This window comes from Vulpes lagopus, chromosome 21, assembly GCF_018345385.1.
Source record: "Vulpes lagopus strain Blue_001 chromosome 21, ASM1834538v1, whole genome shotgun sequence".
In the NCBI taxonomy this organism is placed as follows: Eukaryota; Metazoa; Chordata; class Mammalia; order Carnivora; family Canidae; genus Vulpes; species Vulpes lagopus.
Genome location: NC_054844.1, coordinates 20,566,585 through 20,854,942, shown reverse-complemented (window position 1 = coordinate 20,854,942; position 288,358 = coordinate 20,566,585). Strand labels below are relative to the sequence as shown.

Here is a 288,358-nt window from a genome sequence, read left to right as displayed (position 1 = left end):
CAAACTTGCTGAACTCTCTTATTCTCTGCACCAATATTGGTTATTTTGTTTCTTTTTTTTTTAAGAAGTAAGCTCCATGCAGGAGCTTGAACTCACTACCTTGAGATCAAGACCTGAGCTGAGATCAAGAGTCGGACACGTAACTGACTGACCACCCAGACATCCCAGTAGGAAACATTTCTAGAACCATAATTGCTGAGTGGAGGATGCATTCCTTAAATTTTTGGTAAATGTTATCAAAGAGAGAAAGAGCTGAGCATTTATTCATCTTGTTCTGTATATTATTTCAAGTTAACTAGAGACCCTTAGATGATGCGGGTAAATTGGTTTTATAGAATTCTAAATGAAAATATAGGTAAGACGGTAGCATTATAAATGCATCATTTTGTGACTTTCAAAGCAGTAATTGATTCAAACAGTGACCACTAATGAATTTCAAAATCTTGAAAAGTTGATAATTATAATAGAAGGATCATCAGCCACTGTCTGAATGTACTTGTTAATTTTAACATCGACACAGCCTAACAACCAGACTTTATGAAATACACAGAACAACACATGAAGTAGTCTCACAAAAAAGTCTCACAAAAAACCTGAATCTAGGCTTCTAATACCCAATTTCCAGTTTAATGGGAGATAGAGGGGAAGGGGAAAATTTAAGTAGCACCGAGAGGAAGCAATCAAACAAACCCTGAATGGGGGCACTCTACAGAAGAACCATCCTATTTTATTCACAAGTGGCATGAATATGAAGGGAAGAAGTGACTTCTAAATTAACAGAGCCTTAAAAAATGTAACATAGCAGTCAAATAGAATGTGTGGACCTTGTTTGGTTCCTGTTTCAAATGAATCTGCAAAGGTATTTTTAAGACAGTTGAAATATTAGTATAAACAAGGTATTAGATGATGCCACAAAATTACTAATTTTGTTACAAAAGAAAATAGAATTACAGTTATGTAAGAATAGATCCCTATATTTTAGTGGAACTTATGGAAAGTACCTATGTAGCATAAATAAATAATACCAAGGATTTTCTAAAAAATACTGTAGTACCACTTCTCAAAAAAAACACACTAAAACCAAAACCAAACCAAAAACAACCAAAAATTAAAAAAAAAAAAAAGGAAGACAGGAAGAAAAGAAAAAGGGTAGTTGAAACAAATATGGAAAAATGTTGATAATTGTTTAATCTGAGGAATATGCAGATCAAGTACACTGTTCCATGTGTGCTTTACAACTTTCAAGTTCTTTTAATTGTTACAAACTAGCTAAAGTCCACAGGATTTAAAATCTGAAACCAAATTATTTTGCTTTTGTCCATTATAAATACAAAAAAAATAATAATCCAATTTTCTTGATGTTTGAAACTCCAAAGAAATTATAATTCAATGGTCCTAAATTTCCCCCTTTCCCCTCAATTCTAATTTCCCAATCTCTTTTCTGCTCCGTCTCAGCCAGCTGACTCTCGCTCCAGTGCCTAGATAGATTCATGGATTCTTTAATATAGTGATTCTGAATCTTATGTCCAGACTCCTTGAGTTTCTGATTTCATTTGCTTGAGATGAGCTAAGGCAATGGTCCTCAAACTTTACTGTGCCTTAGAATCCCCATGAAGGTTCAATAAAACACAGATTGATGGACCCTACCTCCTAGTTTGCATTTCTAGCAAGTTTCCAGGTGACGTTGATGGTTTTGGTCATGGTCTAGGGAACCACACTCTGATAATCATTGTGCTATGGAATTCACAGATTTTAAAGGTTTAGAGTTGATTTTAATACCAGCCAATGCTGAAAATCACTGCTAGAAAAGCTGCAATAGCTACTATTTTTAATGGATATAGGCATGGTTCTTTTGGGGTCTGAGAAAGTTAAACATGCTTCATCTTTAAATAACAGGCTACTCAACACAATCACAGTTTCAGCCCCCCACACTTATCCCACCACCAAATTTATTTATTTTTATTTTTTATTTTTTTTTAATTTTTATTTATTTATGATAGTCACACACAGAGAGAGAGAGAGGCAGAGACACAGGCAGAGGGAGAAGCAGGCTCCATGCACCGGGAGCCCGACTGGGATTCGATCCCGGGTCTCCAGGATCGCGCCCTGGGCCAAAGGCAGGCGCCAAACCGCTGTGCCACCCTGGGATCCCCCACCACCAAATTTAAAAAGATAATATTCCCAAACTCCTAGAGAAGAGCTATCTGAAGAAAAATGACATTCCCAGAACATAGTACTTGGTAAACTCCAAAGATGGGAACTCTGGTGAGTCAAGGAGATAGATTGAAGAAAGAAAACTTTGACTTCATGTTCATCAGAATCTCTGTCCATCCAAGTGAGTTGTTTGGATTCCATGATCTGTGAATATCAATTCACCAGAGATAATTATGGTACTTTGTATTTGCATGGGGGGCGGGGAATCCACCTGTGGATACTAGAATCCAGACATTTCAATGATGGCAGACCCAGTTACCAGGTCTTTTGTGGATCTCTGTTTTTGCCTCAATTTCTTCATTTCCATTTACCCTTCGAGTGTAACATTCTTTGGCAGCAGCTACTATTCTTTTGTTAGCCCACAAATTCAGGTCATGCTACAGAAGCCACTTCAACTTCCTCCTACTAAGGAAGTACCTGTGAAATCTGCTTACTCTGGAAGATTTTCATATTATCTCCACTTATGTTCCAACTGGAGAATCAGCCTCAGCAAATTCTGAACTGAGTTTCTCCTTGTTGAATCCCAAGGTTTTAACTCTGGGAGTGTAAGATGGATGGATGCTTCTGTCATGTGCTCCTCAAGATATGTTTTCCTCAGCCTTTGTTTCAGGACTTGGAATGACATTTCTTACTCTTATATCTTTATTTTCCCAATTTTGGGATATATATCAAGTACTTCTTCCCCCTCTGCTCTTCATCTACTCCTTTCAGAAAGGCTCAGCTGAGTCTCTCACCTTTAAATTACTTTTAAAAATCAAAGCCTTTACTTTTCTACTGTAGAAAATTCAAAAAAATTCCATTTTTGTTTTTATTTTTTAATTTTTTCCATTTTTGTTTTTAAGTCTTCTTTCTTCCTAGCCTTACTGATTTTTTTCTCATGTACTCTTCCAGAGTTTGTTTTGTGTGGTCTCCCATTATAAGAGAAATGAGTCATTAAGAAATCTACCTACTAGAAGCATCAACTATTGAAACAAACTTCACCTATCTTCCCCTTTTAAAATTGGCTCATCTGACATACAAGGTATTTTTCCATCAACAAAAAATCTAATGCAGGCCTATACTTGATCTATTGTTATCTTACCTGGCTGGCTCCCTTTAATCTTGCCTCATTTTAGTTGTGTCTTTCCTTAAGAATCCCAAATTCCATGCATTTCTTGGCATGTCCCTACAGGGCATAGCTAATACTTTTACATTGTCCACTTACAATAAACTTTGTTTTACTTTGAAACTCACCCAATAATTCTTTGAATATTTTACTCTAGTCTTGGTCTTCCCCCTCAATCTGTCCAAAAATTTTATTTAGCAAGTTTTGTATACTTTTTCCAATGTTCAAAGGTAATTCCCCCAGTGGATCTTGCTATGGCCTTCCTGAACCTTTAACCCTGTCTCCAGTGGAGGACATGGGGGTGGGTCATTCCAGATGACTCTCTGAGACTTCATTTCTCTTCCTTTGTCAGATTTACTTGGGCTGCAGTCACCCTTTATGCTATAAAACTTGTATGTCTCTCTCTTTTCCAATATCTTTTTTCATTATATATATATCTATTCTGATCTCTAAAATCTCATTTTCCCTTTTGTGTCTCTCTAATTTGCCTTCTTTCCAACTTCTTAAAAAATATCTTTCTTCCTTCAGTTTAATCAACTTGTTGTTTTGTTTTGTTTTTGTTTTTTGTTATTGTTCTGAGAGTAAGTTAGACTACTGGTTTGAAATCTGTGTGTCATGTTTATGTTAAGGACATATCCATAAATCCTATTTTATTGAACTTTAATTAATTAAACTTTTTTTTTTTGAGATTTCACCCATCTATTTGACAGGGAGAGAGAAAAAGAGAGAGAGATAGACACAGAGAGAGAGCAGGTAGAGTGAGAGGAAGAAGCAGGCACATTGCTCTTTTTTTCAATTTAGTTATTCTTTTCAACTGCAGAATTTCTATTTGGTTCTTTTTCATAATTTTGTCTCTTTGTTGATATTCTCTCTTTAGTGAGACATTGTTTTCATATTCCCCCTTTAATTCTGTAGACATGGTTCTTTCATGACTTTGGAAATATTTATAATAGTTGGTGTAAAGTCTCTGTCAGGTACATCCAGTGTCTGAGAATACTCAGGGACCATTTCTATTGACTTTTCCCCCTTATATCTGGGCCATAGTTTCTTGTTTTTTTGCATGTCTCATAATTCTTTGTTTAAAACTGAATATTTAAAATAGTCAAATGTGTTAACTCAGAAACTATTCCTTTTCTCCCTCCTTAGGGTTAGCTGTTGCTGCTTGTTGATGTTGTTGTTGTAGCTGTTTGTTTAATAACTTTCCTGGACTAATTTAATAAATTTTGTATTCTTTGTTGTATGCGACCACTAAAATCTCTGTTCAGTTAATTTATTGGTCAGATAATGATTCAACAGATATTTCCTTAAATATATTTTTTAAGATTTTATTTATTTATTCATGAGAGACACACAGGGAGAGAGAGAGGCAGAGACACAGGCAGAGGGAGAAGCAGGCTCCATGCAGAGAGCCTGACATGGGACTCAATCCCAGGTCTCCAGGATCACACCCTGGGCTGAAGGTGGCACTAAACCACTGAGCCACCCGGGCTGCCCTATTTCCTTAAATGTCTTGAACCAGTAAGTATCCTAGTCTTCTCTGATGGACTTTGTGTGTGTGTTAGCACATATTTTCAATGCTACAGCAGGAAACTCATGACTCTGCCTTAATCTTCTCTTCTTGTTTGTACACAGCCTCAGAGTCTGTCAGGAGTGAGAGATTGGGGCTTTTTCAGGTCTTCCTGGGATGGAAGCTCTGAACATGTGTGTAGCCTTCTAGATTTTCTGGAATGTGTCAGAGCTATTCAATGCCCCTTATGGACATCTCCTTCTTTTTAATGTCTTGGTAAGCTTCTTGTTAGCCCATGTAGCTGTAACATTAAGCAACCACCACTGATTGTTTTTAAGAAACACCCTAGGATAGGATCGTTTGCACAGATCAAGTCCTGATTCAGGTAAAATGAAGACAAAATTTGAGAATGAAGCTTTTTCAGAGAACTGACAAATACTGATCATTCTCTGAGTATGGGGGTGTTTGGGGGGTTTCAAACCTATTCTGTTCCCCTCAGGGCCTCAAGAGTCCTGGTTTCACCACTATGACAGTTGTGAGGTTCTTGGTTTGCATGGCTACAGTGCAGATGAGAATAGAGAGTTAAAACATCACGAGGCTCACTACTGTTACTGTGATTCAGCCTTGAGTAAATGACCCATGGATTGTTACGACCCAGTGGTTAAATTCCAGAATACTGAAAAAGTTGACTTTGACAATATTTTCTTTTATGGAGGACCTGATTTTCAGAGGTCCTTATCCCACAATCCTGAAAGTACTTCTCTGCCTGCCATGTTTTAAAAATATTTTCAAAAAATGTTAAATTTATTTTTCTCATTGTGAATCTTTGATTTGTTGTAAAATTTCCCAATGAATTTTCCTCCTCTTCCTTCTTCTTTATAGTGCAGTTTGTTTCTTTTTCTTCTCTCTCTCTTTTTTTTTTATTAGTTTCAGGATCCCAATGAGTTTTCATTTCAAGAACCATGGTCCTCTGAGTCAATATTGCCTTAGATTGTAAGAAACCTTTCAATTTCAAGGAAGTATCAATGAAAAAATAAGTACTATTATCTTTATTAAATTCATTATTATGAATTATTATGAATTATTAGAAGTTCTGTTGGCACCCGTTACAAATCTGTGGGACCCTCATTATAGTTTTCTGATTCTTACAGATACTTAGACACTAGTTCTTTATGTTTTAAGCACAGTAATTATAGAATTATATTTCTGATAGTTTCCATATATTATCTCTTTTCATGCCTGTTTCTGCTGTTATTTCTGCTGGCTTTGCTCATTTGTTCCTGTTTCCAGTGATTTTGGTGTGGGATTGAAATTCTCTGATACCTGAGGTAAACATGAATTTTCACAGAAAGGATTCATGTTTGCATTTGCCAGTCTCCAGGGAATGCTGCAACCTGAGATAATTTTAAACTAAATTCTTAACTTAAGATGTTCTCACAATCCACGAAATATGAACATGATCTGATGATCCATGTGTACACTCATTTGTGTTTCTAGCTTTTCAGGCTCATTCTCATTGCTCTCCTTTCCTGTCAAACTGAGATGCTGTTCTTTGTGGATGTTTCTTAGGTTTGGGCCAGTAGAGAGGGTTGACATTGTTTTTACATATATGGGGCTTAGAATTTCTTCTTAGTCTCTGGAATTTGTCAACGTAATGACCACAAGCTACTATAGCCAAAATCCTGGTGGCTTACAAAAAATAAAAATGTATTATTTTGTTCACATCACAGTTAAATATAAGTTAGATGTCTCTCCTGGGTTTATTTCCTTCACAGTCTCTCAAGAAATCTTTCACTTTTAGATAAGGAAGCTGAGGATCTTATGGATTACCTTAAGTGCTAGGCCTGGAAGTGGTGTACAGAAGTTCCATTGTCCAAAACTAGACATGTGCCCTCAAAGAAACTATGAGTAGGAATAGGCACAGCCTTGTTCTTGTGGATTTGAGATGAAGAAAGAGGATATGTGAGCACATCTGCTCTATCTCTCCGTCTAGGACCATATATCTCTGGAAGCAATGAGAACAAAATCACAGGTTCTCTAGGTTGAGGAAATAGTCTCAGGCAAAAGTATTCTCCTTGCTTGGTTTCCCTCTTAGTTCCTACCTTCATCGACATTTAGGCCTTGGAATTGCTTATCATCTCCTCTTCTCATCAATGCTTTTAAGATGAGATGAAAACATGTAAATTATATTCAGCATTTATAGTTGTTTCAGCTGAAGTGATGGATCAGGTATCCAGCCAGCCTGTGTTTCAGAAATGGAAGTCATAACAACATTTTCCACTTTTTTTTTTTTAGGGATACCCCATTTATGTGATTCTGAGAAGCTTAATTACCCAAAATTAATTATTTATTTGGAGCTGATAATTACTAGATTCTTGTTTTGCAAATCTAAATAATATGTGTGTGAAGATAGAACAAATAACATTACTTAAGTTTTAAGTGATTTTACCTCTAAGCCTCATACTAGCAATTTTTGGAAGAGCCACTTTGTCTTTCTAAGTAAATGGAAAGACCCTTGCCCTACCCTCTATTACCTGGACCAAAGATGATCTGCTTTTTGAGGCTAATAAAAATTACAGATGGTTTCGACTTACAGTTAGGATTTTTTGACTTTATGATGATATGAAAGTGATACACATTTGGTAGAAATTGTACTTCAAGTTTTGAATTTGGATCTTTTCCCAGGCTAGCAATATGTGAATGAACCTCTCTGGTGATGCTGGGCATCAGCAGCAGCAGTCCCTGGCCAGACACATGATCACAAGGGTAAACAACCAGTATACTGACACCACTCTGTACCTGGACAACCATTCTGTTTTTTACTTTTACTATAGTACTCAAAAAATGGCATGAAATAGTCAACACTCTATTTTATTTTGTTTTTAAGATTTTATTTGAGAGAGAGAGAGAAAGAGAGAGCACAAGTGAGGGGGAAAGGGAGTGGGAGAAACAGACTCCCTGATGAGCAGGGAGCCTGATGTAGGGCTCAATCTCAGGACCCTGAGATCATGACCTGAGCCAAAGGCAGATCTTTAACCCACTGAACTACCCAGGTGCCCCAGCACTCTGTTTTAAAATAGGTGTTAGGTGATTTTGCCCAACTGTAGGCTGATGGTTCTGAGTATGTTTAAGGCTTAAGGTAGGCTATGCTAAGCTGTGATGTTTGGTAGGCTAGATGTATTAAATGCATTTTTGACTTATGATATTTTTACTTAGTGATGGGTTTATCAAGATGTAACCCCATCATAAGTAAAGGAGGAACTGTACCCATTCTAGATTGCATCTACCTTCTACTCTTGGGCAGTACTCTGTTTCTCCAATTTTTTTTTTTGATATTTTCTTTTTAAATTGGTTCTTTCACGTTGGCTGTGTCCAAGCTCTACATATGCAGGGATGGGGAAAACCTCTGTCTTGCTGGAGTTTGGATATCACACACCAGCTTTCAGTTTGAGGACCTTCTTATCTCTCACTTCTTTTTCCAGGTTCGTGGTACCCGAAATTCTGGTGCATTGACTAACTCTGATAACATATTTTTTTCTTTGGTTAACATCACCCGTTTCATATCTCTTTCCTTTTATGAAAGAAGGTAGGAAAAGAATAATTCAAACCTCAACTTCTTTGCTAAATAATTCAGAACCTTCAGAAACTGTGGCCTCCATGCAAGGTCTCAAACTAACCTAAGTCATATCATTTTTTTCCCCACTGCTTGAAATGTCAGCTCTGGATATGATGCTAGATTGTTTATATCATAGTTTATGAAGATCATCCTTAATAGAAAAGCAATAGAATATAAATATTTAAAATAATGACAGAGTAAAATAATAGACAATCTTAACACTCCAATTGCCTTTTTCAGGGCCATTTTCAAATTTAGTAGAATAGATCTCCCTGAAAATAGTGAAGCTTATATATGTCTCAAAGACATTTAATCTGAATAATATTCTATTTCGCTTGGCCTTGTACAAACAGGGTTTAAAAAGATATGATGTTATATATACTTTAGCAATGAATTTCCAGGAATCTATTGAATATCTAATTCAAATAAAGAGGGCAGCCCGGGGGGCTCAGTGGTTTAGCACTGCCTTCAGCCCAGGATGTGATCCTGGAGACCGGGGATTGAATCCCACATGGGGCTCCCTGCATGGAGCCTGCTTCTCTCTCTGTCTCTCTCTCTCTCTCTCTCTCACTCTCTCGAATAAATAAATAAAATCTTAAAAAAAAATCTCTAAGGTTGTCTTTAAAGAACAGATTTTTCTTTGAATCTAATTTGTTTGTATAAATCTCAGTGACTCAGGCCAGGGTTGTCACAAAGGAGAACAATTTTAATATTACACTTAAACAAAATTTGTTGAAAATATGAATTTATGAACCAGAATTGGAACTGAATTATTTCCCCCATAATTAGCCTTTTTTCATGATTCTCAAATGTATAATATGTTTTTTATCACTTCAAAATGGAAAGACTAGAGGCCATTTTCTTTTTTAAAAAAATATTTTATTTATTTATTCATGAGAGACACAGAGAGAGGCAGAGACTTAGGCAGAGGGAAAAGCAGGCTCCATGCAGCAGCAGGGAGTGCAATGTGGAACTTGATCTCGGGACTCCAGGATCACACCCTGAGCCAAAGGCAGATGCTCAACTGCTGAACCACACAGGCGTCCCTCCATATTCTTTATAGTAAGAGGCAATATGTCTCTTGGATACAGATTGTGTGGTGCGACCTGACCCTTTCCTCATCTGCCATGTGTACACCTTGGGTAGTCACTTAGCTTTCCTGTGCCTTGATTTTCTTGTCAACAAATTGGGTTAAAGAACAGTAATCCATTTTATAGTATTGATGTGAGTGTTAAGAGAGTTAGTATATGTAAAGCATTTAGAACAGCTTTATGCATAGTAATGTTAAATTGATGTTACCTGTTATGATGACTGACATAAGGAACATTTTATTAACCTCATTGTTCCATATAAGCAACTTATTATTACTTTAATAAAAGTAATTTAAAAATGTTGTGTTCCCAAACACAACATAGGCCTCAGACTTTTTGGTATAGTGCCACTACCCCTTCCAACTTGGGTAAGCTATTAAACCTCTCACTGTACTAGCTTTTCCATTCACAAAAATGAACATCACAGTAGTGTTCACTTAGAAGGTTGTTTGGAGGACCAGTCGAATGAGTATGTCAAGCTCCTAGAAGAGGGTCTGGTATATATTATGCATATATAACAAACATAAATCATCTCCACATCTTTGTCACCACCATTGTAAAAGTCCTTATGTCTCCTTTCATCTAAATCTTCTCTCTCTTGGATCTATGTGAGTACTAAACAGAAATCAGGGATATATCTTATGTTTTATTTTCAACCTTGTAAATTTTTTTTATTTGTAAAATGCACTAATATTACAGAAAATTTTACTAAAAGTAACTATGCATTTTTTTTCAGCATGGTGAAGTCAATGATAAATTTCGAAAATTTTTGGTCAGTATCCCTTCTGATTTTCAGGATTGCATCTCTAAAATGTAAAACAATCATTAACAATAGAGAAAAAAGAAGAAAAAAAGGTAAAGGGAAGGGATGCCTGGGTGGCTCAGCGGTTGAGCATCTGCCTTTGGCCCAGGGCATGATCCTGGAGTCTCAGGATCAAGTTCCACATCAGGCTTCCTGCATGGAGCCTTCTCCCTCTGCCTCTCTCTTTCTCTGTGTCTTTAATGAATAAATAAATAAAATCTTTTTTAAAAAAGGTGAAGGGGATTAAGGAGTGCACTTGTGATGAGCACTGGGTGAGGTATGGAAGTGCTGAATCACTATATTATACACCTAAAATGAATATTACAGTGTATGTTAACTAACTGGAATTTGAAAAAAAAAAAACTTTAAAACATTGAAAGAGAAATGTAGAACAACCAAAACAAAACCAAACCAACCAACAAAAACCCTCTACCTATTCTAGGGTATAGCAAAAAGGATTTTAGTATTTAGAGTAACATAATAATGTTATCCATATTTCACATATTATGCCAAACCCTTAAAAATATTGTCTCACTTAATCCTTATAGCAGCCTTATGGGGTAGGTTCTGTTGTTATTCCCATTTATTATATACTGAGTCAGAAAATGATTAAATAATTTAAATAATTTGCCCAAGGTGACACCACTATTAAATGGCTGAGTCACAGAAATTGAACCCCGGGAGTCTGGTGCCCAAACATGGACTCTTAAACAAAATGCTACGATTTAGAGGGAAGGATTTTATTTTAAAGAACTCACTGTTTTATATATGTATGTGTATATATATATATATATATATATATATATTAAAAAGGTTTTTTTTAATCTCTTCACCCAACATGGCACTTGAACTAACAACCCCAAGATCAAGAGTTATGTGCTCTACCAACTGAGTCACCCAGGCACTCTGGGAGAAGAATTTTATAATCCTACTTTGATTTTCTTGGACAATTGCTTTCTCTTTTCTTAGGACAATATAATCAGATAGACCTGAAGTAGAGCCAGACACAATGTGATATTTTGTAAAACAAGCGGTTTTCTGGAGGGCTTTGTATGTACGTAGAAGAACCCTCATTTTTTATTTGTTTGTCAATTAATGTCTGTTTAATCCTTAATACAGTTTTTTCCCCAAATATTCACATGTGCTTTACACAACTGTAAATAAAAACTTATTTATATAGCCAACTAAAATTTCCAAATATTTTAACATAGATTGTAATCCTATTTTCATAAGTCTAACATAGAAAACTTTTTTAAATGTTCTAAAGTCTTTTAAGAATAAACATAAAGCAAAGCAAGATTATAAACAAATTTTTTCTTTATTCTTATATGCAAACAAGGGTTTAAAAATTTTTTTAAAAAAATTTTATTTATTTATTCATGAGAGACAGAGAGAGAGAGAAAGAGGCAGAGACACGGGCAGAGGGAGAAGCAGGCTCCACGCAGAAGCCTGAAGGACTGGATCTGGGACTCTGGGGTCACACCCTGGGCTGAAGGCGGCGCTAAACCGCTGAGCCACCCAGGCTGCCCTGCTATTATTTTTAATAAGTGCCACAGGAATATTACTACTTTCCTATGGAGACCAGGTGTGCAATTCTCAGAACTGTGGAAGTTTCCATTGCAAGTCACAGGGTCTGTTCCTTTTCAGAGTTTATGTGGCTACATAGATCAGTGCTCTGCAGCTTGACAGAAACTGCAATGCTCAATATTACTAAAAACTTCTTTCTTGAGTCTCTGAAGAGTCTGTTAATGGAGCTTGTGGTCTCTTATACGAAACCAAGCATACTTATCAGAAAACCCAAAATATCAAAACTATAGAAACCCCAAATAAGGGATGCCTGGGTGGCTCAGCGCTTGGGCGTCTGCCTTCGGCTCAGGGCGTGATCCCAGGGTCCAGGGATTGAGTTCCGCGTGGGGCTCTCTGCAAGGAGTCTGCTTCTCCCTCTGCCTGTGTCTCTGACTCTTTCTGTGTTTCTCATGAATAAATAAATAAAATCTAAAAAAAGAAGAAAGAAGAAAGAAAGAAAGAAAGAAAGAAAGCAAGCAAGCCCAAATAAGTACTTGATACAAAAACAGGTACAGATAAGGATATGGATGTTAAGAGTTACAGATAACAGTTTCCTAACTTTGGCACTCTTGATATTTTGGACTGGATAATTCTTTGTTGTGCAGTCTTGTGCATTGTAGAATATTTAGCAGCATCCTGTGCCTGGCCTCTACCCATTAGATGCTAGTAACACCCTTCCCCCATTTATCACAGCCAAAAATGTTTCCATCCTAGCATTGTCAAGGGTCACCTGGAGAACAAAATCTTCTTGGTTGGAAACCCCTGATACATTATGTCATAATCCAAATGTATGCTGCTATACAGAGAATCAGACCCAAGTACAAGTTTTTTAAAAAGCTTCTCTTCCTTTGATATTGCTAACTAAAGACAGAGTAGAGGATTCTTAATACTCTTCTTGCCTCTTTCCCTACTTTTGTGGTTAACTACCACATCTACTGGCCCTTCACTTCTTAATTGCTTTTTTCTTAAATAGCTTGATTGCTTAATAGAGAAAACGACTAGCTGATAAATTTTATTAGCCCGGATGCCTTTCATTAGATTTGGCAAAATCCTAACTCAAATGGTCTAATAAACATAGTAAATTTACTCGCTCAAAAACTGAGTTCAAAGGTAGATCTACAGAAATAGATCCAGAGACTTGCATTAGGATACCGTTAGGATGCAGTCTCCACACACATTTCTAAGCTCTGCTTTCTCTGTGTTAGTTCTTTCTCAACTATGTCCATGTGGTAGTAAGATGGACACTAATATCTTTAGATGTACACTCTACTAGTTCAACTTTAGTACAAAAAATCTTCCATTCCCTAATAGGTAAAAAGGAATCCTAATATAGAATCTTATTAGCTCTCATTGGCCTGGGTTGGGTCAGATGCCTATTCCTGAATCAATCGCCGTAGTAAGGGAGCCACAGCATTCTGATTGCCCATGCTTAGTTCACAAGCCTAATCCTGGAGTGGGCTGGAGTCAACTTCACCTGAGTTACATGGACAAAGACTAAGGAAGGCTGGCTGTCACTGAGCTAGGACCAGAAGAAGGGGATTAGGGGCTGCAATAGAGAAAAAACCCTAAAATGTCTATTCTAAGTGTGCTCATTGGGAATACCAGGAAGAAGAGACTGCCATGTTTTGGTTCATAGGTTGAAAAATATGATGTATAGTTCAAGACTGTTCTTATCAGTTCGTCCCAATAAACAATGCAATTCGTGGAAATTCTCAGATTTTGATCTATTGTCTTCTCTTAGCTTTAATTTATAGTGTAGCTAGAAGTCTCTGAGTATTTTCATTGGCATTTTAATAAATATAATTTGATTGGAACTGTTTGGTGTTTTATTTTGATGAAATTTTCTTTATGCCGTGGAGATATCAATGCCACATATATTGTTGTAAATGTTAAAGCACCAAGTGGTTTATTGGTAACTTCATGGCAAATAACCTTTATCTGGCTGATAAAGTTGATTTCAGTGTTATTTCAAGCTTAATATCTATGGAGAAAGTAGTTTTTCTACATTTAAAGGATATGAGAACCAGTATTGGACATACTCAGAAGAAAGCATTTAGATAATTTCATTTTCTGACATAGTCGGTGATGTTTTATATGCAAGCTGTAAGGGGAAATAATTGACAATATTTTTGTAAGAAAGAAGACTTTAAAAAAGATCTGTTTCATTGTGTGAGAAAGTTACTTCGACTTGGTAAAAGGCAGTAACATTTAGTACCCAGTTGTATTTGTGTTTGCATTTATATCTACATTTCCAGAAAGAGAAAAAAATTTCATACACTCCATTTCTTCCATTGTATATTTTTCTCTCTTTATCTTGTCTTTTCTTTACAACTCTCTTTCCTCTCCCTTTTTGCACTATATTATTCTTTTATCTTGTGCCTTTTACTTTTCCTTTCTTTTCAATCTGGTCCCTTTGGGTTAGTTTCTTTAGCTCTTAATAGTTTATTGAACAACCTGTGAAGGTTTTACCTAGTTTCTATAGGGTGAGAAATTGCTACAATTCTTTAAATTCTATCACTTGAAAAATCTTAAGCTTCTCATCATTTCTTTGTATAGAAAAGTATTTTTGCTAGTGAATAATCCCATGCAGATTTAAAGTTTCTGTGGTGGAGACTAATGTTTATCTAGAAGAGTCTATTCTCTCCCTTGTAATAATTATTGCTGGATGCAAGGTTGAAGAGCTCTGGCATAATTAAAAGTACATGGACGCAGGATCTAAAGCAAGGTTTTATCTTAATTTATTTTAAAACTTATTTTTGTCATAAGATTTTAATTTTACATACAGTAAATTTTATACTTTTGGGTGTACAATTCTGAGTTGTGGAACACATGTAGAAACATATAATCACCACAGCCACAGTCAAGATACATAACATTTTCATCACCCAAAAAAAGTTTCTCATGTTACTCTTTTATCATCAACCCCTCCCTCTCCTGTCCCAACATCTTGCAACCACTTATATGTTCTCTATTCCTATAGTTCTGGCTTTCCAACAATGTCATAAATTTGGAATGGCTTGGTAAGTAGCTTCTTGAAACTTAGCTTTTTAAACTTAACGTAATACATTTGAGATATATTTCTGTTGTTGTATATCAATAGCTATTTTTTAAAAAATTGCTGAATGACATTTATTCATTTTAATTCATTATTTCTTTTTATAGATGTATCAGAATTTATCACTCACCAGTTAAAAGATACATGGATTGTTTCTAGTTTTTGGCAATTATAAATTAATGCTATAAACATTCAAGTACACATTTTTGAGTGAACATAAGTTTTTATTTTTCTTGAGTAAATATCTAGGAATGGGATTGCTGATTCCTATAGTGAGTGTATATTTAGCTTTATAAGAAATTGCAAACTACCTTCCCAAGTTACAGTACCATTTTGTGTTCCTCTGAGTCCTGTAAGAAAGTTTTAGTTTCTTAGCATACTTATCATCATTTAGGATTGTTAATGCCTTTTCAATTTAATTATACTATTTTAAGTGTTGTTTACTGATAGTCACTGTAGTTTTAAATAATTACTCATTATTTGTAATGAATAAAGATGAAAAGCATCTACTTAGGTGCTTATTTTTCATTTGTATATCTATTTTGTTAAAGTGTCCATTGAAATCTTTTGTTGTTGTTGTTGTTCTACTTCTTTTTACTGGGCTATTAATTTGCTTCTTGCTGAGCTTTGAAAGTAGTTTATTCTAGACACAAATCCTTTGTCAGTAATGTGATTTGTAAATATTTTCTCCAAGTCTGTGGCTTCTAATTTCATTCTCTTAACAATATCTTAAAGAGACCAAAATATCTTAAATTCAATGAAATCCAGTTCATCAACTTAAAAAAATTTTTTTTTATGGCTTGAGCTTTTGGTGTCATATATAAGAAATCTTTGCCTAACTTGAGGTCACAAAAATTTTCTACCATATTTTAAAAATTTTATGCTTTTATATTTTATATTTAGGCCTAATTTGAACTAGTTTTTGTTTTAGATGTAAAGTGTGTGTCAAGGTTTATTTTTCTTTTTCTTGCATATGGATGTCCAATGTTCCAGGACCATTTGTTGGAGCCACTGTTTTTGCTCTATTAAATTCCATTATACTTTTGTAAAAAGTTATTGTCTATATTTTTGTTGGTCTATTTATGGGCTCCCTATTCTCTTCCATTGATATATATGTCTATTTTTTTCATCCATACCACACAATTTTCATTACAGTAGCTTTATGTTAGATCTTGAAATCAGGTAATATGAATCCCTAATGTTGTTGTTGTTTTTTTTCAAAATTGTTTGACTACTATAGTTCCTTTGTCTTTCCATATACATTTTAGAATCTGTTTATATTAATACAAAACTCTCCTGGGTTTTTTTGGGGGGGAGATTACTTTAAATTTGTAGATAAATTTGGGGGGAATTAGCAATTTAATAATATTGATTCTTATACTCTATGGACATTGTGTATCTCTCCATTTATTTAGGTCTTTTTTGACTTCTTTCATCAACATTTAACATTTTTTCAGCATACTGATCCTGCACATGTCTTCTTAGGTTTATATTTACTTCATTTATTTTTTGATGTTATTCTAAATGGCACTTTTCCTTCTCAGTTTTGATTTCTAGTTGTTTATTGCTTGCATATAAAAGTATAATTAATGTTTGGATCTTGTATCTTATCACCTTGCTATACTCATTTATTGATTCTAGAAACTTTTCTATACTTTCCTTTGGATTTTCTACATAGATAGTACATGCTATCTGAAAACAGAGTTTTATTTGTCCTTTCCAATCTGTAGGCTACTTATTTTTTTCCCTTCCTTTATTACATTAGCTAGGATTTCTAGTATGATACTGAGTAGGAGGTGCAGAAGCAGACACTCTTGCCTTATTATTGATCTTAGCAGCAAAGTTTTCAGTCTTTTATTAGTAAGTCTTATGTAGGATGTAGGGTCTGGGGAGATATTTTTGTAGATTTAATTATCATGGGAAAAACATTTCATCTTTTTCTAGTTTGCTAAAGATTTGTATCATGAATAGCTATTGGATTTTGTAAATTCCTTTTTTCATCTGTAGAGATGACTATGTAGTTTTTCTTCTGTTAATATTGGGCAGTATATTAATTAATTCTATGTTGAAACAGACTGGAATTCCTAGAAAATACCTACTTGGTCATGATTAGTGTCCTTTTAACATGTTACAGATTCTATTTGCTCATATTTTGTTGAAAATAATTATGTTCATATTCATGAAGTTCCATAGTTTTTATTTCTTGTAATGTCTGTCTGGTATTGGTATTAGAGTAATGCTGGTCTCATAAAATAAGTTGAGAAATGTTCCTTTCTATTCTATTTTCCTGAAGAGATTATGTAGAATTGGTATTATTTCTTCTTTGAATGTTGGTAGAATGTTGGTAGGGCATGGAGTTTTAATTTTTCTGTTTCTTCTTGAGTGAATTTTGGTAGTTCCTTCAAAGAATTGGAATTAAGATTCCTTGGAAGAATTATTAATATTCTATTTTATCCACATTTTCGTATTATAGGCATGGAGAAATAGAAATAGAAATAGCATTCTCTTATGAACTTTTTGTTGTCTGTGTGGTCTGTAGTGATATCCCTTCTTTCTTTGAGATGTTAGTCTTCTCTTTTTTTATCCTGATCAATCTAGTGAGAGTTCTATTAATTTCATTAATCTATTCAAATAATTGGGTTTTGGTTTCATTTATTTTCTCCATTTTAAAAACTTAAATGTTATTGATTTTACTCTTTTGTTACTTCCTTCCTTTGACTTGCTTTGGTTTCGATTTGCTCTTCATTTTCTAGTTTCTTAAGGTGGAACCTTTTTTTAAAAAATTCTATTTAGTTAACATATAGTGTATTATTAATTTCAGGGGTAGAATTTAGTGATTGATCAGTTTCAAAGAACACCCAGTGCACATTACATCAAGTGGCATCCTTAATGCCCATCACACAATTACCCCATTCCTATACTCCCTCCCCTCCAGCAAGTCTCAGGTTTTTTTTTTTTTTTTTTTGCTACAGTGAAGAGTCTCTCTTAAGGTGGAATCTTAATTAAGATAATTTGCTTGATTTGAGACCTTTTTTTTTTTCTAATACAACCTTTTAATAATCTCTATGTACCTGTATCTGTATCTACCCATCTATCACCCCTAATCACTGATTTAGCTTCCTGCTACAAATTTTGACATATTACATTTTAATTTTTATTCAGTTTAAATAAGTTTCTAACTTTCCCACAACTTTCTGTTTACCCCATGTGGTATTTAAAAACAAGTTAATTTTCAGTTAATTGGATATCTTCCATTTATCTTTCTATTATTGACTTACAGTTTAATTCCATTATGGTCAGAGAAATAATTTGTACAATAGAACTTCTTGCAAGTATATTAAGGTTTGTTTTATGGCCAAATATATGGTTTGTCTTGGTGAATGTTCATGTAAAGTTGGAAGAAATGTGTACTCTACTTTTGGGGTAGAATATCTATAAATATCTATAAATGTCAACTAGGCCAAGTTTGTTCATAGTGTTGCTCAAATCTATATTCTTTTGGTTTGGCTGCCTTCTTGTTCTATCAATTACTAAAAGAGGACTCATCAAGTCTCCAGGTATAATTGTGGGTTTATTTATTTCTCTTTAAGGCATATAAGTGTTTGATCCACAGATTTTAAAATTCTACTATTAGGCGAACGAAAATTTAGGATTCTTACATATTTTTGGAGAACTAATCTTTTATAATTATGTAATGGCCCTCTTAATCCATACTTATCTTCTTTAATACAAAATAGCCTTTTTCTCATATTAATATAATAACTCTAGTTTTCTGTGTTTTTAAAAAAGATTTTATTTATTTATTCATTAGAGACACACACACACACACACACACACACACACACACACACAGAGGCAGAGACACAGGCAGAGGGAGAAGCAGGCTCCAGGGAACCCAATGTGGGACTCGATCCCCGGTCTCCAGGATCACGCCCTGGGCTGAAGCGGCGCTAAACCGCTGAGCCACCCGAGCTGCCCAAGTATTCTGTTGATTAATAATTGCATGGTATATTTTTTCCCCTCCTCTACTTGTAACATATCTATACTATTGTAGTTAAAGTGAATTTCTTGTAGACAGTATATAGTTGGGCCTCATTTTTTAAATCCAACCTGAAATTCTTTGTGGTTTTTTTTTTTTTTTTTTAAATTTTATTTTTTATTTATGATAGTCACACAGAGAGAAAGAGAGTGGCAGAGACACAGGCAGAGGGAGAAGCAGGCTCCATGCACCGGGAGCCCGACGTGGGATTCGATCCCGGGTCTCCAGGATCGCGCCCCGGGCCAAAGGCAGGCGCCAAACCGCTGCGCCACCCAGGGATCCCCAGAAATTCTTTGTGTTTTAACTAATGAGTTTAGTTTATTTATATTTTATACAAATATTAATCTGCTTATGATTCAGTATGCTATTTTATTATTTTTCCATTTTTCATTTTCTATCTTCTTTCAGATTGCTTAATTTTTAAAAAGACTTTATTTATTCATGAGAGACAGAGAGAGAGAGAGAGAGTCAAAGACACAGGCAGAGGGAGAAGCAGGCTCCATGCAGGGAGCCCAATGTGGGGCTTGATCCCAGGTCTGCAGGATCATGCCCTGGGCTGAAGGTGGCACTAAGGTGCTGAGCCACCCAGGCTACCCAAGGTGATTTTTTTTTAAGTCTTTCCATTCACTTCAAGAGTTTTTACCTTTGCTTCAGAGCATAGTCATAACATTAAAGTATTTTTCTGATAGTTTCAATATCTGAGTCATTTAATGTTGTCAACTCTCTATTGTCTTTCCTCTGAATAATTAGGCACATTTTTCTGGATTTTGGTATTTTGTTAATTTTAGATTGTATCCTGGACATTTTGAATAGAATGACATGAACACTGAGCTCTGTTAAAATTCTCTGCAGAAAGTTGATTATTTTGTTTGTTTGTTTTAAAGATTTTATTTATTTATTTGACAGAGAGTGAGGCAGCACACAAGCAGAGGCAGGGGCAGAGGCAGAGGGAGAACCAGGCTTTCTGTTTAGCAGGGAGCTTGATGCAGGGCTCTGTCCCAGGACCCTGGGTTCATGATCCAAGCTGAAAGCACATGCTTAACTGACTGAGCCACCTAGGCACCCAATTATTTTGTTTTAAAAGACAATTAGGGTTTCTCTGGTTGTAAGACAAGATGGAGTAGACAAACTTTTCCTTAGTCTTTCTAATAAGTACAAAATATATAAAGCAAACATAGAAGACTTTGGAAGGTAGAGAGAAGGCAGGAAGACTAGGGACATGGGGCATGCAGAAAATAGTCCCTCTTTGTTGATTTTACTGTTGTTAATGATTCATATACTCTGGACTGGATGCTGAAGAGGTGACCTGGAAACATTAATGGACATAGACAAACAAAACAAAACAAAACAAAACACCCTAGGGAAAACTGCCTCTTTCTAGCTAAAGTAACAGAAAAGTGGCAGATTATTAGGAAAGAAATCTTTTACATACTAACCACCAGAATGCAACCATTACAGCCCAGAATAAATAACGGTCACATCCTCACTGAGTAAAGGAGGCTAGACTTTCCCTTTGTCCAGCTGTGAGGTACAGTAGAGAACACCTGGGGAGCTTGGACTTCCATCCCCACCTGGGAGTAGTGGGTAGATGTATTTATTTGAAAGATAGAAAGAGAAAGAGAGAGCAAGGGAGAGGAGGGGCTGAGGCAGAGAATCCTCCAGCAGATTCCCTGCTGAGGGAGAAACCCCCATGCAGGGCTCAATACTGGGGTCTGGGGATTATGACCTGAGCCGAAATCAAGAGTGGGCTGCTTAATCAGCTGAGCCACCCAGATGCCCCTCCAACAAGGAATTTAAAGCAACCATCATAAAAAGCCTTCAACAGACTTACAAACATATTTGAAATAAATGAAAAAAAAATAGAAAGTTTCAGAGAAAATAGGTAATATAAATAAAAGCCTATTTTTCTAGTCTTTTGGCAAGAAAAAGAAGATTTCTCTTTGAGTTTTTGTTAACTGTGCCTCCTGTGCAGTGGGCCGCCCTTGGGTTAAAGCAGAGTGATAAAAGAGGGAAAAGATCAGAAAACCCACTGCATTGCTGGTCATTCAATGAAATTTTAATTTCTTTTCCTAATATACCTGCTATTATTTAATTATCAGAGCTCTCAGGTCGTTGCTTTTTGTATCATCCTAGTTGTAATTAGGTAATAGTAGACTTACTCCATCTTGGTCAGTATGGAAATCTAACGTTTTGAAGTTAGGGAGGTTGCCAACCCACCCTGGATTCAAGGTAAGGAAAGGTCTGTAACAGATTGCCAGGGGGCAATTCTTATCAATGGGATTTGGATGTTGAAATTGACTCTTAAAGAATTGGGATAATGCATGAAGGAGAAACAAAATGAGGAAGACACTGCCAGAAATATAACCCCCTGGCTCCAACAAACTGCTTTAGTAAAAGTTAAATCACTGATGGGGCGAGGGAAAAACAAAGTCAGACAACATAAAGTTAAAGCAGTATTTGGAAACAAAAGAAAAGCATGTCAACTTTGCACATTGCCAAGTTGCACAACATTGCTTGCTAGAAGGAAGAAAAACTTGCTTCAGCACAGATGAGCACCTTGCCGAAAGACTCTTGTTAAGTTCACTCTATGTACTCCAGCATGAATAAATTTAAATTCCGTAATATTGATGAAGAGTGGAAGAAGAATGTGTTAGAGCCGAGTTTACTCCATCTATTAAGGTGGTAAAAGAAAAGATGCTTGACTTGAATCCCAGAAGGATTTAAATGGTTAGCCTTGGGGTGATGGAATTATAGCACACTAGTGTGCAATGTTCTGCAATACCTGCTATATGGTCGTAGGAAAAATGTCAGGAAACCAAAAGCAAGTCTTTAGGGGTATGTCAAAATTGTGATGTTATGTACTAGGGTTATGGCAAACCCAGTGTTTGGAAAGTGAGAAAATAAACAACAATCACAACAAAGCTAATAAAAAAACCCTACATGCAAAAACTTGCAGTGGCATTCTCTATACCCAAGTGCACAAGTAGAATAAATGTGTTTGGGTATGGAGGGCTTTGCCATTGCTGGCAATTCTGTTTTTTGCTTGATTTCAATTTGTCGTATTAATTAAGAATGTTAAGATTTGCCTAAACCCTCCACCATCTCTGGCCTGTGAAAAAAAGTGGGCGACTCATGGAAATTAGCTGCTGTTTATTGGGCTTAGATCAAATAGTTCTACGGATAACTCCCAGCGTGTCAGACAAGGGGAAAGCTGTGCAGGAAACCCAATAGGCTAAGATGATTGAGATGCTGTGGCATTCCTGGCAAATGCTTTCTTTTCCATCCCAATTTTAGAAGCAAGTCAGGCAAAATTTCCTCTTCAATGAGAATGACTGATATACATTCAGCATCATTTTCTAAGGATAACTGAATTCTCCTGTGGATTTTGACAACCTGGCAAGGTGAGGTTTAGACTCAGTCACAGTCAAGTGCAAGTTAATATATGCATTAATGATATTTTTGTGGGGAATTTGGCTGTGGGGAACATCATACACTGTTTCTGGACATCTTGTTAACCCTAATACGTTGAGTAGCAAGAAAAATATATCTGAATTTGAATGATACACAAAACAAAACAACAACAAAAAAATAGGCTTTGAAAAACTTGCAGAGGACTATAGCCTGAACGGTATCATTTGGGTTGGCCTAATGCCCAAATTGTCTTGGAGGCTTTTACTCTAGAGATATGCAGACTGGAGTCTCTTGCAGAAGTCTTTAACGCTATCCTCTCTTCCCCAAACAGCGACTTATAGTTACACGAGGCCAAGAAGCGATATGGCCCTTTTGAGAAACATTATTGGCATCTTACTGGGATTTAGTGGAGGTTGCTCCCACTAATCAGGGATTTTAAATTACTCTGAGACCCAAAACACCCTTCTATCTTGGGTAATGTCAGATTCACTTCCCATAAGAAAGGAGCATCTCAGAAGAGCTCAGTGTTAAAATGGAATTGGTATATGGATATAGGAGCACCCCACTGGCCGTGGCCCTCGGGATTATAGTGTATCCGTAACTATATTGCCACCTTGCCTTTAGAACCACAAAAGGAACTTCCAAAAGTGGCAGCTTTCAGTGCTAGATGGTCTGAATCATGTTTCTCTCACTGGTTTTTAATTTCTTCTTCTTCATTTTTTTTAAGAGATTTTATTTAAATTGGGGCACCTGGGTGGCTCAGTTGTCTAAGCATCCGCCTTTGGCTCAGGTCATGATTGTCCCAGGGTCCTAGAATCAAGTCCTATATCAGGCTCTCTGCTCAGTGGGGAGTCTGCTTCTCCCTCTCACTCTGTCCTTCCCCCAACCCCACTTGTGTTCTCTCTCTCTCAAATAAATAAACAAAATATTTAAAAAAAAGAGTTAAAAAATTCAACTTAGTTAACATATAATGTATTATTACTTTTATGGATAGAATTTAATGATTCATCAGTTACATATAACACCCAGTGCTCATTACATCATCTACTCTCCTTAATGCCCAATTGCCCAATTACCTCAACCTTCTACTTACCTCCCCTCCCTCTAGCAAATCTCAGTTTGTTCCCAATTTTAGTGTATGTGCTGCTAAAGTGAGCACACTCAGTTTGTTCCCTATAGTTAAGAGTCTCTTATGGTTTGCTTCTTTGTTTTTACTTTATTTTTCCTTCCCTTCTCTATGTTCATCAATTTTGTTTCTTAAATTCTGCATATGATTGAAATAATACGGTATTTTTCTTTCTCTGATTGACTTATTTCTCTTAGAATAATACATTCTAGTTCTACATTCACGTTGTTGCAAGTGGCAAGATTTCATTTTTTTGATGGCTGAGTAATATTCCAATGTATACATACACACCAAGTCTTCTTTGCTTCTTTCATCAGTCAATGGACATCTGAGCTCTTTCCATAGTTTGGATATTGTGGACATTGCTGCTATAAGGTTTCTTTCCTTGTTAAAGCAAAGTAAATTTTCTGGTTTACTGATAAAAGTTCCCAAATTGAGAATGAAGCACAGTCTAGAAGTTTGTCTCATTTGATCCCTGAATCATAAAACCTTAGCTGAAGAAGCAAGGGTAATTTTGAATAATGGTCAAAATTTAGGGTGGTGCATACATAGTACTGTAAGAACTTGACCTTGCCAAGGTCCTGATGTATAGTCTGGCAATTCTTTATGGAGAATGCAATTATATAAATACCTGTAGGAATTCCAGGGGTGAATTGAAATGGGCTATGAAATGCCAACCAGAAAGGCCCAGCTGATGGCTCAGAAGGAGACCAGAATATAGAGGCTGTCCTTGTCCAGCCCCTGGACATAGCTACCCCATTACTTGAACTGAACAGCATAAAGATGCCCACGTTATGAAACACTGGATGGAAAAATGACAACTTCCTTTGCTTCCTGCCAAAGCTTTCTAATGAGGTCAAAGACTGTACAAATGTCAATAAGAAAAGAACCACCTGAAGAATGACTTTGGATAAGTCTCTCTGAAGAGCCAGCATTTAGCTGGCAAGTGAATACATAGGACTTTCAGTAGTAGTCCCAGCTGGTTTCAAATGGGTCCTGCCTGGAGTAAACATGTACTCTACTTTGGTACATGTTTACCCGGTGACCTAAGCAGTGGTTGAGAATACCATTCATGGTATGGAGCACCAGGTTGTACATTAATTGGCTCCTCAGATTTCATTGGATCGAGGCATGCATTTAGCAGCTGGCAATGTACAAAAATGGACTACAGTGAGTCATAATGAATGGATAGATATCATTGACTACACGCAAAGTAAAAGTTTAATTGAGAACTGGAATGAGCAATTAAAATACTTATTAGTAACATGGGGGATGATAAGGTAGGAAAAGATCCCTGACTCAGTTTGATGAATGTATCTTTCATCTGACTCTATGGGTAGTAAAGGGGAGACACTTTTGGACAGGTAAAAGTGGAAAGTGGAATTGGGACAAAAGGAGTGGGGTTTGAAACAATCACAACAATCCTGCATTCTTTCTACCTCATAAAATTTCTCTTTGTTTTTCTGTATCCATATTAAATGGCTCTGGGACTTCCCTTGTGTGTCTGCAAGAAAGAGATAGTATTCAGAACACTGTTTTAATTTCTCTGAATTTGACTCAGTGCTGTCTCACTGGTTAGTAGTAGAAATAGTCTCATCATCCATAATGTTTCTAACTCTAGTCCTGTTTCCTAGGCAAACTCTGGCAAGACTGTACCTACCACCTATGCTGTGGTTGGGCAGAGAGTCCCACTCAGGAAGGCTGAAACAAGGTAATAAATGGAAACTGTAGGAAAGGAGTCTGTAACTGGGTAATGATGCTAGGAAAGGGCACCATCACTTCTTTTTTTTTAAATTTTTTTATTATTTATTTACGATAGTCACAGAGAGAGAGAGAGAGAGAGAGAGGCAGAGACATAGGCAGAGGGAGAAGCAGGCTCCATGCACCGGGAGCCCCATGTGGGATTCGATCCCGGGTCTCCGGGATCGCACCCTGGGCCAAAGGCAGGCGCCGAACCGCTGCGCCACCCAGGGATCCCCTGGCACCATCACTTCTTGAGAGCAAAGCCCCCAGATTTGTTTTCTCCTGAAAAAGAGAACTGGATTAAAGCCATACTACAAGATTCACCCAAAGAATGTAATTGGAAAATTTAGAGAAAAGATATTAATCAGGATCTTATGATGACTCATTTGAATAAGAGAAGTTTGCAATTGCCATTATGCGGGTAATGTTATGTTGGTTGTGTTTATTGAACTGGGTCTTTTGCAGTTTCTAGGGAAGACTATCACTGAACTGGAGGATACATTGCAGATTTGGCACCTGCAGCTGATTTGGTGCCTTCCTGTGACCTGAGTTGACAGCATGTTAAGGCAATTGGGCATGATGAGAGATAATCTGAGGCCATCAATGCCTTCCTTGCATGTCAGGGTCTACTTTGCTCTTTTGAAAATAGATAATGTAGTTTTGGAATATAGGAGAGGTTTGAGGGGGTGAAGTCTGGAGCCAATGACCAATAAAGAATTCTTGAGACATCTTGGTGCAAGATGGTAGTTTTATTAAACTACCTTGGGACAGACCCAAGGGCAGAAAGAGCTGCTGCCCCCTGGGTTATGAGGGGTGGCTGATTATATACTTGGGAGTTGGGGAAGGGAAGGGAAAGAAAGATTTCAAAAGGATTTTCGTATGCTAAAGAAGACTCATAGGATAGTGGAGGCCTTGCCATTATCAATTAAGATTGGTTTTTCCTTCTAGCAAGGCATTCACATTAAGATAGTTGAGAGCTAAAACAAAACAAAACAAAACAAAAAAACAAAAAAAAGATAGTTGAGAGCTTTTTAGAAGAACATTTCCCTGTGCTTCAAGTTATCTGTCAATGGGCTGCAGGTTGTAAGGACATTGAATTGTATCTACATTTCCTTTTGGAAGATAGGTTATTAATAAAAATGCTTAAGGCAGCCAGGAGTGCCTGAGGAATGTCATACATATCCCACTTGGTGTGTGTGTGTTGTGTGGGGTGGTTGCAGGGTGTCAATTTCTGCTTTGTCCTCAGCTTGCCTTCTGTTCCTTCATCAATACCTTCATCACTTCTGTTCCTTCATCAATTCACAAAGATGTGAATGCAGACAGGATGTATACAAGTTTGTTTTGATGGAATCAGAATGGTGCCTCAAAAGGTGAATATTGGCTTGATAAGATTATCAGATATCACTGATAGTTCATTCCTGGAACTTCAAGAAGAAAAAATGCATACAGTGGCAACATCAACATTTGTTGTGCCTTAAAATATTGGCCATGATATACTAAGTGGGACTTGAGGGTTTTGGGAGTTGGACTTGGCATGTGGAGACAAGTGGAGACAGCTTTTGTGGAGGCTTATCATGATAGAAAAGACCTGTTAAGTCAGACAAGAATAAGCAGTGGGACTACTGCAGTCTTCGCAGTTGGTCTGAAAAGATGATGAAGCAATGTGAGAATGGACTTTACGTATTACTAAACTGATAAGAGGATCAGGCTTGCTAACATCTCTGTGGGAAGGCATGAACCTTGACATATTGCTTGAAATAGAATCTGATATACTTAAAAGGACCGTGCCCAGGTGTAATGAAGGCTCAGTCTGGAAGAGTCCATTTGTGAGAAAACTATGGCCAGTCTGAATTGGCAAGATATCACTAGTAAGTGTGATATTTATTTTGGTTCCATCACACCCAAAGTATCACCAATTAGAAAAGGTATTTTTATTGCCCATAGTTGGTTGGGTTTTGACAAATTAAGGATCGTTGCTTACCATGCACAACAGTCTAAATCTTCTGAATCAGAATCTACATTTTAAGAGACCCCTGGGTGAGTCACAAGTACATCAAAATTTAAGAAACAATGAAATAGGCTCTCTCTATCCTACTCATGTTCTAGGATTGCCTCTATTTCTTTCAGTAGCTCTGGAGGAGTAATGAGAGACCTTAACCAGTTTTGATATTTTCAAATATATTATCTTGCACAAGAGAGATTTTTTTCAAATGCCATATATTTACCCAGAACTGCTAGGCTAAGTTTTTGTTGTTCCATCTGCACCCAAACATTTCTATCACTAGGTGGTAGGGTGTTTATTTTAGTAAGTATAATAGGAATTACATCTAAATCCCCATTCTGGTGTATCCAACCTCACCTTTTCCAATCTCATTGGTATTTTACAACTTGTATTAGAGTTCTGTAAAACAGAACCAATTCTGTAAAACAGAACACAGACCCACATACATGTACACATATATATTTACTATGAAGAACTGACTCAAGTCATTGTGGAAACTGAGAAGTCTACTATCTGCAGGTTAGAGAGCTGGGAAAGCCAGTCCAAGCCTAAAGTCTTTAGAATGAAGGGAGCAGATGGTATAAATTCCAGTCTAAAGGCAGGAGAAGATCAATGTTTCAGTTTAAGCAGGCATACAGGAAGAAAAGGGGCAAAGTCTTTCTTCCTCCCTTTTTGTTCTATTCAGGCTCCAGGTGAATTGCATTATACTTACTCACATTGGGGAGAGCTATCGATTGAGTCCACCAGAAATGCTAATGTCATCTTGAAACACCATCACAGACACACTCACAAATAATGTTTAATTTGGGTACCTTGTGGTGCAGTCTTCAAGTTGACAAATAAAGTTAACTATTTTGCAACTAAATTTTTTTTCTCTGTTTCTTGTCCTTACTATTTTACCACTCTGATTACAAGTCTAGGTAATATGTATATAATTGTAGAATTCTATAACTGGAAAGACCCTCAAATTCTCAAGCATAATTCTTTGATTTTAGAAGAGAGAAACATGTGGCCCAGAAAGATTAGGTGACTTTGTGATAGCTGTGGGTAGAATTTGATATGGTGTATGTACATAATGACATTTAGAAAAAAAAAAAAGAATATATTATGCCAGATAACATGGGCCTTTTGTCTCCACTGGGTTCCATAAAATAGATTGCTTTACAAAGTGCACAAAGAATTTCTTTGAACATGGCCCTGTAGTAAGATACAAGATTGCTTCTGTATGTTTTTACAGAAAAGAACAAAGATATTCGGGTATGGAAGAGCTCAGAATTTCTTAGATTTGGACTTTGAGTTTGGGAATACAAACTTATCTTGATAAACGTTTTTTTTGTGTGTGTTCCATGGACACCGTATAATGTAAAAGTCTGTTTCATGATACACTAGTAGGAGTCGTGGGTAGGCACAGTCACCGAACACAGCTTTATCTCCACTAACACACAAACAACTGGCCAGTCCTGAAAACGGTGAGCCTGCAAACACTGTGTGAATCGGGACTGTCTGTGTATTTTCATAGCTTTATTTTTCTACCCACCTTAGTGGTTCAGCTGTAAAAGATGGCCTTTTATTTGTATTTGGTGCCTGCTCTTAAATGCTTTAAAATCTAATAAGAAGGCAAATCATATAAATCTAATAGGCAGATTAAAAAAAAAACAAGTGAAAATTCAAGCCAGCTTGTAATAGTTCTTGATGTATTGCTAAATGAAGTTTGTAGATACTGGCATAAAATCACAAAGGGAAAGATGACTGGCCTGGAATGTTGTGGAGAGAAAATAAACACTTATGAAAAGGATGGGATTGTGAAGATGGGCAAGATCTGGATAGGCAAAGGCAGTAACAGAATTTCAAACTGGTGAGGGAGCAGAAGGCCAGCTGAGGACAAAGCACAAGCTGACACCTGCAAACTCCTCCCACTCCAACTCCTGGGTGGGATATGTGTGACATTCCTCCAGGAAACTTCCAACTATCTTAATGTTAATGCTTTGCTAGAGGGAAAAGCAAGCTTCAGTTGATTATAGTAAGGCCTCCAGTATCCTGAGGGTCTTCTGTAACATAGGAAAATCCTTTTGGACACCTCCCTTTTTCCTTACCTCCCCCAACCCCATAGTATATAATCACATGCTTCTCACAACCCCAGAGCAGCTCTTCCTGCCCACAGGTCCCGTCCCTGTGCTTTAATAAAACTACCTTTTTGTACCAAATATGTCTCAAGAAATCTTTCTTGCTCTTGCCCACATTCAAAAACTACATCAAAAAGAAGGGGTTTACATGAATGAAGCAAGCACAAGAAAGGTAGGGGCAAAGAGTAGAATGATTTTCTGGAGGCATTTTTATGAGGATATAAGTCTGAGAATCAAGGTTGGTGAGACTGTGGTGCATCCTATTTGCTAGGCTATGGATTTTAGATAACACATAGATGTAACTAGGAGTCTTTTAAACTACGGATGATGCATTTAAAAGAGTTCTTATAGAGGTTAATAGGTCAGTGGTACACAAGTTGGATGAGTGAGTATTGCAGGCAAAGAGAATGATTAAAAAATCAGAAGCAGAATTGAGATAGTAGCAAAAACGGAAATTGGATTCTAAAGACACACAAACAAAGAAATGGGCAGGATTTAGTACTAATTAGATGGCATAAATTCACTAATGGTTCATTCTTTTCTACCTATAAGCTAGGATTTTCTTAACTTAAAGATGAATATTTACCATGTGTAAATTTAATAATTATTCTTTTCAGTGTAAAAATATTAACCCATTTTTTGGTAAGATCTTATTTATTTATTTAACAGAACAAGAGAGCAGAAGCAGGGAGAGTGGCAGGCAGAGGGAGGAGGAGTAGCAGTCTTCCCACTGAGCAGGGGACCCATATGGGACTCACTCCCAGGACCCTGGCATCACACACTGAGCCAAAGGCAGGCACTCAACCACTGAGCCACCCAGGCTTCTCATCACCTAAGCATTTTTTAAAAGTTCGTTAAGGTTTTTCTAGGCAGATCTTGAATATGAATAAAGTGATGTAAATTGTTTAACTTCTACATGCTTCAAATTGCTCCTTTGAAAATGGGAATAGAGGGAGGGGCAAGATGGTGGAAGAGTAGGGGTCCTTAACTCACCTGGCTCCACAAACTTACCTGGATAACTTTCAAAACATCCTGAACACGTACAAATTCGACTTGAGATTTAAAGAGAGAGCAGCTGGAATGCTACAGAGAGAAAAGTTTTCACTTCTAACAAGGTAGGAAGGCAAAAAATAAATAAATGAAAGAATAACATGGGGAAGGGGCACCAAGAGTAGCCAGGCTAAAGTGGAGTGGCAAGAGCCTCCAGGGCAGGAAAGCCCAGCCCTGGAGAAGTGGGAACTTTAAAAATCCCCACTGGAGTTTTCCCTGATGGAAAAGTGTTTAGCAGAGAAAATGAGCAGACTCGCAGGACAGGCAGTGAAACCTCAAGATTCCTGGAGTCACTTTAAGAGGAGGGGTGCCCTGGGGAAGCTCACTGCAAACCACGGTTCGATATATCGGTGAAGGGCTGAAGCGTCGCAGCCCTCCGGGGTATTTGGGAGAAGCCACTTGGTTAAGTGGGCCCGCTCCTGACACCATTCCCTTCGGGAGAGGCGGTGCTTGGGAGCGTGGGTCCAGCAGCACAGGGCTCTGGATCCCAAGGCGCCCAAGTGGACAAAGCCTGTGATCCTGCATTCCCCTGGGACAGGTGGGAGCAGGGAGGGCACAGGGCAGTGAGGACTCTCCTGCTACTGGGTGCTCCCAAGCAGTGCAGATCAGTGCACCCATACTGCCCTGAGAGCACCTAGGCCAGGGCAGACTGGGAGACTATGGTAGCTACTAGCAGGGAGCTGACTCCCGAGCTGGAGACCTGGCCGCCGCCACTGTGGTTGTTCCTCTTTGTTTCACCTTGTGCCTGGGAGAGGCGGGGCAGCCAGGGAACAGAGGCCTCACGGGTAAACAGCTCCCACTGAGCCCGGCACCCAGAGGGGGGCAGGGCATCTCCCCCAGGTGCTCACACCTGAGAATCAGTACAGCCCCTCCCCCAGAAGACCAGCTGGAAGGACAGGGGAAGAGCAAGTTCTTGACCAAGCAGCACTGGAGCTCCAGGACTGAGGGAAAATAGTATATAGAACTAGAAGGTCCCCCACCCCCCCTTTTTTCTATTATGACCCGTTTTTATATCAGACTAAAAATTCACAATATTTTTTCTCTTTTCCCATCTTAACTACAATATTTTACCAGCTCTTCATTTTTAAGTGTTTTCCTTTTTGACTTTCATATTTCTACAATTACATGTCTTAGATGTATTTTTCACTTCTGGATTCCCTTCAAAGTATTTAATTTAATTTTGAGACATGGGTGTTTTTTCTCTCTCATTTTGTTTTACAATGGTGGAGGTTATTACTTCTGAAACATGACCAACATACACCCAGACCCAAGTGGAACACCGTGTTGATTCATTCTGTGGGATTTTATTTCCTCTTCCTTCCCATTCTGCCCCCCTTTTTTGTCTTGTTTATGTTTTGGTGGTCAACGTTGGGGCTTTCTATAAGTATTGCTGGTTTATATAAATTTGGGATTGAGCGTCTTGTAACATACAGAACAAAATACATTCAGAACCAAGAGGATCACCTTCTAGGATGCCTCAGGTAGACTACATTCTCTCTCCACTACCACTTCTTCACCACCACCACTGCTTTTTTCTTTTTTTCCTCTTTTATTTATTTTTTTCTCTTTTTCTTTTTTCTTCTTTTTTGTTCTTGGCTTCTTATTTTTACTGCTTTGTTTTAAAATTTGTTTTTCACTTTAGTGGTCCTTTTATTTTGTTCTCTTCTTCTTTTTCTTTTATTTTCTGGTCTCTGACCTCTTTGGAATCATCTACGGTGTATTTTACTTAGGCCATGGTTGATATTTTTGACTCAGCCTGCTCATACAGCCACTCTGCACTGGACAAAATGACCAGAAGAAAGAATTCACCACAAAAGAAAGAACCAGAAACACTACTCTCTGCCACAGAGTTATAGAATTTGGATTTCAATTCACTGTCAGAAATTCAATTCAGAAGTACAATTATAAAGCTACTAGTGGCTCTGGAAAAAAGCATAAAGCACTCTAGAGACTTTGTTACTGCAGAATTGAGATCTAATCAGGCCAAAATTAAAAATAGATTAAATGAGATACAATCTAAACTGGATGTTCTAACTGCTAAGGTTAATGAGGTGTAAGAAAGAGTGAGTGACATAGAAGATAAGTTGATGGCAAGGAAGGAAGCTGAGGAAAATAGAGAAAAACAATTAAGAACCCATGAGGAAAGGCTTAGGGAAATAAATAATAGCTTGAGAAGGAAGAATATACGTCTAATTGGGATTCCAGAAGAGGCTGAGAGAGACAGAGGACCACAAAATATATTTGAACAAATCATAACTGAGAACTTCCCAAATCTGGGTAAGGAAACAAGCATTCAGATGCAAAAGACAGAGAGGACCCCCACCCCCCAAAAATCAATAAAAACCATTCAACACCTCTACATTTAATAGTTAAACTTGCAAATTTCAAAGATAAAGAGAAATTCTTAAGCAGCACAATACAAGAGATTCTTAACTTATATGGGGAGAAATATTAGATTAACAGCAGACCTCTCCACAGAGACCTGGCAGGCCAGAAAGGGCTGGCAGGATTTATTCAGGGTCCTAAATGAGAAGAACATGCAGCCAGGAATACTATATCCAGCAAGGCTCTCATTCAGAATAGAAGGAGAGATAAAGAGCTTCTAGGATAGGCAGAAACTGAAAGAATATGTGACCACAAAAGCAGCTCTGCAAGAAATATTAAGGGGAATCCTGTAAAAGAAAGAGGGAGTCCAAAGAAATAATCCACAAAAACAGGGACTGACTAGGTAATATGATGAACTAAATTCATATCTTTCAATAGTTACTCTGAACGTGAATGGGCTAAATGAATCCATCAAAAGATGCAGGTATCAGACTAGATAAAAAAGCAAGACCCATGTATTTTCTGTCTACAAGAGACTCATTTTAGACCTAAGGACACTTCCAGCCTGAAAATGAAGGGGTGGAGAACCATTTACCATTCAAATGGTCCTCAAAAGAAAGCTGGGGTAGCAACCCTCATATCAGATAAATTAAAGTTTATACCAAAGACTGTAGTAAGAGATGAAGAGGGAAAATATATCATATTAAAAGGTCTATCAAACAAGAAGACCTAACAATCATGAATATTTATACCTCTAATATGGGAGCAGCCAAGTATGTCAATCAATTAATAACCAAAGTAAAGAGATAGATAATAATACACTACTAGTAGGAGACTTCAACACAGCACTTTCTGCAATTACAGATATTCTAAGCAGAACATCACCAAAGAAACAAGGGCCTTAAATGATACACTGGACCAAATAGATTTCACAGATATATACAAAACTTTCCATCCTAATGCAATGGAATACATGTTCTTCTCAAGTGCACATGGAACTTTCTCCAGAATAGACCACATACTGGGTCACAAATTAGGTCTCATCTGATACCAGAAAATGGGGTTTACTCCTTGCATATTTTTCAGACTAAAATGCTTTGAAACTTGAACTCAATCACAAGAAGAAATTTGGAAGAACTCAAACACATGGAGGTTAAAGAGGATCTTACTAAAAGATGAATGGGTCAACCAGGAAATTAGCAAAGAATTAAAAAGATCCATGGAAACTAATGAAAATGAAGACACAACTGTTCAAAATCTCTGGATTACAGCAAAAGTGATCTTAAGAGGGCAATAGATTGCAGTACAAGCCTCCCTCAAAATAATTGCAAAAAACTCAAATACACAAGCTAACCTCACACCTAAAGGAACTGGAGAAAGAACAGCAAATAAATCCTACACCCAGCAGAAGAGAGATAATAAAGATTCGAGCAGAACTCAATGAAATAGAGACCAAAAGAACTATAGAACAGATCAACAAAACTAGGAGTTGGTTCTTTGAAAGAATTAATAAGATAGATAAATCCCTAGCCAGCCTTATTAAAAACAAAAGGGAAAATACTCAAATAAATAAAATCACAAATGAAAGAGGAATGATCACAACCAATTCCAAGGAAATACAAATGATTTTAAAAACATATTATGAGCAGCTATATGCCAACAAATTAGGCAATCTAGAAGAAATGGAGGCATTTCTGGAAAACCACAAATTACCAAAACTGGAGTAGGAAGAAATAGAAAGCCTGAACAGGCCAATAACCAGGAAGGAAATTGAAACAGTCATCAAAAACTTCCCAAGACACAAAAGTCTAGGGCCAGATGGCTTCCCAGGGGAATTCTATCAAATGTTTAAAGAAGAAATAATACCTATTCTACTAAAGCTGTTTCCAAGGATAGAAAGGACGGAATACTTCCAAACATGTTTTATGAGGCCAGCATTACCTTGATTCCAAAACCAGGGAAAGACCCTACCAAAAAAGAGAATTATAGACCAATATCCCTGATGAACATGGATGCAAAAATTCTCAACAAGGTACTAGCCAATAGGATCCAACAGTACATTAAGAAGATTATTCACCATGACCAAGTGGTATTTATACCCAGGATGCAAGGTTGGTTCAACACTTGTAAAACAATCAACATGATAGATCACATCAACAAGAGAAGAAACAAGAACCATATGATACTCTCAATAGATGCAGAGAAAGCATTTGACAAAATACAGCATCCATTCCTGATTAAAAGTCTTGAGTGTAGGGATAGAGGGAACATTCCTCAATATCTTAAAAGCCATTTATGAAAAGCGCACAGCAAATATCATTCTCAATCCGGAAAAACTGAGAGCCTTCCCCCTAAGATCAGGAAAACGACAGGAATGTCCACTCTCATCACTGTTATTCAACATAGTACTAGAAGTCCTAGCCTCAGCAATCAGACAACAAAATGAAATAAAAAGGATTCAAATTGGCAAAGAAGAAGTAAAACTCTCCCTCTTCACAGGTTCTCACCTGAGATGATACTGTATATAGAAAACCCAAAAGACTCCACCCCAAGATTACTAGAACTCATATAGCAATTCAGCAATGTGGCAGGATACAAAAATCAAAGAACAGAAACCAGTGGCATTTCTATACACTAACTATGAGACTTAAGAAAGAGAAATTAAGGAATCAATCCCACTTACGATTACATCCAAAACCATAAGATACCTAGGAATAAACCTAACCAAAGAGGTAAAAGATCTATACCCTAAAAACTATAGAACACTTCTGAAAGAAATTGAGGAAGACACAAAGAGATGGAAAAACATTCTATGCTCATGGATTGGAAGAATAAATATTGTGAAAATGTCAATGCTATCCAGGGCAATTTACATGTTCAATGCAATCTCTATCAAAATACCATGGACTTTCTTCATGGAGTTGGAATAAATAAACTTAAGATTTGTGTGGAATCAGAATATTGAAAAAGAAAACCAATGCCAGGGGCATCACAGCCAGATTTCAAGCTGTATTACAGAGCTGTCATCATCAAGACAGTGTGGTACTGGCACAAAAAACAGACACATAGATCAGTGGAACAGAATAGAGAACCCAGAAATGGGCCCTCGACTCTGTGGTCAACTAATATTCACAAAGCCGGAAAGAATGTCCACTGGAAAAAGGACAGTCTCTTCAATAAATGGTGCTGGGACAATTGGACAGCCACGTGCAGAAGAAGGAAACTAGACCATACACAAAGATAAACTCAAAATGGGTGAAAGATTTAAATGTGAGATAAGAATCAATCAAAATCCTAGAGGAGAACACAGGCAACACACTTTTTGAACTTGGCCACAGTTACTAATTGCAAGGTACATCTATGAACGCAAAAGAAACAAAAGGAAAAATGAACTATTGGGACTTAATCAGGATAAAAAGCTTCTGCACAGCAAAAGAAACAGCCAACAAGATTAAAAGACAACTACAGAATGGGAGAAGATATTTGCAAATGACATATCAGATGGAGGGCTCTTATCCAAGATCTATAATGATTTTACTAAAGTCAATACACAAGAAACCAAAATCCAGTTATGAAATGGGCAGAAGACATGAACAGCAATTTCACCAAAGAAGACCTACACATGGTCAGCAAGCACATGAGAAAATGCTCCACATCACTTGCCATCAGGGAAATACAAATCAAAACCACAATGAGATACCACCTCACACCAGTGAGAATGGCAAAAATTACCAAGACAGGAAATAACAAATGTTGGAGACGGTGTGGAGAAAGGGGAACCCTCTTACACTGTTGGTGGGAATGTGAACTAGTACAGCCACTCCAGAAAACTGTGTGGAGGTTCCTCAAAGAGTTAAAAATAGAACTACCCTATGACCCAGCAATTGCACTGCTGGGGATTTACCTCAACGACACATATGTAATGAAACACCAAGATACCTGCACCCCAATGTTTATAGCAGCAATGTCCACAATAGCCAAACTGTGGAAGGAGCCACAATGTCCTTTGATAAATGAATAAAGAAGATGTGGTCTATATGTACGATGGAATATTACTCAGCCATCAGAATAGATGAATACCCACATTTGCTTTGATGTGGATGGAACTGGAAGGTATTATGCTGAGTGAAGAAAGTCAATCAGAGAAGGACAATCATCATATAGTTTCACTCATATGGGTAATATAAGAAATAGTGAAAGGGATTATAAGGGAAAGGAGGGGAACTGAGTGGGAAAAATTAAGGTGACAAACCATGAGAGACTCCTAACTCTGGGAAACGAACAAAGGATTGTGGAAGGGCAGGTGGGTGGTGGATTGTGGTAACTGGGTGACAGGCACTGAGGAGGGCACTTGATAGGATGAGCACTGGGTGTTATACTATATGTTGGCAAATCGAACTTCAATAAGAACAAATGAAAATTTAAAAACATGGAAATAATACAATGTAGTAAATCAGAACTGTTGTAAAGATTAAGTGAATTAAAATATGTTTAAATGCCATACGTGGTATCTCAGTAAATGTTAGGTCCCCATCTCCTACTCTTTCTCCTCCTTATACTTAATGCATCTGAAATATCTTGTTTTGAAATCATGGAAACTATTGTATACCAACATGTCCATTTCTCTTCAAAACTCTCTCTCTCTCTAAATATATATATATTTAGATTGGTGTGGGGCAGGCCAAGGGAGAGGGAGAGAGAAATCTCATAATCCTGAGCCGAATTCAAGAGTCAGAAACTTAACCAACTGAGCCACCCAGGTGCCCCTAAAACTATATTTTTTAACTGATTAAATATCTACACTTGGAGTTTTGATATTCCAATCAGGCCATGATCAGTCCTTTTTGAATCACCTCTAAGATACATCCCATATGAAGGGAGATTTTTTTAAGATTGATTGATTGATTGATTTTGAAAGATTTTATTTATTTGAGAGAGAGAGAGAGAGAGAGAGAAAGAGTGAGAGGGAGGGACAAGGGGAGGAGAGAGAAAGTTTAGCAGACTCCTCCCTGAGCTCAGAGCTTGATGCTCAGGGCTCTGCTGAATCTCACTACCCTAAGATCATGACCCTGAGCCAAAACCAAGAGATGAATGCTTAACCGACTGCACCCAGAGGCCCTGAAGGGAGATACATTCTAAACACCAATGATTATGTCTTTATTCAATACTTTATTCCTTTGCCTTCTGTGACGGCATACTATGGATTTTCATTCCCCCTCTTGGGTCAAGCCTTTTCCAACTCTCTTACATACTCATTCTTTTCCATCTGCCCACCTGTAGTTGGGTATTCATAGCTCATTCCTAGGCACTGTTCTCTCTTTCCTGTGTTTTTATCCCCTAAGCAATTTTTTCTTTGTCACCATCTGTGACTTCCAAATATATATCATGCCCAAATCTCTCCACTGAGTTCTAGGTACAAATAGATAAATCCCTGCCTAGATGATATTTCTACATGGATGCCTCAAGGGCACCTCAAATCCACACATCTAAAAACAAAACTCAGGTCCTTAGACCGACATTGCTGGGCTTCTAGTGTCTGCTGTCTTTAAGAATAGCACTTTCTGTTATTTAGTCAGAACCTATGAGTTACCCTCAACACCCACATTTCCCTCTTGTCTTGTTTCAAATTCATCTCCAAATTCTGAAAATTTTATTCCCTCAGTGTTTCTTTTTTTAAAAAAAATATTTATTTATTCATGAGAAACACAGAGACGAGAGAGAGAGAGGCAGAGACATAGGCAGAGGGAGAAGCAGGCTCCACACAGGGAGCCTGACATGGGACTTGATCCCGGGTCTGCAGGATCAGGCCCTGGGCTGAAGGCAGCGCTAAACCACTGAGCCACCCGGGTTGCCCTCCCTCAGTGTTTCTTAAATCAACTTTCTTCTCTTTATCTCTATTCCAAGCACCCCAGCAGACTTAATGATTTTCCTGAATATCCTTTGGCTCCCTCCAATTTATTTTCTTTCTTTTTAAAATTTATTTTTCATTTTACAACATGAATAAACATATTTTGGAAAGTCAGATAATAGCTTAAAACAGTAAGTAAGGAAATAAATATGTAAATAAACAGACACAAAAATAGTCCTCACTGCTCCATCTCGTTTCCTATTCCACAGAGGCAGTCTCTTTCAGTTCATTTTTGTTGTTCCCTTAGGGAGTTACTCCATAAATCTAAATAATGTGCTTCTGTTGCCTTTTCTTGATCTTAAAAAAGTTATGTATTGTATTCTTTCTAATAAAATGAAAGTTTTATTATCTTATACCGCTATCTTACCCCACTCTTAAGCAATATCATTTATGTATGTTTTTTGTTAAATTAGAATCTACTATTTATTTTATTTTATTTTGTTTTTACTATTTATTTTATTAAGAATATGGATTTAATGTATTAAGATGTTTCTTTTCTTAAAAAAGATTTATTTATTTGTTTGAGAGAGAGAGCAAGTGAACATGTGCTTGCATGCAAGGGTGGGGGGAGAGAGAGAGGTAGAGAATCTCAGGCACACTCCACTGAGCACATGACCTGAGCTGAATTCAGGAGTCAGATGCTTAATGAACTGAGCCACCCAGGTGCCCCAAATGTCTCTTTTCTTACACAATGTTTTGTTTTATTCTGAGTTCATTAGTGCCTTTGTTTTACATTCTATAAATGTAAAAATTTACATTTACATTACATTCTTCTGAATACTTACTAATATTTCAGTCCCAAACTAACACAAGTATCTATTCTCAACACATTCAAACATTCTGGGCTGGTCTCTCAGTTTCATCCTGGGACAACTCCTTTCTCAGGTCTTCTATTTTCCTGCTCCAACATAGATCGGTTGCTCTCTTTTCCCCTCTTTTTCAGCAATTTATATGACTTCATTTTTTCCTCCTCCCTTAGCATACCAATTATACTTATTTCTAAACAATCTTTCGTGGCTACCCCAGAGATTGCAGTAACTGTTTTAGTCAGTTGAAGTCCACCTCCAAATAATGCTATACTGCTTCATATTTAGTGCAACGACCTTATAGTAGAATATTTCTTTTTTTTTTTAATTTTTCTTTATTTATGATAGTCACACAGAGAGAGAGGGAGAGAGGCAGAGACACAGGCAGAGGGAGAAGCAGGCTCCATGCACCGGGAGCCTGATGTGGGATTCGATCCCGGGTCTCCAGGATCGCGCCCTGGGCCAAAGGCAGGCGCCAAACCGCTGCGCCACCCAGGGATCCCTAGTAGAATATTTCTAATTCCTTCCTCCTGACCCTTATCACATTGCTGTCACTCATTTCACTTAACCATGTGCTATAATTACTCTATATTACTATGATATATCAATATTATCAATAATTTTTGGTATTTATCTTTCTTGGTGTTCCCTGAGCCTCCTGGATTTATAGTTTGGTGCCTGTCATTATTTTTGAAAAATTTTCAGCTGTTTCTACTATTTTTTCTTCCAAGATTTTATTTAAATTCAAGTTAGTTAACATATAGTGTAATATTAATTTCAGGAGTAGAATTTAGTGATTCATCACTTAAATATAATACCTAGTACTCATCACAACAAGTGCCCTCCTTAATGCCCATCACCCATTTAGCTCATCCCACCACTGCTCCCCTCCAGCAACCTTCAGTTTGTTCTCTATAGTCAAGAGTCAAGAGAATTTGCCTTCCTTTCTGTTTTTATCTTAATTTATTTTTATTTTTCCTTCCTTTCCTTTATGTTCATCTGTTTTGTTTCTTAAATTCCACATATGTGTGAAATCATATGGTATTTGTCTTTCTCAGACTTACTTATTTTGCTTAGCACAGTATCCTCTGGTTTCATCCACATCATGAATCTTGCAAATGGCAAGATTTCCTTTCTTTTGATGGCTGAGCAATATATATATTCATATTAGAGAGAGAGAGAGAGATGAGATATATATATCTCATTGTGATATCTATCTTATCTATCTATCTATCTATCTATCTATCTATCTATCTATCTATCTCCACCTCCTCTTATCCATTCATCAGTTAATGGACATTTGGGGTCTCCAGAATTTGGCTATAGTTGATATTCTGTTATAAACATTGGGGTGCATGTGTCCCTTCAAATAATTTTTTGAATCCTTTGGATAAATACCTAGTAGTGCAATTGCTGGGTCACAGGGTAGTTCTATTTTTAACTTTTTGAGGAACCTCCATATTATTTTCCAGAGTGGGTACACCAGTTTGCATTCCTACCAACAATGACAGAGGGTTCCCCTTTCTCCACATCCTTGCCAACATCGGTTGTTTCCTGTGTTGTTAATTTTAATCATTCTGACTTAGGTGAGGTGATATCTCATCATGGTTTTGATTTGTATTTCCCTGATGACTGACGTTGAGCATCTTTTCATGTATCTGTTAGCTATTTGTATGTCTTCTTTGGAGAAATGTCTGTTCATGTTCTTTGTCCATTTCTTAACTGGATTATGTATTTTGGGGGTGTTGAGTTTGGTAAGTTTTTTTTAAGGTTTTATTTATTTATTCATGACAGACACACACAGAGAGAGAGGCTGAGACACAGGCAGAGAAAGAAGCAGGTCCATGCAGGGAGCCTGATACGGGACTTGATCCCGGGTCTCCAGGATCACACCCTGGGCCGAAGGTGGTGCCAAACCACTGAGCCACCCAGGGATTCTCCGGTAAGTTCTTTATAGATTTTGGATACTAGCCCTTTATCTAATATATCATTTACAAATATCTTCTCCCATTCCATAGGTTGCCTTTTAGTTTTATTATTTTTTTTATTATTGGTTGTTTCCTCACTGTGCAAAAGCTTTTTATCTTGATGAAGTCCCAATGGTTCATTTTTGCTTTTGTTTCCCTTGCTTCCAGTGACATGTCTAGTAAGAAGTTGCTACGACTGATGTCAAAGAGGTCTCTGCCTGTATTTTCCTCTAGGATTTTGATAGATTTCTGTTTCATATTTGGATATGTTATCCATTTTGAATTTATTTTTGTGTATAGTGTAAGAAAATGGTTCAGTTTCATTCTTCTGTATGTTGCTGTCTAATTTTCCCAACACCATTTGTTGAGGAAACTCTCCTTTTTCCATTGGATATTCTTTCCTGCTTTGTCAAAGACTAGTTGACCATAGAGTTGTGGGTCCATTTCTAGGTTCTCTATTCTGTTCTGTTGATTTATGTGTCTGTTTTTGTGCTAATACCATATTGTCTTTGTACATATGATTACAACTTTGATTATAACTGTATTACAACTTTGTAATACAGCTTGAAGTCTAGAACTGTGATGCCTTCAGCTTTGGTTTTATTTTTCAACATTACTTTGGCTAATTCAGGGTCTTTTCTGGTTCCATACAAATTTTAGGATTATTTTTTCTAGCTGTGTGAAAAAAGCTGGTGTTATTTTGATAGGGATTACATTGAACTAGTAGATTGCTTTGTGTAACAGACATTTTAACAATATTTGTTCTTCCAATCCATGAGCATGGAATGTTTTCATTTCTTTGTGTCTTCTTCAATTTCTTTCATAAGTGTTCTGTAGTTTTCAGCTTTCAGAACTTTTATCTCTTTGGTTGGATTTATTTCTGGATATCTTATGGGTTTTGGTGCATTTGTAAATGGGATCCATTCATTGATTTTTTTTTTCTGCTGCTTCATTATCAATGTATAGAAATGTAACAGATTTCTGTATGTTCATTTTATATCCTGTGACTTTGCTGAATTCCTGTATCAATTTTTTGGTAGACTTTTGGGTTTTCTTTTTTTTTAAAGATTAATTTAATGTAATTTATTTGAGAGAGAGAGCATGAGTGGGGAAAAGGTGTAGAGGGAGAAGGAGAAGCAGACTCCCTGCTGAGCAGGGAGCCTGATGTGGGACTCAATTCCAGGATCCCAAGATCATGACCTAAGCCAAAGTCAGATGCTTAACTAACTGAGCCACTCCGGTATCCCTGGGTTTTCTATATAGAGTATTATATCATCTTTGAAGAGTGAAAGTTTGACTCCTTCCTTGCTAATTTGGATGTCTTTTGTTTCTTTTTGTTGTCTCATTGCTGAGGCTAGGACTTCCAGTACTATGTTGAATAACAGTGGTGAGAGTGGATATCCCTGTCATGTTCCTGACATGAAAAAACTGAGAGTTTTTTCCCTATTGGGGATATTATCAACTATCATTACTTTAAATATTTTTTCTGTTTCTTTCTCTCTTTATTTTACTTCTGATATTTCAATCACATGCATATTACACCTTTTGAAATTGTTCCACACTTTAATTTGGGGCATTTCTATTGACATATATTCAAGCTTGCTGATGTTTTTCTCAGCCATATCCAGTCGCTGATAAACTCTTCAAAGTAATTCATTTCCATTATAGTGATTTTTTTCCTAGTGCTTCAATTTGATATTTTATTAGAGCTTCCATCTCTCACCTTATTAGCAATCTGTTCTTGCATGTTGTCTGCTTTTTTCATTAAATCCTTTACAGCTTAATCAGAGTGATTTTAAATTCCCTGGTTAATAATTCCAACACTTGGGTCATATATTCTTTGCTATGTCTGATTCTAAAACTTACTTTGTCTCTTCAGCCTGTTTTTCCCCCTTTTGTCTTGTTGTATGTCTTATCAGTTTGTGTTGAAAGCCAGATGTGATGTATTGAATAATAGAAACAGAAGTAGGGAGGCCTTTAATATGCATTTGGCTGGGAGTTCAGCTGTATTTAATGTTTGCAGTATCTAAAAGTGCTGGAGGCTTCAAATTTCTCGAATGTTATTGTTTTTCTCTTATTATTGACTTTGGTCTTCCATAAATACTTCTCAGAGAGAATCTGTGCTTTGTAACTCATTTAGATGTTCTATTGGATTGCTGTTGGTGTGGTGGGAAGATGTGGGAAAGAAAAAATGTCCTATTATCTTATGAAATTTCAACCTTTCAATGGGCCTGTGTCCCTGGGATGTGCACCTCCACAAGTATATCATAGTTTTTTTTTTTTTTCCCCAGCTTAGGTGAGACAGGAAGGCTATTGGGGTTGAACTGAGAGAAATGCCTTTCCTTCAGGTAGAATAAGATTATGATAAGGTCTTTTCCCCTGGAAAATAGGAGAATTCTTTGGACATGTTTCACAATGGTTGCTGTTTTTCAATCCGTGTTACCAAGAGGATGATCTTTCTTAGTTTTTCATGCTGAAAACCTTGTGGGATTTTGGGAGATAAAACTCATAATAGTATGGAGGCCCATCTGACTCCCAGGAACTTCTCTTCCCTATGCTAGTTCACCCTCAGCTTCCAGCAATTCTACTTTTACAATTTCAAACTATCATGGAGCTGTTTCTACCAATTTATGGCTCCAGCATCTCTTGCTCCAGACAAACAGGTCTCAGCCCTCCCTGTGGATTTTCCTATCCCCAGACTGGAGCTGGTAGTTTGCTTTATGACCTCAATTCTTTGATAAGTACAAGAAAAGCTGTTGATTTTCAGTTTGTTCAGCTTTCTTGTAAGGATGGGAGTTACAACTTCCAAGTTTGTCTGAGTTGAAACTGAAAGTAATTAGTTGCTCTTTTGACCTGAGGCACAGCTGTCTCCTTATGAATTCCCTCTCTGCTGCATGAAAACCCTGAATTTCTGGATTCCTAGCTCCCTCTTTTTGGTAAAGCTATTATTTTATTGGAGTTCCCAGTATCTTCTCGGTGCATAGGAATAAACTTCTTCAGACTTTGCATTTAAACTTGTCTTATATTTTATGTTCACAATCAAATCATACTTGAGCTGAGTGTAGAATTCCAGTTTGGGAAAATTTTTTTGCTAAAAATTTTGATGATCTACCTCCATTTTCTTCTAGTTTCCAATATTGCTTTTGATGAGTCTTAAATCATTATTATTTCCACTTCTTTGTATATGTGTGTTTTTAAAAAAAAATCTTTCACCTTTTTTCTTTTCAAAAACTTCACTGTTATATACCTTGGTATGGGCCTTTTTAATTCATTTTATTGAACCCTTAATATACTCTTGAATTTTAGGATTTTTTTTAGTATGATTTTGAAAAGTTTCCACTTTCTGTTTTTCCCCCCTTTGGATTCTGTTAATTGGATGTTTATTTTTGTCTTTGAGTCTATAATTTATTATCTTAAAAAAAACCCTCTTTTATCATATTAGCCTACTTTCTGGGATACTTCGTCAATTTTGTATTTCAATTCTTCTATGAATTATGTATTTGCATGTTTCCCATATTTTTATATTAAAGGGCTTTATTTTTATTTATCTGAATATTCCTTTTGTTCTGTCTTCATGGATTGCCTCTTATTTTGCTGAAAGTATTAATCACAGCACTTACTGAAGATTCCTTTTGCTTTCTCTATTATCTTTCCCTCCTCTGGGTTTTCTTGTGTGTATTTCTTGTTTGTTTGTTGTTTTGTCTCTGTGTTCATGTTGGAGATTCTTTTCAAATATCTGGACATCCTGGCTCTCTACTCATATAGAAGAATGAAGCTCAAAAGAAAGGATAGAAACTCTATGTGAATAGCTCTTGTCTACTGGTGGTCTTTCCCGTAGAGTGTTGGTCACAGATACGGCTCTCTGATTGGAGAGCTGCATGTACCTTCTTACTAGTGCTGTTCAATGTCTCTAGAGAGGTAACCTTGTGTTTTAAACCAATTTGGGGGACAAGATCTAGAGGCTTCACTGCTCCTTTTAAAGATTTTCAAACAAACCTCTTATTTGGTTTCATCTATCACTTCCACCTCTGGGAGTACCAGATGTCTCTAATTTCTGAGCCTTTCAAGATGACTGTAATGCAAATTAGCTTGATTTTCCTTTACTTCTGTCTATACTCTCCCACTCTGTGCCAACAAACAGACAGACAGACAGACAGACACACACACACCATCACTTGAAGGCTCAGAGTTTTCTACATTTTGGTAAACCAGTTATCACTTGTTCAATTGCTTACCTGAGTGTAAATTTTTGGACATCATATGTCTTCTTTTGTATCTCTTCCTTTTCTTTTGTCCTTTTGAGTATATGCTTCTTTTTTTAAAATTTTTAAAAATTTATTTATGATAGTCACACACAGAGAGAGAGACAGAGAGGCAGAGACACAGGCAGAGGGAGAAGGAGGCTCCATGCACCGGGAGCCCGACGTGGGGATTCGATCCCGGGTCTCCAGGATCACGCCCTGGGCCAAAGGCAGGCGCTAAAACGCTGTGCCACGCAGGGATCCCTGAGTATATGCTTCTTTTATTCCTTTATTGTCCTTTTAGCAGACTCACAAGAGGGAGTGGAAATAAGCATTTATTCAGATAAACTATATTTATATCTCTTTTCATTCTACAAGCCTATTTGCTTTGGTGTTGTAACTGACTATGAAAAAAGCCATATTTTAATGCTTTTGTCTCTCCATTTTAAGCCATTTTGACAAGAAAACGAGAGGAGACTGAAGAAAGGATGCCTTTTAAATTTTTTATTTACCTCAAATCTTTTACAATTCTATTTAATCTTTTAATGAGAGGTTTCTATGTGACTATTAACATTTGTCTTCACACCCGTTAGCGTCCAAGTTGGCTTGTATATTGCTTGTGTCCCATTTACCCTGATCATCTTTCCACATCTTGGTCTCTCTAGATGAGACTTCTCAATGAGGGTTTCTCTTTTTCCTCTCTTCTCCATGGCTTCCAATCTGTGGTCCGTTGTACTGGCTTCCGCTACAATGCTGATGTCACAAAAGTGCCCCCATCAAGTTTACTTACAGCATAAAATCGCTTTGCACGTCTTGTTTACTGGTTCAGAAGACAAACATTTACAGAATTTTAGAACTTGTTTAGTTCCTGAGCAAACCCTATTGTGTACTCAGATTCAGACATAGAAAATAATACCTAAGCTGCCTACTAAAAGTCATTTAGATCAAAAGCCCAGGCTTGCTCTTTGATATACAAGACCAAATATTCTTACTGCCCAGTTGCTAAGAAAAAGTTACACATAAATGCTAGCAATACAACACATCTGAGTGTATTATTTGATGGAGCCAGCAAATACTATAGACATTCAGAGCAGGAGGTCAAAGGGAATAGGAGCATAAACCACAACATTCACTGAATTCCTATCCCATGAAGCCTATTTTAGGTGGTTTGGGAACTCAGTGAGGGAGAAATTTCTAGCCACTTGGGTTGGCCTTTAATGATGCATTGGATTTGTATGGAAATACATCCCATTCAAGAAGAAGGTGGACCCCAAAATACAGTGCCAAAAATGATGCCTGTGTGACTTGGAAAGGTGATGGCAAGGCCTGTCTACATTTGGTGTTCATGCTAAGGAAAAGCAGGGAATGAGGTTGGATTGTAGGGTGAAGGAAGAGCCAATAAAGGTAAGAGAACTTTAGTTTTCAGAATAAGGAAAAATAACACATTGCATCACACAAGTCTCTCAATGTAGGAAACGACTTTGATGCATTTCTATGTTAAATGAGGATACATTTACATAGCCCCTTCAGAACTGTAGTGTCTTATTTTTGTTTGTTGTTTATTTATTTGCTCTTCGAGTATCTCTTTTACTTGGGGAAGAAGAGAGAAATTGGTATGGTTTGTGTTCTATTCATATTGTAGGAAAAAGGACAGCAAGTGATTTATCCATAGCCCTGGCAACTAGATCCTTCGCCTTTCCGGACAGAAGAGGGTAGATTGGTTGCTTTGCAGGAGTCCAGCTGATCTTCATTTCAGACCGTCTTTACTAGACTCCAACATGCTAATACAGAACTTTGGAAATTCACAGTTTCCGTCCCTCATGGTTTACCTAAATAGAGGTTTCTGGGGCATGCCTGGTCATGAAGGACAGTGGGTCATTCTCCTACGAGGCCTTCGTTGTGTTGGGGTATTGAGCCTATGGTGGTCGTCGGGTCATTTTTGTTTGGTAAATAACTTTGCATCAACTTCTCAAGTTTCACCTCTCAGCGGAGAAAGATGCTGGAGAAAGACACCAGGCCTCTTAGCAGTCAGCAGAGACTGCGCTCGGGGCGCTGCAGCCTGGTCAGCTGAGCAAACGGAGCTATGGCCCTGGATTTTGGTTTCGTGATGACTAAGCTGACCCGGTTAGTAGGCGGCTGGGTTTCTTTGTCCCTGCACACTTTCTGCTTGATGAGATGCTTAAGCAAACGGAATAGGCAACCGCTAGGAGGTACCCGAGCTATGCGTAGACCGCCGGGGCGATTAGAAATGGCTAATGGTGTGGGTCCCTCACCCCGCGGGTACCGGCTGGTGGCCTTCTTCCAAGGTCGGGATTGCGATTACCTTGCGGACGGAGCGAGGCAGAGGTCTACGAACAAACGGCCCTTTAATGTACAAGGCGGAGGGGGTGAAAGGGCCTCCAAAGCATCATCACGTGCCAAGGGCTGCGCGCTTGGGCACCAGCTGGCTGCACATCTGGATGCAGCAGCGCCGTGCCCTGCAGGGCGGAGTCGAGGCGGAGGATCCCGGTGTGCACGCACCTCCCCGCGCGCGCGTGCGGGCCCGTGAGCCTCGGAGAGTGTGGATAAGGGTGTGGGAGCGCGCGCGCGCGCACGGGTGTCGGCCGGAGCCGCGGCTCGGGGATGGGGGATCGGGGATCCGGGAATGGGGAAGGGGTGGGGGCCCGGGAAGGAATAAATCTCTGCCGGCCTCCTCGAGCCTCCGCGGGTTAATGACCAGCCAGTTAGTGGGGAGACGAGGGTGACGGCGCAGGGCGCCGGCTGCGAGTCCAAGGGTCGGGCTATGTCAGCGGGTCCCCGCTCCCCTCCGATGTGTCCACACACTGGGGGCGGGGGGGGATTTTTTTATTGTTCGCCTCTATCTCGGGAGAACGAGGGCGGGAGGGAGAGGCGCGCGCTCCAGGCGGATCTGAGCGGGTCGAAGGAGGCAAATTTGCGGGTGGGGGAGGGAGGGGGAGACCTTGATTTCCACCAATCCCCGGGCGTTTGTCTGCGAAGTCCGGGGCGCAGCGGAAGGCTGCGGCGCGCCGCTGAATTAACTGATGAGAGCGAGTTCTTTTCTCCTCCGGGAGGGGTGGGGAGCGGGGGTCCTGGCCGGCAAGGCGGAGGAGCCCGGGGCGGGATAGCGGTCCCGGGCCGCGGTGGAAATTTCCAAGGACTTGGCGCGGCGCGGAGAGCGCGTCTGGGGGTGCCCCGCGGTGCAGCAGCGCGCGAGGCGGGGGGAGGCGGGGGGAGGCGGCGGAGGGCGCAGGAGCATCTCCCCGGCGGGGACGCCGCGGGCCGGTTGCCTGGAGGGAGCCCAGCCTCTCCCGGACCCGCGTAGGGCGACGGTGATGCTGCAGAACCGGCGGGAGCGCCTCGCCGCGGCCGCTCTCTGCGCTCTCGGAGACCCCGGCGCCCGCCTTCTGCAGGGGAAGCGACCATGACCGGAGCTCGTGACTCGCCCCCCGGCCGCTTCCCCTAGAAAGAAGCCCTTGAAAAAGTTGCATTTGAAAAAAAATCCTTGCGCTGACCTTTGGGGCCGTGGGGGCCCGAAGAAACGAGAAAGCGGAAGGTGTGTGTGTGTATGGGGGGGACCCTCCGCTGCCACTTTGCCTGACGCTGCGTTGAGCGCCCCCCGCCCCCCGCCCCCCGCCCGCGGGCCCCCGGGCTGCGATGAGCCCCTGCGGGCGGGCCCGGCGACACACGTCCAGAGGGGCCATGGCAATACTGGCGTGGAAGTTCCCGCGGACCCGGCTCCCGGTGGGAGCCAGTGCCCTTTGCGTTGTGGTCCTCTGTTGGCTCTACATCTTCCCGGTCTACCGGCTGCCCAACGAGAAGGAGATCGTCCAAGGGGTGCTGCAACAGGGCACAGCGTGGAGAAGGAACCAGACGGCGGCGAGCGTCTTCAGGTACCCCTCCCCTCGCGGCTCCGCCCGGCTCGGCTCGTGTCCTTTGCTCCCGGTGCGCTGGGGACAGGGTCACGGGCTAGCACCGCCTTGCAGAGGCATCTCTCCCCCAGTCCTTCCTTCTTGCCCTCCTCCCTTCCTTTGCCATTTCTAAACCTGAAGACTTTAGTCGGGGTTGGGGGGGGGCCTTCCCCACCCCTTACACCAAAGAGATGTGCAGACACCTGCTCTGCTCAGGTAAAACCTGTAAGCATTTCTTCCCCAGCCTGATCATAGTCAACATTCGCCCCCTAACTGGTGGGAAGGAGAATCCAGGCTAACTTTGTCCTTTGCACTTAATGAGAATTTATCTCTTGGGCTCTGTAGATGTTGGAAGCTATAGAGAACTAGAGGTGGGTAAGAGGCATCTCCCTGAGGCTAGGTGAGTGGTTGGTAACGTAAATCACTAATGAGAGAGTAATGGGCAAATCTTGGGCAGGAAAAACATGGACACCTAGCCAGGATCCTGCAGCTTTGTTCAGCGTGCCCACGACGAAACCCAGAGCACTTAACTGATCCCCCACCAAGAGCCGGGTACTGTGTGATTTTTATTGAAAAGTCAACAACTTTCTAATAACAGTATTATCCCCATCTTCCCAACCACAAACTGAGTCTTCAGAAGGAGGAGTTACTTCCCCAAGGTCATGTCATGTCCCTTTGAAGTGTGGGAACTGAAATTTTCAACACATAAAGCTCCTCAGCTCCCAGCTCTTTTTTGGGGGGGGGGTCGCTTAGACTGTGGATGCCTTCTGGAGAATGGGAGATGGACTTTAGGTAGGGACTTGGAATCAGAAAACAAAAAACCGAAGCCAGGTTGGAAATCAGAATGCTGAGGATCGCTCAGAGGTTGTAGTTTCCCTTCCTTTCTGGGAATTTCAGCTTAAGTGTCTAAAAATAAGTTCTTGGCAGCAGGGGTTGTGTCGGTTAGATTGGAGGGAAGGCAGTGCTGCTTCCCCTTCCTCTCCACCTTCCTGGGCATGTTCAGGGGACACACAAGGGCTTCTATGACTGCCAGGTGCCCCCTTCCCCTTCATTCCCTGGGGCTTGAAGATGCTGCAGTTGGCTTTCCTGAGATTGTAGTGGTCTAGGTGAGGAGTGCTTTCCTTTGCTCTTCTGCCTAGGATCTTTCCAGGCTGTCTATGGGCAGCTGAGAGCCAACTTAAACATTTTCACCAACAGTAGTTGGTTACAAATGTTCAGAAACATCTATAAATTTCAAAAAAAAACTTTTTAGACATATCGTTTCCTTCTCCTTCTGGGGCCTGCTCCTGGAAAGAAGGTCAAAGAGATAATAGCCAATTCTTTCAGGGGAAGACATGAAATCTTTAAACAGGGAGGGAAGACTTGCCTTCTCTCTTGTTCTCTAGAATTCAACTATCATTAAGTTTGAAAATAATGCTACACCCCTTAAAAGTAAATAAGGGCTAATTTTCTCTCGCCTTCACAATATTGATTGTTGGACTCAAAAGCACCCAAAAGGCATATAGCATCCAGCAATTCTTTTCTCTAAAGACAGGAAGCACTTTTACTCCAAGTGATATAAGGAAATGAATTAAGAACTTCCCATTGGTTCGTAATGAAAGAGTCCATTTTTTTTTGTATGGGAGGAAGAATAAGAAAGCTCTGTTGCTTCCTTAAATAAATTTCTTTGCAGGGAATAATCGAGTGGAAAATGCTTCATATTCTGAGAAATACATGCTTTTCATTTCTGAGACACACTTGCCCCTTGCTGTCTGTAGCCTGGGGTAATCTTTAGTGTGTTTGGCTGTCATCTGGTGTAGTCTCTATGTGAGAGAATTACTAATAGAATCCACACACTATAAAAAACTGCTTAAACACATATCCCTTAAAGTCAGTGTCTGTAAAAGTGTATAAGATGCACCATTGCCTGTTGAAAAGAGTTTGGGCTTTGGAGTAGAATTCTACACTAGTAGGATTCCTAGACTGAGGGTGCCATGACTAGGTAGATAAGCAGCAGAGTATCTTTGGTAAGCCGTTCTGTCTCTTTGAGTCTTAGTTTCCTTATTTATAAATGGGGATAAGAGCATTTACCTTGCAGGGTTGGTAGAGGTTTAAATAAAAAAATAAAAAACAACTACTGCAAGTGTTTGGCACATATATCCAGTCAATGGTGCTATTATAGTTGTCATGAATTATAATTCTCTGTATACATTACAACTTATATAAGGACTTCTGGCCAGCCCGTAAGAATTTGGAATGCTTTGGGCACCTGGGTGGCTCAATGGTTGAGCATCTGCCTTTGGCTCAGGTCGTGATCCCCCGGTCCTGTTATTGAGTCCTCCTCGGTCAGGCTCCCTGCAGGGGGAGCTTCTCTCTCTGCCTGTGTCTCTGCCTCTCTCTGTGTCTCTAATGAATAAAAGAATACAAAATCTTGAAAAAAAAAAAAGAATTTGGAATGCTTTGCCAGCCAAAGTTGCAGAGAAGCACTACTGGTCAATATTTTGCCCCCCCCCCCCGTTTCTTTACACTGAACCTAGTAAATTGGGACGAAGAATTTTAAAAGATAAAAGTATCGTGGTTTGCTAAGTCAAAAAATTTTTTGTACTCTGCATGTGTAATAAAATCTGTTTTTTTAAGCATATGGATTGTTAGTATGTGGGCAGTCGTGTATGTTTTTAAAATATTAGACAGGTCAGCCAGAGGCCCTTATTATGTTAAGAAAGAATAACTTTTGCAAACAGGTGTCTGTGTTTTCCAGTCTAAAATATCTTCCACACAACTAGAAATGGATATGAATGCACAGTTTGCACTTTTGTGTGGAGATACATGCATATTTATTCATAGATTGTGGAATGGTGTCATGTATATGTGTACATTTATACACATATTCATATATACACACATACAAATAATTGCAGTCAGTCAGTTGACTAGTATTTAATGAATGACTATAATACGCCAGATTTGAATTAGGCCCTGGGGGTTAGCAGTAGACGGGAAGGGCAGCTTGCTCTCTCTGAGATGGTTTGCCTCCTACAAGGGAGTGGCCGACAAAAACAAAGGGGTAAAGCAGTCAGTCGGATGATTTAAAGTACTGCTAAATGCTCTGAGAACAAAGGGGAGTGCTTCATTATGTTTATTAGCATTAGAGTTGCAGATTACGTTTCGCCCTCTGTGCTTTCATTTACTTCTGTGATTTTCTTCTCTTGGCTCAGACTTTAAGCACGACTACTCAGAGGGGAACCTTGGCAACTTGCAAAGGAGAAGGCAGCAAGAAAAGTCACAGAGCTGCAAGAGCTTTAAACTAGATAGGAGGTTGTCTAACATCCACATGGCGACCGAAGGATAAAGGAATCAATTGACCCTAACGTAGAAATATTGGAGAGTTTCTCTGCAACTCTTGTTGCTTCTGAATGAGTAGTCAAGTGGTGTGGGGAGATGTTGAACCAAAGTGGCATTTGTCTCTTCCATCAGGGCCTTACCCACTTCATTTGTTTCTCTGAAAGGAACTTCAGTTCACAATCTATGCTCAAGGCTTTATCCTTGGCATTGGACATAGTAATAATGACAACAAGAACAACAGCAAAACCGACAAATTACTAGGAGCCTATACTGTGCATGGCACTAGGCTGAGTGCTTTCAATGTACTGTCTCATTTAATTCTCCTAACAATCTTATATAAATGGATATGTTATCACCCACGTTTATAAAGAGGAACATGTCCACGTCCCTGCCAGGGATTTGCTGTACTCCCAGGGACAGGTATATGTGTTTATAATTAATTAACCAACTGGACATAGGGGCATCAAAGAGAGGCAGTATAGCAGAGAGAAAAACTTACGGATTTGGGAGCTGTCAGAACATGGTTGGAATCCCAGCTGTATCCCTTTCTGATTGTATGATCATTGGTAAGTTCAACCCTCAGAGCTTCAGTCTCCCCATTTGTAAAGTGGGATGTGTAATGATTTCTTACAGATTTGTGGTGCACGTTACATGGTGGCATAGAGGAAGCACCTAGAAAGATGCTTGCCACATACTTCTGTTTAATACATGGTCATTATAACAATAGAAACACAAGCAAAGTGCTGGGGAAGTTCACAAAACATGGCTGTTAATTCTGCTGGAAGGAGGGAAATCAGAGAGGAGGTGGTGTTTGCACTAAGCCTTGAAGGATGCTAAAGTTGGGTAGTAGTAAGAAGTGAGGGCAGAAGGATGTTCTAGGCAGGGAGAACAGCCAAGGCCAAAGCAGGGAAGTGTGGAAATTCTTGATGTGCTTCCTGTATGGAAAGGCATTAATTTTTCTCACGGAGAACATAGTAGGAAGGTAGACTCAGAGGTACACAGCGGCCAAGTCACACTCTCTGAATAGGCCTAAGGTGAGGTTTGTGAAAAATGAACCAACATCAAGCATCCAAGGGCACTGGTCATGTGTCAACTGTCAGCAGAGTTGGCACTTTGCTGTTACTGGTGGATTGCTGGATATAGGGTAACACTCCAAAGAGCTTTGAAAATTCTCTATATTCACTGAGTGCTAACCAGTACTCTAAGCCATGATGTTCCCCTTTCCTTTACCAAATTCTGAACGAAATATTGCTCTAAGCATTTTGAGCTTTATGTGCCTTCTTTTCTGTCCATAGTTTTGAATCTGTGGATCCCAGAAGCTTCAGATATTTCCACAGCTGTCCTGGTGGCTGCAGAAGGGCACCGGGGGTGGAGGGCTGAGAGGCAGGTGCAGCCCTCGGTATAGATGGGATTTAAGGTTTATGTTTGTTAAGGTAAAGATTTATGTGATGCCCTCTGAAAGGAGTTTAGGAAGAATATAGTTTATAGTAAATTTTGGTGTTTAAGAAAATAAGCTTCCATTATGTTGTGCATTTACAAATGAGAAAAAAATTAATTAGCAATAACCACAATAGCAAAAAGAAATCATTAACACTCATTGGCTGCATAAGATGACCCAGGCTAGGTTCCCAGTGCTTATATTTCTTAGCTTTTGTCCTCACAGCTATTTTACAGTAGATATTTATATGTTCTTTGTTTTATGGATGAGAAAATGGAAATTCAGAGAGACTCATTAACAAAATGATGGGTCGTGTTTCCAACACAGAGCTATTTGACTCTAGCCTTATTAGCTCGTTCCCTAATAATCTTAGATAAACGAGGCACTGCTGTCTATATCTCTTATGATGTGGCCATGAATACTTCTCCATCATTATCTTCATCAGCATTCCGCTTTTGGTATAGTAATACTGAAACAAGCCGGGCTGTGTTAGTTTTGTGTGTATCATTCCCTCTGCCTGAAATGCCTTTCCTTCAAGGCCACAACTCCTTGCCCTTTACCTGGCCAATTCTCACTCATCTCTTGACAGTGCATTTACTGGTTAAGAGCAAAGATCCTAAAAGTCAGTTGCGCTAAAATTCTGATTCTACCATTTGCTCTGTTCTGAGCAATTCAGCCTTTGCTGTCCGTTTCCTCATCTGTAAAATGTGACAGTGGTTGTTGCTGTGGTGGCGGTGGCAGTGGCTGCTGCTGCTGCTGCTTCTCCTCCTTCTCCTTTTTAAAATTATTTATTTATTTATCTATCTATCTATCTATCTATCATCTATCTATTTATTTATTTTCCCTTTAAAATTTTTTTTAAAAAATTTATTTAATTTATTTTTTTATTATTTATTTTTCTAAGAAATTTATTTTTTATTAGTGTTCAATTTGTCAACATACAGAATTACACCCAGTGCTCATCCTATCAAGTGCCCACCTCAGTGCCCACCACCCAGTCACCCCCACCCTCCTCTTCCACCACCCCTAGTTCGTTTCCCAGAGTTAGGAGTCTTTCATGTTCTGTCTCCCTTTCTGATATTTCCCACATATTTTTTCTCCTTTCCCCTTTATTCGCTTTCACTATTTTTTTATATTCCCCAAATGAACGAGACCATATAATGTTTGTCCTTCTCCGACTGACTTACTTCACTCAGCATAATACCCTCCAGTTCCATCCACATGGAAGCAAGCGGTGGGTATTTGTCGTTTCTAATGGCTGAGGAATATTCCATTGTATACATAAACCACATCTTCTTTATCCATTCATCTTTCGATGGACACCGAGGCTCCTTCCACAGTTTGGCTGTTGTGGACATTGCTGCTAGAAACATTGGGGTGCAGGTGTCCCGGCGTTTTACTGCATCTATATCTTTGGGGTAAATCCCCAACAGTGCAATTGCTGGGTCATAGGGCAGGTCTATTTTTAACTCTTTATGTGGGTCCTTGTAGTATTGTTGTGAGCATTAGAATAGACAATGTATTGAAAAATGCTTCTGGCATATTAGTGCTTAATCCATGTTATCTCTCTTCAAGGTAGCTTACCTTACTCTTTTCTTCTTCCCCAGGCTGTGTTAGAAGCCTCTCCTCTCTCTCTGTTTTATTTTTTTTATTGCCTTGTGCATATTATTGCATTTCTTTAATCATCAAAAAATATGTACTCCTCTGTGTCTACTAGTTTTATCATAGAAGATGCTAGAACTATAGCAGCTAACTTAAAATTTACTTTCTTGAAGTTTGTGGACTAATGAGGGAAGACATAATGATGGATAAATATGCAAGTGTCTGGTAGTGACAGGTGTATTTTTCATGATGCTGCATTAAAAGTACCAATTTATTTGTCTGCCTTTTCTGTTGGCTCGTTCATATTTGCATTCCCAGAGCTGAGTGCGATTTCTTTTTTTTTTTAAAGTTTTATTTATTTATTTTTATTTATGATAGACACAGAGAGAGAAAGAGGCAGAGACACAGGAGGAGGGAGAAGCAGGCTCCATGCCGGGAGCCCGATGTGGGATTCGATCCCGGGACTCCAGGATCGCGCCCTGGGCCAAAGGCAGGCGCCAAACCGCTGAGCCACCCAGGGATCCCCCTGAGTGCGATTTCTGATTTTTGTTGAGTTACTGTGTGATGAACGTGCCAGCAAGGTGTGAGACTGGATAGCTAATCGGTCAGTCAACAAATACTTAATGAGGTCCAATATTCTGGTTGGTCATGTGGAGATCAAAGGAGGAAATGGCATCTACTCTTTTGAAAGAGCTCTTACTGGAGAGCAGAGTTTTCAATCTCAACACTACCAACATTTTGGGCTGGAAGATTCTTTGTTGTGGAAGGCTGTCCTGTACATTGTAGAAGATTTAGCAATGTCCATGGCTCTGTCCACTAAATGAAACAAATCGATATGTCTCCAGATTTGAGAAAATGTCTCTTGGGGGGCAAAATTGCTCTCGGTGGAGAACCATTTTCTTTGGAGAAACAAAATCAACCAATTGACAAGATTTTTAAAAATCCCAGAAAATACACAATGAAGAACTACATCTGGAACCTACAAACCATAAATGCCTTGACTACGGGAAGGGAAGTGGATGAACTGTACTTTGGTGGCCAGCTCTTGGTTAAAGAAGGATAGCGAGAGGGCATACATTTTGGGAAATTTACTTAAAGCAGCTGTCTCTGTTGAAAGCTTGTGTGAGAGTTGCCCAGGGTTCTCACCAGTGCCCTGCTTAGACCCTGGCAAGAGGAGCAGGGTGGGGAGAGGGGGCTCACTCTGTTTCTCCTTTGGTCTCAGCTCTTTGCAAAGAGGAAGGCATCTCTGGGGCCTTTGTAGAACAGGAATTCCCTGCCCAAATGACCCAAGCTCCACTTCCACAGCCTGCTTGCCTGTGTGAGGAGTTCCCCATCACCCACCATCAGGGTGGCTTTTCCCATTGCTGTGAGCACTCCTCGGCCCAAGGGATGGCCAAGGAACAGTTCTTCGTGGGAGGCAGAGGCTGTGAAAAGAACTTGGAGATGGGAGTGGGGGTTTCAGGTGGACACATGGTGGTGGCTACCTGTGTCCCCATGTTCCAGTATCCAAATGCCTAGAGTTTGAGAAGCCTAAATTGAAATCTGGTCTCCCAGTTTGTTTACACAGGTATATTTGTTCAGGGAAAAGAATAGGGAGTTAGGACATATTTTTTTCATCCGTTTGTTGATTTGATTGTAACTTTTACATATTTAGATACATTTGTGCTTTTGTCCTCTGCCTTGCAAATTGAGGGGAGTTTTTGCACCTTGGAAGTCTATTAGTCTTCATTTTGGAGAACAGTATTTAGGGAGCTAGTTGGATCAATTGAATAATTTTATATGAGTGTAGAGTATGGCCGGATTTTCTTTTGACAGAGTTGTATTAGGAAGCCAGAACTGGTGAATAATGAACATACAGATTATAACCCACTGAATGAGATAGTACAAGCCACTCACGCAGGGGCAGGACGGTGGGGGTGGTAGTGGGGTAGGGGAGAGCAGATATTTCCCTCTGCATCTCAGTTCCCACTTTGGGGAAGAGAAATCCATATGGGTCATTTTGATTGAAGATGCAGCTTTCAATAAACCCCAAGGGAAGCAGTCACAAGATTGATCAGATTCTAGAATCCCGGGGGCTCAGTGAGCTGGAGGAAGGTCTTGAATGAGCAAGAGAATGAGAGGAGGGTAGCAAGCACCTAGGACTTTATAAGGTGATTGGAGCAGGGGTCACTAATGTTTTTTGGGCTTGACTCTAAGTGGTTATTTTATTTTATTATTTTATTTTGTTTTAATTTTTAAAAATATTTTATTTATTCATGAGGGAGAGAGAGAGAAAGAGAGAGAGAGAGAGAGGCAGAGGAAGAAGCAGGCTCCATGGAAGGAAGCCTGGCGTGGGACTCGATCCCGGATCTCCAGGATCACACCCTGGGCTGAAGGTGGCACTAAACCGCTGAGCCACCTGGGCTGCCCCTAAGCGGTTATTTTAAAAGGTTCCCCAAGAAAGGTAAAATGGGAACTTATGTCAGGAATCCTAAACTTAAGTTCTTATCTAAATGTCCAGACTGTGGGTGTGAGCAGGGTTATCACACTGTAAAATGTTTAGGCAGCAAATCCGGAAAACAAAAGTTTTTTTGCTTAAAAGTTGTTTTTCTCATCACAGTTATAAATCATCTTAGAAGTGATGCAGACTATGTATAATTAGCGCAATGTCTTTGGTGGAGTTGATAGATTTCTAGGAAAATACAGTACTTTTTAATCTTTTCATTCTATTTTTGCCTCTTTTGGGAGTTGACCTTGGGCAGGCTGCTAAACCTCTGTTCCTTTGTTTTGTTATCTGAAAAATGGTATATAATAGGCTAACCCAATTCCTAGGTTTATGATAAGAATTTAGATAGTTTGTGTAGAATCCATAGCCATCCTCACCTGGCTGCATGAGATTACAGGATGCTCCTTCCCACCTAGAAACAGTCTAGATCTCAGAGCCCCAGAGAATCAGTTTTTTTTTTTTTTTTGTAAGATTTATTTATTTGGGCAGCCCGGGTGGCTCAGTGGTTTAGCGCTGCCTTCAGTCCATGGCCTGATCCTGGGGACCGGGGATCGAGTCCTACGTCGGGCTCCCTGCATGGAGCCTGCATCTCCCTCTGCCTGTGTCTCTGCCACTCTCTTTCTCTCTTTCTCTGTCTCATGAATAAATAAATAAAACCTTTAAAAAATATTCATTTATTTATTCATGAGAGACACAGAGAAAGAGAGGCAGAGACACAGGCAGAGGGAGATGCAGGCTCCATGCAGGGAGCCCGACGTGGGACTCGATCCCCGGTCCCCAGGATCAGGCCATGGACTGAAGGCGGCGCTAAACCACTGAGCCACCCGGGCTGCCCGAGAATCAGGTTTTGATACTGGTTCTGTCATTTATTAACTTTGTGACCTTGAAAAAATTACCTGGCCTCTCTGAGCCTTAGCTGTGGGTGGCAGTACTTACCTTAAGAGGATTAAGTGTTGAATCATTGCTAATTATTAAGCCATAATGATGAGAAAAGCTGCTTCCTGGGACACAGCTTATGCCTATTACTGGTACTTTCAGTAATGGAATATCTAATGAAATGTGACCTTATTACACACTCTCTTCTTCAATAGCGTTAGTACTAAGGATGCTGTAAAACGGGCAGTAGAATTTTAAGGAAGAGAACAGAGTCCAGACATAAATCACTGGTTCATTCATTCATCCACATTGACTAAATGCCTGTTGTGCACCAGGTAGGGGCTGGGATACAGCGATGAAAGTTAAGACATGGTTCCTGATTTTATAAAATTTACAGTCTGGCCTAGTGACATTAGCTAAGTTAGTAAGAATTGAGTAATGTAGTGTTCCAAGGGCTACGGTTGATCCGTTTCAGATAATTTTGCTGAGTTTCGAAGTGATTGATTTTTTCCCCTTTCTTGGACTGTCTTCCAGCTATGGCATTGCATAGAGGGAAGCAGCCAAGACCAGAGGAGCTGTGTCACTCCTTTAATTAGGTGCCAGGAGGAAGCTGAAGTGAATTCAGAGCTACACATTCTCTATTATTCAAGGCCTAAGTAACAGTACACTACCAGAGATTTCCAAGTGAGTGTAATGAGAACAGGCTTTGGGAGGACAAATTACTTATCTCAATTATTGATACAACAAATATATACATGATCTTATGTCATAACCTCGTGCTTATTTAAAAAATAATTATTTAAAATAATGTTCATTATTTGTCTGATTTGGGAAGTAATAGATACTGTAGAAAAATTTTAAATGTTAGTGAAAAAGGAGGAAAAAAACCCCTCATAATTCCATCCCTCAGAAGTATTTCACTGTGAACACTGTTTCTTTTGCGCATATTTGTTTGCGTTTGTGTATTACTAAATTGTATATATTTATATATGTAGTTTTATGTTCTTTTTTATCCATTCAGTGTTACATCTTTAGCATTTTCTCATATAATTAAATAATTTTTAACTGCCAAGCTTGTGATAAGATAGCATTATGATTTTCATTTTGGAAAAAAATTATTTACTGTAAGTTTTTAAAAATGTTAACAATTTGGAACAAATTACTTTCTTCCAAAGAATCCTTATAAAGGATATCATATTTGCATGTTAGATTTTTTTTTTAGATTTTTCTTTAAATATTTTTTCATATAGATTTGGTAAATACTGAGCATGGGAAATCAAAAAGCCTCTTTAAAGAGTTTTGCTTTCTCAAAGTTGGCATTTAAATGACAAGAGCAACACTTTATAAAAGTAATTGACATTTAATCACCTAGAGACAAACATTGCTAATATTTTGGCATATAGTTTTCTAGAACATTCAGTGCTTCCTCTGTGTGTGTTTATCAAACAAAAATATAATGAATTTGACAGTATATTGTAGATTTTTTTAATGGCAATATATATAGATTTACATCATCCCTTTTTATTTTTTAAAAAATTCTTTATTTAAATTCAATGTAGTTAACATATACTGTGTTATTAGTTTCAGGGGTAGAATTTAGTGATTCATCAGTTGCATATAACACCCTGTGTTCATAACATTAAGTGCCCTCCTTAATGGCCATCACCCATTTAGCCCACCTTCCCCACCCACCTCCCCTCCAGCAATTCTCTGTTTCCTGGGGTTCGGAGTTTCTTACGGTTTGTCTTCCTCTCTGGTTTAATCCTATTTTTCCTTCCTTCCTGCTATGTTCATCAGTTTTGTTTCTTAAATTCCACGTATGAGTGAAATCATATGGTATTTGTCTTATTCTGACTTATTTCGCTTAGCATAACACACTCTAGCTCCATCCACAACATTGCAAATGGCATGATTTCATTCTTTCTGATGGCTGAGTAATGTTCCATTATAAATATATATGCCACTTCTTTGTCCATTCATCAGTTGATGGACATCTGGGCTCTTTCCATAGTTTGTCTGTTGTGGACATTGCTGTTATAAACATTGGGGCACAGGTGCCCCTTTGAATCATTATGTTTATATCCTTTGGATAAATACCTAGTAATGCAATTGCTGGTTCGTAGGGTACTTGTGTTTTTAACTTTTTGAGGAACCTCCATACTGTTTTCAGAATAGCTGCACCAGCTTGCATTCCCACCAACAGTGTAAGAAGGTTCCCCTTTCTCCATATCCTCACCAACATCTGTTGTTTCCTGAGTTGTTAATTTTAGCCATTATGGCTGGTGTGAGATGGTATCTCATTATGGTTTTGATTTGTATTTCCCTGATGCTGAGTTATTTTGAGCATCTTTTTGTGTGTCTTTTGGCCTTTCGTATATATCATCCCTTTTTAATGGCTGTAAGATTTTCCTTTGTTAGTATAGTTAATGATTTATTTAAGTAATCCACTATTATTGAATATTCATGTTGATGCAGTATCTCACCTTTGTAAATAATGCTGTGAAGAACATCTTTTTGTATACATCTTAAACATTTAATGTTTATTTTCTTAGTTTAAATTTCTAGAAGTAGTTTCTTGACAGTTTCTTTCCCCCTACCATCAGTTCTTATTACTGGCTTCTTTGGTTGTTTAGAGAAATTCTTCAACTTTGGCTAAGGGCAGATTTGAGTTTTCTTCCATTTCAATGTGGACAGTGATTGCATAAATAGAAAACATACAATGATTGTTGACATTAAATGATGAAATTCTCTTTTAGGAATTTTCAAGAGGCAGGGAAGCAACTGGTAAAGATACCCGCAGTGACCTCTGTATGAGGAATTGAGGACTGTGGTGACCTCTCTATGAGGAATTTATTTAGTGCACTGGAAGATGTGCCTTTGTTATGGCTATTCTCTTCATTACAGAACAATTGATAACTAGCTCAGTGTTTCATTTTTGTTTAAAAAGAAATGACTTTATGGGACCATTTGTACTATTTTCTAGGATTTAAGCAATTAAAAACCATAATTTAAAAAAGAAATATACCTTTTCCTAATGACAAGGTAGAGATTTCAAGGAAAAGGATTAATGTCTTAAATTAAAAAATAAAGCAATTATATGTTATGACTGTTTTTTAAAAACTCATTTTCCTATTCACTAAAATTGAAAATCTTGGGGGGCACCTAAGTGGCCCAGTTGGTTGACTGTCTGCGTTCTGCTCAGGTCATGGTTTCTGGGTCCTGGGAGTTGAGCCCCACATGAGCTCCTGGCTCATTCGGGAGTCTGCTTCTCCCTCTGGCCCTGCTCACTCCCCCTCACATCCACTTGTGCTCTCTCAAGTGGATGAATAAAATCTTTGAAAAAAAAATGGAAAATCTTGGACTTGAAATTAGAACAGATTATATCCACCTGCGAGGAGGGTAAGAGAATAGTAGAAAGGCACAAAAATCCCATGATGATATTTTGCTGGGTTGTTTTTTTGGAAGTTGAGTGTTAGTGATTGATTGTGTTGACACTGGACTAAATCATCTCTATCCTATGTTCTTGTCCTCCTTTGCACTTGTTTGAAACAGCTATACATAACAGTTTGCTTTGGTGCTTTAGGGTCAGACATTGAGTCTTGTTTATATTTGTCTGCCTCTGATCCTTCATCACAGTCTTACTAATTGCCTAACAAATACTTGTTTTATGAATGAAAACATTACATTTTCTACAAGGCCTGTAGATAGTTGTCTGAATATCTTTCAGTGGTAGTTCATTTATTGTCTAATATTGAGACTCTATGCTATCAGTATTCACTACTAATTCATTTGTTCACTCCTTCACTCATTCCTTTGTCCAATAATTAACTATTCAGTGCTTTCTGTGTGCCAGGTACTGGTACTAGGTGCTGAGAATCAAATAGTTAGCCAGGAAGACAAAGGCCTTCCTCTCATAGAATGGATAAGCACATAGTATACATTATAAAAAGAACAGTGATATTCTCCAAAAAAAAAAAAAAAAAAATCTCTCAACTCTTTTTTTTGTTGTTGTTTTTTTCAACTCTTTTTTATGGAAGAAAAACAAGCCCATGTTTAACTTCACTTTCAGCATTTAGCTGTGTCTGTATTTGTGCCAAAGTCCCTCCTCTGGTCCACTCTGTTTTTGGCCTGCACTGTGACTGTGAAGCCAGAAGTCTTTGTACAGTTTAGTGGTATATCTTTTGATTCTGTTTAACTTATGCAACATCTGAAATATTAAGAGAGGAAAAAGCCCTTTGAAAAATTGCTAAAAGATAAGTGAGTCCATGGGGGAAAGCAAAGCTTAGTTACCAGTAGAATAAAAGAGACCTAGAAGCAGGCTGGCTTGGATGGGGATTGTTTACTTTGTAAACAACTGGTCTTGACTCAACCAGCCACCCTGCCATAATATAGAAAAGGAGAGTATTTGACAGGAGCGGGTGGAAATAGAATGCTGTGAATTGAGGAGTCTCAATTGTGGTAAAAACAGTCATTTTTTAAAAAGATTTTATTTATTTATTCATGAGAGACAGAGAGTGAGAAAGGGAGAGAGAGAGAGAGAGAGAGAGAGAGAGAGGCAGAGACACAGGCAGAGGGAGAAGCAGGCTCCATGCAGGGAGCCTGATGTGGGACTCAATCCTGTGTCTCCAGGATCATGCCCTGGGCTGAAGGCGGCACTAAACGGCTGAGCCACCTGGGCTGCCCAAAACACACTCATTTTATTTTTTCCTAATAACTGCTCCAACCGTGCAATGGTAGACCTAACTCCTGACCTCCACTCCCCACCCCACTTAGCTGGCTCTAATGGGACTTTGGCTAATATTGCCAAATTTTATCAACTTTTATCTATCTTGATTATTGAGACAGTCTATTCTGGTGCTTAGCTCAGTTTTGTTGATTTTATTTACTTATTCTTTAAAGATTTACTTATTTGAGAGAGTGAGAAAGCGCGCATGAGCAGAAGGAGCAGAGGGAGAGGGAGAGAGAATCTCAAGCAGACCCCACGCTGAGTGTAGAGCCCCACATGGGGCTCTATCCCATGACCCTGAGGTCACAACCTCAGCTGAAACCCAGAGTTGGGCACACAACTAACTGTGCCACCCAGGTTCCCCTCAGTTTTAGTTTATTTTAAAACACAATGAACGCTCCCATGGCTACCATTTCTGTCTGCTTTGGCTCTACCTGAAATTCCAGCAGCATGTAGTAGCAGCGAGAAAGGTATTTGCTGGGGCAGATCCCTACTCCACCCACTTCTAGGAGCTATTTCTTCCCCATTGGACAGGGAGGACATGAATATTCACAGTCCCTTTCCTCTGTTGATGATTGTGGCTTCTCAGGTGAACCCTGAGAGGCTGCCCACCTTTTCTAAGGGCAAACTGGCCTGCGTTCCTTCACCTGGTGTGCAGCCTCGTAGGCGGAATACTGGTAAGCACTCCATCCACAGGCAGTTCCCCATTCTTGCCACCCCAAAAGGATTTTTACAGCCCACTGCCTCACCATCTCTTTCCACTTCTGTTTCTTCTCTCCAGCGTTGTCCTTAAAAATAAGAGTTATTTTACCAGCAAAAATGGGTTTATTTGGAAATAGTGTAGAATTGCAATTTGGAAAAAGCAAGGGATGCTCAAACTATCAAAGGAGGGAAACGTTGTTTCATGGAAAAGAAGGAGGAAGTTGAGAGGGGTTGTTCTGAAGGAAAGTCCATTGGAAAAGGCAAGAGTTCAGGACGATGATGGTTTCCCATTGGCTGGGTTGCAGGGGTAATTGATTTCTTGTAAGAGGTGCAATGTACATCTTTTCTTGTTGGGAATTGTAATTGATGATTCTTCCCTGTTGAAGATTCTTCTGTTGGTGGTGGTGGTGGGTGGGGTGGGGGGTGGGGATGGGGGTGTTCTGTAATTGATAATTCTTGAGGTAGAGTGTTACGATGTGAGGGCTCCCTCTTCTGGCCTCTCCACTCCATGGTAGTGAGGTTTTCCTTTGTTAATTTTGACAAGACATATAGCACAGGGCAGCACAGTGCAAGCGCAGCAAACAACCCAATCATAAAGTGCCTGTGTCTCCTTATTGCAGACCCTCATTGTCTTTACAAGTGATTCTTTTTGAACATCCCCCACCCCTCTTCCTTCTTCGTTGGCAGGGAGGGAAGGCACTTGTTCTACAGGGGTGGAGAGGGTAGCCTCCTGAAAAAACATGGCACTCGCAAGTCTGTGCCTTTCTCCTGGTCCTGCTCCAGTGTGAATCAGCTGTATGGCTTCTTGGTCTAGTGCCACTTAGAGAACCTGTAAGGAGGTGGCTAACTCCAACTTCTGGCAGCTTTCTGAACCTAACAAATAGTGTTATTAGCACATGTTGGTCTTAGTTTTGGTTTCTGACCATCATTCCCAGATAAGAGAAGAACCTCATATTTTATACTTGTTTCCTGCATAAGTTTTTGTACTCAAAAAATTCAGTCATACTATTTCTTAAAGGATCCCTGTGGGCCCCAGAAATAGGGAAATGCTCAACTGGGTCTGTTCACTTTCATATTGAGCAGGTGATCAAGGTGTTTGAACACAGACAAGGCATTCAAGATCCCCCAACCCCCGGTTTTGGGGGCTTATCACTAATGTCTCCAATTGTCACCATGCCATTTAGAGTCACTCTTCTACTGCCAGTTCTTCCTCATTTCCTTTTCTTTCTGCTCAGGAAGCTTGGGGGCACACCGCCAAGTATGCTGGCTAAGCAGACTCCAGCTGGGGAATATTATCCCCTTGGGCAGGCACTCCCAGTCTTGATTTTCTTAGGTGCTTCCTCCTCTTCAGGAAAGGGAAGAAGCCCCACTAGTCAACAGGTTCTTCTCACTCCTAATTTCCCTTTATGTTGACCAGGGTTGAGGGGGTAGTTGTGCGGTGGGGCTGGATTCAAATCACCACCACTCCCCAGTGCTGCTAGGGGGCTGGCCTTGTAACTAGTGGCCCTCTTGACTCAATGAAGGGTACTTAGCAGCTATGTCTCCAGCTTTGGACTTGAACCATGATTCCAGCATAAAATCCCACTGAATATCCTGTTACAAAAGGAAAGAACCAATAAAAAAGCCAGAAGATTGCTCCTAGAGTATCAAATTTCAAGATTTATAATTTTCAAGCATTCTGAAAAACTCTTTGGGCTTTTAGTAGAGATGAACTATGGAAACCTAAGTTCATATTTAATGAACATTTGTTGAGCACCACTTATGTGCAAGTACTGTGCTAGATGCTTTCATGTGCAAAGTATCAGTCCATCTAACTCTGGATCTTAAAATCAGCTCCATTTCTTAGGCAATAATGATATTTTTAGTAGAATAGTTGTTATTTATTTTGTATCTGCCATATGCCAGGCACTATTTTAAGCACTTTACACAGTGTTATCATTTAGCATTCACAAGTACTGTATGAGGGAGATATTATTATCCTTATTTTACAAAGAATCAGGCTGTGAGTAATTATTTCTTTAAGACCATTTAGATTGTAGGTGGTGCTGACAGCTGGCATTTAATGAGTGCTTACTATGTGTCAGACCCTCTTTTAAATACTTTATGTATATTAACATCAGGATAACGACCCTATAAGATAATCCTTTTCCCCCTCTGAAACCACACAAACTTATTATTTTATCTTTCTATAGGACAAAAGTTTAACATCAGTCTCAATGGGTTAAAATTAAAGTGTCAGCAAGCTATATGCCTTTCTGGAGGCTCTAGAAGAGGATCCATCTCCTTCCTCATCCGGGTTGTTGGCAAAATTCACTTCCTCGTGGTTGTACGACAGAGATGGTCATTTCCTGGTTGGCTGTGAATTGAAGGCTGACCTCAGTTTCTAGAGGCCACTTTCATTTCTTGGCTCATGAATCCTTTCCTCCTTAAAAGCCCCCAAGCACAATTTGAGTCTTTTTTTAATGACATAATTTTTCTAGGGCAATTTTAGGTTCACAGCAAAATTAAGAGGAAGGTTTGGGGATTTTCTGTATATCTCTGCTACACATATGCATAGCCACAGGCATTATCAACACCTTCCCCAGAAGGCTACCTCAATTGATAAACCTACATCCACACATTATAATCACCCAAAGTCTATAGTTCATCTTTTCATCGTTGGTGTTGTTCATTCTAAGGGCTTGGACAAATATATCATACAAAGTGTAACATACAAATATACAAATGTGACATTGTCCTTTACATATAAATGTAACATAGGAAGTGGTTGCATTGATCTAAAAATCCATTGTTCTCCACCTATTCATCCCTCCTTTCTCTCCCAACTCCGGGAAACCACTAATCTTTTTTAGTGTTTCCATAGTTTTGCCTTTTCTAGAGTCATATACTATGTAGCCTTTTCAGATTGGCTTTTTTTTCTCTTAGTAATAAGCATTTATGTTTCCTCTGTGTGTTTTCATGGCTTGATACCGCACTTCTTTTTAGCGTTGAATAGTATTGCATTGTATGTACCACACTTTTTTTTATCCATTTACCTACTGAAGGATGTCTTGATTGCTACCAAGGTTTGGCAGTTATGAATTACAAAAAAACACAAACTGTTTGGCCTCACAGACTTATGGCATTGGCATACTGACTCAATAAATGTTAAATAAGTGCATGCCCATCTAAGTGAATATATAGCATAATAAACTCCTTTAGGTAAATATCAAGGAACTTGATCATGATTGTATGATAACAGTATGTTGAAGTTTGTAAGCAACTGTCAAACTGTCTTCCAAAGTGCCTGTACCATTTTGCATTCCCACCAGCAATGAATGAGAGTTCCTGTTGCTCCATATCCTTGTCAGCATTTGGTGTACTCAGTGTTCTTGATTCCAGCCATTCCAAAGGATATATAGTGATATTTTATTGTTGTTTTAACTTGCATTTCCCTGATGACTTGTGATGTAGAACATCTTTTCACATGCTTGTTTGCCATCTGGTGAGGTGTCTGTTAGGGCCTTTAGTCTATTAAAAGAATTGAGATGTAGTTGGTATATAATGTTATATTATTTTCAGATGTACAACATAACGATTTGATATTTGTGTATCACAAAATAATCACTGCAGTAAGTCTAGGTAACACCCATCATGACACAGTTAGAAAATTTCCTTTTACTTGTAATAAGAACCTTTAGATTTACTTTTTTAGCAACTTTATTTTTTTTAAGATTTTTTTTATTCATGAGAGACACAGAGAGAGAGGCAGAGACACAGGCAGAGGGAGAAGCAGGCTCCCTACAGGGAGCCTGATGCGGGACTCTATCCCAGGACCCCTGGATCATGCCCTGAGCCAAGGGGAAATGCTCAACCACTGAGCCACCCAGGTGCCCCTCTTTTAGCAACTTTAAATATACACTGCAGTCCTATGAACTACGGTCACAGTGCTGTACATTACATCCATGGGACTTTATTTGTTTATTTATTTTGTTAAGGACTTATTTATTTTATAACTGGAAGTTTATACCTTTTGATCATCTCCACTCATTTGCATACCCTTCATTTCTGACAACCACTAATCTGTTCTCTGTATGTCTGAGTTTGGGGTTGTTTGTTTTCTTATTATTGAGTTTTAAGTGTTCTTTGTATATTTTGAATAACAATTCTTTATGAGCTGTGTCTTTGCAGATGTTTTCTCCCAATCTCTTGACATTGTCTTTCACAGAGCAGAAGTTTTAAATTTTACTGGAGTTCAGTTTAACAACTCTTTCTTTCTTGGATTGTGCCTTTAGTGTTGGTGTCTGAAATATCATTGCCATAGCCAAGGTCTTTTAGGTTTTCTCTTAAGTTATCTTTTAGGAGTTTTAGAGTTCTATATTTTAAATTTAGGTCTGTGGTCCATTTGAGTTAATTTTTGTGACGGTATCAGGTCTTGTCTGGATCATCATTATTTTTTGCATGTGGATGTCCAATTGTTTTAGCAGTATTTATTGGAAAGACTAAGATAGTCCTGTTTTATTGATGGAGAAATTGAAACAAAAAGAGCTTTAGGACTTCACTCAAGGTTATGCTGCTAGGAAGTGGTTTTACTGGCTCTGGGGCTCATGGGCTTTGGAGCTCTAGAGCCCCTTACTATGCCAGAGTGCCTCTTCGCAGTAAGATCCACATTGACATTCAGGGCTTTAGATTAAATCCTGACACATCCTTCTGTTGTGTCTTATGACCAGAATCTCAGACAGACAAAGGTGAATTAATTCTTGCTGTATTTGACTATTGTTAATATCCAAGACTGTTTTCTTTACTTACTCCTCCAGGATCCTGAAAATAAAGCAGTGGGCTACAGTCATGGACAAGGTGTCTCTTGCCTTTTTGTCTCTGCCCGATGTCGCTGATTCATGCCAGTGGCTTAATTTTAGAGGTTTTTTGGGGGCTCTCCTATTTAGTTGTCATAGCCCACTTGGTTATTTCCCATTATGTTTGTGAGATGGATGCCAAGAAATCCCACAAATTATGCCATGGTCAAGGGGATCAAAAGCTATGCAACTGTGAGAAACAGGAGTGGAACAGCCACTGTTTGGAGACTTTTTCTATGTTATAAAACAGGAAGTTGTTCTGTCTCTTCTCTCCATTGCTGAAATCCCCAGAAACTTTTCTTTCAAGCTGAATCACTGTCTCTGAAGTGGAATCTGTGTGACAATATTTTGAGCTATTCTGAAAGAATATGCAGAGGTCTAATTCTGTTAGAATTGCACTTTCTGTCTTTTGAAACTTTTCTGTAAGGTAATACATTTTTATTGTAAACATCAAAACTCTGTACAGGTGTAGATTAAACAAGCATAAAAATCTTCTCAATCTCATTCCCTAGAGGTAAACAATGTTCATGTTTTGATATTACTTTATCCCAGGCCAGAAGACATAAACTAGGACTATTTCAAACTAACGAGGATGTATAATTCCCCTACTATGTATGAGTTTTAAAAAATCTATAGAAACATCTGGTTGTAGTCTATATATATATATATAACATATATTGATAGCTTCTATTATGTCTCCTAATGAACTCCACCTCCTGGTATTCATGTATCATCCCTTCCATTTGAGTGTGGGCTAGATTTAGTGACTTACTTCTAGAATGCAATAGAATGCTGCAGAAGTGATGACATCTGAGATTAGACTTAGAAAGACAGTGACTTGCATTTTGCATGCTCTTTCACTCTTGGGTCATCTGTTCTGGGAGAAGCCAGCTGCCATGTTGTGAGGACACTCAGGCAACTTGGAGCTGATGTAAAGCACTGGTAGGGAACACGTGCTAAGAAATGAGGTGTTTGGTCAACAGCCAGCAAGGAACTGAGTGAGGCCACCAACAGTCACATGAATGAACTGAGAAGTGGATCCTCCAGCTTTAGTTGACTGTAGCTCCCAGCCAATAGCCTTACTGCAAGTTCACAAGAGACCGTGAGCCGGAACTATCTAGCTAAGAGACTCCTGACCTCTGAAACTGTGTTAGAAAGTAAATTTTTGTTGTTTGAAGATGCTGAATTTTGGAGCCATTTGTTACATAGTAATGGATAACTAACATATTTATTAAGTAGTATTTGAATCATGTGAAGATCGTTTTTGACAACATCCTCTTTTTTCTACCCATAGCATATGGGTCAGTGGGTGCCTCATTTAGTATGTGTAGCACAAAGCAACAGTTTCTCATTTTTTTAAAAAAAGGGTGGAAATAATATGAAATTCCATTTTAGGGTTGACCATGGTAATTTTCTTTTCTTTTCTTTTCTTTTCTTTTCTTTTCTTTTCTTCTTTTCTTTTTTTCTTTCTTTTCTTTTTTCTTTTCTTTCTTTTTTTCCTTTCTTTTTGTTTCTCTTTTCTTTTCTTTTCTTTCTTTCTTTTTTAAATGAGAAATGGCTTAGCAAACATTCTAGAATATGTTTTTCTGCTTCTGTAGTTATCTCTACAGGATAGCTTCTTAAGAGAAAATTTCAGGGTCATGAAACAACACATTTAATTTTAAATTGATATTTATGAATTGCTTTCTGATTGAAGTCATCTGTTTTGTGACCAAGAGTCTGTTGGTCTAATATTGAATGTAATTAACCTTAAAATGTTTTGCTAATGTATAGGTGAAAAATTATAATTTTAATTAATGAGATTGAGCTTCATTTTACTTTTTTATTATTATTATTCCCAAAGAGTTCTTCTCCTATGAAGGGCACTTATAGGTGTTTTGCCTTTTTTCTTCTTGAGTGTTTCATCTCTTCCTTTTTGAACCCAAAGTGTCCTTTGTTGAAGGACTGTAGCTCTTTGCCATATCTGTGGCACATATTTTTCCCAGTTTGTCTTTGGTTTACTTATGTTTATGTTTAAAGTATTTTTTGTGGGACGCCTGGGTGGCTCAGTGGTTGAGGGTCTGCCATCAGCTCAGGGCTTGATCCTGGCCAGGGTCGTGGGATGGAGTTGGGCATCCAGCTCCCTGCAGGGAGCCTGCTTCTCTCTCTGCCTATGTCTCTGCCTCTCTCTGTGTCTCTCATGAATAAATAAATAAAAATCTTAAAATGTATATTTTTTGTGAAGACTTTAAAAATAATCAGTAATCAAGTTCATCAGTTTTTTCTTTCATGGCTTTTGAACCTTTTTGTCAGGATTCCTGTAGCCCAAGATATTTTCATCTTGTATTTTTGTGATTTACTTTTTTTGCATTAAAATTTCTGACCTATCTGTGATTTATTTCAGTATAAAAAAAATAGAGATCCAATATTTTCCCTGTATCTTCTAGCATCATTACACAACAGCAGAAACAAAAATCTTACCCCCTTCCACTCATTTGAAATGCCAAGTTTATCCATGCTAGATAATCCTATCTGTGTGGGTCTATTTTGGAAGTCCCCCTTTTCTTCCATAGCTTTATCTGATTCTATTCTACAGCCATACTGTATCAATTACTATAGCTTTACGAGTATATTTTAATATCTCATAAGGCCAGTTATTGTGTTTTTGCCAGAATTTTCTTTGTAATTCTCTCATATTTTTCTCCTAGATACAATTGAGATTGCTTTTCAAGTTCAAATGATTTATGTTGACATTTTTATTTGAATTTCATTGATACGTTATTATAAAATTGAAACTTTCATCCAAGAATAAGATATATTTACTTATATATTCAATCCCTATTTCATTTCCCTAAGCATAGTATGTATATTTTTGCTTGTAAATCCTGCTCGTTTATTTATTTTTTTCTTAAAGATTTTATTTATTTATTCATTAGAGAAATAGAGAGAGAGGCAGAGACATAGGCAGAAGGAGAAGCAGGCTTCCTGCAGGGACTCGATTCAGGACTCGATCCCAGGACCCAAGGATCACGCCCTGAGCCAAAGGCAAATGCTCAACCACTCCAGATGCCTCCCAGGCATCTCCAATTCTGCTCATTTCTTACTGAGATCATTCCTAGATGTTTTGCTTTTGATGCTACTATTTTTAAAAAAGATATTTATTTATTTATTTATTTATTCATGAGAAAGAGAGAGAGAGAGAGAGAGAGGCAGAGACACAGGCAGAGGGCAAAGCAGCCTCCATGCAGGGAGCCTGATGTGGGACTTGATCCCCCGTCTCCAGGATCCCACCCTGGGCTGAAGGAGGCGCTAAACTGCTGAGCCACCGGGGCTGCCCTGATGCTACTACTTTTATAACAAGAAGTACCTTGTTTTCATAATTATTCCTTGACTACTGTTTATATGTAGGAAAGTTATTAATATTTATTTACAGGAAGGCACCTTTTTTAAGTTTCTTAATTTGTTTTTCTTTCAGTTTATCTCCTTGGGTTTTCTAGATATGCACTTCTATATTTATGTATCTTATACATAATGATAATCTGTTCTCTTTTCTAGTATTTACTTATTGTGTTTTGTGTCCTTTAATGGCCATGCTTTCAGCATTTCTTCAGCGAACTCAATGCTGGATTTCTTTAGTATTCCTCTTCAGTCTTTCTTTTGTGGAATCTTACTTCTCATCAGTTCCTAGCTTCGTGACTTGGGCAAATTACTGACGTGAAGAAAAGTGGAGCTTAGAGAAGTAGAGAGTGGCTGAGCCAGGATGAAAACTCAGGAGTCTCTTGACTTCAGGACTCACACTCATCTATATTCTTTGTTTATTTCATTCCTCCCTCTTTTCCCTTTCTTCCCCTCCCTTTCATCTCCCTTCTCTTCCTTTCCCTTCCTTTCCCTTCCTTTCCTTTCCTTTCCTTTCCTTTCCTTTCCTTTCCTTTCCCTTCCTCTCCTTTCCTTTCCTCTCCTTTCCTTTCCCCTCCCCTCCCCTCCTCTCCTCTCCTTTCCTTTCCCTTCTCTTCCTTTCCCTCCCTTTCTTTTCTTTCCATTCCCTTCCCTTCCATTCCCTTTCTTTCCTTTCTCTTCCTTTCCCTTCTTTTCCTTTCCTTTCCTTTCTTTTCCTTTCCTTTCCTTTCCTTTCCTTTCCTTTCCTTTCCTTTCCTTTCCTTTCCTTTCCTTTCCTTTCCTTCCCCTTCTCTTTCCTTTCCTTTCCCTCCTTCTCTCTTCCTTTCCTTTCCTTCTCCCCTCCTCTCTTCTCCTTGTCCTTCTCTGTCCCTCTTCCCCCTCCCTTCCTCTCCCTTCCTTCCCCTGCTTGTTATTTATGGATCCTCTAAATCTAGTTACCAAATCTCGTCCCAGAATGCATCCTGTTGTAGTAGTTGTGGTGGAAATCTGTGATTGACATACTAAGCATCTAGATACACCACTATGGCAATTGGAAGCAAAGGTATGATGAATGTCCGACTTCAAGAACAGTGGATTTCATCATAGTACACTGCCTATCAATGAGAGGGTTTATTTTTTGGAGGCTAGGGTCTTCCTGAATTGGTTTTTTTGGTTGCCCTAACCACGGTAATCTTTTCCAAATTGTTCAAACTTTGTAATTTCTTCACTACTTTAAGAATTCTTGCCGCATACTCTCTTGTCCTTCACTACTGTCAGGTCCTCAGTTTGACAGGAAACACAGCTCACTGTGAGAGGCTTAAATCAAAGGACTCTGGTTTCTGGAAATGTCATTACTTTAGAAAGGAGCACAGGAGGGAGGGAAGGAAAATAGTTTAGATTTTTGTGGAAAAAAAGGAAAGCAAAAGGCAAAATAGAAATTCTCTTCAGAAGAGAGGAAACAGTGATAGATAGGTTTAAAAAGTTGGTGTGTTTTAAATTTGCTTTATTTTCTCTGTATGAATCTTACTTCAGAGGAAGATTGGTTGCTCTAAACTAAGTCTTTTGTTAGTGGGGCACACGTCTCTCTTGGGTGGTTGGGTTGGGGATGGATAAGGAGTAGGATAAATGACAAAAATAGGAACCTCTTACTGGCAACTGATAAAATTTAAAACTGTGCTTAGCACATCTTTTTTTATTCACCAGATCATTCTTGAGTCGCTACTGTGATGATAGCTTTGAAGGGAGGATACAAAAAAAGGGGAAGGCATTGCCCCTGATCTCCACATGCTTTTAGCCAGTGGGTCAGATAACTAAGTAATGGTACTTGGGACTGGAGAAGAGTGCTGAATTTACTCCTGAAGGATGAAGGGTATTTGAATCAACAGAGAAATTGTAATGGCGCATTCTGAGCCTTGGAGAGACAGCATGAGAAATGGTTTTGTTTGTAAGTTAGTGCTGAATGGCTGGCTTCAGCAGAATTATGTGGGTGTGAGAATGAAAGAAAATCTTGAGCAGTTAGGATGAGGTTCAATAAAAGTTTATGAGCTACTGGAAGTTCTTTGGTATTAAAGGAATTCTATAACTGTGATTAGGAGCACAGATCTGGTAATGGCATGGGGCAGACTGGCAGAGGCAGAGACAGGAGTTCAGAGGCAGTCATGCCAAGAGCCCCATGCAGACAATGGGACTAGCATAGAATGGGCAGATCTAAGAGAATCAGCAGAAATCCCTGGAGATTAAAAAACGATTTAGTAGAGTTAATGGGAAAGAAGGAAGATACACACTAGGTATGGTTTGGGCTTCAAGTGCTACTGTTCAAAAGTGGACTGACTGGCAAACTTGATATTATCTACATACTCTCATCCTGAGTCATGGAATCTGGGCTAAAATAGCATTTTTTTTATGTGCCAGTTGAGCCAGTTGCCATTTTACTTTTTATCCTTAAAGTTTTTTCCAGTTGTTAGATGGGATTCTTGATGTGTTCTCATAATGCTTTTATCAGTTATGTGTTGAATTACCTTCAAGTGATCCTCCAGTAGATACTCCAGTGAGTAAAAAGCCAAAGCTATCACCATGATGGCATAAATAGAGGAAAAGGTTAAAAGCCTGTTAGAGGGGATCCCTGGGTGGTGCAGCGGTTTGGCGCCTACCTTTGGCCCAGGGCGCGATCCTGGAGACCCGGGATCAAATCCCACTTCGGGCTCTCGGTGCATGGAGCCTGCTTCTCCCCCTGCCTATGTCTCTGCGCCTCTCTCTCCCTCTGTGACTATCATAAATAAATAAAAATTAAAAAAAAGCCTGCTAGAGAACATACGGGCTGGCTTCCTTCTCTTCTTTAATAATATCTTCTTTAATAAACTGTATTGGAGGGTTTTTTGAGACTAAAGATCTATAATGAATGCTGGTACTAATGAGCATGGTGGAGGGAATGGAGGAGGGTGTAAGGCTAGGCTATTTTGTCAGTTCCTTTGTTTTAGCCCATTTTGCAGTGGATGTTTGTGCACCTGGTGGGAATGAGCTAGTAGGGATCTGGATAGATGAGAGAGGCATACTCCCTGACATACATACTCTGTTTCTTTGTTCTTTCTCAGATAAACCAACTCAATGCTTTCAGGATCACAAAGTGCTTATTCTGGATGCTCCCTCCCCGTAGCCCTGCAACACACTGAAACATACCCATACATGGAGCAAATACAACCAAAATATTTTTTCAATAGACAAACATTAAAAAAAATTCAAATCTCTAAATTTGCATTATGAGCAACTACCAAGGTGTAAATAGAGTCTATCTGCTTGTGCCAGGTATGTGACCACCAGCTGATCAGCCCATATGGCCTAAGGCACATTCCCACTGGCACCACATGCCTTTGGCTCCATGGACATCCCAGTATATTCTAGATATAAAAGCACTGTGTGAGAAGTTTAAAGTGTACTTACCATAAAAATTGTCAAATTGAGCCTATGTGTAAATGAATCAATTTTGGTACAATTTTGTTTATATTCCAATGATTCTATTTTGTTGTTGAACATCAGGGGTATTTGGCTTAGTTGTCTAGGTTCATTGAAATAGGGTGACATTTATGGACAAGTGGTTACCAAAACCCTTTGGTACAGGCTGGAATTCTCTTCTTATTTTCAGATCCCTTGGATATTATCCCATTTCTATCTCTGAAACTTTCTGTATAGAAATAACTCCTTCAGGATGTGTTCAGTGCTTTTCCTATTTTCTATTTTTATTTTCCTATTTCTTATTTGTTGGTAAACTCAAGTGTGTTTATTTGGTGTCTTTAATGCACTGAATTTCCTTGTCCTTCTATATCACCTAGTATTACTTTATGTTGAAAAATGAATTAAAATTATAATGACAATAATGACTAACTTTGAGCAATGTGACAGGTTCCATGCAAAGGGACTTAAATACATGATCTTATTTAGTTTACTCCGCTAATCTACGAGATAGATATTATTTTACTCTTATTTCCAGTTGAGAGAACTGAGGCTTACAGAGTTTATGAGAACATATCCAAGGTCTCTTATGTATTAAGAGATAGGACCAGAATTCAAATTCAGGTTAGCTTGTTCCAAAGCTTACTGACCATGGGCTATTATTATATCAATGCATTTATGAATGAGTCATATTTGAACTGTAATATAGGTAGGTCTCAAATTTTTCAAAAATTATAGCATAAAATATTGTCACATGAACGCTTATTTCTATATGCCAAAGGGTTAATCCAATAATGCACAAGAAAAAAAGTTGTTTGCTAGATTAACCAAAGTTCTGATTAAAACTTTTAGAGAACCTAAACATTGCAACGAATATGGGATGTTTGGTTTAGTAGGGTATTTTGAATTTGCTCATTTTGACTACAGTGTTTTTTAGAAATTCAAGTGTCAAGGATACCTGGGTGGCTCAGTTGGTTAAGCATCTGCCTTTGGCTCAAGTCATGATCCCAGGGTCCTGGGATTGAGCCCCTCATCAGGCTCTGTGCTCTGCTTCTCTCCCTCCCTCTGCCTGCCACTCACCCTGCTTGTACCCTCTCTTTCTGTCAAACAAGTAAATAAAATCTTTAAAAAAATCAAGTGTCGAATTATTTTTTAAAGTTTGTTCCCCCCCCCCCCCCATTTCCATGCTGCCCTTACTTGTTTGGCACACCAAATCCAAACATAGTCTGCCTTTTGGTTAATTCAACAATGACTAAGGTAATTTATATTTACAAACAAGCTCAGTAGCAATTGAAAATTACAGCCAATTCCCCACAACACTGATGATGCACTGATAAAACATGTCTTTTCTAACAATTGTGGGAATTTCAAAACTGCATGTGTCAGGCACAAAGGAAGCATTGTTACATAGCCAAGTGTTGCACAGCAGCCAGGCTTCTTTGTAGAATGTTGAATGACATCCTTGGTAAGCTCTAAAAATGTGATGATTCTAGTTCTTGAATACTAAATTTTAATGACTCTTAAAAAATTAACTTAGTGGATCATTAGTAGGTGCTCCTTTGTCACAAATAAAAATCAAAATCTAAGAGATGTGCCGTTCATCTATTATAACTCAAGAAGTGTCTGACTGTCTTCATCCCTTCATGTCCTGTTAGTAGGACCTGTTGGTCCAGTATCCTGGCCAGAAGCAATCAGGGAAATAGAGCAGGAGGGGAAATTTTTTTTAAAAAAGATTTTATTTATTCATTAGAGACAGAAAGAGAGGCAGAGACACAGGCAGAGAAAGAAGGAGGCTCCTCGCATGGAGCCCGATGCGGGACTTGATCCCAGGACTCCGGGATCACGCCCTGAGCCAAAGGCAGATGCTCAACCTCCTGAGCCACCCAGGAGTCCCAGAAGGGGAGATTTTAAAGTTCATTGGTTAATATATTTATTTAGAGAGAAGGGAGGATCTTATTAACATTAACCCATTATCTTTGGAGTATACATTATAATTTTTGGAGTGTTTCATCAGCTTATCTTGATTTTCATTTCAGTACTCAAAAGTAGGTGTAGGATATTTATTAGCATCAGCATTTTAAAACAGGCACCAGAGAAATAAAGTGAGTGACTTGCCCGGCATCATACTTGCTAATTCCTCACTTTTTTGAAAGTCACTCTGCCTTTTTTGCCTATAGGATAAAGTCTAAACTTCTCTTTCTCTCTCTCTCTCTTTTTATAGATTTTATTTATATATTTGAGAGAGGGAGAGAGAGATAGCACAAGCAGGGGGAGTAACAGAGACAGAAGAGAGAGACTCTTTGCTGAGCAGGGATCTGACTCAGGGCTAGATCTCAGGACCCCAGGATCATGACCTGAGCTGAAGAAGGCAGATGCTTAACCGACTAAGCCACTCAGGCACCCATAATGTCTAAACTTCTTAACTAGCCATATAAAGCTCTTCATAATCTGGTCCTTGCCTACTTTCCAAAGTTAATCTCCTATGTAAACTACGGCATATTTATTTGCATATTTATTCTGCCTTTCTAATCATGCCAGGTACTTGTGGCTCTGTTAATTGTGTTCAGGGTTTCCCAAATTTAGGATTTAATGGACTAGAAAATCATCAAATAAATTAATAAGTGGACAGTTCTGATCATTTTATATTTAGGCAAATAAGGAAATGATAAAATACCAACTTTTCATTAAAGACTCTACATGTTACTTCAAAAGGTAGAAAGCACATAATCTCAGAAAAAAAAACTGGCTGCTAATTAAAAGTTAAAATATAAAAGCCCCATTCATTGCCTATATTTTTCCTCATTTTGCCAGAGACCGTTGACAAAATTGTTCTGGACTGGAGTTTGGGAACTTTGTGCCTTTGTACATGCTGTTTTCTCTGTCAGGAATTCTCTACTTTTTCCCACGCCGCTAGCCTTTGGCCTGTCTGACTAAATCCTCTTAGGCCTTCAATTCTCAGTTTACATGTTGACCTTAGAAAATCTTTTCCCATCTCCCTCCACCTGTTCTGTCCCACCCTACCCACCCCTCTAGTTTTCTCTTCTCAGTGGCTGTTCTGTGCATCTTCTTCTATGCTCTGATAAACTGTGCTGGGGTTTATTTACTGCTCTTTTGCCACAAGATCTGAGATTCTAGAAGATAGAAACTGCATTTTATTCATCCCCTTTCCTAAAATTTAGCATGTAGTCTTTTGCATACATTCAGTATTAATGAATATTTAACAGATGAATTAATGAGTGAGCAAGTGAATGAATGAGTGATAACTGGGTACCCTTCATGCCTTTTGTTTGTGTTTTATAGAACTTCCGCGACCTTCAGTTGTAAGCACAGAGGATCCCTTCAAACAAACAAACACTCATTCAGTTGAATTAATTTATGGGTTTTGACCTCATCAGTTCTTTTATTTTTCTTTGTCAAGGAAAACTAATTATGTTCTCCATTATCAGAGTGTCTGGGAACAGTCCGCAGCTGCTGTCTGAATTATCTTCATGGGCATTAATGCTTCTTTTGGCCCTTCTGGTCAGGTTGTGTTTTTCTTTTCGTCTGTTCACTTTTGATTTACCATGTTGATGATCACATTTTAATTTATTATTATGGCAGAAGGAATGTTGTGTCATGCTGTAAAGTACCTACGGAGAATATTCAGCTTTTTTTATAGCTTGATCTTTCTAAATCTACAGAGGCTTAGATGCTTCACCTTTTTGTTATTCTTATTCTTTTTTAAAAAGTAATTTCTACATCCAGCATGAGGCTTGAACTCACAAACCTGAGATCAAGTGTCACATGCTCTATTGAATGAGCCAGCCAGGCAACATTTTGTTACTGTTCTTTGTAAAGAATTTTGTCAAAACAACTTATTTTTGCCTTTTTTAAAAAAGATTTATGTATTATTTTAGAAAAAGAGAGAGAGAGCAAGAGCACACAAGCAGGAAGGGCAGAGGGAGAGGGAGAGAATCTCAAGCAGATTCCACACTGAGCATCGAAACTGATGTGGGGCTCATTCTCATGATCCTGGGATCACAACTTGAACCAAAACCAAGAGTTCAACACTTAACCAACTGGGCCACCCAGATGCCCCACTTTTTTTTTTTTTTTTTGCCTTTAAAAAATTTTTGTCAAAGCAACTTATCCAGAAAAGCTAGCCATAGCCTCTCTTAAGATTCGGTAGTGGTACATACACTCTCATTTAGGGACAATATAAGCTACTGGGTTGAGCATTTTTCCATATCAAAAGATGATCGTGACTTGCATTTTTTTCACTGACTCTTAGTCACAGGGGAACTGTTTCTTTGCCTTTCTTAGACACATGCTTCCTATAGATAGGAAATTGCTGAGATCTCTTCTCTAAGGTTGTACAGCCATGAGAAGCCCAGGCTTCCATCTGGGCTTGGATCTGTACCTTGGAAGAAATATAACTTCTCTTCCCAAAACTCTCTCTTCCTTTGCCTTCCTTAGCATTCCCTTTTGTTATGAAAATAATTCATATATAAATTCCTAATAATAATAATCAAACTTCTTATGTGCAAGGTACTTTATACACCTTATTTACAATACAATAAAATGTCACCATTTTATAAATGAGAAGCTTGAAAAACAGAAGATTAAGTGGTTTGACTGAAGCCATGCAGCAGTAAGTGGCAGAGTTAAAGCTGTATACTCTGAAATCTCTATTTTTTCCATTATACGATGCTGCCATCCTTATCATGTGGCCTTGATCATAGCTGTGGTTTTTTGCTGCTGCCTAACTCCTGCAAAGAGAAATAAAATACCTGACTCATGGGACTGTTTTGAGAACTAAATGAGGTAGCAAATATATGAAAGGACCTGGGATAGTGTCTTGTGCATAGTAAGAACTTTTCTTAATTTCTTGATTTTCCTCTGTGTTGTCCTTCTCCACTGATTGAACTCTATATTCTCCAACCCCCAATTAGGTGTCTCATGATGGTCCATGCTACTCTATTCTTTTGTGTATTCCTCTAGGAGTTAATGATCTCTTGGGTTGAGTATAAGGCTGTGGCTGTGATTTAGTCTCTCCTTCTTATTAGAATAAAAAATGATGGGAATCGAGGTTTGAGCCTTGGGATATTCTCACATTTAGGTGAGGAGAAGAAGTGCTGTTTTTGTCAGGAAAGAGAGAAAAAGAAATAGGAGGTGGTTGAGTAGACTGATACAGTGCCATAGATATCTAGGGAGGAGAGGCTTCTTAGTAGAAAGGACTTGGTCAACAATCTGAAATGCCAGAGTGGTCAGGATGAATAAGAAGTAAGGAAAGGCGATTTGATTTGATTTGGTCACTTGGATATACTTGAAGACCTTGGAGAAGGCAATTTCAGGACTGATGATGTGCAAATGAAAAGGCTGATGAAGAAATAGAGGCAGTAGTGCTTTAATGTGTTTGATTTGTAAGAGTTCTCAGAGAGAATTTAACATATCTTAAAGAGGTAGCATATTAGAGGGGATTTTCCTTAACTTAGGACAAATATAAATATTTTTATGGACAGAAGTTAAGGATTTAGTTAAAAGAAGACTTTAGGACTCCCTCTCCTCTTCTGAGTCACTACTTTTAATAATTCACTTAAACTCCATCTCCGCTTCTAGGAGACTCAACTTAAGACAATTGATGCAAAAAGACCTTTCTCTTCATTATGATTTTTCAATTTTCCAAAATGGCAATGTAGGAACTTGCCATCTCTCATGGACACACCAAATCTACAGCTATGTATGGATCATTTCTTACTGAAAAAGATCTGAAAACAGATGAATTGTTTCTCCATAACAAAGGATAAAAAGACCGCATCAAGACAGTTCTTGACACCCCCTAAAAATGGGGACATATCAAGAATGTTGGCTGGTTTAGACAATCACAAAAGTTTGGGAGACAACCAAAGCTAAGGCAAGGTTGAGATAGTTCATCAGCTACCCAAGTCCACTTCAAGACTGAGAGTTCAAAATAATGAACTATCAGAGAAATCACTATTTCACTTAATATATAGAAACAAACACAGAGAGTCAAGCAAAACAGAAATATGTTCCCAGTGAAAGAACAAGATCAAAACTTCAGAAAAAGATGTTAATGATATGGAGATAAGTAATCTACCTGATAAAGAATTCAAAGTAATGGTCAAAAGGATGCTCACTGACCTCAGGAGAATAGATCAACACAGTGAAAAATTTAACAAATATAGAAAATATAAGAAAGTACCAAACAGAAGACATAGAGCTTAAGAATAAAGTAACAAAACTGAAAAATACACCTGAGGGGTTCAACAGCAAACTGGACAAGTAGAAGAATGGGTCAGTGATCTAGAAGACAAAGCAATGGAACTCATCCAGACAGAACAGCAAAAAAGAAAAAGAATTTTAATAATGAAGCTGACTTAAGGGACCTCAGGAATATCAAGTGAATTATACATTATAGGGATCCCTGAAGGAGAAGAAAGAGAAAAAGGAGCAGAAAACTTATTTGAAGAAATAATGGATGAAAACTTCTCTAACCTAGGAAAGGAAATAGACATCTAGATCCAGGAATACTAGAAAATGCCACAGAAGATGAACCCAAAGAAATCCACACAAAGACACATTATAATTAAAATGTCAAAAGTTAAAGATAAAAAGAGAATCTTAAAAGCAGCAAAAGAAAAATAAATTGTTACTTATAAGGGGAACTCTATAAGGCTATCAGCATATTATTCAGCAGAAATTTCACAGGCTAGAAGAAGGTGGCATAGCATAGTCAAAGTGCTGAAATGAAGAAACATCTAACCAAAAATACTCTACCCCCCCCCAAAAAAAGAAAAAAAAAACCCAAAAATACTCTACCCAGCAAAATTAACATTCAGAATCGAAGGAGAGGTAGAGTTTTTCTGACAGGCAAAAGCTAAAGGAATTCATAACTACTAAACCAGCCTTAGAAGAAATGTTGACACACCCACGCTAACATCATACTCAAAGGTGAAAAGCCAAAAGATTTCTCTAAGATTAAAAACAAGACTAGGGTGCCCATGTTTGCCCCTTTTATTCAACATAGTTTTGAGAGTCCTAGCCACAGCCATTAGGCAAGAAAAGAAAAAGGCAACAAAAAAGAAAAAGAATAAGGCATCCGATTTGGAAAGGAAGTAAAACTGTCACTATATATAGACAACCCTAAAGATTTCACCATAAAACCATTAGAATTCATAAATTAATTTTGGAAAGTCTCAGGATAAATACTTAATATACAGATATCTATTATATTTGTATATACAAATAATGAACTATCAGAGAAATCAAGAAAAAAACCATTTACAACCACTTAAAAAATAATAAAATGCCTAAGCATAAAATTTAACCAGGAGGTGAAAAATCTGTATATTGAAAACTCTAAGACATTGATGAAAGAAATTGAAGAAGGCACAAATCAATGAAAAGATATTTCATGTTCATGGACTGGAAGAATTACTTTATTAAAATGTCCATACTATTTAAAGCAAGCTACAGGGATCCCTGGGTGGCACAGCAGTTTAGAGCCTGCCTTTGGCCCAGGGCGCGATCCTGGAGATCCGGGATGGAATCCCATGTCGGGCTCCTGGTGCATGGAGCCTGCTTCTCCCTCTGCCTTTGTCTCTGCCTCTCTCTCTCTCACTGTGTGCCTATCATAAATAAATAAAAATTAAAAAAAAAGCAAGCTACAGACTCAGTGCAATCTCTATCAAAGTTCCAATGGCATTACTTTTTCACAGAAATTAGACAAATAATTCTGATATTTACATGGGACCACTAAAGACCTCAAATAGCCAAAAAAAAAAAAAAATTCTTGAGAAAGAAGAACAAAGCCAAAGATATCACGCTCCCTAATTTCAAACTATATTAGAAAGCTCTAATAATCAAAACAGTATGGCATGCTTGGGTGGTTAGTTGGTTAAGTGTCTGCCTTTGGCTTAGGTCATGATCCCAGAGTCCTGGAATCGAGCCCTGCGACAGTCTCCCTGCTCTGCAGGCTCTACAGGGAGCCTGCTTCTCCCTCTCCCTCTACTGCTCACCCTGCTTGCTCTCTCTTGCTCTCTTTGTTAAATAAATAAATAAAATATTAAAAACAGCATGTATTGGCATAAATACAGGCACATAAATCAATGGAACAGAATAGAGAATTCAGAAATAAACCACAGATTTTTGTTCAACTAAGTTTAAGACAAAGGAGCCAAGAATATAGAATGAGGAAAGGACAGTCTCTCCAATAAATGGTGCTGGGAAAACTGGATGGCTACATGCAAAGAATGAAACTGGGCTACTGTCTTGAAGCATACACTAAAATTAACTTAAAAAATGGATTAAAATTTTGGGTGTAAGACTATAAAATTCCTAGAAAAAAATAGTAAGCTCCTTGACCTCAGTCTTAGCAGTGCTCTTTGGGTCTGACTCCAAAGGCAAGGGAAATAAGTGCAAAAATAAGTAAATGGGACTACATCAAACAAAAAAGCTCCTGCACAGTGAAGAAAACCATCATCAAAATGAAGATATTTGGAAATCACATATCTAACAAGTGTGAGTATCCAAAATATATGACAAATGCATACAACTCAGTAAACAAAACAAAACAAAACAACCTGATTTTTAAAAGAGGTAGAGGACTTGAATAAACATTTTTCCAAAGAATATATACCAATGGGCAATGGGCACATGAAAATATGCTTAGTGGGATGCCTGGGTGGCTCAGCGATTGAGCGTCTGCCTTGGCTCAAATCATGATCCTGGAGTTCTGGGATTGAGTCGCACATTGGGCTCCCACAGGGAGCCTGCTTCTCCCTCTGTCCATGTCTCTACCTCTCTCTCTCTCTGTGTCTCATAAATAAATAAACACATCTTTAAAATAAAAAAAGAAAAGATGCTTAGTATCACTAATCATCAGGGAAATGCAAATCAAACTATAATGAGCTATGACCTTACATTTGTCAGAATGGCTATTGTCAAGAAGACAAGCAATAACAAGTGTTGGTGAGGATGTAGAGAAAAGGGAACCTTCATGCACTGTTAGTGGGAATGTAAATTGATGTAGACACTATGGAAAATGATCTGGAGGTTCCTTTAAAAATTAAAAATTGAACTATAATATGTTCTAGAAGTTTTACTACTGAGTATCTATTGGAAGAAATGAAAATGCTAATTCAAAATGCATTCCTTTGTGCATTGCAGCAGTATTCACAATAACCAAGATATGGAAATAACTTAAGTGTCCATTGGTGAATGAGTGGATAAAGAAGATGTGGTATATATTTACAATGGAATACAACTCAACCACAAAACATGAAATTTTGCCATTTGTGACAACCTGGTGGACCTTGAGGGTATATGCTAAGTGAAATAAGTCAGACACAGAAAAGTTGCACAATACTGCACAATATCACTTATATGTAGAAATAAAGAAACCAAGCCAAACCTAGACTTGTAGGTGCAGAGAATAGATTGGTGGTTGCCAGAGTGTAGGGTAGTTTGAGGTAGGATTGCAAAATAGGTGAAAGGGATCAAGAAGTACAAATTTATAGATAAAAAATAAATAAGCCATGGGGATATAATGTAGAGCATAGGGAATATAGTCAATAATATTGTATTAATTCTGTATGGTGACAGATGGTAACTAGGCTTACTATGTTGATCATTTCACAACATATATGAATCTCTAATTACTATGTTTTACAACTGAAACTAATAAAATATTGTATGTCAATTATACCTTTGTGAAAGAGAAGAAAAAGGAGACTTGAAGATGCTGGAGAGCAGAGATAATTAGCTGGTTAATCTATATAAATTTTGAAGAAATCCTGAGAATATAATGTCACAATCAGAGAGAAAAATCAAATTAATCATATTTTTCTCTATGTGGTTGTATTATTTTTTAACTTCTAATTTCTTCTTTACCCCTTTTTAACATATTCCAGATTTTCTTTACTGGTCATATTACTTTTTATTTTTAGTAACTCTTAAAAATCAGATTTAAAACGATAAGGTAATACAAATTCACAGCACTAAAAAGGTACAGAAACAAATAAGATGAAGAGTAAAAAAAAAAAAAAAAGAAAAGTAAAAGTCCCCACATATCCTAAAGCCCCATTTCCATTTCTTTAAAGCAACCACCATCAAAATTATTCTGATATCATGCATATGTTTTAAAATCAGAAAACATTATTGAAAAATCACAGTTAAAGAAGTTAAACTTGAAAGGATAATACTGCCTGGCTTCTGATTTCCTGACCCCTCTTGAAAGACTAATAAAATTATAAGAGAGGGATATAAATAGGAATAAACTTGTAAAAATGAAGAGAATGGAAGAGGAGACAATAGCAGAGAAAAGACATCAACAAAATTTTAGGAGATGAAAAGCAGATGGCTCAGTGATATCTGACCAGGAGAGTACAGAAATCTAAAACTTGAGTGCTTGCAGCTGGAGAAGCCAGCAAGAAGGAAGCCAGTTCATGTTGCAGAATTCTCAAAAGATTCAGCAATTAGAGGTGACTGCTGATGACACTAAAAATAGAAAGATTGGTTGGAAGTGCTCCAGATCTCCCCTTACCCAAAAACACAAGAAATTGCCCTTGCACATCTGCTAGAAGACTAGGAATGAAACAGACTCTAAGATGTGGGATATCAGATGAATACAGGGGAATTAAGAGGAAGAGAAAGGTTGTGTTATGCAGAGGCCTCAGTCTCACCTTCTCACTTAGCTCCCAGAATTATCAACTAGGCTTATATCTTATCAAGAAGTTGGGAAGTTCCTCTCTGGGGAGACTAACTAGTGTGAGAGAAGATGCTGTGGATACTGACATTTGGGGAAATCCCCATGAAATGTCTGGATCCCTGGTGGATCACGCTGATGAGGCCTAGGAGTTGGTAGTCACTACCCAAGGATAAAAACTTTCATATAGTTGTTTAGTACCTCATTCTTAAATGTAAACAAGCAGCTATGGATCTGTAAATATTTCTAGAAAGCCTCTAACATGAAAGAGAACAAATAGAAAAAAACATACACCAAACAGACAATGCAGGAAGCAAAAGAACACATAAAAAATGTTCTAGCTGTGACTCTCATACACACACACACAAAAATACATTGCATTCACAAACACTAGAAAGCTATGAAATAAAACTTTTTGAAGATAGAGAAGAACTTTTTCATATTAAAAATATGGTAGTGAGAATTAGAAAGTCAATAGATGGATTTGTAAGATAATGTTAAGGAAATCATTTCCATAAAAATAGAAAAGAAAAATAAAGAAGTAGAAAATAGAAAAAAAAGATGAGAAATCTGGAATATAGGAATTCCAGGAAGATAAATATATATAAAAAGAAGAGGGTAGAAGTTATTAAAGAAATAATAGAAAGCTGGTTCCAGATCAGAAGGACCTATTTCCTGGTTGGAAGGGACCACCAAGTGTCCAGCAAATGAATGCAAAAAGACCTATTAAAGCATATTATGGTGAAATTTCAAAATCCCTTGTTTAAGATCTTAAGAACTTCCAAGATGAAAAATGATTACAATAAAATGATTAGATGTGAGTGATGCTAGATTTCTCAGGTAAAACGCTGGAAACTAGGTGGCAATGGATAATAACCTTCAAGTCTGAAAAAAATTTGTTTCTGAACTAGGATTTTGTATCCAGCCAAACTAAGAAGTGTTTTCAATATTCAAGGGCTCACAAAATGTATTTTGTTTTCACCCTTTCTCAAGAAGTAACTAAAGTATATGTTATACCACAATAATGAAGTAACAACAAAGGGAAAAAATGGATAGAGGAGACTGGGTAATTCAAGGCAGCAGAGATGTGAAAGCAATTCCCAAAATGACAGGTATTTATCGAAGTTAGAGAGGAAACAGCCCAAATTAGAGTGGGACAGAGGCTCCAGAAGAGATGTTTCCCAGAAAAAAAAATGAGAGGATTGATTTCCTGATGTATTTGACCACATTGAGAAAATGTTAGAGTTCTTTGAAGAATTAGAAGGGGAGTTATTGAAAGGTACATAATATATGAAGCAAATGAAAAGAGTTAGGCAATAACTAACCCCAGGAAGAGCAAATTTTAAAAAACCCACAAGAGAGAATATAGAGTGATAGTATATACTGCCTGACTCAGCTCTTAAATTATACTTAGAGACCCTTACTAGTATAATAATATTGCTTTAACTAAATGTTTTTATGTAATTCTGTGGGGAGTATGAGGTGAAGAAAGACTGTGTATGTCTGTTTGGAGTAGGATTAGAAAGTGATATCTTCATCTTTCATAATAGTAAGTCAATAGTACAAAAAATTGGAAAATAAAACCATCAGTATTTGAATGATAATCAAAATGTGAAAACTATTGCCTTTTTGATCTAGACAGAGATAAGGAATATGAAAGAGAACTTTTATTTTTGTTGTTGTAGGGTACTTTAAACTCTGTATATTTTGCTTTGCTAAATATAAAAAATTTTAAAGATGGTATATCTTTTTTGAGGCAAGGGGACCCTAGAGTATATATCTTTTAATTCAGTAAATACTTTAAAAAATTTATCCCAGGAAAACAATCATGGGTGTATTCACAAATCTATGTTTATAATAGAGTTGTTTGTAGCATCAGTAAACTGTAAATAGATTAAGTTTTCGTTTTAAGAAAGCAAACACTGAGCTCATCTTGTTTAGTGCTGCTGTATCTTGTTTAGTATCTTGAATCTCTAGAATTGTATCTGACACATACTAGGTACTAAATAAATATTTGTTGAATATTTACTAACGGAATAGTTGAATTAATTCATAGGAAAAATGCATCTATTAACAGTGGTTATCTCTGTCTGGAGAGATTATCTGTGATAAATTATTTTTGCCTGTTTTTCTAATTTTATTTTTGAAAATTTCTAAAATTAATAGTTTAAAGTCATAAATTTCTAAAATTTAAAAAATGGTATACTAACATTTCAAAAGCAACCACTCATAAAGAGGAGAGAGATGGCAGTCCATGGAGGTGAGGCTTAGACAGTCTTATAACTATACAGTATTTACTTTTGAACTTTTTGATGACTCAGGCCAAAGTACTACTTAATGGGTCAAAATAACTCTCATTGTTTGCTAAAGTGGAAGCATACATTTTTATATAATTAGAAAATAATCTTCCTGACACTAAATTCAAGGAAGAAGTTATGTAGATAAACAAAACCACCGAAACATAATAGACATTACCTTCAACTTCAGTTTTATAGAAAATTAAATGCTATTCTTAATGTAGCTCTTTCTTACACTGACCTTCAAAAAAAGCATAACTTTGTAACTTGGTGAAGACATTTCTATAGGATGATTAGGATGATTCAGAGACTTCTCAATTTCTGCGTAGGCTATAATTCCAAAAGTGTAAGTTGAAAATTACCGATTTTTCACCTTTTTCCCCCAATACATTTCTACCAAATGGCATGTGGGTTTGTCCTTTTGCTTTTTGTTTTATAGCCAATTTGGTATATTTTCTCCAAATGGTTAGGTTTTGTATTCATTGAAGGATTTTGAGGCAACTAAGCCATTTCCTTCATGATCTCATGATTCCTTAGCAAGTCATCCCTCAACACTTGCCCTTGTCCTTAATGGGCACATTCAGGGTGGTCTTGAACATATGCAAGCATCCCTGGCTTGCAGCACATTTTCATCAGCAGTAGTTGAATCATTGCCTTTAAATTTTTTCAGAATGCCCTACCATTACCCTAAACTGTCATTGGGTTAATAGACATTTGGCATCTGTGCTTTTTCTTTGGCAATAAACTCAATCATTTCTGACTTCTCCAATTGTATGCGTCTTGTTAACTCCTAAGCCCTGAATATATCATAGTACATTTATCTGGTCTCTAATTTTCAGACTCTGCTTATCCTTTATCCACAAACTAAAAAAAAAAAATCCAGTTCATCTATTGTTTTCTTTCTTTTTTGCCAATTGTTTCTTTATTCACTCCTTTTCAAATGACTCATTTCATCTATACTTGTAATATCCTTTATTTTCTCAATGCTTTCAGTTTTAAAAAATTATCTGTTTCCATTTCCAAGCCTACACTTCTCCTGAATTGTTGTCGTCAACACTCTCAATACCTCTGTTCTTTTCTGTCATAATGGGGGTCAATGATAGTCACAAAACAATTCAAAGCTAAGTACCAATGTAATGAGCATACCAACAAGGTGAGAGATAATGGGTGGATGTGATGAAAATGCCTGCCTGATTGTTTTCACAGTATGTTGGTGGTAAGCTAAGTTGACACATTTGACCTGGAAAATATATCTGTCCCCATCTATGAAAGTTTATAGGGTGGATATTTGAAAATAGTTGCTTTATGTAACTTGAATAGCCGACTTACTCATCGCTTGACTTGATATAGAGAAAGAATCTAGCTCTAGTAGAAAATAACACATCCTATCATCTCTCCCAAATATCTGTTCCTTTAACCACACATTTAATGGGAACTAGATGACAGTCAAAGGTTGCTGACAACCTGAAATGCTGAAAAAATGCTGTTTATTTTGTGCTGAGTAAAGAGAGACCCATGTGTTTTAGAGGAGCAGGTGGCACAGTTAATATTCTGTTAAGAAAATTGAGAATCCCTGGTTCATGTTGTTACATGAACTTCCATCCTGTTGGAAATGGGTCACAGCACAAAGCCAATATTTTTTTTCAGAAAATTTGAATTTCTTCAAATACTGGACCAGTTACTCACAGGATTAATAGAAGTGTGTACCTTAACTCATAAAAGAGGCAATTATGGTCTGGAAAATTTTCAGGACAAATGGTGCAGTCCTGCAGGTGGTAGGAAGTAGAGCTGAGGTATGTTCAGGGAGCTTGACTCCTGAACTTCACCCTCTAGAATTTACCGCTCCCTTCACTATCTTAATGTTTGTCGATTCAGTTCCCCAACTTAGAAAAATCTGTATAATTTGGAAAACCCATAATGCAGTTTCTATTGCTCTTGCCTCTTCCTCTTCATTTGCTTTGCCTTCCTATAACGTCTGCTCATCTTTCACAGAAATAGTTTCAGACTTAGCTGTTATTAGAACAAGAAAAGATGTTTCTTTTTTTTTTAAAGATTTTATTTAGGGATCCCTGGGTGGCGCAGCGGTTTGGCGCCTGCCTTTGGCCCGGGGCGTGATCCTGGAGACCCGGGATCGAATCCCACGTCGGGCTCCCGGTGCATGGAGCCTGCTTCTCCCTCTGCCTATGTCTCTGCTTCTCTCTCTCTCACTGTGTGCCTATCATAAATAAATAAAATTTAAAAAAAAATAAAGATTTTATTTATTCATGAGAGACACAGAGAGAGACTGAGACATAGGCAGAGGGAAAAGCAGGTGCCCTCTGGGGAGCCTGATGTGAGACTTGATTCCAGGACCTTGATCACGACCTGAGCCAAAGGTAGACGCTCAACCACTGAGCCACGCAGGTGTCCTAGAAAAGATGTTTCTGAATAGAGTTCTTATATTTAATACACAACCTCTGGCTCCCTAGTACAGTTGAGGTGCACCGTTGACCATCGTTACATAAAGAAGTCCCTGCTGCATTCCATCCTGCTGTGTAAACCTGTACATTGGAGAAACAACCCAATTATAAATCAGCGTAATTTGTAATTTGGACAAGTTTATTATTTATTATTATATTATTTACATATAAATATTATTTATTATTATAATTAATATTAATGTTTATTTTTTTTTTAAGATTTAAGATTTTATTTATTTATTTGAGAGAGAGAGAGAGAGAGGGAGCACGAGTATTGGGGATGGGCAGAGGGAGAAGGACAGACTCCTGACTGAGGAGGGAATCTGAGGTGGGGCTCAGTCCCAGTACCCTAAGATCATGACCTGAGCTGAAGGCAGACGCTTAATCGACTGAGCCACCCAGGTGCCCCTAGTCGAGCAAGTTTAAAACTCAGTGGAGTATGGGAGTTTATGTCTGGACTGGTGGCTCTGATCTGAAGCTTATTTTGAGAACTCCATGTTCTCTTGGACAACTGCTCAGCTACCATCCTGAGTGGACCCACCTGCCCTTTCCTATGCTCCTACCCAAACCTGCAAAAATAAATTCATTGCATTTCTCCTTTTAGATTTCAGGCCACTGAAAAATACAGTCCAAATTTGGCACATATCCATTTACCTATTTTGCCATATCCTAATAGACTAAGAGATAAATAATTTTATTTTATTTTTTGTTTTTAAAAAAGATTTTATTTATTTATTCATGAGAGACACACACAGAGAGAGAGAGAGAGAGAAAGAGACAGAGAGAGAGAGAGAGAGGCAGAGACACAGACAGAGGGACAAGCAGGCTCCATGCAGGGAGCCCGATGTGGGACTCGATCCAGGGACTACAGGATCACACCGTGAGCTGAAAGCAGATGCTTAACTGCTCAGCCACCCAGATGTCCCGAAATAATTTTATTTATATGATTACATATATAGGAGGACATTTTTTTTGTCTTTCAAATTCCTACATTTTTCAAAAGGGGAAGAAACTCCAAAAAGAGTATGTATAATGGTTTTCTCATACTTAAGAATGACAGTAAGTGATTAGAAGGGAGTGAAAATTGGAGAGCCAGTGGGTGAAATTGCTCTGGATAAAAGAGAGATGTGATGTGGAGAGAGGACAGCTGGGGGCTGGTGAGAGGAAAGAAGAGGATTGTGTCTGGGGAGAGACAGGCATCCACTGGAAGATTTAGGAAGTTTCTGTGGTATGGTGACCCTGCCCTCTCCATTACAACTTCAGCAAAATCCTAATGTCTTTGTATGATTTTGGAATTGAATTTATTCTGGAGGATCTGTGCTTGATGCCACAAGGAGGTTGGTGGTGCAGGTAAAAACCACACGTACTCAACCCTATGTGATCCTCTCCCCCTGACATGCCTGCCCCATGCTCTCTTTATTAGAGCTTCACTGGTTTCCTCCATGCTTTTTGAACATATCAGGTAGACTCCTGCCAGAAGGCCTTTGCACTTGCCGTTGGCTCTACCTGAACACCCTTTTCCCAGATATCCTACGGCTTACATGCTTACCTCTCTGGTCTTTACTCAGTTGTCCATTTACACAGTCAGGATTTACTTAGCTCCCTGTTGAAAGCTGCGTCCCCTGCCCCAAAGCCACATATTTTATCTTGTTTGTCTGGCTTCTCCATTAGAATTTAAGAGAGCAGGGGCACCTCGGTGGCTCAGTGGTTGAGCATCTGCCTTCAGCTCAGGGAGTGCTCCCGGGGTCCTAGGATCAAGTCCTGCATTGGGCTCCTCACAGGGAGCCTGCTCCTCCTTCTGCCTGTGTTTTTGCCTCTCTCTCTGTGTCTCTCATGAATAAATAAGTAAAATCTTTAAGAAGAAAAAAAAGAATTTAAGAGGGCAAGATATGCCCTGTCCCCCTTCCCCAATCTGTCCCTAACACCTAGAATTACACTGGGCACAGAGAAAGTGCTCAATAAATATTTGTTGAGTGAATCAAGTAATGATTGCCATCCAAAGGAGCCCAGTTACTTCCTGTTACCAAAATAGCAAATAGGTGATTCTCAAAGGATAATAGAATCTTTCTAGTTATACAGACAAGTAAGCATGAATAGGAAGACTGAAGAAAAGGATTCATTGAAATCCTTCCTGGAAAAAGTTTACGTGTTTTAATTCAAATAATGATATTAAGTACATTATAAAACAGATATGTATTACCCTTGAAATATTTATGTTCCAAAAGTTCCTCCTTTAAGTCTATTCTTCCTATTTTAGAGAAATGTAAATTACACATGGCAGTAATCTACCTTTCTTTGGAACACTTTTCCTTTATTATGCAGTCATTTCAAATGTAAAGAATAAAATGCTGCTAAATAAAAGATTATTTGCTGTCTTAAGTGGTACACAAGAGCTGTTTTTCTGTTTTTGTCATCCTGGCAAATTATCTAGAAAATTAATCTCTGAAGAGACTTTTTATTGTATCTGTAGAAAACAGTATTTTAACCAGTAATCTAATGAAAGTATTTCTCCTCCACACAATTTAAGACAATTTTTCAGAACCATAAGATGAATACAAATCTCTACCCTCTACTGAGTGTGTACTTTGCATCTCTTAGGTCAATGATGTAAGCTACTACAGGGGTCCATACCGTGAACAGAAATTATTGCCTTTGTCCCAGAACGGGGGCTGTCACCATTTGCTTCCTTTTCTGCCACGGGCAGGGCTCTGCTGCTTGTTCAGAGCAACTGCTACAAATTCTTGTTCTATATCCTGGACACTCATCATGGTGACTCCTGACTTTTATTTTTTTATTATTTTTAAAAGATTTTACTTATTCATGAGAGAGAGAGAGAGAGAGGCAGAGACACAGGTAGAGGGAGAAGCAGGCTCGATTCAGGGAACCCGATGTGGGACTCGATCTCGGGACTCCAGGATCATGCCCTGGGCAGAAGGCAGGCGCTAAACCGCTGAGCCACCTGTGGATCCCCAAGTCCTGACTTTTAAACTTGCTTCAAAACTGATAATTTAAGATAAAGATTCCTTTAAGTTAACAGGAAAAATAACTATTATGGCTCCAGCCCTGTCTTCCATCATCTTTGTGAAATCTGCCATTTACTTACTTAGAATAAGAAATATCTCAGATTTCTCTGTAGGCCACCAGGTTTTTCACCTAAAGAAAAGCTCTCTTTTATTTGATGCTGTTAAGGCTCTTGTCTTAATAGAGTGAACATATAATTTAAAATCATCCAAATAGGGACATGTTTAGGAATGGAAGGGAGGTGACTATTAATAATTGGAGAGCAATCATAACTTAGGATTGTGTGAGGCAAGCCAAGTATTATAATTCCTAACTATGAGGCAGAGTGAAATCAATACTTGTTGAAACCATGATATGTGCTTAAGTGTGTTCTCTCCACCCCTCTCCCCTCCCTTCCTCCTTCCCTCCCTCTTTCTCTCTCTCTCTCTCTATATATATGTGTGTGTGTATAAATGTATATTTATATATACATATCTATATTTTTATATATACATATCTATATTTATATATAAAATCTCACTTTCAAAGCCATCCTCCGATGTGGAACTTGGGCACATTTTCAAACATGAATCTGAGGCTCTGTGACACTAACTCAAAGAGTTAGCATATAATAGTCTAACAGGAATTTTAGGAATTCGATTCAGGACAGTTTACAATAAGGACCATTGATTTAGCTGTCTGGAGGAAATGCATTAGATACATTTTTGGTCCAAAGCCAGACATTACAATCAATAATTGACTGAAGTAAGATATCACTAGAATGGAAAGAACTTTTTGAAGACCAGATTAAACCTGAAACCTTATCAAATGTTTTAAAAATCAAATTTTGAAGGTTTGTCTGTATGATGAAGGAAACAGATTTTATCAGCACCATCAAGTGGTGGGCTGTTCCTGTGGTCCCTATGCTGTGGTCCCCAAGGGAAACTTACTTCAATCAGACTAACGTTTAGTGCACAGTGTATGGAACTTGGGATTCACCACTCAGCAAATCTCAGAAATCTTGGACCTGTTATTACTGAGAAATGTTTACCAGTCTACAGCAATTATTTTGACAAGCTTTTGGTTTTTTGGTCTCCATAGACTAAAACCATAAGGAATTGACTTCAGTTTGAATTTTGGTTAGTGAGAACCAAATGTGCATTGAGATTCTCTTGTTTCCCTAACATTCTCTTCTTTTCTTCTTACTTGTTATTTATACATCCAATCAATATTTATTAAGGACCTGTTTAGTGTTATTAGCCATCATTTCAGGAGATGGGGTACAACAGTGACTCGAAGACAAAGTCTCTCTCCTCATGGAGTTTACATTCTGGGACTTGGGGAGACAAATAATAGACAAAACTTTAAACATACAGCATATAAATAGTGTCAAAGTGCTGTAGAGAAGAGGAAAGCAGGTCAGAGGGACATGAAGAATTCTAATATGACTGGGTCATGATGATTTCCCATGATGTTGGTTTTTGGAGTTTTTCTTTCTCATAGAATTTTTTGGGGGACAAATTTGACATTTAATTCCTCATGATAAGATACAAAGAGTTTCCAGCTAGGACTTTTTTTCTTGAATAATTCATTGTCTAAATGGGATTAAGTAACTGAAAATTACACATATTTCTTAAAAGTTAGCTTGTTTAATATTTTGAATGCTAGGGCAGCCCTGGTGGCGCAGCGGTTTAGCGCCGCCTGCAGCCCATGGTGTGATCTTGGAGACCTGGGATCAAGTCCCACTTCGGGGTCCCTGCATGGAGCCTGCTTCTCCCTCTGCCTGTGTCTCTGCCTCTCTCTCTCTCTCATTCTGTATCTCTCATGAGTAAATAAAATAAAATCTTAAAAAAAATATTTTGAATGCTAGCACATCAACTAATTCTATAAAGATTTGGATTATTATGTAATCTCAACCCTGCTATTCTGCTTTACATTATTATTTAAGATTTCATCAATATTTGTTGGCAGAAAAAAGGGCATAGTATTTTTCCTAAAGCTATCTTCCAAACATACTCTTCTCTTCACATATCATTTCACTGACAATTTGTTCTCCTATGTAGTCAATAATTCTTCATAATTCAAAAGTACATAAAATTAATACATTTCATGATAAACTTATTATCAGCATTTTCTTCTTACAAAGATACCTTTAAACTCATCTGGCTAATAGAATTTCAATATATAAGGCAGCTAAAGAGATTTTCACTCTGGTTACTTCTCTAAACTGCTCATCAGAATTTTATTTTGTTTTTGTTTTTTTTTACTTGAGAAGAGTTGACATACAATGTTACATTATATTAGTTTCGGGTGTACAAGATAGGGATTCAACAACTCTACATGTTATGCTGTGGCTATCACAAGTGTAGCTATCTTCTGTCACCATACAATGCCATTTATATTCCCTGTGCTGTACATCAGAATTTTGAGTTGCATATTTAGTTACAAACCATAAACTCCAGCAACACTCCTTGTGTGTGTTGCTTGCATTAATACCCTGTTTAGATATGATGGTGATGTAAATTTTTGCATGAGCACTTGTCACACACATATTCAGAGATGCAGAAATGGCATTGGATTAATGTTTGGCTACTTGACTTTTCAGCCTTCTAGTAGCTGAGTATAAAGCTGAGATAGAACAGCAGATTTTGCCCAAACATGAAACAGCAGTAGAACCTTCTTTCACCCCTACTTTCTCAAGTTTAGTCATTCCTTGGATGGGGCCCAATACAGGACAGTCATTGGAGTGACAGCCTCCCAATTCTCTTCATCTCTGGTGACCAAAGTGTGGAACATGGCATCTGAGAGAGTCTTAGAGCAAGGTTCATTTTGATACAGGGCATTATTACCTGAGTGGGTGGGTTTTCACCCTGATTTACCTGCTTAGTTTCCCCAGAACCTTAGTCTTCTTTGTTGATAGACACTAATCAGTGAAGGTGGTTCTCTTAGCTTAGTTGATATGCATGGCTTTCATTAGAAGGGGATGAGAACCTGAGTGAGTTTTTGGCTAGTGGCTCCCAGGCTTCATATTTACCTTCATGATGCAACTATAGCATCATTTGATATGAGTTCCGCTAAAGCTGGAATTGGAATAATAAAAAGCATTTACATTTTGGCTCCACTACTCAATTTGCACTACTCTGAAACTGAATAATATGCAAATTTAAACTTGAACATAGAAATAGATTTACTTTTGCTTTTATGACCCTGTGATTTTATTGTCTACTGCAAAACAGAAGCAAATAATACATAGTATCAGTGCAAAGCATGAGAAAGGGATTGGGGACCCAGTTGATTAAAAATGCTAAGAGCTGGTGTGCATCTTCTCTCTGGGATCACTGGCAGGTTGGATGGAGGCAAAATTCAATATTCAACTGTCAACTGTTTCTTAGATTACAGACTTAATATTTGTGTTGTGTACTCTGATGAAGGAATGCCTCTTGCTGTCTCATACCTCTGGAGGAGCAGCTTCCCTGCCTCAGATAACTTGCTTCCTTTTTCTTCCTCCCAGGGTGCAATTATCAGAGCAGGAAATCCTTCCTGGAACCTGGAGGGTGACCCCTGGAGGGTCCTCTTTCTGAGCAACCACAGCTGTCTGTGCACATCTGTAGCAGTGCTGGTCACATCCTCCTGCCTTCAGGAGTAGTGACTTGCTTGTTGGTTGCCCACCTCTTGAGCATATTTTCTGAAGACAGGTCTGGGTTTTAATTTAATTTTTAAAACATATTATATTTATTTATTCATGAGAGACACATCGAGAGAGAGAGAGAGAGAGAGAGAGAGAGAGAGAGAGAGAGAGAGGCAGAGACATAGGCAGAGGGAGAAGCAGGCTCCCTGCAGGGAGTCTGATGCAGAACTTGATCCTTTACCCTGGGATCACCCTGAGCCAAAGGCAGATGCTCAACTGCTCAGCCACCCAGGTGTCCCTTAATTTAATTTGTATCCCAAGTACTTAACACAGTGTTAGGTGAGAACTCTGTAAAAATCATGACGACTACTTCTGCTATGGCTACTGTTACTACTGCTGGCAGTGCTATTCCTACCACTGTTGTTGCTGTGGCTGCTCCTGCAGCCAGTGTTGCTGGTGAGCTAGTGGCACTCTCTTAGGCCTGGGAAGTGCACATACCTCACACTGTGATCCCTTTTTGGCCACCTTCCAGAGAGGGGCATGGCAAGGGATGATGGGGAGGCATTGTGGATGGAGGGAAAGATTTGAGAGTTCATGATAAGAAAACCATTCCCATATTGCAAACGGTGATATGATTCTTACAAATTTGCTATAGCTCTTGGATTTTTAAAAATATTTGTACACATGTGACACTTTCATTTTCTGTTGAATATTCCTGGGCACCTGGATGGATCAGTTGGTTGGGCATCTGCTTTTGGCTCGGGTCATGATTTCAGGGTCCTGGGATCTAGCCCCATATCGGCCTTCCTGCTCATCGGGGAGTCTGTTTCTCCTTCTCCCTCTGACCCTCCTCCCCACTTGTGCTTTCTCTGTCTGTCTCTTTCTGAGATAAATAAATAAAATCTTAAAACAAAATAGTTGTCCCACTAAAGATATGATTACTCCGACCATGGTGATGCTGTAGGAGATATAAATTTGAGTCCATGTAAGACACATTTCATTAATAATTAAGCAAATATTTATTAACCTAATGAACTTGAACAAGTCTCTTGGCCTGAGCTTCAGTTTCATTAGAAGTTTATGATAATGTAACTCTGTCTTAGTTTTTTTGAGGATGAAAAGAGAAAACCAATGTGAAAGGGATAAGGTGTCAGACTCTAGACAAAATGAGGTGTTATTATTATATGGCTGTGGCCAAATTTTCCTCTGAATTTCCAGTAGTACTTTGTACTGAATGGCAAGTTTAGCTTGGTTTGGAGGTGACAGCTATGGTCTAGTTGGAAGTACTAGACATGAGATTAAAAAAAATTCAAAAACTGAAAACTGGGAGCAAAGCCATGCCCTGCCACTTCACTAGTTATGTGACCCATGATAAGTTCCTGAAAAAAGAATCTTAAAGCTATTTAGCTCCAAGGTCATTCACTGTGAGGATGAAGTGGAAAAATATCTATAAAGGCACCAGGTACATTGCAAGTGCTTGGCTGTTGTTTACAAAGCATTCCTTCCAGGCAGAGAAAGGTAAAGGTGAGTCAGAAGGGTTCTGAATGGGCAACATACACTGGTAAAAGTGTAACTCGGACTGTTGTGAGCTGAGTAAGTCTTGTAATGACCATAATTCCATTTCCTCTGATATGAACAATAATAGTTTCCTTAATTATCTCTTAGGGTTATTGTAAAAATTAAAGTGATAAAATATCACTAGATCTGTAATAGGGGCTCAGAAATTTAATTTAGAGTCATGCCTATGATAATTCTCCTTATTTTCAAAGATAAGTCTTGAGCCATGTCTAATTATATGTTGACGGGATATGGTGTCCATCGTTACTCTTTTGACAAAATGTAGGCAAGTCACCATGCAACTTGATTGTCTCCATTTCAGGCCGTCTTTTGGGTGATGAAACATTGATAAGAATTAATGAAGACAGAGGAGGAGAGGAAAGAGGCACAGCTGGTGAGAAATGGAATGATGATGTCAGAGCAAGAAGTGACACAAATTCTAGTAACTTACTGTTATTTTTTTAAGTGAGCTCCATGCAGGGCTTTTGAACTCATGACCTTGGGATCAAGACCTGAGCTGAGATCACGAGTCAGATGCTAATCAACTGAACCATCCGGGTGCCCCACAAATTCTAGCAACTTTGATAAGATGAAGGCTTTCTTCCTGCCCCCCGCCCCCCATCCTTTCTGTGGAAACTCTTATAAAGAGGAAGCCAACCAAAGAGCACTGGAAATAGCAACATGTAGTGTGGAGAGTGCCAGAGGCCCCCCAGGCCTCCTCAGCCTGGGACATTGACTCAGCGTGTTCATTTCTACAGTGAAGTTAGGGCTGTGTAATAATGACATGTATTGAAATTGTACTGTGTGTGCCCCCTGGACTTTTTCGGTGAATTCTCAAAAACAATCTCTGAGGCTGGTTGTGGACCTGGGATGTTCCCCAGTTCTGGAGTTAGTAGGTGGCAGAGCCAGGATTTGAACCCAAGTACTCCACCTTACCTTCCTCTTTCAGCTCTAAGCTTCTGTACCGTGGTAGCCAAAGATGTCTGAGCAAGCCGGTCTGTGTGGAGGCACCACTCAGAAGTGGTTTATGTTAGCAGTTTGTTTTATTGGTCCTTCTAAAGGTAGAGCTGGGGAATAAGATCTTTTCCTCATGACAGGGCAGGGAGTAAACAGAGTTGGTTTCTGACAGGTTTTTAAATAGAGAAGAATGTAAATATTGGCTTGTAGAATAGTAACAGGGCTTCTTCCATTGGAGGGGCAAGCAGCCTGCGAACTGGCCCGGAAGAGTGAGGCAATAAGGAGACCCTGGTGTTCCTGATGCTAAAGGAGTGGGGATCCTTTCTCAAGGGTCAAGTTGCTGAACTGTGCCCAGCCAGTACTGCTAAGAGGTCAGACCAAACGAGAGCCAAAAAGGCCCATGGGATTTACCAGTTAGAAGGCAGATGGCTTTGCCAGTGTTTGAAATCACATCACTCATCTCATTCTGTTTCTATTTAAAAGGATTTTCCCCAGGCGTTGTTCTTTAATTTGTCCCCAATTTTGGGGAGTGTGCCTTCTTTTGGGCGACTCTGTGCATCCCCTACTTCATACAGCTCATGTAAAGTGCCTTGTCACTGAACCTAGCCCCTGACTGTTAAATCTCCAAAAGATACAGTTCTGCTGCAGCTGCATAGCTCAGCTGTCTCTGAAAGACCCTCCAGATCTTTTCTGGACCTGGATATTGAAGTCCATCAACAAATCTGCAGTTATAATCATCATTTTTGCCATCAGACATATTTTCGCTGCATCTGAGAGCTAATGTATTTTTTCTTAAACTTTTTTTTATTATGAAATATTCCAGTCATGCATTTTGATGGCTGGAAGAGTGAATTAATAGTAGTCTAATCACCCTGGAGACACAGATGCTTTTGTGAGCTGGCACTGAGGTAAGGCTGCACATCTCGGTGGGAATGACAAGTGAATGAGTCTGCCGCTCACTTAACCTGCTGTTCTTTTCTCTCTCTATTTTCTCTCCTAGGAAACAGATGGAAGACTGCTGTGACCCCGCCCATCTCTTTGCTATGACTAAATTGAATTCCCCCATGGGGAAGAGCATGTGGTATGATGGGGAGTTTTTATACTCATTCACCATTGACAATTCAACTTATTCTCTCTTCCCCCAGGTTAGTATAGTTTGTTGTTCCCTTTCAATATAGTTTCTTATATGTCTTAATACCATAGGGAAAAGATAATTGAGTTGGCCTAACTAATCAGATCTCTTTTTTTTTTTCATCTCCTTTCTTCTTTTCTTCATTATAAATGTTTTTTTGTGGTAGCTTTCACCATTTTTGGTGAAGAAATCACATAACATTTCCATGCAAGGGCAGAATTAGGCTGTTACAGAGTAATGGTTTTCCTAGCCCTTCTGATTTGAGTCATAAAAGACTAAAGGAAGCAAGCAGAGAAGGAAGCAAGGCCAGGAATTGTGGAATTCTAGTGTTTCAAGGTTGGCTGTGGAATGATCTTGCCTATTTGCAACACTGGAATGTTTTCTTAGAACTGGTCTTGCTCTCGAGGACTGGGGACCATATGGTCCAAAGTTTGCTTCTTAGAGCTGTTGGATCTTAACCCTGTGGTTAGACACTGTTCTGAAGTGGAGGAGTAGAGGATATGGAGAGAAAGAATTCCACCACTTTTGAAGTGGTCTAAATCAAGCCTTATTTACTTAAGGTTTTTCTTCTTGGTTTCCTGAGCATTGAAATCAAATGTTTAACTAAAATATATGCAGCAAAAAGGAAAAATAGAGAAATTGTTATTTCTAAGGAGCCCTAGTTGGAGAGGGGTTGGTTCTTAGGTGAAATTACCTTAGGGAGAAGTTGAGGAATGAGGCTTGGCCTCTCCAAGTCTTCCAGACACTCTTGGCTTGGCCAGATGATTATGCAGAAAGAGAATTCACAGTTAGAGTTGGAAAATAGAGCTGAACCTTTCATGTACCTATATTAATAGCAATGAGTCTTCAAAGGGAGAAATCCTATAAAGCAGAGGCACAGGCTTTACCAGATCCAAAGACACCCTCTAATAGCCCATCTCTGCTAGTTCATCTGTAGATGTTTTAGTTGAACTTAATGGCCTTAGTGTGTAATGATAAGTTAAAATTTTTTTTTTTAATTTTTAAAGTAGGAAAATAGAAGGTTGAATTCATGGCCATCATCCATGTGTTTTCCTATCTTCTTCATTTGCTCTTGAGAGGCTTCTCAGTGTCAGCAGGAATGACTAGAGTAATAAAATGTGAGATTGAATTTCTTCCTATTTCTTACGAACTAAATGCCTTGCGAAGTCACCTAAGTCTTCTGAGACTCAGCTTTTTCATCCGTACAGTGGAGAGAATAGTACGTGTCCTCCCACCTCACAGAGTTGTGGTCAGGATCAATGTAGATAATGCATGCCCATGTACTCTGAAACCACAAAGCATCATGTAAATGTCCTGGTTCATATATTGCATCTCTGGGTTGAGGAATGAAGGATATAATTGCATTAGTCAGGGTTTAAGGTAGAGAGCAGAAATCTTTCTAGGTATTTTTAGCAGAAAAATATTTCTCATGGGAAATTAGGTACTTAAAAAAGCATTAGAAGAATGGAGAAGTGAGAGTCGAGAGGTGGCTCCTGGAATTACTAAGTTCAGGAATTTACTGCCATACTGTGGTAAAGAGATTAGACAGCCCCAGCTGCGATTGCCATTAACATGGTCACCATTGTCTGCAACAGAAACAGGGCCAGGAAGATGGGTTCTAATTCATCTTCTCCTTCCACATTTCCCTCAAGCGCATCCAATGGGTAAGGTTAATTTGCATCTGGAACATTAGTTGCAGAGAAGTTCAAGAGAGGCAATTTTTAAAACAATCAAGCTTTAGCAGGAAGCTAGAAAAAAGATGGAATAGAGGGTGAACAAGCCAATCCACAGTATCCTTTATGTACAAAACCTGACATCAAGTTGCTATGAAGTGAAGAAGAGATAAGGAAGCAATCTTCTTTAAAGCTCATCAAATAGAAAAACTTTAAAAGAAATTCAAAATAGTCTTTTTATACACGAGGGCTTTCAGTCATCCCAACTGACTTCTAACTTTGTGCTAGAAAATAGATTTGAAGAAAAGAGATGATTAAGGAAGTGCAAACTAGCCTCCCATCTTATCTGTCTGTTGCAGCAGTAAGATAGCAGGAAACATTTCCTTTTTAAAGTGTGTGCACATGAATTCTGTGCTGCTTTGTGCTGGTTGCAAGACCAAGGAACCATCGTTGAATAATAAGGCAAATGCCTTTTCTTAGGAAGCAGAAGTCATTACATCATTGTGTGTGTGCACAGTCATGACAAAGGGCTAAGTCAATTCAACAAATAGATTTTTTTTAAAGTGATGCGTGTATTTTTCTACTGAGATTCTGAAATGACTAATTTATAGAAATCCTGGAAAATCAGTTTGCAACAATAAAAAAGATGGTATATATCACCTTGCCTTCTTCACTCCATTATTATGCCTTAGTGAAATATTCCTACTTTGGTATCAGGAAGCTAAGTTACCAGTTAATTGATCTGCTTCATTCATATTCCTGTGGGAAGAAAGTTGTGTGTGTTAGGCAGAAATGCAGCTGAGCAGGCTAGGCTCAATGTTGTTGGTTGAATGAAGCATCCCTTCTTTCCCTGAATTTCAGCAAAGTGATGCCAAATCACTTACTTTCTAACTCAGATGTGTAATTCCACATCACTTTTTAAATTATATACTTTAATATAATTTAACTTTTACTACACTTTTCCCCTAAATGCTCAATATGTTAGCTATCATCATTATTGTTACTCCATTGCCTTCCTTCATCCACTGTTTTTTTTTTTTCTTGCTTCTGTGGTTGTTGCCGAGATGCAATACAAGATCTTCTGTGTATTGTGCAGTTACCAGGTCCTGAATCAAGGCTAGAGGGTCCAAGGTGGATGCTAATAGAGAGCCAGTGTGCTTTGAGATGCCACATCAAATCTCCTTAATTACAATTCTTCCTTCCTTCCTTCCTTTCAATTAGTTGTTTCTTATTTGGAACTCCCTAACTTCCTATAGTGTTATTATCAAATTTTTTCAATTCTACTTCATATACAGTTATCTATATAACTACATATCTACATATTACAGTTTTCTGAAAGTCCTTATCTGCTGATCTCAATACCATCTTGTAAGCTTTTGAGGAACAAGAGTATTTTTTCAGTATTGAGCCTGGTGCCAGTTTCCCACTTGAGAGAGAGATTCATTTCCAGCTGCTCATGTTTGCATAGGCCTCCTTGTCTTTGTCCTGCCTGGGATGCCCTTGCTTGAACAATTGGAGACTAAGCAGGACATTTTGATGCAGCTACTTCCAAATGGCTCAATAAATATATTATGGTGAAGTATTGGTTGAATATTATTAGGCTTAAAGGGCTGAATTTTAACTCTTACATAGATTTTTCTAGAATATACAGTATGTATGTTATGTGTATGTGTACGTGTGTGTGTGTGTGTGTGTGTGTGTGTGTGTGTGGGTGTGTGTGTATTTGGAGGGGACATTGTGATGGTGTTTCCACTTTGAGAGTACTCCCATCCCCTGGGACCCCACTTCCTTTCTGCTTTGCCAAAGACTGTCCCTTTTAAGCATGCATAGTCCCATCTGTGTAGATATTACCTAAATAAATACTATTTTGACCTAAAACTTATTCATGCCCAGAAAGAGCATAAATTTCCTTGGAAATGAGTGAGGGAGCAGCAGGAATGTTAGAAACCACAACTGTGCAGTTATAATCTGAAAAATATTTCCTTTTGGTGTAATAAAAACACGGTCAGCTCACCATTCTTTTATAGTGTGCTGAATAGTCATGTGATATAAATCATAAACCAGACTAGCCATTTTTTTCTCAGAATAACCATCCAAAGCCATTTGCAAAGAATCACAAAGCATCATTAATGCACCCCAGACACACTCATTTCCAGCTCCTCTGGTTGCTATAAGCTCTCTGACGCGTTCCACTTGGCCTGGACCCGTATTGCCCTTGGCCTGTGGGAAACTCAGCAGGACATTCTGAAGTAGTTTTGTCTAAATGGCTGTATTAAAATGAAAATACACACTTTTTTTTTTTCCTTCACAGTCATCTGCTTAATAGAATCATCTGAGCCCCTGGATATCCCTGAGTCTCACAGCAATTTTTTTTCCTGCTAATGAAATTTGGGTTATATTATATAATCTACAGCATTTGGTAACTTGTTTTTTACTTATCAATATTGTTGTGATCAGTTTTCTAAACACCTTTATGTGTTTATTTAGGGGGCGGATGTTTGGTGGGCATAGATCTTTATCATGTGGTAAAGGCTTATGTGGTCAGGCTTAGTTTGCCTCCTTTATAACAGAAACTTGACACAGAGGCTTAATGGAGTAGATACTTATTTATCTCCAAAAATAAAGTATTAGCAGGTGGGTAGTTGAGGGTCAGATGATGGCTATATTGTGCCATCAAACTCCCAGGCTCCTACCTTGATGTTTGAATAGCCTTAGTTGATGGCCAAAGGACCTTCTAGTTTTGGTCCAGGATCCCAGTAGGGAGGAAGGAGGAAAGAGAAGAGGAAATATAGACATATTCTGCTGAGGTGTTAGTGATCAGGATTAAATCACATGGCCATGTCTAGCTGCAAGAGAAGCTGGTAATTTCAGTATTTCAGCTGTAGACAAATGCACTGCGTGTTAGCCTATCTTATCTGCCTCAGATTCTTCTCATGTTATCTCATGCTATGGTTACAGCAACTCCATATGGACATTCTTGTCTTCATGGATGAAATAGACTGAGAATGGTTAATAAACTTACTCAAGGTTCCAGAGCTGGCAGGGGAGGGGCTGGGATCTATATCCTGGACTGTCTGATTTCAAAGCTTCCATTGTTTATTGTCTTGCTTGTTTTTCTATTTTTTTTTAAAAAAACATTGGTTCTAGTGGATTAATTGTTCGTTCTTATCACTCAGTCACCTTGAAACCATTTAAAGGTATTTCACTTCCATTTTATGAATATTCTTAGAAGAGATGGAGAAATTTCTCTTGCAGATATATTTTTTCTTTTGCAGATATTTAGGAGAAAAATAATAAAGTGTAGATATGCAGGCCCTAAGATCCTGTACAGTACTGTAGCTTCCCTTTGAAACAAGTTTTCAGTATGGCACTTAGTTTCCCTTTGACTTTGAGTTCCCTAGTCATCCATAATGAAAGGAGAAATAAGACTAGTTACATTATTTTGGTTTCTGTTAAGTGGGTTCCTGGACCCAATTCCAACATGTGTATGTGGAGGCTTCCCCACTTTATCAAGCAATTCCGAGACACCAGCTGAGTGTCTGTCTCCCAATTCAACTCAATTCTGACACTATTACCCAGTGATAGCATCACGTTCCGTAGACAAAGTCTCAGTCCCAAAAGATCACCCTCTGCTTTAGAACCCAATTGATAAGTCTAAGTTGTTACCTGTGCTTTTGACCACATGGCTAGAGATCGGAAATCTACATGACCTCTCCTTGAGTTTGATTAATTTACTACAATAGCTCATAGAAGTCAGAAAATCCATTTACTCACTATATTACTGATTTAATGAAAAGGATATTACAGGGTAGGAATCAACTGCCAGATGAAGACAGGTGATATCCCAGACAAAAGAGCTTCCATTCTTGTGACTCTTGGAGCCCTGCATGGTGGCAGGTGGAAGTGTTCTAGTTCATCAACCTGAAAGCTCTCTGAACCCCATCCTTTTGGGTTTTTATGGAGGCTTCATTATATAGGCATGATGAAATGATTGACCATTGGTGATTCATCCAATCTTTAGCCACTTACCCTCCCCAGAAATCAGGATGTGGGACTGAAAGCTCCTGTCCTCTATTCATGGTTGGCTCTCTGGCAACCAGCCCTCACCCTTAGGTGCTTTCCAAAAGTCACCTCATTAACATAAGCCAAGTTGTAGTGGAAAAGAGCTGCTTATGAATAACAAGGCATCCATTTCATCTTCATAGTTCTGAAGGGATTGCAGGAATTGATGGCAAGAGGCCAAATATTATGATAATAAGTGCTACAGATGCTCTTACCACCAGGAGATTCCAAGGGTTTTGGGAGCTCTGAGCCAGGAACTGTGGATGAAGACTATATATATATATATATATAATGTTTTTTGGTCATCAGAAAGATGAAATATATGTATTTCTTATAAATCACCACATTGCATCTCTATAAGAGAGAAATCCAGGTTCTTAAAGGGAAACAAGTTATTCTTTGCCCATTGCTTCTTTATTATAGGAACCTAGAACATGATCCCACTACTATTAAATAATTCAGGTCATGCATGCTATTGCTCTTGGCTGAGTGCCAACATTAAATATCTAGGTAGGGAATGAAATTTAAAGATCTGGGTTCTAGACATGTCCTCAAATGATGACATTCATGATTCCAGACAAGTCATGTACCTGTTGTCAGTCTGAATTTTAATCAATTCAGGACTAACAATACCTGGTCTTCGTATTTCAGTGTTATGAGAAACACAGTTAAAATGAGATTATGGATGTAAAGTGCTTTGTAATGAAGGTGCTAAACGAACATGTAATAATGTTACTGTTATTACCTGTTAAAGCTTTTATGGCATGCAAGCATTTCCTTGGCATTTTGATAATACTAGAAACCAATGGGGGAAAAAACACTACTAGAAAAGGAGTCAAGTTAATTTTCCAGTCCATTGAGTAGTAAGAAGAGATAAATCTGTTGAGTTGGGGGTTTAGGGAAATATAAAGTAGTAATGGAGAATGTTATAGACTCTACCAGTTGTACGTTTGTATCATTATAGTTGGATAACAATTATGATAAGCTGAAAGTGCAGTATAAGTTATTAATTTTTAGTGAATTGAGATCATGTATCTAAACATAAATTCATATCCAGTATTCTTCAAATTGCTATGTAACTGAGGAGGTGAAGAGAGTGGATCATCACAGGATTTCCTTTTTTTTTTTTTTTAAAGATTTTATTTATTTATTCATGAGATACATAGAGAGAGAGGCAGAGACATATGCAGAGGGCGAAGCAGGCTCCATGCAGGGAGCCTGATGCGAGACTCCATCCCGGGACTCCAGGATCATGCCCTGGGCCAAAGGCAGGCACTAAACCGCTGAGCCACCCAGGGATCCCCCATCACAGGACTTCTAAATATCTATTACCTTTGTAAGAAAGGAAAACAAATTGTTCAAAGTGCGGTAGTACATGAAGTTGCCCCACAGTGTAGCTGAAGGTAAACTCTAATTTTCCTTGTTTTGCAATGTAGGAATAATTACAAATTAAGGCCTTTCTTTAGTGAACATTCACAGATTGTCTATGGTTGGGAACAAAATGAAAATTAAAGGTAAGGAATGGTCTATTGTTCCAAGGTACAGACCTTTCTAAAATATTTGACAGTGTGCAAAATTTAGTACAAAGATTGATTATGGCTCAGGCTTCTAGCTTCCTGGGAACAATTGAAAAGGATGCATGACACCAATTACCACTGAGTCAAATCTCATTCAGTAGGTCTGATGGGAGCGATAACTTTTTTCAGGAGGTGTTAACGTTCCTTATAACATTTTCTTCTTACAATTGGTGACATGACAGAGTTTTACTGTAGAAAAAGCTTGTATATCCTTCCCCCCCTGCAATTGGTTTTTTTCATCTTGATCCTTCTTATAGGCAAAGGTCCAGCTTTAGAAGGGAATTTCCACCCTGTTTTGATTTAGTTTTGAGTATTTGTATGCCAGTAGGCCTCTGTTTCATTCCTGCTATTGATTTATTTGTGCTTCTTAATTATATTAGACATCTCTTAAATACATGAAATATATTTGATTAACTTCTAGAGAGGTATCATGTCAACCCTGACTTTCTCTGGCTTAAACTAATTTGGTCAGGGAATGAAAAGATACCAGTGAGCACAGAGAACATTTTCTTGATGTTTGTGCTTGTTCAAATCAGTTCATCTCTCTTCTGCTAATTGGCCTGTGATTTTCACGGGGGAGATGGCACAATATGCTTATCATCCCTCATGGCCTGACTAGTGGTATCTTGTGATCTGCCGGGTTCTGAACTTCTGGGTTGACTTGCCCAACAGGATAGGGGAATTGGTAGGGTGGGAATAGCAACAGACTTCAAATTTCCACCCTCGAGGCTGGAGGTTTTAGTAACTGGCAGCTTCCAAGAGGTCACGGCCAGAAGAAGGCAGGACCCAACCTTCTAGAGGCTTGGGAACGGATCATTTAGTTAAGGCAGCCACTCAAGGAACAGGTTGGGGATCCCGAGCATTGGGCTCATAATTGGGGACTGTTTTTGAGAACAAACTGACACACAGTTCTGAGACTGGGCCCTGATAATCTGGAAGGGCACCCTAGGGCTGTGTTTGGAAAATAAAACAGAAGCCAAGTTCCCAGAGCCACACCTCAAAGTTCAGACGAGGAGACCATGAGCATAACTTGATGGTGATTTCCACAGCTGTGGCTGACCACCTGCCAAACCATTCCCCTAATGGCCGGGATTGATCCACATTTCCCTGCAATTAGGCTGATTCTGCAGTGGTGTAGGATGTATATGGCGGCTGAGGATGAAGCCTGATAAAGCAGAATTTTTCAGACAGAAACACTAGGTTCTCTCCTATGCCTAGTTCTGTGGAGACGGACAGAATGGAGGGAGCAGAAGCTAAGTAAAGGAGAGAATCTGAGCGGATTGTTAATTAAGACATTATATTGGCAGCTTGTCAGAAAAATAAGTGAGAGGATAAACGTGAGAAATGTAGGTGGTGGGAGGATGGGGGTGTGGGTCACTTCTGCCAACTATAAGGAGAACAGTGTGCTTTTGGGGGATAACCAACATTGCATATTCTGAAAAACCCCTTCTGAAAAAACTGATGAATAAAAATGATTTATTTATTAGTTTTAGAGAGAGAGCATGCATGAATGAGGGAGGGAAGAGGAAGAGAGAACTTCATGCAGATTCCCCACTGAATGTGGAGCTCCACCGGGGCTCAGTCTCATGACCCCAAGATCATGAGCTGAGCTGAAATCAAGAGCTGGATGCTTAACCCACTGAGCCACACCTAGGTGCCCCTATTTTGAAAACTCTTATGCATTGGAATTTTTCCCTAAATACTATTTTTTTCTATCTGCCCACCCTCAGAGTTTTAGCTCTTTCCTAAGAAAAAGGAAAAGGTATCGAGATAAAGGCAATCGCAAGTCAAATATATTTAATAATCTTTTTATCTGAGGTATTCTGCTACTAATGTGCTCGATAACAGCTTATTTTTTTTCTTTTTAAGATTTTATTTATTTATTTGAGATGGATAGAGATGGGGACTTTTGGAGGATTTCTTTAAATCCAAAAGCCCGTGTTATTAATGAACTCAAGAAAAAAAATATAGTGCTTCTATATGACCCATGAAATTTAGAACAAATCAATAATCTACAAAATAAAGTTAGACTTGAAACTAAATGTAAAATAAGGCTTTGATATCTCAGAAATTTCCTTTCACATTTGTTGGATTTACCACTTACATGAATATGCACTGCTGCCAGCAAAACTATGCTTTCCTAAAGTTTTGATGATCCAAATAAAATAAGTGTTCGATCAAGTATTTATTGAGCAACTAATACTGGGTGCCAGGTACTGTGCTAGTTCCTGGGTAAAATGGAGTAAAAACAGATTCAGTCCCTTCTTCCATTATTGGGTCCTATTTTCAGTGGCCCATAGGTGTTCCCTACCTTTTACATGTTCAGAATTCAACTCCTGCCCTCTCCATCTTACTTCTTTTCTCAATTCTCTGTCCCAGATAATGACCCATTCAATCACTTAAGCTGGACACCTGGATCTTAAGTTTGAATCCATCCTCTATACTGACCACTATCCAACTCCAGTTTTATTTTGAAAATATGTCTTGAATTTATCTCCTCTTTTCTTACCTCTCTACCACTCTGTCAGTTCAATGTTTATCAACATTATATGGACTAATTTAAGAACCATCTAATAGTTTCACTGTTTTTTTTAAATTTTTTTTAAGGATTTTATTTATTTATTCATGAGAGACACAGAGAGAGGCAGAGACACAGGCAGAGGGAGAAGCAGCTCCCTGCGGAGAGCCAGATGTGGGACTCGATCTCAGGATTCTGGGATTGTGACCTGAGCCAAAGGCAGACACTCAACTGCTGAGCCACCCAGGTGCCCCAATAGTTTCACTGTTGTGAACTTGCCTCCCTGCAAGCCGGTGTTGTTATTATAAAATGTAAATCCGTTTACTTGTCCTCACTGCCTACCATGGAAGCAAGAGGAAGTGGCCAAACAACACACTGACCAAGCCTACTGGAGCAGTTTTTACTGGAGGAATCTCATGGAGAAGGAAAAGTAGCAGCTAGCAGATCCCTGTTATCTTTTTTTTTTTTTTTTAAAGATTTTATTTATTTATTCATGATAGACATAGAGAGAGAGAGAGGCAGAGAAACAGGCAGAGGGAGAAGCAGGCTCCATGCAGGGAGCCCGATGTGGGACTCGATCCTGGGTCTCTAGTATCAGGCCCTGGGCTGAAGGTGGTACTAAACCACTGAGCCACCAGGGCTGCCCAGATCCCTGTTATCTGATACAGGAGATACTCTGTGCCCTTTTATGATTAGAAATGATGACATTCTCGATGTTCTGGACTCCAGAAAAGAGAGCCTGAAACTGAGCCAGGCTTTTTAGTTGTCTAATTAGGAATGGCTGCACTAACCCTTCCCTGGTGTGATTCAAAGACTGGTGACATACAATAGTACTAAGAGACGGCAGGCCCTTGGCTTTGGCCTGATTCATCAGCTCAGTGTTCATGGGTAATGGAAAGCCATCTGTAACCATGACTGGCAGCTAGGGGACAAACCTTGCAGATGCAGGTGACATGACAGTTCGACCAGAAGAGGATGTATCAATCAGCTCATGGTTGGACAACAGCTGTGCTCTTTCCTGGCATGATCAAAGTGCCGGGATCCCAGCCTTGCTATTGGCCAGGACTGTGGGCCCGCAGCACCCAGCCACTGCTGGTTTCCATGGAGCTTCAATGGAGGCCACTTCCTTCTTTGGACTGGAGCCAATCAGTTTTGGACAAGTTAGCTATTCTTGTTTACCCCCTATAGGATGAAGTTTAAACTTTTGTAGGATGGCACATACAGCCTTCACAATCTGAACTCTCTAGAATATAAGATAATAAAGCATATTACTTGTGACCACCTTCTTTCTCCTGCTCTTCATTGCTTTATACTCTGTAATTACCAAATGACTTGCATTTCCCAGGAAAAGTTGTGCTTTTTCATTTCCTTTTCACATATGCACATGCTGTTTCCCCTTCCTTTCCTTGTCTATCTGATGGATTCTTGTTTATCTTCTAAGATCCACTTTATGTCTATAAAACCTTCCCAGTTCCCTCTCCTAAATCTCTGTTGCCCTGCCATGTTGATTAAAAATCTTTTTTTTTTAAACCCTATACTTTGTATATATCTCTGTTACTGTACTGTTGAATAATAGTTATTTGTTCACATGCTTTCTGCTCAGCAGACTGTGAGCCCCTGGAGAGCAGGACCTTGACAGTGCCTGGCACATAGCATAGCAGGTGGTAAATGAAAATGTGCTGAGTGAATAGCGGAATGGGTATCTAATCTTTGAAAACCTTTGCATCCACATGCGTCAGCCTAATTCTTTTGGAAGGATGTGTTCCTCACTAAAATGACCCTGAATTAGTTCAGGGGTCACAGGCAACAGCATTAGAAGAAGGGGAGGGTCTGGTGATAACAGTAATGCAGAGTATTGGATAGCATGTCTGTAGTCACCCTGTTGGTGCTCAGAGCTTCATCATACTCTTGAGATGACAAGATCATACACTTTTAAAGTTAAGCCGCAGCTTCAGCCCTAGATATGTAGTCACTTTGCTTTTGTTTTGCTGATTCTTAATTCACTTTGAAAACATATTTATTTTTATTTTTATTTTATTTTATTTTTTTGATGAAGGTTTACTTATTTATTTATTATAGTTTCAGGTTGTTTTTTTAAAAATTATTTATTCATGAGAGACACACAGAGAGAGAGAGAGAGGCAGAGACATCGGCAGAGAGGGAAGCTGGCTCTGTGGGGAGCCAGACGTGGGACTTGATCCCGGGACTCCAGGATCAGGTCCTGGGCCAAAGGCAGACACTCAATCACTGAGCCACCCAGGCATCCCTATAGTTTCAAGTTTTTATTTAAATTCCAGTTAGTTAACATATAGTGTAATATTAGTTTCAGGAGTAGAATTTAGTGATTCATCACTTATATAACACCAGTACTCATCACATCAAGTGCCCTCCTTAACACCCATCACCCATTTAACCCATTCCCCCTGCCCACTTCCCTCCAGCAACCTTCAGTTTGTCCTTTATGGTTAAGTTTGTTTTATGGTTTGCCTCTCTCTCTTTTTTGTCTCCCTACGTTCATCTGTTTCATTTCTTGAATTCCACATATGAGTGAAATCATATGGTATTTGTCTTTCTCTGACTGATTTATTTTGCTGAGCATAATACACTCTAGCTCCATCTATGTCATTGCAAATGGCAAGATTTCTTTCACTTTTTTTTGTGACTGAGTAAAATTCCATTGTGTATATATATATACCATCTCTTTTTTACCACTCATTAGTCAATGAACATTTGGGCTCCTTTCATAGTTGGGCTATTGTTGGTAATGCTGTTTTAACATTGGAGTGCTTGTGTCCCTTCAAATCAGTATTTTTGTATCCTTTGAGTAAATACCTACTAGTGCAATTGCTGGATCATAGGGAAAACATATATTATTAAGGAATTGTTATTGAACAGAACTGAAGGGCATTTTGAATATAGAGAGACTTAGAGTGCATTTTGAAGTTTGTGAAGATCATTTCTTTCTCTTTCTCGAATCTATTTCTTATCCCCCCTACCCCCTTGCCTCTACCACCCTATTCCAGATGACATGACCCTTGCTTGGAATTTTGCAATAGTCTCTTATTGGCTTGCTTGTATCGAATCTGGCTTCCTCTCCAGTCCATTTCCACATTGTAGCCTGAGTTTTTGTTTTAAAATGCAAATCAGAAAATGACATCACTGTGCTTAAAATGCTTGATTAGCTTCCCATTGGTTTTAGAATAAGACTAACTCCTTACCACCCACAAGGCTCTTCTAGATCTGGTCCCTACCTGGGGCTCCAGCATGCAATTCCACAGGGTTCCCTCTCACTCTTCACACTTCGTCTTTCTTGCCTTCCTTCAGCTCCTCATAAACACTAGACTCTCTCATTCTCTAGAGCTTTTCAACACACTGTCTCTTTCTCACAAAACTCTTGTCTCCTCTTACCTGGTTCACTTACATTAATCCCTTAGATCCTATTTGAGTATCAGTTCCTTCCAGGGGCCTTCCTCCCAAGCACCAGGTATCTCTCTTTTGCAGCCTTGTATTCAGTTATTTAAACATTTGATTCAAGATTCTGTCTCTTTCTCTCACTAGCTGGGAAGCTCCCCAGAAACAGTGTTTAATCTGGGAAGATAGGAAGCTGTAGTATCTCAATTATTAACATAATACCTGGGACATACAAGTTTCAGTAAATTTTAGTGAAATGAATGAATGACTGGATGAAAGAATAGGGCTGCTTGATTTTGCTATATAAAATCTCTGGCTGTAATTCTGGTAGACCTCACAGCCTATGTTTTGGTATAAATATAGAGAGACTTAGAGTGCATTAACCTTTTGTGGGTGGAGGGGAAAGCTCCCATAGTGGAAGCAATTTTTTCTGGGAAACCTTAGGACTGTCTCAGACTGGGCCTTAAGAGAAGATTGTGGAGGTGGCCAAACAGGTTTATGGTGAGCCCCTTTTGTGACTGTGGCTGTGTTTTGCCCATGTGTGGTTATTTATCAATACAGGGACTCAGGTATTATAATGAAATCAATCATTTGAGACATTACAGTGGAGAAATTGCTACTCTGTCTGAAGATTTACAATCACTGTCAGACATGTCAACTTGGCCAGTCTTCTGTCCAATCAGAACTAAATGGTGGAAGCAGGGATGGAGCCAAGAGCGGGGGGGGGGGGGGGGGGCGACTCTTGGGTCTCTTCCCTGTCATAAGCTGGTGCCCCCAGGCCTCTGTGTTGAGGCCATGGTGCTCTCAGTTTTCCTCCGTCTTCAACCATCAGATATCCCTGCACCAATTTCCCCACAAAATGAATGTGTGGGATTTGTATTTTGAAATCATGGCTATTATAATACCACCATCTTTTAAATTAACATACTGCTCCCCTGCTTGTTTTCAAGTCATCTTGGCTCAGCTACTGAAAGAAAACATTTTTTAGCCTTCCTAGCGCTGTGAGCCAATAGGTTTAGGAAACAAGCCAATCAATATGGCTTCCAAACCACCTCTTGCCAGAGGCAGTAATAATTTTTTAACCTCTTGGAAATCTAGAGAGGAGGAAAAAAATTTCAGCCAGATTATAGACACGAGATTACTATGTAGTATATGCAGTTGGAACAATCATTCTTTGACTTAAAAACTTTGTGACTGTTCTAGAAATTGGTAAAGGACATAAATTAATCCTCTACCACTTATTTTTTTCCACAATTGTAGTCACATTTCATGGAAATGGCCTTGTAACAGAAGGAGTGAAATGCTCTGCAGTATTCAGAAGGAAGAATGGAATAGATCAAAAGTGTAAACTGTACGACAATCATTATATTCTTAATTTCATTGCTGGCCTTTTCTATAATGGACAAATCGAGGCAAGCAAAGGTTTAGAAGATGAAGATTTATGTTTAGGGAAATTAACAGTGGTAAGGATTTATAAGATGTGCGGTAGATAAAGTAAGGGCTAGGAAACTTTGTTGGAAAAAGGCAAACTATTATCATTTTAATAAAAATAGTGATGGAGTGCCTGGGTGGCTCAGTTGGTTAAGCATTTGCCTTTAACTCAGGTCATGATCTCAGGGTCCTGGGACTGAGCCCCACATTGGGCTCCCTGCTGAGCAGGGAGCCTGCTTTTCCTCTCCCTTTGCCCCCTCCCTGCTTGTTCCCCCCTCCCCCATCTCTTTCTCTCTCTCTGCTTCAAATAAATAAATAAAATCTTAAAAAAAAATAATGGCGGGATCCCTGGGTGGCTCGGCGGTTTAGCCCCTGCCTTTGGCCCAGGGCGCGATCCTGGAGTCCCGGGATCGAGTCCTGCGTCGGGCTCCCGGCATGGAGCCTGCTTCTCCCTCTGCCTGTGTCTCTGCCTCTCTCTCTCTCTCTGTGTCTATCACAAATAAATAAATATTTCTTAAAAAAGAATAATGGCAACAAAATGTCATAATGTCACATCCTTAAAAAGTGCCTGAAGGATACACAAATTTTGTCTTTTTGGTTGTATTATATCATGGGAATCTTGGTGAATCACGTTTCCAGATGAGTGAGACCAGCTGTAAGCAGAACAGTAGAAGGGAGTACCTAGTGAAGGGGGACTGGAGGGACAGATGTGGGGAAGAAGGCACTGAGAAAATTATAGAAAGCCAGAAAAGAGATCAGAGCAATATGGTGATTGGAGCTTTCATACTTTAAAGTTATTAATAGCTAGTATTTATTCTGTGATTTCTAAGTGCTAGGCTTGGCACTTTTTATAATTATCCCTTATTTAATTCTCTTAATGCCTCCACGGAGGTAGTTTCTTTTATTTACCCTTATTTATTTTATTTTATTTTTTTTCCTTTTTAAATTTTTAAGAAAAGATTTGATTTATTCATGAGAGACACAGATAGAGAGGCAGAGACATTGGCATAGGGAGAAGCAGGCTCCCTGCAGGGAGCCTGATGTGGGACTTGATCCCAGGACCCCAGGATCACACCCTGAGCCAAAGGCAGCCACTAAACCACTGAGCCACTCAGGTGTTTCTATACTTTATTTTTTAAAAGATTTTATTTATTTATTTGACAGAGAGAGTGAGAGCCAAAGAGCATAAGTGGGAGGGGAAGAGGGAGAGTCAGAGGGAGAAAGAGAAGCAGGCTCCCCACTGAGCAAGGACCCTGGGATCATGACATGAGCCAAAGGCAGGGGCTTAACTGACTGAGCATTCCAGGTGCCCCATTTAACTTCATTTTAAAAGATGAGAAAGCTGAGGCTAAGAGAGGTTCAGTAACTTTTTTTTTTTTAAGATTTTATTTATTTATTCATGAGAGACACAGAGAGAGAGAGAGAGAGGCAGAGATGCAGACATAGGGAGAAGCAGGCTCCTCACAGGGAGCCCTATGTGGGACTAGATCCCTCTACTGGGATCACGCTCTGAGCTATAGGCAGATGCTCAACCACTGTGCCACCCAGGCATCTTGGTTCAGTAACTGTCTTAAGGTCACATGGTTAGTAAGCAGCAGAGTCTCTAACTATATAATTTTTATGTATAGCCATCATGTCCTCAATGACTTGAGAGCTATTTGCATGACCTGGGCACTTAGGAGATGATGGACAAATGATTTGCTGTATTATGTTATGTGTATAAATATGGAGTCTATATTGTTATTGTTCCATCTGCAAAGTGTTCTTCAATTAAGATGTGCTTAAGAAGTGCTGAGGATTAGATTGGCCAACCCCGAACTTTCTATTGCCAGTGCTTCCTTGGGGCTTGGCATTAAGTTTAGTACACTTGAAAGGAAATCATTCTAGCCTTGAAAATCACCCTGTGAATGTACATTTTTTTCTTCACTGAGTCAATTATGGGATATGTGAGCCAAATGGTCCATCAAAGCCACTGCTGTCAGAACAATGAAAGCTTCATTTCCTTGAGAATCCTACTGGTAAGTGCAAAAAAGAAAAAGGAAATCTATGTATGTGTGGGAAAATGTAGACACCATGGACTTACCCCGTAGTTTGTGAAAGGCTGCCAAAATGCTAAGGACAGGGTGGCTACAAAGAATGTATGCAAGTGAATATGGCCAAATAAATAGAAAAATGATGTTTAAAATTTTTTTATTAAGTTTTAAATTTTAATTCCAGTATAATTAATATACAGTGTTATATTAGTCTCAGGTGTTCAATATAGTGATTCAACAATTCTATACATTACTCCGTGCTCATCATAGTAAGTGTGCTCTCAATCCCCTTCACCTATTTTATCCATCCCTCTAACCATCTCCCCTTTGGTAACCATCTGTTTGTTCTCTATAATCAAGTCAGTTTGGGGGTTTGTTCCTTTTTTACTTTTCTTCCCTTTGTTCCTTTGGTTTGTTTCTTAAATTCCACATATGAGTGAAATTATATGGTATTTGTCTTTTTCTCTGACTGGCTGATATCACTTGACATTTTACTCTCCAGCTCCAATCATGTTGTTACAATTGGCAAGATTTCATTCTTTTTGATGGCTGAATAATATCCCATTGTGTATATACACCATATCTTTATCCATTCATCTATTGATGGACACTTGGGCTGCTTCCATAATTTGGCTACTGTAAATAATCCTATGAAAAACATAGGGGGGCATATATCCTGTCAAATTAGTGTTTTTGTATTCTTTGGTAAATACCATGTAAGTGCAATTACTGGATTTAGGGTAGTTCTATTTTTATTTTTTTTGGGGGGGGGGGGAACCTCCATACTATTTTCCAGTATGGCTGCACCAGTTTGCATTCCCACCAACAGTGAACGAGGGTTCCTTTTGCTCCACATCCTCCTTGTCAACATTTGTTGTTTCTTGTGTTGTTGATTTTAACCATTCTGACAGGGGCAAGATGATATCTCACTGTAGTTATGATTTGCATTTCCCTGATGATGAGTGATGAGTGATGTTGAACATCTATCTTTTCATATGTCTGTTAGCCATCTGTATGTCTTCTCTGGAAATATGTCTATTCATGTCTTCTGCCCATTTTTCAATTGGGTTATTTCTTTTTTAGTGTTGAGTTGTATAGGTTCCTGATATATTTTGGATACCGACCCTTTCTTGGATATGCCATTTGCAAATATTTTCTCCTATTCAGTAGGTTGTCTTTAGTTTTCTCCTTCCCTTCATTCTGTAGAAGCTTCCTATTTTGATGTAGTCCCAATAATTTATTTTTGCTTTTATTTCCTTGCCTCAGGAGATGTATTTAGAGGAATGTTGCTATGGCTGATGTCAGAGAAATTACTGCCTGTCCTCTCTGCTAAGATTTTTATGGCTTCAGGCCTCACATTTTAGGTCCTTAATCCATTTCGAGTTTATTTTTATGTATGGTGTCAGAAAGTGGTCAAGTTTTATTCTTTTGCATATAGCTGCCCTGTTTTCCCAACACCATTTGTTGAAGAAACTGTCTTTTTTCCATTGCATATTCCTGCCTCTTTTGTCAAAGGAAAAAAGATATTTTAATGACCTTTTGAAGATGTTTCAATTCACTATTATCCTATGAGAAGCACACATACAAATACAGCAATAAATACAAACGGATTAAAACTATTATGCAAAGCAAAATAAGTCAGAGAAAGACAAATGCCATATGATTTCACTCACATGGAATTCAAGAAACAAAATGTTTTAATTTTGAATTAGAAATAATAAAGTTTGTTTGAGTTTCTAAATATGTAACATTTTAGGTAAAGTGTCTAAGCAATATTAATGAAAAATCAAATATATTAGAGAAAATCAAATATTAAAGAGCAGGTTCATTAAATTTTTATAATTTGATGAGGTTTTGTGGGTACACTCCAAAGGTATAGTTTGCTGAGAACTTAAAATGTGCCAGGCTTTTTGTTATATGTTTTGTATGTATTATCATATAAGGCTTTTATATCATTGTCTCCATTTTACATGTAGAAACTGAAGTTGAGACGTGGTAAGTGACCTGTTCACATCTCCTAGCTAGCAACTGGTCCAAGCTGAGTTAGAATTTGCATTCAGACCTGTTGAAGCCAAACTGTGAATTTACCCACTTAAGCTGTACTGCCTTTCCTCTCAGATTAAGAAATACCCCCTAGAATGATAACAACGCAGTTAAGTTTCTTCCCTGGTCTGCCTTGAAATAGCTGTCGTAGTCCATACGGAGATTCCCATTATATTTTATTTATGGGAATGGATGAATGTGTAGTCAGCTGCTAACTTATCGCTAGGACCGAAGTTGTGTCAAGGCAGCCAGATACAGAAGGTGAAACATCCATGCTCTTAGGCACAGCGGTGCCAGGGAACCTGGTACAGTTTTTCTGGTGAGCAATTTAGCAATGTGCATGCACCAAAGGCCTTAAAAGTGTGCTTATCATCTGGCCCAGCAATTTTACATCTAAAGATTTATTTTAAGGATAAAACTGGCCAACTGCTCAAGAATACGTGGGTCGGGTCAGTGCCAGTATGAGGAATCCTATGTGGTTGGGTTAGGCACAGCAGTCTTGTGGAGAGGTGGTCTTTTTTTTTTTTTAATTTTTATTTATTCATGATAGTCACCAGAGAGAGAGAGAGAGAGAGAGAGAGGCAGAGACAGAGGGAGAAGCAGGCTCCATGCACCTGGAGCCCAACGTGGGATTCGATCCCGGGTCTCCAGGATCGTGCCCTGGGCCAAAGGCAGGCGCCAAACCGCTGCGCCACCCAGGGATCCCTGGAGAGGTGGTCTTGAAGAGGTTCTTGCCTGGTGCTTTACATAAAATTAAGAAAGCCTTATGGTCCAAGACTGAACAAAAAAATAGAGTGGGTTGGTCCTTCTTTCCCTGTGCACTCTCCTGGATTTGCCACAATTCAAAGATGTTTATAGCACCATTGTTTAATGCAGTGAAAAATTGGGAACAACCTAAAATATTTACAGTAAGGAATTGGTTAAATTTGAATCACCTATCCAGTGAAATCATACTCTGATATTAAAATAATGATGGTAAGATGTCCATAATATCTTGTTAAACAGCATGAGTAAGATCCCATTTTGGTTAGAAAACGAACAACTGTTTAAGATGATGAGAGGTCTCAGTCATGGAGGGCTGAGAACTAACTGTGGGTAATATCCAAGTATCACTTAATGTTATTTTGAACTGAGATTAGGGAGATTTCAAAAACCCTGTGGTCTGCATTCTGTCTCTTAGGATCTTGAATTTTCACAAACTGCCTTTAAAAAGGACATATTATTTCTTTTGGGCTTGGCAAGAAGAGAATCTTTTCCCATCTCTGGCTAACAGTTCCTTAAAACATGTATTTTTCTACATCTTTCTGAATAAGATTTGTACTCATCTCTAACCTCCCACCCTGAATAAACATAAAATGACTAGGATCCTGCCTGGTTCTAGAGTTTAAAAATGCAAACTGGCTACCAGCAAGCCAATGTAGCTTTCAAATGTATTTTGTTCAGCCTTAACGGTTTAAAAAAATGTATTTGAAGTATATTGCCAACGTTAAAAACTGGGTGATTTCACATAGAATTTAGTGTCACTCAGGGAAAAAAAAAATAGGATATCTGGCAGCACTGGGTCCTATGGCCCATCAATAGGGTATGAGCAGTTCCTGATCTTTTTGGTTTTGTCATGTGTCCTTTGTTTACCACAGCCCTTAGCACTCCCTATTGCCTTCCTTCCACTCCTCTTAGACTCTTTGCCTGGATTCTGTGGGCATTTGATTTTGGAACTCCTGTGTGCTAGACTGTATTAGCTTAGCTGTGTATCCTAAACCTTATAACCAGTGGTCTGAAATTGTTAACAGATTTGCTTCATTTGCTTACATCCCTGGCATTTCTAGATAAATCAATCTATTAATCAAAACATCTGTGTACTTACTGTGGCCAGTATGTAATGTCAGAGGTTAAGATTTATGAGACACGATTAATTTATATCCATGAGTGGCTTACTCTCCACTTGTGAGGGATGAATGTATACACAAAATGGGTAGCAAATTGTACTAAATGCTAAGTGTCTAGAGTATCAGTTAAAGGGAATGATGTAGGGTTCTTTATTGTGACAGTGGGTGGGACTGTAGATGCTGATCCCAGAAGATAAGATTGGCCAGGGAAAATTCTAGAGAAGGAATATATTGGGTTGTATTTGAAAATTGGTAGAATCTGGTGGCTCACAGACTTTATTGTGCCCATGAATCATGTAGGGGAACTTCAACTTCCCAAGCTCTACCCAGAGCTGAAGTGGGACCAAGAATATGCACCTTTACTATGCATTTTAGGGTGTTTCTGATATACATGGGCCACACTATAAAAAAAGGAGAGAAGATGATTCAAGCAGATAGGGTAAAATAAGCAGAAGTAAGAGTGTGAGTGGAGAATTTAGAGGCTACAAAATTCAGCTGTTTGGAAGCTTATATAGGTGAGTCCTGGGAGATAATTAAGGGAGCGATGCCAGGAAGAAAAGAATGCTCTAGAAACAACTTCTTTTCTTTTTTCTCACAAAAAAGAATGACACATACTTTTTTTGAGAGGGAGGGAGAGAGAGCACACCCAATGCAGGCTCAGTCTCACAACCCTGAGATCATGACCTGTGCCAAAATCAAAAGTCCTTTCAGGACCCTGAGATTGTGACTTGTGCTGAAATCAAGAGTCAGACGCTTGATGGACTGAGCCACCCAGGCGCCTTAACAGATGCTTTTTTATAAAGTTGGGGAGAGGGGAGAAAGCAGAAAGAGCCAGTTATTTTCAAAGAAAATATTCCCTGCGTGATTTCTTCATTTTTCCACAAAAACAGTTATCTATGACACAATACTAGATTTGCTTTTTTTAAAAAAAATAATTTAATAGTTAATTAGCCAGCAATTGATCCTGATCCTGTTGTTCAGGTGCTTAATCAGTTAAATTGGATCAACAGTTTAACAATCTGCTATTACTGAGTAATTGCATACTCTTTATGGTTGGAAACAAAATAGATGTCTTAATTCACACCACATTTTAGTGCAACAAACAGTAAGGTGGGTTTTGTCCCACTACTTCATATAGGGCCTGGTATATGGTTGGTTGGAACTCAGTAAATACTTGCCAAATATCCTTAACTGAAATGTGCTTGATATTTGTAGTTCTTAATTTGGGGGGAGAAGGGAGTTTGATTAGATTAGTCATTTTCTGCACCAATTCCTTGGGGCGTCTAAGTATCACTTTCAGAAATAAGACAGAGACCAAGAGAGGTGCCCACCTGCGCCTCAAACAGCATCTTCTCTTTTGTTTTTCTATTTTTGCTTTTTAATGGAGATTTTCTGCATAAGATCTTATTTGAAAAACAACAGAAGACTTCCACTGTGAAACAAAATAACAACATCAACAATAATAAGTTTGAAAGTCTCTGAAGTATTGAAGAAATGATTTGATTCAATTTCAAATACATTTACAAGCTGTTGTGTAGTGCTTTAACACATAATTCTCATGACTCATTGAGCATAAATGAATTCTAATGTTCCTCTGAGTTGTTTCAATTTTTGAGCAATCCTTGAACTTGTAGGGGGTCTTATTGGACATAATACCTGCAGACACTTCATGGGTGTTAAGGGTGAAAAATGACTTGGTAGGTAGATAATAGGGTAGGGAGAGAGGGGGGAGAGGGGAGAAAGCGGGGAGACCTTGTAGCAGCCTCAGTGGAAGAAAAACTAGTATGTGAGAGTGAAGGATAGATGGTGGGCAAGAACTAGAAGCCAACTAATTAATAGTAATAAGCCATTAAAAAAATTGCAGTGAGGTGGGGCGCCTGGGGGGCTCATTCAGTTAGGCATCTGACTCTTGGTTTCGGCTCAGATCATGATCTCATGGGTCATGGGATAGCACCCCACATTGGGCTCTGAGCCCAGCGGGAAGTCTGCTTGAAGCTTCCCTCCCTCTGCTCCTGCCCCCATGCACACACACGTTCTCTCAGTGTCTCTCTCAAATAAAATAAATCTTTAAAAAAGTTTGCAGTGAGAACGGGGCCACGGATCCAGGATAGTCAGAGGTGACAATATGTTGAAAGACTCAGAGTCTCAGTGAATTTTATTCTGGGGGACAGGGGGATCGAGACTTGGACTCAAACTAGATTTGGGCTCTTTTATTAAGAGAGCTAGCAGATTGGCTATAGGAATGCTTAACTTTGGAAGCAGAGAAAAACATGTTTACTTCAAAAGGTAAAAGAATAGGCTGCTGACTCAAGGAGCAGGGAGCAGAGGAGCTGTATCTGGAGAACAGTGTAGTCACAGCTAGTTCCCCACAGGATGGAAAGAGTAGAAGAACCTCTGCAGAGGTAGGTGATAGGGTGATATTGAGAGAAAATGAGTCCAGGATTTCTAGGCTGTGTTGCTGAGAAAATGTCAGTCCATTAAAAATAAGATAACAGTATCGATCACTTACTTTGTGCCAGACGGAACTCATTTAATCCTCACAACTGTCTGAGGTGGGGACCATTATTACTAATGAGGATGTGAAAGCATTGAGGTTAAATAAGGTGCCAGTGGTCATAGACTTAGATACAGTCAGGCGGGGCTCAAGGGCAGTGGTCCTCAATGGGAAGATGCACCATATTTGCAGAGAAAGATTCTTGCAGTGGTACTTCCACCTCGGGAGTTGAGAATGCAAGGTCTAGCAATGAATGGCATGAAGCTTGGTTCCTGCTGCTGCTGCATTTTGTGCTCTACTACTAACAATCCCTAGATGCTACCTTTGAAATACTGTGCATGCCCTTCATAGTCCTTTCCTTTCCACCATGAAAAATCTCCCAAGTTTGAGAGCTTCTGAAATGTGGCCAACTTCTGGCCTAAAGCAGAGGTATGTCCTTCCTTACTGCTTTGGCATTCATGAGCCAGAAACAACCTCAGTAACAAATATCAGTTAACTGGGAATTGTTTATGAAACATTTAATAAATCTGCTCAGTGGACCCATGAATTGATGTAATATTTGGCTTCTAGGGGTTGTGTACTGACCATAGATTATATGTGAAAAAATACATAATACTCCCTGGAATGCTTATGTATTGTTTTTTATAATGGATTGAATCAAACATTTTAATGGAGAAGTAGTATCCAGAACTAAATACATCACATCATTCAATTTCCAGAGATGCATTCTGTGGAAAGAATATTAACACTGAGTTTATCTCTTTTAAATCACAATTTTATTAGTGGAATGGGGAATGCAAATCTTAGCAGCAGCTCTCTGGAAATTCACTTTCATGTAATTGAAGGACAATGAAACTTGTTTGAATGGTATGGATGTGCAAATATCCTATAATTAGTACTTATATGTCCCCAGGCAAAGTTTTGGGTAATGTTTTTTAAGGGTTCAATAATTAAGTATCTGTAATGAGAAGCATTAGTCTCTGAAATAAATTAACTAATTACTAGATAGTTCATCGTAGAAATGCTTACACGTACAAAGTAAGAAAACAGCAGAAACTTTCATTTGGATTTCCAAGGGGCTAGTTAAATGACTGAAAAAGCAAATACATATTTGCTTGTTTACCGGGAAGGACCAAAGCTGATTTTGATTCAGCTGCATCTTGTTAGCTGGATGCCATGATTACTTGGAGTTTGCTTGTGGGAAGTTGTCCATCCTTAGTTGAAATAATAAAGTGGGGTAGAGATAAAGAGATGTGCATCTGAAGAATATTGTTGGAGGGTTGGGGGCTTAATTGGTGCACTGGTTAGAATGTAATCAGGTCCTTGAGCGGGCAGTGCAATTAAATATGTCAAGGAGGGGATAATTAGATGGGTGGCTGAATGGTGTAATTACATTCATAAGGGGGGGGGGCTGTAATTAGATGTAAGACAGGGGTTGTATTTAGATGCCTAAGTTGAGGATATAATTAACATATGGGTGAGAAATTAAATTATGTGTGTGGGTGAAGCATAATTATATGTGGGAGTCCATGTGGATATGTGGGTAAGGGTACTTAGAAATGAGTGGGTTGGACTATAATTAGAAGTGCAAGTTCATATTCTTATGGACAAAAACTTGAGATTTTCCTCAATAAGAGCGAGCATATGTTTTGACATCATGAGTAATAGCAGCTGGCATATAGTGACAGCCTTTCAAGCCCCTTCAAGGGTTGCAGATCAAAATTTCTGCTTTTCTATTAAGAGTTGAGACCCACATCTAACATTGACAGTAATTCCTTTTCTTAATAGTGGCACTTGCTGGTGTTCTGAATACTGAATGGTTTGGTAATTTCTCTAACTTTAAAACACAACTGCATGACACAGAAGAATTGCTTCCCCTTCCTATCAAAGAGAAGAATTTGGAGGGAGTAGTGGTGTGAAACAAACAGACAAAAATTTTCCTTTGAATTGTGAAGTGTGAAAATAAAAGTCTAACCCTTTTCACTAAAAGAGTATCAGCATAAAGTTACATGTGTAACAAAATAAGCAAAATTTAGCTTGATAGCTTCACTTATTTTTTTAGTTATAAAATAATATTCAGAAATATTTATGGCATTATCTCCTCCTTCCCCCCACCCGCTCAAATATGAAAGCATCCTTGCAAGGAATGTAGCTTACAGGTGAAACAGGAACAGAAGTGGTAGAAGAATGCTAGAGAAAGAAGAATCTAGAGCAAGGCAGGTGCAAAAGTTATTTGATGCATCTGGAAACTTACATTGAAGTAGTGAGAGTTTTATTGTTGTCGTTAACACTGAGTTTGTCTTTTTTATCTGATATATTGGATTTATCCTGTATCAAATTTAAAACAATGGACTATTTTGTTGCCATCTTCAAAAGCAAGGGAGTATTTATTTATTTATTTATTTATTTATTTTAAGATTTTTTTTTAATTCATGAGAGACACAGAGAGAGAGGCAGAGACATAGGCAGAGAGAGAAGCGGGCGCTCTGTGGGGAACCTGATGGAGGACTTGATCCCAGAACCCCAGGATCACCACCTGAGCCAAAGACAGATGCTCAAACACTGAGCCACCCAGGCATCCCAAGAGGAGTGGTTTTGAATGAAAGTTCATTGGAGGAAATCAAAAGTTCAGGGTTGTGGTGACTTCTCATTGACTAAGATACGGCTGTTCTCATTGGCTGAGCTATTGCTGGATTAGGACAAAATCTTTTCTCCTGAGTAGTAAAATATGCTTCCTCTTGCCCAGGTACGTAGAGTAAGCTGAAGGTAGTGGTACAGGTTTAAAGCTCCTTCTTTGGGACCTCTCAACTCCATTTTGAATGAGGTTTTCCTTTACTCATTTGCACAGAATCCAAGTGGGTTACCTCTGGGATTTTAAACTTTTTGGCTTCCTGGTGCTGCCAAGGTGCTGCCAAATACAACTAACTTTATATTTTATAACTTGGATGTAGGGACATTACAGCCTGCTCCCAATATCTGGTTTTGCCCTACAGTAGTTCTATAGAACATTTTTTATTCTTCGATTTTTATTTCACATCGATGCAGTGATGCTAATTATTTACATTGTAGACATGCTGCCTCACAGATAGCCTCTCTCAAAGACTATTGTAAATTAATTTGTATCAGAGGTGTTTTTACTAAAATGTTGTGTATTCCTATAAAAATAGTTATCCCAGCAGTGATTTACATTTTTTTCTCCATGTACCTCCCCCCCCCCCACAAGACAAGCCCTAAGACAGTGACTGATGGTGGTTAACTCACTTCCTCATAGAGATAGTGTAATTATCATTCAAGACATCTAGTTATGTCTATGGCATAGAAGATGCATAGGCACAGAGTGTCCTCATGTTCGTAACTGAAGTCACTGGTCCTTAGTGCTTTGTGGTCTTGTGTGATTGCACATGAAGAGGAAGTAGTAAGGCATCTTGCTTTGGAAATGACTTTGGTAAATAATGCTTCATTCACTTAATTATAAAAACCATTCTGGGATGCTCTAGAGCTATTTACATAAGGCACAAAAAAACATGGCTTAAATTCTTCAGATTTTAATAGCATTCTTCCAGAAGTCATATTGTAAGCCAGGAATAATTTATCAGATGGCATTTGTAATTTGCTTCTGAATAAGTCTTCTAGCCTGTAACAAGTCCCTTCACCTTCACTTATGTTATAAAACATTAAAGACCCCAATTTTTGTCCTTTTTTTCTTTTAACTTTCCTAAGATGATCTAATAGACCAGAAATTTCCATTACTTTTCTGATTCCTAATAACTTTGGATCTCAGGTCTCAGGGCCACTTCCTCATAAAGATGTCCTATAACTAACTGTATAGCACTCTGGACTTTCCTATCACATTTGTTAAATTCCATTTTTCCTGTTAGCATGTTAGCTCCATGAATGGGGTACATGTGTTTTGTCCACCACACATTCTCAACATATACAGCAGCTTCTGGTCCATCAGAGGTGCTCAACAAATAGATCTTGTATTCTATTCGATTTCACAGAAATAGAATAGTTGGTTGGACTATTCTAGTCAAGAAAGTCAAGTTGGACATTCGGCTATTTAAGAAGAGGCCCAGGCGATGGAGACCATGAGCCATGATAAAGATAAGAGATAACTCAAAAAACAAAATTGGGTATAGCTTTATTCATTGGCTCTTATTTAGAGAGTGGTAGGGCTCATGTTTGTTGTTGAAGTTTGGAGATTACATTATATATCCACTATGATGTTAAGGAAATTCTGCTTTAGGTAAGGTACTGGTGAAAATAGATGTTCAACAAAAATCTGATTAAATAATTAGCATATTAAACAAATTGTTGATTATCTGCTCTGTGCTTACCTTGGATGTAGAGTGTTGAGCAAAAAAGATAGGCCCCCTTCGGTGTCCATCGAAAGATGAATGGATAAAGAAGATGTGGTCTATGTAAACAATGGAATATTACTCAGACATTAGAAACGGCAAATACCCACCATTTGCTTCGACGTGGATAGAACTGGAGGGTGTTATGCTGAGTGAAATAAGTCAATCAGAGAAGGAAAAACATTATATGGTCTCATTCATTTGGGCAATATAAATAATAGTGAAAGAGAATAAAGGGGAAAGGAGAGAAAATGAGTGGGAAATATCAGAGAGGGAAACAGAACATGAGAGACTCCTAACTCTGGGAAATGAACAAGGGGTGGTGGAAAGGGAGGTGGGCGGGGGGTTGGGGTGACTGGGTGACAGGCACTGAGGGGGGCACTTGATGGGACGAGCACTGGGTGTTAGGCTATATGTTGGCAAATTGAACTCCAATAAAAAAAAAAAAGATAGGCTCCTTGCAATGATTCACACACACACAAAAAATACATTTAAAAATTCATTGATTGTTAGAAGTAGTAAATATATCCTCAAAGTCCAAAGATAAAAACTATTTTGTTCAAGACCTATATAATTCTTTGAAGCTGAAAGTATCTCTAAAATCTTCTTTAAAAAGGGAAGGGGTGCCTGGGTGGCTCAGTTGGTTAAGTGTCTGCCTTCAGCTCAGGTCATGATCCTAGTGTCCTGGGACGGAGCCCCATGTCCATAAGGCTCCTTGCTCAGTGGAGAGTCTGCTTCTCCTTCTCTCTGCCTGCTGCTGACCCTTCTTGTATGACCTCCATCTCTCTCTCTTTCTCTCTCTCACTCTTTCTCTCTCCCCCTCTCCCTCTCTCAAATAAATTACATAAATGAATGAATGAATGAATGAATGAATAAATAAATAAATAAAATCTTTTTTAAAAATTAAAAAGTATCTCACACAAAGATAAACTACATATTATAGTAGTCTAGCAATATAATGATACATTTTTTCCTAGGGAATTAAATTTTTTAGTGTACAGTAATGTAGTAATGCCATATATAGGACTTCAGAGTTTCTGATGATGTTCAATGCCTCACCTTATTTTAATTCTCATAATCTGGGAGACAGATGGGATAGTTATTATCATGCTTGACTTCCAGCAAGGCACTGAGAGTTTGAGGGGACTGGGAATCCAGAATCTGAATTCCAGATGGTTAATATAATAAAGTCATTAAGAAGATAACCATTAATAGATGGAACAGTGAGAGGCAAAAAAATCTGGACAAAGATCCATCAGGTGAATTAGTGGTCCAGCAATATTTTGAGCTCATCTGTATGGTTGATCTGCCTAATTTATCCTTTCATTTACAGTAGTATTTTTTTGTTGTTTATTTTATTAATTCAAGTACAGCTGACACAGTGTTATACTAGTTTCAGGTGCACAACATAGTGATCTCACAAGTCTATACATTATGCTACATGCTCACCACTAGTATAGCTACCATCTATCTGTCCCTGCACAACACTATTACAGTACCATTGATTATATTCCCTATCTTGTATTGTTTACTCCCATGCCTTATTCATTCCATAACTGGGAGCCTGTATCTCCTACTCCCCTTCACCCATTTTACTTATCCCCCCCAGCACCCTTCCCTCTGGCAACCATCAGTTTGTTCTGTGTACTTATGGATCTGTTTCTGCTTTTTGTTTTTTTAATTCTTTTGTTTTGTTTTGTTTTTTTAGATTTCACATATGAATAAAATCATATAGTATTTGTCTTTCTCTGACTTATTTTCACTTAGCATAATACCCTCTAGGCCCATCCACAAATGGCCAGATTGCTTTCTTTCTTTCTTTTTTTAATGGCTGAGTAATATTCCAGTGTGTTTATATGTGTGTGTGTGTGTGTGTACATATATATACCACGACTTCTTTATCCATTCATATATTGATGGGCATAAAGTTTTTTAAAGTTAGCAGGAAGAATTTTATATTATATTATATTCTCAGATTCAGTAGACATTTTCTGGCAGGGATACCAGGAGATACACTTGAAAAGAAAGGATGCAATGCCTTAATTAAAAAAAAATACTCTGTGCCAAAATAGTAATATTCATGTGGAAATGGATTACTAAAAGTTCTTTCTACATACTGTACCCCAAAAGGAGGATATTGTGTTCATATATCTTTCTGGTAGGACTGACCATTGCCAAGTTGAGATATTCTATATTTAACATAGCACCATGATAGTATTATCTCAATTAGTTAAAATTCCAGTGTTTTCTGAAGTACGTTTTTCCTTTCTGTAAAGCTTTGGTGAGCTGTTACTGTGCCTTTAAGAGAATGCAAGTAGGTACTTGAGAAATATTTATTGAAATGAAATTGCTTGTGTGAGGGCCAGCAGTCAACCAACTGGAAGAGTAGCAAGCAAATATTAACAGAAAAAAAGAAATGGCTCCCCTATCCCTGGCCTTTTGTTCAAGAGCTTTTAAAAACCTTTTATAGTATGTGAATATAATAGTTACATTTTACCATTGTTAAGATGAAGTTACATAAATCACTATTTTATCATGTTCCCTAAACCTATGGAATCTCAGTATTTTGTGGCTTCAAGTCAGTGAACTGTGCTAGGAGGAAAAGGATGAAAGAAGAAGGGAAGGAAGATGAATGGGTCATCACACCAGGAGTTTGACGAGATGCTGGGTGTACATCATCTCATATAATCTCGTATAAACCTGTGCAACGTTAGCCCTCTTTAGAGATAGGAACACTGAGGGGTCCTACAACCCACAGTCCCACAGCCTGGAAATTAGGAGGTAGGAGGCACCCAGCTTTTTTTTTTTAATATTTATTTATTTATTTATTTATTTATTTATTTATTTATTTATTTATTTATTTAAGAGGGAGAGAGAGAGTGAATACAAGTGAAGGGAGAGGCAGAGAAGGAGAGAGAGAATCTCAAGCCTGACTCTGGTCTCGATCTCATGACGCAGTAGTCATGACCTGAAACCAAGAGCTGGTCGGCCAACTGACTGAGTCGCCCAGGCTTTATGTTGCTGCTGCTACTACTGTTGCTTCCCAGATAATGCTGCTTCTGGGCCCAGATTCTTGCCTGGGGGCCTGGGATTGCCAGTCAAGAACTCTCTTTAACAACCTGTGGGGCAGGAATTTTAAGTTGGCTTTTACAAGGCAAACTAAATGTTGTTATTCTTATTTTTTAATTAAATTAATTAAGTTTTAAAGATTTTATTTATTTACGAGAGAGAGAGAGAGAGAGAGAGAGAGAGAGAGAGAGACAGGCAAATGGAGAAGCAGGCTCCTCACAGGGAACCTGATGTGGGACTTGATTCTGAGACCCCAGGATCATGACCTGAGCCAAAGGCATATGCTCAACCACTGAGCCACCCAAGTGCCCCCATGCAGGGAATTCCTAATTGTCTACTGGCAAACACTTCGACTTTATAGTTTAAGTACTGTAACTTTATTAACTATACTTTCATAGCACTAGGTGTTCCTTTTACATACTAGAAATAGAGGACGTAAAAATTTTTCTTGTGCTGCATTAAGTGCCTACCTCAGCTACTAGTGATCTCACACTCTTTATTTATTTATTTATTTTAAAGATTTTACTTATCCATTCATGAGAGACACATACAGAGAGAGAGAGGCAGAGACACAGGCAGAGGGAGAAGCAGGCTCCATGCAGGGAGCCTGACGTGGGACTTGATCCTGGGTCTCCAGGATCACACCCTGGGCTGAAGGCGGCGCCAAACTGCTGAGCCACGGGGGCTGCCCCTCACAGACTCTTGGAATTTTATTTTTCTGGTTTAATTTCTTTGTGCCTCCATGAAGCCCTTACAGTATATATTCATGTATTCCATTTATTCTTTTGGTATAATCCATCCTTGCTTCAAATTCATGCAGAATGGCCTACTTAGTATCAGAATAGTTATTTTATGTACCAGTTATGTAGATGTAAGGTCTTCCCCCAAAGAACTGCTGCCAATAGGCATTGTTTGAGCTAGTGGGAGATCCCATACCTGGTGGTTCTTGCTGAGCCAGCTAAAAGACACTGAATGACACATTTCACTTTCAGGGGCAATTGGTAGGTTTTGAGAGTTCTGGGTACTATAAATAGCACTCCAGGGAACACTCAGGTACACTGAACATTTTCTTTGCAGTCCAGTTCAATGTTTGCAGAAAGAAAGTCACATGCTGTCTGGCTTGCACAAGTCACTTGCCCTGTAGCACCTCCTGAGTTCTAGACAGACCCACCCGGAGTGTACATTTTCTCATAAACACAGCATTTGCTTTCAGCGTACTTTGCGCCTTTGTTTATACTGTGTTCTCTGCCCCGGCAAAATCCTATTCATCCTTTAAGATTCATCTCGAATGAGGAAGCTTTCCCTGAGTTGGCTTGGCAGAAATCTGCCCTGTCTTCTTGTGTGGGATTCTCCGCAGCACTTAGAGCATACGTCCTCTACGACCTTTGCTTTAGAGGCTGTTGTATAAGTGTCTGTGTTCACAGTCTCCCCACAACCCCAATGGGGAATCCTCAGGCCTGTGACTTTTTGTATCTTTTTGTATTTTACCCTCCACCCCAACAATCAGCATAGGAAACAGCCACATTTGTTGAGTGAATTGCAGATTGTATGAATGAGTGAAATTGCATTCAGATGGGGGATAGAACTCATTGGTGCTTGTTCCCAGTTGAATGCCTTGAGAACCAATCCTATGTTTAGTATGGATTTTTCCTCTTTGCCCTAGCAGCCACTCTCTATAATGTACACGGTCAATTTGATACAATATATGTTATATTTAAATACACTTAAGGGAATTAATTTTTATTTTTATTTTATTTTATTTTATTTTATTTTATTTTATTTTATTTTATTTTATTTTATTTTATTTTATTTTTTTAGTTTCAAAGGAACAGGCCAACTTATTCCTTACAAACTTCTTGGCATCTTCCTTTCTCCATGCTCTTTTGGTCTGCCCAGTCTTCAATCAAATTCCTCCAACGGGTCTGCTATAAACAATGATTTTGTGAGCGGTTGTGTGTTCTCTGCAGTGAAAACCCGCCTTGTTTTCTGTTGCTAGGCAACCCCATTCCAGCTGCCCTTGAAGAAATGCGCGGTGGTGGGAAATGGTGGGATTCTGAAGAAGAGTGGCTGTGGCCGTCAAATAGATGAAGCAAATTTTGTCATGCGGTAAGAGAGAGCACCCACCGCGCGGCCTCTGCCTTCTCTCCTCTTCCCCACCCCCTCCCACAAGCTCTGGGGCCTTTCAAAACTAGTCACTTGTGATTAATCAATTGTAACTGCTCTTTAGCTTCCCTTCAAGTTCATTCACATACAAGTGAATTTAGGAGAGGGCCTCAGGAGCGAGGGAAATGCTCCAAGAAAGTACAAAGCCAAGAAGGGCTCAGACATCATGGGGAGACCCCAAAGCAGAAACACTTAGATTTTGTTTTAGATTTGAAAATTGTCTATAAACAAATATTTTCACTTATTCATTTCACTCTACACCCTTTACTTTTTTGTTTTTCACAAAAGCATTTTGGAGTAGCAAGTGGGATTTGAAGATAGATCTGATCTGTGTATGGCTGGGAGGAGGAAGGGGCCATAACTTTTGAGCAGCTAGGAAGCTTGGTTAAGGTACTGAGCAGAGGGGTGAGATGTCTGTCACTTGGAGGGGATAACAGGATGCTTCTGCAGGGATGTGTAAAAAACTGCTAAGATGCATCCAGTCAGGGGTAGAGACCATATACCTGTAGTGGCACCAGCCTGCACTGTTGGGTGATTTTGACCCGAAGTGAAGATAGCAAATGATTGGATTGACATGGGTTTGGGGTTGTCCGGGTGAGAGGGAAAGAAGGAGCTGAGTGACATCATGGAGGATCCTGGCTAGAGAGAGCGTAGGGTGACATACCTTGAAGTCTGACCTATATAGGAAGTGGGCACTGAGAGGCATAAACAAGAGAGGAAAGACATCAATAGGGTCAAAGAACAGGGTCACTCAGAACCTGGAGGGAGTGGGTGATGGGACAGATGGGATAATAAGAACTAATGTCAAAGTGTGGCCCACTGGAGTGTATGATTTCAGAACTCAGTTTGTTGAGGGGATGACCAATCTGTGGCAGAAAAAGAAGACATTTGTAATTGAAGAAGCATAGGAGCTTTGAAGCTATGTTGTGGAGGATTCTTTCAGGTGGGCCCCAAAGTCTCACTGACATGGGAATGACCATGACCCAGGTGCCAGAGGCTCCAGGGTCAGAAGGCTAAAGCCTGCAGTAACACAGAGGGAAGAAAGCTGAGCCAAGGAGGGGGGTGGCAGCATGGGATTTGGATTTTGTGATCATTTTTAAGGACAAATAGAGAATAGTTAAGAAGTGGTCCAACATGGCTAAGAGAACACTAAGCCACCTCTGAGTTTTGAGCTCAGTGGAGCAGGCAAGGGTGAAGACATTAGTTGACAGTGTTTCAGTGGAAGCCATATACTTGGGGGAGGGCCAAGTTCCCACTCAGAGAATGGGAGTTGGGCTTCTTAAAAGACTTTTTATCTCACTGGTGAAGCCTGTAGAGAGTGGAGAGGTCTTTTTGTATCTTTCCTTCAAGGAAGTGCCCTGCCATGGTTTTTCCAGTGTAGGAATGTGTTTTCCTCTCCATTACAATTGTTATTATTGCAATATAAACGATAGGAAAATGTAGAAAATAAAAATGTAGTTCTTGTAAGTAAGTCAATAAGTCAATCTGTTTATTGAGCTCCTACTAGATATTAGGTGTTAGCTGAGTATAGAAATGGTATGTTAAATAATTGGGTCTTGCTTGTAGAACCTGGAGATGTGCTAGTGCTCTGATAGGGGTAATTCAAAGATAGATGGTGAGGGATCAAGGAACTTCTGAGAAGTGGTATGTGGAGTGTGAATCCTATCTCCACTTCAGTCTGAACACAGGAAGAGTCTCTCTGAGGCTCTAATGTTGGAAAGACACCAAGTGCTGCCACAGTGCAGTGAGATGAGGATGGGGAGATATTTTAGCTATGGGAGTGGCCACAATCACCTGGAGAGTTTAGATAGATGAAAAGAGCAAAGGCCCCCGGCCAAATTCAGGCACCCACTCCAATATACTGGTATTACATAGAGGCTGAGGAGCCAGTGAACAACACAGAGGGAAGGGGACAGCCCTTGTCACAAACTAGCACTGTGACCTATGGCATATCATTTTACCCTTGCTGGGTCTCAGCATATAAGGGAGTGGGAGCAGAAAATTCCTCAAGCCTTTCCTTTGTAGAAACCGGTTCTATCTGTGATTATATGAATACTATGTCATTGTAACAGTTCACGTAGTCTAGTTTATATTTTCAGCTTGCTCTCAAGTATGTTTATTTGCTCTTTCCAAAAACACTGTAAGGAACAAGGAGGAGTGGTTATTATACTCACAGATTCAGGGAACTTAAGTGATTTCAGGAGGTCTTAATATAGTCTGTCGGGAGGCAGTAAAATAAACATATTTTTATATTATTCCTCAGTGGTATATGTGTGTGTCACTATATTTAGGAAGATGCATATTTTAAACTTAACATGTCAAAGACCAAGCCTAAGCTTTTAAGGAGTTATATTCACTTTTTGCAAATAAACAAGACTAAATTTGCATTCTATAAAATCAACAATTCAGAATTGATGAGTGTGCGTGCTTAGGGTGCACAGCACAGTATTAAGCATAATGTTCATAGAATAATGAGAGAGGGGAAGATTGAGAATTCAAAGAATTAGAGCTATGTGTACATGCACCTCTGATTTAATTTCCAGAATAGACCATTTTCTTTTTTTTTAAATTGAACTGTAATTAACATATAACATTATATTAGTTTACTCTTACTCCCACCCCATCCCTTCTAGGAACCACCACTCTGTTCTCTCCACTTCTGAATTTTGTTTTGTTTTGTTTGTTTCGTGTTTTAGATTCCACATATAAGTGAAATCACACTATTTATGTTTCTCTGTGGATTATTTCACTTACTATAATATCTTCAGAGTCCATTTCCGTTGTGGCAAATAGTGACATTTCATTCTTTCTTATGACTGAGTAGTATTCCATTGCATATAGACTTCATCTTCTTTATTCATCCATTGATGAACACTCTATGTCTTTTGTTTGAAGAATTAGTCCACTTATGTTTAAGGTAATTATGGATAGGTATGTACTTTTGGCATTTAGTTCATTGTTTTCTGGCTGTTTTATAGTTGTTCCTTGTTTCTTCTTACTTTGCTCTCTTCCCTTAGGGTTTTATGTCTTTCTTCAGTACCTAGTTTAGATTCCATTCTCATAATTTTTTTGTGTATCTCCTCTAGGTTTTTGCTTTGTGGTTACCATGAGGCTTACAGGTCTCAGCCTATTATACCCACTAGTCTATTTTAAGTCGATGTCAAGTTAAGTTTGAACATGTACTAAAACCCTACATTTTTACTCCTCCATCCATGTTTTGTTTTTGATGTCATGTTTTACATACTTTAATTTCGTGTATCTTCCAACTAATTATTGTAATTATAGTTATTTTTACTATTTTTATATTTTAACCTTCATGATAACTTTATTATATATTTTCCTTTACCAGTGACATTTTTAGTTTTATATGTTTCCTTGTTCCTAATAGGTGCCCTTTCCCTTATGTACTTACTTATTTTTTAAAGATTTTATTTATTTATTCATGAGGAACACAGAGAGAGAGGCAGAGACATAGGCAGAAAGAGAAGTAGGCTCCCTGTGGAAAGCCCAACAGGGGACTTCGATCCCAGGAACCCGGGATCATACCCTGAGCTGAAGGCAGATGCTCAACCACTGAGCCACCCAGGCGTCTCTCCCTTCAGTTTAAAGAAGTCCCTTTAACATTGCTTTCAAGGCCAGTTTAGTGGTGGCCTTTTTTTGCTTGTCTGGAAAACTATGTCTCCTACAGTTGAATGATGACCTTGCCAGGTAAAATCTTGATTGCCAGTTTTTGCTTTAGCACTTTGAATGCATCCTACCACTCCCTCTGATCTGCAAGGTTTCTGTTGAAAATCTGCATGTAGTCTTATGGGCATTCCCTTATACATAACACTTTTTTTTTTCTCTTGCTGCTTTAAGATTCTGTAAGGTTCCATCTTTAATTTTTGACATTTTAATTATAATGTGTTCTGATGTGGGTCTCTTTAGGTGGGCTTTCTAAATCTGAATGTCAGTTTCCTCCTTCCCCAGGTTAGGGAAGTTTTCAGCAATTATTTCTTTAAATAAGTTTTCTATCTCTTTCTCTTTTCCTTCTGGTACCCCTATTATGCGTATGTTGATCTGTTTGATATTGTCTCAGAGGTTCCTTAAGCTATCTTCACTTGAGGTTTGTTTTGTGTGTTTTTGCTTTTTTTTTTTTTTTTTTTTTTTGGTCTTCCTGTTGCTCTGTTTTGATGAGCACTGTCTTGTCTTTCAGGGCACTGATCCTTCCTTCTGTTTAATCTCATCTTCTGTTGAACACCTTTACTGTATTTTTCAGTTTAGTTAGTGTATTCTTCAGCTCTGTGACTTCTGTCTGGTACTTTCTTATATTTTATATATCCCTGTGTTGAAGTCTTTCTGTGTTCATCCATACGCCTGAGATTGGTGAGCATCTTTGTGATCATTACTTTGAACATTATCATTTAATGAAGGTATTTTTCTGGGGTTTTATCTTGTTCTTTCCACTGGAGAATGTATCTCTTTTCCTCATTTTGCTTTACTCTCTGTGTCTGTTTCTATGTATAATGTCAAACAGTGTGTCTCCCAGTCTTGAAGGAATGGTCATAGGAAGATGGGGGTGTGTCTTAGTCTGCTGTCTATATCTGACCAGGGAGTGGTAGCCTGCCAGGAACTGTTTCTCTAATTGTTTCAAACCTGTGGGGCCCAGATATACAAGTTCCCCTTGGCTCAGAGACATATGTTTAAGGGGCATCACTTGTGTGTTCTGAATGCACCTGCTGGCTTTGGTGACATAGGTCCACAGGAGAGTGCCAGACTGGGGCATGTCTTTCCACAGGCTTTGGGAGGGCAAATGAGTGCTGAGATACTGGCAAACACACTTGCTAAGTTTGGCATTTTGCATCTTTTAAAGGGGAGAATGGGAGCACCATTCTAGGGGAAGCAGCACCAGCAAGGTAGGAGAGTGCAAAAATGCCACATAGCAGCATCTCCATTCCTGGAGAGAGTTCCAGCAGACGCCTGCCCTTCTGGCGGTGCTTTAAGATTAGCCAATTAATTTCTTTCACATATGGTCTAGGTGCTTTTCAACTTGCTGTTTTTGTACAGGTACCCAGAGCAAGTGACCTGCACATGAGCCCTTTAAAGATGAAAGTCTCAGCTTCTCACAGTACTTTGGGTCTTCTAGGTGTAAGTCATGGTGGTTTTCTTCTTTCTTTCTTTCTTTCTTTCTTTCTTTCTTTCTTTCTTTCTTTCTTTCTTTCTTTCTTTTTCTTTCTTTCTTTCTTCTTTCTTCTTCCTTTCTTTCTTTTTTAAAGATTTTGTTTATTTATTAATGAGAGACACAGAGAGAGAGAGGCAGAGACATAGGCACGGGGAGAAACAGGCTCCCTCCAGGGAGCCTGATGCAAGACTCAGTCCCAGGACTCCATGATCATGACCTGAGCCAAAGGCAGATGCTCAACCACTGAGCCACCCAGGTGTCCCCATGCTGGTTTTCAAAGCCAGATGTTTTGGGGCCTTGTCTCTCTGGTGCAGGTCCCAAGGGTTGGGGTGCATGATATGAGGATCAAATACTTTGCTCCTTAGGGATATAATCTGTATTTGTGAGATCCATCCCTGCCATGCCAGTAGTGGGGTTTTTGATGAGACCATGTCTCTGCCTCTTCTACCTTTCTTGATTTGGCCCTTTTATCTTTTTGTTGTGGAGTTGCTATTCAGCTTATTTTGAGATCTTTTCCAGGGAGAATTATTCTAGAGATAGCCGTAGATTTGGTGTATCAATGGAAGGAGGTCAGTTCAGGGTCTTCATATGCCACCATCTTGAATTTCTGCAAAGAATAGGGCCATTTTCATAACATATTTGAATTTTTAAAAAGCCTCGTTTATGGTTTACAATATGGGAGTAATTGTTATAAATTGTTTATAAACTATTCTCATTTGACCATTTTGGATATACTTTTTTTTTTTTTAAAGATTTTATTTATTCATGAGAGACACAGAGAGAGAGGCAGAGATACAGGCAGAGGGAGAAGCAGGCTCCATGCTGGGAGCCCAATGTGGGACTCGATTCCAGGTCTCCAGGATCACACCCCAGGCTGCAGGCAGCACTAAACTGCTGCGCCACCAGGCTGCCCCATTTATGGATATACTTATAAATGATTGCTTCATACACATTTCGGGGGGCACCTTGAGAAAATTGAGGTAGTTTCATACATTTGAAATTAAACATTTAATGAGTACATATGATTAGAAAGCTGGTAGTACGTCTGCTCTTAGACTATAGGGTGCATGGAGAGTTACAGTGAGAGAACAGATAGAAAGATAGCCTTACCAGCACATAGTGATACATTACATTACAGTTCAAAATGTTTTTCAGTATTAGGATATAACAGTATTGTAATTTTCTTTGCCTAGACATTTTCAAGTACATTTTCTAATGTTAAAAATCTATTTCTTGTTTTTCAAGGTAAACATTTGCTCTATAATGCAAAATAATATTCTAAAAATAATATTGTTTTTAAAATAATATTAAATTTAAAATAAAATTTACCTGGAAGGATTGTAAGACAGAGGTAACATGATTGCATCCTGAAGATGATTTGGGTGGCTCAGGGATACAAGTGAGGGCAACATAATTTTGGTGCCTTGCAATTATGCTCAAATGTGTGTTTTGCATACTTAAATATGTATAACACGTTAAAGTTTTTATTTAAATTCCAGTTAGTTATCATAAAGTGTAATGCTAGTTTTAGATGTATAATACAGTGATTCGGCACTTCCACAAACACCTGGTGCTCATCATAACAAGTGCCCCTTTCAGTCTTCATCATCTATTCAACCCATCCCCCTACCTGCCTCCCCTCTGGCAACCATCTGTTGGTTCTCTACAGTTAAGAGTCTGATTCCTGGTTTGCCCGCCACCTTTTTCCCTTTGCTCATTTGTTTTGTCTTCTGAATTCCACATATGAGTGAAATCATATGGTATTTCTCCTCTGACTGATTTATTTCACCTAGCACAATCCTTTCTAGCTCTATCCATGTCACTGCAAATGGCAAGATTTCATTCTTTTTGATGACTGAGTAATATTCCATTGTGTCTGTGTGTGTGTGTGCACACGCACATATCACTTCTTTATCCATTCATCAATTATGGACACGTGGGCTGTTTTCATGTTTTGGCTATTATAAGTAATGCTACTATAAACATTGGGGTGCATGTATCCCTTTGAATTTGTGCTTTTGTATTCTTGGGGTAAATACCTAGTTAGTATAATTGCTGAGTCATAGGGTAGCTCTATTTTTAACTTTATGAGGAACCTCCACACTGTTTTCCAGAGTGGCTGCACTAGTTTGTATTCCTACCAACTTTGCGAGGGGGTTCCCCTTTCTCTGCATCTTCACCAACACCTGTTGTTTCTTGTGTTGATTTTAGTCCTTCTGACAGTATGAGGTCATATCTCATTGTAGTTTTGATTTGTAGTTCCCTGATGATGAATTATATGCATAACATTTTAAAAGTAATTTTATGATTTTTTTCTATTTGAAGATTCCTCTTCACCAAGCCCATTCCCCCACCTCTATGTGCCAATTCAAAGAATAGTCATCTCTCATCAATTCTGTGATCACATCTTTTTGGATCATGAGCACAGTTACTAAGACACATTAGCCATTAATATCTGTTAATTGTACCAATAAGGTGATAATGCAAAGTTTGAAACACTTTTACACAATTATGCCTTATTAGAAACAATCTTTTATTAAATTTGCCTTTTATGTAAACCTATGTAGTTATCAACTTATGAATCAAGGAGCTAAAATTGCAGTGTACTTTTTCTAAAAAAAGAGCTACAAGGAAATGTCACAGATATTTGCACTTGAAGAACTTAAGATAGATATTTACACCAAAATAGAGTGTCATTATTTCCCAGAAATGTATTTATGAAATGTTATCGTGATTGTTTTAACATTTCCCTGTGTTGTAGGATTTGATCATCAGTATCCAGAAGTTTTTCTTGAGCTTTTATTGTGAGGTAGAAGGTATGAAGGAACTCAGACATATAAGCCAACTTACAAAGAACACATAGAAAAACAAAGTATTTATTCATTAAAACTGACCATTTCATTAATAATGACAAAACAGGTTGATTGCATTCCTCAGCAGTATTTGGAGGTTACGGTTTTGATATAATGTGTTTGATTCTTGAATGTTATGAAGGACCATCAAGATCAAAGCTTCCTTAAGACATAAATGTCCAAATTTTACCTTATGTAAAAGGTCACCATCCTGGAAGTCACCATCGTCTTTGCAAAGATCAGTTAAATCACAAGACCATAGTCAGCACCACTGCCGGATGAGCCTGGCTGGTAATGCTTAAGTGCACTCCCTCACGGGGTCCTCAGAAACCACGCAGGATATGGTATGACCGTTAGACTATAGACACCTCATGAGGAGGCCCTGTGACTTCGATTCCGCCCCAGCACCTACAATGACCATTGTGTTTTTCTCACTGGGCACCAGCAAATGTCAACAACTGGCTGAGTAATCTGTGAGTAGCTGCCTGAAGAGCCAGTATCTCTTTACCATAGAGCAGATGAAAGGAAGATTCCAAATCAACTGAGACAAATTCCACTCAAGATCCCCTGATGTGGTAGGAGTCACAGGGCAAATACAAGATAACATCAAGGAACTTGAGCTGAAGCTGAGTGGGTGCATGGAAAATTCCATGTCCTGGGGAAATTTGTAGGGTAAATTTAACAGTTGGAGGAATAGCAGATACCTCAATATTTGTATCTCTTTACCTACAAATAAATGGCATTTTGCTTTGCTAAAGTCGTCAAGAGTTAGAGATGCCCTGATGTGGTAGGAGTCAAGTTAGAGCTAGGGGTGGAGGGGAGAAATTAGGACAGAATAATAAAAGAAAACATAATGCAAACTACAGACTCATTTAGGGTCTTCATAAAAAGGATATATTTAATTTTAAATATATTTCTGATATATGATGTTTTTGAGTTTTTACTATGTGTGAGGTATCAAGGTAGGGACATTTTATACATTTCTTACTGTAATCTTTACAACAACCTCATTAGAGAGGAAAAGTCATTATCCTCATTTTGTATAATGAGAAAATCAAGGCCAGACAGATGAATTAACTTGCCTAATGTTCCACTGGCAGAAAGCCATGGGATTTGGATTTGCAGTTGCCATATTTTCCATTGTAAACATTCATAAGACATTGTGGCCAAGGAAAGCAACCAGGGCTGAGGTGGTGTGTGTGTGGGGGGGGGGGGCAGTTATTTTTGTCACCAGGAGAACATCACCTGTACTCTTTGCCTTGGCTGAACTGGGACTGTGGAGAATCACTGCATTTATTTAGATAACAAATCACTGTGTTTCACCAGTAGTAAACCTGTACACTTGTCATGAGTTGGATTTAGGTGACAGAGTTTGCTCTGAATATACTATTATAATTTAGAATTTGGGAACTGAAAGAAAACCATAGCAAATACAATTCTTCCCTGTGTCTTGAGGTTTCTGGGTATGCAGAGAACACAGCAGGCCCTGTGTCCTTAGAGTACCACACCCTCCTGAGCTCTAGTTTCAAGCCTAATACTTCCTGTCTTACCACACCAGAAATATTTTGAATGGAATAAATTCATTCTCGTTAATGTCTCCTTTTAAATAGATTGCTTAACTCTTTAGTTGACGTTTTCTTTCTTCTAAAGCAGGACTCGTTTTTATGACTGCGTTTTAAAGATAGTTATAGATGATCATGTAATGACTGTCAAAAGGGAGGAGTGATGAAAGTGATTATCTGTGAATTGAGCTAGATCTAGTAAAATTCCTATTGGTCTTGATAACAGACTTGATTTAAAAGTTTGCAAATCATTCTAAAATGTTATGTTTCTCCAGATGCAATCTTCCTCCTTTGTCAAGTGAATACACTAAAGATGTTGGATCTAAAAGTCATTTAGTGACAGCTAACCCCAGCATAATCCGGCAAAGGTAAGAGTTTATGACTTCTGTTTGTGAGGAACTAAAGAGGAAGGCCTTTGAAGTATTTAACATCTTAAGGCAGTGAACATAATTTAGTTTGAGAAACAAAGAAGAAAACCATCTGGACAGGCAGGAAGGATGAAGGAGGGAATTGTAAATAAACGAAGGAGGATTGTGGGAATCTAAACACTATTTTATGCTTCTTCTGGGATTCTGTTTCTTGCCTTTAGAAATGGTATAAATAACATGAGAATCGATTGTTTTGCTCATAGAAGCAATATAAGAGCTTGCTTACTCATTCTTACTACTGTGTCACTTATTGGCGTTAGTCCCAACTCATTGATTGGCATTGATTGGTGAACTGAACTAATATTAATGTTTTGTTAAAGAATAAAAACAAGAAATGATCCATCTACTGCATATGTATGCGGGACAATAGCGAAATTATCAGACTATACGGGAATGTATAATCATATGATGATATTACATTACATTATATTGCATTCAATAAGGTTTGGGAAAGCAGATGGAAAATTCTTGCTCCCAAATGAATTCTGGAGATCTTAGACAGCTGCTGTGGAAGCTTTTGGGGGTTGGACTCCAGTTGACAAAGCCCATCAGTAAACTATTGGCTGTTTCTCCAAGGATTGTTCATTGTAGAGAATGACTCAATCTCTGTGAAAAGAGGAGTCAAACATCGCCTTATGCTCTCCTGCATAGCTAGCAATTAGCACTGAAATACCCAGATGTTCTAGGCTTAGGCACTTGTCATCTAGGGGAGTCTTAACCAAGTGACTAGCACATGTGTGTCACTTTATAAGCAATGCTGCATTGCTTGTTTTGGTTCACAAGTAAGCATTCCCATATAATAGATGTCTAGAAATGCAACCAAACCATTTTTAATTTTGATAGATACTGTGAAATCACCTTTCCAAAATGTACCATTTACTTTCTTTTTTGTAAAGGATAAGACTGCCTATTTCCCAATACTAAAAACAACATCATGTACTATTAATCTTTTAAATTTTTGGCAATTTGTTGGGTGAGAGATGATATATTATTTTTTACTTAATACACATTTTTTTGCTGAAAATAGCAAGGGCTATTTTCTCTGTGAATTGTCTGCTTGTATTTTTTGTTCATTTGTGCAATTTTTCTTTTTCTTAAGATTTTATTTATTTGAGAGAGAGAGCAGGAGCAGGGATGGAGGGGGGTGCAGAGGGAGAAGGAAAAGCAGACTTACTGCTAAGCAGGGAGCCCAATGTGGGATTCTATCTTAGGACCCTGAGATCATGACCTGAGCCCAAGGCAGGCACTTGACCCACTGTGCCATCCACATGCCCCATGCTATTTTTCTTCTTAAATACTTTCTAAAAAGTATTTTCCTGTTGATTTATAGGAACTGTTTATGTTATAGGTGTTAACTGTTTATATTATAGATATATTTGCTATATATGTAGCAAGTATTTTCTTCTAGCCTATCATAGATCTTTTAACTTAGACCCTTTCAAAATGTAATATATTTTATGAAATGAAATTTGTGGTCTTTTCCTTTATGGCTTCTTTAAAAGAAAACCAACTCTTTCTATGGATGATCTTCCTTACCCACATCCCTTCCATTGAAAAAATATTGTCCTATATGTTTCTAGTGCATTTATAGTTTCATTTTTTTATTTAAGAAATTTAATCCATGTAAATATTTCTTTTTAAAACAATAGCTTTATTGTTTTCAACAAAAATAAATATATATAGGAGGCACACATAATTATAGTAGCAAAAATAAGGTTTTGAGAAATTAACGTTTATCAGTATATTTAAAAGAGATTCTCAGCAAGGAGCTTTGCTATAGCCTTTGCTAGGCTATATGTTTAGAGTGCATTCTTTAAAAAAAATACAGCTTTATTGAGGTATAATTAAATTACAAAAACCCGTATGTTTAATGTATATATAGTTTGGTAAGTTTGGGCATATACAGACACCATGATACTACTACCACCTTGAGTAGGTATCTCTATCACCTCCAACAGTTTCCCTGTTTGTGTGTGTGTGTGTGTGTGTGTGTGTGTAGTAAGAATGTGTAACATGAGATCTGCCTTCTTTACAAATTGTTCAGTGGATATAATAAGTGCATTCTTTTCGACAGCACGCAGAACAGACATTATTTAGGGTGAAACACACAGTTAGAAAGGGCTTTGCAGGAAGTCACACTTATCTTCTGATTGCGTTTTTATGGGCTAGGAAAAGAGAGGCTGTTCTAAGATGGCAGGAGAGTATACTGAGTCTTCAAACCCATTGCTATTGTTCTCTTCCTTTCTTGGCTGGGTTTTGGATGCGGGTAGCCGCAAAGATCTATCTGTTCATGGGGTTATCCTTAATCATCATACTGCCTCTGTTGGCCCTCAAACATTTTTGTTCAAATACCCTTTAAAAATATTTTTAAAATCTGGGGCCCCTGGATGGATCAGTCAGTTGAGCATCCAACTCTTGATTTTGGCTCAGGTCATGATCCCAGGGTCATGAGATCAAGCTCCACATCGGGCTCCGGGTTCAGTGTGGAGTCTCTCTCCCTCTGCCTCTGCCCCATCCCCTGCTTGCACACTCTCTTTCTCCCTAAATAAATAAAAAAAATCTTTTTTAAAAAAGGTATTTTAAAAATCCATCATTATTTCCTTGATCATTTTTAAGTTATCTAATTTTTTTGGCATAAGCTTCAATTGTTACCAGGTATGTACTTTCAGTGTATTTTATATTGTGCATATGCTTTAAATAAGTATTGCCAAAATCTCAGAAGTGCAGATTTAGCTCTCTGGTTGTTATATAGCCTCATAACGAAGTCAGTGTTGTTTGTCAAAGTAATTCATAAGTTGAGCTGACTTTCTGTAAGAAAAAGGCTAACCACCTTTTAATTTGAGTAAGTGTTGAAATGTAACCCATATAATCATCTTACTTCTGAATTCTAATTATTTAATGTATAAATAGGGTATGGGAGCTGCCATGAGTTTATCCCTGGATAAAATGAGGTATAACCTCTTTGTATTTCTTTTTTTTTTTAAAGTTCTTTTTTTTTTTTTAAATTTTTATTTATTTATTTATGATAGTCACACACAGAGAGAGAGAGAGAGAGAGAGGCAGAGACACAGGCAGAGGGAGAAACAGACTCCATGCACGGGGAGCCTGACGTGGGATTCGATCCCGGGTCTCCAGGATCGCACCCTGGGCCAAAGGCAGGCGCCAAACCGCTGCGCCACCCAGGGATCCCCCTCTTTGTATTTCTTATAAGGATCTTTTTGCTTTTTCTCAAGGGATACTTTCTCAGAAACTGTATCTTGGAAATGTTTCTTTGCTGGCCTGCATTGTTTTTACTCTCTGGGAAAATGGGTTGCTGTAACAGTTGAGTTGATAGGAGGTGGAGGAGAGAAAATTAGGAAAGTAGAGTCTGGAAAAGAGAGAGTTGCCTAGACTGTCAAATTAGTCTTGAGCAAGTAAGTTTTAGAAAAGTATATAAGTGGAAATTGAGGATTTGGAAGTTTTTGGGGGAAGAGGAAGATAACATAAGAACTTCATAAGAACAATGTTCCCAAGGTGCTCATTCAGCAAATACTTTTTGAAATCTGCTCTGGGACAGGGAATACTAACTTGAATGAGAGGTGACTAAAGATCACACCCTGAGGTTGCACACACAGTAAGCAGATATTCCCGTGGTCTTATTGAATGGTCTGTATTGGGATCTTAGGGGTTTCCTGAACCACTTCTGAAATTTATACAAAAATTTCTTGTATGTGCACATATTTTTTTTATCAGATTTTCCATGGGTTCTATTAACTCACAAATGTTTAAAATTTACTGACTGAGCCTGAGTCATTCTACAGTAGCATGGTGTAAAAATAGAGATGAGAGTTCTCCAAGCTTGTTTTAAAAGAGTTTTTCAGTAGAAGAGTTGAAAACTCAATGAGCCATTTGCCCATAACAGAAGTTCAGTATATATTGGAGCAAATGATTGTTAAAGATAAAAACTGAAACTTAATCGATTGTCCTGTTATGATATTAATAGTTCATTTTTAAACTTTGAAGCTCCAACTTGGGAAGTGATTATTTGCTGCCACTAGCAAAAAGCAGCAAGATTCTGAGTATGTGTGTGTTTGCATGTAAGCATATTAGAGGTGATAGTATAGGTGTGAGCAGCTGGAGGTCAAGAATGTTTCATATGTGCTCTTGAGACTGCAGCATGTTGTTTGGCATATAAGACATGCAGACTAAATGTTTATGGAATGAATGAATAAGTGGATATATATATTTCAAAATCTTCTTTAAATCAAATTTTACAAACCAAATTTTGAATATCATTTGAATTGTCTTATAAAAGGAGTTTTGGGTTTTTTTTTTGGTGTCAGTTAAAAATATTTATGACCTTAAGATGAGAAGATGAATTTTTTAGTAACAGATATTTTTAAATAGTATTAGTTGAATACTTAGCTGGGAAGACTTATTTACTCTTTTTAATTTTTTATTTATTCTTATTTTCATTTTTTTCTAAGATTTCATTTAGTTATTCATGAGTATGAATGTAGGACTCAATCCCGGGACTGTGGGATCATGCCCTAAGCTGAAGGCAGATGCTCAACAGCTGAGCTACCCAGGTACCCAGGTATCCCTTTTTTTTTTTTAGTTGACATGAATTAGGAAACAAAAACATTTTCAGAACAAATGGAGTATAAATCAATGATGGAGTTAACATTTTAAAATTTGTAATGCATAACATTTAATTAATTAGGAGGACTTGATACGAAACTCCAGGATTTATGTTGAGATTCTTAATATCAAATAAGGCCTGAGTAATCTCTGCCTCTGCAAATGGAAGAGACTTCATCCAATGGTTATTTCCTCTGATTCTGCTAAAGGCAATTTGGAGTGTAGTGATATTAGCAGAGAGGACAATTATTTATTTTATTTATGTACTTTAAAAGAATAATTTGAGCATTGAGGAAAATAACTTTGATCTAAAGAAGATTATAGCAGTTTCTCTTTAAAATTTTATATGACTCATGTCTCAGACTGTGTTCCTAAAACTTCCATATCTGTTCTGTTGGATGACTTCTTTTTTCTTTTCTCTCCAAACTCAGAGCAGCTTATCAGTGTTTGCATCAAGGCTTGGCAGTCACTGATAACCATTCAGTCTAACGTCTGTCATGATATAAGAGAATTAAAAAGCAGATACTAAAACTGGAACTAGAGAGAGCAAGTAGAAGATAGAGAAGAGATGCCTCTAAAAAGATACAGATCTTCATGAAATTTGTGACTGAGAGGCGATATTACACAGTAGTGAAGAACACAAGTTTGGCTTTAAACAGATTTGTGTTCAAATTCTGGTGCCAGTACTAATGGGTGCTTCTGCTTACTGGCTATGTAATGTTAGTTTCTTAACCTCCCATCTGTCAAGTGAGAAAAAAATTGTCTTGAGGATTGCTGAGAGATATAAATGAGATAATATAACTATGTCCAGTAGAAACTGTTCTGACTAATATCTAGCAGAGCTACGCAAGAGGACTCTCTTGTTGAAATGCATTTTCTTGGATAAAACATATTTTCAAATGTATTATTGGGCTCATGAAATTTAAGGAATCTCCAAGAGTATCTGCACTTGGTATCTGCACAAGGGTATCTGCACATTTCTCCCCAAACAAAAACTCCTACAAAACACAAAATCAGGGAACTAGAATCAATTAGGAGATATAAAACTCTGATCTCAATGCTAAGAGCTGAAGACCAAGCCCAGGACCTATCTTACTAAAAATGTGTGTCCATATTAAGCCCTGATATGGGACCTAATGTCCTATGTCATTAGCATCCCCTGGTTTCCAACAGAAGCACAAACTTCTTCTGGAGGAAAATTCTCAGAATTCCTCTATATCACTTTCAAACAAATAAAAGCTCGTAAGCAAAAACTGAAATGCAAACAAACCACTAACATCGAGAGTCCTTAGAGACAAAAAGCAAATGAAAAATTACAGATTTTTCATCCTGGCATCCACAAATGCCTGAAGATATTCTGGAATTGTCAGATGCAGTATATAACCAAGTATGAAATCTTTATAGAAAAAAATAAGTCAATAAGAGAATATCAAAATTAACTAGGTAACATTGAGCAAGAACTGAGTAGAGCTTTTACAAATGGAAAATGATTGTTGAAATGAACACACATCAGATTAGATCTAGCCAAAGGAGAACTGGTGAGCTAGAGTAGAGGATATAGAAAATATGGAGGCAGGATAACAAAACATGGAGGATAGAATGAGAAGAATTACATTAGAGTAGAATTGTGAAATTATAAAATAGAGGTAAAGGTTGAGATCTTTTAAACTTAAATAATAACATGATCCATAAATATAGGAAACATGAAGCATCAAAGTCAATTAAATTTAAAAAAATGCAAACCTAAACCATTTTAGTGAAACTAAAGATAAGCTATAAGAAGCGGCCAGGGAAAAGACAGATCTGTCTGAGAAAAGACAAATAACCTGCAAAAGAATGATAATTAATTAAAAAGCAGACTTCTTCCAACAGTAAAAATGGAAATCAGAAAGCAGTGGAAAAGTACCTTCTAAGTCCTGAGAGAAGAAATGATTGACATAGAGATGTATACTCAGCAAGTTATTTTTCAAAATAAAAAACATTTTCTGAAAAACAGACATGGAGAGTATTCATCACCAATAGACTTTCACTGAAAGGAATTCTAAAGAATGTATCTTAGGAAAAAAGAATGTTACTTCAGAAGGGAAAGCTGGGATGCAAAGAACTTGGTAGGTGTATAAACAAATCTAAACATACCTCATGTGCATAAAATAATAATACATTACCTTTATGCATGATTTTGATTTGTAGTGTCTAAACCAAAAGCACAACTAAAGTCCTGAAAAATTACATCACCTAAATTGAGAGGGGGAGATCAGAGTTGCAGTGTTTTAAAACTCTTATTTCAGTTATTCATTGCACAATAACACACCCAACAACAATTATTTCTGTGTTTCACAGTTTTTGTGGGTCAGAAGTTCAGGAAGAACTAGGCTGAGCAGATCTGGCTCATGACCTCTCACCCTGTGGCTGGAGTTGAAATGGCAAAGTATTGGAGCAGTGAGGGTCTATCTCCTTCCCCATGTGCTCTTAGGGCCCTCTATGTGGTCTCTCCCTGTGGGCTAGTTTGGGCACTTTCACAGATGGACTCTTTACCTGGTATCTGGCTTCCCCCAAAGCTAGTATCCGAAGAGAGAACAAAGTGGAAGTGCGTGGCATTTTTATAACCTCACATTGGAAGTGACTTTATATTTCCTTCATACTCGGTGTGTGAGTTCCATCATATTTTGTTGTTTCAAGCAATCACACAGGCCCACTACAGGTTCAAGGACAAAGAGTTCTAGCATAGATCCACGTCTTGTTAGGAAGAGTATCAAAGTCACATTGTTAGAAGAGTAGTATGTATGACAGGAGATATGGTCATGGTCATCTTTAGAAAATGTAATCTGCCACAGTCTGCCCTTAGGCCAAACAATTCATCTCCCTTGAACTTTCAAAATAAACTCAGCTGCTCCCTGAAGATCCTCCAGGACTTATCCCATGACAGCATCGACTTAAAGTCCCCGGATCTCCATAAAGTTGAAATAGCAACAACAGCAAAAAAACAGAAAAACATAACCTAAAACCAAAAATACAACAGAGGGGATTTAAAAAGCCAGCTTTGATTTTTTTTTAAATGTTTAAGTGGATTCTTTGAAAAGGTGGTAAATAAAAATTATTTTAAAATAGGCTTTTCATTATTTTCCTACAAACCTGCTCTAAAAACAAAGTAAATACTCCTAGTGTATACAAATATATGTATTGTGTAATGGAGAATTTGAAAACAATGACACTCTTAAAACATATAAAAATATATCTGTCATTTTGTAACTTATAATATGTCTGTACTGATGGAATAGTATGTAAAGATACTTTGAAGTAAAGTTCATGAATAATTTTAATAAATGGCAAAATGCTCATGTTATAGTATTAAGTGAAAAAATAAGTACATAAATGTGTATGCTTCAATCATAAATATAAAATTATTTACATAGAAAACCTCTAAGGAAATAAATCAACATTTTCCAAATTTGCTGCAAAATTTTATAATAGGAGAAAATCATCAAAAAAACAAGCTTTGTTATTTGATATTTTCTCCTAATAAGAGCTCTTTTTGACAATACAGCAGCCCTGTGAATTAGAGAGGCAGACTACATGTATAAAACCCCATTTGTGTGTGTGTGTGTTTTCCTGTCCCTCCAGATCTAAGTGAGATTAGCTTAGACCTCACATTTTGTGTTCTGAATTTAGAAGGTCACCATATTCTCTGATCTTTCTAGTGATATTGTTCTGGGAGCAATGGAGGTGAGTGTGGCACCAGCAACCCTGACACAAAATGGTTATTATATCAGTGTCCATTTATTTCCTTTCCCCCTTTTTCCCCTGCATCATCTTCTAATCCTTAGCATTAAATAGCAGGTCAGAGCAAATATTACTCTAAAAGCATTAGTTCATAATTAGTAAATAGATATTGGGGTAGTCTAAATTCTCCTGGTAATTTCATGCAGATCCATTGAGAATGGGTTGCATCCCAGTGATAAAACATTAGGGGGTGGACTCAGTAAGAATACCGGTTTAAGAGTCTTTACCCGGGATTTATGGTAACAGCACCATAACAAAAATTTGTACCTGCTCCTCCTCAACCTTCTTTTTAATATGTACTTTAGTTGCATATTTTTCATAATCAGCAGAATGTCAGTGAGTTCCAGTTAGAGTGGAAGGAAAGGAAAAAGTAAAGGCAGATTTCTGGAAACCAATAGGATGGCATTGGTTGTGTGATCTAAGATAAATTTCTCAACCATTCTGCATATAGCATGGCAGGAAAAATGTTAACAGTTGGCACCAGAATTTTGTTTAGCAAGTGTGCTGTCTGTGTATGGAACTCTTTCTTGCTAATTTCAGCTAGGGAGACACTCAAGGGCATGGTGTTGATTCCAGAGTTGAATGTGAGTAGTAGAAAAGTATAGAAGCATTGGGATGAGCCAAAAAAGAGGAGATAAGCAATAAAGAAGAGCTAGAGAAGGGAGAGGTGGTGAAGGAGCAGGAGAGAAATCTTCGGGAACCTTAGCCAGGTTGGCTAGAAAAGAACTGAAATATCTAAAATCAGTTGTAAACGGTTTTTCTGGAACCTGTGTGTTCTGATATTATTTCCCTGTGACCTCCCTCTCACCTTCTCTTACTCTTCACAGTTCTAATATATCCAGGCATTTTTATATATGATATCTCTGTGTGTGTGTGTGTGTGTGTGTGTGTGTGTGTGTGTGTGTGGTGGAGGGATTGTTTAATCTGGGATCCGTATGGTCTGGTCTCTTAGGAGCAGCATAATGGCACTTAGGAGCAGGAGGGCCTTGAAAATGTAATTCTACCAGGACTATTCAGATTGAAATCCTGGGTGTGCTGCACTTGGGCTGATTGCATGGCCCTTTTGGAATGTGGAGACACCCTCTCGACTCACAAAGATATTTCATTAGAGCTAAGGCATTTGTACCCCAGCTTAACTGTGGGAGGCAACCTTAAATGTAAAGTCTGAAACTGGCTAATTATCTTACCAATCTGTATGTGCTAAGAGCTTCTTTGGGCAAGATGATGGGGGTCCATCTGTGAATGATTGCATTTCATAGAGTTCATTCTGTGTGCAGTGATTTCAGATTGTTCAGCTATTAATGAACTTCACTGATATCTTCACCAAAAAGGGTAAGATAGTAGTAATTATTAGTATGTATATGAACATTTCTGTAGTCTCTGAAAATTATTTTATCATTAAACTTTTATTTGTAATTAATTTTACTGGAGCATATGAACTATGTGGATTAAAAAGAATATAGTTTTAGAAATTATTAATTATAACTGTATTTGATTATATCTTGGTTAAAATCATGTTATATGTTCTTATTGAAAAAATTTGCTTTTCAACTTAAATTATGTGTCTCTAGAAGTTTCTATGACTAAATCAGTTTAATTAATTAATTAATTTATTTATTAAAGATTTTATTTATTTATTCATGAGAGACACGGGGGGGGGGGGAGGCAGAGACACAGGCAGAAGGAGAAGCAAGCTCCATGCAGGGAGCCCAGTGTGGGACTTGATCCCAGGACTCCAGGATCATGCCCTGGACCAAAGGCAGGCACTAAGCCACTGAGCCACCCAGGGATCCCCTAAATCACTTTAATATAATAGAAGGATTATGTTTTTAATCAAAGCTTTGGTGTTTGGCTGATCTATAAATCATGATATGCATTTTGACTTTAGTTTCCATTATTAGCTCTCATATCTGGAGCTCTGTGTGACACAGTGACACACACCTGCACACATAGCAATAACCAAGGAGGAAAGCATCTTAAAAATCAGAGTTGGTATAAATTATGGACAAGGGCAGAATATAAATTGATAGGACAGATGGCATATTTGATAAATTACTATTGCAAGTCCTAATGAAGGGGATGTAGAAGGTAGGATTGCCCATAAAACAAAATAATGTAATTTATTGATTATGAGATGTACAATTTTTTATATTTTAGTATCTGTGAGATGTAGCTGCCTTTTGTAGCCTCTGTTACCAGTAGAGGCTGAAGCATAGTTGAAACCGCCTGAGCAGAGAGGACCTTGGTCAAAGCTCCTCCTGTCCTGTCATCTTCATTGATGTTTGTGCATCATTGGTACTGCACATACTGACTTTGATTGGCATTTATTTATTTTTATTCTTTTTAAAGATTTTATTTATTTATTCATGAGAGGCATAGAGAGAGAGGCAGAGACATAGGCAGAGGGAGAGGCAGATTCCTCGTGGGGAGCCCAATGTGGGAATTCATCCCAGGACTCCAGGACCACACTCTCTGAGCCAAAGGCAGACGCTCAGCCGCTGAGCCACCCAGGTGTCCCTTTGATTGGCATTTAAAATATCTTTGAAAAGATGGAATATCTATTGTTTATTTTTTAAAAAATAGAAACTCCTTGATTTGTAAGCAAATTATTATTTCAGAGAAGTGACGGAAATAATTCTGTATTTTCTTGCAAAGCAGCAAAATAAGAGGGAAAAAAATTCCCACAAGTAGGTGCAACTGTGTTAGAAAGTAGTTACTAAGCCAGATGCAAAATGATTCTGTATATCACATGCCAAAGGGTGCAAGGGAAAGCAGAAAAAAAAAATCTCTCAGTTCCCCCGAATGGAGGAAACAGGTCCAAACGAATAGAAGATACTGCAGGATGATCCATAGCACTGTAGTAAAAACATGCAGTCCTAGTTTCTTTGGCTGTGCTCTTCTTTTCTGTATTATTGGAAAATAATATGATGGCATCTTATATGTGATAAAATATAATGTCCTTTAAATAAATGATACTTTCCAGTTACTTGGAAATTCAAATGAGTAGAGAGGAGAGAAAAGAACCACCCTTTGGAGAGAGTGAGCCACGTAAAAAAGAAGATATGAAGCCGTGCAAAACCGTGAGGCACGTAAACCGGCCCAAGGAGAGGCAGTGGGGAGGTATTCACGTTGTCCTGATCTTTCAGCGAGAACATTTGTGACAGATAACTTAAAAGATGTGCTTCAGTCAGAGATGAAGTCACAGACTTGCCCTGAATCTAGGTCTTTGGACTCTTTTCTTGGGAAGTAGTTGGAGATACCACCTATAGGGGTTTATAGTTGGAATCACAGCTTAGAGAGTTCTGAATAGGAGAAGAGAAAAACTCTTAAGAGGCCCATAAATGACTTTACCATTTATTAAAAGGGAAAGGGAGGATTTATTGATTTAGAAATAATTGGGTGAAACTCCTGGTGAGGAAAAAAAAAAGTAATTTCTGACTTCCTAACACTGTATCACAGAGCTTCTGCCGGCAACAGGAGGTATAAAAGAGTAACAGAATACATGTTCAATAAATGTTAAAAAAAAAAAAAAACCCACCACAGGAAGCCACAAGATTACTACTTAAACATGATGAACCAGCAGGAAAAAAGACCACAGGCCACTACAAGTTAATATAGGAAGCCTTTTTATGAAGACGTAATTCACAGTACCTCCTATTTCCAGTTGTTTTTTGGAGTTGTGGAACACAGAGGCAGCCCATCACAAAATAATTGCTTGTAGTAGCAGCTCTAACTAACCTCCAACCATTTCCCATCCAGATAAAAGGCAACTCCTTGTTTCCCGGATAAATTGTGATTACCCCTTACCGGGTTCTCTGCTTCTGTTATCCTCTACGCATTTATAGTAAGTCTCACAGCTAAATTATCTTGGGACATCTTTAGGTTCTTCAAATTACTTTCCTTCAGATGAGGCTAAGTCATTGTCCTCTCTTTCAAGCCACCTCTCCAAAGCCATGGGGCTCCTTCCCTTTTCTAGAATTTTCTAGAATGGCTTGTGCCATTTCTTCACTGGTGTGAACCTCCACGCTAAGATTCTTGGTGACCACATGAGGCTTGTGAGCCACACTCTCTGCTTGGTGTCCTTTTTTCTTCATATTGGAATAGTTTCTGCTCTCTACTACTGCCATCTCCTCTTGTTAGATGTGTTTACAATGCAAAGAGAGGGCAGTTGGCGAGTTCGTCCATATACCACCAAGAATTGCCCACCAGTGGATGAGCAGCCCCACAGCATTTCTCAGGTCCATCCAGTTGCCCACTTCCAGATGACTGTATCATATCTTCCCCTTTGTCAAACCCTCAACACCTCCTCCTCATCCATCTCCTCCGGGTAATAACCTTGCTTTCTACTTCCCTCAGAAAACAGAAGTGATAACAAAGATAACAAAGGTGGCCTGCTCTCACCCCAGAATCCCAGTTTGCCTTGTGAATACAAGTACTTGTCTTGTTTCTTTTTTCCCTGTTAAATGTGCCTCTTTGTAGTAAAACTTTCCAAATCTTAGCCCATTGTTTAAATGGCATTCAGCCGTATCAACAATAAATTTCAGTCCTGGAATCTTATATGTTCTAATATTTACCTGATGCAAGATTGTTAACCTAGAATCTTTTTTTACCATCATTTTAAGAATTCTCTTCACCTTTTACCTATATTGGATGTCCTAATTCACATAACCTCTATCGTGTTTCTTGGATTATTTTTTCATTTTGGTGGTGCCCATTCTCCCATAGCTTCCCAGGGAAAGGTACAAGGGAACTGAAAGTTTTGGCACCTTGCATGTCTGAAATTATCTTTATTCTACTCTCATACTTGATTGGTATTTTTGCTAGGATTTTATTTCAGTTTGGAAATCTTTTTTTTTTAAAGATTTTTAAAAAAAGATTTTATTTATTTATTCATAGAGACACAGAGAAAGAGGCAGAGGCATAGGCAGAGGGAGAAGCAGGCTCCCTGTGGGGATCCCAATGTGGGCCTTGATCTGGGACCTGGGATCACACCCTGAGCTGAAGGCAAATGTTCAACCATTGAGCCACCCAGACGTCCTTGGAAATCCTTTTAGCATTTTTGAGTCAGTGTTTTCTAGATCCCAGTGTTGTTTTGGGAAAATGGATGTCATTCTGATTTCTGATCTTTTGTGTATGACTTGGATTTCTACTTGTCCCTGCATTCCAAACTGGTCCCTTCACACCCACTCCCATATCCCCTCAGCCCCTTACATCAGTATTTTGAAATTTCCTAACAATGTACATCATTATTGGCCTGATTTATTCATTGTTTTGGTATTCAGTGGATCTTTTCAATCTGCAAGTTCATGTCCTCTCACTTTGGAAAAAGTACTTAAGCTATTCCCTGAACTTCACATTGTCAACGGCTGTGGTCAATTGTCAGTTCTCACCTTACTTTGCCTGTTAGCATCACATGATATATTTGATCTTTCTCCCTTTCTGAATTCACATTTCTCACTTAGCAAGTTAATACTTTTGATTCTCCTGCTAATTCACAAACCACTGCGTCTTGGTAGATTTGCTGGCTTCTTCTCATCTCTTAACCCTATAAACATTGGCCCTATAAACATTGGAGTAAAGGAATTGATCCTCCAACTTCTCTTTTTCTCTGTTTATTCATTCCCTTCAGGATTTCTTCCAGTCTCGTGGTTTTAAATGGACTCTGATGACTCCTAAATTTGTACTGTGTCTAGGATCTGGTTCTTGATCTCTGGACTCATATACCCAGCTCCCAGCTTGACAAACCTATATGGATATCTAATATGAATATCTTTGAGTACAGAACCTCTACTGATTTCCCCAATCTAATCTAAAGCCCATGTGTTCTACCATTTTCCCCATCCCAAAAAATGGAAACTCGACTTTTCCAGTTGCTCAGTTCAAAAACCTTGGAGTTCTCCTTGGCTTATGTCTTTCTCTCACACCTCACATTTGATTAAATCCAAGGCCAAATTATGAGGAACCTACTCTCAAATGTTGTAACTATTTCTCACTTTCTCCACTGCCACAACCCTGGCCTCCATGGTTTCTCTCCTGAATTATTGCAACAGTCTCCTGACAAATTTTTATGCTTCCACCCTTACTACTTATTATTATAAGCTATTTCTCAGCTACAACCCACTTTCCCATACCCTGTTTTGTGAGGCTAGACCCAAGACTCTGCACATCACATTTTTCCTTTGCCAGCTGATTCCCTGTGAGGCTTTCCGATAGGGAGCACTAGATAGGGAGTAGAGAAGTAAGAGAGGCATCCTGTGGGTTTCCTGTCTTCTTGTGGTTCTGGTAAGTATCACCGTAGCAGAACTCCTTTCCATAGCAGTAGCTGATTCCAACTGGCAGTTTTTTTTCCAGCACTTTCAAACCAGTCAACACAGATGAAAGATTCTTATTCTTGACTCTTAATCATTGGCATTTGTAATACCAGAACAACCCAGTCTGAACAATGTAGCCTGTTACATTAGCATAAAGTAGAAGAATTAGTTTGTATGTGGCCATCCCAAATTCTTATGCTTCTTTCCTTTATTTTCAGGCATTTTCTTCTTACATAGGCTTGTTTTTCTGCCTTGAATTTTTGTTTCAGTCTGTAACAACTATTTTTTGGTGATGCTCTTCAGCTCAGGGGAAAAAAATGATTTGATCAGTTAACTAATTTGATCAGTTGTTTACCTCTTTCCTGTCCAGGTGTGAAGGTGTTAGTGCAGTGGTGGTGATGGTGGAGCAGTTGGAATGTCAGGTCAGGATCCCTAGCAGGGTATGGAGTCTTTGGAAAAGCATATGCAGTATTATCATCTAATTATATATTTAAATATTTATATTTGGAAATTTTAAGAAATTTCCCTGTTACTTTCACAATTTAAATTATAGGAAGCCAAGCTCAGCAAGCATTTATTTATTTATTTATTTATTTATTTATTTATTTTGGGGTTCTTTGGGATTTATAGAAGATCTGTGATTCTTAGGAGAGGTCACACTCACCTTAGGAAGAACATCAGAATCTGGAAAGGCAGTGACCCAGAGATTTTAGTGCTTATTAAAGAGGAATTTGAGTTTAAAAAAAAAAAAAAAGTCTGAGAAATTCTGCTTTACCCTCGCCCTTTCTCCCATTTTGGTACCATTCCTCCAGTTTGGGGTGATGTGGTGTACCTTGGTGCCAAGAATCCTGTCCCCAAGGACCCCTGTGATTCAGATCTTCTCAATGCCCAATCTTTATCTTTTCTTCTTAAGATGATAGCAAGTCATTTGATGATTTGTTCTTAAGGTATTAATGGTTGATAGTGTGTTAATGTGCCCCACTCCCCACAGTGGTTTTACTGGTACTACCTGGAGGAAACTAAGTGCTTTAGTAATTTAGAATAATTCTCTACCTAAGGAAATGCAGACACCCTGACTATCTTGGGGGTGCTGGTTGTTGGGGAGGCATTTTAGGCAAAGGATTAGAAAGGAATCTTTGGTGTTGTTTCTGTCATACCATTTGTATCGCTAGTTATTCCTCACTGCTACAAGATTAATGACAGCTTTTGGAAAACTAATGGGAAACAGACTCTATTTTTCTGAATTACAAAGCCCCATCTACTTCTGTCCTCTAAGACCAGAGGCTCTTAGAATGTTGTTTCCTTCTGGGGTTCTGTCTCAGCTCATCATTGCAGCAAATTCTGTGAAACAAAAAACCTGCATTTTTCAAATACTTGCTAGATAATACCTGTGCTTGATAGCAGTACAAAGCCCAGAAGGCAGAGGTTTCAAAATACAATTTCTCATTAGATGAAAAAGTTTTCTGATTAGAAGCATTGTGTTACCCTGCAAGAGCTTTTGGTTATTAGTTGCTTGAACATAATTCTTCTTATTAAATAAGTGTTTGCAGATAGAGACTTAGCCCTAGATGATTGAAACTCATGGTTATTAGTATTTATATTACTTGACCTCTGCTGGACTTAACACTCTTGTTTCAGCCTTCTTGAAATTCTTTTCTCTCTTGTGTCCCAACATACCTCTTTTTCCTCTTTTTTGTTAGCTCCCTTTGCTGGTTTTCCTTTCATCTATCCCTTTAATGTTGGTGTTCCCCACTGTTCCCCTCACCTCTCTTTTTTCTCTCTCCCATTGGCCTTCCCTTGGGGGAAAATAAGCATGGTTTTTTGGCATTTGTAATACCATAACAACCCAATCTGAACAGTGTACCCTGTTATATTAGCATAACAAAGAAGAATTAGTTTCTTCGGGGCCATCCCAAACTCTTATGCTTCACCCTCAGCCATAAGCACTTGCTAGTGCATATCTATCCCAGGCCTGAGTCTTCTGTGCTTCACACAGCTGTTTGTCTACAGGCTGGGCTGTCTTCATTTAGAAGCTCCTCACATTCGATATGTCCCCAAACAAGTTAATTACCTTTCCCATTGAATCTTCCCTGTCCCTGTAGCAGAGATTAGCACCAACCATCCAGTCAGAGGCGACTGACCTTTAAGTCCCCTCACTCCATCATCCATATCTACTCAGCTGCCACTATTACTTTCATGTTATTCATGAACTCTGTCCTGCCCCATTATTTCCACTGTCATCCCCCTAGTGCAGGCCCTAATATAACAGTTCCTTGCCAGAGCTCAAATGATGTCCTAATATCTTCCTTCAGTCCATTTTTTCCCCTGCCGTACAGGTTTGTCTTCTAGAATCCAAAATCAAAATTTTGCCTGGCTCCCCATTACTTTCTAAATAAGTCTCAGCTCATCACCCTCCCTCCCATTTGCCTCAAACTCCACCATCACCCATCACTCCCAAAGACCATGCTCACCAGTACATCTGCACACATATGATGCCTTCTGCCTAAATTGTCCTCTTCATGGTCCTTTATAAGGCTTGGCTCTCAAAAGGCTGGTCTCTGCCTTTTTTTTTTTAAATCTTTTTGTTTGACACAGAGTTAGTCTACAGCAAGTAACTGGGTTATTATGTACCACTCTGGTGAAATGCTCTATTCCAACTTTTAAATTAAATCATCATAAATTTTTTTTAAAAGACCAAAAATCATAAGAGAACTGAAAAATAAGGATAAGAGAAAATCAGATGCTAGAATCTGCAGGGAATTTCCACTAACTGCAACGAGGAGGTAGTTGAGTCGAGAGTCATAATCCTAAACTAAGACAGCTGAACCAGAATAGCACAGAAATCTGGGAAGAAGATGGGAAAAGACTATGAGTCAACTTCAGTCTATCCACTGGCAGAGAAACACAGAAAATCCCAAAGCCATGTGAACTCTTCTTAGCTTGATAGTGTCATGCCCTTTCTTCTCCCCAGCAGTTCTTCTCTTTCTTCATCCACTTGGGAATCATACTTCACAATATATACAACTGTCATGGGTAGAGAGTGACAGGGAGAGGCAATGGTACTTTGCACACTGTGATGTATAAGAACTTCAGGAAGATATTCAAGGAGGAAAGATGTGAGGAAAAGGTCTAAGAATAGTCTAGCTGGAAGTGCAATTTTTACCTCTATCACTGGAGAAGAACTGAAGCCTATATATGACTCCCTAGCAGTCAGACCAGTTGGAGTAAAAGATCCTCTCTTGATCCAGCAGAAACATGAGATAAAGGCTTGAAAGACACTGGAAACTGGCTCAGAGCTTAACACTTTACTGTTCTCTGTAGGTCTAGATCCAAGAGAGAAAATGTAGAAACATCTAAATGGTCAGTAACTGCAGGATACAGGATACCATGTATATCCATTCTGTAGTCTAAATTCTGGATCAGGTTTTATGAATTTATCTCTTTCTCTCTGTGTGTTTACTATTTAAGAAAATTATTTAAGAAAATTATTTATAAATATTTATAAATTCATAAATTATTTGAGAAAAGTAATTTTAAAAATTTGGTATTGACCCCCCCCCCCCAACATTCTGCAAACACAAGGGAAAGCAATTTAAAGACCCAGAGGGAAAACACAAATAAGAATTATTTTCTAGAGGAAATGAAAGAAAAAACTTCCAAAGCTTTAGCTTGATATATTCAATATGATTGACCTACTCAGGACAAGGAGCATTTAGGAGAACAGAGAATGAGCTGAAAGTAGAGATAAAAAGGGAGATGGCTGGAACCAGGCAGAACTGCAAAGAAAGCAATAAATTTCACACTGGACATAGGAAAGAGCAGGGTTAAAGTGCAGAAAGTAAAGTTTGTAATATTTCAACTTCAAGAATGTAGAGGAAAAAAAAAACCCAGTGATGACTATAACAAGACATAAAATGGAGGAAAAGAAAGAAGACCCAACATACAGGTTATAGGTTTTCTGAAGGAAAATCAAGAAAGAATAAAATTAAGCCATCACCAGACCCAATTTATTTGTTTATATATATATATATTTTGTTTTGTTTTGTTTTGTTTATATATTTTTAAAAGGTTTTGTTTATTTATTTGAGAGAGAGGGAGAGAATATGAGCAGGGGGGAGGGGCAAAGGGAGAAGAAGAAGCAGACTCCTGGCTGAGCAGGGAGCTCGATGCTGGGGGGTGGGGAGGGGGTGGGGGGGTGGGATAGTGGTTTGATTTGATCCCTGGGCCCTGGGATCATGATCTAAGCTGAAGGCAGATGCTTACCCAGCTGAGCCACTCAGGCACCCCTGTAAACAACCATCTTGAATTACTTCGATATTAACGTTATATGTGTATCTCTACTACAGCTAAGAAGAAACTACATGAGAATAAGAAATTTTCAGCATAAGGTACTAATAATTCAAAAAGCAATTGAAAATGGAGAAACTCAAATAGTTATGTACGGTAAATGTTTTAAAACTAGCCCTAGGGGTATTGAGGAAAGACCTGATTTGTAGTTTGACGATTTCTGTGGTATAAGTACTTCCATCATGGCTGATTTCAAGCTACCAATGTGATGTCAGTGGGCAGATGGAAAGAAATGTGCACAATTGACTCTCACATGCTTTTAGGAGCTGGCTTCAGTTGGACTAGTTTGTTCACAATTTGGAGAAAAAAACTTAAATTTCTTCTCAGACCATATACCAAAATCAATTATATACTGATCGTATTAGCTTCTTAGGGCTACCACAACAAATTACCAGAAACTGGGTGGCTTAAACCAAGAGAAATCTACTCTCTTACAGCTCTGGAGGCTAGTAGGTGGGAATCAAGGCTAAGCCATGCTCTTTCTGTGTCTCGAGGGAAGGGTCCTTCCTTGCCTCTTCTAGCATCTAGTGGTGGCCAGCAGTCCTTGGCATTTCTTGGTTTGTAGACTTATCACTCTAGTCTCTACTTCCGTTGTTATGTTAGCATTTTCCCTGTGTGTGTCTATATGTGTCTGTTTTCTCTTCTTATAAGGATACCAGTTATTGGATTAGGCCACATCCTAATCTGCTATGATCTAATTTCAGTTTAACTAATTACATTGCAAATAACCTATTTCCAACTAAGGTCACTTTCTGAGGTTGTGGGTAGACATGGATCTGGGGGTGGGAGCAACACTATTCAACCCAGTATAAAGATTAACGTAAAATGTAAGAAACAAACCAAACAAAAACTAACATTGATGTGAATAATAATTTTTTTTTTCTGAGGATGCATGCAATACATTTTTCTGCTAGAAGAATTCATAGGAGGATGTTTTATATATTTGAATTCAAATTTTAAAATTTCTTCTTGTCAAAAGCATGAACAAAACTGAAAATCTGACAATAATTTGGGAAAAAAACGCTCATCAAGATGTAAAACTAAAAAGGGTAAATCTCTTTCATACATGAAGATAGTGTATAAATAGATATAAAAAGCAGTCTTAGGAGATAATGGATATAAAGGTGGAAAAGTCACAAAGGAGTAAATACAGATAGATGGCTCATGAAATTAATGTGTTCAGCCATATTAATAATTAAATACATTCACATTAAAACAGCAGCATGCTATCTATTTTTAACTATTGAAGCAGCAAAAAATAAAGAGAAAAGATAACAGTGATGGTGTATATTCTCATGGGAGAAAAATGGGAGAATGAATTAGTGCAACCTTTCTTGTAGAAAACAAAAGAATTGACAGGTATCAAGAATGTTAATAATGTTCCTACCTTTTGAATTCGTAATAAGACTTCTAAAAGTCAATCCTAAAGTAATCATCTTCAAATGTATAAAGCATAAAGAAGTAGAAATAAAAAAAAAGTATTAAAGAATTAAGTGTTATCTTGAGCAATTAGAAGTGCTCTTTTGTTGAGGATTTATTACAGAGAATGTAATCCATGCTAGTTTAAGCATAAAGGGATTTATTTCAATAGGTTTTTGAGTTGTGGGGAGGGTCATGAAACTCAAAGCAGTGGAGAATGGAGACCAACTCCAAAGCCCCAGTGTAGGGTTGTAGAACCTGCCACATTCAAGAGAGTGCAGAATCAGGAAGCCTCCTGCCACACTGCGAAGCCCCAGCTTCAGCAGCTGGCTCCAGACTCCTGCTACTTTAGCTGGAATCTGACTTTAAAAATGGACCCTATCTCTCTCCTGTCATTGAAGTCAGTTCAGAATTCAAGGCACACAGGTATCTATTGTGTGTCTTGAGGCGGAACCTACATCACAGCTAGCTATAAAGAAGTCTGGGAAATGCAGTTATAGCTTTCCAGCTTCTGAGTAGAGGAGGGTACAGAAGGAAGCTGGAATGGATATTATATGATCCAATCCATATATTTGCCACACTCTAAACACCCAAAATATTGGAAATACATTCAGTGGCTTTAAATGACTTAGGAAATACTTCTACATATTTTTTTTAAATTAAAAGCATGAAATAGTAGCATATATCATGTATGATCTCAATTATATAAAAAATATTTGAGGACAAAGCACTTTAGGAAAATATGCCAATGTGTTAAAACCAGCATGAGACTATGGGAGAGTTCTCTTACTTTAAGTATATCTTTTACTTTTTCTACAGTGATCATAAAGTAATTTTACAATCCTCATCCTTCATTAAACAAATGTTTGTTAACTAAATACAGGAGTTAGTGACATAAATGGACAGAAAGTAAATATCCATTTTTATTTATCATGTGGTTTTAAGGTTTAAAGAAATCCTTTAAAAGGATTTTTACTTTCCCTTTAAATGTGGGTTTTTTTTTACAGCAGTCATAGTTGTGGTGCTGGTAGAAAAGTGCAAATAGCACTTTAGCCATTTAGATATAAATTTAGGTGTGTATATATTTGTGTTATGTAATAAATAAGTAAATAGATAATATATTTTATATACAATATTTAAGTATTTATGTTCAAGTACATAATTTTTGTATTTGGGTTCTTTAAAGAAACAACCAATTGGGAAGATATATATGTCTCTATATATTTATAAATTTTTATATGAAGAGATTTGTTTATTCATTTATTTATTTTGAAAGGTTTTTGTTTATTTGAGAGAGGGAGAGACCATGAGCAGGGAAAGGGGGTGGGGGAGGGGCAGAGGGAGAAGCAGACTCTCCCCTTAAGCAGGGAGCCAGTTTGAGGCTCAATCCCAAGACCCTGGGATCATGACCTGAGCCAAAAACAGATGCTTAACCTCCTGAGCCACCCAGGCACCCCAATATGAAGAGATTTATTATAAAAATTAGCTCTTATAATTATGGGAGGTGGGAAGTCCCAGCATTTGCTGTCTGCAAGCTGGAGACCCAGGAAACTGGTGGTGTAGTTCCAGTCAGAGTCTGAAGGACTAAGAACCAGGAAAACTAATGGTATAAGAACAAATCCAAATCCGAAGACCTGAGAACTGATGGTGTAAATCCCAGTCTGAAATCAGAAGACTGATGTCTTTGCACAAGTAGGCAGAGCGATACTCTCCCTTCCTCTGCCTTTTGGTTCTATTCAGGCCCTCAGCGGGTGGATGACACCCACTCACATTGGGGTTGGCAACCTGCTTTACTTAGTCTACCATTTCAGATGTCAATCTCATCTGGAAACACCCTCACAGTCACACCCAGAAATAATATTTAAACAAATATCTGGGCACCCTGTGACCCAGTCAATTGATGGTTTAAACCATCACAGCTATATATAATCTTTTTTTCTTTTCTTTTTTTTTTTAATCTTTTTTTCCTATTAAAATATAAACTAATTTTATTTATCAATAATAAATAAATCACTAAGTATAATAATTGTTTACAAAAAAGAAGACTCAGACAAACAGTACATCCATGTACTTTTCCTAGATAACTAGCAATAGTATTACTTTTCTTTCACATAAGGCTACTTTTAATTAAAATTCCATTGGTATTTTGAATGAATAAATTTTTGCTGTTTATCAACTGTAACAAAAAAATCATTTAAGTTCTTCAGTATCCTTTTTTCCTCTTCCTTAAATATTAGAGGTTTTGTTTTTGGTGAATTAAAGCTTTTCTAATGTAAATCAGCTCCTGAAATAAAACTACCCAAGTAGAACAAAGGAGTTTTTTTTGTACAATTCTCCCTTGTGAGGAAGCTTCTCTTCCGAAATATCTTTCTGGACCCTGCTTTCCAGCTCAGCATATGACCTAGCACAAGACTTTCCTCAGTTTCTGACTTAACTGCCTCCTCTTGTTACAGGAGACCTCTTTCAGGGTGATGCTAAAAGGTATAGACTAACATGAAAATAAAATTAACCCAATAATAAGTATAAATTAAACTAACTTTTTCTTCTAAATTCGCCTTAATATAAATATATTTGGTCTCTTATCCTAACAGATTGTGATTATAGGGACTGCTGTTAATGATTCCAATTTATGCATTACTTTGTTTTTTGTTTTGTTTTTTTTTTACTTTCCTTCTCGTTTTTGAACAGTGGGTGAAGAATGGTGGTATTAGCTATATTTTAGAGACATAGGAGAACAACTGCTAACATTTGTTACTCAAAATACTTTAACATAGGCAGTGACTAAAGACAGAAAAGGAATAAATTGCTATTTGTCCTGCATCTAATATAGGTGTAAGTAGGAAAAATGGTTTACTTTAAAAGCTGATGAAAAAAAAAAAAAAAGCTGATGTAATTCACTAACACGTGAATCACAACACGAAATGAAAATAGATGTTCTCTTTTCAACAACTTATAATAAAATTAACTCTTAGGCTCTGTTTTTACCTAACCATAGAATCAACTGTTTTTGCAGTTTACTGAGGTTTTGTTTGGGGCTGTTTGCAGTTCATGACTGGAAAGAATTGGAAGTGAGATGAAATGAGTGTATAATTAGTTCTTGCAGTTGAAGAGAGCATGTGAGACACACCTTCTCACCTCCTCTTCTTTGTTATTTTCTTCACCTTGCTATTTCTCTCTTCATCTTTGTTCAACATGGCAGAGAATAATGGGATCAATACTAGGGAGGGAAGTGATTTTTGTTCCTTTTCTCTTTTTGCATATCAAACTCTTGTCACACTAACTCTTGGTTGTGTGATCTTATCTTTCCATTTGTTTTTGGCAATATTTTTTATTCCCCTCCTCTTCTTGTTGTCTTTTTGCTTCTCATTCTTCTGTTCACTGTCTTTTTTCCCTTTGTTCCCCATCCCTCTCTCCTCCTCTTCTCTTTTCCCGGATACATTTTAGAGGGTCATAATAGCATGGATGAGCAGGGCGTGTGTCTGAAAGGACTGTGTGCTTCTCCAGGAAAACTGGCACCCTGAGTGGAGTCCAGCTAATGCTGGGAGATAAATTTAAAATGGCTGACCCTAGTTGTGCCTGCATGTGGTATTTTGGGAATAATGCCATGTCCATATTTCCAGTAGGAAGATACAAAAATACTAAAGTTACTAAGAGAAGAAGGGACCCAAGGTTGGGAAGAGGCTAGTATGGATTACTGGGACACCAGAAGGAACCACAGACTTGAGTAGTGGTGACCAGCTGGGTGTCCAAAAGAACCAGAAGTACCAGGCACACCTCACAGACACCAGTGCTGGACCCCAAGGACCAGGCAAAGATCAACCACACCAACTTAGAGACAGCCAAAGGATCCACCACTTCTGTGAGGATCCAGAAGGGAGAGGCTTTCTGGGAGGAAAGAAGAAATTGCTATTTGTTCTGCATCTAATATAGGTGTCAGTAGGAAAAATGATTTACTTTAAAAGCTGATGAAATTTCTCCAGCTTTTGAAGGAATTTTGCATTTTAAATAGATGGAATATTTCCCCCAAAGACTGTTTTACTTCCAAATACACTTAATTACTTTGAAATGATAAATCTAAGGTTTTCTCTTGTCATTAGTAAGAATTGGAGCCTCAGAACTCAGAAGATAAAGCCAAGGGGGAGGGTGGGAAGCTAGACTTTCTGAATTGTGTGCAAATTTCCATCCTGTTTTAGAGGTATATGTGAAAGACAGAAATGATTATATTAATAGAGGTCAACTCTGAATGGTGAAATGGTTGTGTGATTATCATTTTTTTTCCTTCTCTATCTCTGTCATTCAACATCTATTTATTGAACATTTACTTTATGTCAAACATACTGCTCATCTTTGCGTTCATCTGTATTTCCTAATTTATCTACAATTATACAATTACCATGTTTTGCTTTTGCAAAGAGGAAAAAATAATTTAATACTATTGCAAAGTAAGTCTATCCGATTCACCCATTGTAGTATTTGAATGATACATGTACCACCATGTGAATTGTAAACCAGGTCTTGGAATGACTCCTCTATTTCTGAATATGTGCTTTGAGGTTTGGTTAGTTATAAATTCCAAGCTTTTCAAGACTCCTTTTGTAGAGCTTATACAGAGCTTAATTCCCATGCAAACCTTTCAGTCACAATTTTAGACCTACCATGTTGTGATTATGTACAAATCAGCATTCTGTTTTGATCTTGAGAGGTAGAACACGTTTGTGAGTATCATGATACCCTAGTACTCAAATGATCATACCCAAAATGGATTAGAAGCATTCATGTGAAAGCCAAGTCTGGTAGTTGATCCTATTTTTGAGATAATAAGCTCTCTATATAGGACGGATATTTACCACACCAAAAACAATGGGTGTTCTTTGCAGATGTTTCTTGGACATCTTGACAAGGTTCTGGCAGCCTATAAAAGTAACATTTACAAGGTACAAATGGCACATAATAGTGAGATATTTCCATTTGCTTTCCCGGAGCTATCAAATATACTCTCTAGTGGTTCTTGGGATTTGTTAATTATTAGTTAATCATGATTTCATTTTAAAAAATTCTCATTAAGAAGACTCCCCAGATTAGTTGCACTTTTTGGCTTGTAGTAGCCAAGCATTCAATCTGCCAAGTCACCCAACTAAAGGCTGGGTGGGTGAAACATTAAGTCTTCTTTTGTTCCTTTTTTTTTTTTCTTTTGTTTCTTCAGATTTAGTCATGGCTACACAGTGATATCAAATGCCCTTGCCCTCAACTGTCCTGGTTGGCTGTTAAGGGTAGCTGACCACCCCCTAGATACTGAGGGGAGAAGGATCTCCACCTTCACATCCTTCTTGCATTTTTTATTGAGTTGAGTTTATGTCACAAAAGAGAAATTCAACTTATTTTCTAACGTTTGAATTGAGAAATAAAGAAATAGATGCTAACTCTAGAAATACAATAAAATTAAAATACTACATAATTTAGATTTATGACAAAGGTTTTATTGGCAAAATTTTTTAATTAAAAATAATTGAATAATGGAATCTATAATTAATTAAATGTGATAGCTAGAACAAATGTGCAGTATATTAAAAATGTTCATGCAGGGGATCCCTGGGTGGCTCAGCAGTTTAGTGCCTGCCTTCAGCCCAGGGTGTGATCTTGGAGTACCGGGATCGAGTTCTACATTGGCTCCCTGCATGGAGCCTGCTTCTCCCTCTGCCTGTGTCTCTGCTTCTCTCTCTCTCTCTCTCTCTCTGTGTCTCTCATGAATAAATAAATAAAATCTTTAAAAAATGTCCATGCAAATGCAAATAAATCCATTAATTGCTTTAAAAATTACATTAGGGAAGACATAAATTCTTTATGATAAAATAGAGATGGTGCATTTTATATTTTCGAGAGATCTCATTCTCTTATATTTAATTTTTCTCTTTATGAATATAGAAAAGATTCTTTTATATTCTTTCACTCTAAATAAATCTCTGATAAACTATATGAAATTGACCATTTCACTGACCCCCCACTTACTCTTTCCTTATTTCTGTGTGTTCACTGACAGTTTGAAATATCAGTAATGTATTTAGATTTTTGACAAAATAATGACAAGTGAACACACAGTTACGTGTACCTCAGTATTTCAAAAATGTTATGTAAATACATTTAGGCATCACCTGCCTAGCAAGTGGCTAATTGCTTCCTTGGAGGTGGTGTTCATTTTTCTAGAGTTTTTTAGGAACTGGTTTCTCATTACTTGTTCTTGCAAAGAGAAGAGGAAGAATGGTGGTTATATGATGTTGGTGTTGATGGTGATGATGATAATGATGGTGATGGTGGTGTTGGTCATGATGATGGTGGTAGTGATTGTGATGATGATGGTGATAATGATGTTGCTAATGATGACAAAGATGATGATGGTATTGATGGTGATAATGATGGTGACAGTGGTGATGGGGTGATGATGATGATGATGATGATGAAAGCTAAATATTATAAGAATTTTTATGTGTCAGATATTATTCTAAGTGCATCACGCATATGAACTCACATAGTCCTTACAGTGACCTTGTAACTAAGTGCTCATATTATGTCCATTTTTTTAGGATGAGAAAATTGAGGCATAAACAGATGAAGTAACTTGCTTAAGATTGCACAGTTTACCTGTGGAAGAGGCTGAACATACAGTCTTCTCAAAGTACCTTCTTTATAATTGGAAGTCACATTTGAGATTATCATCTGTATCAGAAATTTTTGTAAGATACAATTATAGCAAAATCAGTGGGCTTCTAAAATCCAATCTGTTTTTTTAAATACAAGATTATTACTTTGTGCCAACATTGCCACAATTTTATTTTACTTAAATGGTGATATTCCACAAATTAGAATATAACTCATTTAATTTTATATATTTCAAAATGAATCAATATCTGTTTTTAAAGTTCAGTGTGACTTTAACTTTATATTGAAATTTAGAGAAATAAATACAATTGCTATTATAAGAACTACAAAAGGGAGAAATCATTAAAGAACAGTTATGGTCAGAAAAACAAGCATAATTTTATTTTTCTGGAAAAAATGAGATTTTTTCTAAATGATTCCTGGGATTAAAAATGATCATATGATTTTTGGAGGGTTGATGTTTGTCAGAAATTACCATATTCTCTTTACAAGAAAATGAACTAGTGTCTAGTGAGAGATGTGTAGTTAAGAAGGCTATTCAGTTCCTAATTATCCATTTTCTGATTTAAGGCAAGGGAATAGTTTGCATAAAAACCAGTGAAAGAAAATGTTGACGAATATGAATGCAATCAAAAGTATCTTTTATCTTAGTATTCTTTTTTTAAGTCTTAGTATTCCTGAAAGAAAAAGCATTTTGTGGTTTTTTTTCTATAGCATATTTTGAAGTGAATTAAATGCATTTTGTGACAAAGATGGCAAAATCCTTAGAGATTCATTTGTTCCTGTATGTATTTATTCATTAAACAATGAATGTCTACCCTCAGTCAGGCATAATATTAGGGAACAGAAAAATAAAGGACATTAGCCTTTTCTGAAAGAATTCTGGAAAAAAGCCATGAAAATTAAAGAGATAACTACATGACAAGGTGATAAGTACCTTGATAAAAATGAAGTGCTAAAAGAATACAAGTTAGGGACCTGATCCAAGCTTGGTCCCTTGGAAAACTTTCTATAGCAGATGCCATGAGTTGAGTCCTGAATTAGCAGGGTCAAGGGGGTATTCACATCAGACATAAGAAGTAGTGTGCAATGGCTTAGAAGCATGACCCGTTTGAGGAACATCAAGTAATTAGGTGGGGCAAGGGTAGAGAGTCCTGGTCAGCAATAGAAAGAAGAGAGACAAAAAAAATAATAATAAATAAAAAGAAAGAAGAGAGACTGTGGTTGTAGGCCAGGATTGTGTCACAAAAGGTTTTGAATATCCAAACTGCTTAGACAACTTGAGGAGAGGCCATTGAAGAACTGGTTCTTGATGGGTAGCGACATGATCAAATTGGGGATTGAAACAGTTATGTGGGTGCCTTGAGAAGAATGTTTTGGAGATTGAGAGATCAGTTTGGATGCTGTTGCTATGATATAGAGGAAGGTTGATGATGTGAAATAAAACTATGGCACTGAAGATATGCATTAGGATGGGCTAACTGCTCTAACAAACTACCACCAACCATGAAGTATTCTCACTCAAGTACAGTGAGGGTGTATGGGGAACTGGAAGAGTTTTGCTCCATGCTGTCATTTATGAACCCAAACTTCTTCCATCCTGTGGTTCCACCATTCTTCTAGGACCATAGGATCCTTGACTGTACCTTCTTTATTCTGCATTGCTGTCAGAGGAATGACTAGAGTAAATATTGGATTTTGGTGAGAGTTTGCAGGGTCGAGACTAGAAGTGTTCTACAGCAGTTTTGTCCAGAACTTAGTCAAATGGCTCTACCTAACCACAAGGGAGTCTGGGAAGTAGTCCTTCTGCATGCCCTGGAAGAAAATAAACCGGGTTTGGTAAGCGCATGCCAATATTTAACTGTTTCTGACCTTAGAATGGTCACTTCATATAGCTTAATCTATAAGTAATAGGAGAAATGGGAAAGTAGACTCAAGATGTTTTATAAAAGGGGAGCTTAGTAACAAACTGGGTATAGAAACAAGAGAGGAAAGACTCATAGCTCGGTTGAGTCATTGGTGGATGATTGTCCTATTTGTTCAGATAAGGAATATGTTTGTTACAAAAGATACTGGAGGGAAGATGCTGAGTTTGAGATGCTTCCCACAGTGCTTCACAGAACTTGCTCCCTTGTTTTCATAAGACATCTGCTAAAATGTAACTCTAAGAGGCAATATCCCCACCTTCTTGTTTCCTTTTACTCTATTTCTTCATGGCATTCCCCACATATTGTCCTTTTTTGTTTTTTGTTTATTGGTTCTCTCTTCTCACCCAAATAAAACTTAAGTTGTATGTAGTCAGTTTCCTTATCTGTAAAATAGAGATATTAGTTGTATCTAGTTCATGGCAATGTTTTATTACATGAATACTTGAAAAGTATTCAAGGGCCACCTGGGTGGTGCAGTTGGTTAAACCTGTAACTCTTGGTTTTGGCTCAGGTCGTGATCTCAGGGTTGTGAGATCAAGTCCCAAGGAAGGCTCCACTCTCAGGGCAGAGTCTGCTTCGGATTCCCTCTCCCTCTCCCTGTGTCCCTCTCTACCAATGCTCTCTCTCTCTTTCTTTCTCTCAAATAAAAAAATAAATCTTTGTTTTAAAAAAGTATTTAGAATAGTATCTGTCCTATTGCAAGCACTCAATAAATATTAACACTTATTACAACCAATAGACTGCTGGCCATTTCCATTTTGATTCATTTACACAGTCAACAACTATTTACTGAGTACCTGTTATGTGTCAGGCACTGTTCTACACACTATGGGATATAGCAGTGAACAATACAGACAAAGTCTGTACTCTCTTATAACTTTTATTTGGGTGAGAAGAGAGAACCTTCCACATAAGTAGTTAACAGGAATTTGAGGACAGGGAGAATGAAAGGGCGGATGAAGGGAGAAGAAGAGAAAAAAATGAGGAGTAAGGACATCCTGGGAGGTTAGAAACTAGACAGATCACAAGTGGGACATTCTCAGTGATGGGGTGGTGAAATCACTTTTAAGAACAGAGATGCTTGATGTGCATTTTTATGTTCTTTGCTTGATAGTTTTTTAGTCAGTCCCCTCCACCTCAAACCTTCTGCAAATTTTGCTACATACACATAATGCCTTTAGAAATTGGTATTCTAGAAAAATCAAGGAAAGGGACTTTTAATCCATGTCTGCCTTGATGTGGAGCAGAGAAGGGGGAACAATCACAGGAGACGAGATGAGGAGACAAGTAATTTGAAGGCAATTTGAGGAAACAGGTAATAGAAATAAACAATGATCATGTAAATTTAAGCTAATGGAAATTCCCAAAAGATTGTAAAGAATATTGAACTCTATGGCAGATACAGTATAAAAGTTCCAGGGATGCATGGGTGGCTCAGTGGTTGAGCATCTGCCTTTGGCTCAAGGCGTGATCCTGGAGTCCAGGATCGAGTCCCACATTGGGCTCCCTGTAGGGAGCCTGCTTCTCCCTCTGCTATGTCTCTGCCTCTTTCTGTGTGTGTGTGTGTGTGTGTGTGTGTGTGTGTGTGTGTCTCATAAATAAATAAATAAAATCTTTATATAAAAAAAAGAGTTCCAAGTCAGTTTAAAAAAATAACAAAGGAGAGGCTAACCTCTATTCACATCTAAATTCATTCTGATAGCTTCCTCATCTTTACATCCAGCCTACCTGTTTAACTTTCCAAAATTACATGGCAGAAAAGCACCATGGTTAAAACTGAAGCCTTACCACCTTGATTTGAATCTCATCTTTAATATTTACTAATGTGAGTTTGATCAAGTTTCTTAAGTTGTATGTAGTCAGTTTAAGTTGTATGTAGTTGTATGTAGTCATTATCATGTGGGTCCTAGTTAGGGAATGAAAATGAACAAATATCCCGGAAATTATAGGACTCTTAAGAAGAATTCATCTATGAATGGAAAGAAAGAGATCAAGAAGTATCTATAGAAAGATGTACTTTTGAGGAAATTTTTGTTTGTTGTTAGTTTTTTTGTTTCTGGTTAAAGAAACTTGGGCAAGAGCCCATGTTGGGGAAAGAGCCAGTGAAAAGGAGTGATGAAGGTAAAGGCAATAAAAGAAGAAGAATGTGACCAGATTTCTGAGAAGGTATGAAAGGTTGGCACCCAGATCACAGGTAAATCAATTTATGCAAAACAAGGGAGATCTGTCTTCCCCTCAGACTAAACAGTGTAACTGAAAGAGCATTGAATCGTCGAAGTCAGATTGAGCTGAGCTGGAATCTACAATTCTACACTGTCGCTGTGAAACTTCGCTAGAGCACATAACCACTCTTATCCTCAGCTTCCTCAACAGCAGAAAAGGGATAATGTCCTCTTCACAGAGTTACTACAGGCTTAAGTAGTGAGGCTTAACCTGTGTTAAGCAAGAACCTTAGAATTTATTGACTAGTTCTGTAATTTGACTATCGGTCTTCTGGTCCTTATCCCATACTATCACTAAAGTCATAAATAAACAAATCCACAACATATGTTTTTATCTGCTTCAAAGGGATTTGTGATTCTATGGTCTAATCTTCATTTGGAGTTTTGAATAAGTTTTGAGAGTTGACATCAAACTTGTTGCCAACAGGCCAAACCTGGCCGTCATAATTGTTTTGCTTGGCTATTCCTTTTTTTTTTTTTCTTTCTTTTTCCTCTAAGTCCTTTAGATGAGACGTGTACATTCCCTTTTCAAATCCACACTCTTATGTTTTATGCCTGGCGCCTTTACATATTTTCCTAATCTGTTTGACCCCTGTACACAACTGAGTTTTGATTTGGATTGATTTCTACCGAGGTAGCACATGCCACAGAAAACTAACATGTTCCTAAATGTTCCAGGTAGCATCTTCTATCTCTACTTTACTTGCTCTCTCCTCAGCATTTACCACTGTTGATAAACTTTTGTAACTCTACTCCTTCTGTTATTGAAGATTCTTCTAGTTTCCTCTCACCTCTCTGCCAACCTACCCTTTGCTACAACTCTCCCTCCTTTGCCCACCATTTAAATCCTATAATTTGTCAGTGTTTTGCATGTTGGCACATGAGTCTTCTGGGCGATCTCACGTCTGTGGTTTAACATGTCCAAAATTGTGTAATAATATTTTCCTTCAAATTACCTTCTATTGTGTTACACATCATCCTGAAATGAGCCACCAAGAAGTCCTAGCCACCCAAGCCCCCAAACTCAAATCACTCTCACACTAGATGGGATACATATTTAACCCTGGTACAGAATTCACACCAAACCAGAATGGACACTGCCCAATATTCCTCACCATTGTTTTTCAGCTGAAGATAAGCCTTGCTTGTTGCAGTCACCAGAGTCAGCTTTTCCTTCCTCCCCAATAGCCTGAGTGGTGAGACCCTCCCTTACTTTCCCCCCCATGAACTAATGAATGTTAATTAGTGTCCCTTTTTCCCTATGGGTAAGATCTCAACCTTGATTGGCAGAAGGTCATTCTTTATTCTGTCCTGTACCTCATCTCTAGCTATTCTCAAGGCCCTATAGCTTCACTATGTTAAATTGTTTGCATTTCCCTGAATACTACTTTTCCCACCTCTGTGCCTTTGCCCACCTGACTCTGTCAGACAAGCATACTTTCCCCTGACAGCTGTTTACATAGTTAACTTCTACTCATTCTTCAAAATTCACCTCAGATATATCCATCTCAGAAAGGTCTGTCCTAAATTTCTCTCCTCTTAGCAATGTCCCAGTCTAGGTTTGGAATTGCCACTCTGCAAATATTTTAAAAGTTTTCATTCTTAAGACATATTGTAATATGTGCTAGGTATGGATGGGAGAGCTTAGTATGATATGTTGTGTGCAATCTGGTAAAATATTTTCCTGTGGAAGAGCCACCACCATAGGATAAGAAGGTACAGAGAAGAGAAGTATTGTGGAGCAACACGAATTTAATTTTCATTGACAAAGGAAAAGGAAGCAACGGCTGGGTAAACAAACAGCTGCACGAAGAGAGAAAAATGACAGTGAGTGACCGTGAACATGACCAGTGGTCCAAAATATTAGAAAAGCAAGTAAATAATATGCGGAAATGAGTTAATCTACTGGAAAATTGCTGAAGCATTTGAACAGGAAGTAAATAATAAGGAAAGTGTTCAAATAAAACATATAGAGAAAAACATTGGAACAAATATTCTATATAAAAGAAGTGAACTTTTAATGAATTAAACTAAGAGAAATTAACTTGAATATTTGTGACTTTTTTATAAAGATGTTTTATACTGCAAAGAGAACATTATAATAATATTAAAGACTTAATGAATAAAATTACCACACTCTTTGTTGCATTGAAAAGAATGAACCAGAAATTTACGATTGTTTTACTTTGTATTTATGTGATCACTAAGGAGACCAACTTTTAAACAGAAATATTTAATAACACAAGGAACAACATAAATATATCACCTTCTAAAGAATAAGAACATTCCAGATAAGGCTACGTTTTTCTTTGACCCTCTACCTGCAACCCCCATACCCACTGCTCTCCCTAGAGATAACCATTGTTTTCAGCTTAGTGTGTATCCTTCCAACATCCTCCCATGCATTTACACACATATGTTTAAGTATAGAAAATATATATCTTTACCTTGTGTGATAATACACTCTATTATTACAGTAGTAATTCTGAAACTTTTTTGTTTTTTTATATAACATTTTGCTTTGGAAATATTTCCATAGCAATACAAATGGAGCTGTGTCATTAAAAGAATTGCCATTATTATTATAGTATAGATATAACATTATTTGTGATGGACATTTAAGTTGTTTTTAATTTTCTGCATACTTCAGCAAACATTCATGAATATTTACTTAGTGTCATATGCCAGGCACCACTCTTGATGTTGTGGATTTATCAAGAAACAAAACAAGGAAAAAAAAAAAAAAAAAGAAACAAAACAAGGTCTTCCTTGTGGACATTCAAGAAGATATAAATGGTAAAAAAAAAAAAAAAAGACATCCATTGATGATAAATGTCATGTAATGATAGGTAGGATGAAGAAATGCAACAAAGGTGAGAGATGAAATCATCAAGAAAGGCTTCTCTGAGGTGCAATTATCAGCCATGATCTAAGAGAAGTGAGAGATTATTTTGCAAATATCCAAGGCACCAGCTGAGAAATGGAAGTGCTGAGTCAATCGGAGTTCATATTGAAAATGCCAGAACATCTGAACTGTTTGAATAATTCCTGCTCCCATTTGAAGCATGAAAGTATCTATTTCTCATACTCTACTATTTATTATCATGTTCCTTAATTTTAACAAATAGGATATGTGGAAAACTGTAATTTTCTGTAGCTCTAATTGGTATAATTTAAAAATTGGTAGAAATTTATAATTTTAAGGCTGGTCAGAATGTATGCATTTTAATATGTACTTTGAATTTCTTTATCTCAGACTTGACAGCTCTATGTCATTGTCTATTTTTCTCTTTTCTTATTTGAATATTATTAATTCTTTGCTTTAATCATGCTAGAAAATAGAGTCAAGGGACTAGTACTTAATAACCACCTCTCTTTTGTGTGTTTGTGTGTATTTTAGACATAATTGACTTTATTTTTTCTCAAAATCTTCCTTCCTTCCTTCCTTCCTTCCTTCCTTCCTTCCTTCCTTCCTTCCTTCCCTCCTTCCCTCCCTCCTTCCCTCCTTTCTTTTTCTTTCTTCTTTCTTTCTTTCTTTCTTTCTTTCTTTCTTTCTTTCTTTCTTTCTTTCTTTCTTTTCTTCTTTCTTTCTTTCTTTCTTTCTTTCTTTCTTTCTTTCTTTTTCTTTTCTTTTCTTTCTTTCTTTCTTTTCTTTCTTTCTTTTCTTCTCTTCTACTTTTGTCAAAATTTTTAATTTAAATTACAATTAGTCAACATACAGCATAACATCTGTTTCTGGTGTAGCATTTAGTGATTTATCACTTATGAACAACACTTGGTGCTCATCACTAGTGCCCTCCTTAATTCTCATCACCTATTTTACCCATCACCCACTTGCCTCCCCTTCCTACTTTATCAGTACCTACTTTACGTTGGTTGTAAGACATAGGCATATGTTCTCTAAATGTTACTTTCCTCGCATTCACTCTATTCTTTTCTTTCTTTTTTTAAAAAAATATTTTATTTATTTATTCATGAGAGACACAGAGAAAGGCAGAGACATAGCAGAGGGAGAAACAGGCTCTCCACCAGGAGCCTGATGTGGGACTCGATTCCTGGACTCTAGGATCAGGACCTGAGCCAAAGGAAAATGCTCAACCACTGAGCCACCGAGGCATCCCCATTCTATTCTTTTCTTTGGGGACTCTTACTATACACATGTTGGATCTTTTCATTCTGTATTCTCTGTCTCTTAATCTCTCTTGTATTTTCTCTCCAGATGTCATTCTGGGTAGTGTTTTCAGATTTATCTTTCAATGCATTAATTCTTTTTGATTCTATCAAATCTATTTAAACTTTTGATGAAACGTTTATTTTCAAAGGCTATCTTTTTCAGTGTCAGAATTTCCACTTGACTCTTTATCAAATCTACCTGGTCTTTTTGTATAATGTTTTGATTTATGATTTTTATTTATGTTGTCAATCTTGAAAATTTATTATTAAATTTATTTAAACTAAAAACAAACAAACCATTTCTTCCATCCCTGACCCCTCACCTCTAGCAACCACCAATCTATTCTCTGTATCTATGAGCTTGGGTTTTTTGTTTTTCTTAGATTCTACATAAAAGATCATATGATAGTTGTCCTTCTCTGTCTGACTTATTTCACTTAGTGTAATGCCCTTGGGTCTCTCCATGTTGTTTCAAATAGTAAGATTTTATCTTTTTATGGCTGAATTATGTATATATTATTATATATAATATGGTTACACAATTACTTTATCCCTTTATCCATTGACGAACACTTAGGTTGTTTTCATAGTTTGGCTACTGTAAATAATCTTGCAATGGATATGGGGATGCATATATCTTTTTGATAGTTTGGTAGTTTGGTTATTTTTTTTTTTTAAGGAAAACTCCAAATAGTCTTCCATAGTAGTTTCACCAATTTATACTGCTATGAACAGTGCACAAGAATTTTATTTACTCCACATTCTCATCAACACATCTTATTTCTTGTCTTTTTTGATAATGGCTATTCCAACAAATGTGAAGTGACATCTCATTCTTGTTTTGATTTCATTTCTCTGATGATTAATGATGTTGAGCATCTTTTCATGTATGTACCTGTTAGCCATCTGTAAGTCTACTCTGGAAAATGTATGTTCAGATCTTCTATACATTTTTAAATCAAATTTTGTGTTTTTCTATTGAGTTTATAAGTTCTTTATATATTTTGGATATCAGCCTTATCTCAGGTAAATTTGGAGATATTCTCTCCCATTCTGTAGGTTGCTTTTCTTTTTATTGATGACTTCCTTTGTTGTGCAGAAGCTTCTTAGGTTGATGTAGTCCTGCTAGTTTATTTTTGCTTTTGTTGCTTTTGCTTTAGGTGACAGATTAAAAAAATTACCACCAAGACCTATGTCAAGGAGCTTATTTCCTGTTTTTTGTTTTGTTTTGTTTTCTAACGGTTTCATGGTGTCATGTTTTAAGTTCAAGTCTTTAACTTCATTACCTGTTAATTTTATGCCTGGTGGAAGATAGTGGTCCAGCTTTATTCTTTTGCATGTAGCTGTCCAATTTTGCAGCACCATTTATTGAGAAGACTGTTCTTTCCCCCCATTATATATTCTTAATTCCTTTGTTGTAAATTAATTGACCTTCTTGTGGGCCTATAAGGTGAATGGATAGGCCTGGGCTTATTTTTGCACTCTTTATTCTGTTTCATTGTCTTTGTTTATGTTTTTATGCCAGTACTATACTGTTTTAATTACTGTAGCCTTTCTTTGAAATTAGAGCATGATGCATCCAGCCTTGTTCTTCTTTCTTAAGATTGCCTTGGCTATTTGGGATCTTTGATGCTTCTGTACAAATTTTAAGATTACATGTTCTATTCCTGTGAAAAATACCATTGGATTTTGACAGGGTTGCATTGAATCTGTATATTGTTTTAGGTAGTATGAACATTTTAACATTAATTCTTTCAATCCATGAGCATAGAATATTTTTCCAGTTATTTGTACCTTCTTCAGTTTCTTTCATAAATGTCCTGTAATTTTCAATAGATGTAGACCTTTCAAAAGGTCTTTCACCTTTTTGATTAAATTTATTCCTAGATATTTTTTTTCTTTTGATGCAGTTGTAAATAGGATTGTTTTTAATATTTTTCTGATAGTTTATTTTTAGTGTAAAGCAATGTAACAGATTTTTGTATATGGATTTTATATCCTGTAACTTTACTGAATTTATTTATTTGATGGAGTCAAATAACAGTTATTTGATGGAGTCTTTAGGGCTTATATAATATAATGTCACCTGCAAATAGTGATAGATTTTTGTCTTTCTTTCCAATTTTGATACCTTTAATTTCTTTTTCTTACCTAATTACTTTGCCCAGGACTTCCAATACTAAGTTGAATAAGATGTAAGATTTGGCATTCTGTCTTGTTCCTTATCTTAGATATCAGGATTATCAGATGATTGAGAATGATACCAGTTGTGGACTTCTCATATATGGCCTTTATTATGTTGAAGTATGTTTCCTCTATACCTGTTTTGTTGAGAGATTTTATTATAAATGAATGCTGAATTTTGTCAACTGCCTTTTCTGCATCTATTGAGAATCATATGGTTTTTATTCTTCATTTTGTTAATGTGGTATAGCACATTGATTGACTTGCAGATGTTGAACCATCCTTGCTTCTTCCACTCAGTGATATGTACTTAATTCATAAGTCATTTCTTTTTAGTGCTGAATAATATTCTATTATATGGATATAATACAGTTTCTTTATCCGTTCACCTTAGCAATTCATCTTGATTGCTTCCAAGTTTTTGCAGTTATGAATAAAGCTGCTATAAACATGCTTATGCAGGTTTCTGTGTGGACCTAAGTTTTCAGTGCCTTTGAGAAAATACAAAGGAGCATGATTGCTGGATCACATAAGAGTGTTTGATTTTGTAATACACCACTAAACTGTCTTCCATAGTGGCTGTGCCCATTTTGCATTCCCACCAGCAATGAATGAGAATTTCAATTGCTCCCCATACTTATAGGCATTCAGTGTTGGTAGGGTTCTGGATTCTGGCCATTCTCATAGATGTCTAGTAATGGTACCTCATTGCTATTTTAATTTGCATTTCCCTGATGATATACAATGTGAAGTATCTTTTCATATGCTTATTTGCCATCTGGTGAGGTGTCTGTTGAAGTCTTTGGCCCATTTTTTACTTGAGTTGTTTTCTTATTATTGAATTTAAAGAGTTCTTTGCATAGTTTGGATAATAGTTCTTTAACAGCTGTGTCTTTTGGGCACATATTTCTCCCATGATGCAGTTTGTCTTCTCATTCTCTTGACACTGTCTTTCACAGAGATGCTTTTAATTTTTTTTAAGGTTTTATTTATTTATTCATGAGAGAGAGACACACACACAGAGAGAGAGAGAGAGAGAGAGAGGCAGAAGCATAAGCAAGAGGGAGAAGCAAATTCCCTGCAGGGGGCCTGTTGCAGGCAGGACTCAATTCCAGGACCGCAGGATCATGACATGAGAGGCAGCTGCTCAACCACTGAGCCACCCAGGTACCTTGAGATATTTTTAGTTTTAATAAATTCTAGTTTATTGATTATAGCTTTCATGGACCATGCCTTTGATTTGGTACCTAAACTGTTATTGCTGTAGCCAAGGTCACCTAGGTTTTCTCATTATTTATCTTACAGTTTTATAATTTTGCATTTTACATTTATGATCCATTTTGAGTTAATTTTTGTGAAGATTATGAAGTCTTTGTCTAGATTCAACTTTTTCCATGTGGAAATCCATTTGTTTTAGTACCCATTTGTTGAAAACCATCTTTGTTTCATTGTATTGCTTTTGCTCCTTTGTCAAAGATCAGTTGACTGTATTTATGTGGGTCTATTTCTGAATTTCCTGTTCTGTTCCACTGAACTGTCTATTCTTTTGCCAATACCACATTATCTTGATTACTGTAGCTTTATAGTAAATCTTGACATTGCATAGTGCCAGTCCTCCAAGTTTGTTCTTCTCCTTCGATATTGCATTGGCTATTCTACATCTTTTGCTTCTCCATGTAAATTTTAGAATTACTTTGTTGACATACACAAAATAACCTGCTGCTATTTTGATTGGGGTTGCATTGTATCTACAGATCATATTGGGAAGAACTAACATCTTGACAATATTGAGCCTTTCTATCCATGAACCTGTAGTATTTCTCATGTAATATCTCATTTATTTAGTTCCTTAATTTTGTTCATCAGAATTTCCTAGTGTTCCTCACATAGGTCTTGTACATGTTTTGTTAGATTTATTTTTTTAAAATTTTTATTTATTTATGATAGTCACAGAGAGAGAGAGAGAGAGAGAGAGAGAGAGAGAGGCAGAGACACAGGCCGAGGGAGAAGCAGGCTCCATGCACCGGGAGCCCGACGTGGGATTCAATCCCGGGTCTCCAGGATTGCGTCCTGGGCCAAAGGCAGGCTCTAAACTGCTGCGCCACACAGGGATCCCATGTTTTGTTAGATTTATACAAAAGTATTTCATATTTGGGTAGTGCTAATATAAATTACGCTGTATTTTTTATTTTTATTTCAAATTTTACTTGTTTATTGCTCATATTTAGGAAAGCAATCGACTTGGTATATTAATTTTGTATCCTCCAACCTTGCTGTAACTTACTAGTTCCAGTTTAAAATTCTTTCAAATTTTCTACATGATGATTGTGTGAAGATGACTGTGTCTGTAAAGACAGTGTTATATATTCCTTTCCAATCTGTATATCTTTATTTCATTTTCTTGTCTAGTTGTATTAGCAATGACTTCTAGTATAATGTCGGACAGTTGTGGGAGTTAACCTCCGTAACATATTACCAATAATAATGGGAAAGTCACATTTCTCACCATAAATTATGATGCTAGGTGTAGATTTTTTGTAGCTATTCTTTATCAAGTTGAGGAAGTTCTCTTCTATACCTGGCTTAGCTATGGATTTTAAAAACCATGCTTTTCTAAGTCTTTATTAGTTCTAGTAAATCATTTTCCAGTTGGTTCTCTTATATATATTCTAGATAGCTAATTATATCATATGCAAATATTGACAGATTCTCCCTTAAAAACATACTTGAAATGTGTTTTTAAAGTTTTTCTTCAGTACAGTATGTGAATCTTTCTGTTGCTGGCTCTTCATTTTAGATCAGATGTTACAACATACAAGATGATAATTGTTTTAACATATATATATATATGTATATATATATATATATAATATATTTTCTTTTGTGATGTGTAGTCCTTGTTAGAAATTGTTAATTTTTAATTGAAGTTTCTATGATAATGGATTTGTGAATATCTAAATTTTAATCAGTTTTTGCTATATACACTTTGAAACTCTTGTTAGGTGGATAAAGTTTCTTGACTACTATATTCCTTCAGCAGTATTATTCATGTTATCAATATAAATTGCTTTATCTTTTTTATGATTAAAAAATTCAATTTCCATTTTTAACCAAAATTATACATGTACATAATTTTAAAAATCAGATAGTATGGCAAGAAGCAAATTCTTGTCTCACATTCCCCCAAGTAATGTTCCAAGATGTTGAAATTCTCTAGTTGATTTTTCTCTTGTTGCATTTTAAAGCAGCATGCTTAATTACAATATTAAACTTTTCAGTTTATCTCTTGATTTCTTGCAGAAAAATAAAGGTTTTTATCTGTTAAAGTGCGACTCACAGCACTCCTCTATACACATACTTTCCCAACTTCTCAATTGAGATATATCACAATTAAATTAAGTCATTACTTACCTTAGTGTCTACATAATTACTGTTCACATCTGAGAAAAAGTCAATTTTATGTAGTATTTGATATCTTGTTCAACTTTTAATTTTTTTCCTGTTAATTTCCCCCCAGAGCAAATAAATAAAGGCTTTCCATGCAATGTCACTAAATCATCTCCAGACTCTCATCTGAGCTGCAAATCTTCTTTCATTACTGTTAACATCTATCAGATGAGTCTATCAGAGGCAGTTTTTATTGTTGTTGAGGCATCTCTCCAGGAAGTGTCTTTTTCCTTTAACTAGAATCCAGTTGATAGGTTTCTAGGCCTATTTTGTAGCTATTTTCCTAGAGATTTCCTTTCCAGAACCCATCAATTATCTTTTTAAATTGCCAATAGCTGTTTTTTATTACCTAAGTGTTCTTTTGCTTTTTATAGCATCCTAGTCTTCCTTAATGCATACAGTAAGCTATTAACATTTCTAAACAAATAAATTATGTATTTCAAGGTTTTCTTCTGCCCCTTGAATAATATTGATTTCTTCTGAGTTCTTCCATTTTGTTCTCTGACTCCCATGGTGGCGATTTTCCTTCAGTATTTTCTGATCTTGGGTGTCTGTTCTTGTTCAGCAACTGGAAGCTCTGTACATACTAGATCTGTCACAGGTAGGCTTTACTCTTGATTGAGAAGGTAGCAAGGTGGCTTTCTTTTGGGTGACTCTCAAATGTTGTTATCTACAGAGTGTCTTATCTTGGGCCAGTGTCAGTATTCTACTTGGGAACTATAAGCTTGGCTGCCAATTGTACAAGTTGAAAAGAATCCTCAGTTTCCCCTTGCCTGGGCCAGCTCTGGGCACACAGTCACTGTTTCTCCATAGAGGCTGATATTCTCTCCCTGGTACCCACAGTGATAATTGACTGGTGCATGATTTTAGGGTTCAATCCACTTAAATGTCTCTCCTGTCCCATACTGTAAACAATTACCTTATTGATTGTTGGAAGACACTCCATTTCTTAGTATCTTCTGCCTCTAGGCATGGGGCACTGCTACATTTATAGCAATGCTCAGCAAATTAGCTTATGTTCTGGCTTTCTGTAAGCATTCTGTTTTTCAGAGGTAACTTAGCTTTGGGGATTCATTGAGAGTTTCCCTTTTTTCAGGGTGGATATAGATCTTTAAAAATATTTTTTCTTTCACTTCTGGAAATCAGGGGAGAACTGGACCCTTACCTTTATTTTTTTCAGTGTGCATCTTAATTGGCATTCTGAAGGACATTCTGAACATTTAACAGTTTTTATTATAATTCCTTGTAGATTATTTGTCTGTGTTTTTGTCTATTTTCATATCAATATATTTAGACTCTATAAGGTGATCAATAGTGAGCTTTTTTAATTTTTATATTTGTGGAAAATGCTTTTCAGAGTCATTCCCTTTTTATTTAGTTATCTTATTTTCACGGTAATTTGGCATCTTGGTGTAATCAATTTTGCCAACATTTTCCTTTATAGATTATTTGCAAGTAGCTGATATATTTACAATTGTTTTCTTTAGTTTTTCTTGTAATATAGGCTTTAAATATTCTTACTTATCTTGAAATTATTTTGAGATTTTCTTGTCAAATATGAGTCTACTCCCCCTCAAATTTTCAAATTGTTAAATAGTTGGCTTGATAGTAACTGTATCAAATATCAGTGATTTTCTCTTTATTGTCATGTATGAAATTGATTTGTAAAGTATGCTATATTTCTGTGCTTTCTGCTATTTTTGTTCATATATTTATTTGTTTCATGCCCATATTCATTATATATTAATCATTTCTATTTTTAATAATTCATTGGCTGATCTCACTTCATTTTCTTCTTTTTTCAATTTAATACTTTTCCTTTTATATAGTATACAACTGTTCTGAGCTAAGTTTGTAAAAATTAAAGGATAAATAAAACTTGTCTCTTGTCTTCAAGGAGTACACAGTCTTGTAGGGCAGAGTCAGTTCATACTGCGAAGTTCCAAGAAAACTCATTTGAAAGCTTAAGTTGAAAAGAAGGAATATGCTTTAGAAGGAGAAGCTTAAATCTCAATGTTTAGGCAGAACTTCACCAGGGCAATGAGTGGATAAGCCAAAAGGAAACTACCAATGCACAAAGATGAGGATAGATGCACAAACAAGAATGGCTGTAGCATAGAGTGAGAGTATAGAGAGTATTGAGAATGAGGCTGGATAGTTGAGTTGGAGCACTACTACTGTTTTATAATTCTAATTGAATTTTGTAATAGTTTAGTAAAATTCAAAACACCTCTATTAGGTCCTCTTGATCAGGGTCACATTAAATATATTATGTGTTCCATAAATAAGTATTGAGTTGAATTGAGTTCTAAATATGTTGTTTGTTGAAAAATGGGGTAGGTAAAAATAATAAAATGTTATATATAGGCTGGTTCTTTAACAGTATCAAAAACCTAAGGCTATATAGTAAATTCAAGATGTGGTGTTCCTTTTCAAAGATAAAACTCACAGAAGAAAGATTACCCTCTTCAAGAATAATTAGCCAGCTTTAAGACAGGGAACATAAAATCAATTTCCCTGATTTTGCTGAAGCTTTCTCTGTAATTCTCATTAGTATGTGGTCCACTACAAAAATAAGGATTAGTTCCGTTAACCAGCAGAGCTCTATGGAAAAGGAGCCATTCTGCACAGCAATAAGGAGGAAATGGAAGCAAGAAAGATAACAGATAGAAGTAGACTAATTGCTCTAGAACATTGATAATGCAATGAAAAAATTAGAATGTAGCCTGGGAAATGATATGGGCATATGAAGAATTGCCTCATACTAAGTCCTAACTGTGCTTAGAAGACAAAAGGGAATAATTCAGGAGAGATGGGGAGGTTAAATGCTTTAAAGAAGGGAGATCCACTTTAGAACATGAGTTTTTAAGAAAATATGAAATGGTTTGTTCCAAAACACAGAGGGGAAGAGGGAGCACTTCTTCCTGATAGAATGGCAGCAAGGATAAAATTAGAAGATGTAAAGAAAGAGAAAGAAAGAGATGCTGAGGAATAGATGGCAGAGAGCCACACAACTTTCATGGATGGCTTTGACCTTCTAAATAAGTCTATCCACAGGACATCTGCACCAGAATCACCAGGGAGTGCTGCATATAAATTCAGCACCCTGGATAACTCTCATTGGAACCCAGGAAGCTGTACTATCAGGATATTCTATCTAAAGTTTGAGAACCATGGTTCAAAAGAAGTAAAAGGTTATCTGCAGGATACGGTTACATGATTGGGAAAGCATTCATGTTTTAGAAAGACAGTGAAAGATGTGGGTGGGCAACAGAGAGAATTGAACTATTAAGCACGGGCTAGTGGAGTTGAGAGGTAGGAATTTGTGTTGGTGAGACTGGTTCAGCCCCAGAGTATGGTTAAATGTGCTTCCATGGCTTCTTTTAGGATAAAGTGTTTCCACTTACAAACTCTGTTACCACTTTTTTAAATTTGTCAGGGCCCAGAGAAAATTGCTAAAACAGGCTGCTGAATCAAGGACATGAAGAAAACTTGAGCAATTTTCCTTCTTTGGGGCTTAAAGAACACCCCTTTCTTGGCAGGCAGAGTTAATGACACTGATTGCTACATAAAATCCTGTGGATTTGTTTATTCAGAATTTTAGTTTCACATATTTATGATGAACTCTGCCAACATGTCAGGCCAGACTTCCCTCTGCTGGTTGTGGCTCCATTCCATTAGATGCTTCTGCTCTACCTGCATATAACCCAAGACAGGTGACTGCCCCTGTGTGAAAGAAAACAAAAGTTATAAGAACGTAGTGTAGGTCATTGTCTTTTTTCTCTTTTTATACACAATCTGTATCAGCAACCTCCTAACTGGTCTCCAGGCTACCAGCCTCTTCCTTCCCCAGATCATCAGTGAACCTTTTTTGACACAGACTGACAACTAAACAAACGATGAAATATTTGTGATACAAATGGTAAGTGCTGTGAGTACTCATGGCTGTAAAGTTTCCCCATCACCACAGACTGAAGTCCACAAACAAATTAGAGATGCATGAGTTTTTTTGCAATGTGTCTTATCTTCAACCACTGCCTCCCACCATTCCTGCCTCCCATGTCCCAGGGAAACAACCATCATGCTTGTGTCTGTACGCTATGCACCGTTGCCTGTGACTAAAGTGTTTTCTTCTAGTTTAGTTGCTCTGCTTCCTGTTGCCTCCCCACAGGAGATGTACTTAAATGTCATCCCTTCTCTGAAGCTCTCAGGGTCTACTACTCTAAGGCAGGATTAATTGTTTTTTCCTCTGGATTGCACAGTACTTTATACAAATATCAACTGCTACATTTAGAGCATTACGTTGTCCTCATTTATCTTTTTGTTTTCACAATTGGACCTGAATTTCTTAAGAACAAAATGGGGTCATTAAATGTTAAATTGCCCGGTGTCTGACACATTGGATGTATGCCACCAATTTTAGTTGAATACACTTGAACCAGAGATCCTCTTTTTTATGGAATCCAAACTGAAAGAACATAGGAAAGTAGAGTTCTTTGGAGCAAGCAGTGTAGACAACTCTGTCGGCATCATTTTATAATAGTAACAAGTATTTCTTTTTCCATGTAATATTGTAGTTATAGTATCAGTTAATCTGAATACTTCTAGGATCATAGAATTTCAATGGGAAGAAGTATCTTTCAGGTGGTTCCTTTGATTTGCAGATGAAGAAACCAGTCCTGTGCTTATATTACTGCACAAATAGTTTTTTTAAAAAGATTTTATTTGTTTATTCATGAGAGACACATTGAGAGAGGGGCAGAGACAGGCAGAGGGAGAAGCAGGCTCCATGCAAGAAGCCTGTGGAATCCCAGGAATCTGGGATCATGTCCTGAGCCAAAGGCAGATGCTCAACCCGCTGAGCCACCCAGGCATCCCTGCACAAATAGTTTTTATCAAAATCTTATCCAGTGGGGTGCCTGGGTCATTTGGTCAGTTAAGTGTCTGCCTCCAACTCAGGTCATGATCCCAGGGTCCTGGGATTGAGCCCCACATCGGGGCTCCCTGCTCAGCAGGGAGTCTGCTTTTCCCTTTCCCTCAGTCCCTCCCCATTCTTGGGCTCTCGCTCACTCTCTCTCTCTCTCAAATGAATAAATTAAAAAAATTCTTAAATTAAAAAAATTCTTATTCAACAACCTTTGTGAATTCATAAGTATTAAACCATTTTTACATTCCAGGCAAATTATTCTGGGAGAACAAAATGTACAGCACATTTTAGTTTAGAAGGAGTTCCATTAAGGAATCTTAACCTGAATTTAAGATTGTTGGGGTTAGGGAAAGCCAAGCTCCTTGATGAGAAATAATTGGTAAGTTCAAAGAAGATTTTAAATATAAGTGAAGCATTTTTCATGCTCCCCCCTCCCCCGATAATGTGAAGTATCAGGACCATCAGAAGAACAATAAAGTGGTTGGAGGAGTTCCTTTTCTCAAGGTTTAATTGAGCCTCTTCTTTTTCTTTAATAGGTTTCAGAATCTACTGTGGTCCAGAAAGACATTTGTGGACAACATGAAAATCTATAACCACAGTTATATCTACATGCCTGCCTTTTCTATGAAGACAGGAACAGAGCCATCTCTCCGGGTTTATTATACACTCTCAGATGTTGGTGCCAATCAAACAGTGCTCTTCGCCAACCCCAATTTTCTGCGTAGCATTGGAAAGTTCTGGAAAAGTAGGGGAATCCATGCTAAGCGCTTGTCCACAGGACTCTTTCTGGTGAGTGCAGCTCTGGGCCTCTGTGAAGAGGTAGCTATTTATGGGTTCTGGCCCTTCTCTGTGAATATGCATGAGCAGCCCATCAGCCACCACTACTATGATAACGTCTTGCCCTTTTCTGGCTTCCATGCCATGCCAGAGGAATTTCTCCAGCTCTGGTATCTTCATAAAATCGGTGCACTGAGGATGCAGCTAGACCCATGTGAAGACACTTCACTTCAGCCCACTTCCTAGGGACCATGGAAAAAGAAAGAACTGAGCCCAGGGTATTTTTGTTAGGTTTTCTACATGACTCCAAAAGGAATGGTCAAGTCATTTCATGGATACACATGGGCCACATGGAAAAACAAAATAAAACAACTACAAAAAACCAAGAGAAACTCCACTTTGGATGTTGGCTTGGAGGACAAATAAGAAATGAAACATCCTGTGAAATATTTTGTAGCACATTGTGGATTTGCAACTAGTAACATGCTGGTGAAATGCTGTTGGTAAAGCACGTTTACATGGTTCAAAGCTAGAAGACGTAGTTCGCAAGACAGAACTCCAGTTGTTGAAGCTGAAGAATTAATCAAGGTAGAATAAAGGAAATGCTGGACAAAGTGTTATGGATTATCAACACAATCTGGCTTTAGAGAAAAACCTATCTTATATCTTAGAACCATAGGTTTTTAAAAAATTATTATTTATTTTTGCCCTATTTAGGGGCAGTGAGTGGGTGATGAGGTAGATAAAAAGAAAATTCCTTACTGAGTAATAAAGATAACAAAACACTACAGCTAGTTCTTGTGATTTGTTGAACCAAGTCTATGTTAACTCTAGTTTCCCTCCATTTAAAAAATGTTGAATAAGAATTGCTTCCTCCCCTTTTGTCAAGTCTACTTAGAGGATGCGAAGCATTGTTGAATTTAGACTGTGTTGATTCATAGTCTGATTAACATGAGCCACTTTCCCTCCTTCTCAGAATTGAGGGCATAAACTCAATTTTAGGTCTGCATTATTTAAGCCTGTTCATATTATTATGTTATTTTAGTGCAGAAAGACTGCAAATGTGAGTGCGTTATTTATTTGCAAATTGGCATAATTGTCTTCTTAATTTAATTATCAGAGATAAAGCACAATGATGTAAAGTTTAGTCTGGAAACAGGACTGGAAAGCACATCCCTTTTCTATCTACTATGGTATATTCACTCCAAGATACACGCACACAAGTAAAACATGTGTATTTATGTACGCACACTCACACATACACACAGTTAAACAAAGCTCATCCCCATGCAGCTAAGAAAGTTGAACCCACATGACTTAGGATGGCAAAAGTCTGTAACCATTGTTGGAGAGCTACATACAGATGTATATTGTGTACTACACATCACTACACCTTGATATAAGACAAACCAGCTGACAGGTTGCTGCTCATAATGCTTACACTAGCATGACCCCCAAATGCTTACCCAAAATGAGCAGAATTGTTTTACTCATTCTGACTCTCCCTAACATCTCACACATCATGAATGAACCATGTATTGAGCATGGTCACACATGCGTGGTTCATACAAGCAAAGGGATGTGAATTCATAGATGTTGATTCCCTTGGTAGTAGCAGGTAAGGCTACTTAGAAAACTTTTTACATAAGCTTTGACAAACTGCAAACAAACTCTACTAACAGATTATAGGCAGTTAAATATGTTTACATGTATGAGGAAGGTAAAGGGAGCCTCTTATTGTCTTTGTGCTTTGGAATGCCTTAATCTAAAAGGAGACACTAGAAATCACTCTTTTTATTCTTTTCAATGTACCAAAATATAGATAAGTTATGCTAAACATTCTACTTCATTTTTAATGGTAGAAACTTAGTTTACCATATAAATTAAAACAGGTGGCAGGTTTTGGTGGGTTAATTTAAAAGACATTGAGAAAACAAAGCCCTTGGGAAAATTCTGTTTCACCACCAGAATAGATGGTTTCGAAGTAAGATTAAATTTTGAGGTTATCATAGAAATCAGTTAAAAAAATGACTGCTTGACATAACAGATTATATTGATGCTTAGAAAGTTAAGAATTTGAGAATATTGATTCTGTACAGAACTGATTTGTTATTTTAATCCTATATGCCAGCAAAAATGTAATGAGAATTACTGTGAGTAAGCTGTGTTAAATACTCACTGGATGTGAAACCTTAAACCTATTTCCTTTTTAGAGCCATTGTTATTATTTAATAATTACCTTAATAAGGAATACATTTTTACCTATACATGTCATCAAAGATATAAAAGGGCTAATGAAAAACACATGCCACACAAATTAGTACTTTAACTGATAGAATTGTTCAAATGTGAGTAAAGAGCTCCATAAAGCCTATGCGTCACAGTTCCACTGAAGCTATTTGGAAATTGTACATCTTGTTACGATTTCTGTGATAGATTTACACAATAAGTTATGCAATTTTTAGACTGTGAATTTGTGGCTTCTGAAAGGCAGAACAGAAATGGCCCAAGATGATAATGTTCAATTAGACCAGTACTTCTCAACTGGGGTGTTTCCCCTCCCCCATCTGGTGACTTTCAGCAGTGTATAAAGACATTTTTGATTGTCATGATTTGGAGGGTGCTACTGGCATCTAGTGGACAGAAGCCAGGAATCCTGCTAAACATCCTACAGTGCAGAGGTCAGCTCCCCCACCCCCAGCAAAGAATTACCCAGTCTAAAATATTAACAGTGTCAAGGTTGAGAAACCCTGAATTAGACCAAAAGAATACTTTGCTCCAAACTGTCTTCACTTAAGGATATATATACACACTGACATCATTTGAAATATGACTACAGTTAAATGAGAATGTGTTCTTAGAGTAGATTGCAGTTGGTATTATTTTATACTAACAACTCATAGGTATGCCATACATATTGCCTTTTTCATGATTAGATGTATCTAGACAAGGAGTGTGACTGTGCTTGTGTGTGTGTACACATATGTATTGTGGCATAAAGTTATGCGTATCTATCCTTACTGAAATATATGTGTTCCTAAGTGAAGATCTTTCCAGAATTATCTGGCAGAGTAGTCTGGAATACTCTATTACTATTAAGAAGTTGAAATCTAAGCACCTATTATTTTATTTTGTTTATCTGGAATTGGGCCTCATACTTTGACGAATTTGGTCAATTATGTTTTAATACTACTGACCCTTAACATTAGCTCAGAAGATACTCAGGTTATGGGAGACACAGTCAGTAAGAAAATATTTCATTACTTTCAATGCATCTGCCTAGAGAGGATGTCACCCTCTAATTTTTTTTAAAAGGTTTTATTTATTTATTCATGAGAGACACAGAGAAAGAGGCAGAGACATGGTCCGCAGGGGCCCTGAAGCAAGACTCAATCCCAGGACCCCAGGATCATGACCTGAGCCAAAGTCAGATACTCTGAGCCATCCAGGTGTCCCATGGGTCTAATTTTTAAATTTGCTTTTTATTGACAAAAATTAGGCTGCTCCATGGGGGCAGTAGAAGATATGAGGAAACTGAAAATGGATACCTGATAGGATTTTTACCTTTTATCAGTCCCAATTTAAGAATTGCATTGATGCTAAGGATCATGAATAAGGTGACCTCTGTTTAATTTTAATTACACTTCAGTAAAATTAAGATGAGTGAAGGATGAAATCATTCTCTAAGCTAGAAAAGTGATTTTTTTTATATGAAAGATTTTTATATGGAAGAAGAAAATGGATGCCTATGCTTTATGTAGAGTCTGACCAACAGTTTATTTTCTTTACTTTTACTTTTTAGATTTTTAAAATTTATTTGAGAGAGCGAGAGTATGAGTGAGAGAGACAGAGAAGGAGCAGAGGGAGAGAGAAAGGGAGAAGCAGCCTCCCCACTGAGCAGGGAGCCTGATGTTGGGTTTGATCCTGGGACTCTGGGATCATGAGCAGAAATAGATGGTCATGAGCAGAAAGCAGACACCTAATGGACTAAACTACCCAGGTGCCTCTGACCAACAGTTTATACAGCACTGTGCATCTAAACTACAATCAATACATGAAGTTAAGTAGTGCCATGGAATTTTATTCCTATATAGTTCACTTTTGTTTTAACAAAATAAATATTCCAAAATAATAGAAATGACCCCAAATGGTAGATATTCAGACAATACCTGTTTGGTTTTGCAATGTCTCATGTCCTACAAACCTTTTTAGATTATATGTAAGTTGTACCTGGAGCAATGGACAGCACAGCCTCACAATCTACATGGAAATTAATGCAAGAAATCCCAGGGGTCCAAATTGGACAAAAATATTCTTAGATTAGTCAGAAGCTTTACAGAAGTGGTATATATGAGTCCCAAATAGAAAACATATCAAGCACATTTCTTCTGGTCAGCAACTATTCCAGTTTTCTAGTTTATTATATGAAGCTTTCTATTTCTTTGAAAAAAATCAGCCGTCTATCATTTTGAGTTTCATGTTTCAAAATATTGGCCTCGTTAAATTTTTAACTGACAAATCTTTATCAGGAGGGACTTACAAGGAAAAACACGCCACAGTCCACCAACGCCTTTAGGGAATTCTTAATGTGTTGTACAAAACCGTTCCCACCAGAACCAGGTAATAATATCTGCTCTGTTTCTAGAGTGCCAGGGATCAAGGGCTGGAAAGACTTTTGTGAGAACCTGAGGACAAATATGTGGAGGAATAAGGACTGAGAGTAATGTTGTGCTTTTTACTTCCCCCTTCTCAGGCTAGAGGTCTACTCTCAGATTAAGACTTTTTGATGAGCACACGTCAGGAAGTGGTAAACAAGTACAAGGCACCTGAAACTTCGGCCAAACCTCTAGCAAATTCTGTAGTAACTATAGGTAACTATGACCAGCGATTTGGGTCTGGGTGCCGGGAAGAGGAGGAGGCAAGTGGAAAGGAGGAGAAAACTGTACTCCCAAACTCTCAGAGTACCTAAGGATAAGTCTCTGTGCTTGACCTTGACTTTCCAGCACCATCTATTTCTATCCACTACCAGGGAAAATGGCCTGACAGTTGGGTCAAGCTAGTAGCCTTGTGACTGGAGAGTTGGTGTAGAAATTTGCTGAGAAGCTTAAAATTTTATACTGCCTTAAACAGTTTTTTTCCTTAAATTTGTGCTCTCTAAATTTGGATGTCCTGTGAGTGAATTCTGGTCACCCTGACCTAATTATGGCCCTGTCAGTGATGATTAAAAATGGAGCTTTTTTTCCCACTCAGATGAATTTTCTGAATTCTTGAAGCTAGGGAGATAGCAAATATAGTTGACCCTTGAATGACACAGGTGAGAACTACACAGGTCTGTTATACACAGATTTTTTTTTGATAAATATAGTGCAGTACTGTATATGTATTTTCCTTATGATTTTATAAATAACATTTTATTTTCTCTAGCTTACTTCATTGTAAGAATATAGTATATTGTACAAAATATGTGTTAATCAACTGTTTATGTTATTGATAAGGCTTCCAGGCAATAATAGGCATAATAGTTATGGAGTAGTTATGTTTTGGGGGAGTCAAAAGTTATATGCAGATTTTTGACTGTATGGCGGGGTTGAGCCTTAGATCCCTGCATTGTTCAGGAGTCAACTATGTTCTATAGTTCTTACATAGTCTCTTTGAAAGCTGAGGAGACTGGTCCAAAAGAATCCTGGAGCCTAGAATGTTTGTTTGTGACCCCGAAAGATGAGGACAGAATATTTAGGTTGAACACTGTAAGATTCCTATTTTGTAAGTGGAAAGAGATTTAGATGAAGCTACAATTGCTGTAGACTTTTTTCTTCCTATCATAAGAAAATGGTTTCTGTTGGCTTTATCCACAGCCTAGGCATGTCTCTTGAATTATTTACATACCTACTAGAGGTGAGAGATTGAACCAAGTGCTTGAAAGGAAAGCTCATTCAAACATAAGACAACCTCTGCTCATCATCACAATAAAGAAAAAGTATGTTTCTGTTTCCTTCTGATTTTCTTCTTTCTGATGCCAACATTTCTGATTTCTTCCCCCTAACAAGGAATAAATAACATTATAAATTGACGTATAATATCTGTGAACATTTGTGTGATAACCAAAGCCCACAACTATAACTTTTTTAAAGCACAAGAGAGGAATTATCTTTTGTTCATGGTCATTTATTTGCCTCCCTCCTCTGTGTTCTTATTGATCTCTGCATTGTGATAAAGTCCTTTCTAATTTTGCGTTCCTATTAAAGCTGTCAGATATAATCAATGATGCAAAGCTGCCTGGGACTTTTATAGAATAATATTCAAATCTATTGATCATGTCTCTTTCTGCTTCTATATAATTAGATTTTCTCGAGTTATTTGTCATTTTAAAAGCATATGTGTTGCGTGATACCAATAAACATCTAAGAGATAAGAGTTTATCCAGGGCAGAGAAAATTTGGAGTCAGATATGTCTGTTTTTCTCTGCATCATAAGTGAAATGGAAAATTGTGATTAAAAAAGGGTTTAACCAAAAAGAAAAAGAGAAAGATAAAAATCAGGATTTTAATTGTGAAGGACCCCTGGGAGGGATCTTAGTATGAATCTAAGCTCAGAGTGCAGAGGCTGTTAGTCTTTGGGAGTGCAGTCCCAAGAATAGAACCTTTCAAAACATTTTAAGGAAATGTTAAGGAAACTTTAACATTTTAAAGGAAATATATTGTTATGCAGTTGTTATGGCTCATGATGAAAAGATGCTAGAGGAAGCAGCGTGAGAGCCAGATTGTGAGACACATAGGGAAGACAATGGAGGAGTGGCACCAGTTTACCTACTTGGGCCCTCCTGCCCATCTCTGAGTCGTGCTTTCCTTGGTGTCGAAGCTAGGATATGTAAACACTGCCATTCTCATAGCCCCTTTTTATCTCCACTTTGACACATACACAAGATTATTATTTAGCTCTCCTGTCATGATGAGGCAGCGATAGTAGAAGGTGTCACTTTGAACATCACCCTTTGAAACATGGCCACCATATGCTATGCATGGTGACAGTTGTAAAGATTTAGATGTGTTTTCTCCCCTCTGTTCTAGTGTAAACACACACAGATACACAGACATAGACACACACACACACACACACACACACACACACACCCTTGCATTATTTATTCCCATTGAAAAGAGAAAAATGGCTGATGAGGGTGGGGGTGGCAGAGGGTGCCTTAACTTTGTCTGGCTTGGCTCCCTCTTCCTTCTGTATTTCCTTCCTGTCCCCCTGTCACTTTAAAGGTAGCCATGTGTATTCCAAGTTGTACCTTTACCATCAGCAAGAATTCTTATAAATGTAGTGAAATGTGACTATTTTATATAAATGCACAATAGTATATAGGCCTTGGAGACGTCTGATAATGGTATGTAAATATCCTTTGTTGAACTAGTAGAACCTTCTCATAGAGAGCTCCTTAGGTGATAGCTACAGGAAAACTAAAAATGATTAGATTAAAAATGTTTGTTTCTCCAGCAAACACTAGCATTCATGGAAGCAAAGAAACAGTTTGTTTCTGTTTCTCATTTGCTCTTAAGCACCAATTCTTTGGGCTTTCTTATCCATAAGTTACTATAGACATCCCTCCCATAATATACACGATTCACCATTTGTGGTGATCGATGGTCACAGGGGTACATCAGAGTCAGAGACACTAGAGGGAAGGGGAGAGAACAGACAAGGAAAGCTCCATTGAAAAGCTTATGTAATTTTTAAAAAGTCTAGAACATTATTAGAACTCTAGTGACCACAGTACAGTTGGCCTGAAAAGCTTTGAAAGAGAAACGTTTCTCACTGGTCTCTTTAATTGGATTATTGCACCCTATATAACATTCCGCATGTGTGCAGGCTCTTTTTCAGCAAATTTGCAGACTGGAGGTAAGAGAAAGATAGAAAAATTATTCTTTCTCGTACAATGTGGTTTGACTACCAGGCCATGGATGCAATAATTCTGGAAAAGATTTTTTAGATTAGACTATAAAATTGAACTCACTTTTGAAGTATAGATGAAATTACTTTTTCCTAATAAGACCAAATTCCATTGGCAGGAGGTATGCGGGAAATCAGTGCTCTTCATTTCTTCTTCTTTTTAAAAGTTTCATATAAAAGGTAGCAGGTAAGAAAAAAACTTTAATTGGCACTTTTTATAGTGTGACTTGAAAAAACAGTATCTATCTTGGTTGGTTCTGCTGAGTGGTTTCTACAAAATCTAAATGCGATGTCATAGGAGGAGGTTTGCTGTAAAAACATGTCTTTTTCTTTAGTGTGTTCATTGTAATTATGGCTGGTAGTGAGAAGGTTCAGTAAGTCTCAATTTCTCTACCTCCCTTACTTGGAGAAAATTTGGAAATGTACCCTGTGAATAAAATGATTTTTTTATAGCTTGTGAAGTCTTTTTATTTCCCAGAAGCGTATGGGTAATTCTATTTCCTTTTCTATTCCTCTGTTTTGTATCCATATCAGCTACACTGATTTTTTTCCTTCTGGATGAAACCTCATGCTGCTTGGTGAGAAAATTATTTTAGAAGTACAGAACTCTAAATGCTATGAATAGATTATATGAACAGTGTTGTTACCCTTATGCAGGTAAAAGGCATTATCTATTGGGTGACGTAGAATGAAAATTGAGCGCTTACTTAATGTGAAATATGTACATGAACCTATTTTTTTCCAGCGATAAAATTTTCCCTTTATGTAATGAGTCAGTGGCATCAGTATGTGTGTCCTAGAGATACTTTAATAAATTCCTAACAAGATTCAAAATATTTAGATTCCCCTTCTGCTCATATGGATGACTTTGACAAGCCCGAGTGTGCCTTCTTGTCTATGTTATTTAGATAATTGCTTCAAACTCCCATTTCCCTTGCATTCTAGTGGCCCAGTTATGCCAGGCACTGTCTCAACAGGAGCGACATCAGGAAAAGTGACCTTGATCTATCCTTTATCATACATTTCACCTCCGAAATTGATCAAGGTGCTTTGTACGGATCTCCTTATTAATTCTCTGAGTTCACTCTCACAAAACAGCCTTTTGGGTTACAGCTATTTTAAGAAGGTCATTTCATTACCTAATGGTAAAACTTCATGGTGTTTAGCTGAATCATTCAAGGGTAAAAAAGACAGACTTCTAGTATAAATGTGGGTTACCCTAACCTATTCTCAGACCATATGAGGAAAACAGATTTAACTTGTTTTTACCAACTATCATTAAGTAAAAAAGAAATCTAGATATTACTGAGTTCAAGAACATTCAAAAACAGATATTAAGAATCCAAAAGCATTAATTACTCAAGAATCTCTAAACTTAAGAAGAGGGTAATTACAAGTCACAGACTAGAGTTTTGCTTGAAAACTTATTATTTTGGATATACAGATTCTTGATGATATGAAGAACTAAAGACATAGGATTATTGAATTGAATTTTGTGGGGTTCATTGTGAATGATCTGGAGAACATGGGATGAAGTCAAGGCCATATCTGATTATGCTTAACATGTATAAGATGTCATCTAGTTTCTAGGATTTTGAAAAATACGGGAAAACAAAAGTCCTTGTGTTTTCTCTTATAGAGATAGAATTAAAGTTATTTCTTAGCCGCACAAGAGTCATGGTTTCCAGGCATGAATTTAAAAAAAATCAGTATTTGGGAACTTTCTTATGATAATGTAATCAGAAGTTAGATTATGAGGCAATCAAGAGTTCAATGGTGTCAAGATCTGGAAGATTCCAACTTCTGCTGGTGGAGGAAGAGTGAAAAGTAAGAATAGGAGTGGTTATTTGGTGGGTCACTTTCATCAACATCCCACCAGATGGATTAATGATCTCCTGGGAAATGATTTTCTATTGAGTGTTCAACATTGGCTTTGCTATTACCAGAGGGGCACTCAACAGTGGTAGAAGCCAGGTTACTTGATTCCATGCATAATCTCTGTACCTGGTACCAAAGCTTCTTTGGGTAGAAGGCCATTGACAAAGTAGTGGGGTACTTGAGGAAAGAGATGAACTGGTATCCATTTAACATCCTGTTTTGTCTGGACCTCTTATAAAGACAGGGTGGTTGATTCATTAATCCAGGCTATTGCCTGGAAAGGCCAAGAGTGATTACCAGCACTTTCCATCATGGGGCATGAAGCAATTTGTTCTCACTGAAATAAACATTTATTTTGGATTTGCCTTTCCTGTCCTCAATACTTGTGCCAGTACCACCATCTACCAATCTATGTAATGGATTATGTACCATATAAAGTATATATACAACATGCAACATCCTTTTGGCCAAAAACCACATTTTTTTATAGCAAACAGAAAGGAGCTTATGCCTATGGAATTAACAAGTATTATTCTTTACCATATTTAGTAGAACATTCATTGTCAGTGGGAGTAATATTGTCTCCACAAGAGGCAAAAGTTGGTTCTAAGGAGCAAAAAAACCTTAGATCTTACAATGATTCGGGGGGAGAAAAATCTTAAAAGTTCTCTTGAGGGTAAGACAAGGAGGTAAAGAAAAAGGTTAGAGAAATGCTGATCTAGAAGCAGTTGCCTTACAGAACGCTGGCAGGGCCTAATAGAGGCTCATTTTAAGAACCATTTGAGAGACAATATCTTAAGGGGTTGTGGTACCATCTTATAAGACGTGGTGTGTGTTTTGGATAGTGACTAGTTTTTCTCATATTTAGATACTTGGATAACGTTTAGAATATTTGGATCTGGGCACTAAGGGATGGAAGCAGGAGAGACTCCTACAAATTGTAATATGTTGTGCATCTGTAATGGCTTAATTCAAAATACTTCCCAATTATTTTGTGATTCTTCTTTCACCCATGTGCTTTTGGAAGTATATATTCTAATTTCCAAATATATGGAGAGGGAGGGGTTAGTAGTATCTTTTGTTATCTTTTTTAACCTTAATAATTTTGTCATGATCAAAGAATACACTGTATGCGATTATAACCTTTTGAAGTTTATCAAGACTTGTTTTATGGCTCAGCTTCCATGACTACTTCAAAAGTAGATACGTTCTGCAGTTGCTGTCAGGAGTATACTAAAAAGGTTTATTAGGTTAAGTGCATCTTCACTGACATTTTATCTATTTGCTCTATCGATTACAGAAAAAAGAAGCATTAAATTCTCCAAACATGATATGCCCACTTCTCCTTTAGTTCTATAAATTTTAGCTTTTTATGCTTTGCTATTCTGCTATAAACTACATAAAGTGAGGAATGTGACTCCAGGCCAAACAACCATGCTGATCCTTCGTATGCAATTATTAGGCTTTGCCCAGCAGGCCTCCTGGGGAGAAGCTGTGTTGCCCACCCCATCTGTGTATACAGCCAATGCATTGGTCTTCTGGATAAATTGCAGTCGAGGACTCCGGGCCCCTGGGACAGCTACTGCCATATGCAAGTCTGCATTCCTAGCCTACCACTTCGATTTGAAGGCCCCATCAGGTGTCTACACTAAGGAATTTTTCTCCGCTTTGACTCCATACTTTTCCACTCCTAGTTCTTTCCTCTCTCCCTTCTGGCCCTCAGGTTCATAGGGAAAATCATTTCATTTAGGGTTCCTTTGCAGTGAGACAATTCCCCCACGTGCAATCCATCTCCCGACTCCTTCCTAGTGCTATTTCACAAGGAAAAATGAAAACCTTAGGAACTAGTGCCTGTTTTTGCCTCCCGTTTGCAATGTCACACTAAGTGAATAAAGACTTGATTATTACTTTTAATTTGGCTCATTGTCCTAATTGACCACCTCAATACCTGATTACTTGAAAGATGCATTTATGATTCTTAAATTCTCTTCACAAATTGACCCTTTATTGATGACATAAATTTATGATATATATATGATAAATAAATATCAAGATAAATATATAAAATTTCTTTCATGGCTTCAGGTAATACTCCTTGTTTTGAAGTCTACTTTAATATTAAGAAAGCCTTATAAGATTTCTTATGCTTAATGTTTTTATAACACATCTCTTCCTATCCTTTTACTTTCAATCTAGTTTATTTCTTTTTCTCTATTTATTTATTTATTTGACAGAGAAAGAGCAAGAAAGCATGAGCAGGTGGGAACAGGGAGGGAGGGAGAAGGAGAAGGAGAAGTAGGTTCCCCACTGAGCAGGGAGCCTGATACAGGACTTTATCCCAGAACCCTGGGACCATGACCTGAGCTGAAGGCAGACGCTTAATCAACTGAACCACCAGGTGCTCCCATCCTAGTGTATTTTTAAAATGCATCTCTTGTAAACACATATAGTTGGGTCTTGGTTAGCTTGGTATCTGCTTTGTCTCTCCCCTTTAACTGAGAACAGTCTAACCCCGTTATATTTAACACAGTTGCTAATATGGTTGGGTTTAAGTATATCATTTTGCTATTTGTTTTATTTTTATTCACTGTGTTCCTTTTTCCATTCATGCTGCTGTCTTACTTTCTTTTACATTAATCATCTGTTTCATTAGTATCTTATTTCATCTCCTCTATTAGCTCTTACCCTATGCTTTTATTGCAGTTCTTGCTCTTGGGATTATAATATGCATTTTTAATCTCAATATAACTTGAAGTAATATTTACCACCTCACATAAAATAAGTTTACAACAGGATAAGCCACTTTGCTCTGGCCCTCCTGTTTTTTTCTCCTACTGTCACATATATGGACTGAATATTTGTGGCCCTTGCCCCCATGTTCATATGTTGAGGCCCTAATCCCCAATGTGATGGTAAAGTGGGGGTGATGGGAAAGTGAGAGAATTAGGAGTAGATGAGGGCCATGAAGATGGAAGCCTCATGAATGCGTTGAGTACCCTTATGAGTGACAAGAGAGCTTGCTTCCTCTTTCTTCTCTCATCCTTGGGAGGATACAAGAAGTTGGAAGTTTGAAACCTGGAAGAGAGTTTTCACCAGACTTGACCATGCTGGTACCCTGATCTCCGACTTACAACCTACAGAAAGGTGGGAAATAAATTTCTGTTGTTTATAAGCCGCTTTGTTTATGGAATTTTGCTGTAGCTGCCCAAACTGACGTGTATTTTATAAACCTCATGATATAACGTTGTTTTTGTTTTAAGTAGGCAGGTAGCTTACAAAAATTATGATATTAAAATATACTTTTTCATATTTACCCCTCATAATAATTTCATGCTTTATAATCCTGTAGAACTGGTATCATTTCTTGACAGCCTGATGAAATTCCTCCAGTTTCCTTGTAGTGCTGATAGTAAATTCTCTCGGGTTTTGCTTGTCTGAAAATTTATATAACTCATCTTTATTTTTGAAGTATATTTTACTGGATATAGATTTCTAGCTTAACAGTTTTTACTGTTAGCATTTTAAATATGTCATTTCATTCTTTTCTGGTTTGCTTTGTGTTTGATGAGAATTTTGCTAAAATTATCATTGTATTATATGTTATATTTGTTTTTCACTCTCTAATTTCCTTTAGGATTTTTTTTTTCTTTATCTTGGCTTTCAGCACTTTGACAGAAGTTTCACCTTTGGATTTAGCAGTAGCAGAGTCACTAGTTCTAGGTAGCATCAGAATGTGTAAAACTATGTGAGTTCTTGTGTTTTTCAAGTCCAGACTTACTAACCTTTTCATATCAAAATCGTTTTTGGTGGTGGTTTAGTAGAGAGGGGAATGTCAGCCCACATAAATTACTATTGCACATGAGGATTTTTCCAATCCTTTCTGCTCCCATTGACAATAGCTTGACTGGTTGATTATTATTAGTGTTATTTAATAAACAAGTTACCCAATATTTGTGTGGGACATGAACATTACACTTTTTAGTTAAAATGGGGTTGGGAAGTTAATACATTTTTAACAATTTTATTTAGGAATAGTTTATGTACCATACAATTTACCCATTGTAAATGTACAGTTTGATTATTTTGAGTAAAATTTATGGTTGTGAATCCATTACTGGAGTCCAGTTTTATAACTGTTCTATCATCCCCCCCACCACCAAATTCCTTAGTTCCACTTTATGGTCAAATCCCTGCTCTCAGCCCAACAATCCTGGATCTGCTTTTGGTCTCTATAGTTTTGTTTTTTTCCGGAAACTTTATGTAATTGGAATAATATAATATATAGTCATTTGCCTCTGACTTCTTTCATTTAACAAATGTTTTTGAGGTTCATCTATGTCATTACATGTGTCAGTAGTTTGTTCCTTTTAATTGGTGAATAGTATTCCATTGTATGCACTTAACACACTTAGCTTATTAATTCAACAGCTAATGGATTTATTTAAGTGATTCCTATTTTGAATAATGCTTTAAACATTTGTGTGCAGATTGCTGATTCACATGGTAAGATTTTCCTTTTAAGAAACTACTAAATTGTTCTGCAAAAGAAGCAATACCATTTTATACCATCCAATGTAAATGTACGTTTGTTTCTTCACATCCTCAACAACAACACTTGGTATTGTTGGTCTTTTTAAAAAAAATAACATTTCAGAGAGTATGTCATGATGTCTCTTAGTAGACTTAATGTTCACTTCCTTAATGACTAATGATGCTGAATATGTTTGTGGTGCTTATTAGCCATTTATATCTCTCTTTTGGTGAAATATCTATTAAAATCTTTTGCATTACACATTTGGGAAGGTTCTTATTGAGTTCTTAGATTTAAAAAATACATTTTATACACATATCTTTTCTCAAGTATAATATTAGCAAATATTTTTCCTTGTCTATGAATTGTTTCTTAATTTTCTTAATGGCTTCTCTTGAAAATCAGGAGTTTTTCATTTTGATGAAGTTAATTTTATGTTTTTCCAAGAAGATAGTGCTTTTGATGTTATCTGAAAATAAAGACACAGGTATTTCTTTCTTTTAAATAAGTATCCCTTTCACTTCTTTTTTTTCCCCCTTTCACTTCTTATTCTTACCTTACTACACCAGCTAAAACTGCAAACACAATGTTAAATAGAAATGCTGAGAATGGACATCTTTGCCTTGTTCCTAATCTCAAGTAAAAATATGTTATCTTTCTGGATCTGTATAATGCTAGCTGTAGTTATTTTTGTATATGCCCTTTCCCCAAATAGGAAATTTAATTTCTATTCCTGGTTTCTTGAGGGTTAAATTTATTGAGATGATCATTTTTAGTTCTTTAATCTGTTAGTGTCATGTATTAAAATAATCAATTTTAAGATGTTAAATCAACCTTGCATTGTTGTAATAAACTCTGCTTTCCCATGTTTAAAGTCTTTATGTGTTTCAGGATTTGGTATGCTAATATTTTAGTAAAGATTTTGTGTCTGTGCTCATGAAGGATTTTGGTCTGTTTGCTTTCCTTGTGATATCTTTCTTTGGCTTTGGTAATAGGGTAATAGTGACTTCATAAAATAGACTAAGATGTGTTTTCTTCTCTACATTTTAAGAGTCTGAGATTCATATTATTTCTTTACCAAATTTTTGACAGAATTGACTAGTAAAACCATCTGGGCCTTAGTGTTTTGTTTGTTTGTTTGTTTTTTATGGGAGGAATTTAAATTAGTCTTCAAATTTTTTCCCTTAAAATAGGTATTCTGAATTTCCACAAGTCTGTTTTGTTAACTTGGGTAATTTGTCTAATTCCTTGCCATAAACTTCTATATGATAGTCTATTATTATCCTTTTAATTTCTCTAAGGTCTAGAGTGGTATCTCCACTTTTACTTATACATGTATAGTTTATGTCTTTCTTTTTTCTCCATGGTTAGTGTAGCTAAATTTTAGCAATTATTTTTATCTTTGCAAAAAAATAAATTTTGGCTTCATACATTCTTTTTCTAAAATTTCATTTCATTGGGTTTTTTGCTTCAAGCTATATTATATCTTTCTACTCTTCCTCAGTTTGATTTGTTCCTGGAGGAATAAAGATAATGTGCTATAGTAAACAACAATTACTTCTCGCTCTTAACTCTGGGAATCATTGAAGAGAGAGTAGATTTCAGGCTGGATCTTGAAGAGGAATAGTGCATTGTGATTATGTGTAAATACAAAAAAAAATAAGAGCCGATGGAGAAAGACATTCCAGGAAGATGGAATAACACAAGGAATCCAGGCAAGTGCAAAATATAGAGGAAACAATGGATAGTTCATTTTGTGAAATATACCAAAAAGACCATATATAACCACTATAACAATTAATTTAAATGTACTAAAGTCTCCAGCTAAAAGACAAATGTCTCACTTTTGTGTTGGATTTGTCAAATTGGAGTATTGTTTAATTTGTCTAATTTTGTTTCATATATCTTAAAGCTATGTTATTAGGTACAGTTTTAGAACTCTTATATCTTTCTGGTGATTGAATATGTTGAGTTTATTCCAGAATACAAGGAGACTTTAATATTAGATAATAATATAATGAATCACATTAACTTGATTTTAATCATGAAATGTCATGATTGTATCAGTACATTGAGAAAAATCATGAGAAAAAAACAATCATTCCTGATTTTTAAAAATGTTTTTTAAGATTAAGAATAGAAGATATGGGACACCTGGTTGGCTCAGTCGATTAAGCATCTGACTCTTGATTTTGGCTTAGGTCATGATCTCAGGGTTGTGAGATGGAGCTCCACATCGGGCTACATGCTGGGTGTGGAGCCTGCTTAAGATTCTTCTCTCTTCCTCTGCACCTTCCCCTCCTTTATCCCTCCCCCCCCCAAAAATAATAGAAGATAATTTTCTTACCTTTATAATGGTATCTACCTTTAAAAAGCATAGCAAAAGGCATTCTTAGTGGTGAAACATTAGAAACCTTCTTTTAAAATAAAGAGTAAGAGAAGGATGACATATTATTCAACATTGTCCTTGAGGATCTAGATGGCACAATAAGAAAGTAAAAAGAAATAAACAAAAATTTGAAAGGGAAATGCAAAACTCTTTTTATGAAAATGATAGGAAACTCAAAATTATCATCTAATTCACCTATCAAAATTTGACAAATTTGTAAAATTAATGCACAAGTTTATCAAGGTTACCAGACATAAGATAAACATATGAAAGTCAATTTCACTTTCTATCACCAGTAATAAAGAGTTATAAAATACAATTTGAAAAAATTAAATTATTTACCATAGCAACAAAAATAATGAAATGTCAATCCATAATAAACACAACAAAAGATGCACAGATCTTTTATGGAGTAATTATAAAATGTATTGAAAGAGAGTAAAAAAGACGCATGTTAATGGAGGAATGCACTATATTCGTGAACAGAAATTCTTAAAGTTGTTATTGCTCTTAACATTGATCTGGGCCTATAAAGTTTGTTGTATAACTTAACTTGTAACTTATGTGGAAAAGGAAAAAGTCAAGAATAGCCAAGACACGCCAAGTTACTATAGTTGCAGTGAGCTTCTCCTTTACTCTTAAGGTACATTGCTAAGGTACAGTGTTAAGGTACATTGAAAATCAAATTACAATGTGGGTTATGTGAAGCTGTAGGACACCAATTCCAAGTGACTTTTTGCCAGTCTATCATTAGCTCATCCATGACCATCCAAATATTTTCCTGTTTACATACAGTGACATTTTAATTTTTTTTGTTTATTTTATTTTTATTTTATTTTATTTTTTATTTATTTAATAGTCACACAGAGAAAGAGAGAGAGAGGCAGAGACACAGGCAGAGGGAGAAGCAGGCTCCATGCACCGGGAGCCCGACGTGGGATTCGATCCCGAGTCTCCAGGATCGCGCCCTGGGCCAAAGGCAGGCGCCAAACAGCTGCGCCACCCAGGGATCCCTAGTGACATTTTTAAAGACGGTCTCATTCTTAGATTTCATGTTGTAGCTTAAAATTAAATATATAGGGATAATTTTCAGTCATCAGGATTATGTATATTATAGTGATAAGCTAATTTTTATCACTAGTGCTTACTATCTTGATCTCTTTAACACCATTAATATTGTCAATATAAATTTGGGAAATGTTTCTACCTTAATGGTTTCATAAGGATTTAAATTTACCATTATTACCATTTCTACTTTCTCCTCAAATGAATCCTGTAGCATTGCAAGTAAACAGCTTCTGTTCCAAATTATCCTGAGGGTACTGACAACTTAAACCTTATAGATAGTCTTGTACAATGCATGAATAGAACACACTATTCTCTCATTACGTTACAGTTTTTGTTATCTATTCAGGGATGCACCTGCAAATTTTCCCATCTCTGGTTGCATTTCTTGGTACATGATAAGCAATCTTCTTGAATGAATCTCAGTAATAGAATAGAATATAGCTCCATTGACCTTCTCAGGTCTCATAGAAAACTTAGTTGTTGTTTTACAGCACAATCTGGAAATATCATTCTTCCCCCAAAAATTCAATTTACACTTAATCAACGCATAATTTACCTGCCTTTTTGTATTCATGAGTAGCTGTCTGTTTTTATGCCAAATTATGGTGCTCTCTTTATATATGTGTATATATGTAATTGTTAGTGTATGTTCATATATATCTTTTTAAAGTATTGAAATTGCAGTTAAATTTAACAAAAATGTGGACAAGCAAAGCCTGTAATTCAGCTGATGTAGAACTGAGAAGTGCTATGACTGAGTTTGCACCTGTGTGGGCAATGACGATGTCATGAGGACCACATAGCAAAGGGTGATAGGGAGAGGCATCAAGTGTAAGACACAGTTCGATTTCAGAAATGTTAAAATGTGAAAAGGTGTATCTTGAAATCAACCAATTTATTCTGTTCCTGGGATGAAAGACAAAGGCAATTTGGAAGGAGGTGAATGCACAAGTCAGTGCTGCAGAGCGGAGAATTAATGCGTTGTCATATGCTACAACTGGTCTTTCCCCTCAGAAAAATAAGTTAGGGAAATAAGAAAAGGACCGTGAATTAAAGGAGTGAGTGAGAGACCATACCCTTGAATTTGTTCAGTGAAATTCCTATTCCTCTGGGCTCCATCAGACAGCTCTTTGCACACTAGGGGGCTCTAGCACACAACAGGTCAAATGAAAATACTGGTAGCCTGTTTTTAGAAACTTTAGCAATTATTTACTGAGCATGAATTGTTAGGCTAAAAGTGAGGAAAATAAAAATGAGTATGTTCTGTATTCAGCCGATAGGAGATTTACAATTTGGTAAAGGAAATAAAGCATGTATAAAAGTTAAAGGGAGGCATGAGACAATGTTGGAAAACAAAAACAAGGAATTACAAGCTGGCAAAAGAGTAGAGAATCCTTCCTTAGGTCAGTTTAAATTCCTTTGATTTGGTAAAACATTTAAACATCTCTCTAATGAAGTGGCCAGACCCTGTATCTCCAGGGACCCTCCTGACTGGTATTTGGGGGGGTGGGGGTGGGGGTAAGAGCAGAGGCAGCCGACCCTGGCAAGTGCCCTGGAGGGGGCGCGCTTGTTCACACCACGGGCACTGGTTCTTCTATGTCTTCCTCCCCATCCTTTACCTTTTCTTCAAAGACATCCCTTCTTTCTTCGTCTTCTTTCTTGGAAGATTTCAGACTATAATGACCTGGCATCGACTCTAATATATAGCCTTTATCTTGCAGGCAAGGCAAATTCTAGGATATCTTTTGTCCCCGGAAAACTTTGCAGCCATCAAGACCCTTTATTAATATTACTGCATTTTTCTAATGTTGCCAAAATTGCAATCGGATGTTCGTAGCCCTCTGAATTAGGGAGGCGAATTAGTGGAGCAGGAGTAGAAACGGGGCTGCAGAAATACTGACCTCCAACCTTTACCATCACACATACACATTTTTGCCCACTTCCTAGCCAGGCTTCTTTTCTTGTCTCACTTTCTGAATTCCTAGACCACCCAAAGTTACAGTCTTGGGGACATTTTGAAATTTCTTTAACACTCTGAGAGGTCTATTCTGTTCTAGAGCCTGGGGCAAAAAAATTATTTGCTTTCTCATTTTGGCTTAGTTTCTTAATGGAAAAACAAGTCTTTGGAGATTTATCTTATTTATTCAAAATTTTTAACTTAAAAGCACCATCAGGGGCCCATGATGGCTCAGTTGGTTAACAGTCCAGCTTCGACTCAGGTCAAGATCTCAGGATCCTGGGATCCAGCCCCCTGTCGGGCTCCTGGTTCAGTGGGAAGTGTGCTTTTCATACTCTTCTCCCTCTGTGCACCCTCTCTCTTTCAAATAAATAAATAAAATTAAGAAAGAATTTTTAAAAACCCATCAAACTTTAAAAGTTGTAAAAATTGTAATCCCATATAACCTTTACTCAGTGCCAACAATCATTAATATTTTGCCATATTTGCTTTATGTTTCTAATCATCATCATCATCACCATCATTATTGCTGAGACATTTGAGAGTATAAGTTGCAGACCCACCACAATCTTTTACTCTTTAAAAAAATTTTTTTTTTAAATTTATTTGAAAGAGGGAGAGGGAGAAAGAATCTGAAGCAGACTTGCACTACACACAGAGCTGGATGCAGGGCTCGGTCCCACAACCCCAGATCATGACCTGAGCCGAAACCAAGGGTCCAAGGTTTAACTGACTGAGCCCTCCAGGTGCCCCAATCCTTTCCTCTTAAATACTTCAAGATTCATCTCCTAACAGCAATGACATTTTCCTACATACCCGTAATACAAAAATAATTTCAGAAATTTGATGTTGATATAGTAGTACAATTTAATCTAAGTTCATATTCAAATTTTACCAGTTGTCCCAGAAATGTCCTATATACCTATATTTTTTCCTGTTCTGAGATCCCATCCAGGATCACATATTGTATTTAATTGTTCTGTCTCTTTAGCCTCCTTCAGCCTGGAACTATTCCTCTGCCTTTCTTTCTTTAACATTGAAATTTTTTAAGTGTTCAGATCAATTGAATATCTCTGAATTTGGATTTTTGTCTGATATATTCACATGAGTAGATTTTATTAACGGGGGATGTCTGGGTGGCTCAGTGGTTAAGTGTCTGCCTTCTGCAGAGGGCATGATCCTGGAGTCCTGGGATCGAGTCCCACATCAGGCTCCCTGCATGGAGCCTGCTTCTCCCTCTGCCTATGTCTCTGCCTCTCTCTCTCTGTGTGTGTGTGTCTTTCATGAATAAATAAATAAAATCTTTTTAAAAAATTTAGATTTGATTAATGGATTTTTGTCAGGGATGCTACATATTCTGAGATATTATATCAAAAGACATAAGTTTCCTCTCCTTAGGGATTGAATTACTTTTAATCCTCAAGCAATATAAGTGGGCATTTCCCCCACTGCCTGCCCAACAGAGTGTGTTATCAAGCTTTTAAATTTGTTATCAATGTGATAAGTGTAAATGGTATCTTAATTTAATTTTAAAAAATGATGTTCATTAAAGTATTAAAGTTTATTAAAGTAGAATTCACAAGGAACAACATGAATCCTTTTTAGATGCACAGTGTGATGAATTTTGATAAACTATGTAAGATCTAGACTATGCCTGTGGCTCTAAAGAGTTTCTTGTCCCCCTTTTCAGTAAATCTCCTCAAATCCTAGCTCCAGGCAACTGCTGATCTGCTTCCTGACACACTATATTAGGTTTTTGTACTTTAGAATTTCATATAAGTGGAATCACATAATGTGTACACATTTCTGTCTGGAGGGAAGAGGATACTTGTGGTATTTTTATGATAGATTAGACAAAGGAAATGAGATTTATTATTTTTAATATAGACCCATTTGTATATATAGGCCAAGTGGTCTGTGCATACAAATAGATTATAAATTTAGATTATAAGCAAAGCTAAGTTCCTCTAATTTAAATAAAATACAGTCTCTATTCTAAATTTTTTCTTACTATGTCAACATACTGAGCCCAGAAAGAATGATAGAAATATAGTGTCTGTGGAAATCCCAAGAGATCATTTTTATAAGTTCTAACTTTATTATTAAATAACTTTTTATAAACCTCAGTGACAATGATTCTATATCTTCCAAAGGAGTTACTCTCCATTTTAGAGAAAACTTCTTTCTCCTTGGCAAACTATAGTGGAATCAATGGTTAATTCTTAACTTTTCCCTATGTTATAGATATCTCTTCCAAGACTCATGAAAAGAAAAATTACATCTTTGAAGCTTTATTTTTTGCTGACTTTACTTGGTGTCAGTGCTGCTTTTAGCAAATTTTGAGAGTACATGTGTGAGCATGGTGCACAAAGTGCACTGATAAAACAAAGCAAGATCTATTTGATTCACACATTTAATAACCCCTCCCAGATCAACCTCTACAGTACTTCATATTCATAGCTAAGCTTCTTGGTAATGATAATCAATACATGTGTGGCGTTCAAAAGGAGAAGAGCAATTAATCTTCAGGACTTCAGAGAAACACCCACAGTGTGGGTATAAAATAGCTTCCAAAACAACTTCGTCTGCATAAAGTATGTCTCTAAATCAATAGCTATGTGAGAAAATAAAGCCCTGAGTTTTAAAGTCAGTAATACTTTGGTTCAGTTTGCCTTTTGATAAGACAGATTTGGGAATTGATAGGAAATGACATACTGAGAGGATGTGGGGTGGATGTGACAGTGGCAGGCAGTGAGGGTGGAGAAAATGATGGTATGTTTTGCCACCAAAACAATAAATGTGCTAAACAAATGACCTTAGCTAGAAAGACTCAAACATGATTACACGATATTTCCAATACGGTTTTTAAAAGATTTATTTATTTTATTAAAAAAATTTTTAAGGTTTTTTTATTTATGAGAGAGAAAGAACACATGAGTGGGGTGAGGGGAGAAGCAAAGGGAGAGGGAGAAGCAGGCTCCCTGCTGAGCAGGGAGCTACCAGGGGTAGGGGGGTGGTTCTAGGATCTTATGTCATGACCTGAGCCAAAGGCAGACGCCTAACCTATTGAGCCACCAGGTGCCCCTAAAATTGTTTTGAAGATTTCTTTCTTTCTTTCCTTCTTTTTCTTTCTTCTTTCTTTCTTTCTTTCTTTCTTTCTTTCTTTCTTTCTTTCTTTCTTTTTCTTTCTTCTTTCTTTCTTTCCTTCTTTCTTTCTTTCTTTCTTTCATCTTTCTTTCTTTCTTTCTTTCTTTCTTTCTTTCTTTCTTTCTTAGAGAGAGAGATTGGGGGGAGGGACAGTTGGAGAGAGAGAGAGAGAAAGAGAGGGAGAGAATCTTAAGCAGGCTCCTTGCTGAGTATGGAGCCCAGGGAGGGGCTCAATCTCACAACCCTGAGGTCATAATCTGAGCTGAAACCAAGAGTTGGATGCTTAACTGACAGAGCCATACAGGTACCCAGGTATTTCCAATAGTTTTTACATTATTAAATGAAAAACCACAAGGGCACCTGGGTGGCTCCATTGGTTAAGATTCTGTCTTAGGCTCAGGCTCAGGTCATGATCCTGGGGTCCTGGGATCAAACTGTCCACTCCCCCCTGCTCTGGCCCCTCAGGCTCCATGCTCAGCAGGGAGCTTGCTTCTCTCTCTCCCTCTGCTAGTGCTCTCTCTTTCTCTCTCTCTCTCTTACTCTCTCTCTCAAAGAAATAAATAAACTCTTAAAAAAGAAAGTAAAATTATAAATTGACTTGCTGATTAAAAAGACTACTAACAATTTATACAGATAAGTGATTTATCAGATAATTTCAGTAGCAATGTTCAAACCCACCCTATATTGAACATACACACACAGTAAGTAGCAAAGCGTATGCAGGCATCTCTGATTGTCAGGTTCTGGATACTGAAATAATTTCCTCAATAATTTTAACAGCTTCATTGAGATATGTATGGTATACAAGCAACGGTACATATTTAAAGTATACAGTTGGTGTATGGACACACCTGTAAAGTCATCACCATAGTCAACATAATGAGCACATCAATCACGCCCAAAAGCTTCCTTGTGCCCCTTCAAAGTTCTCCTTCCTGCCCCTCCCCACCTTCTCCTGAACCTCAGGCAACCACTGATGATATTGTGTCATCATAGACATATTTACACTGTTCAGAATTTTATATAAATTACACAGTATAACTCTTTGTTTTCTGCTTTCTTATCTAGCAAAACTATTTTGAGATGCATGCATGTGGTGGAGTGTTCACTACATATTTTTGAATAGGGCTATGTCACCTGAATGTATCATAAATTGTTTATCCATTTACCTGCTGATGGACATTTGTTGTTGTTGCCTTCACTTTTTGGCTCTCCAAATCAAAATTGCCATGAGCTGTTGCTTTTCTTTTTCTTTTCTTTTCTTTTCTTTTCTTTTCTTTTCTTTTCTTTTCTTTTCTTTTCTTTTCTTTCTTTTCTTTTCTTTTCTTTTCTTTTCTTTCTTTTTTCTTCTTCTTTTCTTTTCTTTTCCTTTCTTTTCTTTTTAAAGATTTTATTTATTCATGAGAGACACAGACAGAGAGGCAGAGACAGGCAGAGGGAGAAGGACGCGCCCCTTCTTGGGGGGTTGGGTTCCCCCCCCAACCCGCCTATGGGGAGCCTAATGCGGGACTCGATCCCGGGACATCAGGTTTATGCCCTGTGCCAAAGGCAGACACTCAACCACTGAGCCACCCAGGCATCCCGAGCTGTTGTTTTTCTTACCGTGGAGAAATTTTTCTCTAACCTCATCTCTCTCTCAAACATAAGAAAATGAAAGCTTGAGAAGCTACATATTTAAATGATAAAAGAAAGGCAACATATTTGCTTAGGGAAGTCAAGATCATTTCTGAATGTTTAATAGAAACAAGAAAGCGTATGTCTGTGTCTTACATTTGGCTTTCTTCACTCACTTACATTACCTCCCTGGCCCCTGTGGGTGTCCCCTAATGAGAATAGACCCCCCCCAGCTCTGGCAGCCAGGACTCTCCACCACTGAGACCCCCAGTCTGATCTTTTAACCTCGCCTTCTGCTGCTCCACTTCTACCTTCAACCAAAGTTGTAGCTGAACTTTTCAGACACCACCCTTGAGATGTAAAATCCCCTCCTACCTGCAGCATCCACCTACACTTTGTGAAAAATCATCCTATCTCCAAATCCTTTGTCAAAAGGCCCCGTCTCCTAAGAGCCATGACTAATCTGTTCATCAGATGTGCTCTTTCTCTGCTCCGCTTCCATAGCACTGTGTTTTCACCTCACTCTGGGCACTGGATTCTGTTGTAGGTTTTTGTCTCCCACCAAGGATTGTGCCTAGGTTTCTGGAAGATCTCAGAGATGCAAATAATATTTTTAGAAATGGAGGAGAGTGAAGAGAATGCATTTATTAGGATAATAAATAGCAGATATAAAATTATGATTTTAAAGATCAAAGACTTATTACTCAGGACATTTTACTCACATGGGTGCACACACACATACACATACACTCTTGCAGAACTAGGAGAATATCTCATAGTGATTAAGAACGTGGGCTTTCAAGTTAATATTTAACATTGCGGTATTCTAGCTAAGTATATTCTTAAATAAATTACTTAATCCCACTGAGTCTGTGTTTTTTTTCTTTAATATTTTATTTATTTATTCATAAGAGACACAGAGAGAGGCAAAGACACAGGCAGAGGGAGAAACAGGCTTTCTGTGAGACTCAATTCTAGGACCCCGGGATCACGACCTGAGCCAAAGGCAGACATTCACCACTGAGCCACCCAGGTGCCCCCAACTGAGTCTGTTTTTATCACTAAAAAAAAAAAAAAAAAAAAACAAGTTTAATAGTATTTCTTTAATAGTGTTGTGGGGAGTATTAAATAAAAATATGCACATAGAACACTTAGCACAATACCTAGCACGTATTGGGGATCCCTGGGTGGCACAGCGGTTTGGCGCCTGCCTTTGGCCCAGGGCGCGATCCTGGAGACCCGGGATTGAATCCCACGTCGAGCGTCTGGTGCATGGAGCCTGCTTCTCCCTCTGCCTGTGTCTCTGCCTCTCTCTGTCTCTCTCTCTCTGTGTGTGACTATCATAATCATAAATAAATTAAAAAAAATAAAATAAAAATACCTAGCACGTATTAAGGACACTATAAATGGCACCTGTTGTGAAGGTAGTAATATTTTTAACATAATTAATATACTTTCCTCTTTTGAGTTTCCAAGCACATGAATTTTATACCTCAGAACTCCTAGAGATGGGGAAAGAGAATTAGCAATTATACAAAAGAAAAGCAAATAAAAGATGATACTGTCCATATTGAAAGTAGAATTATGCATCAAGACATGTTCTTGTAAACCAAGTTATCATTTTGACAGACGATTTAAATACTTCCTTGAACATTCGCTCCCCTCCCCTTTTAATATTTTTAGCACATCAAGGCTAGCATCTGTAACCTCCTAACTAAGCCTTTAAGTTTAGTTCTTTTTTTTTTTTTTTTAAGATTTTGTTTATTTATTAGAGAAAGCAAGCAAGAGAGAGTGAGCACAAGCAGGGGGAGTGGCAGAGGCAGAGGGAGAAGAAGACTCCCTGTTGAGCAGGGAGCCTGACTTGGGGCTACATCCCAGGACCCTGGGATCATGATCTAAGCCAAAGGCAGATGCTTAACTGACTGAGCCACTCAGGCGCCCCTTCAAGGTTAGTTATTCTTATGGGGATCCAGAAAGTAAGATGGGCAGAGAGAGTCTGCCCCTTTCTGGCCCCAGAGGATTATGGGAAGAAGGCCAGGAAATGAGGCAGGAGTTCTGGATTTGCATCACTTGCTGACAGCAGTTGTCATTTCTCAGTCACTGTTACACAGAAACCATTCCTCCAGTTCCAGCACTGCTATTGGCTTGGTTGCCACACCCATGAGGGTCCTCACCTCTCTCTCAGGGAGGAGAAGAGCACTCCTAGAAAGAGGTGCAGCAGGGGTTTCCTTCCCTACAATTAGAGCTATTTTGGCCTCCATTCATTTCTTGAGCTACTAAGTCTCTTTCACAGGACTGCCCAGTGTTGCTTATAAGCACATTTCTTTCCTTCTTGATGGCCAACCAGGCATCCTTTCAGGCCTCTTCTATCTCAAGATGTGTTCACTCCAAAAGTTTAGCCCTCATCTCCTCTCTCCATTTTTTACAATGAAAATAATTTCAGATTTGAGGATATAAATATTATATATTCCCAGTAGAAAAATTCAAGCAATTATTAACATGTGTATATGCAAGAAACTGATACTTGAAATCCCTTCATCCTGAGATAACCTGCATTAAAATTTAATGCTTCTCCTTTTATATATCTCTTTATGCATATAGACATACAGATGTATACTTTTGCCTACTTTTTGCCATATCATGCTTGCTATTTTGTCAGGAATAACCTTCATGTTCTTCGTTTTTATTGTCTCTTCCTTTCATTCCTTGTACACATCTATAACATTCATATGTCATAAATATTGATATATTTCTCTTGCTCTATTATCATATGCACACAAATACATAGTGTGCCATACATAAAGAAAAATTGAGGCTTTGGGGCTACTGTTTGCTTTATAAAAACAGGATCACATCATGTACATTTTCTTTGTATGCTGCTTATACCTTCAATGCATCTTTTTAATGGTAACATAGTATTTCACAGGATGGCTATATCCAAATTTACACAACTATTTCCTTCTTGATAGAAGTAAGACATCTGTTACAGATTGTCTCCAACTTATGATGGTACAACTTAGGATTTTTCAGCTTTATGATGGTATGAAAGCAATATGCATCCAATAGATACCGTACTTTGAATTTCAACACTTGGTCTTTTCCTTGGCTAGTGATATGCAGCATGAGACTCTTTTGTGATGCTGGGCAGTGGCAGTGGCAGTGAGTGACAGCTCCAGGTCAGCCATGTCAGTGGGTAAATAACCAGTACTGACAACCATTCTGTATGCATACAACCATCCTGTTTTCCCTTTAGCATAGCATTCAATAGATTACATGAAATGTTCGATACTTTATAAAAAAAAATAGGCTTTGTGTTATATGATTTTGCCCAAGTGTAGGCTAATGCAAGTGTTCTGAGCATGTTTAAGGGAGACTAGGCTAAGCTATGGTAGGTTGGTAGGTAGGTGTATTTTTTTTTTGATAAATTAATTTTTTATTGGTGTTCAATTTACCAACATACAGAATAACACCCAGTGCTCATCCCGTCAAGTGTCCCCCTCAGTGCCCGTCACCCATTCACCCCCACCCCCCGCCCTCCTCCCCTTCCACTACCCCTAGTTCGTTTCCCAGAGTTAGGAGTCTTTATGTTCTGTCTCCCTTCCTGATATTTCCCACACATTTCTTCTCCCTTCCTTTATATTCCCTTTCACTATTATTTATATTCCCCAAATGAATGAGAACATACAATGTTTGTCCTTCTCCGATTGACTTTCTTCACTCAGCATAATACCCTCCAGTTCCATCCACATTGAAGCAAATGGTGGGTATTTGTCGTTTCTAATGGCTGAGGAATATTCCATTGTATACATAATAGGTTAGGTGTATTAAGTGCATTTTCAACTTCTGATATTTTCAAACTTATGATGATTTTATTGGGACATAATACCATCATAAGTTGAGGAAAATCTTATGTGTTTATTTTATATCTGGATCTGTAGTTTATCTCAAAACTTTTATCATTTAAAAAAAATTTAATATTTTCTTATAGGTGATAACACTGTCATAAGTGTTTGAAAATATTTTCACAATCTTCATTTATTTTTTTGATTTATGATATCTTTCTCATTAAATACCTATTTTCTATCCAGTAAAATATGTCTTTTTTATGACTTATGTTCAAATGTTAAACCTCTTGAATCTGTCTTCCATTTATATTATTTTTACTTTACTTCTTTAGTTTTTGCTCCATGTTTTGTCATTTTTCTCTCAGTAGTTTTTATAGGCTACCTGTTGGGTGTTCATCAGTAACCAATTTCTCCTTTGATTCAATTTCTGAATTTTGAATTCTAAATCTTTCATTTCAAAAGGTCTTTTTAAAAGGTTTTAATAGAATCTCCTTAAGTGTTCTTATTCTCTTCCAGCAATTCTAATTCACTAAAACCTTCCAAATCTGAGTGTTCTGTTCATTACTTTTCTTTCTGGCTGCTGGCTGATGGATTGTAGTTATCAGCCTCTTGCTCATGGTTTTACAGCTTTAGAGCTCAATTCTCTTAGGTATCCCATGTCGCAGCAAACCTTTCAGGAGTGGGAGATACAGCATGCTCTGCTCCTATGGACCAGAAATGCACCCCCGACAAATCTGATCCAGAAACCAGGCTAAAGCCTCTCTCCTCCTCACTGCAAGACTGAAAGTCTCAAAGCATCAGAGAGAAAGGGGGAAGAGAAGGAAGAAAGGAAGGAAAGAAGGAAGAAAGGAAGAAAGACAAAGACTGATGGGAGAAGGAAGGAAAGAGCAAAAAAGGTAGGAAGGTTAACTGGTAGATGGTCCCAGCCAACAGTCCGCATCAGCTCTTCTTCATTGTAAGGAAGTCATCTTGGAGGACCAGCTCAGTCTTCAGGTTGTTCCAGCCTGAACTACCTGAGAGATTCTAAATGAGAATTGCCACTTGAAATAATAAAACTATGACACAAAACACATTGTTGTCTTAAGACACTACATTTTAGAAGTGGCTTATTATTCAGCAAATAGGTAAAAATAAAAAAAAAAACAGAAATTGGTACTTATATATGACGTGTTTTTATAACAAAAACCTAAAACACATAATTTTGACTTTGGGCCTTGACAGTGAGAGAAGCTTGACAGGCCATCAGGAAACAGTGACCAAATTCTTGGTAAGACAATGAGTAAGATAATGAGTAGGTGATTATTGGAGGCTGAATTAAAGAGGATGTGAATCATATATGGAAGGACAATTAGCAACACTATCTGCTGAGTAAGTATAGACAATAGGAAGAGTGCTTAACAAACATGTGGCTTTGTGAAGGAGATTATTAGGCAGAATGGTGAAAGTGATAACTGGTATCTTCTATTGCCTATAATAAAAATAGGAGGAGGAACACCAGGGTAGCTCAGTAATTGAGCATCTGCTTTTGGCTCAGGTGATGATCCCAGGGTCTTGAGATCAAGTCCTGCATCTGGTTACCTGCTGGGAGCCTGCTTCTCCCTCTGCCTATGTCTCTACCTCTCTCTCTCTCTCTCTGTGTCTCTCATGAATAAATAAATGAAATATTTTTTAAAAAATAGAAAGAGCATTGAACTAAAGAAGAAAGTGTCCAGTTTTTAATTAGAATCTAGTGGAAATAGAGGGGTTGATGACAGTCTTTCTAGTTATATTAAGGTAAGGATGCAGTCATAAGATGCTTTAAAAAAAGATTTATTTATTTATTTGAGACAAAGAGCTAGCACAAGCAGCAGAGAGGGATAGGCAGAGGTAGACTCCCCACTAAGCAGGGAGTCTGATGTAGGACTTGATCCCAGGAACCTAGGATCATGTCTTGAGCTGAAGGCAGATGTTTAACAGACTGAGCCACCCTGACAGCCCAGTCATAAGATCCTCTTATGACAACTCAGATTAAACGTACCTCATAGGTTTCCTAGGTAGACAATAGGCTTTTAAGAATCTTTACAACTTAATTGAATTTAAGTAAAATAGAATTTAAAAAAAGAATCTTAAGAGCAAAAAAAAAAAATTTAAGGGGGCATGTCTCAAACCTTACCTGCTAGACAAGAAGTTTTCTAAGAACCTTTAAAACATCAACTCCAAGCCCCCCCATGCTCATCCCAAAGGAAAATGCAGCCTATCGAGAGACTTTTATGGATGTGGCTTTTGTCTCATGGAGGGAGCACCAACAATAATCACAGAAACCTACCTACTGATTTTTAAGCCAGTGAACAAACATAACCACCTACTTGGACTTAAAGGGACAGAGGCAGTACAACAGGAAAAGAGCTATAGGCTCCCAACTTCTACAGGCACGAGTGAGTCTGAGAAATCAGCTTAGCTGTTGAAGTGTCATTTCTTCTGCAGAGAGAAGACCCCTCAGAACCAAGAGCCTAGATCACAGAGCGTAGAGGCAAAAAGAATCACTAGCAGGGAAGAGGACTGGACTCAACAAAATTTCCATACTCCCCATACACTTGTGTGCTTCCTGTCCTGTACCTTTTTAAAAATAATAATAATAATAATAATTTATGTATTTGAGAGAGAGAGCACAAGCAGGGGGAGTGACAAGGAGAGCAAGAGAAGACTCCCCAGTGAGCAGACAACCTAACCCAACCTGGGGGCTTGCTCCCAGGATCCTGGGATCAGAACCAAGCTTAAGGCAGATGCTTAACCAACTGAACCACCCAGGTGGCCCTGTCCTATGCCTTGTTAAATGAAGGTGTCTTGCGCACTAGTTCCTGTCTGACCCTGTTATTTCTTGGGTGTGTATGACAACTGGTTTCTTCAATTCCCCAATTCCCAAATGTAAAGCTTGAGAGAATCACACACTAGACGCTGGGCTCAAGTTGCTTCAGCTGAGGGAATGGCCCCAAGAAGCCCCACTGATGTCTGGGTCTGATGTAGATAGATCACAGACTTCAAGCCTGACCTTAACAGGGAACTTGGAGGCCTCGTGAAAGTCATGAGAGTGTTTTCCTGCTAGGAGGGAAATGAAACATTGGAAGTCAGAGAACACTGGGAGAGCTGGTGTCCAGCAATGGCCCCAGTGAGCTACACTTCCCGATACTCATCCCTGTGTAGTCCTCTCCCACACTGAGTCTGGGCTGACCCCGTATAACTGGCACGTTACATGTTGCTGAAGTGATGTCATGGGACTCCCAAGACCAGATCTTAAGAAACCCTGCAGGTTCTGCTTTGGTCCCTTGGAGCACTCCCTCTGGGGATGCTCGCATACAGAATCTAGCCACCATGCTGCAAAAAGCCCAAGCCACGTGGAAAAGCCACAGGCAAGCACTCTGATAGGGAGCCCCACCCAACTCACAGTAAACAGCCACAGTGGACTGCCAACCATGTGACCACGCTGTCTTCTATGCCAAGCCCAGTCAAGTCTTCAAAAAATCCAGTATTTACTACCTTTTGATAGCAACTGCCTGGGTAGTGTTTCCTCTTTTTTAAATTAAGATTTGATTTATTTATTTGAGACAGAGAGAGGGGGAGTGGGGGAAGGGGGAATGGGAGAGGAGGAGCAGAGGGAGAGGGACAAGCAGACTCCCCACTGAACAGGGAGCCCACACGGGGCTCCATCTCAGGGCACCATCACCTCAGGATCATGACCTGGGCTCAAAGCAGATGCTTAACCGACTGAGGCACCCCTGGTGCCCCCTCCCTGAGACGTTTGAAGCTGGAACTACTTCCAGGGATCTTCCACAGGATTGTGAAAGATAACAAATTAGTTGCTTGTAAGTCGTTACATTTTATGGTGCTTTGTAACCTGCAACAGACAAAGGGACTACTGTCAAACACCTTTCCAATATGATTGCGGCCAATTTATACAGTGTCCTATGTTGGCAAAGATATGAATCAGCTATAATTCTTAGTAATTTTGCTGGTCAGAGATTGTGGTGAAAGAACCTCTGAATCCTTCATAAATGTAAATGAGGGCTATAAAAAAAAAACAAATGGCTTAGAAAAAGGATGAGCCCATGCTTTATGATCCTCTGTTTTGTTTCTTTTTTTAATTTATTGATTTATTTATTCATGAGAAAGAGAGAGAGAGAGCGAGAGAGAGAGGCAGAGACACAGGCAGAGGGGGAAGCAGGCTTCATGCAGGGAGCCCGATGCTGGACTCCACCCCGGGACTCCCGGATCGCAACCAGGAGTGAATCAGCTGCGACCCACCTCCATATCCAAGCAGATGGGTCCTTCTAGGATGTCATCTCAACTCTTCACTCAATGCCTAAGATCTTTGCTAGTTCCCATAGCTCTCTGGACAATGTTCAGACTCCTTGGTTTAGTGCAAAGGCCTTCCAGGATGCAGCCTATTTCTTTACCTTGCCTTTTCAGCCTTTCCCGGGGCCTGTGTTATACTCAACAGTGTAGACTTTGCCCATTTTGTAATAGGGGATTTTTTGCTATTGATTTGTAGGTGTTCTCTACACATTCTGGGCTCAAATCTTTTACCAGAGATAGGATTTGCAAATATTTTCTTGAATAAATGTATCTTCATTTGCTTCCTGAGTTTAAACCATTCCTAGAGATTTTAAATGTTTATTTTAAGTTTTTCTTAAAGATTTTATTTATCCATGTGTTTTAGAGCCAGAATGTGCACATGCATACATGGGAGGGAGGGGCAAAGGGAGAGAGAGAGCAAGAGAGAATCTGAAGCCGACTCCATGCTGAGCCCAGAGCCAGTGGCAGGACTTAATCCCATCACCCTGAAATCACGACCGGAGCCGAAACCAAGAGTCAGACACTACCACTGAGCCACCCCGGAGTCCCTAAATATTTATTTTATTTAAAAAATAGTTGTCATTTCTTATGGTTGTTTCCTCAAGGAGTGGGTCCACAGAGCTTCTCATGCCAGCACTGTGGGAGTGGATCTTCCCATAATGCTAATTTTAATTTCAATTTCCTCAATAACTAATGATGTTGAACCCTTTTCCAAAGGTTTACTCAGAGGTATGCTCTTTTGTTGTTGTTGAGTTGTTTGATTTTTATATTATTGATTACCAGGAGTTCTTTAAAGAGTCTGGAAACAAGTATAATGTTGAATATATATATGTATATATATTCAATTACACTATTTTTTTCCAGTCTGTGGCTTGCCTTGTACTTTCTGAATGGTGCCTCTTAATTGACAGACTCTTAATTTAATCAAGCTCAACTATAATATCTCTCTTTAATAGTTAGTGCTTTTGTGTATCATTTTTTTTTTTATGATAGTCATACAGAGAGAGAGAGAGAGGCAGAGACACAGGCAGAGGGAGAAGCAGGCTCCATGCACCGGGAGCAGACGTGAGATTCGAACCATGGTCTCCAGGATCGCGCCTTGGGCCAAAGGCAGGCGCCGAACTGCTGCGCCACCCAGGGATCCCTTGTGTATCATTTTTAAGAATTATTTACCTGCCAAAAGGTCATGAAAATTTTCTTAAATGTTTTCTTCCAGAAATTTCTTTTTTAAAAATTTAATTCTATGATCCATCTTGAATTTTTCTTTGCATATGATGTAAGGTAAGATTTTTTTTCTCCCATATGGATCTAATTGAACAAAGCAACATTCGTTTAAAAGACCATCTTTTTCTTACTGAATATACCTTTGTCATAAATCAACTGATCATTTATGCATGAGTCTTTTTCTGTACTCTCTATTCTGTTCTGTGGATCTATATAGGTATCCTTGAGCTCAGGCCACTCTGTCTTAATTAGTGTTGCTTTCTGATAAAGCTTAAAAATCTGATCATCTAAGTCTTACAAATTTGTTTTTAAGATTTCCTTGGCTATTCTGCTGCTTTCATATTTTCATGTAAATGCTTGTCCATTTACACATGCACACACACACAAACAGACACACACATGCAGGCCTGTTGGGATTTTGATCGAACTGAGTTGACTTTGTAGATCAACAAGGAGAGTTTTGATTTGAATCATAGTCCATCTTCTGGTCCATGGACATGGTATATTTCTCCATTTACTTACGTCTTCTTTAACTAGTCTCAGTAATACTTTGTGGCTTTTAATGCCTTGCACACCTTTTATTAGATTTATTTCTAGAGATTTCATTGTTTTTCTTATTATTATAAATAGTAGTGTTTTTCAAATTTTATTTTTCAGTTGATTTTGCTAGAATGTAGAAATACAATTTGTTTTCATAATGCAGCAACCATGCCCATTTATTTTTATCCTAAAGTTAGATTCTTTAGGATTTCCTTTGTGCACAATTATTCTGAATTTTATTTCTGCCACTATCATTAATATCTTTCTTCTTCTATTTTATTTCTTCCACAGTAGACTTCTACTTTTTTATGCTCAATTAAGATGCTGATCATTTCCTTGTTGATGTACATTTCTTTTGATGGTTAGACAAGCAAACAAAAACACTAAACTGTGGTTCATTGAACTTATTGGGCACTTTGTTATCATATCCAGTTGAATCCAGAATACAACGATATTAGTGAGAAAAGCAAAGAATGACTGAGATAATATTTGTTTAATTCAATCATAAACTTCCCATATAAAAAAATAAATAAATAAACTTCCCATATACATCAAAGCTCAAGATATCTCTCTTCGGGTTTGGGTTTCCTGGTTCCTATATTATCTTTCTTTCTTTTTTCTTAAGACTATATATATATATATATATTTTTTTTTTTTGAGAGAGAGAGAGAGAGAGAGAGACAGCGCATGAGCAGGGAGGAGAGGGAGAAGCAAGATCCCTGTGAGCAGAGAGCAAGGACCCTGACATGGGGTTCAATCCCAGAAGCCTGAGATCATGACTGAGCCACCCTGGCAGCCTTGTTATCATTCTTAAAGTATTTCCCATGAAGTTTATCTTTAGTCACAGATTTATCTGCCAATTCTATGAAAAATTTATATTTTCTCACTCCATTCTCTCCCTTCCTGTAACACAATACCGATTAGCTACTTCTTCTACTATGTGTTAATATTAACAAGAAGTTCAACTTTTGTGTTCCCTTCTACAATTACACAATTCCTTAGAGCCACTAATTCTTTTCTTATTAAGGCCAAAGGATTTGATTACTCTAGTCCTTTCATATCATAATAATTACATTCTCATGGCTTGATAGCCTTGTATGTAAACTATTTGAATATCAAGTTGGAGGAAATATTTTGCAACATGTTATCAAGAAAATCCAGGTGACACAATTTTCACAGTAGACTTTGGCTTAGTTCTGGTTTAAAAATTATCCTCGTGAAGAATTGCAAAATGTTTATATGTACTTATATATTGGTACTTATACATGAGATGTTTTTGTAACAAACCTAAAACACGTAATATTGACTTTGGGCCTTGAGAGTGAGAGAAGCTCAACGGGCCATCAGGAACTATGACCAAATTCTTGGTAAGACAAGAGAAAGATAATGAGTAGGTGATTATTGGAGGCTGAATTAAAGAGGATGTGAATCATGTATGGAAGGACAATTAGCAACACTATCTGCTGAGTAAGTATAGACAATAGGAAGAGTGCTTAACAAACATGTGGCTTTGTTAAGGAGATTATTAGGCAGAATGGTGAAAGTGATAACTGGTATCTTCTATTGCCTATAATAAAAATAGGAGGAGGGACACCTGGGTGGCTCAGTGGTTGAGCATCTGCTTTTGGCTCAGGTGGTGATCCTGGGGTCCTGAGATCAAGTCCTGCATCTGGTTCCCTGCGGGGAGCTTGCTCCTCCCTCTGCCTATCTCTCTGCCTCTCTCTCTCTCTCTCTCTCTCTCTCTCTCTCTGTCTCTCATGAATAAATAAATAAAATCTTTAAAATAGAGAAAGGGAGTTGAACTAAAGAAGAAACTGTCCAGTTTTTAATTAGAATCTAGTGGTAATAGAGGGATCGATGGCAGTCTTTCTAGTTATATTAAGGTAAGGATGTGGTCATAAGATGCTTAAAAAAAAGGGATTTATTTATGTATTTGAGAGAGAGTGCGAGCATGAGCAGCGGGGTGGGATAGGCAGAAGTAGACTCCCCACTAAGCAGGGAGCCTGATGTAGGGCTCGATCCTGGGACCCTGGGATCATTGAGCTGAAGGCAGATGTTTAACTGACTAAGCCACCCTGACACCCCAGTCATAAGACCTTTTATGACATCTCAGAAAGATTAACACATGTGTTTACCTCACAGACTTCCTAGGTAGGCAACAGGCTTTTAAGAATCTTTATGACTTAATTGAATTTAAGTAAAATAAGATTAAAAAAAAGAATCTTAAGAGCAAAAAAAAATTTTTAAGGGGGCATGTCTCACTTTACCTGCTAGACAAGAAGTTTTCTAAGAACCTTTAAAACATCAACTCCAAGCCCCCCCGTGCTCATCCCAAAGGAGAATGCAGCCTATCGAGAGACTTTTATGGATGTGGCTTTTGTCTCATGGAAGGAGCACCAACAATAATCACAGACCTACCTACTGATTTTTAAGCCAGTGAACAAAAATAACCACCTACTTGGACTTAAAGGGACAGAGGCAGTACAACAGGAAAAGAGCTATAGGCTCCCAACTTCTACAGGCATGAGTGAGTCTGAGAAATCAGCTTAGCTGTTGAAGTGTTATTTCTTCTGCAGAGAGAAGACCCCTCAGAACCAAGAGCCTAGATCACAGAGCCTAGAGGCAAAAAGAATCACTTGTAGGGAGGAGGACTGGACTCAACAAAATTTCCTTAGTCCCCATACAGTTGTGTGCTTCCTGTCCTGTACCTTTTTAAAAATAATAGTAATAATTTATTTATTTGAGAGAGAGAGCACAGCAGGGGGAGTGGCAAGGAGAGCAGAGAAGAAGGTTCCCCACTGAGCAGACAGCCCAACCCAACCTGGGGGCTTGTTCCCAGGATCCTGGGATCAGAACCAAGCTTAAGGCAGATGCTTAACCAACTGAGCCACCCAGGTGGCCCTGTCCTATGCCTTGTTAAATGAAGGTGTCTTGCGCACTAGTTCCTGTCTGACCCTGTCATACGTTGGGTGTGTATGACAACTGACTTCTTCCATTCCCAAATCTAAAGCTTGAGAGAATCACACACTAGACACTGGGCTCAAGTTGCTTCAGCTGAGGGAATGGCCCCAAGAAGCCCCACTGATGTCTGGGTCTGATGTAGATAATGAGATCACAGACTTCAAGCCTGACCCTGACAACTAATAGAAGGGACCTTGGAGGCCTCATGAAGGTTGTGAGAATGTTTTCCTGCTAGGAGGGAAATGAAACATTGGAAGTCAGAGAACACTGGGAGAGCTGGTGTCCAGCAATGGCCCCAGTGAGCTACACTTCCCGATACTCATCCCTGTGTAGTCCTCTCCCACACTGAGTCTGGGCTGACCCCGTATAACTGGCACGTTACATGTTGCTGAAGTGATGTCATGGGACTCCCAAGACCAGATCTTAAGAAACCCTGCAGGTTCTGCTTTGGTCCCTTGGAGCACTCCCTCTGGGGATGCTCGCATACAGAATCTAGCCACCATGCTGCAAAAAGCCCAAGCCACATGGAAAAGCCACAGGCAAGCACTCTGATAGGGAGCCCCACCCAACTCACAGTAAACAGCCACAGTGGACTGCCAACCATGTGACCACGCTGTCTTCTATGCCAAGCCCAGTCAAGTCTTCAAAAAATCCAGTATTTACTACCTTTTGATAGCAACTGCCTGGGTAGTGTTTCCTCTTTTTTAAATTAAGATTTGATTTATTTATTTGAGACAGAGAGAGCAGGAGTGGGGGAAGGGGGAATGGGAGAGGAGGAGCAGAGGGAGAGGGGCAAGCAGACTCCCCACTGAACAGGGAGCCCACACGGGCTCCATCTCAGGACCCCATCACCTCAGGATCATGACCTGGGCTCAAAGCAGATGCTTAACCGACTGAGGCACCCCCGGTGCCCCCTGCCTGAGACGTTTGAAGCTGGAACTACTTCCAGGGATCTTCCACAGGATTGTGAAAGATAACAAATTAGTTGCTTGTAAGTCGTTACATTTTATGGTGCTTTGTAACCTGCAACAGACAAAGGGACTACTGTCAAACACCTTTCCAATATGATTGCGGCCAATTTATACTCTTACCAGTAAAGTATGACACTATCCTATTGGCAAAGATATGAATCAGCTATAATTCTTAGTAATTTTGCTGGTCAGAGATTCTGGTGAAAGAACCTCTGAATCCTTCATAAATGTAAATGAGGGCTATAAAAAAAAACAAATGGCTTAGAAAAAGGATGAGCCCATGCTTTATGATCCTCTGTTATGTTTCTTTTTTTAATTTATTGATTTATTTATTCATGAGAAAGAGAGAGAGAGGGAGAGAGAGAGAGAGGCAGAGACACAGACAGAGGGGGAAGCAGGCTTCATGCAGGGAGCCCGATGCAGGACTCCACCCCGGGACTCCCGGATCGCAACCTGGGCCACAGGCAGGCGCCAAAACGCTGACCCACCCAGGGATACTCTGATCCTCTGTTTTTAAGAAACTTCCACGCAGTATTCTAAAGCATATCGGCAACTTGGCTTACTTAAACTGCACCTGTTTACTCACCTGTAAAATAAAAGTCATCCTAGATTCCTGCCATACTGCAATAAAGATTAGCAACCTGACATGGATTTTAGTAGATGCCTAATAGAGCTTTGCAAGCTTCTCAAGGCATCTATGAGAGAAAAGGTCCAGGTTCCTCCTCTTTTCTTGATGTTTTATACAGAAAATCCAATGGAGATTGGTCAAAGGATTGGGGGTGGGGGTAGGGTGGTGATTGGAGGTCAGGGATGGTGGGAGAACCAGGGTCAGAGGGGAGAAATGAAGTCACCTTGCCTCACTATTGCTTAGTCCTTCCTCAGCCATGTGTCTCTTCACAACCCCAGCATAACCAAACATTAGGAAAAAAAAAAAAAAAAAAGACTGTCTAATAGGGTCATTCCTTCAGGAACCAGGCAGGTAGAGTCCAGCCCGGCCACAGAGAATAGGGAATGGTGGGGACTAGAGCAAACAGGGTTGGATGGGCCAATGCCCTTCAAATGTAATTTTTTGAGTGTCAAGATACACAGAAAATATGCAAACTGCATCTGGTCTGTGGGATTGCCACTTTTGTGGCCTTATTGGCTCCTCCATCCACTGCATCTAATTGGCCAACAATTCCTCGAGACTCTGCCTTGGAGGCACAGTAAGATCTGCTCTTCTTTGCTCATCATCATTTGCTTCTGCTTTAGTTTCTGTCTTCAGTGTGAATTAGCTGTGACCCACCTCCATATCTAAGCAGATGGGTCCTTCTAGGATGTCATCTCAACTCTTCACTCAATGCCTAAGATCTTTGCTAGTTCCCATAGCTCTCTGGACAATGTTCAGACTCCTTGGTTTAGTGCAAAGGCCTTCCAGGATGCAGCCTATTTCTTTACCTTGCCTTTTCAGCCTTTCCCGGGGCCTGTGTTATACTCAACAGTGTAGACTTTGCCCATTTTGTAATAGGGGATTTTTTGCTATTGATTTGTAGGTGTTCTCTACACATTCTGGGCTCAAATCTTTTACCAGAGATAGGATTTGCAAATATTTTCTTGAATAAATGTATCTTCATTTGCTTCCTGAGTTTGAACCATTCCTAGAGATTTTAAACGTTTATTTTAAGTTTTTCTTAAAGATTTTATTTATCCATGTGTTTTAGAGCCAGAATGTACACATGCATACATGGGAGGGAGGGGCAAAAGGAGAGAGAGAGCAAGAGAGAATCTGAAGCCAACTCCATGCTGAGCCCAGAGCCAGTGGCAGGGCTTAATCCCATGACCCTGAAATCACAACCCGAGCCGAAACCAAGAGTCAGACACTACCACTGAGCCACCCCGGAGTCCCTAAATGTTTATTTTATTTAAAAAATAGTTGTCATTTCTTGTGGTTGTTTCCTCAAGGAGTGGGTCCACAGAGCTTCTCATGCCAACACTGTGGGAGTGGATCTTCCCATAATGCTAATTTTAATTTCAATTTCCTCAATAACTAATGATGTTGAACCCTTTTCCAAAGGATTACTCAGAGGTATGCTCTTTTGTTGTTGTTGAGTTGTTTGATTTTTATATTATTGATTACCAGGAGTTCTTTAAAGAGTCTGGAAACAAGTATAATGTTGAATATATATATATATATATATATGCAATTGCAGTATTTTCTTCTAGTCTGTGGCTTCTTGTACTTTCTGAATGGTGCCTTTTAATTGACAGACTCTTAATTTAATCAAGCTCGAGTCCAAAATCTCTCTTTAATAGTTAGTGCTTTTGTGTATCATATTTAAGAATTATTTTCCTGCCAAAAGGTCATGAAAATTTTCTTAAATATTTTCTTCTAGAAACCTTTTTTTAAAATTTAATTCTATGATCCTTCTTGAATTTTTCTTTGCATATGATGTAAGGTAAGATTTTTTTTTCTCCCATATGGATCCAATTGAACAAAGCAACATTCGTTTAAAAGACCATCTTTTTCCTACTGAATTATACCTTTATCATAAATCAAGTGATCATTTATGCATGGGTCTCTTTCTGTACTCTCTATTCTGTTCTATGGATCTATATAGTTATCCTTGAGCTCAGGTCACTCTGTCTTAATTAGTGTTGCTCTCTGATAAAGCTTAAAAATCTGATCATCTAAGTCTTACAAGTTTGTTTTTAAGATTTCCTCGGCTATTCTGCTGCTTTCACATTTTCATGTAAATGCTTGTCCATTTACACACACACACATACACACACACACATGCCTGTTGGGATTTTGATTGAACTGAGTTGACTTTGTAGATCAATAAGGAGAGTTTTGACATTTGAATCATAGTCCATCTTCTGGTCCATGGACATGGTATATTTCTCCATTTACTTACGTCTTCTTTAACTAGTCTCAGTAATACTTTGTGGCTTTTAATGCCTTGCACACCTTTTATTAGATTTATTTCTAGAGATTTCATTGTTTTTCTTATTATTATAAATAGTAGTGTTTTTAAATTTTTATTTTTCAGTCGATTTTGCTAGAATGTAGAAATACAATTTGTTTTCATAATGCAGCAACCATGCCCAATTTACATGTTTATCCTAATGATAGATTCTTTAGGATTTTCTATGTGTACAATTATTCTGAATTTTATTTCTGCCACTATCATGAATATCTTTCTTCTTCAATTATTTCTTTCACAGTAGACCTATACTTTTTTATGCTCAATTAACACGTTGATCATTTCCTTGTTGATGTACATTTTTTTTTGATGGTCAGACAAGCAAACAAAAACACTAAACTGTGGTTCATTGAAGTTATTGGGCACTTTGTTGCCATATCCAACATATCCTATCCTTGAATCCAGGATAGGACAATATTAGTGAGTAAAGCAAAGAATGACTCAGACAAAATTTGTTTAATTCAATCACGAACTTCCCATATACATCAAAGCTCAAGATATCTCTTTTCTGGCTTGTGTATCCTGGTTCCTATGTTATCTTTCTTTCTTTTTGTTTAAGACTTTATTTATTTATTTATTTATTACTTATTTTTGAGAGAGAGAGAGATAGTGAGAGGGCGCATGAGCAGGGAGGAGAGGGAGAAACAAGATCCCTGTGAGCAGAGAGCAAGGACCCTGACGTGGGGTTTGATTCCAGAACCCTGAGATCATGACCTGAGCCAAAAGCAGACTGAGCCACCCTGGCAGCCATGTTATCATTCTTAAAGTATTTCCCATGAAGTTTATCTTTAGTCACAGATTTATCTGCCAATTCTATGAAAAATTTATATTTTCTCACTACATTCTCTCCCTTCCTGCAATGCAATACTGATTAGCTACTTTCTCTACTATGTGTTAATATTAACAAGAAGTTCAACTTCTGTAGTCCTTTCCACAGTTACATAATTCCTTAGAGCCACTAATTATTTTCTTATTAAGGCCAAAGGATTTGATTACTCTAGTCCTTTCATATAATAATTACATTGTGATGGCTTGATAGCCTTGTATGTAAACTCTTTGAATATCAAGTTGGAGGAAATATTTTGCAACATGTTATCAAGAAAATCCAGGTGACATCATTTTTACAGTAGACTTTGGCTTAGTTCTGGTTTAAAAATTACTCTCGTGAAGAATTGCAAAACGTATATATGTATGTATGTGTGTATATATATATGTATACATATAAATATACCTCTAACTAGCTCAGTAATTCTAAGATCATTCTGCCACTGAGTGAGCTAGAATTAACATCAAGGACGTTACTTGTTCTGTTCCTTGTGTAAAGTTAGTGTTTAGTAAATACTTTTTGATTCATTTGATGAAAGATGTCATTCCAGAACCAGTCAAGTGTTCTTCATAAATTCAAGGGGATTCTCTTTTCTACTATGTCTTCAGAAGAACTTCTAAACTCCCTGGATTTTTTCAGTGCAAGAGAAGATGATGTATTTTTGGTGTCCTACCCAAAATCTGGTAATGTTTATTTTAATATATTTTTAAGTGTATAAGTACATTTTAAAATGCATGAAATATAAGAAATAAGAAGTATAATATACTACTAATTATGAATATGATAGTATAATAATATAATATACTACTATATAGAAATATAACAATATTTACAAAACATTTATTTTTTAGAATCATTATCAATAGGAAATTTAAGTATACTAAATGCTTATTTTAATGAAAATGTTTGACATTAGAGAGCTGAAAACTGTGTTTTGAGAAAATTCAACTGGAGGATTTAGAGCTTTTATTATAGTCTTGTTTCTCATTTATTCATTAAAGTATACATATATATATAATAGCATATATAATAAGTATATATACATGGTATATATAATAAGCATAATATCTGTAACATTGTAAAGTTCTCTTCATACTTGTTCCAGGCATGGTGATAAACAGTATATGTTCATTTCATACTTAATGATTGATTTATAAATGAATAATTTTTTTCCTGGGGTAATAAAAATACCATAGTATTTTTAGTACCAAGTGATTTGAGAAAGAGAGAGAGGCAGAGGGGGAGAGGCAGTAGGAGAGGGAAAGGTAGCAGGAGAGGGAGAGGCAAACAACCCACTGATGCAGAGCTTGTTACAAAGCTCTGAGTGGGGCTTGATCCCAAAATCTTGAGATCATGACCTGAGCTGTAGGCAGACGCTTAAGCGACTGAGCCACCCAGGCTCCCCTCAGTGTTCAATTTTATGCCTTCTTAGCCAAAGTTTATTTCCACATATAGTTACATACCCATGAAAGGACCATTATGAATACTGTCATCCTAGGGATAATCTAAATTAATTATGTATTATTTTTAATTTTGAGAAATGGACAGATTATATAATATCTAATGACCTGCTGCGATTTCCAGAAGAGGGGACCTGTGTGAATGGGCATATGCCTGCTAGCAGGGTTTAGCAACTAAGAGCTTAGCCCCTTCAAATCATGGTTGCATTTTACTTCTCTTATCTGATTATCAGTCAGGCCCAAGAGGCCTTCCCCAGCAGAAGACACAGAGTTCACATAGGGCCAGAACTTCCAGCTTTTTTTTTAAAGTATAAATCATATATGTAGTTCTTTTATTGGAAAATAGTGTTGCAAATGGAAATTAAATGATAGCTTCCAGAATACCTCAGTGTTCTATGTAATAGGTCACTTTTTGAATGACTATACCTTACCCTAGGTTGATATGTTAGTTTAGAAAGTGGTTTATATTTTTAAGGTTCTTTGAGCAGGTGGCTAGTTTATAACCATATATGTAAACAACCCTATATAAAGCTTCCACTCTACATTCTGATGCCTTTGATATCACTCACCAGCTCCAGAAGTCCCCTGAATACAGCCCAAAACTGTATTCTCTCTTCTTCACCAGAATAAAGCAATAGATTTGTGAGAATAATAAGAATGTCATTACTATATTAGTCATGTTTATATGAATGTTATAAATATTTGACTTATTAACATTATAATCTAAAATAGTCTTAAATTTAAAACATATCATGCAAATGGGAGCACTGTTTAAATATTTCTTTAACTATAGATTAGTTAATATTGTAACAAATTTAGAATTGGAATTACAATGAGATAAAAGGAAAGTAGGCCTGATTTAAACTTTTTAGGAACATTGCTTTCAAATCAGCAAAGCATCCTCCCCATCTAAACTTCTACTTTCCTGTTCCAGTTCTCTATTGTCTACAACATTGGAGTTTGCTTTATGTAAACATAAAGTGATACTCCTTCCAGACTTCATGGTAGCAGAAGATTATATCCTTATGATGTCTGAATATAGCATTTGTTCACTGTTCAAATGCTTTGCTTGTACAACAACTCTGTATTGGCACACAAACCAAATTAAGAGCCAGTGTCTATCTTCCAGGGGGAAATGGAAACACAAATATAAGCAGTGGCAACTATGCTCTGGCGTGTGCTACTTGGGATGGACAGAAAGGGTAAACAATTATGCCAGGGGAGTGGGAACTCAGAGCATAGTGTATAAAAGAGCAAGATGCATGAGTTTGCAGGACCAGTGCGAACTGCGTATGGAAAGATCTGTGTATTAGAGAAGGTGCTAGAGGTGAGTTGTAGCACAGACTATTTCAAGCTGAGGAAATAGCATAGACGGTGCTCAGTCTCTTCAAGATCTTTCAAGTGTGATTCTTCCTGTAAAAAGAATTAATGTCTCAAGCATTTCAACTGGTGTCTCTGGTTTCAATGGGTGTCAAGAGGTAATAATAACTATTTATAACAAAATTAATGCATTCCTTGCTATTATAAACTCATGCTAATTTTCTATATTTATGTCATTAAGACTTTCATTTACTTATTTTTTTAATAGTTTCATTTAATTTAAAAAATGCTTTTTGTCTCATTTTTGTGTCAAGGCACTCACTGGATTGCAGAGGTCATTGGGAACATTCCCAATGCTCGAATGAGTCTTACATCTCCCATTGAGTTGGGAGACATTTCCAAATTTGATGAGCTAAAAATGAACTCTAAGAGAAGAGTTATTCCCACACATTTGAGCTACAACATGCTACCAGTGAATATTAAACAAAAGCAATGCAAGGTGAGTTCAGTGGTTAAGAACAAAGATTTGGGAGGATCAGAAAACTGGGCTTGGGTTCTTGCTCTGCCACTCTCAAGCTGTGTGACCTTGGAAAATTGCTAATATTCTCTGAGCCTTGGTTTCCTCATTTGACACAGAAACAACAGTATCCATTGCATATAATGTGGCAAAGATTAAATAAGATAATGAATATATAGGTGCCTCAGTATCTAGCACATAAAAACGATTTAATAATCTTTTAGTAATGAAAGAAATATGAATGCAACATTGGCTGTCACCCATAATTACACTAGACAATGTCTTATTCTAGTCTGTGAATCTGGTTTTTGCCTTTTGCTTTAAATATTGATGTCAAGGGAAAGAAAAGTTGCCTTAATATTATTTTATCTATCCTTTTTGCAAGGGATTATATAGGAAAAGAATAAAAAATAAATTGTGTATAAGACATGAAAGAATATATAACTCAGGCTCTTTTTAAGTGCACACATTATTATTATTTTAAAAGTTAATCATAATGTAAAAGAATATTTTCATATGTTTCTTACTCAAATTTATGTTCTCATGGAAAAATGTTTATGGAATAAGGTTACGGAGAAAGCATGTTTTCAATCCATATATACTTGATAATCTCAATTATTTAAAATACACATACACATGCATTAAAAAAAAAAAGCCTAAATGTAAATGTATCAACATAACGAGTGGTTTGCTATGGTATGGCATGAGGGCTGGATTTTATTTTCTTTACAGATACCTGTGTAGGAGCATTCCAAAATTCTGTTTTGATGAGAAAATGTGTATATTTGAAAAGCAAAAGCAAGATACATGTGTCCACTGTAGCAAGTTTCCAGTAATGAATCCTGTTTAAATAGTGTTAGCCGTAGTCTAAAAGTAAAAACAAAAGTAACCTACCAGTCAAGTGTGCATAAATCAAAGCAGATCTTCCTATGATTGTAACTCTAGAACCACAAGGTCTCCATGCACACCATCTAGTCCTCTTCCCAAACGAAAGTAAACACAATCAACCAGAGACAAATGTCCTAGAGTGTTACCTTTACCCCCAGCAAATCTACCAGACAGAAGAGATGAAGTCATACTAACTTGATTAGCATAAACTAACTGGATTTCACTTAACTGAGTCTTTTTATTTCAAATAAACTCAAAGAGAGAGAGAGAGAGGAGAGATTTGGGGATAAAAAGAGTCTGGTAAGCTCAATAACCCTTACTCAGGGCCACGCAACAACACTGATAACAAACAGCTGTCAGAAGTTATGCTGTGTTTTATAAACATATGACAACAAAGACAAGAGTAGATGGTTTTCCTTTCATAAGCAAAGAAACTCAAGCTCTGAAAGGTTAGGTTGCTTCTTAAAACTGCCACAGTAAAGATGGAGCCTTAAGGTACAACCCTGATGGGGAGTGAAACTCTCTGGTTGTACCTGGTTTCCCCAGATGGTGACCTGTCTTCAGTTGCTTCCTGCCTAGCCCTCAGAGCTTAGGGGCTACTGGAACCTTCCCTGCTCCAGCAGGCCTGGCAGATAGTCAGTTCCTCTTGTGATCTTTCCCTCGACCCTACTTAGCCTCCTATGTCTATTTCCTAATCTTTGTCCCCCCCACCTCCTTTTTATGGTTTCCAAACTCTCTTACATGAAATTTATGTTTTTAGCTCATTTCATGATACTTAGTTAATATTTAGGTATTTTCTCAGAGTACTATTCTGTTTTCTCTGCATATCTTTCAACCACCCTTCAGATTTCTTAGAATATTGTATGTGTGTGTTTATTGTGTATAATTGACATAAAACATTGTATTCGTTTCAGATGTACCACTTAATGGCTCAATATTAGTATATACTGTGTTAATAGTTTGTATTGCCTTAATTAGTATATATTGTACTAATAGTTTGTATCTGTGTTACTAGTTTGCATTGTCTTTCCCACTGGATAATACTGACATGTAGCTTTGGGTATTCTCCAAAGGCCCTAGGACACTCCTCTCTCCCGAATGAACAGACAAAAAACTCCAACTTCATGGCTAAGGCTTAAAAATCTGCTACTTTATCCCTTTTTATTAAGACAGTGAGTGGATTTTTAAAGGATTTTCAGAGCCTTGGGGTCCTGTGAATCTGCTCAGGATGCAGAGAGCAGTTAGAGAGAGCGTGAAATGTTGAGTTACTCCACAATTCTCTCTGGAGATGAAGAAAGGCTAATGGGGGCAGAGCCGGGGAGAGAGCTGGCTCTTCAGTTCTCTGCACAGTGGCCTTTACACCTCTCAAGTGGGGAGGACCAGGTGGACTATGAACACAGTACAGAAAGATAGTTACGTATTAAACATGACTCAATAAGCGCTTTCTTACCTACGTAATATGCGTCCACCTGAATATCGATTTAAGAGTAAGTGGAACATCTAGTACTCATGCAACATTGACCATGATCGAAGATAGTCCTACTACACTCAGCATCTCTCACTGTTTTCCGGAGGTTTTTTATATGTTCGGACTGCATGTACTCTGTACCTCCCCAGTTACAACCTTCATGACACTGCATTCCCTTACCCGACCATTTTGAGAGAGCGGGTAACATTTCTGTCTTGCACATATGTCTTAGACCTAGGACATGCCGCTCTGCTGGGTTTCTGGTAGGTACTAAACAAAAATTTATTGAATTGGATCAGATTGCAATGGCAGTGTTTGTGTTAATTAGGAGGGTGGCTCAGATTCCCTACTCTGTGGGGATTAAACTGGAGAAAATGAAATGCCAAAACATCATTCTTCCTATAAATAAGAATAGACAATTTAAAAGAAATCTTAGTGTATTCATTTATTTTATTTTTTAAAAAGATTTTATGGATTTATTCATGAGACACAGAGAGAGAGGCAGAGACACAGGCAGAGGGAGAAGCAGGTTCCCCATGGGGAGCCCGATGCAGGACTTGATCCCAGGACTCCAGGATCGCGACCTGAGCCAAAGGCAGATGCTCAACCCCTGAGCCACCCAGATGCCCCATAGTGTATTTAAATCATGTTTTATAACATTGAAATTATTTAAATTGTATCATGTTAAAATTTTTTTATATTAAAAAAGTGCTCACATCCAACAAAAGAATAGAGGGTTTCTTGTGTCTACCGCTGAAAAGATAGGACCACAGTTAGCACATAAATTGAAAAAGTGTGGTCAGTGGACTAGTAGCACTAATACCAGCCAGGAGCTGGTTAAAAATGCAGATTATGCCAGGTCTCATCCTGGACCCCCGAATCAGAATCTGCATTTTAGCAAGATTCTTGGACAACTCATTTGCACATTAGCATTAGAGAATCACTAGCCTGAGTCTGTGCTCAATAATCAGCATAAGCTGCCAACAACAAATCACTGCTTGCATAGGTAAGTCCAGTTGATTTTTTAAGGAAACATTCTGTGTGGGGGCTGTTTCCATCTAAAAATAAACTGATTTTTTTTTTAAACAGATTATCTACATCATTAGGAATCCAAAAGATACGGCCGTTTCTTTATTCCACTACTACAGAGATAACCCGAATCTCCCTGGCATTGAAACCTGGGCTTCATTTTTTGATCTTTTCCTAAGAGGAGATGGTAAATATAACAATGATTTCTATTCATCATTTGAAAGCATTTTCCAAAAGTTTAACTGGATCCTAACAGCCTACTTTCAGAAACACATTTGCATAGATTATTCTTTTACTTCTAAGCCATTTTTTCTCACTTTGTTTCTTCATAGACTTTCTTATCACCTGTGGGTAGTACTTATTGAGCTGGTTGCAATGTTTTTAAAACAAAAATTAATTCCAATCAGGCATCACTTTTTTTATATATATATGCCATTAGTCTTGTCAGTGAAATAATTATGCATTGATTGGAGTATAGCAAGATACAGTTGAAACCTGCACGGGCAGCCCAAAACATATCTTAAATATACCTAGATGGAAAACACCAACAAATGATACACATACAAATAAAACAAAATTCTCCTTCCACATCCCAAAGAGGAAAAAAAAAAATCCCCAAACAAAACAAATGAAGGAATTAGCCATCTTGACACTTGGCTTATAAAGATGAACAAAAAGCAATTTTTCCTGAAAATACTAAAATGATATATCATTTGATTGAGCTGTGCAACGGATATTGATCCTGCTTAACCGTGCATGGCCTTTGAATTTATTACTTTTTTCTCTAACTCACTGGTATCTGAAGAACTTAAACACTTAAAAACAAAACCCAAAAAGCCTGACTTCCTAAGCTTTCATTAAACAAAAATAATAAACCAAGACAATGCAGAATTTAGAAGAGGCATGATTTAGAAACATTGTGTACCCACAGGATCTTATCTCTCACTGGGTTTAAAGGTAAATCTGCTTAATTATTAGTTGCGCTATTTCACTTGTAAATTATTAAGCTTTTACTTGTTAATTTCAGAGAGGCCATAGCAAGTATAACTTTAACATGAGGATGTTGAGAACTTGCTAGCAACAAAGTTTAACACTTTCTTTTGACTTATTCCCTATGGGATAATATACTATGCTCACAATATTTCCTCTCCTTTTTTGCAAGCATTTAGTAGAGTCATAAAATTTCAGGAATGACATGTCTATTAAAGATCATCAGGTTAAAACACCCACCTGATGTTTGAATCACCTTTGCCAAGAGTTGTACAGGCTAAACTTGAACTCCTTAACTTTGACAACAGGTTCACACCCCCAGCTCCTGCCCCCAAATGACATATTCCATCTTGGTACTGCTCAGATGCTAAAAAAAAAAATCTTACTATGTAATGTAGACACTTAGCTAAGTGCTAGGCAGACACAATCTCCTATCATCCTTACTAGAACACACGAGCTAGATGTTATCCTTATTTTACAGGTGAGGAAAATGCAGATGTTGGGAGGCCAAATAACTTGTCCAGATGCATCACTCGTAAGGAGCCACAGTTTAAATTCAGGTGTCAGCTCCCAAATCTTTGCTGTTACCACTGTGGCATAACTCATCCAACAAGAAAACTGGTCCTCTGATCATGAATTCCTCCTCTACACAATAGCCTTCTAAATATTTGGAGATAGTTAGCATGCCTCACTCTGCCTCAATTCCATTTTTGGAATGAACAGAGTTTAGATACATAATTTATTAAAAAAAAAAAACCCCAGATCTTGAGTCTGCTTTTCCTCAGGAAAAGAAAAGCCACGTTTGTCTCCAATTATTATACACCGGGGTTCACTACCCCTCTCACTGCTGCATGAGCTCTAATTTGGCTACATCTCTATGGTTTTGCAGTGCCCAGAAGACAAAAAAACATCTTCTGGGTATAGTCTGACTAGGGCAGAGTAAAGTAGGCCTTTTAGTGCTCTTCTTCTGGAGATTATTTCTCTATGAATGTATCCACAGAAAGGGCAACTCAGTCCATATGCAGGGAAGCAAACTAGCTTTGTCATAGGGCATTTACCTTTGCTACCACTACATTATCTGATGTCATAGCAGAACATCTGGGAAAGGCAGTCAGTTGGAAAAAATGCTCCAGATGATTCTTTTATACTTTCTTAGGTATGTTAATAGATTTTTAATTGTAAAATGATCTGCTGTGTATTATACAATCAGGTAATCTAGCCTGGCCAAGCCCTGTCCACAGTAAGAATAGTCAGTGAATTGCTAAAACTTTTTAAAATTTAGTTAAGTGGGAACGGCATTTATGGTATTTATAAAATGAAGTTGTCTGTTCTCCTGTTAAATATATGTGACTGTATTTCAGGGATGTTCTTCAGTGGCTTTTTGAGGAGAGGATACTTTCTCTTGCCAATGACAACATGATATAGTAGAAAAACAGACTATGGAGCTAGAAGAACAGGAGTCAAGTCTTGACTAAAACTTATTCCCTGTGTGACTGTGGACAAATTGCTTGATGATTCTGAGGTTTGGATTTTGTAGGATTACTTAGGTGTTCAAATGAAGTCACGACTAAAAATTGACTATAGAAATCTACTCACTCTATTGGATGTATAGTTTCATTTTAGGGCAGAAATTTTACAAGCAGGCATTTATCTAGAAACATTATTTTACAACTGAGGCATCATGATATCCTCCAAACTGTAAAATATATATATATATGTCTTTTTCCAAACCATAAATATATACACATTATATGAGAAGACAGTACCATAAAGACATAGATAGCTACACATTCATCTTATCATTTAATTTACCTTTCAGACAGCTTCCAAATACATTTTAAGTTTTCAAATAAAACAGTAAGCTGTGTTCTGGCAACATCTTGACAGATTAATATCTCAATGAAATGAATATCTTAGTGTCATACTTTTTTCTCTGTTAGCCTCCTCTCCAGTCTTATATGAGAACTCCATATTTTCTAGGCACTTCATCTTGGAGAATTTGTGCACAGTCATCTATCATCAGAGTGCTTTCTAGAAACTAGAAATTAAAATGTTCTTTGTAACTGGATCAGAACAGGGCAGAGGGTTTGCAGAAAGTGTGGGAGGTTTGAAATAGTTGATGTGGAGAATAGAAGAGTGTGTCAGTGCAGGACAAATAGGTTTGCCAGGCAACCTTGGGATACTTGAGGCTAGAAAAATGGATTTGCAGTGGTGCCAATACAGACGTCTAAATTCCTTCAGCAGAACTCAGCAGCAATGGGCAGGAAGAAAAGAAGGTTAAGTGTTCTGATTCAATACAGAGTGTTTTTCAGGTGTTGTTGAAATAAACAGTGGGGGAGCAAGGAAGTTGAAAGTTTGGGCCAGAAAACGGTTGAGGAGATGAACAAGGGGAAGGAAAATGAAGATTAAAAAGGACACAAATGGTCCATGGGGTATTTGCAGAAGCTGTCCCTCAAAGTGTTGGTGGCAAGACTTGCCCTGTCCCCAGGGCGTTGTGATCTAAAACCAGTCTTCTGTGACTGCAGGGGGCAGATCAGAAAGTCCATTTCTGACCCAGATAAGGCTAGGAAGAGTGATATTCAAAGAACACGAGTCTTAAAGGAGCCTGGATTATTATCTAAGAGGGAGGGGTTCTGCAAGTTGATAGGAAGTGGTGAGATTGCCGCTGCATAATCCATGCCTAAAATGCATGGGTTGGTTGAGAAAGAGTGACTTCTGTTGGGGGGGGTGGTATGTTACGGGAACAAGTAATTCTGGATAACAAAGGAGGGCCATCCAGGCATCTGTTTAGGACAGGAGGTGATAGAAAATTCTGTCCTTAAGTGAAGGATGCAGAGAAAAGCCTTTCCCATAAAAGAAATATTTGAAGTCTCTGTTTTGGAAGCTATACTTTCTTTAAAACCATAGGTCTAGACAATGAGGATTCTGATTAAAAAATTAACCCAAAGTGCTATTCTGTATATTGGTAAGGAAGAGACAGGCAGCCAATTTCTTTACATTCTTTCGTCTTTTTTGGAACAAGATGGAACGTAAATTAATTAGTTAATAAGAGAATAGCTGGCTCTCAAATGATGATCAGGCTATCACCAAAAAGATTATTCCTAAAGCCATTTGGGGTATGTAGGCATGCATTTCCTCCTGAAAGACCATCGTGGGCCAAGTCCATTACAGCTAACTACCAGCTGAAACACTGTGACATGTGGCCTCTTTCCACACCCAGCCTTGCAGTCACAGAAGCCTGGGCTCCCTGACAGTCCTGAGGGCTTCCATTGCATCAGCATCTCTGGGTGGTGATATCACCCACCAGGGCTGTGCTGAGCTGCCTCTGCCGAGGGGAGGTGGTGATACAGGTGGAGACTGGGAGCATAGTCTGAAGTAACAGAGACTCGTTCACTTGATAAATTCCTAAGAGAGAAAATCCCACCAGGTGTTTGTTCCTGGGAAAAGACTGGCCTGTTCTTAGAAGGTAAACTCCCTATCACTGATAGGGTACTTAGGTCATTCTAAGATAAAGTATCTATGTAAGTCACTGAACTGGCAGTGAGAATGTTGGTAACCGAAGATGTGTCAGCCCTTTCAAACACCCGTTCTTAATGATACAGCCCTCTGGGTCCACAGGTTAGAAAACCAGGCTCTGTGATGATACCATTGCAGTGCTTGACGTCCTAGTTTTACAAATGCATCATGGTTATTTTCTTGCCCTTTACTTCCTTAGGAGCTGATGCTGTGAGAAATTGCAGTTAGTTAGGAGTTAATGATACATCAATTTATTCAAAACTTTACTGTTCAAAATTTATATGACACAATGCCTGGCAAACACTAATGGCTTCATAAATGCTTATTAAATGAATCAATAACAGATCTTCAGAAAATTGCGAGCAGAGGAGCTCTTTTATAATTTGGACATTAGCTAGTATTAGATCTGTGGATAATAGGGGTGCATGGAAAGATGTATATGTAGCATTTTAAATTACTATGTTTGATGTTTTAGATTGTCAAGCTAGTCAACTTTCTGTCATACAAGAAGTTGCTCACTTTTTCTTTCTTTCTTTTTTTTTTAAAATTTTTATTTATTTATGATAGTCACAGAGAGAGAGAGAGGCAGAGACATAGGCAGAGGGAGAGGCAGGCTCCATGCACTGGGAGCCCGACGTGGGATTCGATCCCGGGTCTCCAGGATCGCGCCCTGGGCCAAAGGCAGGCGCCAAACCGCTGCGCCACCCAGGGATCCCATCACTTTTTGTTTTTTATCATCACTGTTGATAATTTGTTTTGCATGATCATATTTTACTTTTAAGCCCCAGAGATTTTTGAGGTCTGTCAAATTAACAAAACAATAAAGAGATAATATCAACTACTGGTAAAGCCCTAACTCTGTATTTTTCAGCCTTGAACTAAGATAAATAAATAGAATTCTTTTCACTTTTCTTACCCCACCCCTTTTTGAGGAAGTTTATAGACTTTTTCTGCTAAGAACTTATAAAAAGCGTGTCACTTTGAAGGAAGAAAATAATAAATTCTCAATGTTTCTCTATTTCTCCCCTAGATCCAAAGTAGTTAGCAGAACATAATTATTGAGAAAATGGGTATCTCTGTATTTCTACTGTATTTCTACTGTCACTTCTGATGATGATAAAAAGATACTTACCAAAGAGAAAACAACACAGCCTTATTTAGAGATATAGCCATCCAATTTCATTTCACAATACTGTATTTAGAAACAGTAGTGTTTCATTTTATTTTATTTTATTTCATTTTTAAAGATTTTCTTTATTTATTCATGAGAGGCACACAGAGAGAAGCAGAGACATAAACAGAGGGAGAAGCAGGCTCTCTGAGGGGAGCCTGATGTGGGACTCAATCCTCAAACCCTGGGATCACGCCCTGGGCTGAAGGCAGAAGCTCAATCACTGAACTACCTAGGTGTCCCAAAACAGTAGTGTTTTAAAACTGAGCTCTTCTAAGGAAAACTCTTTTATTTAAATATTTTAAGATCTTATTTAATTTTTAATTATTGAATTTTATTAAACCTAATTATAAGTTCCTTCATAGATAATGAATGACACATTGTTACTGTAGAAGACAGGTATTAACATATGTAATTAACATTTTCTTTTCTTTTTTTTAAATTTTAAACCCAGTATAATTAATTTACAGTGTTATATTAGTTTCAGGTGTACACTTCTGTGATTCAACAATTCTTTTTTGTGTGTGTGTGTGTGATTCAACAATTCTTATGTAAAACTTTTTCATTCTAGAGTCTAATACATGTGTGCCTTACTTTGCCTACTTTGTTGAAGTAGGAAGAACCTTGGGAAGCCAAGCCATGATCTTGAATATTAACACAATTCATTTTTCCTTCTAGTTGTGTATGGATCCTGGTTTGATCATGTTTTAAGCTGGGAAGAACACAAAAATGATAAAAACATTCTAATTATATTCTATGAAGAAATGAAGAAAGTAAGTCCTTTCTAACATTTCAACAATCAAAATTTAAGTAAAATTAAGTTAAAACAGGAAATCAATAAATTCTATTTTCAGGGTTGAGAAAATGAATTTGGTGTTTTGATGAATTACACTTTTAAAGAATAACTTTTCTTGCTGCTCAGGATCCTTCTAAAAGCATAAAGAAAATAACTACTTTCCTCGGTATAAACGTGAATGACAGTGAAATTAATAAGATTGCTCAGAAGACGTCATTCAGTGAAATGAAAAATAATGCGGCCAAAGAAAACTGTGATCCAAATCATACCATCTGTGCCCTCACATCCAATAGGAACCTGGTATTTCGGAAAGGTAAGTCAGAAAGGGATGTGGTACTCTGCCTAGGGCTTATATTTGGAAGTAGTTCCATTTTACCATTTAAATTTCACCATCGTGCACCCTCTCTTGCACAATGGATAGCTTATTGTCATCCCTCAGTGAATATTTAACTAAACAAATTTCTTAAATTGCATTATTTCCAGACATTGAGATGTCCATGCCCAGATAGGAACCAACTGAGGGAAAGACAGCTGTCAAACAGATAGATGGAAATTATAAAGCTCCTTGAAGAATGGGCCTCAGGTCTGCAGCCTAGAATGTTTGCTAATAACTTATCCTAAATTTTGCAAATGTGCTTGCTTAGACACAACCAAATGCAGTCCTGTCCCTGCATTGAGACAGCCCCCATAGAGCATGGTGAAGAGCAGTACATGACACGTGTTTTCTTCAGAAGAGAGAAGGGAGCTGATGAGTGTGGACAGTGCACTTTCGTAAACTGATCAAATAACTGTCCCCGCAGAAGTTAGGGGTAGACAGAGTAGCTAGAAGTGTTATCTCAGGACTTTCTTCTACATGAAAACCCAGAGAGAAGGAAAAAAATCCACTACTTCCTAACATTTAACTTAGAACCAGTTTGAGCACATCCAGATATGGAATTGTGTTGAAATCCATGTGAGTTTTAGTCCAGATCCTCCCTGGATCTTACAGAACTTATAATAACAAGATTTTCTGCATTTAGATACTCAGGTATCCTACTAGAAAACACACCTTTGTTTCCATTTTTTGGCTTATCTGAATATAATTCTTCCCAAAGCAACTATTCACTAACTCATATGGATCAGATAGTGCCTTAACTTTGCAAATTACTTTGTCTTTTTTGGTGGTTCATTTTTTATTTTCTCACAGTTGCAAAACCAGGCCTGGGAGAGAGGAAGAACTCAATTCAGCAAATATTTACTAATAAACTCTTTTCTAAGAACTAAGATTCAAAAATTGAATAAAATAGTCTTGTCCCTCAGAAGATCACAATGTAAACAGTAGTAGGTGATAATAACTGTGCTAGTAGTATAAGCAAATGTGAACAGTAACATGAATATGGGAGAGAGAATTTTTTCATAGCAAAGTAAGTGGTGAGGAGATGACATAGGATCTGGGATTGCAAGCATGAGCAAGATCTTACCAGGAATATGAAAGGGAAGAAATACATTCCAGCAACAGCTAACAGCAAGAAGAAAAGCTCAAAACCACCAGGGAATCGGACTGTGCTTTTTTTTTTAGAAAGAGCAGATAGTCTCCTGTGCTAGAGGGTATATGATGCATGGAGCAGAATCAGGGAGATAAAAATTGGGGCCAGAGAACAAAAGTTCTGATGCATGTTATGAGGGGGTCTTTTTCTCCCCCTGGTCTATTTGCTGCTTTAAGAAGGGACCTGAAAATAATAGAGCAGGGTGGAAAGTTGTTTAGAAGAGGGTGACACCAGAGGCAGAAAGTCCAGTAATAGGTCATTGTAATAGTCCAGGTATGAAACATTGAGGGTCAGAACTTGGGCCTTATCAGGGAGCCACTGTTGAGTGGAACTCAGCTCAGAAGTCAATTTAGGAGCTATTGGCAGTTTATGGAATGAGGCAAAATTATTCAGGATGAGTGGGAAGGGCTAGTGGAGAAAGGATTAGAAGGGGAAACCCAAGAGATGCTAACATCAATGGGAGTGAAACAGCTGAGATGAGCCAAAAAATGAAACTACCAGAATTACAAAGAAAGCAGGGGTCAAACATGGCCCTGTATCATTCATGAATTCTGATGGTGGTTTCCATTGTGGTGGCGATGGGAGGCAGAATGCAGGGATTGAAGAGATGAGAGAGAGAAAGAAGGGAAGCAGCAAATAAGGACCCCTCTTCCAAGAAGTTCGAAAATGGAGGACAAGAACCAGATGACATGGGAGGGTCAAGAAAAAGATTAGGATGAGTGGGAGAGAGAAGATAAAGGGAAGACAGAAAGGATTGAGGAAAGGATGCATGAAGAGAGGTGAAACAAGCAAAGAGATGAGAAACAGAGATTGGGAGGGATTATGGTCAAGAGAATGATGAGAGATGAGAAAGTTCTGATGCTTCGTGGAATCCAGTGATACTCTTGATATCTTTTATCACTGTCCTTTGACATATGATTAGCAAAATCCTCAGTTTCCACCCATCTTATCCTACCAACTTGAGAAATTTTACTCTAAAGAGAAGAGAGGTAGTCTTTGGCCTGCCATACAAGTGACACTAGCAAATATTCCCAAATGAAACCATATCAATATAATTTAATCTTAGCTAATAACATTAATTCTAATGAATTTAAATTCTATCTTAAAGTAGTTTCTTTGTATAGGATCTGACAAAACCCAGAAAGTCAACAGTGAAAACATCCTCACTGATACTAGTCACAATGAGTGCCTATTGTTAAATTTGGACTATATGAAGAATTAAACACAAGGATGGGTTATTCACTTTATTCCTTCTATTGGCTGGGGGAGTGGGGTTGGGATCCATCCTCTGAAAATAATCATTTCAAATGAACTACAGAAGTCAATGATGCAGACTCCTTGGTGCAAGAGATATCCCTCACTTTATGGAGGAGAATTTATGCCTGCAGTTGGGAGCTGATATTCTAGAAACTGACAATGGTGGACATGGAGATAAGGTGACAGGCAAGGATACAGAGTAGTCCACATAAGTTTCAGAAGCCTAAGGGTCCCTATATACTAAAATTTAGGGGGGAAATTACTGAGGAACCTATTAATTTCTTAGGGCTGTGGAAAGATGTAGAGATAGGATGCATGCTGCAATATTGCTCATAACATTGAAAACCTCAAATGCACTTAATTGGCCTCTAACCAGAAACTGTTAAATGTATTAAATCACATTCATGCAGGGGTTTACTATGGAATCATGAAAACTATTGAGTGAGAATAGCTGGAACCTACTGAGCTTACAATGTGCCAGGCACGTTACTAGATTTATCTTAAACTTGACAATAGGCTCTTGAGGGTGATATTCATATTATTTACATTTTACTAAGATGCCAAGCACCTGAATAACTTGTCCAACATCATGCAACTAGTTGCTGGTAGAGTCAAGATTTGAATCCAAGCAGTCTTATTCTGCCCCCCACAACTTTCACTATAGATATAGAAGTGCTAATATGGAAAGATGGTGTGTAACTGGAGGTGAGGGGAGGGGAGGACATCATGCAAGTAACTTGGCAATGGTATTTCCACTCTCTGTTATCAATATTGTAAAATTAATCTCCCTAAAGTAAGACCAATTAAGGTGAAATAGGTGAAGGGATTAAGAGTACACTTATCATCATGAGCACTAAGTAATATATAAAATTGCTGAATCATTGCACTGTACACCTGAAATTACTATAACACTGTAAATTAATTATACTTGAATCAAAAAAAAAAGGAAGATAGAGAGACCAATTACCCAGCCCTGTGATATGTTATCAGCACAGTTATTGCTTCACAGGTGCATAGGTGGGGAAATAAGTGACATCATTATGTTCCCTTTGTCTGCTTTTATGTTTTATTTTTAAAGAGTTATTTATTTTAGAGAGAGAGAGAGAGAGAGCACAAGCAGGAAGGGTAGGGAGACGGAGAGAGAATCTCAAGCAATGAGCATGGAGCCCCACATGGGGCTTGATCCCAGAACCCTGAGATCTCAGCCTACCTGAAACCAAGAATTGGGTACTTAACGGACTGCACCACCCAGGCCTTTTAAAAACATCTATGGTTTAACTAAAGTTAGGTGAGACATTTCTTGCCTGCTAGCATAAAACCTAGGACATTTATATATTTTAATCTTCTTTTCTTTTTAAGAAATAACTTTTTAAACTGTATATATTATTATGCAACCATTACTGAGGAAATTAGAAGCAACAAGTAAGCAAATGAAGAAAAGAATAATCCCCTAGTACTTATCAACAAGAAATGATACCATTCATATTTTGTTGCAAATCTGACAGATTTTTTTTTTTTGTGAATGCTATATATTTAAATTGGTTCTTACCTGATATGTTTCCACTTTTTCCAGGAGCAGTGGGTGATTGGATAAACTACTTTACTTCAAAGCAGAGGAGAGTATTTGATGAACTATTCACAGAGAAAATGAAACACAGTGAACTAGCAAGACACTTTGAAGATAACTCTTAATATAAATGGGGAATGAAACTACCTTCCAGGGGCACCTGGGTGGCTCAGTAGGGTTAAACACCTGCCTTTGGCTCAGGTCACGACCACAGCAGTCCCTCTGGGGAGCTTGCTTCTCCCTTTCCCTCTGCCTTCCCCTGCACCACCCGCCCCCCACTCATTCTCGCTCTCTTGCACTGTTTCTCTCAAATAAATAAATAAAATATTTATTTTAAAAAATCACTTTCCATTTGATGTGATGCAGTACTTGGGGTATACATAAGTATTTTTTACCAATATGAAAAGCAGATATTTCTTAAAGTGAGAAATGGACACTTCATGAATGTGTCGGAAGTGTCATTTATGAGAGATTGTTATTAATATTTTTCGTGATAGCAAAGAATTATTAACAAAAGGAAGTATATGACTTTGAAATGGCTGAATTATATATCTGCTTTTAAGGTATTGATAAGGCAAAGAGGTTACTTCTTTCTGAGAGCATATTACCATGGGTGTTCTATAAACTTCATTAATGTACAACAAAAGCAGTGAGGGATCATCCAAAATAACAAATGTCTTAGAAGAATTTATTTTTTGCCTATTTGGACATCATGACCTCTAAACAAATGTTTTCATTTCAACATTCTTTGGTGTCTGTGTAGAAATAGTCTCCACTGACATAAAAAAATGACAAACATAATCTTACTAAGGTGGAGCACCTAATAAGTAGATAATATCAAATGATCACAACCCGGTACCTTAGTGAAAATGAAGAATGAAAGGATACTCTTTCACATTAAGGTAACACTGATATGGCATTCCAGTATTTTCTTTATCTTTATTAAAGTGAATTAAATGATATAATTTCTTATTTTCCACTTTTGAAAAGTATTATTTTACTTGAAGTGTTTATGATTTTTTTCTACTATTTTGAGTATGTATTCTTTCTCCAAGTAGCATTTTCAGGATTAATTCAATCTCTATTTTTCTCTCTCTCTTGTAATGAGTTCTGTAGCTTTAGCCTAGAAAACATTGTAATGAAATTTCAGTGACCTTAGTTCAGGATTATAACTTAAATGACAACACACCACTTATGAACATCTACATCATGTTGCTTACATCTATGCCATAATATCTAACTCAAGGCTGTCAAAGGGATGAGCTGAGTGAGTTAACTCAACCAAACACTTTGCTCTTAAACTTCAGCATATTGTGGATCTTATTTCTGGTAACAAATCTGTTGGAGTCTTTTGTACTGGGTTTATCATATCAGGAAGTATTAGATCTTCATAAATCTCCTATATATACATATTTGTTACAAATAAAATGTATTCCAGAAAGACAATCAGGTATGATCTTGGCCAACTGTTCGTCTTCATGTTGGAGCTAAAATCACACTTAACTTTCCCTGATGTAGATGTACAGAGAATGACAAAGTCATCAGAGTGAGACAAGGAGATCTGATGAGAGAGCAAGGGAAGAACACAATGGCTGATGGCAAAGGCTCCAAGTCCCATGAGACTATAATATCTTCTCTCGAGATTGAAATGATCATTGAGATGGAAAGAACTGACAAAAGACTTTGTAAGATATTATAGAATTATAGATTTGTCGGTAACTTTGGGATCATTGCCATCCAGTTTTTCTTAATAAATTTATTTTTTATTGGTGTTCAATTTGTCAACATACAGAATAACACCCAGTGCTCATCCCGTCAAGTGCCCACCTCAGTGTGCCATCCAGTTTTGATAGAAAATTGCTTAAGGTCAATAAGCTAAGGATGTGACCAATAGCCTTAATTCCTAGATTATTATTAGTCAAAAATATTTTTTGAGCACCTTCTATGTGCCAGCCCTTAGACTGTAGGGACATATGATGAACTTGAAAGAGTCCCTTCTTCACAACCTTTACATTTTACTGGGGGTAAATATATAATTTTTAGAAGTATATGTTTCCTTATACATATCTTTCTATATATATATATATATATATATATATTGCCTTTTAAAAAAAAGGAAACATTTGAGATATGGCAGGCACCAAATAGATGCCATAGAGAGAAGATAACATCAGGTGGTGTGGGAGACAGTGACTTCAGAGCTACCTTAGCCGGGGTGTTGGGCTGGGAACTCTGAGGTGGTGACATAGGAGTTCCAACCCGAATGATGAGTGGACTCCCTGGGCTTGGAGGCATGGCAAGCAGTTCATATTTCATGCTAGCTGGGGAATTTTCCACAGAGGATGAGACATCCTGACACTTGGGGGTAGACCCAGGGGTCAAGGGAGGAGGCAGGGATAAATGGCTATTACAGTGGCAGAGGTGAGAAAAGAGGAGCATGTGGACACTGGTTGTGGCAGGGGAAACGATGAGAAAAGGCCAATTTCAGGATATAATATGAATATTGAGCCAGCTAACCTACTAATGCAGGAGTGAGAGACAGAAAGAAATAGAAGATGAAGCCTAGATTTTTGGCTAATCAACAGAATATCTGTGGGTAGGATTTATTCAGATTCAAGGCTTGACAGCCAAGTGATTTTGGAAGGGGGCTTGGGTGCGGGGTGGGGAGGGGGTGTGGAGGGCCTTTGGATCAAGACTTCTGCTATGGCCCTGCTGTTTGAAGTGTCTGTTAGACCCTAGGTAATTGGTTGGATAGAAGAATCTCTGACGACTGCTGCGTTGTTTCCCTGGGGTCCAGTGGGAAATTCAAGAATTTGGGGAGCATGGGAGGTGGAGCCAGTTCAGGGGGTTTACAGAGTGCTGTGGAAATAAGCATTTGCACAATGACAGCAGTTGCTGGGGCCATGCTGCAGACTAATTGCCCAGATACCAAGGCCCCCTGGGTTTTCCCCTTTTCAAAAGCAAATCATGAATCTCTTCCCCGCAACTCTGATCTACTCACTTTGCATTTTCACTTCCTTGGAGCTAACAAAAAACCTGACAAGCATTTCCTCATCCAAATTGCCTCTCACTGTTCCCATGGATTCCCCTGGCACTGATTCTTCACTCTTCTTCCTCTTCTCTGCCCTCCTCTCAAGTTAATAAATAACGGCTAAATCCAATGATTCTTCTAAGGTGTCTTAGGTGGCACTCTTTGACTTCCATGGATTTTTGCCCTAAAGACATTCCACCCCATAATTAGCTTAACCCCCTTTAGGACAGCCTGCTGGGTTACTCTGTCCCTTGTGCCTGTTATTTTTCCATTTCCTCTCACTGGCCCTCCAGGACCCTTGCTTCCCTTCCCACTCTTAATCATTTGGACCTTGTATTATGAGGTAAATGTCTGTCTCCTAGTCTGTAAGGTCCTTGCCAGTTGAAGTCCATTTTCTGTTGTGTTTTTTCTTTTTATTAGAGTTCAGTTTGCCAACATATAGTAAAACACCCAGTGCTCATCCTGTCAAGTGCTTCCCTCAGTGCCTGTCACCCAGTCACCCCATCCCCCCACCCACCTCCCCTTCCACTACCCCTCATTCCATTCCCAGAGTTAAGAGTCTCTCACGTTTTGTCACCCTCTCTGATTTTTCTCACTCATTTTCTGTCCTTTCCCCTTTATTCCCTTTCACTATTTTTTATATTCCCCAAATGAACAAGACCATATAATGTTTGTCCTTCTCCAATTGATTTACTTCACTCAGCATAATACCCTCCAGTTCCATCCACATCAAAGCAAAGGGTGGGTATTTGCCGTTTCTAATGGCTGAGTAATATTCCATTGTATACATAAACCACATCTTCTTTATCCATTCATCTTTCGATGGACACTAAGGCTCCTTCCACAGTTTGGCTATTGTGGACGTTGCTGCTATAAACATTGGGGTGCAGGTGTCCCAGCGTTTCACTGCATCTGTATCTTTGGGGTAAATCCCCAGCAGTGCCATTGCTGGGTCGTAGGGCAGGTCTATTTTTAACTCTTTGAGGAACCTCCACACAGTTTTCCAGAGTGGCTGCACCAGTTCACATTCCCACCAACAGTGTAAGAGGGTTCCCCTTTCTCCACATCCTCTCCAACATTTGTGGTTTCCTGCCTTGTTAATTTTCCCCATTCTCACTGGTGTGAGGTGGTATCTCATTGTGGTTTTGATTTGTATTTCCCTGATGGCAAGTGATGCAGAGCATTTTCTCATGTGCGTGTTGGCCATGTCCATGTCTTCCTCTGTGAGATTTCTGTTCATGTCTTCTGCCTATTTCATGATTGGATTGTTTGTTTCTTGGGTGTTGAGTTTAATAAGTTCTTTATAGATCTTGGATACGAGTCCTTTAACTGATATGTCATTTGCAAATATCCTCTCCCATTCTGTAGGTTGTCTTTTAGTTTTGTTGACTGCTTCTTTTGTTGTGCAGAAGCTTTTGATCTTGATGAAGTCCCAAGAGCTCATTTTTGCTTTGTTTCCCTTGCTTTCATAGATGTATCTTGCAAGAGGTTGCTGTGGCCAAGTTCAAAAAGGGTGTTGCCTGTGTTCTCCTCTGGGATTTTGATGGACTCTTGTCTCACATTTAGATCCCTCATCCATTTTGAGTTTATCTTTGTGTATGGTGAAAGAGAGTGGTCCAGTTTCATTCTTCTGCATGTGGATGTCCAATTTTCCCAGCACCATCTATTGAAGAGACTGTCTTTCTTCCAGTGGATAGTCTTTCCTCCTTTATTGAATATTAGTTGACCATAAAGGTCAGGGTCCACTTCTGGGTTCTCTATTCTGTTCCATTGATCTATGTGTCTGTTTTTGTGCCAGTACCACACTGTCTTGATGATCACAGTTTTGTAGTACAACTTGAAATCCAGCATTGTGATGCCCCAGACTCTGGTTTTCTTTTTCAATATTCCCCTGGCTATTCGGAGTCTTTTCTGATTCCACACAAATCTTAAGATTATTTATTCCAACTCTCTGAAGAAAGTCCATGGTATTTTGATAGGGATTGCATTGAACGTGTACATTGTCCTGGGTAGCATAGACATTTTCACAATGTTAATTCTTCCAATCCATGAGCATGGAATATTTTTCTATCTCTTTGTGTCTTCCTCAATTTCTTTCAGAAGTGTTCTGTAGTTTTTAGGGTATAGATCCTTTACCTCTTTTTTTTTTACCTCTACCTCTTACCAAAAGCCTTGGGTGCTTTTTTAGAGTTTTTTTTACCATGTGGGGAAGGAGTTGCTCTGACTTCCCCCTCTCTCCTCTTCCCCCCACTCCTGTCCTGAGAGCTGTTTCCTGCCCTGTCTCACCCCAGAACACGGGGCATGGGGAGCCAGGGGCCGCACCAGGACCCTGTGTCCAACTGCCAGAGATGATTCCAACTTGGAGGTGCTGCTTCTTGGCCCCCATTTGTACAGCGGGCATGTGTGTCAAGTTTTTTAATTTTATTTTTTGCCTAACAAAGCCAAACTCTGTTCCCGAACACCCTTCCTCTGTGGCTCTGAGGAAGCCTCAACACAGTGCCCAGCCTCCCGTCTCAGTCTGGGCCAGCTTGGTCCCTCCTGCCCAAGCCCGGAGGTTACAGCACCTCACAGGGGCAGGGGAGAGGCAGAGTGGGGAGGGGGGGCTTCCTCATGTTTTCTTTCAAACAAAAAACACAATCTTATTTTTCTTTACAAAAACAAAAAAGGAAACCAAAAAAGATACCAACCTTTGAACTATAAAAAAAAAAAAAAAAAAACAAAAAAAAAAAACCTAACCTCTTTGGTTAGGTTTATTCCTAGGTATCTTAAGCTTTTGGGTGCAATTGTAAATGGGATTGACTCCTTAATTTCTCTTTCTTCATTCTCATTGTTAGTGTATAGAAATGCCACTGACTTCTGGGCATTGATTTTGTATCCTGCCACACTGCCGAATATCTGTATGAGTTCTAGCAATCTTGGGATGGAGGCTTTTGGGTTTTCTATGTAGAGTATCATGTCAACAGCGAAGAGGGAGAGTTTGACTTCTTCTTTGCCAATTTGAATGCCTTTAATGTCTTTTTGTTGTCTGATTGCTGAGGCTAGGACTTCTAGTACTATGTTGAATAGCAGTGGTGAGAGTGGACATCCCTGTCGTGTTCCTGATCTTAGGGGAAAGGCTCCCCAGATCCCCAATCTCAATGGGGATTGAGAATGATATTTGCTGGGGGCTTCTGTTGGTTTTGGTAAACTCCACCACACTTAGCACCGGACAGCCCTCCCAACAGATGTGAATTGATTTTACAGACCAGTTTAATTCTATGCCTTCCAGAAAACTCAGTTCCAGTATGGTACCTCAATTTGAGCTTATTTTTGTATTCTGCTGTTACTTCATGTCTGCATTAGTTATTTATTTTTTCTTTTTTAAGATTTTATTTATTTATTCATGAGAGACACAGAGAGAGGCAGAGACACAGGCAGAAGGAGAAATAGGCTCCATGCAGGGAGTCCGATATGGGACTCAATCCCAGGACTCCAGGATCACGTCCTGGGCCAAAGGCAGATGCTCAACTACTGAGCCACCCAAGTGCCCCTAGTCAGTTCTTTTTTCAACCCGATCATATATTCTCTTCTATTATTACTTAACTATTCACAGTAAGTGAGTCTTGCCCTTTCAATTGTATCATATCCTTACAGAGAGGCTGTCAGTGGCTTTTTCAGTGACCGACGTGGTGTACTGCCCTCAGAAGTCATTCAACAAAGATGTGTTGGGTGGAAGGATGAGTTAATGAAGAAATGATTTAAAGAATGAAGGAATACATTTCCGTCTCTCTACCTGCTCAGCTTCTTGGTCCTGTGGGTATGAATGCCTACAGTCATATTTAATTCCTTGTTTTCACTCCACTTTACAAATCAAACCAGTAACAAAATACTATTGATTTTTGCTTTTTAATATTTCTTCATCCATTTGGAGTGTAATGGAAGACCTTATCCATCTTCCTTCAAATGTAAAGGTAAGCAAAGATGAATTGGAAATGCTAAGGAGAGCCTCTAGCTGTCACCCACCTATAGGGTAAATAAATCTGCTGGAGAGGTCTGTGGGGGTTTGCATAATGTAATTGTGCTTTCAAACTTTCCTTACTTTGTTATCATTTTTCCTTGTCATGTGTAAGATTATGAAATAGAGATACTTTTGTTTTTAAGCAGCCCATTCACACATTTACTAAATATTAACTATTCAAGTCAGAGGGGAATGGCATAGCATTTAAATAATGTTCACATTGGTTTTATTTTTAATTTAGTTTAATAAAAAATTATTGATCCTTTGTCTAAATATCTAAATATACAGACCTAGGTGGAATTTTCTAAGGGATTATCAGGGGAAGAAGTGAGAAATGACCCTTATGGCTATTTTGGATGAAAAGCTACAGGAAATCTGAATATGTAAGAAGTCATTTATCCACCCAGCCACCCAGTTGATAATTAGGAAACTAATTACAGAGCAACACCATTTATCTAAACACCATTTAGATAAGGGCAGTTTGTATCATTTTCGTTCCAAAGTGCAAGGAGCATAATCTTAAACTCTAAGTAGATTTGGGTAAATAAATTTGGGCATTTTTGTTGTTGTTCATTTGCAATATAATTATTAGTAGCTTAAAATCTTCATGACTACTTGTATAATAGTTTTGAGCATTTACTAGTCCTTAATTGTTGATTGGCTGGGTTATCACTATCCCTGGCATGATAAGGAACATCTCAAACTGTAATTCATAATAGGGGTACAATTCAGAGCCAATGTATATCTATATATACATGTATATATGTACATTTCTGAGAATATAATTTTGTTCAATTCAAATTGGCTATTTATTTCAAATGTTTACGTTAATTTACAGTATCAAATTTTCTCAACTAGAGATGAGAAGATACAGGTCATTAGATGTCAGTTATTTAGATTGCCCCTTCATTTTGTGAAAGTATCCTAGTCTGCCGGGATCTGTATAAATGACAACTCAAGAGAAATACAGTCAGGCTGAAGCATTCTTGCAATGACTAGCCAGGTTTTAGGGACAAAGGGCATATTTTTGGGTAATTGGCCCAAAGAGAATTTTAATCAAAATAAATGAGTGAAACCAGTGAAGTCCTGCTAGGTAGTATATAGTTGAGCTATACAGGATCCAGACAAGTTTTGTTGTTCCAGCAAAAATATTTTTTAAACCATCGGGTAAATATACAAATTAATAATGTCAATATTAATTTTCTTCCAAAGGTAGATCTAGCCAATCCAATAAATATCTCATTTTGTTCTTTTGCTTATGACTGTATCCTGTTCTGTGAGTGTTTCACTTCTGATTTATAATGGAGGGTATAAGGCTCCTGTGGCTAGTGGGGTGAAGTTATGTTTCCCCCCTGAGATTCATGCAATGCAAGTAGGAATGCCTTGGGCCCTCTATGGAGTACAGACAAAACTGAGGCCAAGGGTGATGAGGTGGCAGTGACAGGCTTTATCATAATGTTCCTTCTAGGATGTCAGTCCATCCATCACAGGGCCAGAGTGGGAAGGACAAGTAGCAAGTGTGCTGATCAGGCCTCATTTGATAGCCACACCTCACTTGATAGCCACACCAGGAGTCTGCTGGCTCAAAGAAGCTTCTGGCTTTTATCAGAGATGCTGGCTCTCTAAGGTATGGCCTAGGCCTGGCTCTGTGCTATGATGTAAACAATCTGAAATTCAAAGAAAGAGAACTTGGACAGTAGGGTTTATGTCTAAAATGAGGAGAGTGTACAAAAGGATCCCTAGGGGCCCATCATGGAGGTCAGACTGTTCCCTTGCTCTGAATTGCTTCTCTCAGGGTATTGTGCCTGAAAGCTGTGAGGGGTGCAGGGAATGGGTAGAGGATGGAGGAACAGCACTCAGACATGTGCCGTCCTTCACCCCGTCACAGTGACCCCTGCTTTCACACGGATTCCTGCTCTATTGCTCTCTGTTGCTCTTTAGGCTTTCTGCAAAGCAGATACAAAAGGGTTTCCTCCAGGAGAATTAACCTACTATTTTTTTCTAGGGAGGAGAGGGGAAGAGAGAGAGAGAGAGAATGAGAGCAAGAGTGAGAGAGTGCACACACACAAGCAGGCGAGGGGCAGAGGGAGAGGGAGAGAGAATCTTAAGTAGGCTCCACACTCAACACAGAGCTGGAAGCAGCACTCAATCTCACAAGACCCTGAGATCATGACCTGAGCTGAAATCAAGAGTTGGACGCTTAACTGACTGACCTACTCAAGCACCCCAGCCCACTACTTTTATGCTGATAGAAGGGACATAGAGAATCCTTTAGAATAGACTCCTGTCTCATTCCCTGAAAATACTGATAAACTAGCCAGAAGGTGTTGCCTCTTCAGAAGTCGTGTCCAGAAGTGGAGGGTGATAATTCCACAAGAAAAGGACATTGACAGAGCTCTAGAGGCTTTAATCTCTGCATGGAATCAGGAATGGGCTCATAAAGGAACTCCAGGGATTGCCATTGGGAGGTCCCTCATACATGATGGAGACATCTACCGTGCAGCTCTTCCAGTGGAAGTGCACCTGGAGTGCCCACATGGCCAGTCAGGCTGTATATTTTGCAAAATGCAATCCTCTGGCTGAGTGGTCAGGCATGAGGAAGAAACACTATGGTTGAACTTGCTGGCCCCTGACAGATGCCTCCAGCCCAGTTTCTCATGGGGTTTAAGCCTGGCCTTGGGATGTTGAAAAATCAATCATATGTTAATGTTGCATAGAAGGGTCTCAGTCTAACTTAAAAAATTTTTCTCCCTTGGGATTCTTTTCCCTGCCCTGCCTTCATATTATTTAAACCAGTTTCCCAAAGAGTATTTTACAGAATTTGCATGAGAATCACCGCTAAGTTACTTGCTTAAGATTCTGTTTGAGAACCTTTGCCCCAAAACCCCAAAAAAGGGGTTATTGACTCTGGCTGCACAAGAGAATAACCTGAAAAAAAAAACCTTTAAAAAAATAGATACCACTTCTCGGGGCCCCATACCCAGAGCTTCGGATTTGATTGGTCCAGGTTAGTTCCAGGCATCTGCTTGATTTTTTAAAAAGATTTTATTTATTTATTCATGAGAGACACATACAGAGAGAGAGGCAGAGACACAGGCAGAGGGATAAGCAGGCTCCCTGAAGGGAAGCCTGATGCGGACTCCATCCCAGGACCCCAGAAGTCCTAGGATCACAGCCTGAGCCGAAGGCAGGTGCTCAACCACTGAGACACCCAGGTGCCCCTATCTGTTTGATTTTAAAATTTCTCTCAGTGACTCGAGTGCATAGTCAGGGTTGAGAACCCCTGGTTAGCAGAGCCCTCCACAGATGAGCAAGTGTGCTTCTGGGGGAGGGTGGGATGCAGGGCAGAGGATCACTGAGGCCTGCCGGTAATCAGGAAGGCGGCCTCCAGTATGGGTGAAGAGTCTGTCAAAGAGGTGGGAGTTGGTGCCGGGACTCAGATTCCATCCCTGCTGCACTTTCTGAGGCTCATTCTCTCTCTCCCCCTTCCAGGGAAGGAGGCCTTCCCAATGTCACTTTGCTAAAGTATTCTCAAAATTTAGTGTGCACAAAAGTCACCTTGACAGAATTTTACTGAAATTCCCAGACTTTATCCCAGAGGACCTGATTTAGTAGCTCTGGCATGTAGCTGGAATATATATGTTAACAACTATTATATTTAATGACAATCATATAGAATTTTGATGCAAGTGGTCAAGGAACCATTGCACTTTAATAACACTAACTTGTCCTTCACCGAAGGTATCATCTGCTACTCTTGGGGATGATCTTTGTCTCAAATTCTAGTTCTCTGTCACCTTGTGTCTGGCCTTGAGTAGTTAATAACCTCTCTGTGCCTTCGTTTCTCTGTCTGTAAAATGGAGGAAATAAAAGTCTTTGCTCTATCGAGGTTGTGAGGAATCAAGTTAAAACAGAGGTATGTCATTTTTATGGCTTGAAGTAACCAAATGACCCAATTGGGTGGCTTTGGGACTATGTCTCTATTTAGTTAGCTCTGGTCCTCTAACACAGCAGTAATCTGACTATTTCCAGTTCCTCATTAGGCCTTAGCCTTCTCCCCCATTACCCCACTCACTCAAGACATCCCAAATGTTGTCAGAAGAAACTTTATTTCTATGTGATTTGTTGTGAAGAAAGACTAAAAAATACTGGCATTGTACTTTACAAAGAATTTCCTCCAGCGGATATTAATGTTCTATGTATGAAGGTTGAACAGTGAAAATATGTTATTAAATCTTATTAGACTCCATTAATTGCTTCCAAACAACTGGTTAAAGCTCCAATAACAAAAATTACTTATTTATTTGAAAGGGAGAGAGAGAGAGCACACAAGAAAACAAGTGGGAGGAGGGGCAGAGGGAGAAGTAGACTCCCCGCTGAGCAGGGAGCCAGAGGCAGGACTCAATGCTAGGACCCTGGGATCAGGACCTGAGCCTGAGGCAGACACTTAACCCACTGAAAGTGCCATCTCTTTTTTAAGTTAGTTTTGTGATGACACCCAGTGGCCAAAATGTTAACCACTGAACTTTTAAAAAATACACAAAAGTGTTTTTCTCGGCATGCAAATACTTAACACTGCATCTAATTCATCTTTAAAATTTCAAAAGCAGGAAATAGTCCTGCATTAGGAATATGACCAATGAAGCATGGGCTAAAGCAAAAATAGCTTTATTTTTTTTTTAAGTTTTTATTTATTTATTCATGAGAGACAGAGAGAGATAGAGAGAGAGGCAGAGACACAGGCAGATGGCGAAGCAGGCTCCATGCAGGGAGCCCGATGTGGGACTCGATCCCGGGTTCCCAGGATCACGCCCTGGGCTGAAGGCGGTTGCTCAACCGCTGAGCCACCCAGGGATCCCCCCAAAATAACTTTAGTTAGTATTTTTAGTAGTAGGACTTTCCCGGATCAATTCAGGCAGACAAAACACAGCAGGTTGTCGAAGGTGACATTCTTAGTAAAAACTTTCAGATTTGGAGATAGGGATTCGTATCAGTACATAGTAAACAAACCAAAGACCACAGGAGAATTTAACAGGGACACCTGGCACTTGAAATAACTAGGAAATAATGAATAATTCAGGTAACAGTAATTACTTTACCTAGCTCTCCTCCCAAATTGGCATAGGGTGTATTTACTTTATCCATTCATTTACTCACTCGGGAACTATCTCACAGAGAAGCAGACTCTAAGAGGGAGACTAGTGCCCGGAGGTGTCAGAGTGGGGGCTCTGGGGACAAGGCTTGCAGAGGGGCAAGGGAGCCGGAGAGCTGGGCAGGAGGGGAGCGGCTGCACGCAGGCTCCGCGGGGGCTTCAGCTGACCCCACAGGGAGCTCGGGAGCTAGCCGGGCCCCTCAGTGCACCTCTTCCTGGGGCAATAGGGCCCTTTTTGCTCTGTCTAGCTACTACTAGGGTATGGCCTATCTCCGGGAAGTGGGTGCCCGTGGATGAAGCAACTGTCTTGTAGCTGGAGCATTGCTGCGGAGGGCTGGCAGTGAGGCCGGCTGCTGACCATCCTCCCAGCGTCTGCGGGGTCGCAGGGCCCATCACAACACCCACCGCCTGAAACCACATGTCGCCAACAAGACAGGTAGGCCTTCTGACTGGGGAACTTAAAGATACACATCAAACGTCTCCTTTAAGACCAGCCCCTTGCCGCGGCTGGCTGGGACACCAGCATCCCCCTCTCTGCAGGCGGGGAGCCGGGCACCTGCCCAGCGCCCCCCACCCCCACCTCCAGGAGGTCTGCAGGGGCCAGCGCAGGGGCCCAGGCTGCCCCGGCTCACATCACCTCCGTGTGCAGGATCCTCAGGGCCTCCGATTGCGGGGCGCTGGTCCATCTGCCCGCACCTGCCTGCCACGCAGGCCTGCAGCAGCCACATGGCTGCGTGCTCCTGGCAGGGGAGCGTGTGCTCCGGCAGGTGCCTGGGAGCTGCACCCGGGTAGATGCTCAGGGCTATGAAGGAAGACTGGGTTTAAGAGAACACTTAGCAGGGATGGAATAAAGAGAGGAGAGCTAGTGCTTCACTCCTTAGCAGAGTAGAAGCGCAAGGAGGGCACAAGAGTGATAACACTTGGACCGGGAAGCGTTCCCCATGCAGTTTGGCATCACTGTAAGTTTTTAGAAAGGGAAGAGCAAGCACGAAGTAGACAAGCTGTTAATATAATAGCCCGGATTCGAAAGACATTAAATATTCCAAGCTGACACGGGGATCAAACATTGTCTTGAAAGGTCACCCCTAATTTGGTCCTAAATTTTGGTCTCACTTCTCACCATTTCCCTCTGGATCTGTAGGTCCTGTATTCAACGAACCTCTCCCATTCTCTGAACACAGTATGTTAACCCCACTTCTCTGCTATTACCCTTTGACATCAATGAAGTTTTCTGAAGTGTTTAAGGCCCAGCTCAAGTCTCACCTCCTCTTGAAAAGCTTTTCCTGTTTCAAACCCTTTAAGGGTCTCTCTCTACCTTTATTCTGTGAATAAAGTAAAAAAAATCCTTAATGTAACTCACAAGACCCTCTATGACCTGGTTTCTGTTTATTTCCCTCTCATCCTATTCCCCTATATTTGTCTGCTGGCCTAGCTGGTGAACTTGGGTTTTGTTTATCTTTTTTTCTCCAAGGACTATCATAATGTCTTTAAGATGATAGACTCTTCATTGTTGAATCGAAAAAAAGTGTAAATAATCTTCACAGATAAAGTTGCTTTATTGATAGCTGTTCTCTTTCAAAGAACTATAGACTTAATCAAGAGTATTTGCTTTTCAAAGTCATCGATGTACTAAGAAATTTAAAATATTTTGTAGCCAATTGTTCCAAGAGTCCTAAATACCTATATTTGTCATATATGTGGAATATATTTCTTCTATGTAAAATATTTTTCCTTCTAAGTTAAACATCAGTAAATCTATCAGCGGCCTTAGAATTAGAAGGCACTCTATTATAGAGGCAGTCTAACTATAAACCCTCAGCATATTGTCAAATAAACTAGCTTGGCAGTGTTAAATGTTACTTGGCTAGTTTGTGAGAGAGTTGAAGCTTAATTTCTAAATCAATCTTCATCATCATCATCATCAACAACATCTAGAGGTCTTATATTAGCCAGGTACTCCTCTAAATATGCTACTTACTTTAGCTGTTTTAATCTTCACAATACTCTCAGCAATAAGGAAGCTAGGTCACAGAGAGGCTGGCTAACTTGCCAAAGTGCAAAATGCATAATGATTACAATAACAATCCTCAAACAGATCTTTTTCCAGCTTCCCAAAATCCCAACTCCAGACATATCAACAAATATAGTAGATTAAAAATAGAATTCCTTCGGAGCTCCTAGGTGGTGCAATGAGTTAAATGTCTGACTCTTGGTTTTGGCTTGGGTCCCGATCTCTGGGTTTAGATTGAGCCTCATATTGGGCTCCATGCTGAGGGCAGAGTCCGCTTGGGATTCTTTCTCTCTCTGCCCCTCCCTCCCCCCTGAAGTAAATAAATAAATCTCAAAAACAAACAAACAAAAAGAAATAAGAAAGAAAGAAGAAAGAAAGAAAGAAAGAAAGAAAGAAAGAAAGAAAGAAAGAAAGAAAGAAAGAAGAAAGAAAGAAAGAAAGAAAAGTAATAGAAGGTGCCTGGGTGGCTCAGTTGGTTAAGTGTCTGACTTTAGCTCAGGTCATGATCCAGGGTCCTGGGATCAAGCCGTGCATCAGACTCCCCACTCACCATGGAGTCTGCCTCTCTTTCTCCCTCTGCCCCTCCCCCCACATGCACTTGCTGTCTCTCTCTCTCTCAAATAAATAAAATCTTTAAAAAATTTTTTTCTTAAAATAGAATATCTTGTATTAGGAAGTGGACTACCTCTTGATGCCTTGATCTGGGTTTGACAGTCAGCAACTTGCCTCAATTTGACCATGATCACCAGGGATAGATCATCCAAACAGATAATCAATAAGGAAACAGTGGACCTGAATAATGCTGTAGAACAAATAGACTTAACAAATATATACGGAACAGTCCATCCAGTAGCACCAGTATTCACATCTTCTCAAATAAACATGGGACATTCTCCAGGAGAGATTATATGTTCAGGCACAAAACAATCATTAACAAACTTAGGAATATTGATATCATATCAAGTATTTTTTCTGACTATGATAGTATAAAAGTAGAAATCAGTAACAGGAGGAAAACTGGAAAATTCACAAATATTTGCAAATTAAGCAACACATTCCTGAGCAACTAATGGGTAAAAAAAGAAATAAATATCTCAAGACGAATGAAAATGGAAATATAACAAAACTTATGAGATGCAACAAAAGCAGTTCTAAGAGGGAAGTGTAGAGTATACAGTGTATAAAGTGTTTCTTAAAGTCTACATTAAGAAAAAGAAAGATCTCAAACAACCTAGTTTTATGCTTCAAATAATTAGAAAAAGAACAAAGCCCAGAATTAGCAGAAAGAAAGAAATAATAAACATTAGAGCAGCAATAAATGAAATAGAGATTAAAAAGACTAAGAGATAGTTCTTTGAAAACAAACACAATCGACAAACCTTTAACTAGACTGAGGAAAAAAGAGGACTCAAAACTATAAGGGGAAGAAGAAACATTACAAAAGACACCACAGAAACACAAAAGATTGTCAGAGACTACTATGAACAACTCCATGGTAACAAGTTGGACAACATGGATGAAATGGACACCCTTCCAGAAATAAACCTTGTAAGACTAGATTCTTAGGTAGCAACTTGTAAAGTACGTAGTAAAATGTCTTCTGGGGAGAAATTTGAGATGAGTTTTTTGGCCAGCTCCCTCTGCACTGAGTCCTCGAGGGATAGCCAGGACAACTGCTATCTATATGCCTATGAACAACTGCTTCTTTATTTGCTGTATATTGTCTTTTAGGTCTCATGTACACCAGCCTTGTTGGCTTTCAGAGTTTGGTATTTTGGAAGCCTTTCCTTTGGGGAGACATCTTGAAATTTCAGGCACTAAAGGTGGGCTCCAAATCCTTTACTCTTTATGGAGAAGTTGGGAGTTGGGAGAGTCTGATTGTATGGCGGGCTCTGTACTGGGGATGGGGTTTATGGCCATTCCTGGGGTGTCTTCTCATTTGCCTGATGTCCAGGAGTGCATACGTTTCTGGACTTATTTAAAAGGGAATTTCTCTAGGTGTAGCTGTACATTTCATGTGATAATGGAATATTATTCAGCTATAAAAAGAGGAAATCTTGTCCTTTGGGACAACATGGCTGAAGCTTGAGGGAATTATGCTAACTGAAATTTGTCAGAGAAAGATAAATACTGTATGATCTCATTGATTTGTGGAATCTGAAATACCAGAGAGTACACTGGTGGTTGCCAAGTGTTGAGGGGTGGGGAAAATAGCTGATGGTAACCAAAGGGTACAAAGTCCCAGTTATGAGTCAATTCCGCATACAGCTTGGTGATGATAGTTAACAATACAGTGTAATTATATACTTAGAAGTTGCTAAGAGAGTAGATCTTAAATGTTCTCAAAACAAAACAAAACAAAACAAAAAAACAAAGAAAAGGAAAAAAGAAGAGAATGGTGGCTGTACAAGGTCATGGTTATGTTGACATAACTGTATTGTAGTTATATGTAGTGTATATGTATTTCAAATTATCATGTTGCATATCTTAAACTTACACAACGATTTATGTCAACTCCTATCACAATAAAGCTATACAAAAGTAACATGTAATTCAGCTGTATAGAGAAAAATAAAATGAAATCGGCCAACACTAAAGGTCACTCATTTTTGATTCTGCTGTTTCAAGTCTACTGATTCATCCATCAAAAGCATTCTTCATTTCTGTCACTGTCTTTTTTTCCAGCATCATTCTGATTTTTTCTTACAGTTTCCATCTCTCTATGGACATCACCTATCTGGTCTTTCATGTTGTAGACTTTTTCCATCACATCCCTTTACATGTTAACCACAGCTTTTTAAATTGCCTGTCTGATAATACTATCATTTGTGTCATGTCTGAGTCCAGATGCTTTGTCTCCTTGGGCCTCCTTTTTCTTGGCTTTGGTATGCCTTTTAATTTTTTTGTTCTTGCAAACCAGATATGTTTTTGAGTAATAGGTACCAAGACAAACAGGTCTTTAGTGTAAGGATTTATGTTAAACTTGCTGGAAGTTGGGCTGTATTTAATGCTTCTTCTAGCTGTATGTATGAGACTTCAAATTCCTCCAGTGTCCTTGTTTTGGCTTTGGGACTTCTTTTGGTATAGCTTCTCAGAGACAGTTGATGTTTTGCAGCCTTTCCAGCTGTATTCCACGCTATTAAGCTGGTGACTTATTTGTGTGGTGTAGGATGTCAAAGTCTTGGTCTTTTAGCAGGCTAAGTCTTGGTCTTTTAGCAGGCTCATCTTGGGATATGACTTTTTTAAAAAAATTTTTTATTTATATATTTATTTGAGAGACAGCATAAGCAGGGGGTTGGGGTAGAGGGAGAGGGAGAAGCAGACTGTGAGCAGGGAGCCCAACACAGAGCTTAATCCCAGGACCCGGGGATCATGACCTGAGCCAAAGGCAGATGCTTAACTCACTAAGCCAGCCAGGTGCCCTGAGAGTATGACATTCACAAGTGTTTCTGGGCTTTGTCTATAGGTATAGCTCTACTCCCAGTGTTCCTACTGTTTCCCCGGCCTGCAGCATTCATGATTTATTTGCTTAACGTCCTCTCCCCTGTTGACTATGGAGATTTCGCCCCCCAGGTGACACAGGAAGGCTGGAGTGAGCTAGAGTGAAGTGGAATCACCTTCTCCCAGTTGGGGTAAGCTTGCAGTATTATACCAAAGCTTTCTACCACAGAGTAGACCTTTGTTAGGAAGAAGGATCTGGGATGGTTAGAATAGTAGAAATGTTAGTAGTAGAAGTAGTAGACTATTCTTTCATTCCTGCCAGGGTCATAGTGGTATCTTGGATCTTCAGATCCATGCTGTGAGAACCTGCAGGCATTCCTGGAGGGAAATGTCCACCTCCTTCCTCACCCCTGCCCATGACTGTGACCCAAAGAAATTTCTCACATGAGTCTATACTCAACATCCAGGAATTCGTCAAAATTACCAGTTGAGTATTATTCGTTTAAGGCACCCAGCAGCTTTGCTCCAGGTAAATAAGTATCAGGTGCTGTATACCTGGCTGTGTCCATCTCTTCAGATTTTGGAGTGGTTGCTGTTTGACCTCAGAGAACTGAGAAACCCAAGAGAAGTCACAGATTTTCAATATTCCAATTTTTCTTTCTGTAAGGAAGGGATTGGTAATTTCTATTCTTTACATGTCAGAGCTGAACATATATTTTCTTGACCAAGATTCCCTACTACTGGTAACACAGGAAGTAGTTTAGTTAGGACTTAACTATCCTTACCCTTGGCTTTGGGTCACCGAAATGAAACAAGGAGTCTAGTATAATCGTAGTACCATAACCAAATACTACGTGTAATACTCTTGCATAGCATTTACTTTGGGAGGCATTTTGGCAGTTTTTTGAGGAATGCATAATTATTAGAGTGGTAATTGAAGGACGAAGTTGAGAAGAGGCGGCTAATCAAGGCATTGTTGGAGAATTACACAGAATAGTATGATTAGGGTGGAGGAATCCACAAGAACCTGTAGGAACTGAGGCTGGAAATATTAGGATATGTCCAGAGTACATTTGGATTGGGAAGTTTTATCAAATTCTATGGCCAGCATGGAGTCACTAAAAGATTTCATAAAGGGTAACAGCAAATGTGAATTTAGCAAAAGTATTGGATAAGCTGAAAGGACACTGGGCTAGGAGTATCAAGCTCAAGATTTGGTATCTGACGAGAGAGAAGGTGAAACCTAAGGTTGTGATGTCTCAAAGTCCAGATTAGACATGTGGGAGGTGAAGTCCAAGATTTGGCTTATAATGTGAAGAATTTGGGATGCAGTCAGAACTTACAACAGAGACTAGATTCTGGAGTCACTGCATGGAAGCTACAGCTTAAACTTTGAATAGAGATGTGGTTCAGAGAACAAGAACATGGGGTAGAACCTTTGGGAATGTGTACACTTAAAGGGTAGGAAAGAGAAAATAAAGTCAATGAAAAAGCCAGAAAGGTGGGAGAAAAAACAGGGTAAGACATAAAGGAAATTAAGGTATAAGAGGTTCCTTTTTTCTTCCATCAATGTCTGGCCTATAAGGTCAGATTCTGAACTGGACAAATGCACCCAGTCCTGACAGAGAAAAAGAGTTTCCTGTAGGACTCAGCCTGAATGACTTGCTTTTTGCCAGAATTCTTTTTTACAGTGGAAATAGACGTCAGTGTTTCACAGGAGGTGGTTAGTGTTTATTAGGTAAAAGTCCACATTTATGAGATAAAGCTCCATTCTTGGAATTTATCCAGATAGGAGAGTGCTTTGTGGTGGCTGTAAAATTGTAGTGACAGCTAAATTTTGGAAATAAAACTACCATGACCTCAGAGGTAACTACAAATGATTTACTCCAAATCACACAATATATGAAGTTCTTCATAATATATGAATTTCTTTGGAGATCTGGGTTATATGGAGTGCGTGCTGTATGTATACATACCTTAAAGTACAATCAGATGCTTTACACCAGGTGTTTAGTGGCTTGTTTTGCATGCTGACTATATGGTCAGTGTTTAAAGGAAATCAGGAATCTTTGGTAAATCTCTGCTATAGCAACAAGACAGTTTTCATCAAGTTTGTGAAATGTAATTTTATTAATTAATAGAAGGGCATGTCTTACCAGACACATTGTCCCCAAATAAATAAAATCTCAGCATCATTAAAAGCACACAAACACACAGTTTAACAGGGTACAATACAAAGTCAATTTAGATGATGTTCTTACTTGCATTTACTAAAAATCTGAGAAAGACTGTATTAATCTCTAAATAATTATCTTGCATAAAGAGAAAAGTAGAGCACAGTTATTTTGTAGAAGGTTTTGGGAGTGACAATTTGAGAAGACTGCTTTAAAATATATTAAGATACATCACAGGTCAAATCACACTCTCTGTAACATTACAACATGGAACTGTACTTAATCAAAAATAAAGGTGGCTGAAGAAGGCTGTATACTTTCTTTCCTAACATAATACTAATTTCTATTTTTGGCATGAGTTAATAACCTTTTCCATTAGTAGGAAAATGTGCTCTGCAAACTCTCGGAGGGCACCACGGCCACCATTACATTTGCAGATATATCCAACAGCCTTCTGGGCAGTGGAGCAGGCATCAGCAGGCACGCCACTTAGGCCCACTTTCTTCAAGCACTCCTCATCAGACACTTCATTTCCTATCAAGTAAAGGAAACCCAGGGTGAGTATTTAAGGAGACAAAGAATACTCATTCTAATACAAAAAGCAACCAGCAAGTAATTCTGGTAACTTCAGTAAGACTACTCAGGCACTGTATGTAAGAATACCATAAATAAGGTGGAACAAAGACGTTAAAGTATATACAAGTATAATTGAGGTCTAGGGTTTCCCCTAAGCAATTCAAAATAAATGCTCATCAGTTAAAAGAGAACAGATTATAATTTCTGATTGCCATGCATATTAGAATTATTAGAAATTCTATATAAATTATGAATGACTTAAACTTTTTATCAAAAAAATCCCAGGGACACCTGAGTGGCTCAGTGGTTGACCATTTGCCTTCAGCTCAGGTCGTGATCCCGGGGTCCTGGGATTGAGTCTTGCATCAGGCTCTCTGCAGGGAGGCAGCTTCTCCCTCTGCCTATGTCTCTGCCTCTTTCTGTGTCTCTCATGAATAGTAAGTAAATAAAAATCTTAAAAAAAAAAAATCCCAAACACATGCAAGAACCCCAAGTTATTGTGGAATAATTATCAAATGTTTTTCTCTTTGCTCCACCCCTTATTTTTTTAGAGGGAAGGCTAGGAAGGAATTCCTAGACATCATGTTTTACCCCCAAACTCTTCAGCATTGACCTCTAACCTGTAAGTATATCTATCTCTAATAAGTATATTTTAAAGAAAGTGACACAATATCATCAAACAAAATCAACAATTCCTTAATATCGTCTAGTAATTAGTATGTGCTCAAATATTTCCAGTTATCTCAAATTTTCTTTTTCCATAGTTGATTTGTTTGCATCAGAAGCCTAATTCCACGTACTGCATTTTGCTGATCTATATTTTAAGTACTTTTATTCTGTAACAGTTCTCTTTGATTTGTATATTGCTTATTTGTTGAAGAATTATCATCCCACTGACAAAACTACATCCTTTCTCCACCTGCCCTGCTCTTCTCTCCCTCTTTCTGTTTTATGTTGATAGGATCAATTTCAGAAGCTCCCAGTACCTCAGATTTACCATTCTGAGTATAATTATTACTATACAGTAGACCAAAACACTCATTAAAAAAAATCAGTTCCATATTTATCTAGTGAAACTTTTTAAGTTATTAAATGTATTGGAATCTGATTTTTTTTCACTGAAAAATGATGGAAATTAAAGTAATTTTAATTAAGTAATTAATTTAATAAAATTTACTTATGTAAGTGTTGATATTTTTAAGGAATATATTTCCATACATTATGTGATCCATACAAAATAGTGCTCTGATTTTAAAATTAAAATTTGGAGTTTACTCTCTATTTTCTTGTTTTCTAGCCTCTGCTTTTTACAGTTTTTTAAAAATGTTACGAAAGCAATGCATATTCTTGGTAGAAACATTTTTTAAAAATCAAGGCAAAACACCAAATCAGTATCATCTGAATTACCACTATTATGGATAATCACTGTATATTAGCCTATGTAATTGTACAATGTTACTGATACAAGTGATACACACTATTTTACTACCGGCAGGCACTATATTAGGCATTCTATATTATCTTCAATTTTCCTTCCAATAGCTTTATAAAGTTTGATTTGTGTTTATACTATAAGTAGGAAAACCAAGGCTTGAAGAAACTCACTTAAGGTTGCGCAGATAATTGGTATATCTGGAATTTGTTATCATTAAAATTGTTTTCTCCTTACAAAAACCGGATCATTTTCTATCAAGGGCTCAGTAATATTCTTCTCCAGGGACTCTTCACATGTGGTTCAAAGGCCAGTCCTGAAGTCCTCAGATGACCTTCTTCCAAAACATTTCTGTGCTTCTCCTTTTGAGGCCCATATTACCCTTGCAAATACTTATTTCATACATGGGTTATATTATATGTATTTTAATAACTTGTCATCTTTAATATCTAAAATGTAGACATTAGACTGAAAATGGTATAAGCAACTCCCAGCAATCAATCCCAAGCCTGCACATTTAAGTGGGTTCTTTTCTTTCCTCCATTATTGGCATATCTGCCCAATTTCCTTCCCGGAATTGCAATTTAAAACTAGGGACATTTTTAATAAAGCAAGTCATCCAGACTGCAATTCCTTATATGTTAGGAATCGGCTAAGTGCTTTACCCAGATTATCTCATTAATTTCTACAACAGGTCCATGACACAGGCACCCTTGTTATCTCTAGTTTACAAGGTAGGAAATTAAGGCTTACATTACCACAGCTGACTAGTCACTGGTGTGGTCTGACTCCAAAATATGTGTCATGGTCATTCTACTAGGATACACTTGATACGTACTATCAAACCTCTAGAAAGGCTGTCCCAATTTAGTACTTTCCTCAGTACTACGAATATGCTAATCTTATTCTTTCTTTTTTCTTTATTTCTTAAAAAAAAAAATCCTCGCCCATTTTATTATGGTTGAATAATAAGATACCAACCAAGATATGCCACTTCTTTCCAGCACAGGCCCATTTCTTTTCTCCACTCGTCCAGAACTGCTAGCTTGTCTGGTACATTGACTTCCATTTTGCAATCCAGTTTTAAGGAAGAGAGTGTCTGCTTTGAACAGGCCCTTTCTGAGATTAATCTCACCTTAAAAAATAAAGAAAAGAAAGAAAGAAGGGCAAAATGAGAAAATAAAGAAAACAAGTATTTCATAATGAAACAACACCTGGTAATAATATAAGCCAGAAATGAGTGGTCTTCTAAAGAACCAATTAAATAAAATTAACTGATATTTTAAAATAATGAATCTTTACAGAATTTTCTAATAGTCCAATAAAGGTAAAAGACACTGGTTTCTACAGTGGGAAGGATTCTACCTGCAAGTTAAAAAAATATACGTGGTCTGATCCTAACCTAAGATTCTCTTATAATTCGATTTATCTAGAGGAAAGTCTGTAACTTGTCTCCTGAGCTGCTTAGGAACACATACTTAAGATTTCTAGGGAATTATAAGAAATTATCTTAGCTTTCATTTTTGAAAATATATTAAGTTATTTTGAATTAAAATTTTCAATCATAAGAATAAGCTACATCTTTTAAAAACCCACAAGGTATTTGGTTTTTTCCTAAATGTTGATACCTATTTTTTATGAAATTTTTCTTGTTGAAACATCCTATGGGAATTATGACATAGTTCCTATTTAAAAATGTTTATACTTACTGAATAAGCAAGAAATATTATTTGCTGAATGAAAAATGCCTAATTTTATTCACCTAAGAGATGATATTTTCTAGGCATGTGAAGGCAAAATTTCAGATATTTTAATAGATAATACTAAAGTTTTAAATCTCTTATTTCCCTCACATGGTCTTTGACCCTGAATCATCATTTTAAAAACCATCACTATATTCAGGGGACACATACCTCAATACCACTTTTCTTTAATAAACTTATCCCAATAGCATCTTTTACATCATAAGATATTATTTCTTTTTGGTCTCCTGATACATAAATGTGGCCATTGGTGAGACATCCATCAATATTGCAAACCAAAAGCTTTATCTCCTTAAGCTTCTCTTTGCCAAAATAGCCATATCTAAAAGAAACCAAAATAGACCTGAGTACAAGTGAAATACTAATCACTTCCTCTCAACTGGCTAACACCAGTAAACTTAATAACCATTCCCACTCAATTATTCAAACATCACCCTTCACATTTACATCATATATATACTTCAACTTCCAGTGTAAGAACTTTGAGTAGAGTGGTCTAACCAGACTACATGTTTCTCAAGTTATTGAATAAGCCATCCATAGGGATATTTTACGTGTATATCTTCCTTACAGGAACAAAAAAATTTCAAAGATCCTAAAATGTTGGAGTATCAAAAATTAGTGTCTAGAAAACACCACATATCTACTAAAAGAATGTCAGGGTCAAGTGCAAAAGCTGTGCAAGTCTTGTTTTTACCTTAATACTCTTTGTTCTGCAATAGGCCAATCAATATCCACATCTATATCCACACTGTGCTCAGCTCGCATTTCATAGTATGCCATCTTTCCACCCTAAAGATAGTATAAATGCCATGAGTATTGTTTTTAACATCTATTTGTGATACCAAAAGTTTATTATAATACAGAATAATGAATTCATTTCTACATTACTGAGAAAAATAAATAGCCCAGTAAAATGAGTGACATACAACAAATACTTTCTTGAGGGAAAAACTTATTTCTTATATATTCAAACCATACCCCATAATATTTTTCAAATTCTATCTACACAGTGCAAGCTTCCTATTTTTAAGTACATTTCCATTTTAAGACAGGAAAAAGCAGAAATACCCATCTTCCAATATTCTGAGAAGGAATTTTCTAGAAACCCCTAACTGTAACCTCTTCTGATAGTCTCTCCTCTTAGCATCCAAAAGCAGTATAAGGATTTTCAGAACTTATGTTCCAATTTGCAACTAAGTATCAAGATAGGAGAAGAAAAATGCCTGTAGTATTATTGTACAGATTTGTCTTAGATCCCTGAACTACATGTGGGAGTGGACAATAATTGTCTGGATCACATGTGGGCAAAAGGAAGGATCAATTACTTGATCCTGGGGTCAGGGGTAGAGGGGGAGGCTCTTCCTATGACTGTGATAATTTGAATGTCAAAATCTATTACTGGAAAATTTGATTTTTTAGAACTGTCAGTCTCTTCATAAATTTTATGATGAGATACTGCATTGTTCTTCACACTTTAGGAATGGGTCAAATAGCAGGCCCCTTAACAAAGAGTTTGGAAACAGTGCTATCCCTGTGTCAAACCAAATTTTTCCGAATACTCAAACTTAACTAAACAGTCTACAGTTTGCCTATATACTGCCAGAAGATTGTTAAAAATCCTTTTTACCTCAGAGAAAGAGTCACATTAGAATTTTTACCACAGCAAATAGAGGGGTTTTTAAATGCTGATTTTGAGTAACGTAAGGACCTGAATCCAAGTCCCAATAGTAATACTACTTGTTTATGTCCTGAGCCAATTACTTCCTTTTTTCAAAGCGGCCATTTCCTCCTCTGTAAAACTCAGCCAGGAATGTCTACCTTATTCCACTCGTATGCAGATTACATGAGATAACCTATGTAAAGTGCTGTGTATAGTCCTTGGTATATAATAAGGGTTGAATAAGTAACTGCTATTAACTAAAAGGAACAAATAGTATATGATATAACCATGTAGGCTCTAAAGATGTGAGAGACATCCAACTTCATTATTTTAAAATGAGAGTGATGAGATTCAGAACAGATAAAATGTTTATTCAGAGCCACATGGTTAGAGATAAAAGAGAGAACTATAATCTGGCTTTCCTGACACCCAGGTTGGTGCTCTTCCCATCTACAATGTTTTTCTGTCTTTAAAAGCAATAGACTTTTATTCAACTGTTCAGCCACAACCTGAGAGTAACAAACTGTGGATTAAAAACAATTTTGAATGGAATGAAATGAATATCAGGACATGTGTACAACATCCGGTATATGACTCATTTCTTAGAGCAGAATTCCTTGCATATTCACTGGATTCTAAAGATTAGTTTATTATAACCTTACAGGTTAAATGCCCCAGAGGATAAATCTTATCAGTTATTGCCTTTCCTCTAGAAACTGACACTTTCTGTATGAACTGTGCCATATGTCTTCCTTAGAACTGAGGTATACAAATAAAAAGGTTTAAAAGATTTTTGCAAAATGAAGGCACAAACCTGTAAATAACCCATCTCTATCAAATGTCTTTTAGCAAAATAAAATGAGCCATTTTCATATAATTCTCCATCCCAGTCTTGTCGACGAGGTCGTTTAGCTGGATTCAAATTCAGAGGCTCAGTCACTTCACGAACTAAAAGCAAAAAGCTATAGTAAGTCTACGTTGCTTTGAAAACTGAGTATTCATTTAGTAATTTTTAAAAAATAAAAGTAGACTGAAAATGTAAAATATTTTTCTATCTTGATAAATAAATGGACTTTTAAAGGACAAAAATCTCTAATGATCCTGATGATTTATCTTTGTTTGCTAATAAATACTTAATAGTTATTATTATCTAATTATAGAAAAATATTTTACAGAAGAATTCTGAATAATTGAGATTTTAAGACATTTTTAAAAATACAAAATCTGGGAGGACCTCAAGGCAGCCTTAAGGAAGCTTCAAAAGGATAGAACTTGTCATAAAATATCCTTATTTGAATGTCTTAATATATTTCTCTTATTTGCTTCTGTAGCAATACAGTGTGTGTTTATATAATGTGGTTGAGAAATTACATTCACAGAACTATTACAGAAAACTGAAGACTTATGCATTAAATTATTGAAACTTTTATATTGATAAAAATGTTTATATCTTACATATTCTTACCAGTAGTTTAAAAATATACTAAGCACAATAATAAATAATACTTACTTATTACTATCCTTGGTAATGAAGGATCAGCAATTATCAATATTAGTGATTATAACATCATATAATGAATGAAGCCCTCAGTACTGATAAATAGGGATCCTCTTGCCTTTTCACTGTATTTTTCCCAAAGTTGTGTTTATGGATGTGTATTGATATGCACACATGGTTCTGTGTGTGTGTGTGTTTAAAGCTGGTGACTCTTCAGAATCTTTCTTTACTTTTGGCTGTCACTTATGTGTATAACAGCTTCTAGAAATAACTTCTACTTACTTGACTAACTGAACCATCCTCTGTTCAATCCTAATCTACCAGTGTTTGATATAATCTAGGAAAAATACTCATTTATGCTATACATCCATAAATAAATTTATACTATATTTATACATTGAATAGCTACATATGATATAGTTTTATAGGCACTGGATTTGAAGCAATGAATATGACTCTTTCTACTTTCATGGAGTGTAGAATCTAGTGGTAGAGATAGGCAACAAACAAACTCGATGGTTCAAGTGGTACTCTGGGAATGAGAGGGGCAAGTCTTTCCTAAGTGAACAAGGATCAATGGCTATTTTCTCTCTGGGACATCTGCTGAATTGAGGAGGAAGTGAAAGAAAGATCAAACTTGGCATAAGCAGAGGGACTCTGCTGGGGTAAAGAGAAACCAGGAGAGTTTTTAATGGCCCTGTGGACTTGAAGCATAGATTGGCTTCTATAGGAGTGCAAACACAGAGCTAGTTCTTCCCACTCGATTATTCTGCTATAGGACTCTTGCTGAGTGTTATGGCCCAAGGAGCTAGAGATGGGCTGGAAGGCAGGGAGAGATTATAGTTGTGTGGTGCTTAGATACCAAAGTCCTGTTAGTACGAGGTTATCAGCAGTCCAGACAAGATCAATCTTCTGGCAAGATACCTGCACTAAAGAGGTAAAGAGCACAACTCCTAACTGGGTCAAAGAGACTAGCTCCATATCCTATCTGCCTGATAGAAGAAAGGGTGTGCCCTCCCCAGATGGTCAAAATCCACATATAACTTTTGGTTCTCCCCCAAACTTTACTACTAGCTTACTGTTGACCAAAAGCCTTACCGATAACATAATCAACACATATTTTGTATGTTATTTGTATTGTGTTGTTGCAATAAAATACACTACAGCAAAGAAATGCTACTAATAAAATCATAAAGGAGAGAAAGTACATTTATAGTACTAGACTGTATTTATTGAAAACCATTGTATGTGGACCCATGAAGTTCAAATCAGTGTTGTTCAAAGGTCAACTGTACTCCAGTCTCTACGTCAGGCATAGGACAAAATATGAGTCATTATGAAGAAGCAGAAATACATTACCCATAACTAGAGAAAAACAGTTGTAGAAACAGAAGTATAAATGACCCAGATGTCAGAACCCACAACTGAGGATTTTCAAATAATTATCATAAATGTGTCAAAGACTGTAGAGGAAAAGATTTAAAAAGATGGAGAATTTCAACAGAGAACAGAATTTCTAAAAATTAACTGCAATGTACATGCGAGAATGGAAAACACATATATCTGAAATAATTCACTAGACAGGACTTACAGTGCACTGGACAAGTCAGAAGAAATGATCAATGAACTCAAATATGTCAACAGAAATTACTCAACATGAAGCACAGAGAGAAAATCAACAAATAATGCAGAACAGACTGTGAGAGACACGTGGACCCCATAAAATTATTTAAGATACACTTAACTCTGAGTCCAAGAAAGAAAGGAGAGAAAAAATGTTGTAGAAGAAATATGTGGGGAGATAATGACACAGAATTTTTGCAAACTAATGACAGATATCAACCTGTAGGCATGAGAAATTCAGAGGATCCTACATAGGATAAACACAAAAAACCCCACATCAATACAAATTGGAGTCAACTATTAAAAATTAAGATAAAGGGAAAGATCTTAAAAGTAGCCTGAGGGGAAAAAAGACATTATATTTAGAGAAACAATGATCAGAATAACAGCTGGTTTCTTTTAAGAAACCAATGGATGGCAGAAAATAATGAAATGACAAATTAAAGATTCATCTCCAAAACAGTAACATCGAATCTTAAAATGCTGAAAGAAAAAAAGGGCAAACCAAAATTTTATATTCAGTGAAAATGCCCTTCAAAGATAAGAGTGAATTATAGACATCTTTAGACAGACAAAAGCTGAGAGGACCTGTTACTAACAGAAATACCCTGTAAGACAGAAGCACACGTAAGTGGGAAGAAATTAAGAATAACAAAAAAAAAAGATAGATATCCAGGTGAAGATAAATGACTATTTTAAAATAACTTAAAATATCATTAACTGTTTAAAATAAGTATAACAATAATATATCATGGGGTCATAATATATATAGAAATAGATTATGTGACAATAATAGTATAAAAGGCAGGGGCTAAATAGAAATTTACTATTATAAATTTCTTAGTTATTTGTAAAAATACAAATTCAGGCAGATTATAACAATGTAAGAGTGCAAAGTATAATCCTCAGAGCAGTCCTGTCAAATAGAAATATAATGTGAGCCATATATATAATTTAAAATATTCTAATATGCCTACAGTTTAGAAAAAGTAAAAAGAAGTGAAATTAATTGTAACAATAGATTTCATTTAGCCCTAATACTTTAGTATCTAAAGTATTGTTTCAACATGGAACAAATATAAGAATTATTAGATATATTGCAAATACTTCATACTAATCTTAGAAGTCCAATATGTATTTTTTGCTTAATGCATATCTCAACTTGGACTAACTATACTTTGAGTGCTAATAGTGGTAAAGGCTACTATATTAGATGGTAAGGTTCTACTGTGATTACAAAAAAAGAATACAAAAAGTTATACAGTATAAAACGGAATAATTTTTCAAGAATTTATTAATCCAACAGAAGTTTAAGTGATTTTATAAACAAGGAACATGAGCATAGAATCACAAGAAATACCACTCTGGGTGAGAACCATTGTTCATCAATAGGAGTCTGTTTCACAGTGGTTCTAAGAAAATATGACAAGACAAAGCTCTTGTTCCTAACATTCACTTCTTGACGTTAAAAGATATTTATTCAAACATTTCTAATTTTCTTAAAGATATTCATGGATCTATTTTTTATGGCCTTGTCACCTATTTAATGTACATACTTCCTGAATTTCTTGAACTTTAATCATATAGCACACAAAGCTCAACATTCAATTGAACACTGGGCTTCCTTGATTTGCTTCAAAAATTTGTTTTTTAAGTTTTAATAGATCCTTCCTAGAAATTATTTTGGAAATTTGCTAAGTAAGTTCAAAGTTAAAATATATAGCTTAACACAGAATCTGGCACAGAGAAGACAAGCAGTAAACATTTACTGAATGACATCAATCAGTAAATGTATTTATTGATATATTTCATTGGTTTGGGTAGCATTCGTATTTTGAGATTAAAGAATCTTATTTTCAGTTCTTCTTTATCCTCTTACTTGTTCTTTTTTGCTCGGTCTCCAGTTTCATTGCACTTTCCTTACTGTCTCCTTTAAGTCTCACATATGTTGGAGACAATTAGGCCAGGTTTTCTATATTCAACAAATATCAGGGCACCTAAAAGAAATCATATCATCTTTCCTTATGTATACTGCAATATTCACCTATTTGTTGGTCATCCTATTCTTTTTTTTTTAAAGATTTTATTTATTTATTAATGAGACATAGAGAGAGAGAGGCAGAGACATAGGTACAGGGGAAAGCAGGCTCTTTGTGAGAAGCCTGATGAGGGACTCAATCCCCAGGACCCTGCGATCATGACCTGAGCTGAAGGCAGTTACTCAAACACTGAGCCACCCAGGTACACCCATCCTATTCTTTATTCCATATTTTACTAGTTTATCTAACCAGAAATCAGCCTCCTGCTAACTACTGTGGAAGTCTCCTTACATAGGAGTGACCTATTTTGGGAGGCAATTCCACAATTTATTCCTGAGGTCCTCCAGAACATTTTTGGTAGACTGCTATCCCCATGATCCCAATTACAATTTATATGGAGTTTACCAAGTAAGCCTAGAACAAACAGAAGTATTTCATATCTAGAAAAACGACATGCCTGCCTCAAAAGGCAAATAGACTGTTAAAATGTCCATTTGTAAAAAGTAAAGCAGGGAATTTGGTCTGTCGTCTCAATAATCACAAGACTTAGAACTGATTATAAATGTCATTACCTACTACAGTTAATTCGATGTTGCTCCCTTCATTCCTAAAGAATATTTACATATGAAAAACTGATTCTCCATAAAAGCTAAAATACTGATAGATTACCTCCTTTCTGAATTTCACTCCATCGAAACTGATGGCGTCGCACAACAGAGAAAACAGAATCATATCCTTCCTCTCGAATCATTTCTGCAACTTTTTGAAGGTCAGTAGGATGTAAACACGGAGAAGTTGCTTGAATATTTCCTACAATATCAACCTCTTAAAAAGACAAAACAAATGAAAAGGACATCAAAGTTCTTTGCAAGGAATACAAAGATCTTCAACTGTAAAAATGAGTCTTGTGAAATAAGGTGGAAATTATATAAAATTTTGAATAAACTATCAAATTCATACCATTGTGATAATTAAGAAATTCTATGATGGCATCTAGTGAGGTAGAACTGTCTTTTGAAACTTCAGAACTTCTTCGATGAACTTGGGCACCAAATTGTTTGGCCACATTCTCAATTTCATCATGGTCTGTTGAAACCCACACACTGTATAGGTATTAAAAAAATATAAAAAGCCAAATCATTAAAAGAAGCCACTAAAGATAAAAAGGACTTCTGCAACCCCAAAATACAGCTTATATGTTAGAATAATTTTTATACCATCAAAAAAATAAACACAGATCTAACGTCATATAAAATATATAATTAAAGAATTATACTTTGCATATAAACTATATATCTGAATAAAAATGTAGTACCATTTATGTTTACATAAAATATTGTATTTGTATTATGTCTTATATTATTTATATAAATATTATTTATGGAGCCCTATAGTTTTATAAGATTAGAAAAAAATGACACTTGTATCTTTTAAGGCTACTGGAATATTATGTAAAACAGTAGTGGCCAGAAGTTCAAATAAATCTAAAGGAAATAAAGAAGATCCTGCTCATTCAAATCCAAATTATTGTATGAGAATTTTAATATACTTGCTAAGAAAAAAAAATGGAATTGGCTTAGCCAAACCATGAAGCTGAAAGAATTTGAAGATTGGAAGCAATGAAATGCCCAAATCTAGGCTCAAAATAATCAGAGAATCCAACTCTCTTGGTCTGCCAACTAACAGTAGGTATACTATAAATACATGAACACAGAATCAACTGACTAATAGCCACTGACAACAATTATAGACATGGAGAACATGACTTGATGAGCTCTGGGAAACTTAATTTAATTGCTCCTTTAACCACATCTTACATGGCTCACTATTTAAAATTTATAAGATGATGACTAGGAGTAAAATGCTACTTTGGAGTAACATGCCAGTCTCTACTGAGGTTATTTCCTAGACCTTTACAAATTCCCTTTTTCTAGAAACAAAAGATGTGAATATTACTCTAGCCACAATGTTTTATTAGTGATATTACACAAAGTTTAATGACTTACTCTCTGGCATATGCATTTATTTATTTTTTTATTGCCTTCATTCACAATTTACTGGGGATAAGAGGAACTGCATGTTTCAGATGTCTATGCTCAATTGTCAAGAGTGAAAAGAAAGTGAGAAACTAAAGAAACATTTCTTTCTTTCTTTTTTTTTTAAGGAGATAGAAGTTTATTGAATATAGAAAAATTTCTAACACCTCTAGATTTCATTTATTAATTTCCGTTCTTCCTTTTAATATATGTGGAAGGAGGATTAAATCCAGAGATAAAGTCAATAAACCCCCTAAAATTTCTTTTTTTTTTTTTAAAGTCTAGTAAACAAGATGAGCCACTGGCCAGGGGTCAGATGTCTCCCATTTACTGTCACTCTGCAAGGCAGAACACAGAACCCCCCATTTTTCCCCATCTTGAAATCTGAAATATTTGGGGACAGATTTTTACTGGAGAAATATCATAGTTAAAGGTATATAACAAAGTAAAGTACCAGTACCTAGTTTTAAAAAACAGAAGGTGAAGGCAGGATGGGAAGATGGTAAATACATTAAAAAGTGAATTAGTAAAAGCAAAAGAAATGGTCTTTTGACACCTAATTTATGTCACTAATTGAAATAAGTTACTGCTGTTATTATTCTGATTTTCTGTAATGAAAATTCAACACCACAGGATTTAGTGATATTTTTGAAACGCTTAAAAGGTGAATAAAAAACAACAAAGGTTTTGGAAGAGGTTTTTCTTCTTTCTTCCCTTTTATCATTCCTTCATTATTTCTTTATTCATGAAACATTTACTGAGTGCCTATTATGTTTCAGGTCCTACTTTGGGCAATGGAGACAAGATAGTCCATTTTCCTGAGAAACTTTCAGTTTTCAGCCTATTAGTAGAGACAGTGGCCAACACAGTTCTATAATTCCCTTTAAACCATCTGGGAAAGAGAGGTAAGAAAGCAATGACTAACTCCTCTACAATGCTTTATTTTTGCAAAGTCTTTTTTTATAGTGACTGCTACATAACATGCTCAATCTATATGTGTTAATAAATGAAACAATAAATGGTTAACAGCATGGGATCTGAAGGAATGGGTTCAAATCCTGGCTCCACCACATGTTAGCTATATGACCTTAGGGAAAATTCATAATCTCCCTAAGCCTCAATTTTCAGTAAAGTGCAGGTGATTAAAAAAAAAATGCAGGTGATAATAACAGTAATTACCTCATATCATTGTTATGGGGATTACATACAAACCACAACACACAATAAACATTTCATACGTTTTAGCTATTCAAAATAATAAAATAGGAATGGCAATAAAGGAACATAGACACAGTCTCATTTAATCCTCACACTGCCTCTGCTGGAAGGAAAACTGAAGTTCTGCTTTCAGAATTTCAAAGGTCCAAAAGTCTAATTTATACATATGAAAATAGCATCCCATATGTAGACTTAAAATACAATGATCATCATTAATAACTATGTAAGTAGCTAGACTTCCTTTGGTTTAGGGGAATCAGAAGAGGAAGGGCAAAAAAGAATGAGCAAGTGAATAAACAGGCCTAATAAAATTTAAAAGCAAGTACAGAGTAGACGTCAAAGCCTAATGCTAATGGCTTTAACATCTAACAGGATGAAGTCATATTACATCTAACAGGATGAACAGGACTATCAACCCTGACGCCTATCAAAATGATTTCAAATCATAAACTGCCATTTTAAGGATAACACAGCATAGGCCTACCATTAATCATAAATCTACACCCTACAAATGAAACTAAAGTTCGTGGGCTTTTTTTTTTTTCCCCACAAGTATGTTAGGTAACATTTACAAAATCAATTTGTTCTGAGGTTTCCTAACACAACATTGAACCACTGTTGAAGAGAAGCTCTTACAAACCCACCTCTAACAGTAACTTTTTACCAAATGAAAAAAAAAATCCTCTTAGCATTTTTTCTCAACTGTCAAATTAGTATGCAAAGTTAGCAACCTTGAAAGTATTGTTAGCTTTGACTCTGAGCAGGCCAGAAAAATTTTCCTCAATGAACAAATCATGGTTTTGAACAAAATAATCTCTAAAGCATTTCCTAGCCTTGAGAAACACAATCAGGCAGCTGCAATTTTCTTCAATTCCTTCCTCGGGTGAATATTTCAAAGAAAGAAAATAGAAGGTGAGGAGTGACAAGGTTGCTCCAAATTTGGACTGAAGCTTCAGAATAAATCAATTAAATCCAAATTAACACATTTTAATTGAGGTCCCAACACATTAAGCATACCAAGATCAGTAAGAGTACCTGCTCACAAGAAGCTCTTCAACCCAGTAGAGCAACGGTCATCCCAGGCCAAATCTGGCTCACAGCCTGCCTGTTTTCATAAATAAACTTTTCATGGAATACAGCTATGCTCATTCACATATGTATTGTTTGGCTACTTTCACAACATACAACAGAGCTGAGCAACACAGACCATTTGGCTTGCAAAGTCTAAAATATTTAGAATTTGGCCCTTTACAGGAAAAGCTGGTAGACCCCTGAAATAGAGAGTAAAGACACAAGTCCATGAATACTTGAAGGTCAAAGCACGTTAGCAATGGAAAGAATTTTGAAGATAATTACAACTTTCCCATTTTACAAGTAAGGAAACTGTGACCCGCAGAAGACATGAAGATTGTAAAAACCTTCCATACGAGGGGAAAATGTCAAGAATATATCACACACTTTACGGCAGACACTACTCTAAGGGCTGTATGTACACTACCTCACCTAATCCCCTCAGCAAGCCTTTGAGGTGGATACTTAAGTCCATTCTGCAGATAAGGAAATTGAGGCACAGATGTTAAGTGATTTACCCAAAGTTGCAGTTAACATGTGGTGAAGCTAGAAATTCAAATCCGCAGTTAGACCACAGGGTCTTTGGCCTTACCTCCCTGCACAGTGCATGCACTAAAAGCTCTGAACAATGCTGCTCTGTATACAGAAAACAAAGGTACAGTTACTTTCCATTGAGGGGATCAGCAAAAACTGCATTGCGGAAGTAGTGCTAGTCCCTTTCATTACCTTTTTAGTTGAACTTTCCAGATCTCAGAAGGGATGCCACCACATAGCAAACAGCTATGCAAACTAAAGAGAGGAAAATCACTTTATTACACCATATTCTAAGTTTGAGAAGGCAGAGTCAGGCAGATTATGCTCATTTTGCTGGTTAAGGAAAATATTGGTTTTATTTCTTCTAATTACTGTTATTAGTATAGTAACAGATACCATCATAGGTGGCTTTAAGTATAAAATATCATTCCTATTGTCAAGATGCTTATACTCTAGATGTATTAAAACTGGAACAGAAAAAGTTCTCAGGAATCATTTATTCTTGCATGGAATTTTGTACAAATGAATTTTAATAAATGGAAACAGGAAAATTGCTGCGTAATATATATTTTCCGATTATTTCGTAGCAAGATCCCCTATGTCTGCTAAACTGTCACATGGTGCTTGGGGGGCGCTCCATCACCAGCTCCAAGAGTGGAAGAGGCAGCTAAACTACCAATACAAGCACTGCTGTAGTCACAGTGACTGGCTCGAGGATGAGCAGGTGACCCAGAGAGACTCTTTTTTGGCTAGACTTAAACTGGGAAGGATATGAAGAGTAAAATAAAGGGGTAAACAAAGCGGGACACTAAAGCGGTAAGGACGGGTCTACTTTGTTAACTATGGCAATAGGGGAAAGAATCCGGCATAAACTAAACTCAAATTCCCCAAAACAAAAGCTGGAGATTTCTTAAAGGTCGTAGTGCGTTAAGAAAAAAGTATTGCAGGGGTGTTAGAGGGGATTAGTTCATGTGACTAGGCCATCAGGGTTTGTTAACTTCTGACTTTATGATGGGAGGCAAGAAGCGAGTTGAAGCAAGGTGCCCATTGAATCTAGGCCCTTAATTCTCAAAGGTGTTTGCATTTCAAAGAGAGCTCTCTGGTCCTTGAGGAAACAGTTTGGGGTGGTAGATTTATATTCCAAAGGATGGAGAAGGGGTTTATAATTATAAGCCTTCTAAAGTAGTTTTTCCGAGGGGGGTTCAGAGGCTGCCTTTCACCACGTTGTCCCTGAAACAAAAATTCTCCTGGCAGCATTGAGCTTTCTCAGCCATTTTAAAGGGGTACACGTTCCCCACCAGGGAAGGCCTGTTGTTTCTACAAGGCCTTCCGAGTTTGGACAAGTTTTTAAGCGCTGAGAGTTTTGCAGTTCTCAGCACAACAGCCTGACACCGTAAAAGGTAGAGCATATCAAAAGAACCAAGAAATGGAGGATTCTGGTGACAGGGTGCACCATTCCCTAACCCGCTTTATTTTTCTTGAAAATATTTATCACCACCAAATACAGTATATACTGTTTGTATACTGCCTGTCTTTCATCATTATAATGCAAGTTCCTGAGACCAGGGACTGACTATTGCTACTGCTACAACCTCTAGTAACGAACACAGAACAGTGCCAGGCATATAGTAAGTGGTCAATAAATATTTGCTAAATGAATGAATCAATTTTCGCCTTTGGATCTCATCGTACCTGAAACAAGCCTTACCCTTTCTTGTTAAGCCAGGCTGAAAGGGGCTTCCTGACATGCAACTGAAGAGCTGTA

At 37.9% G+C, this 288,358-nt stretch overlaps 3 protein-coding genes and 1 long non-coding RNA gene across 6 annotated transcripts in view; 2 read left to right on the top strand and 2 right to left on the bottom strand.

Moving 5' to 3' along the window:
• Positions 1-48,694: 48,694 nt before the first annotated feature.
• On the top strand, positions 48,695-195,477 carry ST8SIA1 (ST8 alpha-N-acetyl-neuraminide alpha-2,8-sialyltransferase 1). 2 transcript variants are annotated; one of them, XM_041736594.1, is made up of 5 exons: positions 48,695-49,587; positions 101,995-102,139; positions 134,678-134,787; positions 144,695-144,787; positions 191,396-195,477. In XM_041736594.1, the coding sequence occupies exons 1-5, from the start codon at positions 49,352-49,354 to the stop codon at positions 191,880-191,882; spliced, it is 1,071 nt and encodes a 356-aa protein (XP_041592528.1). In that variant the 5' UTR covers positions 48,695-49,351; the 3' UTR covers positions 191,883-195,477. The 2 variants fall into 2 exon arrangements, with proteins under 2 accessions (XP_041592528.1, XP_041592529.1); XM_041736595.1 differs by lacking the exon at positions 144,695-144,787.
• LOC121480217 lies at positions 189,502-238,119 on the bottom strand. Its single transcript, XR_005984913.1, has 3 exons — positions 238,021-238,119; positions 197,523-197,675; positions 189,502-189,658 (listed from the first exon to the last, which is right to left on the bottom strand). It is a non-coding gene; the product is annotated as an uncharacterized LOC121480217 (long non-coding RNA).
• LOC121480216 (sulfotransferase 6B1-like) lies at positions 232,286-251,678 on the top strand. Its single transcript, XM_041736596.1, has 6 exons — positions 232,286-234,512; positions 236,924-237,108; positions 240,572-240,698; positions 246,867-246,961; positions 247,111-247,297; positions 251,341-251,678. The coding sequence occupies exons 1-6, from the start codon at positions 234,368-234,370 to the stop codon at positions 251,457-251,459; spliced, it is 858 nt and encodes a 285-aa protein (XP_041592530.1). The 5' UTR covers positions 232,286-234,367; the 3' UTR covers positions 251,460-251,678.
• A 19,397-nt stretch (positions 251,679-271,075) lies between these two features.
• Positions 271,076-288,358, bottom strand: part of CMAS (cytidine monophosphate N-acetylneuraminic acid synthetase) — a 19,010-nt gene continuing 1,727 nt past the window's right edge. The window contains exons 2-9 of one of the 2 annotated variants that reach the window (XR_005984894.1): positions 282,695-282,837; positions 282,404-282,559; positions 277,389-277,522; positions 275,609-275,703; positions 275,062-275,233; positions 274,130-274,283; positions 273,322-273,540; positions 271,539-271,674 (exon numbers count right to left, since the gene is read on the bottom strand). Coding sequence is in view for 1 of the 2 variants with exons in the window: in XM_041736394.1 (XP_041592328.1) it covers positions 271,484-271,674; positions 274,130-274,283; positions 275,062-275,233; positions 275,609-275,703; positions 277,389-277,522; positions 282,404-282,559; positions 282,695-282,837 (1,045 nt within the window). In the remaining variant the exon portion in view is untranslated. Of the gene's footprint in view, positions 271,675-273,321; positions 273,541-274,129; positions 274,284-275,061; positions 275,234-275,608; positions 275,704-277,388; positions 277,523-282,403; positions 282,560-282,694; positions 282,838-288,358 lie in introns of both variants that reach the window. The other variant, XM_041736394.1, reaches the window with a different exon arrangement.

Coding starts and splice junctions, on each gene's coding strand:
- LOC121480216 (XM_041736596.1), top strand. CDS start 234,368: ATGTCATTCCAGAACCAGTCAAGTGTTCTTCATAAATTCAAGGGGATT. Junction 234,513..236,923: donor GGTGTCCTACCCAAAATCTG/GTAATGTTTATT, acceptor TTTTGTGTCAAG/GCACTCACTGGATTGCAGAG. Junction 246,962..247,110: donor TCTATGAAGAAATGAAGAAA/GTAAGTCCTTTC, acceptor CTTGCTGCTCAG/GATCCTTCTAAAAGCATAAA.
- ST8SIA1 (XM_041736594.1), top strand. CDS start 49,352: ATGAGCCCCTGCGGGCGGGCCCGGCGACACACGTCCAGAGGGGCCATG. Junction 102,140..134,677: donor CTTATTCTCTCTTCCCCCAG/GTTAGTATAGTT, acceptor TTCTGTTGCTAG/GCAACCCCATTCCAGCTGCC. Junction 134,788..144,694: donor GAAGCAAATTTTGTCATGCG/GTAAGAGAGAGC, acceptor ATGTTTCTCCAG/ATGCAATCTTCCTCCTTTGT.